Here is a 288,358-nt window from a genome sequence, read left to right on the forward strand (position 1 = left end):
ACATTTGAATAACCACATTTAAGAAAATAGATCCCTATCTCACTCCTTGCACAAAAATTATCTTAAGATGTATTATAGACACAAGTTCAAGAGCTAAATCAACAAAGGGAAATATCAGTTGTAAATTTTTGTTACCAGGAGGTAGATATGACAGCAAAAGCACAAACAGAAAAGATCATGTAAATTGGACTTCATCAAAATTAAACACTTTTGTGATTTAAATGACATCACAAAAGTGATGACAACCGACGGAATGAAACTCTTTGTAAAGCATATATCTGGACTTGTATGAAGAGTATATGAAGGACTACTACAACTCTAAAATAAGATGAAAAGATCCTTAACATCATTAGTCATTAGGAAATTGCAAGTCAAAATTAAAATGTGATACAGCTTCATACACATAGAATAGCTAAAATTAAAAAGAACAACAATTATAATTGTTGGTAAGGATGTGGAGAAATTGGAACTCTCCTACATTATTGGTGGGGTTTTAAAATAGTTCACCAACTTTGGAACCCATTTTGGTAGGTTTTCAAAATTTTAAACATAGAGTTAGAATATGACCCAGGAATTCCATTCCTAGGTATGTATCCAACAGTAATGAAAGCATATGTCTACAAAAATACTTGTACACAGGCCCAATATTCAATAAAGTGATGAATGGATAAGCTGTTGTATATTCCTACTACGGACTATAATTTGCTAATAAAAAATAGTACTGATATACGCTACAATACAGTTGAACCTTGAAAACATTAGGCTAAGTGAAAGAAACCAGTCACAAAAGATAACATATTGCATTATTCATTTGTATGAAATTTTCAAAATAGGCAAATCTATAGAGACAGAGAGTATATTAATGGTTTTCAGGGACTGGGGAAAGGGATAAATGAAGAGGGACTTCTAGTTAATATAAAATACCTTCTTGCATTAAAAAAATATTATAAGATAGTGGTAACAATTTTGTAACACCATGAATATAGTACAAACCATTGAATTGTACACTTAAAAATGTGAACTTTATGGTATGGCAATAATATCTCAATAAAGCTGATATATAATAAAATGAAACTGCATTCTAAAATACTTACCTTTATATTTTTCTTACATAAGAAACTTACAGTGTGGAAATGGTATTTTTGTTATTGTTAAAGAAAAACCACCTGGAACACTTGATATGTTCTCACTGTAATTGAGGTGCAGAATAAATTTGACAGTAACTGAGATGGCTGGGCAGCCAGGTAGGGTCAAAGGGGCATGAATTAGGTATCAAATGTGGAATATAATATAGGAATGCCAACCTGGGGTCATTTAAAAAGAGATTCCGGTTAAAGCAATGAGGATGTAGATAGAGGAATAAAAGTCAGTTGACTAACCGAGAGGCATAGCTCATCAGCAGAGTAGCAATAGAGGATCTGGCAGGGGAGTCTATGAAGATTGCAAAGTGCCCTGAAGAGAAAAAGGGAGCCTTAAATATCTATAAAACTTGGAAAGGCCCTAACCGGTTAGGCTCAGTGGATGGAGTGTTGGCCTGCGGACTGGAGGGTCCCAGGTTTGTTTCCAGTCGGGGGCATGTACCTTGGTTGCAGGCACATCCCCAGAAGGGGGTGTGCAGGAGGCAGCTGATTGATGTTTCTCTCTCATCGATGTTTCTGAATCTCTATCCCTCTCCCTTCCTCTCTGTAAAAAAATCAATAAAATATATTAAAAAGAAACCCAAAAAAACAAAAAACGAAAAACAAAACTTGGAAAGCCTGAAGCTATCTTATGACAAGACTAGTCAAATAAAGAGTTTCTCTGCCTGCACTGTCTCTTTGCTTTGCTCTAGCTCCCCAAATTCAAAGGGCCTTGTCAACTGGATAATAAGGGGAGGTAGCAAAGAAGGGTTAGGAAGACAAACATATCCCTTCCATATTGGGGAAGGTGCTATCTGAAACTGATCTTACCTTGGGAAGGGGAGAAGTATTAATTATGACTGAAGATTGAAGCCATTAACTAGAAATGGTTGTCTTTCTCTGTAATAATTGTTTACTATAATTGCTTTTTTAATTTCACTTTTATTGTTGACACTATTACAGATGTCCCCATTTTTCCCTGCTTTGCCCACCTCCACCCAGCGCTCAGTCTCACTTCCCCCTGGCTATCACCACACTCTTATCTGTGTCTATTGGTTATGCATATATGTTCTTTTGGCTAATACCTTCACCTTCTCTCATCTAGTAACCTCCTCTTCCTCCCCTCTGACAGCTGTCAATCTGTTCCATGTAGTCATACCTCTGTTTTTATTTTGTTCATTAGATTCTAGTGAGATCATATGTTATTTGCCTTTCTCTGATGGCTTATTTCACTTAGCATAAGTAATCTCCAGATTCTCCATGCGGTCACAAAGGTAAGATTTCCTTATTTTACGGCTGCATAATATTCCATTGTGTAAATGTACCACATCTTTTTTTATCCATTCCCCTACTGATGGACAATTGGGCTGATTCCAAGTCTTGGTTATTGTAAATAAAACTTTTTTTTCCAGTTAAAGTGACCTTAAGAATTTCTATTACCTAAGAATTATTTAAAATCTCACCTTACCTGCCGCAGTTTCCATCAAAGAGCCAGGAAAGAACAACATTCATTTTAAAAAGTTAAGAAGTGATAGGAGGAAATAAAACAAACTTGTCTTTTTTCTTTCTTCTTATTTTTTTCTCTTTTATTTTAAAATTAAATTTATTGGCATGACATTGGTGAATAAAATTTCATTGGTTTCAAGTATACCATTCTATAATACATCATCTCTATATTGCATTGGGTATTCACCACCCGAAGGCAAATCTCCTTTTCTTTTTTTTTAATTAAGCTCCTGCCTGTTGTATTGTTATGTTGCAGCAGAAAATATAGACTAGTGTGGCAAAGAGACATGTATTTTTAGCTGTCTAAATAAATCTAAGATTTTATGAATCAACTATATCAACTACCTAAAAAGGATTTGAAAGTTATAGCAAAATGACAGTTAAAAATTTTATGAGTTGATTGTATTACTGTTTGGGGTGCTGAACATAATACTATCCACAATTATTCTCAATGGGGCCTTAAAATTCACACTCAAGTTGTAGAATACCGCTTAGTATATGGTGAAAGCATAACTCTTGGTATATTGCTCTCCAAAAAAGAATTGTTGAATTTCACTAGGAAAATTAATAATGTGGATTTTTTTTCCATGTAGTGAATAGAAAATAAAGTCTGGTCCCAGATTTCAGACTGCTATATGTTTCAAAATGAGTTTGCAGAAATATATTACAGGAAAAAAAATAAATGGTTTCTAAGAACCTTAATTAGCAAACAATTAATGGAGTCAGATTAATTTTTATTTAAAATTTAAATATCAATATGAGTCCATGGACTCTACAAACTTTTTCAAAGGTTTGTTATCATGAGACATTTATATAATAAAAAATGAGAGTAGTTTACTCTCTACTGTTGTAATAGTCATCAAATGACCATGTGGTAAATATAGAGGTGGTTGTTTCCTCTGAGTGTCTTTTCCATAGGAACAACTGTAAACCTACTTTTGCCCACTCCTGTAAATACAGCGGGTTGCAGAGTAGGTAGGATTTATGATGGGGGGCGGGGGTGCAGTGTGTGTGTGTGTGTGTGTGTGTGTGTGTGTGTGTGTGTGTGGTGAAGAAAATGCAGGAAATGGAAGCAAGGACAACTGGCTGGAAAGGACCCTTGGAAGCAGCAGGTTTGTTTGTAAATATATATTGAGAGAGAGAGAGAGAGATAGAGAGAGAGAGAGATTGTTTGTATCTTTTTCCCCCGTGTCTTTTCTCTTTTCTCTAATTCATAATCTGTAAGTGCAGTATGTGCCTGCTGATGTATTTCTGAGCTGCTACTTTTGTGGCCTCTTGTATTGAGTTTTGAATGGTTTCTCATGAGTTACTATATTTCTGTAGGTTGAATTTTCTTGCTTTGTTTTTGTGATATGTTTATCACTAGACTCCTTATAAGGATATGATAAACATATCCACAGCAAAATAAAGTTTGAAGTAGATGGACAAAAATGATAGGATTAAATAGTAGAGATTATAAAGAAATTTCTGAATACAATTAGAGGAGTATAAAAAGCTACGGGCAATTAGTTGAATAACTTTACATTCAAGTTTGCAAGTTACTCACTACCGGTATCAAAGGCGGCCCTATGTGAACACAGTTGTTACAAAGTGCCTTTGTGCCAAGTGCAAGATTTGTCTTCCTCTAATGTTAGTCTATTCATTGTCTTCTCTTAAAAGATCTTAGAAAGATCCCCACTGTCAAACACTTTGATCCAAATGCAATACCTGCCTTCTCCTCTGTTAAGGGCTATGCACAGTTCCAGCATATAGAATATTTTTACACCCCCTGTTTCTAAAGGATGGCTCCATTATTTCCTAAACACACACACACCATAAAGCTTTCTGCCTTCTTATTCTGACTCCAGAAGACAATCTAAAATGAAGTGGTCAGTGATCAATGCAAAGCAGTGATTTGTTTGAAGGACATATATTTTTTAAAATAAAAAGTATGAATTATTTCCCTTTAATAAAAAGGAACCTAGGACAGATTTGACATTATAGTGTGTTCTCCTGTGCTCCCCGACATGCAACCTCTGGCAGAATTATGCTCGTGTCATCTATCAGACAATACAACAAAACTTGTGCAACATCTGCTGTTTCTGCTTTTATGCAATACTGTAGGTTTTTCTGTTTGTTTTGGTAACTGTTGATTCTACCCTGTCTACATAGTAAACACAAATTAATCTCAAATACTTGGTCAAGATCTAACTCAGTAATGATTGTAAGAGTAACTCAGTGTATAGTGTGTTCTTCTTGACATTTTTGCTGCTTTTTATTCTCTCTCTACTGGCATAGCATTTCATTTAAATATATATCATTTTGGTATACACTGACATACATTGAATGAATGATATCTTATACTCTCAATTTGGAGGCCTCTATATTTAGATTAAATAATTAAGTAGAATTTATAAAACAACAACAACAACACCCACCTCCACACCATTACTTATCATCCATGAACAGAGAGTTTTTTTTGTAGAAAGATTGCTTTCTTATCTATCAAGAGAGGAAAAATATAAAGCAAAAATATAAACCTAATTTAAAAAATGTCAATTTAGGACAGACTATGGAGAAAGAAACTCCTAGTGGACACTATTGCCTTCTCACTGAAAATTCAGTGGTCTTGAATATCTGCACCCGGAAACAATTTATATTAACAAGTAAGGCAATACATTCAACATTCAGAAAGTATGTCACTCAAGAGACAAGTCCAGGTACCTGGCTTTGAATTTCTCTCTGTGCTCAGCCAGTGATTCTGGCTTAGCACTTGGTTGATTGGCATTATTTGGCAGGACTCTAGGCTTCTACCATGCAGTAACAGAATCATTGGACTTTTTAGAGGGTCAGGGTGATGATATTCATTTTCATCACTTGGCAACCACAGTTAGAAAGATACTATGTAGATTTTTTGCTTGAGCTGCTTCAAAGGTAAATGGTAGCTCTGAATATCAGGAAACTTACTAGTAAGTTGGTAAGTTGTTGGAACCATATGTCAGAATGAAGAGAAAAATGCAGGTGGCATGTAGTCACCAGAACTTCAATGCTGTGTAGGCACAACTTTTATTCTGACCTTAGAAATTGAGTCCTGCCACCCTGATGCTCTCCTATTGGTCCAGAAAACTTAAGAAATTTCCAGCTCAGCAGACTCTATGTAGAGAAAAACAAAACTCCCTGTGGTGAACCCTCAAAGGCACCGGAGACAAGGAGAGTCTGGAAATGGAAATGGAAATAATTAATCCTTTGAGGAAAACAACCCTTTTGTCTTCTTTGCTATTGCTGGGGCTGACCAGCAGACCCTGAACGACAGATGAATGATTACTCTGACACACAATTGCTGTGAAAGAGAGGGCTAAAGGACTGCATGGCTAAGGGAACCAGACAGCCTCAATCGCCTGCCTCTTCAGGCTTTTATTGTAACAGCAGTTTGAGATAAAGTTTATCTTTTAGATACAATCAGTAAGGTAAGTAATCTTGGGAGGACACATGTGTCTGCAGTGTCCTTTAAGCAAGGACACCTAAAGATTAAGCATAAAGATTCTGGTAAACACCTGAGGGTCCACATGTACACATTCTTGTTAGGAAAATTCAAGGAACAATTAGGGGTGGCCACCTTCGACCAACTTCCCTAAGTTGGAATTCCGATAAACAGGGGCAGGTCACCTTCAGCCAACTTCCCTAGGTTGAAATTTCCTCCTTACAAACTTTCCAACCAAGTCTCCTGTGCTCCCCCACATGCAACCTCTGGCAGAATTATGCTCGTGCCATCTATCAGACCATACCAGAGCACCATGTGAATGTTAGAGCAGTTTCACAGTGTATGATAACTACGTCTTTATGCATCTGCCTCTTCCACTAGATTTTACTCCCTTAAACTTATGGATGTTTTCTTTTACAAGTTGAGAAAGTCTTGAAAATTTAATTTTTATCTAGCATATGAAAGGACAGTGGTTTTCAACCTGGGGTGCTCATCAAACTTTAGTATGGAGTTTTATAAAAAATGCAGCTTTCTAGTCCTACTCAGGATTCACTGAGTCTCTTTAACTGATGTGTGGTGTTTTTTGTTTTTGTTTTTTTAGTATTATCTTGGTATTTTCTTGATATATTATGCATATATTCCTCATTATTTTTATGTTACGTATTAATATTGTTTCCAGTATAAAATTATGCTTAGATATTTTTTATAAATCTGATGTAACATTCACTGTCCTTGAATATAGGTTATATCATTATCCTCACAGACATTTGTTTAAAACTTTATTTTTTGTAATAGTTTCATTATCTTGTTTTGCATGCCATGGAAACAATCAAATTTATTTGTCAGTTGTATTGTGTTATCAACTTTCATCAGAGTTTTTACACTGAATGGTATAAGTAACAAATTAACAATAGTCATATTAAAGATAATTTTAACTTTCTTAAGTTAGCTTAATTATCTTAAAACAATAGGTTTTTTTTTTCTTTGTAATTTATTTTTATTAATTTCAGAGAGGAAGGGATAGGGAGATATAAACATATAAACATTGATGCTGAGAGAGAATCATTGATCGGCTGCCTCCTACATGTCCCACACTGGGGATCAAGCCCCCACCACAGGCATGTGCCCTGACTCGGAATCGAACTGTGACCTCCTGGTTTGCTCTGAGCCACACTGGTAGGGCTTAAAACATTAGTTTCTGTTTGACTCGATGCATTCATGAAGCCTCTGCAATCAGTAACAGGCCAGAGCTTTCTCTTCAACAGAGATGAACCCTGTCAGAGCCCAGGGAAAAGGACTGTACCAACTCTTCAAAGTTCAAAGAAGAGACTCTTGGGTACCTTTTCAGACTACAACAGGAATACCTTGGAGATAGCTCAGGTTTGGCTCTATACCACTGCAATTTAATCAACTATTGCAATAAATTCAGTCACAATTTTTTTTTGTTTCCTAGTGTTTATAAAAGTTATGTTTACACGATAGTGTAGTCTAGTAGATGCGCAATGACATTATGTCTATGTATATATTTTAATTAAAAAATACTTTATTGCTAAAAAATAAATGCTAACTATTGGAAGCTGCCCATTGCCTTCACTAGCAAAAAGGGGTGGACAAGGAGTCCAGAAGGCTGGTCAACCTTGAGGCTCTGGCAAGGGTCAGAGCCATACACCCACTGTCTGGTGGAGATGAAGGTAGCTGAAGCATCTTCCACCTTTTACTCTTATGTAAATCCTTACTGATAAGATAGTCTGCCTGTTACCAATTGCCTGCTTAAGGGCTATGGGTGTATTCCAAACCTGAATAAAAAGGATCGCAAGGCCAGAGCAAAGCTAAGTCCTCTCTTGGGCTTCTGCCTGACCCCCAATTACTAAATTAGTATTTTCTTGTCTTGTCTCTTTCGTTTGTGTGCGGCCTCCTCCAGAACCCGAACCCTGAACCTGAACCCTGAACCACGTGGGACGTGGGGGGACACTCGCAGCTAATCATCATCTGAGTTTTCAGTGAGTTGTGATTCTTTTGCTGGTATAGGGTCTTGCCTCGATGTTGATGAAAACTCAATATCTGTGAAATGCAAGGAAGCAATGCACAATTAATGAGTTATGCCTGTATTCCAGCAGGCTGAGTCATGATATCTAGGGTCATTTTTAGTCAAGAGACAGGTAGTTCCATGGGCCTGCTAACCCAAGATCCAGTGTAATAAGAATTACATGAGGCCCTTGCTGGTTTGGCTCAGTGGATAGAGTGTCGGCCTGTGGACTGATAGATCCTAAGTTCTCTTCTGGTCAAGGGCACATGCCCAGGTTGCATTGCAAGATCGATCCCCAGTAGGGGCCGTGCAGGAGACAGCTGATCAATGATTCTCTCTCACCATTGATATTTCTATCTCTTCCTCTCCCTTCCTCTCTGAAATCATAAAAATATATATTAAAAAAAAAAGAAATACATGGGGTTGAATAAATTGATGAATAATATTTTATTATGTTTGTAATAGTTTCAATGTTGTTTTATGCTCTATTTTCTGAATATATATTGAGGTTTTCCTTTCTTAAGATATTTTCAACCAATAATTTAGTAGACTCTGCTTTTGTAAACGGAAATGAAACATTTTTAAGTCAGACCTGATTCTCATTGACTCCTTAGAGTCCAGAAACTCTTCTTGAGTGTCCTTGCTTTTTACAACAATGTGTTATTTGCACAGGTACAATAAGAAACTGTCCTTTTACCCAGCTGGATGGAATGTCATTTTGTACACCAAAAAGGTTGTAGGTTCAATTCCTGATCAGGGTACATGCCTGGGTTTTGGGATTGATCCCCAGTTGGGGCACATATAGGGGATGACCGATTGATGCTTCTCTCTCACATCAATATTTCTCTCTTACATTGATGTTTCTCTCTCTCTCTCTCCTTTCCTCTCTCAAATCAATAAACATATAAACATATCATTGGATGAGGATTACAAAAAGAACCTGTCCTCTTTTTAATCAGGATATAATTTGAAAAATTAGTTATACAATCAGGGCCTTTCCTTAAATGTGGTACTTGTGAATGTTGCTCATTAAATCACATATAACTGGTCACTTCTAGAGAACCAAGGTTGACTTTATATAGTGCTGACAAAGCCCTTTCAGATAAACTAGGCTGTGAAGGGATTCAGAACAAATCTCCCCAGAATGTGCCACTTCGGTGGCGTGTGGACTATTTTGAGCTATAGAATATCAAGGCCCAAATAGACTCAGGAATAGCTTATAACTTCCCTTTTAGCTGCCTCGAATAATTTAAAGGGCCTAGCCCAAGAAGAAAACTATTTCAGAGATAATTACAAAAGATATGGGCTAGGTGGAGGAAGTTAGGCAGGGCCTGGAGATCAAAGTCCTCTTTGTGTCTATTGTCTCTGTAAGGCCCAGCAAACATTTGTTTACCAAATATTTGCTCTTTCCATTCTCATGTGAATTGTCTTCCTTCCCTTTGAAGCCCTAGACATCTACCCTCCTTTCTCCTTTAGCTCAAGACAGTTTAGAAGCCTTTTAATCTTAACTGCCTATGGGCCTCATAGTCTTATGCACCCACCTATGTATGTAATTAAATTTGTTTTTCTGTTAATCTGTTTTATGATAATTTGATTAGTAGACCAACCAAAGAACCTAGAAGGTTATAATAAAAAATTTTCCTCCCCAGCACCTGTTATTTGGTTTACAGATCCAGTCCTTTCAGAGGTGGTCATGAGATAAGGTATAGGGTGAAAGGGTTTAACCTATAAGGACAACAGGGACTATTAAGGAGATCCCAAGAGCAACTTCTAACGGTTTTATGGCTTAGAACCAGAGGAAGACCAACTCAATCCAACATGGTGACAAATGTCACCTTATGGGGACTCCTGGTCTCATTATACACTCATTGTATACATCAGCATGCTAAATCCCCCTCCTCCCCTCCGCCCCCCAGCCAAAATGATTGGAAACAGAAAGTCCTAAAAGGTTACAAAATATCTGACAGAGCTCTTCTAAAAAGTCTCTACCTCTTTGGTGGAAAAACTGAATATTTCTTATCCTTATTGAATGTAAATCCCAATATGAAGTAAATCCCACTAGGGAGGGGCTCTGCCTTGGAGTAGCCTTCTTTCTGTTCCACTGCTTCACTGATAAACTCTCTTTCACTTTAAACTCTCTGCTGGCTCCTGTTTGAATTTTTTCCTGTGTAAAACCAAGAACCCACAATGGGTCGCAGACCTTCAGGTTGGCAAACCCTAAGAACACCTGCATCAGTTAGAGTGGTAACTTCTGTGTCAGGCGAGGATCCTGGGATGTTGTGAGAAAATAAAATATTGCCCAAATATATTAGATACCTGAAGGAATAATTTGATAAAGGTAATTTCTCGGTTATAGCTCCCTATACTAGATAAAGAATACAAAAGCAGCTTTTAAATGTCCAAGCTGAGATTCTGTATGTAAGTCTGTTTTTTTTTTTTTTTAATTAAATTTATCGGGGTGACATTGGTCAACATGAACATATAGGTTTCAGGTGTGGGCTTCTCTTATAAGATCTGTATATTGTACCGTGTGCCCACCAGTCAAAGTCAAATCTTGTCCTGTCACTATATATTAGGACCCCCTTCTCCTTCCACCCTTTTCCCTCTGGCAATCACCACACTGCTGTTTGTGTTCACTGGTTTCAGTTTTTTATGCCACATATGAGTAAAATAATATGGTTCTTAGCTTTTTCTGACTCATTTCACTTAATATGATGTGAGGCTCAGGAGAGACTTCCCCCAGTGCTCCAAGCAAAGTGTCTCAAATGCCTGACTCTATATTGTTGTAATCACTGAGGTCTTATGAATTCAAGTGATTTCATACAGACTTCAATAGAAAAACAAACAAACAAACAAACAGGTAGAAATGTAAACATCAGAATCCAACTGAATACAAAAACTGAGAAAAGGAAAACAAAATGTTATCAAATGAAATCTTAATATGGATTACAACAGACATGATTACAATAGATATGGATTATAACATACTAGAGGCCCGGTGCACAAAATTCATGCACTGGAGAGGGGGGAGGGTTCCCTCAGACCAGCCTGCACCCTCTCCAATCTGAGACCCCTCGGGGGATGTCCGACTGCCGGTTTAGGCCCAATGCCTATGGGATTGGGCCTAAACCGGCAGTCGGACATCCCTCTCACAATCTGGGACTGCTGGCTCCTAACCACTTGCCTGCCTGCCAGCCTAATCACTCTCTAACTAGTCCCCTGCCAGCCTGATAGAAGCCTAACTGCTCCCCTGCCGGCCCGGTTGCCCCCAACTGCCCTCCCCTGCTGGCCCGGTCACCCCCAACTGCCCTCCCCTGCCAGCCCAGTTGCTCCCAACTGCCCTCCTCTGCTGGCCTGATTTCACCTCCAACTGCCCTCCCCTGCTGGCCTGGTCACTCCAGCTGCCCTCCCCTGCAGGCCTAGTTGCCCTAACTGCCATCCCCTACAGGCCTGTTCCCCCCCAACTGCCCTCCCCTGCTGGCCTGATCAACCACAACTGCCAGCCATCTTGTAGTGGCCATCTAGTGATCACATGAGGGCAGCCATCTTATGGCCACATGGGGGTGGCCATCTTGTGCAAGGGCATGATGGTCAATTTGCATATTACCTCTTTATTATATAGGATAAATTCTATACAAAGATGGATTGGTCAACTAAAATAATTGTGTAGGTGCCTACTTTCCAATTCAAGTACTTGAGACTTTTACTTTTATTATGTAAATATTATAATCTATGTACTGTTAAGAATTTCCTTAACATTTTAATGAATTTACATAAAATTCAGGGACAAGTAATATGGTTTAAACAATGTCCTCTAGTGTAAACATGAGTTTTCTTTTCTTTAAATGTTCTTTTTGTCTCTCAAAAATATTTCATCATTTTTTCCATAGAGGATTTTATAGCTTTTGTAAAATTTATTTTTAGAATCCTATAATTTTCTTGCCATTATTTATAGGATTATTTATTCTCTATTATTTTTCTTAATGATTACTATTCATATAGAAAAATACTACAGATTTTTGCTGTAAAAGTCTGTTGTCTGTCCATGCTGGTCATTCTCTTTTGTATCCTCCTATCTTACCACAGATCCTTGAATAATTCTGCATCTTCTTTTGTCCCCTTAACCCTGTATGCACCTCCACAGAGAAATCCTCCAATAAACACTCCTCATTGACTTTTCATGTATGTCTTTCTCTTGCTGGCTGGCATATGATTTTTCATCCCTTTCAGTTAAGATTTTCCCCCTCTTTTAGTCTTTAGGATAGTCTCCTTAGCAATGATATTCTGCAATTCAAAACGTAGCACAAAGATGGAGATTTATAATTAATTTATTTTGCTTGAAACTTAGCAACTTCAACCTTAAAATTCATGTATTTCTTTACTTTTGAATATCTTCTGCTATTAGAACTTCCAACATTGTCTATTCAGCAATATATCTAGCTGGAAAATGTTGAATTTTCTTATTCTAATTTTCTAGTTAGATTGCTTCATCTTTTCAAACTCTTTTGTTGCAGTGTGGTGCATTCTTTAGTACATTGCCTAAAGTACTTTCAGTTCAGCTATGGTTAAAAAATACAGATAAGAATCTTGACTATAATGCAAGTTGCTGGCTTTTCCCCAGGAAATTAAAATTCAATAGATTGGCCTTGTAGAAAAGTCAATAGAAACAGGGAGTAGGAGATAAATGAAAGGCAATGTATAAATGCAAATGGACTGGGTATACAAAGCCAGTCAAATTCTATGTCTGAGAAGTCATAGATTCTGTCCTAAGAAAACCTCAATCAATCAGAAAGACCAGAGGCTATCTTCCTGGGCAATTCCTATCTAATACTTTTGAGACCTTTATTCTTGGTGCTTTCTATCCTAAAACTCAGATGCTTTATTTTTAGACAAGTTATCTAAGTGACTCTTATTTTATCAGCTGTGTTTAATATTTCTCTCCAGTAACAGGAGAATCAGGGTTAGTGGTCATCATTTGATTGGGAACAGGAGGTTTACAAAGCACCATCCTTCCCAGGCCCTCAGATGAGGCTCTGCCCTGGGGTGCTGATACTGTGATTCTGCCCTGCTGGTCTTCAAGTACTCATCCATTCCCTGTCTCTCACCCAGGACAATTTCCATTGGTGTTCCGTGACCAAGAAAGAGTGGCCACTGCTTACCCTGGGGAAAGAGATACAGTTTCCACAGCAGACACGTGTGAACGAGACAGACCCACAGGATGAACAGATGCTGGCTAAGCTCCACCACCCTCGCTGTGGAATAACGGATGTGGCTAACTGCTCTATCTTCCCAGAATATTCCAAATGGAATAAGCACAATCTGACCTATAGGTGCTTGTTGTTAAGGCCTGGAGGGATAAGTGGGGTGATTACCTCAAAGGACTTCCTATGATGTCCCACCTTGGAGTCATCTCTACCGTCTTCTGTTTTCCCTGTCTCTCCTCAGCCCAAATCTCCCTTAGAGAAGGTGGTTCTCCCTATTCTCATTCTAGCTTAATCAGATAATCTCTTTAGGAAATGGAGCCTAATTGCTATCCTTTGGCCTGATCCCACTATTAGCCCCTTAGTTAAATCGATTATTTTCCCCCGTCTTTATGTGTATGTATGGGGGTGGGGTGTTCATTGTGTATACTTTTGATATATTTTTGCTCCCTGTGTAGGTTACTTTATTAGGAATATATCCAAAGCAAAGCAATGCTAAACTATATAAAATGGTGTACATTACAATTGAGTTCACAATTATTTTTATTTCAATCACCTTTTAAGGGCTATAGTTCTCAGACTTTCATTTATATAAGAATAATTGGGGCCCTAGCCAGTGTTCTCTGTGGTTAGAGTGATGACTCATGCATTGATGGGTTGAGGGTTGGATTCCAAGCAAGGGCATGTACCTGGACTGTAGATTCAATTCTTGGCCCATGTTGGGGCACATGCAGGAGGCAACCAATCAATGTGTCTCTCTCATATTTTCACATGGATGTTTCTCTCTCTCTCTTCCTTCCCTCCCTTCCACTCTCCCTAATAAATAAGTGAATAATAAAATAAATTTTTAAAAAAGGAAAAAAAATATCCTCTGGTGATGATTGATTAAAAAAAAAAAAAGAATAATGTGGGGAATTTATTAAAATTCCCAGAAACCCATGTTTTGCAGGTTTAATTACTTGGGTTTCTGATTCAATTAGTCTAGGATTTATCTATTTTACAAATGAGCAAAATGAGGTCCCAACATATTCAGTGATTTGCCCCAAAGGAGAGTCATTCTTTTTCAGAATAATTCCCCTACTTTTGAACTATTTCACTTAAAAGTTTCTTTTTTCAGTATTATCAATTACCCAAAAGAAATTAATCCAGCTATAGTGAATGACATTATTCATGAAGCAGTTTCTGTCAGGAGCAATGTGACCCCCTTGATCTTCCATCAAGTGAAGGGTCAAGATGCAGACATCAAGCTTTCTTTCTGGGAGTTGGGTAAGAAACTGACAAGGGAGGGAGGGTTTGGTGTCCTATGTAAAGATCAAATAGTCTCAATCTATAAGCAAAAATCTAGTCCACCTAGTGTAGCTTCTGAGAAAAAAATCAGGCAAAATCCTAAAGGAAATAAATAAGTCAATAACATAGGAAAAACATTTTAGTGCAATAAAGCACTAGGTAGGTGAGGGGATGCACTGTGGTGTGAACAGAGTAAGGGCGGGGGTATTGCACATTTAAAGAAAGTTGTATAACTTTCAGATCTGTTGAAATGCTTATGAAAGTTGATCTAACGTATTTGTAAAACTTGTAGAATCTAAGTTTCCGCCCCCTACTTCCCTCCATTTGGGGAGGAGGTTTTTGTGTTTAACCTATAACTTTCAATCAGTCTTTGCCATCTTTCCCTCTTCTATTTTGCCGCTGAAGATTGGAAGTAGTTAGAATTCGGCCCCATCCCGTTCCTCTGCATAGATGATCTCAGACCTCTCATATCTCAGCAATACCCAGTTGCATAGTACCCTAAGGCAGTGAGGCTTTCTAAAACCATTCCTGCTCTTGACCCTCCCCTCCCATTGTGACAATAGCTTCTGTCATTGTCCACAGACCATGGAGATGGTTGGCCCTTTGATGGGCCAGGTCATATCTTAGCCCATGCTTTTTTACCAAATTCTGAAACTCCAGGAATTATCCACTTTGACAAGGGAGAATATTGGTCAACTTCATACAAAGGTAAAGATCATATGTGGTGGGAATGCTAAAATTGGGAGCTTGGGGATTTGTGTTGATGGTCTCCATTTGGGCCTAGAATATAGTAAAGAGGAGAGAGGGAAAGTTTCAGAGTGTCCAGGGTGAGGCAGGAAGACATGGTTGAAGAACCAAAGAACATATATGCACATATGCATAACTCATGGATACGGATACAGACAATAGTGTGGTGAAGGCCTTGAGGGGTGGGGGAAGGGCAGGTTAGAAGGGGTCAATGGGGAAAAAAGGCTACATCTGTATTACTTTTAACAATAAAGATAAATTAAAAAATTTTAAATAAGAAAGTAAACAACAACAACAAACAAATGAAAGAATTGGGTCTCTTATTTGAGTGGGGTGAGTTTAGGATCATCTGAACAAAGATGCTCCTAAAATAAACGCATTCATATTGTGTTTTTCTTTATCTATTTGCGTTCGGTTACCAAATTTCTTCTGCTTCTTGTTCACTTCCAATTTATCTATGTATATATTTTGTCCTTTTGTTTCCTACTTAGATTCTTTCCTCTCTGCTTACCTTTCCCCCCCCCACTCTAACATTTGTTCCTTCCTCCTTTTCTGTTCTCTTATTTTTCCTCCCTTTTTTTTCACACACCAGTTTCTGTCTTCTTTATGCTTAGTTAATTTTTATTCTTTTGTCTGTCACTTTTCAGGGTTTAATCTGCTCCTGGTTGCCATTCATGAGCTGGGTCATTCTCTGGGCTTGTGGCACTCCAAAAGTTGGAACTCCATAATGTATCCCAGATATAAGTATCAGAACCCTAGGACCTTCTACCTTGGTGTTGAAGATATCCTAAAAATCCGACAACTGTATGGTCTGTTCCCCCTGGAAGGGTGGGGATCTGGGCAAAAAACTTCACTTGAAAACTTTATTAATTTTTCTGCCCCCATTAGAACAAAGATGTTCATCTGAAATGCCCGGACACTGGCACAGAATCATTTAACCTGGCATTTCAGTAGCTTCATTGGAGGGTCAAAGACCTCAAAGCAATAAACCAGCCTTCAAGACTACTTGAACAAACTCCTGAAGAATGGAACTTAGTCAGGACATCTGAGTTAAAACTCAGAACACCTCTGGGTCAAAATAAAGATGGCTTATAAGAGTAAAATTTTGGTCTCAGTATTTGGTATGTTAAATCATCTCTAAGGGAATGGCAGAGAAGAGTGTATCAGAGTAGAGGACTCTAGCAGAGATAGCCATGGAATGCTTTAATTAGCTGAAAAAAAAAAGAGTAGGAATAGAACTTTGGAATACTACATGGGTAGAGTTTGAGGAATGGTATATATGCTGCATTGAAGAGTGCAGCTATAGAAACCAACTGTCGGATGGTGGCTTATCCACTCATTAACTCTGAGACCTTGGGCAAGTTATTTAACCTCTTTGTGACTTAGTTTAACATTTGTTAAATCATTTTAATAACTTTATCTATTGTCATGGTGTGAAATGATATAATGAATATAAACCTCTTTAATCGGCGCTTGGCATTTTTTAGGTATTATTAAACTGTATTGTAGTTGAGACATTACATAAAAATATACTCTTCTAGGTCTATATCCTACTGCCTGTATTTAGAGAAAGAAATCCTGGGTGGAAAGTATGAGATGGGTAGGATGGCAGTATGTAAACAGACATAGAAAAAACCCCCAAGGAGCTGTACAAGGTATTAGTCTGAAAGGCTATCCTACTCACCTGGCCAGACATAAGCACTTATTTTTTCTGTTTTAGAATCAAGGCAATGGGGAAGTTTTTTGTTTGTTTGTTTGTTTGTTTTTGTTTTTTTTGACACCAGGGGTTGTTATACCAATATTCCTTTGGTAATAAAAAGCCTGAAATAAAGAAATTGAGTTTTGGGTGGTAAACTGAAGTGAAGACATCTGCCTCAGGAAGTGAAGCTAGTTCATTAGATAACATTATTTTGAAAATGAGTCAGGAAAGATTGTACTAACAGAGGTATCAAAAAGGGAAAAGAGCAAGTCATATAAAAAAAGAAAATTTCATAAAGAAACTATTATATTATTAGTGTTTTCATTACAGGAGAGAATATAGCAAAAATGTTCAGAGAAACCCTCACAGTTGTTTTGGAAAATTCAAATAGTATTTGAAAGTGATTTATAAAAAAACTCAAGTAACTGTATAAAATGATGATTTTGAGTTTCTAAGAGCCCCTGGAGGAAAGTAGATGAGAGAGAAGTCAATCAAATTCGTGAGAATCCTTTGAGTTATGGGACATGACATGACCAGAGTCTCTGCAATTTGCCTCAATTTCAGAAAGCCTTTTCTCTACCATCACAAGCTGGGAAGCAAATACCTCATAATTTTCACCTGACACAGAGAAATTCTTTCAAGTAATGCAGCAGAGAGCCAATTGACCTTTTGACAGGTCAATGAAATTATTTATCCAATGTCTAACTGGTTAGTATAAAAGAGAGAATGTATGTAAAATCAACACTAATATGGAAAAGGCAATGCAATGAGTTGGCCAAGACTTTGTTAGACCTGTGCTGCAGCTCAGCTTTTCTCCTTGCACAATGCTGCTCTCTCCCTCTTTCCCTCACTGGTGCAAATTCCTAGTAAATATTGAGGCCTTATAAGAACTTTAATGTCATAACTTGGGACCCAATATTTGGATTTTTGTAGCTTGAGCTCTGAAGTTTTTGCAAGGCATGACTTTGCCCTTTGAGGCTCTAAAACTGCCTAGAGATCCAGCAGCCCCTCTCTGCTGATTATACTATTTGATAGATTGTACTCCTTTCATCACTGATAAATGATACTCTCTGGACTATAACTGTGTAACCAAAAGCCAGCGCCCCCCCCCCCCCCTTTTTTTTTTTACCAGTCTGGGCTGAAACTATGACGTTGATAAATGCTTAATTATATTTTACCCATTGTTCTCATCTCACAACCCCACTTGCTTGACCACTGATTCAGGCAACTATTGAACGTTCAGTTGTCTCCATCAATGAGAAAATGAGTGAGGTAAGTTTGTGGTCTTGTTTTTCCTAGCAACCCATCTCTTTGTTCATTAGCTCCTTACAACTTTTGCCTTTTAAAAGCTTGCCCTATCCTCTCCATCCTGGAACATATTCTTGTTTCATGCTGAGTAGTAGGTTTCTGGCTCACATATCAATTATCTGAATAAATTCTCTTTTAATTTCTTAAAAGGATCTGCTGGACTTTTGTTTACAATAATTTGCATCCAAAATTCTGCCTTAGTATATACTTCTAGAGAACCTAATCTCTGACAATTGACTTTTTGAAAGGTCAATGAAATATTTATTAACTAGAGGCCTGGTGTATGAAATTCTTACACTGGTTATGGTGGTTGGGTCCCTCAGCCCAGCCTGCACCCTCTTGCAGGCCAGGACCCCTTAGAGGATGTCCAGGACCACTCGCTCCTTACTGCCCACTTGCTCGATGCTCCCTACTTAGCACTGCCGCAGAGGCAGGAGAGGCTCCCGTTACCGCTGCTGCGCTCACCAGCTGTGAGCCTGGCTTCTGGCTGAGCAGTGCTCCCCCTGTGGGAGCGCAGTGACCACCAGGGGGCAGCTCCTGCATTGAGCGTCTGCCCCCTGGTGGTCAGTGCACATCATAGCGACCAGTAGTTCTGCTTTAATGGTTGCTTAGGCTATTATTATAGATTAGAGGCCCGGTGCACGAAATTCATGCACGGAGGGGGTTGTCCCTCAGCCCAGCCTGTACCCTCTCCAATCTGGGACATCCCTCTCACAATCCAGGACTGCTGGCTCTCAACTGCTTGCCTGCCTGCCTTCCTGATTGCCCCTAACCGCTTCTGCCTGCCAGCCTGATCACCCCCTAACCACTCCACTGCCAGCCTGTTTGCCCCCAACTTCCCTCCTCTGCCAGCCTGGTCACCTCTAACTGCCCTCTCCTGCAGGGTTGATCACCTCCAACTGCCCTCCCTTGCAGGCCTGGTCCCTCTAAACTGCCCTCCCTTGCAGGCCTGGTCCTTCTCAACTGCCCTACCTTGCAGGCTGGGTGCCTCCCAACTGCCCTCTCCTGCTGGCCATTTTGTGGTGGCCATCTTGTGTCCACATGGGGGCAGGATCTTTGACCACACGGGGGCAACTATATTGTGTGTTGCAGTGATGATCAATCTGCATAGTACTCTTTTATTAGATAGGATAGAGGCCTGGTACAGGGGTGGGGGCCAGCTGGTTTGCCCTGAAGGGTGTCCCTGATCAGGGTGGGGTTCCCTTGGGGCGTGGGGTGCCTGAGCGAGGGGCCTGTGGTGGTTTGCAGGCCGGCCACGCACCCTGGCAACCCAAGTGGAGGCCCTGGTATCTGGAATTTATTTTCCTTCTACAATTGAAACTTTGTAGCCTGGAGCGGAGCCAAGCCTGGGGCTCCCTCCATGGCTGGCAGCCATTTCTGTTGGGGTTATAATTGAAACTTTGTAGCCTTAAGCAGAGGCCTGAGCCCGGCCAGGGTGTACAGAAAGCTTTGCTTTCTCCGTTACTGTGGGCAACCCTGGCCTGGTCTCTCCAGCTCCGTGGCTGCCGCCATTTCTGTTTGAATTTGTTTACCTTCTATAATTGAAACTTTGTAGCTTGAGTGGAGGCTTAGGCCTGGCAAGGGCAGACGGAAAGCTTGGCTTCCTCTGTTACCTAGGAAACCTTGCTCTCTGTGGCTGTAGCCATCTTGGTTGGGTTAATTTGCATACTCGCTCTGATTGGGTGGTGGGCGTGGCTTGTGGGTGTGTTGGAGGTATGGTCAATTTGCATATTTGTCTATTATTAGGTAGGATATGTAACTGGTAATTATAAAAGAGAGAATGTATAAAAAAACCAACATTAATATGGAAAAGATAATATCTTGACACTCCTGAAAACATTGGAAAATCATGACAATATATAATGAGTAACTTTTAGCCAAAATAGCAAAATGTACATGCAAAATACATATTCTAAAAATAGGCAAAGAGAAAAATAGAAAATAAAAGCAATCCTATAAATGTTTCAAAATATAATCTATAATTATATCTCTCTGATAGTAGTTTCAAAACTGATAAAGGAGAAAATCTGATTTGTCTTTTAACTGTTATCTATCAAAACTATAATTAAAACTACTCTTGATAGTAATTTAATAAAAGAATTATGCCAATTATATTCAAAGTCTTCCAGTTGGAAAAAAAGAGAACTATTTCCTAAGTTATTTTGAGTTCTGCTAAACCTTATAGCAAAACTTGATAAAGATGCCCTAGCCAGTTTAGCTCAGTGGATAGAACGTCATCCTGCTGACAGAGGGTCCTGGTTCGATTCAGGTCAAGGGCACCTACATCAGTTGCAGGCTCCTTCCTGGCCTGGGCCCTGGTCAGGGCACGTGCAGGAGGCAATCAATCCATGTGTTTCTCTCACATTGATATTTCTCTCTGTCTTACCCTCTCTCTTCCACTCTCTCTAAAAATCAATGGGAAATATCCTTGGATGAGGATTTAAAAAAAAAAAAGGATAAATCTGGCAAAAAGTAAGAAAAAATAAAGTGACACATCTAACTTGGGCTTATTCTAGAAATGCAAAGTCTAGAGTAAAAATCTATCAATATAATTTATTAAAATTAATACGATGGAAGAAAATCATATGGGTCATAAAAATCATTAATCTCAATGAACACCTCTGCTATTTCCCTCTCTCACTCTATCTGCTGGATTTGGGCTACATGCACCTCATTCATTTGCATCAGCTGCTGCTGTAAGATGGACATTTGTTCATGGTGTTCTTCCTTATTCATTTTTTTAAAGCTCTTTAAAAATTTTTAAAAAAATATTTTTATTGATTTAAGAGAGGAAGGGAGAGAGAGAGATAGAAACATCATTGATGAGATAGAATAATTGTTCAGCTGCCTCCTGCACACCCCTCAGTGGGGATGGAGCCCACAACACAAGCATGTGCCCTTGACCGGAATGATCCCGGGACCCTTCAGGCTGCAGGCTGCTGCTCTATCCACTGAGCCAAACCAGCTAGGGCCCTCATGCATTTTTTTTTTTAAAGCAACTTCCTGAGAGGTTTGGCTCCTGTAGATTTTGTTGGCTGTTATTCTGATAGCTGAACATGAGGGTTCGGGTTGAGAGGTCCCCTTATATACTGGAAAATGTATGAACTCTTTCTCATCATCACACAATTCTATATTTGAAACAGCAAAGGATTCTTGCTCTGTGGGCTTCAGGGAGGCATCTGCAGAAAGCAGAGCTGCTCCAGCAGCATGCTGGAGATTGCCTTCTCTAGGAGGTGGGTACTCAGAAATGGGCTGACACTCTTTTACTTTCTCTTTCTTCTCATGGGCCATCGTTTGTTTGTGGGAGTCTTGATGGTCTCCTAGCACTTCTTCAGCTGTCTAATATCTTGGCTGACAGTTGTATTCTTGGACAAGCCCCTGCCAGATATGTTGCTTGAGGGCAATAGTTCGGACATCACTTTTCTTACATGCCAGCACATACTTGTAATTTTCTACTAAAGCAAGCAGGATGCTCTTTTCCAATTCTGAGACGTATTTGTCAGGTTTTATAATTTTGTTATTTTGCACTTTCCACCCTATTTCTCCTGGCCCTTGGCTATCCTGCAGCACACCCCCTGGCTTTTCTCTTTTGTAATGCAGTTGTATGACAAGCTTTGATTGCTAAGTCATCCATTTCACAGAGGCATCCATCCACTTACAAGACGGGCTATCTCAAACACATTGTGAGCCACACAACTAAAGAGCCAGGCCTTCACCCCAACCCCTCTTCCTCCACCAGGCTCCTTAGATAACTGACCATTTGGGCCTTTTTTTTTTTTTTTTTTCTGTTTCCACACTTCAAATTCACCTATTAAAAGAGACACCACAAAACCCTTGGCCCAACCTGATCTCAATAAAAGCAGAACCTGAGGCCTGTAACACATTTCTACAATTTTCAGGATAATCATCATATGTTTTTGGCACAGTGGTTGTTAAGAGATGTTTATGTTAATTACATCTCTGGGGATCCAGCAGACTGTGACACTAATCATGAAGATCCAATCTACCCTAGGAGAAACCAGGAGTATTTATAGAGATAGTAATTGTAGCCTCTGTATTCAATATAAATTTGACTTTATACTGATATATAAGATAGAGATGGAACTCTTCTTGGGTGAGAAATAAACCAGAGAGAGCAAGAACTAAAAGCACAAAAATACAAAGAAAAATTGGAAGAAAGATGGAGGCAATAAAAAGGACTGGAAACAAATAGAGAATTACATAGTGATAAGACAGAAATTTAGATAAAATGAAATAGAAAGAAATGGTAGCCAGGAAAACAATATGAATATAAATTATGAGTGTTTAGAAAATAAATAAATGGAGGGGTAGAGGAAAGAGAGTGCGAGAGAGAGAGAGAGAGAGAGAGAGAGAGAGAGACAGAGAGAGAGAGAGACTTTACCCACAATGGAGGAAAATTTAGGCAGAGACAAAATAAAACTGGATTATTTGGGAAACAGACTACTGGTAACATGATTAACATCATATTGATGAGACTGGCTTATATGTAAATTTCAGGTAAGTGTTAATTTTTAAATTACAAATAAATAGTAGGTATAGGTTTGGCATAGTTTGTGTTAATATACAAGGGCTACGGAGAGTAAAATCACTAGAAGAACAATGTATTATTTATGCAAGGGAAAAAAATGGATGTCATCCTCTTTAGAGGTGAACAATTTTGAGATGTATTAAATATCATAATATTTTACTCCAATCTTTCTCAACAATTTTAAGCTGATCAGTGGAAGATTATCAATGCAAATCTATTAAAATTCTTGTCAGAGATGACCAGATTTGAGTGGTAGACACTTTTGTTCCAGAATTTGCTGCTACTGGAAAATGTTCCTTATATGAAAACCATAAGAGGTACCTCCTTTCTTTCTCTGTGAGGTTAGAGAGGTTAGAGGAAACCTCTGATTGCATTGTATTCTGATTGCACTGCTTATGCTCACAAGGGATATAACTTTGACAGATAAAAAAGAATAACAGGAACTATTCCTCCTGTTTGCCAGGGTCACCATGGTGGTCTGGAATACCAATGATACTATGGAGCCCATCTTTATTCTGAAGGGTTTTCCTGGACTGGAGCATGCTCATTCTTGGCTCTCAATTCTATTCTGCTTTGTATTCTTGGCAATACTTATTGGTAATGTTACCATTCTCTCTGTCATTTGGATCGAGTCCTCGCTCCATCAGCCCATGTATTATTTCCTTTCCATCCTGGCATTAAATGACATAGGTATGTCCCTGTCTACTCTTCCCACTATACTTTCTGTATTATGGTTGAATACTCGGGAGATCCAGGCAAGTGCTTGCTTTGCTCAGCTCTTCTTCATCCACACATTCACATTTCTGGAATCTTCAGTGCTGTTGGCCATGGCCTTCGACCGTTTTGTTGCTATCTGCCGTCCACTGCACTACACCACCATCCTCACCAACAGCGTAATAGGCAAGATTGGTTTGGCCTGCTTGTTAAGAAGCATGGGAGTTGTACTCCCCACACCTTTGCTACTGAGACAATATCATTATTGCCATGTCAATGTCCTCTCCCATCCATTTTGTTTGCACCAGGATGTTCTGAAATTATCCTGTTCAGATGCCAGGATCAACAGTATTTATGGACTGTGCATAGTTATTGCCACACTGGGCATGGATTCAGTTTTTATACTTCTCTCTTATGTCCTGATTCTGAATGCTGTGCTGAGCATTGCGTCTCCTGAAGAGCGGCTAAAAGCACTCAACACATGTGTATCCCACATCTGTGTGGTGCTCATCTTCTTTGTGCCAGTTATTGGGGTGTCAATGGCCCATCGCTTTGGGAAGCATCTGTCTCCCATAGTCCACATCCTCATGGCTAACATCTACCTGCTCCTTCCCCCAGTGCTTAATCCTATTGTCTACAGCGTCAGGACAAAACAGATTCGTCTAGGAATTCTCCGCAAGTTTGGGCTAGAGAGGAGGCTTTAAGTAATTCTATCCTCTAGCTTTCCCACTGAAAAATTGTGGGGCAGCTATTGTAGTGAATTAGAAATTTAAACAGATGATTATTGTAGTGAATTCTATCCTCTAGCTTTCCCACTGAAAAATTGTGGGGCAGCAATTAGAAGTGAATTAGAAATTTAAACAGATGACTAAATCCCAAATATTTCATGAGAAATGAAATATTTGGGATTTAGTCATCTGTTTAAATTTCTAATTCACTTCTAATTCTCAGTTAATTAACAATCCTTTTGAGATTCAAGTTTTTCAGAGTCAAATTGTGATAAGCATGGCCTTTTTTATCCCCAAATTAATTATGAGACTTATATTAGGTAATGTATATAAAAGAGATTGTTTTGGAAAACTGTAAAATGTGTCAATATTATTAAATTATTATTTGTAATGATAATAGAAATAATTTTCCTTATAAAATGTAACTATGTTTATATAGTTTCCCATGCTTATGATCTAAAACCCAGAAATCCATCTCTCTCTCTCTCTCTTTTTCTAATACATTTGCCCATATTTTGTTTCTCCTGCCAAAACGTTATAACTGTTTATGAAAATATTTCTGACTTCTTGGAGCAAGTTTGAAACTTGAGTTCCTGGCAGAACTTTGAAATGCTACTGTGGCTGTTGGCTACGAGCTAAGTCTTCACCTCATCACTGGGCAATGATGTCTTTCTCCCACTGCCACTGTAGATCTATCTACTCTTTTAACAGTGAAAAGACAGCGCAGGTCTAAACATTTGGGCAAATGTGTAGCTTCCCTGTTCAGTAGGGCAGCACAGGATTTCATGTTTTAATCTGTGAGTGTGTTGGGAGTTGTGCACAATAACCACCCTCATCTTTTAACAATTTTATTTCTACTCTTATTCTACATGTTGTGCAGATCTTTAATATTGTATCTTTCTCAGTATCTTTATTGTAGATAACCCATTACTCTTCTCTTCTTCATTAAGATGACTTACACATGTGCATTAATAGTGATATTTTCCTATTTCATACATATTCACTTTCTTCTCAGCTATAATATAAACTTTTTGAGTATGGGTCATGGCTGCTACACTAACATCCCTCTGGGTCTGATCTCCCCCAGCTATCATGAGTACTCATAAAATAGTTGTAAGTGTAAATCCTATTGCCTATTTACTCATCCAATGAAACTATACTAAGAAACATGAAATACCAACTATGACAATTATTGCTTTAAATACTGTGGATAACTACAAAATAAAATGCATGGGTTCTAATGTTAAAAAATTAATGTTTAATAGTGGAGATACATATGTATAAAGATTAGTAAAATTAATAGATGCTAGCACTGAAATAAATAAATATTACTACTGAAGAGTGGTCAATTTTAATAGAAGATTTAAGAATCAGGAATTGAAGTAGTTGACATTTTAGTTGTGCCTCGTGAGTCAAATTTATTAGTGCCAGCTGGGCAAAGTGTAAAAAATTGGTGTGCTTCAGCTGACTTACATTGGCTTATAAAAGACAATTGTGCATGTCTTATTCCAACGGCATGTTCTGTAATGTCAGACTGGTAGTTTAGATTTGGTCATGGTGGGAGTATTTACACAACAGAAACTGGTAAATACTAAATTTCAGGGATTTAAAATTTTTCCTGAAGAGTTGGTTGTTAAGTATTTACCAGCACACCACTGGGCAAGGCGTTCCAGGAAAAGGAGGTAGCATGAAAAGAGCAGAGTATAGAAAGAACATGTCTGAGTAACATTTTCTCCAGTCTCCAGGAGCAACTTAAGACTTGCCCAAACTATCTCACTATCTCAAACTAGAAAGGACTCTGAAGTGGATTTGGACATGCACTACTCAGACCATACTTCAATCAAGAACTTGTGAAAGGGGGGGCCCAAATCCATCTGATCAAGCACCCCCCTAAATAACTTGTGAAAAACCTGAAGGGAATAAGAAGTATTAATTGGTAGTTATAGAATAGTAATGGAGATGTAAAGTTCAACATAGAGAATATAGTCAATAATATTGTAATAACTGTGTATGGTGCCATATGGGTACTAGAAATATCGAGGGGAGCACTTCATAAAGTATATGATGTCTAACCACCATGCTGTACATCTGAAACTAATATAAAATTACAGTGAATGTAAACTGTAATTAAAAAATAAAATTTGAAGTTCTTAAAAAAATAACTTGCAGCCTAGCTGCTGTGATGTCATTATCTGATTATGGAATATGTGATGTTTGCCTCATAAAAATCATTATGAAGTGACCCTTTTATAATATTGTCAAGAAATACATGTGTAGGGTTTCTGTTATTCTTAGTTAAATATTTTAAACTAGAGGCCCGGTGCACGATATTCATGCATGGGGGTGTGTGTTCCTCAGCCCAGCCTGCACCCTCCAATCTGGGACATCCCTCTCACAATCCAGAACTGCTGGCTCCCAACCGCTTGCCTGCCTGTCTGCCTGATTGCCCCTAACTGTTTCTGCCTGCCAGCCTGATCACCACCTAACTACTCCCCTGCCAGCCTGATCGATGCCTAACTGCTCTGCTGCCAGCCCGATTGCCCCTAACTGCCCTCCCCTGCTGGCCTGGTCGCCCCTAACTGCCCTTCCTTGACAGTCTGGTTGCCCCTAACTGCCTCCCCTGCAGGCCTGGTCACCCCTAACTGTCCTCTGCTGCTGACCTGGTCACCCCCAACTGCCCTCCCCTGCAGGCTTGGTTGCCCCAAACTGCCCTCCTCTTCATGCCTGGTTCCCCCCAACTGCCCTCCCCTGCTGGCCATCTTGTGGCAGCCATCTTGTGTCCACATGGGGGTGGCCATCTTTGACCACATGGGGGCGGCCCTCTTGTATGTTGGAGTGACAGTTAATTTGCATATCACCTCTTTATAATATAGGATGGTTCATTAAAGATGCTTTCTGGGCCTGGGTTTTCTCTCTACAAACCTTAAAATAAGGTTTTCAAGAAAGACATAAATTCCTGCAGAACACCACATTCAGATGAAAATTTCTGAGCCAGTCTCTTAAATATTGGTTCTCTTTATGTCTATGAGTTTTTGTTCATTTGTTTTTCCTGTTTGTTCATTTGTTGCTTTCAGTTTTATATCCCACATATGAATGTAATCATATGGTTCTTAACTTCTTCTGTCTGACTTATTTCACTTAGCACAATATTCTCAAAAATTCATCCATGTTGTTGCAAATAGCAGTATTTCATCTTTTCTTATGGCTCAGTAGTATTCCATTATATATATGTAACATATCTTTATCTAATAGTCTATTGAAGGACACTTCTATTATTTCCACATCTTGGACATCGTGAATAATGCTGCATCATAGATTGTACATTTGAGACCCATATAATCTTATTAACCAATGTCATGCCAATAAATTTAATTTAAAAGTAAAGTAATATGCATTTGCCTCTGCATAAAAAAAGCCGTCTGATGCTTATGAAATCAGATCCAGAGAAATTAGTTTTATGATGAAATTATAATGGCTATGTAATTTCATACACCCTTTTGTAAATATTTCTCTCTTTTCCGCATCCAGCGTGGCTAGAGAGCGGTCCAGTTCCTGAGTGGGAGCGGCTGGGGATTGAGAAAATGAAAGAAAGAGACAAATACAGAGATAGAAGGAAAATGCTGTGGCTGGGTGGGACCACTCTCCTCTGACATGGACAGGGACAGAGACAGAGACCCCGAGCCAATGCAGCATGTTTATTTTATACAGCAAAAAACAGAAAGTTTTACTAAAAGTCAAGACAAAGGAGATTATGTGCATTCTTGGGTGGGCTTATTATTCTTGGGTGAGCTTATTGGGTAAGTCCTATTCATTCCTGGTGCTTGGCTGAATTTAAATAAAACCCACCTGCTGGCACCTGGGCTGAAGGTAAGCTGACAACACTCCTGTCTTTTGGCAAAGTGTGTTTCCAGGATGTGGCTTTGCCGACGCCACTGGATTCAGCTGACAATGATTAAAGAAATGCCCATGTGCCTTCCCAGGTGCTCTCTACACCCATTGTAAATACTTGACAAAGTTTTTGAAATCAGTTTCAGCTCAGGGAATAAAATACAGGATCACAGACTTAGTAGACTGGCAAAATAGTAGGAATGACTAATTTAATAAAAATCTGTATCAAAGCATCAGGGAATCAATTTTTGATGATTTGTTATTAATTACTTACTGTGTTCTAAATGCTATACATATATTAACTCATTGAACATTTAAAAAACATAGGAGACAGATAAAATTATTATGAACTCATTATATACATAAGGAAACAGACAAAAAGGCTGAGTAACAATGTTCCCAAGGCTACACAGTCAATAAGTGCCAGAACAGGAATTCAAAGGTAAGGACCTCTGGATCTACAGTCCATGCTCTTTACTGTTATAATTAAAGAGGCCACGTTCTTTGTTTACATATTATCCTGAGACTGAAACACAGAATTTTGAGTTTTAGTTTAATTTTGTCACATTCCCTTCACCACACTCCATCAGTTTTTACACCCACAGTCTCCTCCCCACAGCTTGAAAAAAAGGTGTTATTTTTTTAACCTTGGAATTATTAACAATTGGATTGGATAATTCTCCAATGATCCTGTGTGCTCATTGTAAGGTGTTTAGGATCATCCCTAATATCTAAAAACTAGATGCCTTAGCATTTCCCCAGTGTGATAACTAAAAATGCCACCAGACGTGGTAAAATATCCCCTGTTAGGAAAATTTTTCTTCTTGCTGAGAATTACTGTCTTAAATTAAGGAATCTCTCAACTCCCATTTCCCAAATGGAGTTTTGCTGAACACAAATTTTAGAAATTAATAAATGCTTTCTGGATAAAATATGTCTAGAAAAGTCTGAAACCATTAGCATGCAATATAGATATTTATGCACAACTAGTGGCCTGGTGCATGAAATTTGTGCACATTGCAGGGGGGGGGGTGTTGTTCCTCAGCCCAGCCTGCACCCTCTCCAATCTGGGACCCCTTGAAGGATGTCCTACTGCCAGTTACAGGGATTGGGCCTAAACTGGCAGTCTGACATCCCTCTCATGATCTGGGACTGCTGGCTCCAGCTGCTTACCTGCCTGCCTGCCTGCCTGATTGCCCCTAACCACTCTGCCTGCAGGCCTGCTCGCCCCCAACTGCCCCCTGCCACCAGCCTGCTCACCCCCAACTGGCCCCCCTGCTGGTCTGCTTACCTTCAATGGCCCCTGCCATCCCATCCTGGCCTGATCACCATCCCCCCAGCAACCCAAGGTCCCAGCCCCTCCTTTTTTTCTTTTTCTTTGTTTTTTTCAGCGCCTCCTTGAGTGGAGGCCAGGGCTGGCTGGAAGCAAGTATCTAGGATTTATTTATCTTCTATAATTGAAACTTTGTAGCCTTGAGTGGAGGCCAGGGCCGGCGGGAAGCTTGGCTTCCTCCATCCCTGGGGGCAACCCAAGCCTCCTGCTTGCTCTAGCTCCGTGGCCTGCCACCATCTTGGTTGGTTTAATTTGCATACTCACTCCTGATTGGCTGGTGGGCGTGGCATGTGGGTGTAGCAGAGTGATGGTTAATTTGCATGTTTCTCTTTTATTAGTGTAGATGGTACTGCAATGCACCATTTGTCCCAAACGTAATTGACCAAGGCTTTTCTTATATGTTTGGCCATTAATTCCATTTCAGTAGTAGCCTATTGTACATTTTAGGAAAATCTGATATAGGGAGTATGAAGAATTATTATTTTTGAGCAGCTAGTAACTGCTGTCTCTGGTTTTTCAGAGCACAGTCTTCTTTTTGTACATGATTCTGACTGACTGAGTCTCCATCAGAAGATCTCAGAGACACTTCTCTGTTGCTACCATAGCTGGATTCCCAGCTGGAGAATTTGACATGATCATCTCCTTCCCCCAAGCAAGAGAAAAAGCTCCAGTGGCAGTGGCATAATTTCTCCTCCCTGGAGGTTTCATTAAGAAAAAAAAGGTCCTGAGAGAATGGATTAACCCAGAGAGGGTGCTGAGTTTAGGGTAGTTAAAACACAGAACATAGTGCTGATGAAGCACATCGCTGGATGGAGTCAAGGATGTTGAACCCAAACATATTCTATCCTGGCTCTGGAGTTGCTGAAGGAAAATTGGATGCTTCACTCAGGAAATCTATGCTTCCTTGAGGAACTATCCGCCTTAGGATCCACTGTGGCTCTCTCTGTCTATAAGAAGTCCCTAGGCCTGTCTGACCAACCTATAGCAGGATGAATGGCTATCTACACCTGAGGGCTCAGGTGTGCCTGAAGGAGGGCTTCTGAGTTGAGAAGAATGGGTAAAAAATTAGTACCTATTTGAAGAATTTGACCAAGTGAAATTACTAATTTCCGGTAAGTCAGAGGTACAGATTGGCATGCTCCTAAAGAAGCCAGACCATCATCATCTAAGGCTGCTCAAAAGGGCTCTGGGAAGGAATGCCATTAAAATCCACCTCCAGGTATAGATACTATAACTGGTTGGTTCATGCACTGAAATCTCCAGTCTCTCAAAACATTTCTATCTGATATTATAATGTTCAAAATGACAATGATGATATTTATGATGATTTAAGTACCTCCTCTATTTCTATCTCATGCATATCATACATATTTGGCAATACTATGAGCCAAAAAAGGAATTTAGGCAAAGTAATTCTCAAAAGAAGTCCTGAGGGGGATATCTTTACAAGTGATACGTTGGGCACTGCAGGTCACATCTGCCTTTGGATCACAGTTGTATATGGCTGATATGTTTAAGATTGTGACTTCTTCAGCATATCCATTAAGATTTTGCTTTACTTAAGTCTAAAGTATCTCCTAGGTCTCAGACCCTTTGCTAAACACTTTAGATACATTTTCTTGAATATCTTAAATATTACATAAGGTAATGCATTTCCCAACTTTTCATGTTCAAAGAAGTTTGGTAATCTGTTCAAAATGATAGAAATAAGGAATGTCAGTTATCATCAGGTTTTCTCTGACCCTAGAGGAGCAGCCACTGAGTACAAGGTGCTTGTATCTATATCCAACAGACCCATTTAGGGGAGATGATTTATGAATAACCTAAGTCAGAGACTTTTCTACAAAGAAGTAGGTGAGAGTGATCTTAGAGGGAAGGCCTGGCATATCTGGGCAGGATGGAGTCTCTGAAGACATTGAAAGATTTGAGAGAGGGTATCAAGGAAGAAGAAAATCATTGTGTGCAACTACCAAAGAGATAACAATTATTGTTTAGTACTGTTCAATGAGCTGAGGAAAAGTTTGTGATATAAAAGCTAAGATAGTGAAGGAGGTTTGTAAAGACCAATATTGCCTAATATGCTATAATTAGTCTAGTATATAAATCACAGGATGAGAATATGTAAAGCAATTCCTCTTTTCATTGTATCTGCTCCTAAAAAGGCAGGAAGTGGTTTCAGAAGGAAAAGCTTCCTGTGACTCCTGTAAGAGGTCAGGGAATTAGCTTAAGTCTGTCAGAGGAAACCATAAAATGTAAGTATGTCAGTGGAGCAGGATAGATTGGGGAACAGATGAATTTTGAAAAAAAAATTGACATCAAATATACCAAGTGGATATTTTTATTGCTATTTGGTGCCCAGAATAATTGGAATTGAGTGGCCATCATGCTCAGTAATTGAAGTCTCTAGGAGTCTTCCTATCATGCCCCATCTTCTTCAGTCCTTAGTCAACCCTGCCTCTTATGTGTCCTAGAGCACATTTCATCTGCTTGGTGTCCGAGTCCTGAGCACTAAAACTGTTACACTCTTCTTCTAACAGCCCATGTGTTCTTTTTGATTGTTGCCTTGATTTTTTTCTAAGGATTGTTTTCTCTCTCTTACTTCCAATTTTTCTGAGTAGGAGTAATTTATTTTTTGACAACCCTTTACAGATCCAAAAATATCACTATCTCTTTGACACACATGCCTCAAGTTAATCCTAACCAAACTGTATTAATCATACACCCTAATTTCACCAAGTTTTTAATTTTTTTCTTTGTTTTATTTAATGACACCAAGATCTACCAAATAACTGAACATGTCCTGGGTTTCTTTCTTTTTCTCGTTTTTAGCATATGATCATTGACCAATATTTTATTTTTTCTCCTTATAAATTTTTATATCTATTTAAATAAAATATCTCTTTTTCATCCCTACTATTTTATATTTTATATCTCTTTATTATCCCTACTATTACATTTTACCTTTAACCACTTTTAAAAATCACTACACTCGCCTTCTAAAGGACTTCCTTGCCTTCTCTTTTGTCAGCATTTAGACCATTCATGTATGTTGTAGTCCTTTATAGCAGCAACATGAGTGTAAACAGTAGACAATAAACTTTTATTTAATACAACTGTTTCAGTTGTGTTGAAAAAATATAAAGAAACTAGAGGCCCGATGCACGAAATTCATGCAAGAGTAGGCCTTCCTTCCCTCAGCTGCCGGCACCAGCTTCCCTCTGGCACCTGGGACCCAGGCTTCCCTTGCAGCCCCGGCTTCATCTGAAAGGACATCCAGTCTAATTAGTATATTATGCTTTTATTATTATAGATAACATTTGTTCTAATTTGGCACTGATATAAATTTGGTCAATGGTTTACTTAAAAAAAAAAGACATTTTCTACCTTCTAAGATTAAATACAAACTCTTTATATTTATGCATAATTTCCTTCAGAAATTCTGGTTCATTTTAGTTAATTTTTAGCTCCCCATAACCCTCTGGAAAGCCATCAGCCCTATAAGTTTGCTCAATTATATTTACTTATACTTGTAATACTAAAACCTTTCTGCATTTACATGGGTGCCAATCAGCTAGTTGTTCCCACCAAACTCATATTTGTCATTCAAGAACCTAATTCAAGAATTATCTTCAATAAAACTTCCCTGGGTCAGGATAGTTTCCTGATATTAAACTAACACTTGGCTTTAATATTAGCTCTCTCTATCCATCCGGGTATAAGTACTTGAAGGCATGTTTTATATATTTCTCTATAATTTCCTTTTAGGAATTTGGGTAGTGTGAAAAATATGTTCTCAACAAATGTGCAATGAACAAATAATTAATCCATTGGTAAAATAATAAATGTTGGTAGTAATTTACATATAATGAGCAGAAGAGTAATTGAAACAGTAAACAGAGCAGCATGCATCAGAGCTTCTTTTTGCAGTATTGACTTTTACTCTAATTGTTCTATGTTTTTGTCTCTCCACCTAGACTGAAGGTGCCTTCATCCGCACAATGTCTGTCTTCAATAACTCTGCTCTGTACCCTCGCTTCCTTCTAACAGGCTTCTCAGGCCTTGAAAGCAGCTATGGCTTGATTTCTCTCCCCATCTTCTTTGTTTACGCCACCTCAGTTGCAGGGAACATTACTATCCTCTTTATCATCAGAAATGAACCTTCCCTCCACCAACCAATGTACTTCTTTCTGTCAATGTTGGCACTTACTGACCTGGGCCTCTCCACTACAATCTTGCCTACCATGTTCAGTGTCTTCTGGTTCCATGCCCGGGATATTTCCTTCAATGCTTGTCTGGTCCAGATGTATTTCATTCATGTTTTCTCAATTATTGAGTCAGCTGTACTGTTAGCCATGGCGTTTGACCGCGGTGTAGCCATCCGTGTGCCCCTGCGCTACTCAGCCATTCTAACCAATGGTGTAATCATTGGAATTGGGTCAGCAATTGCTGGAAGGGCCTTGGCTCTGGTCTTTCCAGCTTCCTTCCTCCTAAAGAGGCTTCAGTATCGTCATGTCAATTTTCTCTCCTACCCCTTCTGCCTGCACCAGGACCTCATAAAGACAACTGTATCCAGCCATCGAGTCAGCAGCATCTATGGCCTCATGGTGGTTATCTGCTCCATGGGACTGGATTCAGTACTCCTCATCCTCTCCTATATTCTCATCCTTGGCACAGTGTTGAGTATAGCCTCCAAAACAGAGAGGGTGAAAGCCCTCAATACCTGCGTCTCCCACATCTGTGCTGTACTCACCTTCTATACACCGATGATTGGGCTATCTATGATCCGCCGCTATGGGCAGAATGCTTCCCCAATTGTTCATGTGCTCATGGCCAATGTCTACTTGTTGGTTCCACCCCTCATGAACCCCATTGTCTACAGTGTCAAAACCAAGCAGATTCGTGACAGAATCCTCAAGAAATTCAAACAACAGAAAGTTTAGGTAAGAGACTCTAAGACACAACTTTCTTCCCCCTCCTCTTTATATTTATGAGAGTACTTCATATTAATATAGAATTTTTAGTTTAAATATTACTGATAATGCTTTGCCTTTAAGAAACCAGATCCAACTTCCATAATAGTAAATCCTATGTTTTCAGTATAGAGAATAAAGGCATGTTTTGTTTTGTTTTATATTCATGTTGACATACTAAAGAATAGGGTCACCAAACCCAGGTTAGGCCATTCTGAGAAGGACTCTGACTTTCCTTTTAATAATCGGCAATAAATATTTGAGAAACAGACAGCAAATCAACAATTTAGTGAAGTTATTCATTATACTTTATAAAGTTCTGAATTTCTAAACAAAATTTAAATTTCAAGATGACTCTGGTTCTAATATAGACACTGTAGTCAAGAGCAACAATATTTTCCCACAAAACTGACATTAATATGAATATATTTTATTTTATTATTATTTATTTATTTTTTAAATTTCTTTATTGATTATAGTGTTACATATGTGTCCTTATTCCCCCCTTTTCCCCATCCCCCCTCATGCCCTCCTTCCCCTATTGTCTGTGTTCATTGGTTAGGTCTATATGCATGCATACAAGTCCTTTGGTTGATATCTCCCCCTTACCCCCACCCTTCCCTACCTTCCCTCTGAGGTTTAATGGTCTGATCAATGTTTCTCTGTCTCTGGATCTATTTTTGTTCGACAGTTTATGTTGTTCATTATATTCCATAAATGAGTGAGGTCATGTGATATTTATCTTACTCTGCCTGGCTTATTTCCCTTAGCATAATGCTCTCTAGTTCCATCCATGCTGTTGCAAATGGTAAGAACTCCTTCTTTTTTACCTCAGCGTAGTATTCCATTGTGTAGATGTACTACAGTTTTTAATCCACTCATCTGCTGATGGGCACTTAGGCTGTTTCCAAATCTTAGCTATTGTAAATTGTGCTGCTATGAACATAGGGGTGCATATGTCCTTTCTAATTGGTGTTTCTAGTTTCTTGGAATATATTCCTAGAAGTGGGATCACTGGGTCAAATGGGAGTTCCATTTTTAGTTTTTTGAGGAAACTCCATACTGCTCTCCGCAGTGGCTGCACCAGTCTGCATTCCCACCAGCAGTGCACAAGGGTTCCTTTTTCTCCGCATCCTCGCCAGCACTTGCCCTTTGTTGATTTGTTGATGATAGCCATTCTGACAGGTGTGAGATGGTACCTCATTGTCGTTTTGATTTGCATCTCTCTGATGATTAGTGACTTTGAGCATGTTTTCATATGCCTTTTGGCCTTCCTTCTGTCTTCTTTTGAAAAGTATCTATTTAGGTCTGTTGCCCATTTTTTGATTGGGTTGTTTATCTTCCTTTTGTTGAGTTGTATGAGTTCCCTGTAAATGTTGGAAACTAAGCCCTTATCAGTGATAACATTGGCAAATATGTTCTCCCATGCAGTGGGCTTTCTTGTTATTTTGTTGATGGTTTCTTTTGCTGTAAAAAAGCTTTTTATTTTGATGTAGTCCCATTTGTTTATTTTCTCTTTAACTTCCATTGCCCTAGGAGCAGTATCAGTGAAGAAATTGCTTTGGCATATGTCTGAGATTTTGCTGCCTATGGATTCCTCTAGTATTTTTATGGTTTCCTCTAGTATTTTTATGGTTTCCAGTCTTATGTTTAAGTCCTTTATCCATTTTGAGTTTATTTTTGTGTATGGTATTAGTTGGTGGTCTAGTTTCAATTTTTTTGCATGTATCTGCCCAATTTTCCCAACACCATTTATTGAAGAGACTGTCTTGACTCCATTGTATGTTCATGACTCCTTTGTCAAATACTAATTGAAGATAGTGGCTTGGGTCGATTTCTGGGTTCTCTATTCTATTCCATTGATCTATATGTCTGTTCTTCTGCCAGTACTAGGCTGTTTTGAGAACAGTGGCTTTGTAATAAATACAGTTTGATATCTGGTAGTGAGATCCCACCTACTTTGTTCTTCTTTCTCAGGATTATTGCAGCTATTCGGGGTCTTTTCTATTCTAGATGAATTTATGGAAAGTTGGTTCTAGGTCTGCGAAATATGCCATTGGTATTTTAATGGAGAGTGCATTGAATCTATAGATAGCTTTGGGTAGTAGGGACATTTTAATGATGTTGATTCTACCAATCCATGAACATGATATGTTCTTCCATCTGTTTATGTTTTCTTCTATCTCTTTTTTCAGTGGCCTGTAGTTTTCAGCATATAGGTCTTTTACCTCCTTAGTTAAATTTATTCCTAGGTATCTTAATTTTTTTTGGTGTGATGGTAAATGGGATTGCTTTTTTAGTCTCTCTTTTTGTAAGTTCATTGTTGGTGTATAGAAATGCCATATATTTCTTGGCATTAATTTTGTATCCTGCTACATTGCTGAATTCATTTATTAAGTCTAATAATTTTTTGATGGAGTATTTAGGATTTTCTATGTACAGTATCATGTCATCTGCGAATAAGGACAGTTTTACTTCTTCTTTTCCAATTTGGATGCCTTTTATTTCTTCTTCTTGTCTGATCGCAATGGCTAGTACTTCCAGTACTATGTTGAACAGCAGTGGTGAGAGTGGGCATCACTGTCTTGTTCCTGTTCTTAGCGGAAATGGTTTTAGTTTTTGCCCATTGAGTATGATGTTGGCTGTGGGTTTGTCATATATGGCTTTTATTATGTTGAGGTATGATCCTTCTATTCCCAGCTTGCTGAGAGTTTTTATCAAGAAAGGGTGTTGGATTTTGTTAAATGCTTTTTCTTCATCAATTGATATGACTATGTGGTTTTTATCTCTCAATTTGTTTATGTGGTCTATCACGTTTATTGATTTGCAGATATTGTACCATCCTTGCATCCCCGGGATAAATCCTACTTGGTCATGGTGTATGATATTTCTGATGTACTGCTAGATTCGATTTGCTAGAATTTTATTGAGGATTTTGGCATCTATGTTCATGAGGGATATTCGCCTGTAATTCTCTTTCATTGTGTTGTCTTTATCTGGTTTTGGTATAATATGAATGTATTTTAAATGCATTTTTTGATCTTCTGTTTAGCACAGAAAAATGTTTCCAGGAGGAAAAATTTCTATCAAGAGAAAATGACAAATGAATGAAGTTCACACTTTGAGAAGCATGAAAGGAAAGCAACATGGCCCAAATAATTCAACTGATTTGTGTGGCTCTCAAATGATCCAGAAACTGTGATGTTTCTGTGTTGAGGAATTTATAGAAGCCTTAATATTCTGATTAGGTAGATACTTCTGAGATCTAGATTTCATCCATTTTGATTTGTTTTCAATTTGCCAGTTATTGAGAGAGAGATGTTAAAGTCTCCAGATATCATAATAAATTTGTCTATTCCTCCTGGTTATGCTATCAGCATTACCCCAGGTATTTTGATGTACTGTTTTTAGGCGTGTAGATATTAAAATTTGTTATGTCTTCTTGGAAATCACCTCATGAAAATTTAATGCTCTTCTGTATTCTAGATAGTTTTTTTCTCATTTTAAAATGTGTCTTTTCTGATATTAATCTAGCTTGTCTAGCTTTCTTTTGATTAATGTTATCATGATATATCTTTTTCCTTTTCTTTACCTAAAAATATGTATTTTCAGGTCATAGTTTGCTAAGTACTATTTTATTTAAAAATTTTTTTTAAGCTTTCTGGGATATAATTTACATTGCATACATACATCATCCATTTAAAATACATCAATGTTTTAAAATACATTAATAGATATGTATAACTGTCAATCAATTTTTATAATCTCAGAAAGAAATCTCATTCTCTTTAACTATTACCTCCACCCCATATACTCCACCTGATCCTAAGGAACCACTAATCTACTTTCTGGCTCAATAGATTTCCTTATTTTGCACTTTTGTATATTAATCATCACCCAAGGATATTATTTTTCCCATTTATCTTTTTCTTTTAAGGAGAGTGGAAAGGAGAGGTAGAAACAGAGAGAGAGAGAGAGAGAGAGAGAGAGAGAGAGAGAGAGAGAGAGAGAGAGAAACAATGATGTAAGAGAGACACATTGATTGGTTACCTCCCACCCGCACCTCGACAGGAGCCAGGAATTGAGCCTGCAACTGAGGTACATGTATTTGACCAGAATTAGACCTGAGACCGTTCAGTCCAAGAGTTGAATCTCTAACCACTGGGAAAAACTGGCAAGGGCTGCACTTTCATATGCATACAATATGTCCCTGCATTTTAGGCCCATGTCACTTCAATAGGTAGTGACAGCCTGTTTTATTGAAATCAAAGAAGTGACTTCACCTTTTGAAACCAAAGAGGAAAGAGCTCTTTCCCCCAGAGGCCCTTGGTCGCCTTGGAAGCACTGCTGATCTCTGAATCACCTAGGGACCTTACGCATCCCCACGGAGTGACCCCTCCACACACACACACACCTGCAGCCTTAGGTCTCAGCCTCGGAAGTGCCAGTGCCCCCACAGAGCAATCTCCTCCCAGCGGCAGCCTTGGGGTCTCAGCCTCGGAACATTGTGCATCCCCATGGAGTGATCCCCCCCCCCCACACACACACCTGCAACCTTAGGGTCTCAGCCTCGAAAGCGCCTGTGACCTGGGCCAGTGATCCTGCCTCACTGGCAGCCTAGGGGAGTCCACCTTGGAACTTCCCTTGCCCCCAGCGGAGTGATTGGAAAGGAGGGGTGGTAACTGGGTTTTGTTTAAAATCTTTACAAACTGCAAAGGAAATGTCTGAGGTAGGGTTTCACATCAGAAGTAACTTACAACTAATTTCTGAAGGCAAACTGCGACATTGCAGTTACATTACTGGAGAGTACCCCATGGTCCAGAGGTTGGTCTCTGCAGCGGCAGAGGCGGGTGCTCCCTGCCCTGGTTCCTCAGCACCTCGGGAAGGGCTTGAACCCACCCAGGAAGGCCTTTTCCCCTACAGTTTTCACCAAGGCAGGGAGGTTTTGTAGACATGAATAAGAAGTGCCCACGCACAAGCCCTGAAGATGCCGGGCCAGCAGAAATGACAAACAAACAGGGAAAAGAGCAAAACCAGAAACACCACCGATCCCAACATAGATCATCTTTTTCTTCAGATGATGGTGTGTTTCCCTCTTCTTTGTCTTCTGGAAGTGAGACAAATTCAAGTACTGACATTTCTACCAATGGAAAAGTTAAGAGAAAGAGAGGACAGAAAAGGAATAAAAGGAGAAAAAGAAAGAAAGGACAAAAGATGAAACATCAAGAAAAATAAAGAGAAGGAAAAAAGGAAGAAACAACCACATGATATCACTTTTCCAAGGTCTCATGAAATTCCTGTTTAAGGAGTTTATTTTATGACACTTAGTTTGGGTTTACATTTTTACTGGTTTGTCAAGACCACGGCAGGTACACTGTCCAATATGTTTTTTTAAAATATATATTTTATTGATTTTTTACAGAGAGGAAGGGAAAGGGATAAAGAGCTAGAAACATCGATGAGAGAGAAACATTGATCAGCTGCCTCCTGTACACTGCCCACTGGGTATGTGCCCCCAACCAAGGTACATGCCTTTGACCAGAATTGAACCTGGTGCCCTTGAGTCTGCAGGCCGACATTCCATCCACTGAGCCAAAAGGGTTAGTGCTGTCCAATATGTTGAGGGAAAAAACCCTATCTAATAAAGAGGGAATATGCAGGGGAGGGCAGTTAGGGGCAATCAGGCCGGCAGGGGAGCAGTTAGGTGTTGATCAGGCTGGCAGGGGAGTGTTTAGGGGGTGATCAGGCTGGCAGGCAGAAGCGGTTAGGGGCAATCAGGCAGGCAGGCAGGTGAGCAGTTGGGAGACAGCAGTCCCGGATTGTGAGAGGGATATCCAATTGCCCATTTAGGCCCGATCCCACGGGCCTAAATGAGCAGTAGGACATCCCCTGAGGGGTCTCAGATTGGAGAGGGTGCAGGTTGGGCTGAGGGACACCCCCCACCCCAGTGCATGAATTTTGTGTACAGGGCCTCTAGTAGAATATAAACACAATTTTATCTAGAAACAGAAACCCATAGACTCTGGCTATAGAATACATGGAAATGTATCTATATATATGCCATATATAAACAATAATATCTGTATGGTTTTGACCTACATTTGTAATTTTCTCTGTGTAAATTCTTATCCATGTCACTTTCCCTTGGGCTTCTGTTTTTCTAAATCACAGTCTAAGAGTTTTGTGAGCAATCTCAGAGGATTAAATCCCAGGACACCATAATAGTAGTACACTGAGTTAACTCTGTTTTTCAGCTGTCATAAATAGCTGCAGGCTTAATATAAAATGACTTCACGTGGACTGTACAAAAGAGGGGAGATAGAGCATTGCTGCTCAATATTTTACTCGTGTCTCCATTTTTATTGAAGAGTGAAGCATCAGAGGTGAATTTCCTTTTGTTTTATGAATGTTTTACTGAAAGGGAAGAGAGATGATCAAAGGTGGCTGAGAACAACTGGGCTTGATATGCTATGCATCAGGCAGTCCAATTTCTGAATCTAATGGGCGGGTGGGGGGGAACTCTTCCTACATCTAAATTCTATGTACAAAATTATTACATAGTTGGTTGATAAAGTATAATTTCTGTATCTGTTTTGAGATATAGAGAATGAAATGGACTTTGGAAACATGATGAAACTATGAGGTGAACAATGGCATAATACGGAGAGTTTATTTATGGAGATGAACCCAAGGTAGGCAACAGGGTGCCTAGAAGGTTTATTCTTGGCCATCATCCTGCCACTGAGCAGCGGCTGTTACCTGGATGTTTCAGTTCTTAAAAACTACAAATACATCTCTTATCTCTTTCTCTCTCTCTCATCTAATCTCAAAATGAATATATTTTATATTTCCATATTGATATATATCCCATAAATATTAAGCTATAATTAAAAAGGATAACAATAATAGTCTGTTCTACTTTATCCTGATGTTCATCCACTCTGCCTCAAGTTGGAGACCCAGATAAAGTGCCTTTATTTAATTATGTGAGTTATGAGTTCCCTGTTCCTTCTTCATCATTTTGAAGCCATTGCAAAGTGCCCTTCTCTATTTCCTTTAAATAATTACAGAAAGTAATTCTCTCTCAAATTAGATTTTGTTATTCCAGGTAGTACTGCTCAAAAATGCTGTCTCTAGGTTCATAACCACCTGAAGCCTTCTAGGTTGTCCTTTACCCACATTTCCACTGCCTTAGCCAGGCAGAAGGAATGAACACAGTAATAACTAGCTCTATACGGTGGTAAAATTCACAGGTTTCTTCAGAGGAACTGATGTGGAGTAAAGAGTGAATGAAGAAGCTTTCAAGCAGAACTAGAATCCATCACAATCATAACTCCCTAAAAGTAGTTCTTATGAAATAGGATGGTCTTGGGAAAATAGAGACATCAATGAAAATATGCAGAGGTATATTGTTATCTTTCTTTCTGGGCTCTTGAGGTGCATGACCTAGCCTGTGCTTGCTCCTGGGCAGGCATTCCCAGAGTGTCTGCACTTTAGTTTGTGATAATGTGCATCTGATTTTGTTTGTATTTCTGACAGGATATTAGGCTTGATCCTGGATTTTCTCTATGCCAGCAGATGATGAATGAATCATTAGAGAACTTCTGCATTCTCTAATTATGGAGGTATCTTATACATCTGTGCCTATACATTTACTTTCTCATATGACTGTTTTCTTATCATTATGTCTGCATTGCCATGTGTGTATCCTTGATTTTTCATGTTTCTCTCTTCAGACAGGGGCTTCACAGTAGGTGTGGGGCACGACAAATTACTCCATACTTAATATCAAGTTCTCTTATAACTCTGCCATGGGCTTGCTGATAAGCCTTATATGTGGGGAAAAAAAGATTAAATCTGTATAAGTGCTTTGAAAATGATACATTCAAGTGAGTGTGGCTTGATTTAGAATTTTAAAAAATGCATGACTAGGTCCTTACAAATAGCAAATCTTTTCATTTTCACTATATATACTAAAGAAACTAAGCTAATCCTTTTCATAAGTATCTCTCCTTTCAACTTCTTTTCTTCCCCTCCCCCTGCCAGGAGCGAGAGCTTATCCTCCTCTGTCATTTGGAAGGATGTTTTATCACAACAGGAGCCTTTTTCACCCAGCCACATTTTTCCTCATTGGAATCCCAGGTCTGGAAGAGGTCCATGCCTGGATCTCCTTGCCTTTCTGCTCTGTTTACCTGGTGGCTTTAGTGGGCAATGCCACAATTCTGCTGGTCATCAAGACCAAGCAGAGCCTCCGGGAGCCCATGTTCTACTTTCTGGCCATCCTTTCAACAGTTGATTTGGCCCTTTCTACAACCTCCGTGCCCCGAATGCTGGGTATCTTCTGGTTTGATGCACACGAGATTAACTTTGGAGCATGTGTGGCCCAGATGTTTTTGATCCATGCCTTCACTGGCATGGAGGCTGAGGTCCTTGTGGTTATGGCCTTTGACCGTTATGTGGCGATCTGTGCTCCACTCCACTACACCACCATCTTAACATCCCCGGTGCTGGTGGGCATGGGTTTATACATTGTAATTCGACCAGTCCTATTCACACTTCCCATGATCTATCTCATCTACCGCCTGCCCTTTTGTCAGGCTCGAATAATGGCTCATTCCTACTGTGAGCACATGGGCATTGCAAAGTTGTCCTGCGGAAACATCCGCATCAATGCTATCTATGGGCTCTTTGTAGTCTCTCTCTTTCTTATGAACCTGGTTCTAATTGGCGTTTCCTACACTTACATTCTCCGTGCTGTCTTCCGCCTCCCATCGCAGGATGCACGCCTAAAAGCCCTAAGCACGTGTGGATCCCATGTTGCAGTCCTCTGTATTTTCTATATTCCCTCCGTCTTTTCTTTCCTCACGCACCGATTTGGACACAACATACCCCGGTATATCCACATTCTTGTTGCCAACCTCTACTTGGTTATTCCACCCTCACTCAACCCCATCATTTATGGTGTGAGGACCAAACAGATACGAGAGCAAGTGCTCCATGTCTTTATTAAAAAATAGGGACTTCTATCTCCTTTGTTTAGCAAGCATTTTGATCCAGCAAACAAAATTGTTGTGTTCTTCTCAGAAAGACATTCTTTGCCTGAAGTTAGTACAGCTAAATTACATTCCAGGGAATTTGATCTGGCTCCTTATTAAGTCTATCGTGTGAAAAAATCTTCATCATGTTTTAAGTTCAAGGACCAATACCCATTGTGGAAGCAAGAACTGTTTGCATTATTTCACTTTGAGTAACAGTGAATAGTGCAAGCAATGACCATTTCATCATTACCTTTGTTAACATTGCTTCACCCCTCTCCCCTTAAATTGTTGTATATTGTCCCTTAGTTTACAAAAAGACAAGGAAACATATAAAAAATACACTTCTTCTCACAACACAGACATAAAAATATTACTATAATTTATTTATCTTAACTGTTATTTTTAATCAAACACATGAGACATCTGAGTTGAAATACTCTATGATTATTACCCCAATTTGGATTCACTATTTTTCTTATCCTCAGAGACTAGAATGACGACCACAGGCTTTTTTTGTTCCGTTGGTCTTAGAGTTTGAATTTATCATTTCAAATTCAAACATTTTGGTGGGAAAGTAAATTGGAATGGTAAAATTTAATTAATGTAAAGGGTAATTCACTGTGTATCATTACATAGCTAATTGTTTTATTAAATATTAAGTTTAGAGATCCATCTATCCTGATACCTTTGGGATATAGTTATTTTCTTTTAAAATGTAACAAAATCTTTTATTTGCATTTTATTTATCTCATCTTTTGATATGTAAAAGAATTTGGTATTTTTAATTTAGGATTAATGTTGTGACATCTTTATGAATAGTATTTGTGCATATTTGAAAAATTTCTGAAGGTTTTACAATTAGAGGTAGAATTGTTAGGTACTAAGTTCCTGATTAAATAAGTCATGTTCTTGCTTTCTTGTACTGTGTTTCATACTTACTGTAATTTCCAAATTTTCTGCCCAGTTTTTTAAAAGTCTCATTGCATGTGTTTTTGAGTACTCTTAACATATTAACATTATCCTATAAAGACTTTATATTTAATACTTTATATTCATATAATAGATTAAAGTCTTTATATTTAATACTTTATATTCATATAATAGATTAAATCTTTATGTTTAATACTTTATATTAATATAATTAAATTTTTAAAGGAAATTACACTGATTATTGTACCTATTGCACACCCTTCTATCTCTTTTATATGTAGGGTTTTTGCATAGTTTTATTATATGTCAACACTCCAATATCTATTTTATTATTGTTTTTTTTTGTGTGTGTGAGAGCATATATGTGTGCTAATTTTTACATTTAATTCTAATATAACTGCAATTTATTTTTTGTGTAAAGTGTAAGAAAATTAAATACTTTTGTGTCTATTTTTGATATGTTTTATAATATAATTGGCTTACTAATTAAGCACTTCAGAACTGTTTTTTATTCTTTCTTAACATTAAATTTGATTATGTACAAGAGTTAGTTTTTATTAATATAGTCAGCTTACCTGTTTATTCTTCAACCAGTATCAAGATGTTTTGATCAAATACATTTTAATAATTTTTAGAGCTGATTATCCTATAATTTTCTCAGCCTCCTTTTGTTCTTTATAATAATTTATGAAAAAACACCTCTGGCTCTTGCATTAAATAGCTAAGAAGACGAGTCATGTTTGTTTTTCCATTTGGGCAATATTTTACTACAGTTTGGAATTCAGGGTACATTAACATGGGCCTAGTTAATGCCAAGCAGTGATATCTATTTCTTCATGAGCTTTTTATGTGTACTAAAGTAAAAAAAAAAAAAAAAGATACTGATAAAATCCAAAGATAGTAGTAGTTATATTTTATGAGAAAACAAGAAATGAGTCCATAGCACACTTGAATTTAAATCCATGTTTTAATATTTGTGCTAAACATTGAGTGCATGACTTTTTACTTATGTTATTTCCTTGTTTAAAATATTTTCATAATGAAAATTATTAAATGCAAATATAAAGAAGTCTGAAGTTACTTATAAATCAGATACTGAAAATTAGGAAAGCTCTGCTATGCTAAATGGAGAAGGCAAAAGAGAATTACTTGGTGGGACCTTAAACTGCATTTGGTAAGTCAAGTCTGTTTTTGATTCTGTGAAGAAACATTAGGGAATTATTTTGACATAAAATAAATGCCACCAGCTTTATCCACAAAACTAGTGGCATTTTCTGTTTATTATTAACATTTATTAAATACTTATTTTGTGAATTACATGCTACCAGGCAAACTATATGTTATCTGTCACTTAAGCTTTACATAAACCACTTGAGGTATATACTATTTCATTCCCCCCTTTCTTCATAAGAATATCAGATCTTAATGAGATTAAGTGTCTTGCTCAACATAACTCAGGTAGTAAGTGAATGAGCCATCTTGGGGATACAGGCAATTACAATCTGCTGCTTTAGGGCTCAATCACATTAGTATACTTGCTTTGAGGGGGTTAAGAGTTCTGATGTGAGTAATGGCCTATCTCCTAGGAAAGGAGTGTAATCAGTTTACATAGGCTCAGGTCACAATACTGATTCTGAATAGTTGGCCTCCTTATCCCTAGAGGAGGGCAGACACCCTGGGGTGACCTCTGGGCCCTCCTCTCCTTCACAAATATGGCTCTAGGGAATTCACGAGTCTTTCCATTGGGAGCATCATGTAAACCATAAAAATTCCATTCTCTATTTGGGTTCACAGGCGCAGAATCACCTATGTTACACAGCTTGGTAAGTCTACTACCCATTTTTCCAGCCCATGGATAGGATGACAAGAGAGCAAAGAAGAAAGGAAAAAAGATAGGAGTAGCATAAAGCTGTAGAGCAGAAGAACTGAGACTGGGTTCATGACATGAAGGAAGTTCTATATTTACACTAGAGGCCCGGTGCACGAAATTCGTGCACGGAGGGGGGTTGTCCCTCAGCCCAGCCTGTACCCTCTCCAATCTCGGACCCCTCAAAGGATGTCCGACTGCCCGGTTAGGCCCGATCCCTGGGATCGGGCCTAAACGGGCAGTCGGACATCCCTCTCATAATCCAGGACTGCTGGCTCCCAACTGCTTGCCTGCCTGCCTTCCTGATTGCCCCTAACTGCTTCTGCCTGCCAGCCTGATCACCCCCTAATCACTCCCATGCCAGCCTGTTTGCCCCCAACTTCCCTCCTCTGCTGGCCTGGTCACCCCTAACTGCCCTCTCCTGCAGGCCTGATCCCTCTCAACTGCCCTCCCTTGCAAGCCTGGTCCCTCTCAACTGTCCTCCCTTGCAGGCAGGGTGCCTCCCAACTGCCCTCCCTTGCAGGCCGGGTGCCTCCCAACTGCCCTCTCCTGCAGGCCATCTTGTGGTGGCCATCTTGTGTCCACATGGGGGCAGGATCTTTGACCACATGGGAGCAGCTATATTGTGTGTTGCAGTGATGATCAATCTGCATAGTACTCTTTTATTAGATAGGATAGAGGCCTGGTACAGGGGTGGGGGCCAGCTGGTTTGCCCTGAAGGGTGTCCCTGATCAAGGTGGGGTTCCCTTGGGGCATGGGGCGGCCTGAGCGAGGGGCCTGTGGTGGTTTGCAGGCCGGCCACGCCCCCTGGGACGCAAGCGGAGAACCTGGTATCTGGAATTTATTTTCCTTCTACAACTGAAACTTTGTAGCCTGGAGCAGAGCCAAGCCTGGGGCTCCCTCTGAGGCCCGAATCCATTTGTGTTGGGGTTATAATTGAAACTTTGTTGCCTTAAGCGGGTGGGCCCGGCCAGGGTGTGCAGAAAGCTTTGCTTCCCCTGTTGCCACCGGCAACCCTGGCCTGCTCTCTCAAGCTCCATTCTGTTGCCATTTGTTTGAATTTGTTTACCTTCTATAATTGAAACTTTGTAGCTTGAGTGGAGGCTTAGGCCTGCAACGGCTGGCAGAAAGCTTGGTTTCCTCTGTTACCTAGGGAACCTTGCTCTCTGTGGCTGTAGCCATCTTGGTTTGGGTTAATTTGCATGCTCGCTCTGATTGGATGGTGGGCGTGGCTTGTGGGCGTGGCTTCTGGGTGTGTCGGAGGTATGGTCAATTTGCATATTTGTCTATTATTATATAAGGATATAATTGCCAAAATATCACTGATAACTCTTGTTAGATTTTTATCTTTTCCATCTTTGTAAGGTCAGATGTCTCAACCTGGGAAGATTTATTTATTGCTTCCTATCAGGGTGAGGTGCAAAAATAAAATAAAATAAAATAAATAAAATAAAATAAATTGTAAATGTGTCCTCTCACATCCCAAGTCTAGAGCAAGTTAAAGACATTAAGAAACAACAATAGAAACAGTTGAGTGCATTTTTGAGCACTGCTTTTTGCAGTGCAGGTAAAAAAATTCAATCCATGCTAAAAAAGAAAACTGTGCTGTATAAACAGATGACCTAGAAAAAAAGACAAATGTGCTCTGTCTCCAGGAGTCACGAGATTTTGCAAACATATTTCCACGTGTAGTGTTGGCTACCACCTATCTTTTCGGGTCCAGGTTTTTCAGCATCTACCACTTGGAGGAGCATGTATTGGTGTATTGATAAGAAACATCCTGTGGTTGTCATGTCTGTGATTTTTTTGTTGTTGTTGCCAAATAGTAATAGTACTTTCAGCCCTCTAACCGCCTCTCTTACCACTCCATATTCTTGGCAGGAAGCACACCTTTTAAAGCATGGTCACACGTAATGCTGTGTTAAAATGAAGACGCTCCACTAAAAAACCACTTCTAACAATAAATAACATCTTACTTGTGGTCTCTTTCTCCCTTCCTCCCTTTTTGTATTTCCCAATTAAAATATTTCACAGAATAGCCAAGGCTTTCATACTTAAGCATCTAAACCAAACCTTCCTATTGGCATGGAGCATCTTGCTGGGTATACCTGATTTTTAATTTCAGGCCAATATTTACATATTCTAACAAATACTTTCACATCTACTTTGCCTTAACCATAATGGAATTATAAATCATCAAATACTAGATCAGAGGATATTTTCTCTACCTGACTTTCCACTATAATGGGGGAGTGCTATAAAGAATCCCTTAAGATTTGGGATACTTTACTGGTTTCAAGTGGGTTGGTCATTATGCGATCTAGAAAGTTCTTTATAGTCTAATGTCTATTTCATCTTCTTCTTAATACTTTGGTTAATTGATGAGTATTTTTGAACCACTGGTCACTAACAAGCATAAATGAGGAAACTGATATACTATTAACATTCTTTGTGCCATCTGAGTTTGCATGTAACCCACTATGGAGATCAGTACATTAAAACCTCCGAGGATCATCATTCAGAGATAATGAATTTAAACATACCTCTTCTGATGTGATTGCTAAGAGTCTCTGGAGCTCCTTCATCAATTTAAAAATACAATGACAAAGGAGAAACAATAACTTGTGCCTGTGTGTTATTGTGTTGTATTTTTGGTCAAGATTTTTAATTCATCAGCAGGCATCAGTTGTCATTAGAACATATGGGGAAAACTCAGAGAGGGTTAATAAGCACAAAGGAATATGCTCCTGGTTAATAATCTGCTATGTGGGAAAAGAGCAGAGACAAGTTAATAACGAGGGTAGTGAATGTGTGTGTGCTATGTGAGCATGTGCATATAAAAGCCCATTTATTCATTCACACTTTATGCTTTAATTATGAGTGCATGTATACCCACATGTGCATGTATCACATGTGGGTATACATATATATGTAAACCAGGAGATACATATATATGTAAACCAGGAGATACATAATTAAATGCATATATTAAAAGATGACCTTGCATACAATAATAAATAAATAAATGCATTATGAAACTATTTTAGAATAATAAAATTAAGTGTTCTATAATCAAATTCCAGTTTTAAAAGTTTTACTATGAAGATTTCAATGATTCTGACAACAAAGCTATTGATGAGGTTATTGATAACGTGATAAACAGTAAGATATTTGCTTTCCCCCCGCCCCAGTATTATAAAGCATCGTGGTAACAGAGTGGTACCTTCCAATATGAGTCAGCACACATCTGCAATGGACACATTCATAAGAAATCACAAGAGAGATGTCCTTTTCTAATGATATCCAGCTCCACCCCACCTCCTCCGTGCTGCTGGGAATCCCAGGACTAGAACACATCCACATCTGGATTGGCTTTCCTTTTTGTGCCGTGTATCTGATTGCACTCATCGTAAACTTCACCATCTTGTTTGTCATCCAGACTGAGCACAGCCTCCACCAACCCATGTTCTACTTCCTGGCTATGCTGGCTACCATTGACCTGGGTCTCTCCACAGCCACCATCCCTAAGATGCTGGGATTATTCTGGTTCAGCCTTGGGAAGATAATTTTTCATGTCTGCCTCACTCAGATGTTTTTCATTCACATCTTTACTGGCATGGAGTCAGTAGTCCTTCTTGCCATGGCTTATGACTGCTATGTAGCTATCTGTAATCCTCTCTGTTATAGCATGATTCTTACTAACAAGACAGTATCCCTTATTGGTTTTGGCGTGGTTGGGAGATCTTTCCTCACTGTTTTCCCTTTTGTATTCCTCATCTTGCGATTGCCCTTCTGTGGACACCACATCATCCCACACACATACTGTGAGCACATGGGTCTTGCTCGCCTGGCCTGTGCAAACATAAGGGTCAACATCATATATGGTTTGGGGACCATTGCTATCTTGAGACTTGACATCATAGCCATTGCTCTCTCTTATATATTCTCCATTCTGTTTTTCGTCTCTCCTCTCATGAGGCCAGACTCAAGTCTCTCAGCACCTGTGGTTCCCATGTCTGTGTAATTTTGGCCTTTTACACCCCAGCTCTTTTCTCTTTCATGACACATCACTTTTGCCAAAATGTTCCCCGCTACTTTCATATTCTTCTGGCCACTCTATGTAGTTATTCCACCAATGTTCAACCCTATCATTTATGGAGTTAGGACCAAACAGATCCCTGAAAGGGTGTTCAGAATATTCATCCATTGATAAATAGTGGATGGATCCCTCCAGGTTTTGTCCAGAGGCTTAAATGTTAATATGTTTTCATATAAGGAAAGAGTAGAGGCTTTGAAAACAGCAAATGACCACTTAATTGGAAGGAGGTTAATGTCTTTTTTGTGTGCATTTCACCCTTTCAGGGAGTAGGAGCTTCTAATTTTAAATATTATTAAGATAGATGAACAATGATTCTATATAATCATTTTGAAGAATAACATAAGCCATGTTCATGATTCTCAGAAATCTAAGTGGTCAAATTACAGAAGACATTTTGCCACTTCCACTATGGGTAACAGGTATTTCTCTCTCTCTCTCTCTCTCTCTGTCTCTCTCTCTCTCCCTCCTTTACCTCCCTTGCTCTTCCTATTTCTCTTTCTTTTGTTATTCATCTTTCTTTTTTTCTCTCTCTTTCTCACTCCTTCCAATATTTCTCTGTCAGCCTGTTTCAGTGTATCTTACTCTAGCTTTCTCTTCCTGCCCTGATCCTCCCCTCCTACCTTTGTTTAGTATTCTGTTCCATTTACTCTCAAAACATAAATAGCTTTTTTTCTTATTGGTTTCATTGAGTAGTTGATTGATTCAGTAAATGGATTACTTTAGATAATGAAGAGACTGAATTAAGTCCCCAAATTAATGACCATGCCACAGGACCAGAGTGTGGTGAGTGTGGGGGAACAGCATTTAAAAATATATTCATCAAAGAGCTACATTAGAAGGAATTAGAAGCAAGAAAGTGTAGGTAAAGGCAGGAGGCCTGGGAACTAAGCAGAAGGAAATTATATTCTTACAGGTAATAGAAATTTAGTGTTTAAAACTAAATACATAAACATCTCATTAAAAATAGTTTCTATATGGTTTATAGAAGCAGTATTCATTTGGATACAATTTGGTCATATCAAATCTCTCTCTCCTCTTCTTAAAAATAATTTTTAATTGCCTGGTCTTGTTTATACACATTGGTTGTAAAAGTAATTTGATTTACAAAAATCAGCTGTGTTTTTGTTAGAAAACATAGAATTTTTCAATGAAATATGTTGAGAGTGAAACCTATAAATCTACAAAATACTACCAAATTGCTCAATAGGAAGAGACTATTTCTATTTGGGGAGTGAATACAAGCTCAGATAGCATGTATAAATTAACTATTGTTATGGACTCCCAGGACTACTTTTCTGTTAGGTACACAAAGGCATTTCCACAACAGAAAACAACATGAGGATGATCAGAGAAATTTGATAAAACCTTTTTTTTTTTTGCAGATTCATATGTAAGGTGGAGCAGTAGAGTTAATATAGAGATTGAAAGGACCGAACAAGTAGGGTAAGATTTACATCAGATCATGTACCACCTGTTTTCTTTGTTAAAAGATTTGATATTTGACTTATAATTATTAGATTTTATAACATGAGAATTTCTCTCCTGTGTAATCTAGGGGCAAATTACATTTGTTATGACAAAAAGAGATAATCTGGACACATAACATGGACTTAAATTGTAAGAGACTATTATTATTTTATTTTTTCCTAGACAACTGCTATGTTTGGACCTTATTGAACATTATTGCTTTCACATTATTCTTACATTTAATTGTAAATTTACTCTTGCTCTTTTTAAATTAAAACTAAAACTAACATACTCAAAGTACAATGATACACTTTGAACATTATTGGTTAATGGATTTTATTCTAAGATATACATATTATGGATTATAAGAATAAGAAAGAGGTGCCCACAAATTTAGGTATGGGAATCAAACCATAGTATATTTGAAATCAGTACCAGTATGACCTTAAATTTAAAATAAAAATACACAAATAAATTATTCAAAATCATAAAATAGATAATACTTCTAAAGCTCTTATTGTGTATCAGGCATAGTTTTATATACCTTATATAAAATGTTTGATTTAATTCTAACAGCAATTCTTCAGTATAGGTGCTATTTCTGTGCTATAACAGGTGAGGACAATGAGAAGTGCAGACTTAAAGTAGTTTGCCCAATGTCATGCAGCAGTGAGACATGGAGCTTGGATTCCAATTCAGCCAGTGTGATTCCAGTTCGATTTTTACAATTATGCTACAATGTAATCATATATATAATTTTAATGAAATACTTTAAGATAGTCTTTTCACAATGGAACTTTTCATGATTCAGTATTAAGTGAAAAACTTCAAGTTATGAAATTGTATACAGTATGCAAAATTTAAAAAATGTAATTTTCACATATAAATTTATTGGATCTTAAGCAATTTATGCCTAGCCAGTGAGATTTCTTTTTTGGAAGTTTTATTAATTACATAAATGTTTAATGTTGGACACATGTAATTTTATCATCATAAAATACCATTAAACTATGGAAGAAATGAAAGATTAAAAGAAAGAAACATTTGGTATCTACTATTTAATCATTTCTTCTATTTCACATTTTTCGGTTTAATTTTTAACCTAACTTAAAAATGAAAGCTTTGCCAATGTTCCTAAATACACATAACACTCCTGTATTTCACATCTTAATTATTGACTATCACTATCCCATTTCCAACATCTTAAGGAAAATAAAACATGGATTTATCCTTGACACATCTCTTTCTCTTAAAATCCACATACAAATTTTGAGTCAACTGCATTTACTCTGCCTTTAAATTATGTGCAAAATCTGAACATTTGTTGAGATAAAGCCAAGCTCTGAGTATTTCTTGAGATAAATCCAAGTTATTAATTTAATTATTAAAATTCAAAATATAAGATCTCTAAAAGAAATAGTAAGATATATATTTGAGATCTTGGGGCAGGAAAATATATCTTAAAAAGGACACAGAAAAGAAGATACCTTGGATTTTATCAACATTAAAATATTTTATTGTTTAAGGAAACAAAGATGAAAGGGCAAACCACAGACAGGGAGAAAATATTTATAATACATAGTTCTAACAAAGGTCATGTAACCAGACATATAAAGATATTCTATAAGTTCATTATTAAGAGATAAAAATAAAAAATATAAAAGAGTGGGCAAAGAACTTAGACATGTACTCGTAAAAAAGATATGTAATATCAAATTAATATAAGAAAAATGCTTAGAAATTTTAATCATAAAGAAAATACAAGTTATCTCTTTAATAAAATGCCCTTTCATGACTCAGTAGATGCAGACAAATGATTGACAACATGAAGTGGTGACAATACAAAATGACAATACAAATAGAGAACAATTATACATCTCATAAATTGATGGTGGAGGGTGAAAAGTATTATAATGTTAAATGTACATTCTGCTACACCTCTCCTATGACCTAAAAATTTCACTTTGTAAAACATAGGGGAAAATAATATAACCTGCTAAATAAAATTATAAGGGACAGAGAATGTAGCAATGGATATTGAGAAGTGGTCTGAAACAAAGATGGAAATAAGATAATTTCAGAAGAGAGCCAACATAAATACATATTTTGACATTGTTTTTTGTGAGACAGTATTTTTCTAACTTAACTTTCATAAAATTTCACATTGAAAATCAGTTATTAGGTGTCATTATGTTTCCATTCCTTATTTCTTAAATAATATTTTCTCCACACAGTCATAGATCTGCTTAGTTCTGACTCCATATATGACAGGGTTGAGCATTGGTGGCACTATAACATAAAGATTGGCCAGGAGTATGTGGATATAGCGAGGGACATTTCGGCCAAAGCGATGTGTCATGAAGGAAAAGAGGGCTGGTGTATAGAAGGCAAGAATTACACAAACATGAGAACCACATGTGCTGAGAGACTTGAGCCGGGCTTCATTGGATGGAAGATGGAAAACAGCACGGAGTATCTGAACATAAGAAAGGGCAATGGCTATAATGTCAAACACTAGATTACAAATTGCACATAAACCATAAATAATATTGATCTTGATGCTGGCACAAGATAGGCGAGCAAGACCCATGTGCTCACAGTAAGTATGAGGAATGACATGATTCCCACAGAAGGGCAATCGCAAAATGAGAAATACAAATGGAATCACAAAAATAAATGCCCTCACTACCACACCAAGACCAATCACAGACACAATCTTGTTGGTGAGGATGGTGCTATATTGGAGTGGGTTGCAGATGGCCACATAACGGTCATAAGCCATTGCCAAGAGGACTGATGATTCCATCAGTGTAAACTTGTGAATGAAAAACATCTGGGTGAGGCAGGCTTCAAAGATGATCTCCCTGAGATTGAACCAGAAGATTCCAAGCATCTTAGGGATAGTAGCTGTGGAGAGACCCAAGTCAATGGTAGCTAACATGGCCAGGAAGTAGAACATAGGCTGGTGTAGGCTGTTCTCAGCCTGGATCACAAACAGAATAATGAGGTTGCCTATGAGTGCAATCATGTACACAGCACAAAAGGGTAAGCCAATCCAAATGTGGAACATTTCCAGTCCTGGGATTCCCAGCAACAAGAAGGAGGAGGGGTGAAACTGAGTGTCATTGGGAAGAGACATCCTGATAGATAATGCATAAGTCTTCAGAAATTTATGTTCATCCAATATATGGGTCACCAGGTAGTGTTCTGTAGCTTTGAAGACCTAAATATAATTTAAGAACAGTTAAGCCAACTTCTCTCGTTATTGTTATTATCACCAATAGAGTCTCCCCTTCAAGTTTGACTAATTTAGGATTCTGCCAGCTTATAAATATAGTGATGACAATTAGTTCCAGTTAATTAAATGACAACACACAGGGATAATAACTATCAACAAAAAACGGAAGTCATCAACATTTATGCCAACATATAAAATGTACTTTAAAGGGTTAAAATTGGTCCATCTGTTAGTATTGAGCCATATGTTTTTATTTTTTTTTTTAGAGAGAGAGAGGTTTCTTGATTACCTTGTGAGTCCCCATTAACTTTTTGTTAATGTGATCTGTGTTAGAGCACACAAAGATTGATGGAACACATACTCTCAGCATCCTGTATCATCATTTAGGTGGACAGTATAATTTTGTGTTCAAGAACAAGGGCTCTAGAGTCAGAACACTTTTATTGTTGCTATAATAATTAACTAGTAAAAGTGACATTAGAAAAGATATTTGGCCCACCCGCTGTGGCTAACTGGTTGAGCGTTGACCAGGAGTTCATGGTTCGATTTGTAGTCAGGGCACATGCCTGGGTTTCAGGCTCAATTCCCAGGAGGCAGCTGGTTGATGATTCTCTTTCATCATTGATGTTTCTATCTCTCTCTCCCTCTCCCTTCCTCTCTATAAAATCAATTAAAAAAAAAGAAAGAAAAGTTATTTGCATTTGTGCATATAAGTAAAAGGACGGGAATTGTTCTGTACCTAAAATTAGAAAATACCAACATCATTAATTTCATTTTGGGTAATTATTTAAAAATCTCTTTTGTTTTTAAAGTCCATAAACGAAACTGTCAAAAATCTAAGCTTTTCTCTGCCTAATTAACCCTCTCTCTCAATGCAATGCCTTTCAAAATACGAGAAAAGATGAGAGTTACCTTGCACATACCTCAGAAGGAAAATTAACATTTGTCATCAGGTAAATGCTTTCCTTTTTTTTGGTCTTAATATAAACCTCTCTCTATATATATTATTTATATTTGTGATTCCATAATCATTCTCATAATTCACATAAACTATAACCTCTCTACTTGTTCTAACTTATTACAAAATTTAAATACATTTTATCAATAGAAAATATGTGGACAAATTATGTAGTGAAAACATTCACACTGAAATAAATGCAAATGTCCAATCACATAAGATAAGTCTTATCCTTATTTGCAATCAGAAATTAAAAATTAAAAATGATTATAACTCATACATTATATTTTTAAATAACAGAATATGAAGATTTATGATAACAAGCATTAGTTTGTGTTAAAGAGTGACTATTGTGCACAACTGATTGGAGAAAATTGACCTAACATTTAGAAAAGATTATTTAGTAACCATTATTATTAAAAGCAAAAATGTGGGCAGAGCAATTTAACTACTTGCCATAATAGGGACTAATATTCACATATACACATGGATGTGCTATGATATACAGTGATTCTTATTGTAAAAGTGCCTGTAATAAAATAGAAGTTGAAATATTGAAAGTGTCCATTAATAAAGAAATATTAAACTTAAAAATCTGTGGCATAATTTTTATGTAGTACTCAGAAGCACTTAGAATAAAGTATATTTATATAAACTGACAGGAAAACATCTAAATGAAAAAAATAAAGTAGACATTTGATTTTTTCATTAACATTAAAACACAATAAAAGCTAACATATATTCATGTGTATTTATGAATGTGGTTATATAAATATACACATTTATATATAATTATGTATATTATTATATAAGTATGTATACTATTATGTAATACTTTATATATATGTGTGTGTCTATAACCAAATACACAAACACATATAAGTGTATATATATATATATGTACACATACACACACACACGCACACACACATATATATATATATATATACATATATATATATATACACATACACTTATAAATATAGAAAAGACCTAAAAGGATCATATTTAAGTAAGGAGATGTCTAAAATATGGGATGGATGGAAAGGTATAAAGATAGCATAATTTAGTTGTATCACTATGATTTGATTTTTTTAACAGTGCCAATGTATTCTATATATTCATATATTACCTGTATATTTTGAAGTAAGTAGATAAATAATGCAGAGTTACAATTGTATTCATCAGACAAAAAAGAAATTACAAATAAAATTTGGTCTTCCATGTAATTTAAAATATTAAGAATTGTTCAAAACTTTTGAAATACATTTTCCTGTATTTCTCCACATAGAAAACTATTCACCTATTTAATTCATGAAAGTGATGATATGTCTTTGTTCTTCATGATATATCTTCACACACAAAACCCCTCAGTAACTTGTTTAGAATTGAAGTCTACTCACATGCCAGCACCTTGAGATTATTTTTCTAGAAACCTTTAACCATCAATCATGCCCCTCTTTAGTGTCCCTATAGTCTATGCTCTTACCTGTCTTCTATCTCTTGTCACTTTTGTTTTATATTTATGCATATTTTTCCTTTATTATATTACACATTCTTACTTGGCAGAGGACATGCATTTTCATATATTTGCTGTTCCAATGAATGAATAAAGAAAAAGAGAAAAGGAGAAAATAAGAGATTTCTATTCATTTTCTGATAAATAATTTCAATATAAATTTAAGATAGTGAAATCACAATGAATCTATTTTAGTCCATACTATTTCTAAACAACTTTTCATTAACAGTTTCCTTGATTATAATATTAAATCTTTCAAACACACCCAGGGATCACTCTCCAACAAAATTAAATTCTGTCGGCATTTTATTCCTTGTCTGAATACCAGAATAGAGAAAAAGAGAGAATAGAGTGAAACTCATGTCTGCTTTGGGGGAGGAATAAAGTAAAGTATAATATCTTCTGGATAAATTCTATATTCCTATCCATCTCTTAACAAAAGTAAAATAAGTCTGTGTGAATTGGTTTATACTAGGTATTGTATTATTTACATTGAAGACATTACCACTTAATCCTTAAGGGAATTTCTGGATAATCATAACACAGATAAAAAACAAGCTAAGAATGTTCATTTAAGTTTCCTTAAAATATTCTCTAAATTCAAGGAGTTGGAATTTGAACCCACGTATAATTATAATATTTGTAATCTTCACATTATCCCTTAAGAGATGAATACTCCATAGGATTTTGTAAATGTAAAACAACAATGCATGTAAGGCTGCTTTGAGCAGCATGAAACATTGCTCAAGTATCATAGATTTGCTCAGAATTTAGGATTGATGCATTTATACTCCCAGCCTTGCTTCATCAGCCTTCCTCTGATGTACTGAACTAAGCAGAGAAACCCATGCCTGGATTTATTCTCAAAGAAATTTGGATTCTAATCTAACCCTAGCAGAGTAAAACAGAGGCAGTTACTTAGGTGTCACAAACCCAAGTGGGTTCAGTTTTCTTAAGGAAACTTACACAAGCCTGTTTCTCACTAGAGTGCTGAAGCCACGACACAGATGAGAGTGACTGCACATTGCCTTACCTCACCAGGGGTTCTGTGGGGATTAGGATGAGCACCTACCTGGTCTGAGGAAGACATTAGTTCTCACAAGGCTCGCAATTTTTCCGAATGAGCTCAGTTATAGACTTGACTCCTAATTTCTGAGACTCCCATGGGTATGGAGTGGAGATGGCCTCCCTGTGGTGTCAAGGGAAGAAACCAGTGGGAGTTGCAGGTATGAGTTCATAACTCAGGTTCCAAGTGCTTGGAGTTCACATTTTTTTTTTAAATATTTTTTTTATTTTTTAGTTACAATTGACGTACAATATTATATTAGTTTTGGGTGTAAAATCCAGTTATTAGACATTTTATGACTTACTAACTGCATTTTAGAACTTAATAACTTATCATCCCACTTAATCTAGTACCCATCTGACACCATACACAGTTACCAGAATATTATTAACTACACTCCCTACGCTGTACTTCACATCCCTGTGACTGTTCTGTAACTACCAATTTGAACTTTTTATTCCCTTCACCTTTTTCACACATCCCCTTTACCCATCCCCCTCCATCTGGCAAACATCAAAATGTTTCCTGTATCTGTGAGTTTATTTCTGTTTTGCTTGTTCATTTATTGTTCTTTTAAAGATTAATTTGTGATAGATATGCATTTATTGCCATTTAATATTCATATTTTATATATTTTTCTTCTTCTTAGAGAAGACCCTTTTTACATTTTATGTAATACTGGTCTGGTGGTAATGAACTACTTCAGCTTTTCTTTGAAGCTCTATCTGTCCTTTGATTCTAAATGACAACTTTGCTAGGTAATCTTGGTTGTAGATTCTTGCTTTTTATCACATTGACTATTTTGCACCAACCCCTTCTGATCTGCAAAGTTTCTTTTGAGAAATCAGCTGAGAGACCCCTTGTAGGTAACTGACTGCTTTTCTCTGGCTGCTTTTGGGATTCCGTCTTTGTCTTTAACCTTTGGAATTTTAATTATGATGTGTCTTGGTGTGGGCCTCTTTGGGTTTATCACTTTCTATGCTTCCTGAACTTGTATGTCTATTTCTTTCACCAGGTCAGGGAAGTTTTTCATTATTATTATTACACATAGGTTTTCAATTCCTTGCTCTCCCTCTCTTCTCCTCCTGGTATCCACATGATGCCAATGTTGGTATGCTTATAGTTGTTCCAGAGGCTCCTTATACAATCCTTTTTTTTTTAATTCCTTTTTCTTTTTGCTGTTCTGATTGGGTGTTTTCTGCTTCCTTATCTTCCAAATCTCCAATTTGATCCTCAGCTTAATCTATTCCCCTGTTGATTTCCTGTAATGTATTCACTTCAGTTAGTATAGCCTTCATTTCTGATTGGTTCTTTTTTATGGTTTCCATGTCCTTTTATGCTGTTGAAGTTCTCTCTAAGTTCAACTACTCTTCCCCAAGTTCATTGAGCATCCTTATGGCCAGTATTTTGAACTCTACATCTGGTAGATTGCTTGTCTCCATTTTGTTTAGTTCTTTTTCTGCAATTTTGTTCTGTTTCTTTTGTTTTGTTTGGGGCATGTTTCTTTGTTTCCTTATGTTGGCAGTCTCCCTGTTTGTTTCCATGTTTAGGTAGATCTGCTACATCTCCTGGGCTTGGTAAAGTTGCCTTATATAAAAGGTGTCCTGTAGGGTCCAGTGGCACAGGCTTCCTGATTACTCAAGCTGGACACTCCAGGTGCATCCTCTGTATGAATTCTGTACACCAACCTGTTGTAGTTGAACCTTGATTGCTGTTGGCATGGCAATGTGAGGGATTTAACCCCAGGCCAATTGACTGCAAGGACTAGCTTCTATAACCACAGAGGATCAGCTGTGCAGGGGCCCACTTCATGGAGCAAGACTTATTTCAGCTGATCTCTGGTGCCCACTGAGTTTCCTTCTTGAGTGTATTGCTTGTGGAGGTGGTTGGTTGGTGCTTCAATATGGTCTGAATCTTTCCAGTAGATGCACTGGCTCTGGAACCTCGTAGAACAGTGGTCGGCAAACCACAGCTCACGAGCCACATGTGGCTCTTTTGCCCCTTAAGTGTGGCTCGGCGTTAGAACCACTTCTTCAAAATAGACTCTCCCAGGCTGAAATCCGACTTCTGCACATGGGCCACGAAGTTTCAATCACACTGTACGTGAGTGCCCGCACGTGTTATTTTGTGGAAGAGCCACACTCAAGGGGCCAAAGAGCCGCATGTGGCTCACGAGCCGCGGTTTGCCGACCACTGTCCTAGAAGATGCAGGCCAAGGTCAGCCACCACCTGTATTCTTCCTGTGGCACTAGCCATGAGCTATAAAGTGATCTGTAGATGGCTGCTACTTGTGCAGGGCTTGGAGGTGCCCAGGAGAGGCCAAGCTTAGTGAGAGTTACAGAGCAACTTAGTGAGAGGTACAGAGCATACTGAGGCCAGATGATACTTGTTTGAGGAATTTTAAGCAAGTGTGAAGCATGATCCAAGACAGGCCATTCATATAGAAAAGCCACTGGAAGCAGCTTGGGTGGGCTCACAAGTTAGGTGGGCTGGGGTCTCAGGGAATTATCAGGGCAGAGCTCCTGCCACTCTGTTGGGGAAAGGCTCAGAAAAGGAACAATGGCCTCTGCCAGCCATTCTATCTGGGGGAAAGCTGTCCCTAAAGATGTCATCCTGATACTTCAATTCCTCCCCTTAGTTCCATGGTTCCTTTCAATCTGTTGTTCTAGCACTAGAGCTCAGAGTGATGAATCCAAGCAAGTCTGTTCATGGGCCCTTTAAGAGAAATGGCTGGGACACCAGCAGTTTTCCATCTCACTCAGCTACAATTCCTACTTGTTTTTACAGCCAGAAATTACGGGGACCTCTCTGGAATTGGAACTCAGGGGGTCCTGGTGTGGGGCTGGGATTCCTCTCTCCTCAAGGGGGACCTCTGCAACTGAGATACCTTCCTGATTATTTATTTATCCCCACCCAATGATATGTTTCCACTGATTTTAGAGTGAGTGAAAAGAGAGAGAGAGAAAGAGAGATAGACATTGGTGTGATAGAGAAACATTGATCAGTTGCCTCCTGTATGCATCTTAATAGGTGATCAAACCTGCAGATTATGTAAGTGCCCTGATCGGGAATTGAGCCCACAAGTTTTTGCTATACAGGACTTTGCTCCAATCAACTGAGCCACCTGGCCAGGGCCCTCCTATGTTTTATCAGTCACATGTGAGTGTGGGACCAGCCTGTTTCACACCTCTACTTCTCCTACTAGTTTCCAAGTGGCTTGTTATTTATATCTTTAGTTGTAGGACTTCTGTTCAATTAGATTTCAGTCAGTTCTGAATGATGGCTGTTCTGTAGTTAGTTGTAATTTTGATGCAGTTGTAAGAAGATTCAAGGACTGCATTTATATATGCTGCCATCTTGAACAGAAGCTCTAGAGTTAACATCTTCATACCAGGAGAATCCAAGAAGGGTTGAGGGAGAGAAGGCGAGTCTTTCTTTACTGTTTCTGAAATCATATGTATGTATCAAGCAAGGAAAGCTAGTGTATAATCCCTTCATTTTAAATAATGCCTTTTTATTTCTATTATAGAAAGATAGAAAGGAAAAACTAACATTAACCATAATGTAACCTTGATATTTCATTTAACATTATTCCATGATTTTTGTATTTATATGATTTTGAATATTTCAATCATGTTTGACTTTAAATTTTTATATCATGTTGTGATATACATCTTAATTCTTTTCATAGTTCATCAGAGTAAATTTCAAGTAAAATAATTAATTATATGAAATAAAATTGAATTTTAATGAACTTTTAATTGCATCTAAACATTAATGTGGAAAATTTGACATCTTTAAGCATGCAATCCTCTCAGCAATCTAGATTTAGTGTGCTTTCACATGCATTCCAAGCTCCTTTAAGACATCTGAACAATTAAAAAAAAATTTATTAAATTTATTGGGATGATATTGGTTTATAAAATTACATAAGTTTGAAGTTTACAATTCTATAATACATTATCTATATATTGAATTATGTATGAACCACGTAAAGTCAAATCTCTTTTTGTCACCATATAGTTGATCCCTTGTACTCTCCACTATCTACCCCTCCCAACCTCCTTCTTCTCTACTAACCACCATACTATTGTCTGTCATGTTTTTGTTTGTTTGTTAGTCTTATTTGAACAATTTTAAAATCTCTTTTTTTTAAAAATGTCAATGCTACCAAATTTTAAAATGTAGAACTTGAAATGATATTTTATTTTTACACTTAATTGTATTCTTTATGTATGTCTTAAGTATGACACTTCTATAAATCACAATGTAAATTTGCCTACTCCCTAAAATTTATGTGTAAACCTAAATAAATACCTGTGTCACTAAATAGTTATTTGAAGATATGCAAAGAGGTGGGAAATTTTGAGTTGCCTGACAAGCACATCCCCAGCTGAGTTTGAACAAGGTGAGAATCTAGCTTCTCATTTTTGGCTGTAAACAAGTGTCATTTTTGTATTCTATTCAGTGCCATGTTGTTTTTTTTTTTTTTTAATGCTTTTTTTTTGACAAGTCCACTCATTAAAATGGGTCCAACAACAACACTGAAGTGTAATAGAATAAATATCTTATTTATTTATTTATGAAATGCACTAGACTAAAGTAATACTTTTCCAGTGTTCCTAAGTGCAAGAAGGTTGTAATGTACTTTATAGAGAAAATACCTGTGTTATATAGGCTTCTTTCAAGTATGAATTATAACACTGTTGGTTTTGAGTTAAAAGTTAATGAATGAAAAATATGGTACACCCAGACAAAGGGAGAGGAAATTTGTCTATCTGTATATAAAGCCATGCTGGGATGTACTAAAGTAAATTCTGTTGTGTGTGGTGAAGGGATGAAAAAGAGGCTAAATTTGTGGGTTCATGAGATTACAACTAATAAAAAATGGTGACGTGGACAGCACTGTTGTAAGGTCAAAGATGTTTACAGTTATATCACTATCATCCAGAATCAGAAAAACGTCACATGCTTATTGACTGTGCTGGCGAACTAGCACATTTCAAAAGGCATCAAGGCATGAAAAGCATTCAATCTACTGTTGAGGCAGGTTCTGCTTATCAGGAGGCCAGAGAAAAATTTTTAAAATGTCTGCTAAGTGTACAGGAGAAGGATTCTGTGAAAGAGCAGGTTTTCAACGCTGATGAGACTGGCTTGTTGTGTAAGAATGTTGTGAATGAAAATATATAGCACTAGTGGATGCCTAAGCTCCTGCCTTTTAACCATTTAAAGACTATGCAATTAATAATCTGTCAGAGCTATGTATTAAATGAGGTGTCTTTAAGGAGAAACACACTTAAAACAAGACTGTATATTCACTGATTGACAAAATGTGACAAGAGGCTACAGGAAGCTAACTGCATTTCCCTTAGGAGCAATGGTTCTATTTTTTATATTTAGTGTTCAGAATGACTTTATAGAACACTAGTGGGAATAATGAGAATTGACTATGTGTTCCTGTGAATACATTTATATGTGTGTACACACACATCTGCACACACACACTGTCTGGGGGTGGGCTTGCTCTCTTTCCCCCATGGGAGAACTCATGGGCTGAAGGAATCTCTCCTGAGCAGAGCAGTGCTAGGTGGGAGGAGGGGTGATGTTGGTAAAGTAAAACTTTACTTCATATTCTTTCAATATGTCTTTTCTTCTTCTATGCTCCACCGGGGTCCTACAACCTCTCCTAACCTCTCCTCTGGATTCTGGAACTCTCACAAAGGTCTTTCATAGATTTATGGTTGTTATCTTGATGTTTCAATCGGGGGGAGGGGGGAGGGAGGGGAAGGGGGCTACTACCTCCTATTCTGTCATCATACTACCCTAAATCTCACTTTTCTGCCTTCATTTCCTTAGAAGCCAGAGCTCCTTATGTCTCTCTCTTATTGAGTTAGAGCCAGATTAGACACTAGATCCCCAGAGATCTTGTGTCCTTTACAAAATGCCCCATAGGGAATTTTTCCATTGGAAGCTCCTCCCAGGCAAAGAGTAATGCCCTCATAAAAACTGAGAGGTTGAGACAAGGTAGAGACCAGATTCCTGGTGCTCAGCCTGGTGAGTCTCCCCATGTCCCAGCTCTCAGTTCATCCTTACTTCACAGTGATGGATGAAGGAAGAAAGAAGCATAGGAGAGGAAGAGAAGAGTCACAAAGAAGATTAAGGCTGAAACTTAGGAATCGAATAGGCTCACATTTAGGAAGGGCCATAAAACACTAAATTTCAACTTGAATCCTTTTGTTGTGCATTTTAGAAAAATCCATTTCCTGATATCTAAAGAATGACAGATAACATAGTATTTTTTTGGAATAGGTTCAAAATGTTTTAAATGAATTACTTGTTTAAAACTATGAACACATTTATCTTTCTTATAAGTTAGTTTCAACATAATTAGTCTGATGGTGGAGCTCATGCTTTTAAGCATTACAAAGTTCTGTGCTATAATAAACCCAAGGAATGATGAGGATTTAAACTAGCTCTATGAGAATAGAACAAATGTACTGATTTCAAAGATATTGAAGACGTAGAATCAGTTGTGCTTTTAATGTTTGGGAGGGGAGGAACAAGATGCTATTCAGATTTTTTGATCTAGCCAGTTCACGGAATAATAATGATGCAAGACAAACAAGTACAAAAGTTTATTTTTCTGTATGTCTTCAAATTATTTCTACACTGTTTTTTTTTACTTAACTAGCTAATAAGGCTCTACTGCAGAATACAATTATCTGAGTTGAGAGATATAATTTTCTCATTATTTTATTTTGACCACAGAATATAATACCATCCTTCCCTCTAAGAACAACTAAAAAAACCTCACAAAACCCAGAAAGGTAGCTTGTTCTCTTGTTTAATGATGAACTCTGCCCCTACTAGCTAAAGTAATTTTCTTATTTTTTGAGAATCTAGTGCACTTAGGATTGATGAAAAAAAGGAAAACATTGTTTTCTTAATCTTCTGAGACTATTTTCCCACATTTCTGATCTTCCCAGATGTTATTTATGAATATAAAAGCTTTATTTAATACAAGAACTTGCCTTTGGAACTTACACTGATAAATCACAGAAAATTTTGCTTCCATAATTGAATCCTACTTTCATTCTTTATGTTGTCCATGTCACACCTTTTTGCAATATTCATTGTTCCATGACCAGGATAGAACATTATAGTAGAAAGACTTTATTCCTTTGGACATTTCACAGAGTGTATCACACAAATGACATCTATTGTTCTTAGATCCCTTTCCAATGTTTAACATTTACTCCTAGGAGTTCCTTGTTTCCTCACCCATATTGTACTTTCCTTTTATTATGTATTTATACTGAACAGGAAGGACACTCTTCTTGGCTTTGTTTCCCAGATATCAGTGTCTTCATAATACCACAATTGTCTTAATGAAACTGTGATTGTAATTAGTATTATTCTTTGGAATCTTCCAGTGATACCAAATCATAAAAAGGCACTTTTTACTATAAAACAGTTACACATAATGAATGGTCAAATGCTTTGAAAATATACACTCTAACAAATGTCCTAAGTAAGGTACATGAAATTACATAAGAACAGTGTAAGTATCATTGAAAATGATTGATTCAGTTTGTTCAGAATATGCTTTTTATCTAGTTCCTTCTTCAAAATATTTGCCATGTATCTTAAACACTTAAAAATACAATTGCTTCAGATTTATAGTGAAGATACTGATATCTCTTTTTTAGATATATGTGAGCTTAAAAGAGACTGTGTTTGAGTAAATGTGTGTGAAGAAGGGGGCTGTGAATATATGACATGTGTGTGAGGCACGGATTATCTTTTTCTTATGTCCATTATCTTTCCATTTCAATTGAATTATATTCTCTCCACTTTCTACTTACTTTTTATACACCTTTATTAATTATAAGCATTTGTCAAGTCATTTAAGCTATTTCAGGTTCAGATCCATATGTAAAAATTCAAGTTAAATGTGTTTATAAAGATTAGGGATGATATTTGTAAAGGTTCTGACAGCATTGAATGTGGTAGGCAGTACCTCAATAAATGGTAGTTGATAATAGTTTCACTAGATTTACTTCATATTTTGTAATAATAGGAAATAAATATTAACAAATAGGTTGATTTTAATATTTTAGATTTATTTTTAGTATTTGAGAACACATCTTAACGAATCTGGGTGTTCATCAGCACTGACTGCCCATCCTGTATGTTAACTTGAGTGTTACTATTCAACCGACCTAATGGAATGAATAGAAATACCTATTTATAGAGGATGATAGAGCCCTTTGAATGTCAAAATTGAAAGTAAATTATGTTGGTGATGATAAGAGAAGGTAATTAATGAAGTAGATATTAACCTAAAATCTTAGCATAATACCAATGAGGTAACCATTGCAAAGAAGACCATTCTTCTAACAGAGGAAAAATGGTGCCAAGAAGGATGAATATATTATGTAGAATTTTTTTATTAAAATCTACATGTAACTTCTTTCAAAGGCTTCTTATTGATAATTCACATCTTCACTTTGCTTTTTACGTAGTACATTTCTAATTGTGTGAATTAACTAAGAAATAGAATATTCACAACTGTATGCTGTCATTTTTCTTTAGGTTTAAAACATTGCAAAGTTTTCCTGGTAACCTACATACAGGTTGGCAGTAGCACATTTGGAAGCAACATGGACTTATGCATTACCCATCAGGATGTCCCTTCTCAATGACACTCAGTTTCACCCCTCCTCCTTCTTGTTGCTGGGGATCCCAGGACTGGAAACGCTCCACATTTGGATTGGCTTTCCCTTTTGTGCTGTGTACATGATTGCGCTCATCGGGAACCTCACTATTTTGTTTGTGATCCAGGCTGAGAACAGCCTACACCAGCCTATGTTCTACTTCCTGGCCATGTTGGCCACCATTGACTTGGGTCTCTCCACAGCTACTATCCCTAAGATGCTTGGAATCTTCTGGTTCAATCTCAGGGAGATCATCTTTGATGCCTGCCTCACCCAGATGTTTTTCATTCACAACTTCACTGGTATGGAATCCGCAGTCCTCTTGGCAATGGCTTATGACCGTTATGTGGCCATCTGCAACCCACTCAGATATAGCACCATCCTCACCAATAAGGTCGTTTCAATGATTGGTTTTGGTGTGGTAGTGCGGTCATTTATTTCTGTGATTCCATTGGTATTTCTCATTTTGCGATTGCCCTTCTGTGGGAATCATGTCATTCCTCATACTTACTGTGAGCACATGGGTCTTGCTCGGCTATCTTGTGCCAGCATCAAGATCAATATCATCTATGGCTTGTGTGCTATTTCAATCCTAGTGTTTGACATTATAGCCATTGCCCTTTCTTACATTCAGATACTCCGTGCTGTTTTCCGCCTTCCTTCCCGTGAAGCCCGGCTCAAGTCTCTCAGCACATGTGGTTCTCATGTTTGTGTAATTCTTGCCTTCTATACACCAGCGCTCTTTTCTTTCATGACACATCGCTTTGGCCGAAATGTCCCTCGCTATATCCACATACTTCTAGCGAATCTTTACGTTATAGTACCACCAATGCTCAACCCTGTCATATATGGAGTTAGAACCAAGCAGATATATAACCATGTGAAGCAAATATTATTTAAAAATAAGTAATTAAAAAGATATAGTTCTTAATATATGAGATGAAATGCCTTGTTATATTAAATTCAGTAAATTTAAATGTGTTTGACATAAATTTTTATTTATTTTGGCTCCCTTCTGTAAGCATTTTAATGAGTTCAGTCAGTCAAAAGTCTAAGCTTTGTTATCCAACTCATATGGAAAAATATGGCTCATCAGTCTTTATATGTCATTTTTTTTACATTAATGGTATCAGTAGATATTAAGTAGGATTTATAGAATGTGCCATATTTCTGTGCACTAGCTACTTTATATCTATATTAACTATAATGTATTGATTTCAGAGAGGAAGGGAGAGGGAGAGAAAGGTAGAAACATCAATGATGAGAGAGAATCATTGATTGACTGCCTCCTGCATGCCCCCTTCTGGGAATCAAACCTGCAACCTGGGCATGTGCCCTGACTGGTAATTGAACCCGTGACCTCTTGGTTCATAGGTTGAGGCTCAACCACTAAACCACACTAGTCAGATACAGTATTCTAGCTTTACTCCAGCTGTGATTGATAAAATTTAAATGTATTAATCTGTAAATAGTTATGTTTTCTATTGATATAAATAGTTACGTTTTCTATTGATATATGTTTTCTATTAAAATTATAAAGGCTTTTATTTTTTTAAACAGTCTTTTATATGTCTCTAAGCATTAACTTTTCTTTATATTGCCATGGCCTAAAAGATAAGTTGAAATCAGTGGTAAAAGTACTGAAACTATCTTTCAGTTCAGTTTCTCCTCAGATATATTTATAATATAATGCCCATAAATATAGAAATACGTAAATTTCCATAGGAGGAAATTTATTTTTCTAAATACCTAAATGTCTCTATATTAATTAATGAACTGCATAAGTAATTAATAACCTTCTCATGAAAATCAGTTTTGATGGCTTCACCAGTGAATTCTACCAAATACTAAAGGAAAAGAAAATCCCAGCAATTACCTAAAATCACTTCCAGAAAAAAATCACTTATTTTATGAAGCTGGAAATACCCCAACACCAAAGCCAGCTGAAGATATCCAAAAAATAAGCAATTTTTAAAATGCTGACTATTTCTCAAAAATATTTCTCATGAACAGATGCAAAAATACTTGATAAAATATTAGGAGATTGAAGCTAATAATTTATAAAAATAAATATATAGCATGATCAAGTGATGTTTATTCCTGATATGTAAAGCTGGTTCAACATTCAAAAACAACCTCAACATCTGCTTAAGGGAGAAAAATACTATTCATCATATGAATGATTAAAGAAAAAATTTTAAAATATGTTTTTATTGATTTCAAGAGAGGGGTTGAGAGAGGGATAGAGAGAGAGAAACAACAATGAGAGAGAAACATTCATCAGCTGCCTCCTACACTCCCACTACTGGGGAATCAAACCCAAAACCTGTGCATATGCCCTGACTGGGAATCAAACCAGTGATCTCTTGGTTCATGGGTGGATGCTCAACCACTGACCTACCCTGGCTGGGCAAGAAAAATCTTGAAAGAAAACAAGGCACATATTTATAACAACACTTGCAAACAAGGAATAGAGAACTTTCTCAACTCAACCAAAGGACTTGTGTGCAAGCATATGAGCTTAACCAGCGATTAAGGACAACAGGGGGGTGGGGGCATGTGTGGGGAGGGGTGTGGGCTGGGAATGGGGGGATGAGGACAAATATGTGATACCTTAATCAATAAAGAAATTTAAAAATAAATAAATAAATAAAAATAATCAAAATCTACAACTAAATATATGCATAATAAAAAATAACCCAACTTAAATTTGAGCAAAATATTTGTCTATACACCTCATAAATATACAGATAGAAAATAAAAAGATAAAAAGATACTCAACATACATTTCCATAAGGAACTGCAAATTTTAACAGTACAGTAAGATTTCACTACCCACCACTAAAAATGGTGATAATTAAAAATAAGTAAAGCAATATCAAGAGTAGGTGAGTATGCAAAACAATAGAACCTTTCATCATTTTTGGTGGAAATGCAAAATGGCACAACAACTTTGGAATAAAGTTTGGAAGTTTCCTACAAAGCTAAATATAGTCTTGCCATAAAATCCAGCAATCACACTCCAAGGAATTTACCCAACTAGTTTGAAAACTACATTCACACAAAAACTTGCACATATACATTAATAGTATTATTTTCATAATTGCTAAGAATTAGAAGCAATGAAGATTCCCTTCAACAGATAAATGATAAAAGACTATTCAAATTGTGCTATACCCATTGTATATAACACAATGGTTACTATTCTGCATTAATAAGAAATGAGATATCAAGCTATGTAAAGACATAAGTGAATTTTAAATGCAGATTGCTGAATGATTTCACTTAGAAAAAGTTAATCTGAAGAAAATTCATATTCTATCATTCTAGTGATATTATATTCTGGAAAGAGCAAAATTAAAGAGACAGTAAATATATTCATGTTTACCAGAGGAAAAAGGAGTGAGTGTTAAATATGGGAGGCACATGGGAATTTTTAAGTTGGTGAAATATTCTGTATGATACTATAAGGGTGGATGCATGATACTATACATTTGACAAAACCCATAGAATTATACAACCTAATGTATGTAATTTTAAAAACACCGTTTAGGAGTTCAGAGGATCCCAAAATGAAATACAGATTTTGACAAATACAGTGCATCATAAATATAGGGTAAAAGAAGGCGTTCTTGCCATTTGCAACAACATGGATGGAGATGGAGAGCATTATGCTAAGTGAAATAAGCCAGGCAGAGAAAGATAAATATCATATGATCTCACTCATTTATGGAATATAATGAACAACATAAACTGATGAACAGAAACAGATTCAGAGACAGAGAAACATCGATCAGACCATCAAACTTCAGAGGGAAGATAGAGGAGGATGGGGGTAAGGGGGAGAGATCAACCAAAGGACTTGTATGCATGCATATAGACCTAACCAATGGACACAGACAACAGCGGGTAAGGGCATGAATGGGGGGCCTGGAGGGGGTAATGGGGGGATAAGGACACATATGTAATAACTTAATCAATAAAGAAATTTAAAAAAAGAAAAACAAAACAAACAAAAAAAACCCCCACAAAACTTTATGCAATTGAATTTAGGTCATGAAATGTGTCTAGAGAGGGGTTGAGAGGGATAGAGAGAGAGAAACAACGATGAGAGAGAAACATTCATCAGCTGCCTCCTACACTCCCACTACTGGGGAATCAAACCCAAAACCTGTGCATATGCCCTGACTGGGAATCAAACCAGTGATCTCTTGGTTCATGGGTGGATGCTCAACCACTTTTTTTCTATTATGCTCTACTTATCTATCATTGTGCAATTGCCACACTGTCTTAAATACTATAGTTTTATAAATTTGAAGTCCTTTATTGTAAGTCCCAAAGTTTTGATATTCTTTTTCCAATGAATTTAGGATATTTCCATAGTTATTTTAGAATAAGCTTACATTTTTGGGTATTGATTGAAACTGCTTTAAATTTAATGGTAAATTTAGGAAGAATTGACATCTTAATATATTTGTCATCCAAATCATGAATGTTATGTAATTTTTAAAAATTGTCTCATTAAATTCTTTCATGTTTTATAATTTAAGTGCTTATTACTAAGTACTCCATGTTTTCATGTCATTGTAAGTGGTATTTCAAGATTTTACAAAATTATAATTTAAAATTTTAATTTGTAATTATTTGCTAATGGTATTGATGCTTATACCTGAGCAATTAATAAGCTAAATGATTGCTTATAATTTTTATTTTTTTATTTTTCTGTAACTGTTCAGGTAATTTCTAAATAAGAAAGTTTACTTCTTTCATTTTAGTATTACTTTTTCTTTCTTGACATATTTAGCTTGTTAGACCCTCTAGCAAAATTGATGCTAGGTGATGTTTTTGCCTTTTTTAAACCCAAGGGACAAACCTTCCAGTGTTTCACCATTCAAAATGATATTAGCTATAGATTTTTCATTGATTCCTTTCACCAAATAAGTAACTTTTATTTTTTTGCCTAGTTGGCTAAAAGGGTTTTGTTTTTTACTATCATATATGAATGCTTAATTTAATAATTACTTTTTCTAATTCTATTAAGATAATCTTTTTTGCATTATTTGTTTATATAATGAATTACAACTTTTTTGACTAAAAATTCTAATAATTGCTTCATCAATCACAGCATAGAAGCACCAATTTCATCAAAAGATAGCTATAACCACAGTCTTATTAAAGTAAAAAATGGGAAAAGTAACACCTACAGATTGGGACTATGATGCACAGATGAGCTTCATAAGTGGATATCCTCTTGACTATCATATCCAAAGTTTCTTACATTTCAACTTCTTGCCCTTTATTAAAATAACATTCTGGGGGCTTTCTCTTATGTACCTGATCAACTCAGGTACCAAGGTAACCTGAAAATGTTACACAAGTTATTGTTACTGGAAGGGTAACCAGATGAGCATTTCACAAAAGAGTGAGCTAAAGATGACCATGAACCACTACACCACTGTACCAGCAGAAAAAAATTGTTTCTAACCTCCACAATCTCCATGGAATATTAAATGGGATAGGCAATAATTTTAATATATCTGGTAGTTAACTAGCCTCAAATTTTGTTCATTATGTTGTTAAGAGTTTTTTTGGTATGCTATTACACATATTGATATACAGCCATCCCTATGTTTCCCCAGAAATACCAAAGAAGACAGTAGAGCATTTTCCAAGAGTTCTCAGGAAGATGTCCTGTCAATGACACTGTCTCACATCCCTTTACCTTCTTTCTGCTGGATATACCAGGTCTAGATTTCCATATTTGGATTGCCTTCCCTTTCTTTGTTGTTTATTTGATAGCACTTGTGGGAAATATCACAATCCTGTTTGTGATCAAGACTGAGCTGAGTTTTCATCAACCTATGTTCTACCTCCTGGCTCTTATTTCCTTTATTGATCTAGGCCTTTCCACTTCACCCATCCCAAAGATGCTGGCCATCTTCTGGTTCAACTTTAAGGAGATAAGCTTTAAAGGCTGCCTCATTAAAATGTTCTTTATCCATACCTGCACTGGTATGGAATCTGTTGTACTCGTGGCCATGGCAATTAACCACTTTGTCGCCATCTGTGATCTACTGAGATATACTACTATTCTCACCAACAAAGTGGTAGTCATCATGGCCTCATTTGTAGTGAGGAGGCCAGTACTGTAGTCCTTGTCATTCCCCTCTACCCTCCTCGTAAATGATTGTCCTTCTGTAGGCACTACGTTATCCCTCATACCTACTGTGAACATATGGGGATTGCCCATCTTGCCTGTGTTAACGTAAGAGTCAACATCATCTATGGCTCATTTTCTATTGCTGCCCTCATCTTTGACTTAATCCTTTCTGTCCTCTCCTATGTTCAGATCCTACGAGCTGTTTTCTTTCTTCCTTCCAGGGATGGCTGACACAAAGTACTTAGTAAATGTGGTTCACATGTATGTATCATCTTAGCCTAGTGTATTCCAGCATTTTTCTCCTTTATGACTCACTGGCTTGGTAGAAATGTTACTAGCTACATTCACATACTCCTGGCCAGTCTATATAAGTGGTTGTTCCTCCTTGTTTCAATCCAGTCATTTATGGGGTCAGGACAAAGCAAATTCAGAACAGAGTTGTAAGAATATTTGTAAAGAATGTGTGACCCAAATGTATTTGGAAATTGATATTCTTTCCAGGTAATATTTAGCTTATACATCTCTCAGGGTGCCCCAAAATGAGACTATGTAAAAGTCACTCAGGCATTACATCAACCTTTATTAGAATCTCTTAAACTCAGAATCAATGATTCCTTTATATAATTTGACTTTCAATCAATTATACTGCTTTTTCTTACTGAAAGTGACTGAGGACAGTAAGGCTAAGTAAAATATGTAATGAGATTCTTGAATTTGTGTGGGTTAATGATGTTCTCCATGTCAGTAGTATTTGTCTATTCTTTTGCCAATACCATACTCTCTTAATTATTGTGGTTTTTTAGTAAGTCTTGAAGTCCAGTTATGTCAGTTCTCCAACTTTATTCTTTTCCTTCAATATTGTGTTTGCCAAGTTGTTTTTTTACTCTTCACATAAATTATAAAATCAGTTTTTCAATACTCAAAAATACCTTGCTGAGATTTTGATTGAAATTGTATTGAATCTACAGACTGATTTGAGAAGAACTGACATATTGACAATATTGTCTTCCTAACTATGAACATGTGATATTTCTCCATTTGCTTATTTCTTTGATATATTTCTCAGATTTGTATAATTTTTCAAATATTGATACTGTACATATTGTTAAAGATTTATATTTAAATATTTATTTTTTAGAGACTAATATAAGTTATATTATGTTTATAATTTCAAATTCCACTTCTTCATTGCTGTTGTTGTATAGGAAAAGTTCATTAAAAGTGTAAAAACTATATTAACCTTGTATCCTGAAACCTTGCTAATGTTGCTCACTACTCCATGGTAATTTTACTTATGATAAATGTAGGCCCATGTTCACACCAAGTCTTGTACACAGATATTTATAGTTGATTTATTCATAATATCCAAAAACAAAAACCAACACAAATACATAGCATGATGACTTGATGGACAAATTCAGACACATCCACATAATATAATACTATTCAGCACTATAAAGAAATAAATGATGAATACACAACATATATGAATGAATCTTAAAATAATTATGCTTAGTGAAAGAAGTATATACTGGAAGAAAAGAGACATATTATTTTATTACATCTACATAAAATTGTAAAAAAAATTAACCTAGTAGATATAAGTGGTAATTGCTAAGAAAAGTAGGATGGGTTTAGGAAATGATAATAGGTATGCATTTCATAGGCACATGAGGAAATTTGAGAGGATAAAAGATATGCTTATTATATTTATTATGACAATTGTTTCATAGTTGAAAACATATGGCAAAATACATTAAACTATTCCATTTAAATGTGTTCACTTTGTTGTATGTCAGATATTAATAAAGTTACAAAACATATATTTTTAAAAAATCCTCAGTGAATGCCATACTTATTCAAATATAAGCCAAAGGTATTAGTGTTTCCTAGATATTCTATATGTTGGGTGCCTGAAAATTTCTTGAACTTTTTGTCCTATTATTCTCTTTGTACATTATTCACAAACTATATTGCCTTCGTCATTTTTTTTCAGATTTTATAAAGTGTTTTTGCCTTTCTATTTCCTCACCCTAAAATACTCTTTTATCAGAAATTGCCTTATTAAAACCCTTTATTGCCTTTAGATATTCTCTCACATATTATCTGCCAAGTGATGATTTCCTGACAACTCTAAATATAAAGATACCCTTGTTAGCCTAGGTAGCTAGATATTAATAAAGGGAGAGAGCAAAGAGAATCAGACATTAAGTTAATAAACTAGGGAACTGAATTGGACAGCAAGCCTGCTTCACTAGAAAGTGGCAGTATTCATAGAGGGTCCAGACTTATTTCCTGAAGGGGGCAGGAAAGATCATTACTGGTCATTAGCCAGGATTATTGAGGGAGAGATAAAACAATAAAGGGGAAATTCTCTGCTGGGCACATGCTAATAGAAGCCAAGAGGTGCTTCTACTATGAGGCATGCATAATAGGAGCCAAGATCAGACCTGTCTAGCCTGGGAAAATGATCAGATTAGATAAGGGACAGAGAATCCCAGAAGATCTAGGAAATGGATTGGTTAGGAGGAGGGCCCAACACCAGCCTTCAAAGGATTGGGAAGTTGATTGGTTAGTTTGAAAGTGCACGTGGTCTGCCCAAACCCTAGATAATATAATACAAGCTTAACAAAGGCAATCTCTCTCGTTCTTTCTGTCTCCCTGTAACACGTGTTCATTCACGCGCTCATGCGCTCTCATATTCTCTCTCTGTAACAGCCATACAGGCCTAACAGCCAAGTGCCAGCTCCAAGCAGGAGCCTGGGTACTGAAATGTAGTGCCAGGTGGAGTGCAGCTAGGGACAAAGACAAAGCTAGCTGGACAGGGACAGAAGCTGAATTGGACTAAGCTTTGGCATGACAAAGAATCTGTGGACACTGGCTCTATTTCTGGGCCTGATAAAGACAATGCTGGACTTTTTCCAAAGTGGAACTGACAGGGATGTGACACCAGGAGCCGGGAGGCGACCTTCTATTTCTATTCCAGTAAATCTTGCAACTCTGTGAAAGGACCCCATTTTCATTGGCCACACCTTCCACCACATCCACAGACTCCCCTTATTCCCTTACCTTTGTTTTTTAAACATAGCACTTATTTTTAACTGTTACACTTTGTTTATGCTTAAAATGTTGTGTATTAAGTTAGCCCAGTGTGGTTAAAATGCAATGAGTCTACTACAACTAGTCTCTCCCACAGATTAAGACTAAAATCTGTGCAAGTTACAAAGAAGTTACCTATAAAATTAGAAAAGCAGGCAAGTTGAAACAGGGAGTCAAAATTTGAAGAACTGACTGGTATCGTGTATATTCTAAAAAATAAAAATAAAAAAAAATGTTCCCTTATGTTCTTTCCTTCCACTGGTAAAAGAACAAGCACCCAGCAGGGAAATAGCAGTTTACAAAAGCAACAAAAGGAAAGAAGGGAGGGAGGGAGGACAATAGGGAAGGAGGAAAAAAGATTTGGATTCAGAGATTAAGTGTGAAATCCCTACTTTTTTCCTCCTTTCTCTCCATTTTACTAACTATATCAAGTAGAATAGTCTAAACACATTGATTTATGATGGAGCTAGTGAGATCAGATAAAAGAGCAAAATCCAGCTATATGTTGTGTACAAAACTCCACTTTATATATAAACTAGAAGCCCGTTGCACGGTTTCGTGCAATAGACTTTTCCTTCACCTGGCTGCCAGCACCAGTTTTCTACCAGCAGCAGTTTACCTCTGGCCACCCGCCGATCAGAGATCAGAGCGCCTCCAGCCAGCACGATTGATCGATCGGCCACCTTGAGAGGAACTCCGATCAGGAGGCGCTCCGATTGGCGGGTGGCCAGAGGAAAACTGCTGCTGGCGGAAAACTGGTGCCGGCAGCCACGCAATCCGCCACCCTGAGTTCCGCCACCAGCGTCTTCCGCCGGCCGCATGGGTCCTTCCACAGCACCGGCCAGCCGTTTAGGCCAGCGGGAGGAGCGGGGGGCGGGGACTCGCGAGTCCCCACCCCCCCCTCCTACCGCCAGCCAGTCGGCCACCCTGAGTCCCGCCCCCCGCGGCTCCAGCCAGCCCAATCGTGGGCGTAGCGGAGTGATGCAATTTGCATATTACCTTTTTATTATGTAAGATATGTAGTTAAGTTAATTTGTCATGAAAACAGTATTTAAAAGAAACCAAAGTGGCTACATTAATATCAAACAGAATTCAGAATAAGAAATATTATAAAAAAATAAAGATGGATGTTATAAAATGATAAAAGAATCAGTTCTTCAGAAAGATGTAACAGTACTAAATGTGCATGTACCTAACCACAGAGTTCCAATTACATGAAGGTAAACGGATAGAATTAAAAGGAAATACAGCCAAATCCACAGATATATTTGGAGAATTCAAGATTCCTTTTTCAGTATCCAATAGAATAAGTAGAGAGAAAACGAACAATCAAAAGGTATAGGATGTAACTGAAAAATGAATTAGACTAAAACTTATAGGGTTAAATACTATTAGAAAAGGCTATCTATATATATAAAAGTCCAGTGACCAGAACAGCAGAATGACCTGACTGGTTGCTATGACAAGCACTGCAGCACCCAATCAGCACCCTGCCCCCAGCCAGCCCAGACCCCGATTGGCCCCCAACACCCCAATCAGGGGTGGGGCCAGCCAGCCAACCACCCACAGCCCTTCCCTCCCACCAACCTGGCCCAATGGGCCCCCATTGGGGTGGACAGGCCAGACCCCACCTTTGCACGAATTCATGCATCGGCCCTCTAGTATGATAATAAGTGTACATTACTTTTATTTACCTTCCTTTAAATTAAAAAAAAATCAGTTATAAACTCCACTAGAAGAAGAAATCTTTCTTCTTTAGTTTATTATCACATCCTTTAGGACCAGGTAAGTGCCTGGTATATAACGATGATTGCCAAAATCAATGCCATCATTTTATTTTACTTATTTCAGGAACAACAGTTCTGATTCTTCAAATTTCCACAAGTTTGAATGATACCTAATGTTCACACCAGCACTGTAAATAACTCATGTTACAATCAATATTCATTCTCAAGGCTGTTGAGAATGCACCCTTCCCATCAGTTGCTAGGTGGAAATGATATGGCTTACTACACATTTTTCTCTTTTGCTCACTTCTCTTTAGCTTTCCCTTATGGTTATAGTGAGAGTACAAATTAACCAAATCTTGATTGTCATTAGAATTATCTATTTTTAATTTTTTTGGTTAATCCCCACCTGATAATATATTTTCCATTGATTTTAGGTAGGGTGGGAGGGAAGGATGTAGGGAGGGAGAGAGAGGAAAAAAAAAACACATTGATGTGAGAGAGATATATCCATTAGTTGACTCTGCACACACCCCAACCAGAGGTGTGGATTGAACCTGCAACCCAGGTAGATACCCTGTCTGGGAATCAAACCCTCAACCATAGAGTGTTTAGGCTGGTGCTCTAACCACTGAACAACATTGGCCAGGGTGAATTATCTACTTGTAGATTCCTCCAATTTACAAAGCAAACAAAAAATACTAGCCACAGTCAGAAGGAAAGGAATGATATTGAAATAATCTTACCTTTACTAAGTGTTGAAATATGCTAGAAACAGTGCTAAACACTTTGCAATCATTAATATTACACAGTTATTACTTCTTCCTCTTTTATAGATGTTTAGATAGATTTAATTATATAACTTTAACATACAAAGGTAGTAAGTGGAAGAATTAAGATTATAAGTCCTGCTGAAACCGGTTTGGCTCAATGGATAGAGTGTCGGCCTGCGGACTCAAGGGTCCCGGGTTCGATTCCGGTCAAGGGCATGTACCTTGGTTGAGGGCACATCCCCAGTAGGGGGTGTGCAGGAGGCAGCTGATCGATGTTTCTCTCTCATCGATGTTTCTAGCTCTCTATCCCTCTCTCTTCCTCTCTGTAAAAAAATCAATAAAATATATTAAAAAAAAAAAAAAAAAGCCGAAACCGGTTTGGCTCAGTGGATAGAGCATTGGCCTGTGGACTAAAAGGTTCCAGGTTCGATTCCGGTCAAGGGCATGTACCTTGGTTGCGGGTGCGTCCCCAGTGGGGGGTGTGCAAGAGGCAGCTGATCGATGTTTCTCTATCATCGATGTTTCTAACTCTCTATCCCACTCTCTTCCTCTCTGTAAAAAATCAATAAAATATATTTAAAAAAAAAAAGATTATAAGTCCTGGTCTTGCTGATCCTAGAATCCAAGAAATTTATATCAAAGAAATGATTGGAGGAGGGAAATAAGTAGAAAAGTAGGACCCATAAGTCTCAGTTGGTTTTAGTCATGACTAATTGTAGGACGGATCTTCGGATCTGTTTGGTCCTTACTCCATAGATAACAGGGTTCAGCATAGGGGGTACCAACAAGTACATGTTGGCCAGCAGGATGTGGGTGTGGCGTGGTACATGCTTGCTAAATCGGTGGGTGAGGAAGGAGAAAAGAGCAGGGGTGTAGAAAGTAAGGATGACACAGACATGAGACCCACAAGTACTGAGAGTCTTCAACCTGGCATCTTTAGAAGGGAGCTTAAAAACAGTACGGAGGATCTGTATGTAAGACAGAGAGATGCATGCCACATCAGTCCCAACAATTAAGACAATGACTGCCAAACTATAAAGACTGTTGATGGAAATGTCAGCACAGGCCAACTTCACCACAGCCATATGCTCACAATATGTATGGGGGACAATATTGGTCCTGCAATATGGCCACCTCTTTACCAGAAAGGGATGTGGTGTCATTAACACTAACCCACGCAGAAGTGCCACTATGCCAACCTGAACCACCACAGAATTTGTTAGAATGGACGAGTGTCTCAGAGGATTGCAGATTGCCACGTACCGGTCAAGTGCCATGGCCACAAGAAGCCCTGACTCCACCCCAGAGAAAGCATGGATGAAAAACATCTGAGTGAGGCAGGCATGGAAGTTGATTTCATGGTAATTGAACCAGAATATAACCAACATCTTGGGAAGAGTGGAGGTTGACAAGATGAGGTCCGTGATGGCCAACATGGAAAGAAAATAAAACATGGGTTCGTGAAGAGCAATCTCAGTTTTGATGATAAAAAGGATGAGTATGTTTCCCATGAGGGCAACAACATACATTGAGCAGAAAGGGATAGATATCCACATATGCATGTCTTCTAGACCAGGTATGCCCATCAGGATGAAGACACTGGGATTGGTGAAGGTCGTGGAGTTAAAGTCAGGCATAATGATCCTGACTAAATGAAGACATCTCTTTCCCTCTTTTGTCCCTGGAGTAATCAAAGGCACATATATTCTGGTAAATACACAATATAGAATTACTCAGTGTAAAAATACAACCAAACAAATTTTAATTGCCCCTTGGTGAGCGTCTCTGAAATTAGAATTATTTTATCCCTCATTCCCAGATATTAATCTCATTAAGAACAAGTTGGAGTAGAAACTATCTTCTCTAACTGCTTACGACATTGCCTTTGGCTCAGAACCTGATACTAGGTGTTCCCCTTCTGTCTATGAAAGCCAGCCTAAGTGAACATCCTGAAAAATAACACCAGTTCCTTGCATCCTAATAAGTCAATGGGGAAAAACTTCCATATCATCTTCATTGAAAAGTACCCCTCCAAAATAATTATGGACTTTGTGACGTTTTGCATGAGGTATACTCTAAATCAACGATTTTCAACCAGTGTGCCACAAGAATTTTTAAAACATGCAATACCTGACTATGTAGTTAGGGGTACTGACAGCTTTTTCCTTACATTGTCAAATTAAAAAATCACAACAGCCAAAACAATGATAGCCTTCCATGTGAATGAATCAAAATTATATTTATATATATTTTGTCAGACCGGCAATGGGTAATATTTTTTGATGTTTCACAGAATTTTCATAATTAATTTATGTGTGCCATGAGATAAAAAAGGTTGAAAATCACTATTCTAAGTAGATATTTATAAAAGCAACATACAAAAGGAATAATAAGCTTTCCATATTTACAATATTTTTAATGACAAAAGTTTTTGAAATGTTCCTCTCTAATGAATTTTGGCCATAAAACAAACAGCATCTAATCACCTAAATAGCTCTAAGACAGGAGCAAAACCATTAACACACCCAAAAGGTATGCTACCTGGATTTTCTGGTATCCCTAGAAAAATATGACTTGAAAAAATATCCATGTTTTCATTGTAGTATAGATATATAATTTAATGGTTACTTCTACTCTTGGATATATATATATATATATATATATATATATATATATATATATATATATTATTTATGTATATACACACACACACACATTATTTAGGGGATATATATATATATATATATATATATATATATATATATATATACCCTAAATAATGTATACATCCTCAAAAGAGTAATCATTAAATACTTATTTTTACCAAATTTATATTGAGATGCTAACTACAGTACAGGAGTTTCTCATGATACCTAAGAATTCAAAATACACTATACACTTTGGGAAAGAAAGACTGGTGAGCTCTAAATCAATCAAGTAATCAAATGGGTTTTTTCCCACACCAACACACAATTACAGGACACCAGCTGGCTCAGTCATTTGCTACTTTTTGTGTCATAATATGTACCACAAAAAATATTGAGTCATTAGCAAGTGTCCAGTTGCTGATTTGTATAAAATAGTATGAGGTTACCTTTATCCTTTCTAATTTATAAAAGAAGAAACATACACATTACATAAGCTAAATTTCTCCCAAGTCACATAATCAGCATGTCCTAGAAGGATATAATACACCCTGATTCACTCTAAAACTTCACCATTGTTCCTCTACCATATGTAAACAAAATAAAGGGACAACTGATGATAATGTTATTCTCAGGTTTTATCATGAATGATTCTCATAGGGCACTTAAAGCAATAAGGACATATGTTCTTACTTATTATTTTATAAATGTGGTGTTATGGATTAAGATGGTTTATCTTAAATTCATAAAATAATCCTAAAATCTTTCTCTTCCAACATCTCAGTTGATTTCATTGTGATGCTCATTGTGAAACTATTGGTAAGCATTTTATTTCTAAATGAATTATTCTTAACCCCAGAGGACACATTTGCATACACTTCCTTTTCCAAAAGTTGGTACCAATTGACTGGTGCATGACACATCCTAAAGGATGGTTAAGGAAAAACTCAAGAGCATCCTTATCTAACCTTACAAGTGGCTTGTTCCATGTGGCAGGACTCCACTGATTTACCTGTCAATATGAGGCAGTCCAGAGAAGTCTCTAACTTATCTTCAGAGGTACCACACTGTCAGCCTCTGCTGCATGTCCTCAGTCTATTTGCAGCACAGCTGAGTCTCAAGAATCCACAGTAACTTTAAATACTTATTCCTCATCTCTATGAAGCTCTTCCTCATACCAGGATGCTACAGTCTCTTCATTATTGCCTCTCATTTCTTTGGCTAGCGTAAACATACAAGAGTTGTTGATGCCTCCAGATTAATTGTGTTGTGTTGAATCAAAGCCAGGAACTCAGTTGTTGAATCATTCCCTGTATGGAAGGTTCATGCAGGTTTTATAGCCCCACTTGGGGGGAAGTCCCAGGGGCTCAAACTCTGCCACAAATGCTTCTTCACCTTCTGATAAGTGTGATACCTGGGGGAGAACACATTTTCTCTATCCCATGACATCAGTTGGTAATGAAATTTGATGTGAGTGAGATTAAAGGAGATTTATAAATAAACAGGTTATTTACACAAGTGCCTCTGACCCAACTAGTTTAGTTAAAATTAGTTCAGTTAAAACTTGTTCAGTTAAAATGAAGGTTGTAGTCATATAGGGGACTTAGCTAAGAAGGCAACACAGAAAGAAAGTAGTAAACTAGATTCCTGTGATACTGTCAGACTTAACATTCATGGTTCTCTCTCTTTCTGTGTATAAAATAATCATGTGTATTCAGATATATGTAGTTCTATACACATGTATGTAAACACATTCATCACACATATATGCATATAAATATACTAGAGGCCTGGTGCATGAAAATTCATACACTGGAGGGAGGGGTCCCTCAGCCTGGCCTGCCCCCTCTCACAGTCCGGGAGCCCTCAGGGGCGGGAGGCAACCCAGCAATCAGGGGAAGGCAACGCTCCCATCACACCTCTGCTGCTGCCACTGCCGGCAGCGCAAGCCTCTGCCGGCCCTGGTTACCTGAGCCTTGGGCGGCCCTGGGCAGCTGAGCAGCCACCATCTGAGGCTCACCTGTGCCTCGGGCCGGCCCTTGGTGGCTGGGGGGCTGAGGAGACTGGGAGACTCTGGAGGCAGGTGCGGTGAGCAGCCAGACCTGCCTGGGGGCGGGCCCAGCTGTGCCTCATGCCTGCCATCCCAGCAGGGCTGAGGGGACTGGGTGCCGCCATCGTGTGGCTGTGGGCACTGCCATCTTTGAGGGCGGGGCAGTCAATTAGCATATTCCCTCTTTATTAGATATACACACATACATATTCATAAAAATTATTGCACCTATACAAAGTATGGTGATATTATATATTATACACAAAATAGATATACACACCTATATGTATTTGTGTATGTGTGTGATTATAATAATTTGATGTTCAGTAGATATTTATTGAATGCCCAATATGTACCTGAGTTTATGTTAAATGCTTTGGAAAACAGCCCCCAATTTGGTTACTCTTATCCATTTTAGTTAAGGTTCTTTGAAAAACTAATGATAATGGTCCATGAAAGGAGATAATTCTTTCATACCATAACTTTTGATTTTTGTAGTATCTTGGGTTTGCTTTCCTTCTGCATCTCTTACCATAGGTGCTTTCTGCTGCCCATGCATAATTGTTCCCTTTGGTGGCTTTGAAGCCAGTGGCCTAAGCTCAGACTTACCCAAATTAATGTTGTTTTAGCATCAAGTCCCCACCCAGCACTTTCTTTTACTTCACAAAAATTCAGTCAAAATGGATCATACACTTAAATGTAAAATTCAAAACTAAAAAACAAAAATACAACATAGGAGAAAATGTAGATGACCTTGGGATTAGCAATGTTATTTATTTATTTATTTATTTGTTTGTTTGTTTATTTATTTATTTATTTGTTTATTTTAGAGAGAGGAGAATGGAGATAATGAGAGAGGGAGAGAGAAACATTGATTTATTGTTCCACTTATTTTATGCACGCATGGGTTGTTTCTTTTATGTTCCCTGACTGGGGATCGAACCTGAAACCTTGGCTTATCCAGAGGATACTCTAACCCAGTGGTTGGCAAACTCATTAGTCAACAAAGCCAAATATCAACAGTACAACTATTGAAATTTCTTTTGAGAGCCAAATTTTTTAAACTTAAACTTCTAACGCCACTTCTTCAAAATAGACTCGCCCAGGCCGTGGTATTTTGTGGAAGAGCCACACTCAAGGGGCCAAAGAGCCGCATGTGGCTCGCAAGCTGCAGTTTGCCGACCACGGCTCTAACCAACTGAGCCACCCAGCCAACACACTAAATGCATTACATAAGAAAGAAATAATGATAAGTTGGACTTCATTAACATCTGCTTTGTGCAAGAAACTATTGAAAGGATACAACAATTAGTCACACACTGAGAAAATTTACAAATACATATCTGATAACTCATAAAACATACAAAAATCTTTTAAATACAAGAAAATAAAGAAACCAATTTAACAAGGAATAGATCTAAACAGACACCTTACTAAGGAAGATATACAGATGGCAAATAACATGTGAAAATATGCTCAATACCATATTTTACTAGACAATTGCAAATTAAAACAACAGTGAGATACCACAATACCTCTATCAGGATTATCCAAGACAATGTCAACACCAAATACTGATGAGGATGTGGAACAACAGGAAATCTCATTCATTGCTTGTGGGAATGCAGAATCATACAGCCACTTTGAAGGACAGTTTGGCAGTTTCTTATAAAACTAAACAAACTCTTACTATACAACCCAGAGTCACACTCCTTGATACTTACCCAAAGGTGTTAAAAACTAGTGCCCACACAAAATTCTGCACATGAATGTTTATAGCAACTTTATTCATAATTGCCCAAACTTGAAAGCAACCAAGGTGTCCTTTGATAAACTGTAGTATATCCAGATAATAAAATATTATTCAGCCCTAAAAATAAGTATGCTATCAAGTAATGAAAAGATATAGAGGAATCTTAAGTGCATGTTATTAAATAAAAGAAGCTAATCTGAAAATATTGTTTGTTTCCAACTTAGTGACATTCCGGAAAAGCCAAAACTATGGAGACAGAAAAAGAAATCAGTGGTTTCAGGGGCTGGGGGGAGGAAATAATGAGTATAATAGATGTAGCACAGAATATTTTTACTGCAATGAACCTATTCTGTATGACACTATAACATGTTATGATATATTTGTCAAAACCCACAGAATGTATAATACCAAGAGTTAACCCTAAGTAAACTATGGACTTTGAGTGATATTGATATGCCAACATAGATTAATTGATTGTAACAAATGTATCACCTTCCATTTTCATGTGGGATGTTGATAGTAGGGGAGGCTGTGTATGGGGGTCAGAGAGTATACAGAGTATACAGGAACTCTCTGTATCTTCTCAACTTTGCCATGAGCCTAAAACTGTTCAAAAAATAAAGTTTATGTAAGTAAATGCATACATACATATACACATACTTACATAATTAAAGTTTTTACAAAATGAATGGAATGTTTAGTAAAAGAGAATATGTTGAGTAAGTTTTGATATATCTATATCATGTAATATTTTTGAAAATGAATAAAGACTAGATACTGATATTGGAGTTATCCTTTACATTTTCAAAATTATAAAGTAAAATTTAAGTGTAGAATAAATAAGTTAATTTAAAATATACATACCAGTTTCTAAAAATTTCAAAACCACTTATATTTGCCTGATTCTAAGATTTTCTTTCAAATACAAGTAAAGGAAGGATGAAAGGTATAAAAAGATAGACAACTTGGTCACACTGGTGAACTTGAGAGGTCTTTGATAGTATATAAGGAATGGAAGAAGCAAATAAAAGTTAGGTAAGTATCTAGTGTCAAAAAGTAAACATGAACTGTCCACATTATGGAAAATTATATAATGCATATATACTCAAACGATAGTTTCATGAAAAGAAGACTGCAAAATTCCCACTGTGATTTTCGTAAGTATACTCAATTTACATTTAAATTTTTTTCCTTTACCTTTTCAGTGCTGTTCAAATTTTACAAAAACAAAATAAAAATTCAACAGCATAATCAGAGAAAAATTATAGTCACTGTCATTATGAATAAATTGAGATGCTCTATATCATATAAAGCCAAGTTAATAACAGATGCTGCAGGAGGTGGGGAGCGAATTAGAGGAGGTGGTTATAAGATAAATAAGTTCTAGGGATATAATGTACAACATGAAGACTATAGTTAACATTGCTGCATGGTATATTTGAAAGCTGTTACAAGAGTAGATCATAAAAGTAAATTATTTCTCATCACAAGGAGAAATTACTTTTATTTTTTATTATTATCTATAGAGACTAACGAAACCTTTTGTGGTGATCTTTTACAATTATGTACATGAAACTATCATGCGGTACACCTTAACTTACACAGTGATGTATGTGGATTATTTCTTAATATAACTGAAAAAAAATAACATGCTGCATTTATCCTCAAAATTAATCCTAGTTGTTCTGACAAAGTTTGGAAAAGAAAACTTATAATAGGTTTGTGTTCTGGTGAAGGATGTAGTTAGTTCTCCTGTTTTGCAAAAAGATTCTACTCCCTTGGGGTTCTAGGAGAGCTTTGACAATCCCCAAGGGGCAGTTTGTCACTCTACTGCTTCTCGGAAGGGAGAATGAAGTTTTTCATATGTTGTTCCTATATGTGTTTCCTTATGAACATTCTGAATTGAGAACTTTATCTTACAACGATTTCAGTAGTCATTTTAGACTTGGAGAACAAAAATATGTTTGTGGTTTTGTGTTTACTTTTATGTAAATATTTGGTATGTGAATCACACAATTTTAATAAAACCATAGCTTTCATTATATCTAATTTGAGCTTTCAACTTCATGTTACAGAATGCTTCTTTAAAGATATTTTAATGAAAAGCATTATAAAAATATACAGATTTGTATGTTAATTTATACTTCATATATTTATCACATTTATTTTTTAAAAAACTTCCTAATTGTCTGAATGACTAAGTGGTATTTAAAATGTCTGGTACCTTTGTCCAAAATTTTATCTATTAGAAACTGTCAGCCATCCATGTTAAGAGTTCCTAAGAAGTAATTTAAAATTTTATATTATTATGGTGTCTGTGTGTACCATATTTCTAAGTATTCAGTATTAAGTTGATACTTTTTAAAACCTTTAAAAAAGTGACTTTATTGAAGAATATTCTTATTGGATGGGAAAGTTTATGCAGATTTCCATCTGACCACTATAACTTTCAATTTCTTTTCCTTTTCTTTTGTTTTATATTTTTTCCAAACTTAGATTTATTAAGGTGTATGCTGTATATGCTATTATTAAGACAACACATCTTCTAAAGTTTGGCACATACTAAGTTATATAAAACCTCTACATTACTTAGCAAAATCAAAGACTTTGTTACAAGCTAAAATATTTTTAAGTACCAAAGAATATTTGATAAGCTAAGTCTCAATTATAGTCCCAATTTCTTTAAAATAAAAAGAGATTTAAATTTTTCAAATACATACTTTGCCCATGATATTATTCTACTTTTAGTTCCTAGATCATTAACTGTTACAAGCAAGAAAAAAATGCTGTCTCTCTATAAATTTGTACTGATACCTATATATCAGTTACTCAAGGTCAACATACGTATCTTAGCCAATAAATAACAGAATGAGCAAGTACTTGCCATTAAAATATTTACATATACATATACATATACACATACATATACATATTTATACATCTTGAACTTGATTCTAGGTACTGGGCAGACATGAATTAAGAAATGACCCTGTATTGAATATAGACATGTCTCTCACAAAATAGCACACAATTGCCAGGACTACTTTATTTCATATATTAACCATACTTTTTAAAATGAATATGACACATTGTTTACCTGGAAAGTTTCTGTCTTCTCAGGTAATATAGATTTACTTGAATATAAACAAGATGATAGTTCCATGGTAACACCTGTCTTGCTGGTTAATTTAAAAAAAATCTTACAAACTCAAACATACGTATTTGTGAAGACTTTAAGAATCCTCTCTCGGATATTTTTGGTTTTAACACCATAGATGATAGGGTTCATCATAGGAGGAATCAGAAGATAAATGTTGGCTATAAAGATGTGGATGTGTGGAGCTATGTTATGACCAAATCTGTGGGTGATAAAGGAGAAAAAGGCAGGTATATAAAACACTAAGATGACCCAAACATGTGAGCCACATGTGCTCAAGGTCCTGAGCCTGGCCTCCTTTGATGGGAGACGAAACACAGCATGAAAAATGAGAATGTAAGAGCAGATTATCATTATGAAGTCCAGCCCACCAGTAAGGAAGGCAAGAATTAAGCCATATAATCTGTGGACCCTGGTACTCGCACAGGCCAGTTTGATCAGGGCCATAAATTCACAGTAGGTGTGGGCAATGATGTTGGTTTTGCAATAGGGAAGCCTCACCAGTAAGAAAGGATGTGGAGTCAGCAGGATAACGCCACGTAGGACAATGGCCAGACTCAAAGCCATGATCACTCCATGTGTCAAGATGGTGGAATGCCTCAGAGGGTTGCAGATGGCCACATATCGGTCAAAGGCCATAGCCAACAGGAATCCAGACTCCATGGTGGACAAAGAGTGGATGAAAAATATCTGGATGAGGCAAGCTTTAAAGCTGATTTCTCTGTCATAGAACCAGAAGAGACTGAGAATCTTGGGAACCACAGTGGTGCAAAGCATCAGGTCATTCAAAGAGAGCATGCAGAGGAAGAGATACATGGGTTTATGAAGACTGGGGTGTGTCTTGATGATGAATACAAGGACACAATTCCCTGTCACAGCCAGTAGATAGACCAGGCAAAAAGGAATGGAGATCCAGACATGAGCAGACTCCAGCCCTGGGATTCCAAGGAGGAGGAAAGTAGCTGGGTGGACATTGGTTCTATTTGGAAATAACATTTCAGAGTTGCTAAACCTGCTCTAGCCTAAGTGTTGTCACATTATTTTCAGTAGATCGAGCATAACATATATTCTCTGTTTATACCTAAAATATTTGATACCTATTTTGACAATCAGTGGTAGGAAATTTTGCGCCTGTTTCAAGTATGTGGTGAAAAGATGTGGAATTAGCCAGTAATATTTGCTTTAAACTCAAAATCCAAAAGATAAAAGAGAGAGTAGACTCTGCCATAGTGAAAAGAAAGAACGGGTCATATATCTCATTTCTGCTTCACTATATACATACCACCTAATAAGTGCTGGAAATATAGCATGTGCTTATGTAAATGGCTTATAATTTTATTAAACATATAAATTAATAAGAACAAAAGAGGCTTATTTTCAAATGAGAATTAGAAAGTTATTGCTCTGAGTATGTCTCCAAAACATATTTTCACCTATGATGCCCATTTATTTATCTTCATTAGAAAATTGTTTATATATAAGCCCATCATAATAAAATGCACATTGCTATTTTAGATTAAAAACACTTATTAAACCTAGTATAAGTCAATTTATGTGAACTTGATCAGATTGATAAGCAAAGACAAATTTGGCTATCTGGACCATTTAAAGAGAGCATGATTTTTAGTTTTACTTGATCTCTATGTTACTATCACTTTATAAAGTGTAAACTAAGCATCCAGTCATATTTCCCAGACACATCTCCATAGTGGTATCCTAATGTGCACTATCTCAGTATGACTAATTCCATTCATCAGTATTCTATGTCTTAAATATTTTTACATCTCCAAAATATTTTGTTCAGCTGTTTATATTATGTAAGTCCATAAAAAGTTACTGAATGGCTGCCTTTCTTTTACCTACCATATGTTGGATACCCTGTAAATGGCCTATAATATAGCCACTAAAATATTCAAGGTTGACACTGCAAGAGAAGTTTCTGAGCCTGCTTCAGCCCTATGGCTGGAGTCCATTTGTTGCTCATTAACTATGCTGCATAGAGTGTCAAATATTTTTAATTTCTCTCCTGTTTTTCTTTCCAGTAGAAATGCTGCTGTCTCATGTAGTCCTGCTACCTCTTCACCTGGCTGGTCTTTTTGCCTGGGTTGCACTCATCTCTCAGAAGGCTGTAAGACAAATCAGCTGCCTCCCACTTCCTCCTCCAGTGCCTCTGGGTCTTTCAAGAGGGTTATACAAAATGAATGCCTCATGTGAATGGCTGTCAGTGATCAAAAATGAGAGTCCCTTTCTTTGTTCCAGAGGGTTCTCGCTGATTGGGCAGATGACATCTTTTGAGGGTTTTGCAGTCACCAGAGGGCTAGCCTCAGGAACCAATAATTAAAAAGTCCCTGGGCAGGCATTAGGGTCATAATGGTGATTATTTACTTGTACTTTGGTGAGAGTAAACATATATTGATTATATAGGCAAAAAGTTTTCTTTGCAGCCATGAAAATGATTTAGCTTTCCATAGTCCCACATTTTTTCAACAGTAGAATTATGAGTCAGTATGGTTTAGAGCAGTGATTTTTAACATTTTTCATCTCATGGCACACATAAACGAATGACAAAAACATATTTTTTGCTGACCTGACAAAAAATAGGTACGATATTGGATGATTTACAAAAAAATAAAATGAAATAAAAAAAATTACCTACCCTTTTTGATCCAAAGTGATTTACAAAAAAAATCAGATATCTCTACTTATACATAAGGATATCAGGTACCAAAAATAAACAAATCAGACACAACTTTCTTCTGCTATGTGACCAATAAGAGACAACTTTATTATATGACCTATATATTTATGGTTCAAGACAGGGTATTCACACTTGAGGGCTATTGTTGCGTTGGCTCTTGTCATGTTTTTATTTGACATTTTTAAGGAAAAGTGGTCAGTTCCCTGACTAAATAATCAGGTATTGCATATTTTAAAAGTTCCTGCAGCACACTCGTTGAAAAGTGATCGTTTAGAGCAGGCGTCCTCAAACTACGGCCCGCGGGCCACATGTGGGTGTTTTTGCCATTTTGTTTTTTTTACTTCAAAATAAGATATGTGCAGTGTGCATAAGAATTTGTTCATAGTTTTTTTTTTTTTTTTAAACTATAGTCCAGCCCTCCAACGGTCTGAGGGACAGTGAACCTGCCCCCTGTTTAAAAAGTTTGAGGACCCCTGGTTTAGAGCAATGCTAATAAAATATTATCCATGCAATACCTGCCTCAAAATCACCTGATTGATCATATTTGCCCCAGATATTTTCTAAAATTTCATATTTCTAGATATTATTTATTATATCAATTATCTGACATTATTTTCTTATCTTTAAAAGGAGGATAATAATATCTTATTAGTGACCAGGCTGCCAAGGGAGGGCAGTTAGGGGTGACCAGGCTGGCAGAGGAGGGAAGTTGGGGGTAACTGGGCCAGCATTTCAGGAGTATTTTGATACTAAAATTAAAAATACATAGAATAAAATTTCCCATCTACTCTGGCAAATAAAGACATTTTGTACATTTTATTTTTGTTGTTGTTTTTTAATATTGCCTTTCAATTGTAAGCTTAAGATTTCCATTTTAAAATGGACATGAAGTATGAAAAAATAATGTCAAGCAATATAACTAAATCCTCTGTAAATCTTTAAAGAATTTGTGAAATTAGCACTGACAATCATTGATGAATAACGAGGGAGATGGTGTAATAGACATGAATCAAGCAGAAGGTATAATGAATTATTTGTCCCCTTTTCTACCTCATATTTTATCATTACTCTTTTCTGACCAATCTCCAGTTATAGACTTCTCTGGACCTTTAACAGTATCAATTATTTTACATGTAATGTTTATATTAACCCATCCAGATATCTTCACTAATGCTCATAGGTAAATGATCTGTCCAAATAAAACAAAGAGGAATTGAGGATGTCTCAAAGAAAACATTTAGTTTTGAGGGATTTAATGTCAACTTGAAAAAACGTTACAATACTACATGATATTTTTTATCACAGAAACTGAGTTTTCCTTATCAAAACAAATGTCTCTGTTTCCTTTTTCTCAGTTAGTGTAAGGTAAAGGAACTTATCTGATGTGTAAAGTTTAAATATAGCATAGTCTCATTAATGTCAGAGGTTTATTCCATAGAAAGTCAAATTATAAGGCAAATATGTTAACTATCAGAAATTCCATATCCTATTACTTCTCTTCTTTTTTACACATTTAAATAAATAGATATAAATATATTGATATTATAGATACAGACATATGTGAATATATATTTACATATAGCTAAGATCACTAAAATAGCCTAAAATGCCTTAAATGAAAGGCTCTTAATCTTCTGTTGATGTGGGGAACTAAATGGCTACGGCTGCTACATGAACAAAGCTTCCTTTTGCTCTTAACTTCAACATTAGCATCTTTAGATCTTTAGGTATATGATGAACCTCATGCTGTGGAGGAACACCTAGTTTCAGGTTTGGCTTTGCCACTTATTACAAGTGTAATATTTTTTTAATCTATTTAAATTGATTTTTATAGAAGAGAGAGAAAGAAAGAGAGAGAGAGAGTTTTGTTGTTCCATAAATACCTTCATAGTGACATTCAATTTTTTTTAATTTTTAAATTACAGTTGATATTCAGTATTATATTAGTTTTAAATGTATAGCATAGTGGTTAGATATTTATATAACTTATGAAGTGAGCCAGTAAGTCTAGTACCCACCTGGCACCATACATAGCTATTAAAGTTGTATTGACTATTTTCCCTGTGCTGTATTTTGCATCCCGATGATTATTGTGTAACTGCCTACTTGCACTTCTTAATCCCTTTGAAATAAGTGGGAAATTATTGACACAGATAGAGCTCACTGTGCTGAGTGTCCTGACAGGCTTAGTCTGACCACACAAAAGGAGCAGAGTCTCCATCACGGTGTTAAACCTGCTACCTACTTTTCTTCCTCCCTTGAGGAACAAATTGAGATTTGCAGTTGATACTTCAAAGTATATAATGGGAAATTTTGGAATTTTACTTGAGAGTTAAATTGCTTCTTCTTTTCTAAAAAATGAAAACTGTGTCCTGCCTGTGTGGCTCAGTAGTTGAGTGTTGACCCATGAACCAAAAGGTCACTGGTTCCATTCCTGGTCAGGGCACATGCCCAGGTTGTGGGCTTGATCCTCAGTAGGGGGTGTGCAAGAGGCAGCCAATTGATGTTGCTTCTCTCTCATAAATGTTTCAATCTCCCTATCCATCTTTCTTACTCTCTCTCTAAAAATCAATAAAAGCATATTCTAAAAAATTGAAACCTGCCCTTTTAACATCTACTTAAAGATATAATGAACAACATAAACCGATGAACAAAAAATAGATCCAGAGACATAGAATCATAAAACAGACTGTCAAACATGAGGGAAGAAGGCAGGGAAGGGTAGATGCGGGGAGAAAGGTGTTGAAGGGGTAAGAGATCACCCAAAGAATTTGTATGTATATAAGCATAACAAATGGACTGAGACAATGGGGTGCGGGGGGGGGGGGGGGGCTGGGTGAACACTGTGGCTGGGGGGTGGGGTAGGTTGAGAGAAAACAATGGGGGAAAGGGGACATATGTAATACTTTCAACAATAAAGAATAATAATAATAAAAAATATGCTGGCTTCCTTTTGGAGCCATACAGAAAAAGGTATATCTACTTCTTATCATGGTCCTTTAAGTAGGTGAAGACATCAATAAATGTCCTTAGGCTATGCTGTGTGTGTTTTTTAAAGAGATGATGTCTATACCCCAATCATCTCATTTTCCTTGATATTTTCCAACTTTTTCATGTTCTTAAAAGAAGGGTGCTTCAGGCAGGGAAGCAATTTACATTCCTGTGATTCTGACTTGAGATATGTCGCTTCACAAAATCGTAGAGACTTTCTCCAAAGTTTATTATCAGATCGGAAGTCTTTGTGATATACCTATGGTAAATATTTCCAACTGTCTTATCCTAGAACATAGTTGCTAAATGATGTCCCCTTAATTATAAGAGATAGGTATAAAACCGTAAACATTAAACTGCTTTATAAGGTTGATTCTAAAAAGCCACAATGCTTTTAATAGAAAATACAGGTTATAATAATAGAGAAAAACATTGTCATTTACATCTGAGAGCTCATTTTTAATTGCATCTTGAATTTCATGGCCTATATACTGGAGAAAATAAAATCAAGACAAGAATTTGTCAATAAACTGCAACTCAAAATAGGCATTGTTGTGTGCCTAGAAGATTCCACCTCCCATCCCTCAGAGCTGTAATTATTTGTAATCCATATTAGACTTACAGAGAGACTAAAAGGGACCTTACACTTAACGTATACATGCAATAGCACAGTTAAATTTCTTAACAGCATCATTTCTGAGACTAATCCGAAATCAAGTACTAAGGCCAGAACTATTTCTAGAATTATTTTTCTTAATCCCAGAAGCTATCCAATGTAGTCTTAATCCAAATACACATAGGAAAGTCAAATGTCTAGTCACCCAGAGAACATGGCATTTCAACTACTTCAGCTAACTCCATGGGTGTTTTTCTGTTTGTTTGTTTGTTTGCTATTGAATTATTCAGACTCATATGTGTAATTTAATGCTTTCATTGTATTATCATAAATTTCCACATGAACACACTTTTTTTAAAAAGCTTAATTTCAAAACATTATTTGGCATTCTCTTATTAACTTTACTCTGTCTATTTTCAATAATAATAAAAACAATAAGAATAGCCAATATTTATGAGGTGTTTACTATGAATCAGATATTATGATTAGTGCCATAATTGTATCAGTGGTTCCTAACAGAGTTGATGAACTTTAAGGAGCGTTTTAGAAATTTCTTGGTGTGGTTTTGTTGTCACAATTTGGGGAACACTATTAAATTTAGTAAATATAAACCAGAGAGAATCTTCCTGCAATACATAAGATAATTCCTCCATACTTCCAACCCTCCACAAATATTCTGTATCTGAGAGAAATTTCAGATATGCAATTGAACATTGTGTAGTTAAAAATTACTTTATATTATGCTAAGGGAAATAAGCCAGTCAGAGAAAGACAAAAACCATATGATTTCACTCATATGTGGAATCTAATGAACAAACTGAACTAACAAGCAAAATATACACAGATTCATAGAGTGGGCTGACAGCTTTGAGGGATGGGCAGGCAGAGGAAATGGAGGGATTGAGCAACAAAAGGGGAAAAAAGAGAGAGAACTAATGAATACAAACCAGAGTGTGGAGATTGTGGTGGGGAGGGGAGAAGGTGGAGGTGGAAGAGGGACTGAGGGGATAAATGGTGGTAGAAAAAATAAAATAAATACTATAATGTTCTGAATGTATAATTTTACCTTGCTTTGTATTTATTGTTCTGAATGTAGCTTTTTAAACTTTGCTATACTAGTTATCATAAGTTATCTTTTCATGGTTTTAAAATGAAAACATGAACTCGATATTCTAGAAAATTAACTATCATGTATGTAAACTGAATATTGTATATTGTTGTGTTAAGACAATAAATATCAAGTTTTTCAACATTTTTAAATAGGAAAAAATTCCTTTTAAAAATAATACCTTAATAAAAAAATTGAAAAAAATAAATTAAAAAAAATGACATCACCAAATGCAATATTTCTCATGGCATTTGAGTAATGGATAAAATATACCAGGATTAACTGGCATTTATAACGTTCACATTCACATTTATTCTATGCATAAGTACAAGGACCTGACTTCTTTATTATGTCATCTAGTGTTGTCATGCACAAGTATATATATTGCTACTTTTACTTTTATATTATTATTTGGGTACTTAGGTTTATTTTTAAACTTACTATTTTTTATTTAGGAGGGTAAAATAGACATTATAAAACTTTGTTGCATAAAGGGGGAATTATATCTTATTATGTTCAGGATTATTAATGTGTATTATTTTATTTAAGACTCAAGTTCACAACCATGGATTATGGGTTATTATCTTTGTATTATATATGAACCTTAATCTAAATCTCACATCTCAAACTACATAAAGTTTTCAAATATTTTTTAACAGAAAAATTTCATAACCCCAAGTTAGACAATCAATTTCTTAGATATGGCACAAAAAGCATGATCCACCCATAAAAGAAAATTAGATAAATTAGACTTCATTAAAGTTAAAATTATTTCAGTATAAGGTTATTTATGGCTTAATAAGTCCCAAATACTATACTAAATACAAGGTTAGGGAAGATAAATAATAATAATAATTATAAGTTTTGCTCTATTTTTTTCTACTTCTTCTGTATCTTCTATAATTGCTACTGCTCACTGAAGTCAATATATTTACCAATATTTGCTACCCAGTATTAATCCAAAATTTAAATGAGAAGTTTTATACTTCAAGGCAATGCTGATTCATTTTCAACATTTCCTGTTTAATAAAACTCTCATCTTTGTTGGGGAATCACAAACCTTACAAAGTCAAAAACACATTTGACTGCTAACAATTTAAAGAATCCCTCCCTGATTCTTTTGGTTTTAATACCATAAATAATAGGATTCATCATAGGTGGAATGAGAAGGTATATATTGGCTATAAAAATGTGGATATGTGGAGCAATGTGGTGACCAAATCTATGAGTGAGAAAAGAGAAAAAGGCTGGTGTGTAAAACACCAAGATGACCCATACATGGGAGACACAGGTACTTAAGGTCTTCAGGCGGGCAGCTTTGGATGGAAGATTAAAGACAGTGAAGAGAATAAGGACATAGGAACAGATGATCAATATGAAATCCAATCCCCCTGTCAGGAATGCCACAATTAGGCTGTAGGCTCTCCGAATCTTGGTCTCAGTGCAAACCAGCTTTATCAGGGCCATAAACTCACAGTAAGTATGGGAGATAACATTAGTTTTGCAGTAGGAAAGCCACCTCAGTAGGAAGGGGTGTGGACTGAGAAGGACAGCTCCTCTGAAGACAATGAACATACCCAAGACTACAATCACTGTAGGTGTTAAGATAGTGGAATGTTTTAGTGGGTGGCAGATGGCTACATATCGGTCAAAAGCCATGGCCAAGATAAACCCAGATTCCATAGTAGACAGAGAATGGATAAGATACATTTGTGTGAGGCAGGCTTCAAAGTAGATCTCTCTGTCATTGAACCAGAAGAGACTGAGTATCTTGGGAAGTGTAGAAGAAGTAAGCAGCAAATCAGCTACTGAGAGCATGCATAGAAAGAAGTACATAGGTTCATGCAGTTTGTGATCTGTCTTGACAATTAATAAAAGGGCAACATTTCCCATCAGTGACAGTAGGTAGACCAGGCAGAAAGGAATGGAAATCCATTTGTGGGCAGCCTCCAATCCTGGAATTCCAAGCAGTAGGAAGATGGTTGGTTGAAAACTGGTCCTGTTATAACCTGCCATTATCCAAACAATGGATATTCCATGATCCTGTCCAAATTAAACATCACAAAGATTTTAAATATATAAAGACCAACATTTTTATTGATATGTATGGGGATAGATGTTAACATTTAATAACATGCAACTGGCTATTGAATAATTTCTTCAGTAATAAATTGTCTCAATGCATCAATACATAAGGTTCTGCTTTTTGGATAAGAAAAGTAGTAGAAAGCAATTCTCTATACCTCTTTTCTCTTGCTTCTCTCTTTCTCTCTCTTTTTCAGAAAGTATTATCCAGTTAGCTAAATACATTTTAGCAATATTACATAGTTTTTAGAGGTAGTGTCAATATATTCCTGAATACCAAGATAGAATTTCCTACCATCTTAAACAGTCAAAAAGTAAAAGCCCCAATCATCATGAATGAGATCAACAATTTGTATATTTAACTCCTGGTACTACCTCCCAAAGATTGAGCTTATAGTTATAAGGAGAAAGGAGATGTTGGGAATACTAGAGAAAAATTGGTTCAATAAAAAAATGAGGACAAAACTGATCTTATATTGTAAGATGAGTAATTGAGTTAATAAAGGAAGGTGCCTTATCTTCATAAAATCAGCCAAACAGAACGGTAAGAAATCACTTTGTGAAGATAATCCAACATAGATAATGACTAAGTCTGGAAAGTGCGCATGTTCAGGTTATTAGATATTTGTCCTCTTTTTAAAATGAGCAATTAAATTCTTCCAAAGGTACATAATATATTCTTCAGTCACACAATGCACTTCATGCTGATATTTGCTTCCCAAGTAAACTTAAACACAAGTTATCTTGGCTCAAGATAGCAGGTTATCAGACGTGTGTCTTGGGATATATTGTTTTGGAAAGGTATCCCAACAATTCTAAATTTTAAATTGATAAATCATTACTTTGTATTGATAAATCAAATATTTGTATATAATAAGCTTATATAATATTAGGCATCCTTTGAATCTGAATAGAATAAAATTTAATAAAAACAAATATGGTTTTGAGCAAATGTAGTTCAGGACTAAATTCTAAGGCTAGCTTAACAAAAATTATGAACAACATATACATCTCAGCTTAAATATCAAATTAATCTTCTACTTTTTGTCAAGTCAAGAAGTTGTGCCATCTTTCAGACGACCACAAAGGCTAACCTTCACTGCTGTGACTGGACCTAGGAACTCCAGCCTAGGCTCCGCCATTCCCTTATCATGGAAGCACTCAATTGTCCCTTCTCACCTTATTCACAGCTCCTCTGTCTTTAATCTGATTATTTTACCTCCACAACTAAATGGTGTCACTACTCAGCCTGAGGCTCAACATACTATTGGATTTAATTACAACAGGGCCCATTATACTTATTCTCCTGTGGGAGCAGAGGCCTGCAAGGAATATCCTATGTATAGACTCTTATGAGAATGCTGTTTGATTGTAGGCAGTTTCACTAATCTCAGTCTCAAAAGGCACAATTTAGCCTTTTGGAAGGATTCAGTCTTATGGTGTCCATGCCACTTGAATTCTGAGCTTAAACATCAATGGGAGATAGTCTCTGGACTCCAGGTCTTGTGAGTAATTGGTTTATTGTACCCATGGGTTTAAGCACTAAATGCTTTCTTACAACACATGTAACGAGAGCTAGTAGTGGAGGATATTTTGGAGCAACAAACTTATGAATAATCAAGGTGATTATATTAATCTTTACATGCCTCTAGATATTCTTAAACAATCCACCCGAACCAGTTTTAGTTCTGAAAATCAACTAAAGCTCCAGGATATTTTATAGTATGTTTCTACTCTTGAATTCCCCTGAAATTTACTTGTTTGATTGAGTACGGTGTATGCATTATCCCCATGTATAAAAGCATTATTATTTGTGTTTTAGTTGGGATGCTATACAATGATTGGATATATTTTGTTACACATATGTTCCTTCTCATTCTCTTCTGCTCTGTATTTCAGGAAAAGTGAACATTACAGGCTATGTTTCTCAGGATCATAGATCATCTCTCTTTAGACAGGGTTTGTTTAATGTCCTAGGACTGTGGTCGGCAAACAGTGTCTCGCGAGCCACATCCGGCTCTTTGGCCCCTTGAGTGTGGCTCTTCCACAAAATACCATGGCCTAGGCGAGTCTATTTTGAAGAAGTGGCGTTAGAAGAAGTTTAAGTTTAAAAAACTTGGCTCTCAAAAGAAATTTCAATCGCTGTACTGTTGATATTTGGCTCTGTTGGCTAATGCGTTTGCCGACCACTGTCCTAGGACATTCTCTCTATTTCTTCAACTGCATCTATTCCATGGTCCAGATTTTGCCTGAGGGTACTTCCAGGGTTTCAGCTTCTAGTGAGAGACTCATATTTCTGAGCTGTGATTAAACTACTGGTGCCTCTGTGTGTTGCTGGATAGAGTTGTTGTGGATTTTTGTGGTTTCTAATTTCTGGGAGTCCTCACTGTCAAATGTTGGGTTTATCTAAAGTTCTATAATTTGTGTAAATAATTAACTGTATTAAAGATGCTCTGTAATAAATAATATTTCTTGGTTTGATTCTGACTAACACAGAGGCCACTCATAATAATATAGGCTAGTTACCTCAGAGATTCATTGAATTGAAGAAATGATAGAGTGTTGTCCTCCTAGTTATCTCTTTAAAAATATTAGAAAGGGAATAATCAAAAGATACCAACAACCTCAACAGAAAAAAATGTCATATATGAAAAACTCACAACTACTTTGTGATAAATGGTGAAACACTGAAAGCTTTTCCTCTACGGTCAGGAGCAAGACAAGAAAGTCCACTTTTACTATTTGTATTCAATATAATACTGAAAATCCTAGCCAGAGAAATTAGACAAGAAAAAGAAATAAAAGGCATCCATATTGGAAAAGTAAAATTATCTGTTTGCAACTAAAATAACCTTATAAATAAAAAAAGTATAAAGATTTCTCTCTCTCTCTCTCTTTCTGTCAGACGCACACACACACACACACACACACACACACACACACACACACACTCTCTAGAACTAATAAATAAATTATCAAGTTACAGGATACAAAATTATCATGTACAAAAACAGTTGCATTTCTCTACACTATAAATGAGCCATCTGAAAAAGAAATTATACAATTTCATTGACAATAATATTAAAAAATAAAAGAGGCATAAACTGAAGTTAAGATTAAAATGTATACACTGAAAACTGCAAAAAATGCTGAAAGAAATTAAACACAAATAAATGGAACTACATCTTGTGTTCATGGATTAGAACACTTAATATTGTTAATATGACAATACTATCCAGATTGATCTTCAGATTAAGTGCAATTTCTATCAATATTGCAATGACATTTTTTGTAGAAATATAAAAATCCATATGAATTCTCAAGTGAGCCTGAATATAAAAAAATCTTTAAAAAAATGGAACTTACTAGAAAGCTATAGTAATCAAACTGGGATAAAAACAGATATATAGACTATTGAATAGAATAAAAGGCCCAAAACTAAACTCTTACAAAGATGTTTAAATAATTTTTGCAAAGGTGCCAAGACCATTCAATGAGGGAAAGGTAATTTTTCAACAAATGGGTTGAAACACCCAGATGTCTACATACAAAATAATGAAGATGGATTTTTATCTTACATAAAAAAAGAATACAAAAACAAACAAACAGACAAAGAAACAAAACAACCTCAAAATGGATCAAAATCTAAACGGAAGACGTAAAATTCTTAGAAAAAACTTTCATGATATCAATTTTAACAAAGATTTTTTTGGATATGACAAAGGCAACAAAAGTAAAAATTAATAAACTGAATTTCATCAAAATTAAAATCTTTTGTGCATCAAAGAACACTTTTCAGCTCAGTGAAAAGGTAAGCCAAGAATCAGAGAAAATATTTGCAAGCCTTATATTTTATAAGCAATTAATATCCAGAATATATATTTTAAAAATCTTAAAACTCAAGAACAATTTAAAAAAATCACTGGATTAAAAAATGGGCGAATAGGGACGTGGTTGGAGGCGGCTCACTGCCAGCCATTGCTGTTTGCCACACCCTAGCCTAGTGACACCCTGAGACTCCGCTCCACACAATCTACAAACACACCCAAGCTCCTAGCAGCGGCTTTTGCATATGAATGGCCTTCTCTATTGCAGTTTAAACTAGTAAACTTGCAACCCGGTACAGACAGCTCCAAGGCCTCCAAGCTCCAAGCAGGGAGGAGAGGACAGCAGTTCTTGCTGTAGCTCCTGCAGTGTGGCCTCAGACAGCAGCTGAACTGCACCCCATTGGAGATCCAGAAGCCAATGCACCTAGTGGTCAGTGTGAGGCACCAGATTTCAACTCCTCACATCCATAAGTGACACATTCGGGAGGCAGATTTAGTGAGCACCAAAGCCCCACTCAAACAAGCCCTGTACCACAAGCATGTCTCCAGCACATCAGTGCTTCCATTATAGACACAGCAGGTCCTCACAGTCAATTGGCCTGGAGGTCAATTCCTCCCAGTGTACCAACAGCAATCAAGGCTTTTAACTACACCAAGACTTTCCACTCAGTCCACAAAGGGGTGTACCAAGAGCGACCACCTAGGGTGATTGGGGAAGCTGAGCTACCAGCCCCTATAGGTCACTGACCACACAAAGCCACTCCATCAACACAGGGAGGCAGCCAACATGCGGAGACACCAAAGTATGTCACGAATAGAAGAGATGGAGGAAAGTAGACTACTGGACGACACAGTGTTCAGAACCACATTTATAAGGTTACTCAAGAATCTTCTAAAAACCGCTGAGAAACTTGAAGAGACCTTCAAGGACCTTGATGAGAATACAAAAAAAAAAAAAAAAAATGGAAAAGGACCAGTCCGAAATTATGCATACACTGTCTGAAATAAAGAATATACAGAAACTCAACTGTAGATCACCATACCCGAAGATACAAACCAAAGATCTGGAATATGAGGAAACAAAAAACACTCAACCAGAGAGGCGGAAAGAGAGAAGAATCCAAAAGTGTGAAGATAGCATAAGGAGCCTCTGGGATGGCTTCAAGCATACCAACATCCGAATTTTTGGGGTGCCAGAAGAAGAGAGAGAGCGAGATACTGAAAACATGAAGAAATAATGACAGAAAACTTTCCCCACCTGGTGAAAGAAATAGACTTACAAGTTCAGGAAGTGCACAGAACCCCAAACAAGAGGAATCCAAAGAGGACCACACCAAGACACATCATAATTAACATGCCAAGGGCAAAAGACAAAGAGAGAATCTTGAAAGCAGCAAGAGGAAAAACAGTTAGTTACCTACAAGGGAGTACCCATACGACTGTCAGCTGATTTCTCAACAGAAACTATGCAGGCCAGACGGGAGTGGCAAGAAATATTCAAAGTGATGAACAACAAGAACCTACAACCAAGATTACTCTACCCAGCAAAGCTATCATTCAGAATTGAACGTCAGATGAAGAGCTTCACAGACAAGAAAAAACTAAAGGAGTTCATCACCACCAAACCAGGATTACATGAAATGCTGAAGGGTATTCTTTAAGAAGAGGAAGAAGAAAAAAAAAGGTATAGGTAAAAATTATGAACAACAAAAAGACATCAAATACATACCTATCAACAAGTGAATCTAAAAATCAAGTGAATAAAAAATCTGAAGAACAGAATGGACTGGTGAATATAATAGAATCAGGGACATAGAAAGGGAGGGGACTGACAATTATCAGGGGGAAGGGGGTCTGAGGGGTGCAGGAAGAGATTGGACAAAAATCTTACACTTATGGATGAAGACAGTGGCGGGGGGTAAGGGCATGGGGTGGGGTGGGGAATCAGGTGGAGGGGAGCTATGGGGGGGGGGAGAGGAACACCTGTGATAATCTGAACAATAAAGATTTATTTAAAAAAATGGGCAAATAATTTGAATAAGTTTTTATTCAGAAAATATGTTCAAATGACCAATAAACACACAAAAAGATGCTCAACATCACTAATTATTAGGGAAATGCAAATTAAAATCACTATGAGATAACATTTCAGAATGGTATTATTAAAAGAATAGCTATTATTAAAAACAAGAAAGAAAAAATTATTGGTGTGGATGTGAAAAATTGGAAAGAACATTTGTGCATTTCTAGGAAGAATGTAAAGTGATATAGTTGCTACAGAAAATGGCAAGACAGTTACTAAAAAAAAAATTAAACATGGAATTACCATGTGATCCATTAATTCCACTTTTGTATATATACCCCAGAGAAGTAAAAACAAGGATTCAGACAGATTGTTGTATGTTCATTCACAATACCAAAAGATGAAACATCACAAGTCCCATTGACAGATGGATGAGTGGATAAAAAAAATAAATTCACATAACATTAGAAAGGAAGGAATTTCTAACACATGTTAAAACATGGGTGAACCTTGAAGACATAATGCTAGGTGAGCTTACCAGTCACAGAAGGACAAATATTTTGTGATTCTATTTATGTGAGGTACCTAGAATAACTAAATTTATAGAGACAGTTGAAGAATGGCAGTTGTCAAAGTATGTATGGGAAATTACTGTTTTATGAATATAAAGTTTCAATTGGGGAAGATAAAAAAAGCTCTAATAGTGAATGGTGGGGCTGGTTGCACAACAGTATAAATGTACTAATTCCATTGAACTATATACACTTAAAAACAATTAAAGAGCTGTGCGTCACTGCAGGTTGCCCAGGACCAAACCAGAGAGTCGGACCTGCATTACCACCATTTGTCCACCATCCAGAACTGAAATGTCAGTGCTGACATGTACATATAAGGAACTGTTGGACATTGAAATTGGGTCTCACAAGAACTGTTGGCCCAGAAAGAAACTCACTACAGACTGATTCATTTGCCTGTAAGCATAACCATCATTGCTTGTCTCATTTTCAGTTCTTATAAGTGTATTTCTAATAGCACATGATCTCACTCATCTAGGGGAAATAATGAACAACATAGACTGATGAACAAGAATAGACCCAGAAACAAGGAGGCATGGATCAGACTGTCAGGCCTCAGAGGGAGGGTAGTGGAGGGTGGGGGTAAAGGGGAGAGATCAACCAAAGGACTTGTGTTCATGCATATGAGCCTAACCAGTGGTTAAGGACAACAGGGGGGAAGGGGCATGCGTGGGGAGGGGTGTGGGATGGGAATGAGGGGATGAGGACAAATATGTGATACCTTAATCAATAAAGAAAAACAAACAAACAAAAAAACAGTTAAAGTGATGAATTTTATGTTACGTATATTTTACCACAATAAAAAACCACCTAAGTGAAATTCTCTTTAGTTACATTCCATACTAATGCTAAAAACATGAGTGAAGATATTAGTTAGATAGGTGAATAGATCTTTATGGACTTTCTTTGCTATTAAAATAAAAATATATATTAGCAATGATAAATATCAGGAGAGGCTTTTTTCAGTTATACATTGAGCTGCTCTATAAATATGAATGTGAAGCGTATTACAGTGACATTTGGCAGTAAAAGGTATTTGAGGAAGAACGAATAGCATACATGAGCATGTGTAAAAACATCAAACACAATATAGCCTGTTTTCTTTACAATTCAGTCTATAGCACCCTAATTTGACCCCATCTCATTAGTTCGTATGATAAAAGAGTAGAAAGGTGTCCCTGAACAAACAGAGAAAGCTGCAGAAAACTTGCTCTAACAGATGAGTCAGTTTATGCTTGCCAGATACACCTGCTTTCAAAGGATTCTAAGTAGCTTAATTATGGTCTCTTCATACCTATATCATCTAAGGGGAAAAGAAGAAAAAAAATGATTAAATTAATACTAATGGAGGGATACATTTCACTGTTACAAAAAATTAGTCCAAATAAATCTAAACTTATTTAAAATACATTTATTGAAGACATTATAAACAAATGGATGATCAGTGACGTCCGAGAAATGACAACGTGAGAAATCCCCTTGGTCTCTCCCCTTGAAGTTTCAACAACTTGAACAGCTACAACTCAACAAAGATTCCCTGCTCAATGCAGAAATGTGCCTGAAAGGTCCACATATTGAAACATCTGAAGGTGGACAAGTGGGAGCAGAAAGGGGAGAGGAGAGGGGAGAAGGGCTAAGATGAGCCATAGAAGCAGTCCTGCTGCCTGGAGCTCACAGCAGAGCTCAGCCTGGAGAGGGAACAAATCCAGTTATGGCTAATGTTCCCTTCAGCTGGAGGGAGCAGAGAGAGTCCCTGGGCATTCCCGCAGGGGTGAGTAGTGTGAGCTTCAGCTGACCCCAGAGACCTGGGTAAGGCCAGAACATGGGGGTGCCACTGGGATTGTTGGCTTTCAGCAATTCAGAGCTCTGCTGATTCATTGCCCAGAACTCGCTTAGGCCACCCTTGGTGTCAGGTTGAGGAGCACATTGTCTGGGCAGCTGACCACTGATGCTACAGACTCGCGTCCCTCCCCCTCCCGCGCCCCCCCCGCCCCCCGCCAGCAAAGGGTGCACTCTGTGAACAGTCCCAGGGTCTGCACCCAGGGACGTCCTGACAGACACACAGACCAATGGAACAGAATTGAGAGCCCAGAAATAAAACCACATGTATATGGGCAACTAATTTTTGACAAAAGAGCCAAAAATACACAATGGAGAAAAGAAAGTCTCTTCAGTAAATGGTGCTGGGAAAATTGGAAGACCACATGCAAAAGAATGAAACTAGACCACAGTTTGTGCTCATGTACAAAAAGTAAGTCAAAATGGATTAAAGACCTAAGATAAAAGATCTGAAACAATAAATTACATAGAAGAAAACATAGGTACTAAACATGTGGAGCTTGGTCTTAGAATTTGATCCCAAAAGCAAGGGAAGTAAAGGTAAAAATAAATGAAGGGACTATATCAAACTAAAAAGCTTCTGTACAACAAAAGAAACCACCAACAAAACAAAAAGCCACCTAACCAAATGGGAGGTGATATTTTAAAACAACAGTTTAGTTTGCAAACAAGGCATTAATAACCAAAAGTATAAAGAACTCATACAACTCAATACCAAACAAACAATCCAATTTAAAAATGGGCAAAGGATCTGAATAGACACCTCTCCCAGGAAGACATAAAAACGACCAAGAGACATAGGAAAAATTGTTCAACTTCACTTGCTATTAGGGAAGAACAAATCAAAACTGCAATGAGATACCAACCACCTCACACCTGTTAGAATGGCTATTATCAACAATGCAGATACTAGTAATAACAAGTGTTGGAGAGGTTGTGAGGGAAAAGAAACCCTCATTCACACTGGTGGGAATGAAAAACAGTATGTATGTGGTTCTTCAAAAAATTAAAAATAGAGTTACCATATGACCTAGCAATCCCTCTTCTGTGTATCTACCTGAAAAACGCAAAAAAAAATTATGTATAAAGATATATGTTTCCCTATGTTCATTGTAGAATTAATCATGGTTGCCAAGACATGGAGACAACCAAAGTATTATTGATAGACAACTGGATGAAGAAGATGTGGTACATATAGACAATGGAATACTACTCAGCCATAAGAAAAGATGAAATACTGCTATTTGCGACAACATGAATGGACCTTGAGAATATTATGTTAAGTGGAATAAGTCAGTTAGAAAAAAACGAAGAACTATATGATTTCACTCATATGTGGGATAGAAAACTGAAACTCATAGATCATATGGTTACCAGAAAGAAGAGAGTGGGGAGCAATGAAATGTAAAGGGAGCCAAATCGATGGTGATGGAACATGATTTGACTTTGGATGATGGGCACACAAAGCAGTACGCAGGTCATGTATCATAGAAATGTACATTTGAAATACATGTGATCCTATTATCCAATGTCACCAATAAATTTAATAAAATAAATAATTGAATGAATAATCAAATGATTTTATCAACAAAAGACATTCGAAGTAATTACTATATTCTTATCACTATTCTATTGCACTGCATTAAAGCTATCCTATTCTCCAGAAGAGCTTAAAGTTACCAATATATGGCATACAATGAAACAACATAATATACAGCAAAGGAAATAAAGCACAAGTTGTGGTGTGTTTTTTTTTTGTGTGTGTGTGTGTGTTGTTTTTTTTTTTTGAGGTGTTGGTAAATTTACCAAATAAGTGGCTAAAAGGGAATGAAATCAAATAAATTCATTATATAAATAACAAAAATACAAATAATACACAGTTTCAAAGACGGTAATATTAAATAAGATATGGCATTTCTTAAAGCAGTTTAAACAAAAGGTGCAGAACATAGAAAATTATAATCATAGGGGAAGAATCTAAAAAAATACAGTTTACTATGTTTGCTCTATGCCATAGCACCAATCTTCTTTATGTGTTTTATTTAATTGCCATACAACTATATGAGGTAGATACTTATTTTATCACTGTTTTTAAATATTATAAAATTGAGGGGAAGGGGAATCAAATAGCAATAAAGCTAGCCAAGCAATGAATACTGGATTTGACCTGAAGCAGTCTAACTATAAAGCCTGGATACTTAAATATTAAGTGATTAGAATACCTGGAAAAATGCCATGAAGTCTAAATTCTACCACAGTAAGAATGTTAGTTTGCACATCTATTAGGAAATCAAAGAAAGATTACCAAATATTTCCAGTTCTCCAAAATAGAAATCTTCACACTCTCCCCATATTTGAATTATGAAGTGAGAATGGTGAATTCAGAGATGTTAGTCTGCATGTTTAACAATGGGTGTGAGCTTCTAATGATAATAAGCAAAGGGAGGTAAAAAGTTTCAAAGCATAAATATCAAAACACAATTTTTTACATATCCAAATTATAAAACAGGTCCACAGATTTTAGGTTGTATTTTTTAAAAATAATAAGAAATAGAAACCTAGTGTCAATGAACTTGTAAGTCCCTGGTACTGGGGCAATAAACTATTTCAACATTGTTGCTAATAAGAAATATCAGATCTTGTTTATTGATACTGGGTTCCAAGTCATCTAATGAATAAATGAGGTAGAATCAATGCATATGGTAGCTTGGTAATTTAGTAATATTGACTAGTATTTATCAAAATGGGAATTCATAACCTCAATTTTAACAGACAATAGACTTCATGATATTAGCTTATTTTAAGAAATATACTCCTCCTCTATCAAAATTTCTCCAGAAAATGGGTCAGCCTTAATACTAAAATTAGTGCCTTCACACCAATTCAAGTTCGTTTGTTGAGACATTTGCTCAATATTAATGTTTAATATTTATATATTATTTCTACTCCTTTATCTAAATGAACAATAATTCTATTATTTGATTGCATTATAGAAGAGATACAACATTGATCACCTGTTCTATGAAATCACAGCTACACACATAATCAAATGGCTTCAAATTGCCAGGTATATACCAGACATCATTAGGTTCTCTGGAAATTTTTTTCTATATTATTTACTTTTCTTTTTCCTCTTCCTTTACTGTTTACTCTGTATTTGTAATTACCCTCTAAAAAACACATACCTAGGAGGAAATTAATTTGTTCTCCAATGTTTAATAAATAAAAAAGCTGAAATAACTTCGCAAATTAGAATTTTTGGGATTTATAGACATCTTATCTAATAAAACAGTAATATGCAAATTGACCGCACCTCCGCTACACCCATAAGCCACGCCCACCAGCCATGCCCACCAGCCAATCAGAAGCAAATATACGTTAAACCAGCAAAGATGGGGGGGGAGGGGGAGAGGGGAGCACCCATGCCAGTGAGATCCAAGCTATGATGGTGGACTGGGGCAGGCGGTTAGCGCTGGCAGCCGGCTGACCAGGTCTGCCATCATCAATCGCAGACCGGGGAAGGCGGGTGGGTTGAAGCCCGCAGCCGGCTGCCCCAGTCCGCCATCACCGATCTCGGAAGGGGCAGTCGCCTGCACAGGTCCACCATCACCGATGGCAGCCCGCAGCCGCCTGCCCTGGTCCGCCATCACCAATCGCAGACCGGGGCAGCCGCCTGCACAGGTCCGCCATGACCGATCGCAGACCGGGGCAGGCAGCATGGGTTGAAGCCCGCAGCCGCCTGCCCAGGTCCGCCATGACCGATCGCAGACCGGGGCAGGCAGCATGGGTTGAAGCCCGCAGCCGCCTGCCCAGGTCCACCATGACCGATCACAGACCGGGGCAGCCGCCTGCACAGGTCCGCCATGACCAATCGCAGACCGGGGCAGGCGGCGTGGGTTGAAGCCTGCAGCCGCCTGCCCAGGTCCGCCATGACCGATCGCAGACCGGGGCAGGCGGGGGGAGTTGAAGCCCGCAGCCGGCTGCCCCGGTCCGCCCATCACCGATCGCAGACCGGGGCAGCCGCCTGCACAGGTCCGCCATGACCGATCGCAGACCGGGGCAGGCGGCGTGGGTTGAAGCCCGCAGCCGGCTGCCCCGGTACGCCATCACCGATCGCGGACCCGGGCAGGCGGCGTGGGTTGAAGCCCGCAGCTGGCTGCCCCGGTCCGCCATGACCGATCGCAGACCAGGGCAGGCGGCGTGGGTTGAAGCCCGCAGCTGGCTGCCCCGGTCCGCCATGACCGATCGCAGACCAGGGCAGGCGGCGTGGGTTGAAGCCCGCAGCTGGCTGCCCCGGTCCGCCATCACCAATCGTGGACCAGGGCAGGTGGTGTGGGTTAAGGCCTGCAGCCGCCTGCCCAGGTCCACGATCAGGGATCACGGACCAGGGCAGCTGCCTGCCCAGGTCCATCACCGATCATGGACCAGGGCAGGCAGCGTGGGTTAATGCTCGCAGCCGGCTGGCCAGGTCCGCCATCACCGATCTCCGACCAGGGCAGGCGGTGTGGGTTAAGGCCTGCAGCCACCTGCCCAGGTCCACGATCAGGGATCACGGACCAGGGCAGCTGCCTGCCCAGGTCCATCACCGATCTCGGACCAGGGCAGGCGGTGTGGGTTAGCGCCCGCAGCCGCCTGACCAGGTCCGGGATAAGGGCTTCAAGTCAGCCATCGCCAGTGGCAGCTGACTCAAAGCCCCTATCAGGGATCATGGACCAGGGCAGGCAGCGTGGGTTAATGCCTGCAGCAGGTTGCCCAGGTCCCCGATCACGGATCCAGGTGGCGTAGGTTAGCACCCACAGCCATCTGACCAGGTCCCCGATAGGGACTTGGAGTCTAGCATAACGAAAAGAATGTTCAGCAAAAGCAGGAGACAAGGTTTCATAAGTTCTCCCCCAGGTCACCACTGTTCTCTTATACATTTTAATTATCCCAGACTTTGGATGATGGGATTTGAATTATGCCTGATAGAGATTACATGGCATGAATTGTAGGCTCATTCTTTCTTTTTGTGGTTGCCTGACTGAGAAAGGCCTTGGAATGAGAGAAGGCACTTTTATTCTCCTTTTTCATTCTTTAGAGGCTGAGGAATTACAGTTATATGAAGAACTTAGTGAGAGAATGAAAGTCTCACGCTGTATTTTTCTGTAAGTTTTATCATGTGGACTATCAAAAACTTGGTGGGATCCTTTTCAAGAGGTGTTACAAAAATTATGTTGGAATTAACATTCAAGAGTAAAAGGAGAGAAGTGAGTGGTGGGTAAAGGAAAGAACTTTGTCCTAGAAACCAAATAGAAGCCACATAAACCTTCAGATTCTTACTCATTGTGCTTTGGAGATATTAAAGGATAATTTTTTAAAAAGTTAAAATCATGACTTATAATCTGTATAGATAAAAGGCTAAGTGACCGACATTTGTCCATCCGTCCGACCAACTGGTACATATGACGCACTGGAAATATAAAAATAAACTTTGACTTGCACACGTGCCATACATATAAAGCTCTCGCTGGCGCTAATTTGAATGTTGCATTTGGTGGGAAAGTTCTTTTCAGAGGGGATTTTTGTGTTGCCATGCTATACGATTGGCCATAGTACAAATAAGTTTTAAAGTACTGTAGTGTTTGGGGATGTTTCAGACAGTTGTCTCTTAAAACAAATATGAGATCAGAGGATTCTGCTTATAGTGAATGGTTAGTAAAACTTGGAGATGGCAAACTTGATAGCAATTTTCATTTAGGAATGGATATTATTGAAATTCCCCATGAAATGATTTTTAATGGATCTATTATTTAAGCCATCTTTGGAAATAGTATATCTATAGATAATATTAAAAATATATCTAAACATGCAATTCTTTGTTCAAAAAATGAGCACGTTCAAAAATTAAATGAAGAAATTTTGGATATATTTGATGGAGATTTTCACGCCTATTTGAGTGGTGATTCCATTGACTCAACAGATGATGCTGAAAAGGAAAATTTTCCTATTGAATTTCTTAATAGTATTACTCCTTCTGGAATGCCGTGTCATAAATTAAAATTGAAAGTGGGTGCAATCATCATGCTATTGAGAAATCTTAACAGTAAATGGGGTCTTTGTAATGGTACCAGATTTATTATCAAAAGATTGCAACCTAACATTATCAAAGCTGAAATATTAACAGGATCTGCAGAGGGAGAGATTGTTCTGATTCCAAGAATTGATTTGTCCCCATCTGACACTGGCCACCCATTTAAATTAATTCGAAGATATTTTCCTGTTATGCCAGCATTTGTGATGACTATTAATAAATCACAAGGACAAACTCTAGACAGAGTAGGGATATTCCTACCTGAACCCATTTTTGGACATGGTCAGTTATATGTTGCTTTCTCTCTCGCTTTTTTTTAAAGCATTTTTTTTTTTTTATATACTTCACTGATTTTCTTTTTTTACAGAGAGGAAGAGAGAGGGACAGAGAGTTAGAAACATCGATGAGAGAGAAACATCGATCAGCCGCCTCCTGCACACCCCCCACTGGGGACGTACCCGCAACCAAGGCACATGCCCTTGACCGGAATCGAACCTGGGACCCTTGAGTCCACAGGCCGACGCTCTATCCACTGAGCCAAACCGGTTTCGGCTTAAAGCATTTTTAAAAAATATTTTATTGATTTTTTTTACAGAGAAGAAGGGAGAGGGATAGATAGTTAGGAACATCGATGAGAGAGAAATATCGATCAGCTGCCTCCTGCACACCTCCTACGGGGGATGTGCCCACAACCAAGGTACATGCCCTTGACCAAAATCGAATCTGGAATCTTTCAGTCCACAGGGCGACGCTCTATCCACTGAGCCAAACCAGTTACGGCTGTTGCTTTCTCTTGAGTTCAAAGAGCATGTTACGTTAAAGTTAAAGCTGTAAATACTTTATCTCAAGGGAAATTAGTCAAGCACTCTGAAAGTGTTTTTACTCTTAATGTGGTATACAGGAAGATATTAGAATAAGTTTAATCACTTTATCAATCATTATTTGCATCAATGTTGTTTTTATATTACGAGTTTGTTATTGTTATATCAGTTTGTTATTGTTTACTTATTAATAAATTTATGTATTATTTTCATATACATTGTACTCATTTCCTTTTATCTCTCACACTTTTATTATAGAGAAAGGGCAAATAGCAATATTAAAATATTTCATCTAATTAATTCCCTTTCAATGTGCACGAATTTCGTGCACCGGGCTACTAGTCTAATAAATAAAATACCTTTCAGGCGGTAAATGCAATTCAGCTTGTGGGAGTGACAGCAGTTAATTATTGTCCTTACATTATCTCCATTTATTCTTGAACCAATTCTTTTATTAATTGATCCAACTAAAATTAAGCAACTTTGACCATTAATATCCTAAGAACATGTTCGCGTATTTTCTTGGTCCTTACTCCATACACAATGGGGTTGAGAAAAGGGGGCACCAAAAGGTACATATTTGCAATAAAAATATGGGCATGTGCTGGCACATGTTTCCCAAAACGGTGAGTAAAAATGGAAAAACCTGCTGTGGAGTAGAAGACAAGAATAACAGAGACGTGGGATCCACATGTGCCCAAAGCCTTAAAGCTAGCGTCTCGCGATGGCAGGCGGAATACAGAGCGCAGAATAAAGGCATAGGACACAGCAATGAGAATTGCATCACACGAGCCGATGATTGTAGCCACACTGAGGCTATAATGTTTGGTGGCTCCTGTGTCCACACACGCCAGCTTCACCACAGCCATGAACTCACAGTAGGTGTGGGCAATGACTCGAGTCCTGCAGTAAGGCAGCTGTTTGAGCAGAATGGGATGTGGAGAAAAGAAGGCTACTCCCCGAATCACCACAATGATGCCCATTATAGTGATGTGAACGTGGGTGAGAATGGTGCTATGGCGCAGTGGATGACAAATGGCCACATAACGGTCAATGGCCATGGCCAAAAAGAAGCCTGATTCCATGGCAGTAAAACTGTGGATGAAGAACATTTGGGCCAAGCAGGCATCAAAGGCAATGTCATGGGCTCCAAGCCAGAAGAGACAGAGCATGCGGGGCAGCGTAGATGTGGAGAGGACCAGGTCAGTGACCGACAGCATGCACAGAAAGAGGAACATGGGCTCATGAAGGCTTCGCTCTGCCCTCACCACAGCCAGGATGGTCACATTCCCCACCACAGCCAGTATGTACATGGAGCAGAAGGGAATCCCAATCCAGACATGCAGGTGCTCTAGTCCTGGGATGCCCATCAGCAAGAAGGTGACAGGAGAGGGATGAGAAGTATTGAGAGGAAACATGATGATTTTTCTTTGACTTTTGTTAGTGCTTTTGAAGATAAAGTTGCTGTGTCAAGAGGATCACAACCAGATGCTAAGACATATGAAGATTTTGTTCAGAAGGTCCATTAATGATGTGTTGTTAAAAACAATTTAAATTCATTATCTGGAGTATTTAAAGTCATTAGAATCAGATGAATAAAAATATTAATAACATACCAAATTATTGTTTTTAGAAATATATAAAGATAATACTTATATCATTTCAGAACCCATTAGTCACTTTGTTCTTTCATTTCTAGTAAAATATTCTATCTGCAGTCATACTTGTCCTTAATTCAACAAATATTTATTGAGCAGTTATTATGCTTCACCTTTAAGCTCTCATACAGTAATTCTCTCATATGAGTGAATTTTCCATAAGTGGCAGTGATCAAATCAGAGGCCTTGTGAAAATTTTAGAACATTCTTTAAAAGACCCTTAAGTGGGAGTAGAAATAAATGGTCTCTGTCCCTCTCTGTCTGAACATGATATTAAAATCTTTGGCATAGCTTTTGAAATAGGAATAACTCAAAATACATCTTCAGCCTTTCATTTTCCCCTCTGCATCTGTGATTAATCTGACAAATAAAATATTCTGGTTTATTTTTTTTATTATTTTCTTTTACCATGTTCCCTTGAAGTAGGCATATATTAAGTTCTTTTTATATCACTATATATTGTTAAGGATAATATATTTCTTAACATTAACCCCACTCACTACCTTCACATCTTCAGTGTCTTAGACTAAGATAATTTCACTGTGCAGATAAATCCTACCTGTGCCTTTTCAGTTGTTGATCCAGAAACCCACATTCTAAACTATGCACAGAAGTCTACTCATTGGATTGGTAAATAGACCCAATGATGTCTGAAAAATTAGTTACTAACTAAAACAGATTTCCTTATACTTCTTCCCATAGTTCCAATGAACAGTCAAATCTCCCTGACAGAGATTCCTTGGAATAAAGTAGTTGAGCATGAAGCAGGAAGTGAAAGTGTTCAAAAAAGAAAAAGGACTCTTCAGTCACCACAAATGCTTCGGTTGTAATCTTGGTTAGTAATTTCCTGTTTTTCCCATCTACCTCAAGGCAGTACTTGGTATTTGTATAGTACTACCATTAATACTTAAGAAAAATCTACTTCCTCTGTCTCAAACCAATTGTTAAAAATATAATAGGCATCAATAAGAACCTGCATAGAGATACCTATGCTTTCCAGAATCATGCCAACACACTTACCGTCTCCAAATACCATTAACTGGAGAAATATTATCTAGGTTTTTATATTTACATTTCTGGGCTTTAGTAAGTGAAAAACACTGGGACAATGCAAAGATGGCTTTTTAAAACAAACTGTTTAGCTTTAAATAAATAATTACACTTTAACTTTAAGCAAGTAATTATAAGGCAAAAACTTACCTCAAATGTGAAGATAGAATGAATTATGTAGAAATAAAATTAAGAAATCAAATTTAATTTAGTCAAGGACAGCATTCTTGAATAGATAGCACTTAGATTGGAATATAAAGAATATATGACTTCAGCCCTTAGAATTTTAATATAGATGAATAGTTATGATATATCTATCTTTCTATCTATCATCAATCTATCCACATATGCACACACATAAACAAAGGAATATAAATAGAGTTCCATCAGGAAAGACAATCATGTTGTAATGAATTAAAATCTAATGTAATTGGGATGCTAAGATTATAAGGAGATAGATCCAAGTGAGATGAGAAGGGCCCCACATATTCATGTATAATCACATAAACAATAGAAAGTTTTATAATCCAATCTCTAGACAAAGGCTGTCACTCAGGTATTCAATAAGTATATGTCAGAGGTATAAATACAATACGGAGCACTACGAGAACATATTTATAAAGTGAACACACATACATACACTAGTTCCCCAAACACTTTTTTTTGTACAAACATGCATGATATAATATATGTGATACCTTTTTCCTAAAAATACCAACCTGTAGTTGAGTCCAAACATTATAAGGTATTCATATTTTTGTTCCATAATAGATTCATACAAAATGAAATATGGTCAAATTGAGAGATCATTTTTACTTCTATTATATCCTCAAATAAACTTTTGTTTCCTAGAATCCAATTTTGTATTCATTTCATCCATAGAGAATGAGAAATGTGCATTTCCTCTGTTTCAAAGCATTATATCTCTTCCCTTGAATCTAAGTCAGTTGTAAAATTAAAAAGATGCTTTTTGAGGGAGTCCCACATACTCTAAAAAATTATTTAGGTCACTCAAACTATCCCTTTCTCTGCATCCCTCTCCAGTTTCATAATAGCCTTAATTAACTCAGAGAGAAACTGATTCAGAGCAAAGAAGCAACCTAAAAGTGGAGCTTCTATATGTAGAAACATCAACATAGTAATCTCAGAGGATAAGCAGGAATAACACCTGACACAAACAGGTCCTTATGGAGTCATTGGAAGAAGGGGAAATGTTTCTATTATTGGTAATTAATAATCTTCCTAATTTCAGGGATAGTGCATTGTGTTTATAGCTATCCCTCAGTATTTTGAGTAATTATCAATCAGTTAAGAGTACCAATCCTAAAGGGAACTGAAAAGACACAGAAGACATTCTTTTTTCATCAACTGCATTCAAATATCAACTCGAGACATAAACCTTTCAGGTAAGAAGAGAGTTGAAAGATATATTTAAAGTGTTTGGGAGGGGAGATAAAAAATCCTGTATCTGTCAAAACTACCCTTCAAACATGAGGAAAAGATTAAGGTATTTTCAGAAAACAAAAGCTAAAGGTGTTTATTACCACTAGACCTACTCTATAAGAAATACTAAAGGGAGACCTTTATGTTGAAATTAAAGGAAGCTAGAGAGTAACTCAAACATATACAAAAATAGAAAATTCTTCAGTAAATATAAATACATATACAAATAGAAAAACCAGCATTATCATAAATTTGGTTCATAACTCCACATCTTATTCTTCTACAGAATTCAAAAGACAAAAGCACAAGCACAATTATAAACCTACTAGAGGCCCGGGACACGAATTTCGTGCACGGAGGGGGGTTATCCCTCAGCCCAGCCTGTACCCTCTCCAATCTGGGACCCCTCAAGGGATGTTTGACTGCCCGTTTAGGCCCGATCCCAGGGATCGGGCCTAAACGGGCAGTCGGACATCCCTCTCACAATCCAGGACTGCTGGCTCCCAACTGCTTGCCTGCCTGCCTTCCTGATTGCCCCTAACTGCTCTGCCTGCCAGCCTGATCACACCCTAACCACTCTGCTGCCAGCCTGTTTGCCCCCAACTTCCCTCCTCTGCCGGCCTGGTTACCCCTAACTGCCCTCTCCTGCAGGGTTGATCACCTCCAACTGCCCTCCCTTGCAGGCCGGGTGCCTCCCAACTGCCCTCTCCTGCTGGCCATCTTTTGTTGGCCATCTTGTGTCCACATGGGGGCAGGATCTTTGACCACATGGGGGCAGCTATATTGTGTGTTGCAGTGATGATCAATCTGCATAGTACTCTTTTATTAGATAGGATAGAGGCCTGGTACAGGGGTGGGGTCCAGCTGGTTTGCCCTGAAGGGTGTCCCTGATCAGGGTGGGGTTCCCTTGGGGCGTGGGGCGGCCTGAGCGAGGGGCCTGTGGTGGTTTGCAGGCGGGCTACGCCCCCTGGCAATGCAAGCGGAGGCCCTGTTATCTGGAATTTATTTTCCTTCTACAATTGAAACTTTGTAGCCTGGAGCAGAGCCAAGCCTAGGGCTCCCTCTGAGGCCCGCAGCCATTTGTGTTGGGGTTATAATTGAAACTTTGTTGCCTTAAGCAGGTGGGCCCGGCCAGGGTGTGTGGAAAGCTTTGCTTCCCCTGTTGCCGGCAGCAACCCTGGCCTGCTCTCTCAAGCTCCGTTCTGCCACCATTTGTTTGAATTTGTTTACCTTCTATAATTGAAACTTTGTAGCTTGAGTGGAGGCTTAGGCCTTTCAATGGCTGGCAGAAAGCTTGGCTTCCTCTGTTACCTAGGAAACCTTGCTCTCTGTGGCTGTAGCCATCTTGGTTTGGGTTAATTTGCATACTTGCTCTGATTGGATGGTGGGCATGGCTGATGGGCGTGGCTTGTCGGTGTATCGGAGGTATGGTCAATTTGCATATTTGTCTATTATTAGATACTAGAGGCTCGGTGCACAACTTTTGTGCACTGGAGGGGGGTCCCTCAGCCTGGCTTGCGCCCTCTCGCAGTCCAGGACCCTTGGGGAATGGGCCTAAGCTGGCAGGTGGACATTCTCCAGGAATCCTTAGTGCTGCCTCGGAGGTGGGAGAGGCTCCTGCTACTGCTGCTGCACTTGCCAGCCATGAGCCCAGCTTCTAGCTGAGCGGTGTCTCTCCGCCCCTCCCCTCCCCTCCCCCCCGTGGGAGCACACTGACCACCAGGGGGCAGCTCCAACATTGAGCGTCTGCCCCCTGATGGTCAGTGCGTGTCATAGCGACCGGTCATTCTGCCGTTCAGTCTATTTGCATATTAGCCTTTTATTATATAGTATGATGTGAATGGGTACACAATACATAAAGATGTAATTTGTCACATTAATAACCAAGTGTGGGAGTAGAACTCCAAAGGAGTAGAACTTTTTGTATGTGATTGAAGCTAAGTTGCTATCAATTTTAAGTATATTGTTATAAGACTAGATTGTTATGTGTAATTCCTAAGAAAATATAGACTATGCACAAAAGGAAATGACAAAGACTCAGAAGGTATCATTACAAAAAATCAACTAAACACAAAGGAATGCAGTATGGGAGGAAATGAGGGGCAAAAAATGTTATAAGACATACAGAACACAAAAATGGCAATAGCAAGTCCTTGCTATTTAAATGTAAATGCTTTAAACTCTCTGGTCAAAACACATAGAATGTCAGAATGAATTAAAACACTAGGATGTAGACTTCAGTTTACCGGTTCAGCAAGTGAGAAGTTGGAACTTGACACTTTGCCCTAACAGTAAAAATTAGAACTATTTGAAAATCAACAACTCTTCTCATATCTGTGAGACAGGGAAATCTGCTGCCCCCAAAATTAAAGAAATCAATAAGTGAAAACAGAAAAATCACAATTTAATAGAGCAGAAATCTCCATAAGAAACAGTGCCAAGGCAGGAAAGTGAACTGTTATTAACTAATTGCTGGAGGCTTAGTGTAGGCAAGCCTAAGAGATAAACTCTAGGGGGACCCAGTCATTGCTGAGTCCTACAATTTTGAGTTTTGTCTCCAGGAGCTCACTATGTCCTCTGAGTGATATCACAGAAAAATCTGCTCATGCTTTTGGCAGGGTGAGGGGGAAATGAACCATTTTTGAAAAACACCAAACCATTCTATTCTTCTTCACAAAGTCTACCCTCAGAAAAAAAACTAACTGTTCAACAATAACCTTACCTGCTAGATTTTTTAAAAGGAAGAGAGAGAGAAGACAGAGAGAGAAGGAGAGAGAAGAAGAAGAAGAAGAAGAAGAAGAAGAAGAAGAAGAAGAAGAAGAAGAAGAAGAAGAAGAAGAAAAAGAGAGAGAGAGAGAGAGAGAGAGAGAGAGAGAGAGAGAGAGAGAGAGAGAGAAACATCAATCAGTTGCTTTCCACTCACACAGACCAGGGATGAAACCCACAACCTGGGTATGTGCCCTGACCAGGAACCAAACCCACCACCTTTTGGTGTATGGGATGACACTCCAACCAACTGAGCCATACTGGCCAGGGAACCTACTAGGTAATGATCTACTATACTAAGTAAACTTGATAAAATACACTAAGTCTCACACCTGAACTTCTATATTCATGATTTTACTGTAGTCTTGACATAAAAAGAGCTGATTAATGTAAAATATATAAAATTGCAAATAGATCATACATGAACAGTCATCTAATTATGATAAATATGCTATTAGATGTAGTAGAGAATAACATCTTTTTCTATTCAACATATGATGCTGAGTAAATGAAATATTCATATGGAAAAAGTTAGCCTTGATTCCAACCTCACACCACTGAGGGGGAGCAGAGTTTTCCAACCCAAAATATACCTATGTGAGATATTTAAAAATAAGCTAGTTATTTTTAAAAAACAAAAGATTCAGGAAAAACCATTGACCTTCCCCTTAACTGCCTCAAAGTATTTAGAGACCTGTTCCAGCAAGGAAGCTGTCATCATAGATAACTACAGTTTAATATGAACTAGTGTGTGATAGATATAGTGAGGAGCCTAGAAGGCCCATTCGATCAAAGTCTTCTCTGTGTCCCATTGTTAAAGATGGTCCAACAAAAACATATGTCAACATTAGAATGTCAAAATCTGTTAGAGAGTTTTAATTAATATTTATTCATTTCAGAGAGAAAATATGCCTGGAAGCAAGATCTCAACAGACTGAGAAAAATGCTTTGGAGAGTAATAGCTTGCAGTTTCTTTTATGCATTTGAGGTTCAGGAGGGAACATAAGGAAGATTGTATGAGGGTGGGTGAAAGCAAAGTGGAGATTATATTAAAAACCCATCGAGAATATGAGTTTTGGGGTCAGCTTTAGTAGGAGGAGTCTGAAAAGTAGGCATTTCAAAAGCGTGTTAAACTAGATTCACAGAAATAATGAACAAGGCTTGCTTAAGGCAAATATGTTTTTATTGAACAAGTTATATATTCTATGGTGACTACCCATCATGACCTGCCAGGAATTTATGATCAGATTACCTGTGAGGTCCCTAGCCAGTTTGGGTCAGTGGATAGAGCATTGGCCTGCAGACCAAAGGACCCTGGTTTAATTCCAGTCAAGGGCATGTACTTAGGTTGCAGGCTCCTCCTCTGCCAGAGCCCTGGTCAGGACTTGTGCAGGAGGCAGACAATCGATGTGTTTTTCTCACATCGATATTTCTCTCTGTTTTCCCCTCTCTTTTCCACTCTCTAAAAAATCAATGGAGAAATATCCTTGGGTGAAGATTAAAAAAAATTACCTGTGAGGTTGCTTTCCATAGAACCCCTTTTTCATTCACTTATGTTTTACTATACATTTTCTTTTTCATCTCCATGTGAATTGCCTTTCTGCACTTTAAAGTTCCAAACCACTATTCACTTCCACCCCTCTCTTTCTCCTTAGCTCAAGATGGCATATAAGCCTCAATGTGTGATTTACCATATTCTTACAGAATCCTCATATGTACAAAAGAAATAAAATTTTGTTATTTTTCTCTTGTTAATATGTCTCATGTCAAGTTAATTATTAGTTCAGTCAGAACAACAAAGAGGGAAAAGAAGGAAAATTTTTCCATTTCCCACACCATTAAAAATAAGTCAGTTCTAGATTTATTTTCTATCTAAATGTGAAAGGAAAAATAATAAAACTGTAAATGAAATTATAGGGGGATATGTTCATGATCTTAATATAATAAAAAAATTCTTAAATAGAAAATAAAAATATAATTTTGGGAAATATTAACAAATTGGATTGTATCAAATCAAGAATTTCTGTTCTCTTAAAAACACATTTAAGAGAAGGACAAGACACAGAACAAAGATACACATATTAAATTGCATTAAACCTATAGATCAATTTGGAAATAATCTATCTATAATAATAAAAGCATAATATCCAAATCGACTAAATGGCCAAACAGCAGAACTACCGACTAGATGACCACGCTATGACACGTGCTGGTGCCAGGCCAACCAAGGCGAGTGCAATGTGATTGGTCAGGGGGGCCCCGCCATTGCCCCATGATCGCCCCGCAGAGGGAGGCCCAGGGCACCAGCCGGTGGGGCAATCAATTTGGGGAGGTTCCATGATCACCCCAAAGAGGGAAGCTCAGGCTACCTGGCTGGTGATGCTGAGGCAGGTTGGCAGGGCCTTCCTCTGTGAGGCAATCGATCATGGTGCTCCTGGACTATGAGAGGGTGCAGGCTGGGCTGAGGGACCTCCTCCCCCCTTGTTTTATCTAATAAAGAGGGAATATGCAAATTGACTGTCACACCATCACAAAGATGGTGGTGCCCATAGCCACAAGATGGGGTTGCCCAGTCCCCTCAGCCCCACCGGAGTCCCCCAGTCCTTTCAGCCCCGCCAGGGGCAGGTGGCAGGTGCACAGTGTGGCTGGAACGGCCCTCTGCTCCCCAGCTGCTCAGGGTCAGCCTGAGGCAAAGGAAAGTCTCGGATGTTGGCTGCCCAGCTGCCCAGGGCCACCTGAGGCTCAGGTAACCAGGTCTGGCCGAGACTTGGGCTGCCAGCAGTGGCAGCAGCAGAAGTGTGATGGGGGCCGTGTCACCTGATTGCCGTGTCACCTCCTGCCCCTGAGGCCTCCCTGACTGTGAGAGGGGGCAGGCTGGGCTGAGGGACACCCCCTCCAGTGCATGAATTTTCATGCACCGGGCCTCTAGTATATATATAAAAGGCTAAGTGTCCATCCATCTGACTGGTACCTATGATGTGCACTGACCACCAGGGGGAAGATGCTCAATGCAGGAGCTGCCATGACGTGCACTGGCCATTTAAAAACAAACAGCACCACAGACCTGGCGCCGACAAACCAACACTCAGCTTCCCTCAAGTGGGACACAGGCCCCGCTACCACCCTGGAGCAATACACCACCAAATGGCTGCTAATGCTGCCAAGACCTCATTGTGCAAAATGCGGCCCACAGCCCAGCCCAGCCCAGAAATGGTGGCTGTGGGCACCAGGTAATGACATCACATAGCAATGCCCAGCTTCCTCTCCCTAGCAACTAGCCTCCTTGGATTTTCTTCAGCCCAGGAACCTGACTTGCTTTATAGCCAGGTGCAAACATTTTACACTTTAACCAAATGTTTGTGAAATGTTTTCATGTGCCTCATTTCATTTGATCCTCACAGAAGTCTTGGAATAGGTAGATCGGACACTCTGTAGAATCCTATTTTCTTTTTATTAGCCAGAAAATGGAGATTTAGAAAGCTTAGAAACTTGACTTGACTGAAAAGAAGTAAGAAATGGTGGACCTTGAAAATGACTTCAGGTTTTCTCACTGTGCAGAATATAGTCAAACACTGGTGCAGTTAAAAGTTTTACCCTTTGTTCTCCCAGCGTAATCTACAATAATAATCTGCTTTGTGTTGATATTTACTGCTGTATTGCTGACAATTACCTGAAAGAGAAGTTGGGGTGCTTCACTGGGCTGGAAAAAGTTTAGCTAAATCAGAAAGCAGGTCTAATTAAGCAAGTTTATTCTATATCTATAAAAGGCTAAGTTAACTTGCGATACATATAGAACTCTCGTTTGTGCCAATCACACGTGTGTGTTTCTATCTGTCATTGCGGATTGTGAATTTGGTTGACTCTTCTATTATAGAGAATGGGTGAATAGCGATATTAAAATATTTTTTATAATTAATTTCCTTTCAATGTGCATGAATCCGTGCACCAGGACACTAGTTTATACTATAAACATATAGATTCTTAAATCTATGGACATGGTAAGTCTCTTCATTTATTAAAATCTTAAAATTTTGAACATGTAGATTTTATACATTTTTGTGGTTCATACTTAAGTATTTTTCTTTTTTGATCTATTAAAATATACTTTAAAATTATGATTTTTCTATTGCTCATTGATAAAGAAATATAATTGATTTTTTTACACTGATCTTTTATCATGGTATCTTGATGAACTCAATCATTAGTTCCTGGAGAATTTTGTAGAACATTTGGTATTTTCCATGTAGACAATTATGTCATAAGCTTTTTTGAGGTACAATTATAAAATATTTAAAGTTTACAATATGATGATTTGATATATATGTACATTGAGAAAGGATTTCCCTCATTGAGCTAATTAACACATCCATCATTTCACTTATTTACCTTGCTTTTATAGTGACAACATTTAAGTTTGATTCCCTTAGCAATTTCAATTATACAGTACAGTTTTAGTGGGAGTAATTATGGTAAAAGTTCTAGTAGCTACAAGTTTCTCCCTATATATTAATATAGAATAAATGTATATAAAATAGTAACATTATATTTATAAAGATAAATATCTTTTCTATTCCCTAAGCTCCAATTCTGGCCATAGGCCAGAAAGTAGACTAAATTACTGCCTTCTTTCCTACAAATTTTTTTCAGATTATCTTTCCCCATACTTCAAACAATTTCAAATTCACCTTGCTCTAAAAGTGATCCATAATTTGAGATTTCCTGGTTCTTATTTCTTGGAATCAACTCAGAGGTAACTGTTTCCTGGCTACCTGCCTGCAGCAAGGGTTTCCTTTCTCCTATAAAAGAGAGCTGGGTTTCAGCAGTGTAATGACCTCTCTAGGGCAAGGTCTGAAAATTGCACTGGGATCAGATAAGATTCTAAGGCCAAGAAAAGCAACAGCTAATGACAGTCTATGAGAGACACTTGGTAGCTAATACCTTTCAGAATCTAAAGTCTGGCAGAGAAGGGCTCTTCCATCCACTGATTCTACATTCTAGCCAGCTATCTGTTTTTCTGGGTAAGTTTCTTCTCCATGAATTAGGACCTGTGTATTGCTCAGAGTTTCTAAATGCAGCAAGTTTTTAAAAATATATTTTTATTGATTTCAGAGAGGAAGGAGAGGGAAAGAGAGATAGAAACATCAATGATGAAAAAGAATCATTGATTGGCTGCCTCCTGCAGGCCCCACACTGGAGATCGAGCCCACAACCCGGGCATTTGCCCTGACCAGGAATCAAACCATGACCTCCTGGTTCATAGGTTGACACACTCAACCACTGACCCACTCTGGCCGGGCTAATTGCAGCAAATTTTGACAGAAGTGGAAAGTGCAGTGAATTAAATAATCTTGATTCTGCATCTCTCAGTCAAAAATTTTCCTTTGGCAGTCACCTTTTTCCTGCCTATTCAAGTTTATCATTAATAAGAAGATAGATTATACTCATGTCATTTAGAGACAGAAGAGATACAAAGATAATCTATTACAATCTTCTTAATTATATTTGAAGAAAACTCAGAACTGGCACATTCCAGTTAATTAGCGGCAGGGCAAGATGAAAATAAAGTTTCAGCTTCCTCTTCTGTTTGCCTACGAAATAGCTATAACATTGCTTAATTTATTAAAAATAAGAGGAGATGATCTTGTGGTTTGGAAAGTGTGTGTGTTTGCAGTTTGAGCAGAACTTTAAAAAAAATAAGTCAAAGCTAGAAGCATCCTATTACTTAAAGAGCTTTGGTGTCTGGTCTTGTTGCTACTGTAACTACAACTCAGATCTTGTCCCCTGAAATACAGTCTATTCTTTATCTGGGGCATTAAAACCTCATTTGTTTTTTTGTCCTTGTTTTTTCCCCTTTTCTTTTGTTTCTTACTTTACCCTGTCTCCATCTCCATTTAAGATTTCTTTTTATTCCTTTTTTTTTCCTCTGTCAAGGAGTCCAGCAAATAACACTTTCTGATCTGATTACCATAGAAAGACAAGTTGCATAAAATGCATGCTTTTGATGTCTTAAAAGCTATTTTTAAAAATCTAAACACTTTCAGAAAACTGGTTTCCCTATTCACATGTTTCCCATCTACCAAGTAAGACATTTACTGGGAATATGATTATTTCTCAGGTGAAGTGGCTAAATCAATTTAAATAAGTGAAATACTAGTATGTTGACTCTACCAAGGTCTGCACATCACTAGAGGTCATTTCATCTGCTACATGAATGTCCAATCATATAGATCAAATTGAGGACAGTTATTCTGTTCCAGAATTTTCATCATCTCATGGATTTTTTATCTTTTCTTCGGAAAGTTTCCTCATTTCTGAATTTTGTTTTAGACGTCCTTAAGAAGGTAGTAATGTGTTTCTGTCTTCACAAAAGTTCTCTAAAAGTTCTGACAAACACTAGCTACCAAAAATTAAGTAAATACTTTCTTCCATACTTTGCGCTGAATTTTTCATGTATAAACTTATGTATTTATTTATTTATTATTTATTTATTTATTTATTATATAAATTTAACTTCTTTTTTTGAATATATTTTATTGATTTTTTTTACAGAGAGGAAGGGAGAGGGATATAGAGTTAGAAACATCCATGAGAGAGAAACATCAATCAGCTGCCTCCTGCACACCCCTTGCTGGGGATGTGCATGCAACCAAGGTACATGCCCTTGACAGGAATTGAACCTGGGACCCTTCAGTCCACAGGCTGATGCTCTACACACTGAGCCAAACTGTTTGGGGCCATGTATAAACTTATTTAGCCCTTCCAATAATTCAATGAATTAAGTGATATTATTATTCCCATGTATAGTTATGTAGGCTTAAGTAATGTGGACAAGATTCCATGTGAGGTAAATATGTAGATCCAGCATTAAATTATGTTATATTTCTAAATTCTATCCTATGATTTTAAAAACTGTTTTTTTGTTTGTTGGTTGGTTGGTTTGGCTTTTATGAGAGATCAGTCAGATGCAACCACAAGAAAAGACAGAAGAAAGGCTCAGGAAAATAAGGTCATTAAACCAACAGGTCCTAAAGACAGGAGGCACAGCAGGCCTTGCAGTATCAAATAAGAACCACCAAGATGATAGGGTGATGGGGATAGGGGTTGAGACACAAGGAGGAGATGGGGGTGGAGGAGTTAGGGTGCTAAAGTCAAGGCCTTTCCTAGGGTGTCCACAGCAAAGGCAAGGTAGAGAAGGGCAAACAGTTTAGGATTAGCTAGTTTGAATAATTTGGGTGGACTTTGAGTACAGGAATGGCCTCTACTTGCCTGGTAACTAAAATGATTAAAGCAGAGGACTATTGCCTCCTGGAGTGCATGGACAGAAAAAGGGGGTATGGATTGGTTTGTTTTCACAGCACAGCTATGCTCCTGGCTGGGACCTTTGCTATCTCTAAGAATATTCTAGACCAGATAAGGAGGGGCAGTCTCTCCCCAGGGAGAAAGGTATTTCAATATGTCAAAAATCACAATATACAAAAACTTACATACATATATATGTATATATATATATATATATACATATACATATACATATACTTTATAATATATAAAGTGATATATTATATATTTACTAGAGGCCTGGTGCATGAAATTCATGTATGGGTGTGAGTGTCCCTCAGCCCAGCCTGCACCCTCTCCAATCTGGAGCCCCTTGAGGGATGTCCGACTGCCTGTTTAGGCGGGCCTAAGCAGGCAGTTGGACATCCCTCTCACATTGTTCATATCACAATAACAAGTTATATCCATATTTATTACCATCACTTCTAGAGAAATCACCCTTCTAAGGCTCATTTTATATGATCAGCAAAGGGAATTTCTTTCCACAAAATTTCTAATTGTTTTAGTATATATCTCTTTATTGCCTTAGATATAGTCTACTGATGAATATAGCTACTAAAGCTCATATAACAAAATCTCCTTCTCTTCATCAACTTTTAAAGTATTTTATTACATTGGGGACATTAAAGTTATAACCAAGTGTATATATTCCTATTGACTGTGAACCTGTCAATTTTGTTTCTATAATTTTACAGCAGTAATCCCTCTAGTTTACCTTTAAAGAAAAATACACAAGTCCCATTTATAGTGGTACTCCCTATTCAATGTATTTGACTATGACAAAATCATAAGGAAGTTAAAACTTTTGAATGATGTTAAGCTTGTAGAATGGTCAATGAAAAAGAAAAAAGGGAGTATATAGTTTCTTAAGCTTTAGTGAATAGATTTCTAAGGAAAAAGAGTTGAAATGTTATAAAAATATCAGAAGTTTGAAGTGAGTATGAAGTGAAACAATATAATAAGAGATTTCATTTCAATTTATTTTTATTGCCAACTCATAACATTAAAATGAAAGAAAGCACCTAGGTTAGGTTGGACTTCATTATAAATAGTAGTGTGGCCTCAGCCAACCCTACCCTTTTGTATCTGAAATACATTAATAGCATCAAAATATTTAAGTTACAGGGTTTAGCCAATAGGTCAGTTTATATATGTTATTATTCTATCCTAATTGATTGTGTCTTTAATTCAACTGACTTTTTTCCTATCTTCTCAACTTTTTATCTCCTATAAGATCTGTGAGTACTTACATCACCTTCTACCCCCTTCTGTTACACAACCACGTTTAAATCAAACAGACCATAATTGTCTTACTAAGTCAAATATGCTCCTCTACTACAGATAAAAGCAACTCCACAACACTTCCAAGAACAGGGATAATGAGCCTGCACATAGGCATATCAACCAATATTTGCTGAAAGAACAAACTTCTTCATTCCCTCATCTGAGAGTCCATTTGTTAAATTTGTGGGGATGTATTTTGCTTTCTATACTAGAGAAAATGGAAAGATTTGGAAAGGCTGACACTATCTGGGGATTCTGAGCTTTGAACAAAATGAACAAGGCTATGAAATTATGGATCTAGTCTACAATTTTAAGTGTCACAGAGAAATTTTGCCTAATCTGAAGTGTGTCTGAAGTTAAGAGGTGGATATAGACCAAAAAAAAAAAAAAAAAAAAAAAAAAGCTAGTCATCTGTGATAGCAACTGAGAACATTTCATTAACCAGCAAGATCAATGCTGTTAGAATCATAATTTCTACAATTCCTAGGTGATAAACACTGGATTTATCTTCCTCGCCTACAAACACCCACATTGACTTTGGAAAAAGATATCCAAGCATTCTATTCTGATACTGACTTAAATGGATTCCCAAAGGTTCAGTTATGTGACCACCTTTTCATCAAGTTTTTCATGCTCTAGGAGAAATGGTGAGGAAAATTCCCTTCTTTCTTCCTATCTATAATTTTTTTTTTCTGAATCAGTAATGGAGTCAGTGGGGAAAGAATTTACTAACATGATGGAATCGACCAACATGTCGTATCTGAACCCAAAGACAGTGATCCTGATTGGGATCCCTGGACTAGAACATGTGCAGTTTTGGATTGGATTTCCCTTTTTTGGTTTATGCCTAGTGTCTCTGCTAGGGAACATTTTCTTGTTAATCATCATCCCTATGGAACGCAGTCTTCACCAACCCATGTACATCTTCCTGGCAGTGCTGGCAGCCACTGACCTAGGTCTCTGTATAGCCATTGTTCCAAAGATGTTGGCCATCTTCTGGTTTGGCTCTTGTTCCATGTCATTTGATGCTTGCCTTACCCAGCTGTTCTTCATTCATGCCTTGCAGGGTATGGAGTCTGGCATCCTGTTGGCCATGGCCTTTGACCGCTATGTTGCCATCTGTAATCCTTTGAGGCACACATCCATCCTTACACCTTCCTTTCTAGTTCAGTCGGTACTGATGGTGGCAATCCGGGCAATGGTGCTTGTTGGGATTTTACCCATTCTACTTAAACGACTGCAACTTTTCCAGTCTGTGGTTATTGTCCATTCCTACTGTGAGCACATGGCTGTGGTCAAGCTGGTTGCAGAAGATGTCCATATTAACAAATCATATGGGCTCTTTGTAGCTTTTGCAATTCTGGGTTTTGACATGATCTTTGTCTTCATCTCCTACATTCTAATTTTTCAGGCAGTTTTTCATCTTCCCCAGAAAGAGGCACGACTTAAAGCATTCAACACTTGTACTGCCCATATTTTTGTCTTCCTGGAGTTTTATATCCTTGCCTTTTTTTCCTTCTTCAGCCATCGTTTTGGACATGTGTCACCCTATGTCCATATCCTATTGTCTACCATCTATCTTCTTGTGCCTCCTGCCCTTAACCCCATTGTCTATGGTGTGAAGACCAAAGAGATTCGCAGGCGGGTTGAACAGATTTGTACTCTGAAGCCTGACACCCAGAAGTGATCCAAAAATAATACGAAATAGGAAATATATGTATTTATTTGTTTAAGATGAAAACTCTTTGCACTATGTATATCTTGGTGAGGTTTTTACATTATAATGATCTCCCCTAAATAATCTATTTTCTCCAAACAAGAGCACTCAAAATTTGAGATAAACTTTGTTGAAAAATATATATGGATATCATGAATTCCTATCATCCTTCATCTTTCCCTTCCTTTGTTTTTTATCTTTTGTTGTAACCCTGATATGAGAATTAATGGCATAATATTGTTTTGTCTAAAAATCTACCTTTCTTTCTTCTTTATGAGGTATAACACTTTTGAGTCATCTACAAACTAAACAAATTTTTGCTTTGTTTCCTGAATTGAAAGTAAAATTATTAAACATCTTAGAATTCTTACTATTATAAAAACAGAATTTGAAGGCTCTAATGACTGGCTCTTGAATTGTAAGAAGAATGTGCTAACAGAATATATTATTGTGACCAGCAAATTTTATACATTTTAGGAATTGTTATAAAAAGGTAAATTTTAGCTCATTATTGCTAAGAACTCTATGGAAACACACTGCCCCCAAAATAAAAATATATTTGTATGAATAAAAAACTATCAATAGTGATTTTTAAATAATGAGTGAATAATCCTATATATAGATGGCATTCTTCACATGGCAGGTGGGGTTACAAAAATATCATAGCAACTGTAAGTACCACTGGTGGGGTTGAGTCAGAGCTGTCAGAAATAAGTGTCAGTAATAAATTTATTTGCATTAACTCTAAATAAAGACATTACCCACTAATAGCATATATAGTGGAAAGATGTCACATTCTAAAGAATGTTATTATTATCAGATTCCAACTGTGGCTATAATTATTTTCAATGGGTGAAAATGTGAACTTATGAATTAATGGTTGTTGGGATACTTAAATAGTAAAAATATTTAAGTACTTCTTTCCTCTATATGATTTAGCCATTCCATACTGTGCCCAATCCATCTTTTTTTTTTTCTGGAATAATATGTGGAGTGGATTGAGAGTCTTCTCATAGTGAAAGAGGGACCAGAAAATAAGCAAACCCTCTGAGTTATGGGAGGAAACTGGTGTCATGCAGAATAAGGCACATTGTCCTGGAAAGGAAGAGATGTGTCTTGGCTCCATGACTCCCTATACATCTCTGTATACATAAGCAAAGGTGTGATGACTACCTTGGAATCTCTAGAGAAAAACCTTAATCCACAAAACTGAGAGAAACCATATATATATATATATCTGTTTATCATGCAAGCTAATCTGGGGAGTACTGGAAAATAATCACAGGTGAACAATGATAGAGATGTTTGGGAACATAATACACAACCTAGAGAGAAGGTAGAAACTGAAAAATTATTTATGATGCAAGTGAAAGAAAGCTGAGTGTGGCAAATTGTACTTTCTAAGCATGGCTATAACTGTATCTTCCATATGTGATCTTGCCTCACCATCATGAAGAACAAACTCTTATTTATTCCTCTCAATAAGTTTGAGCCTCTGCAACTGCTAGGAATACAACAGAAGTCAATGTGTGTCAGTTCTTGGCAGAGACCTTAACTGATATTGTACCTTTCTTATTTTCATGCCAACTTGTAAGAACCCCCTGGGTTCTACTCTGATGGAACAAGAATCAGTGTGGAGCAGGGGGGGGGGGGACTAAGTGCCTGATGTCTGAGAGGAAAAGAAGCTTTTTATCCAGACCTGGGTTCTTCTTTCAAACACTATCAGCAACTGCTTGAGGGACTCCCAGGGAGAACTTCACAGCTGGGGCCAAGCAATCAACAGAACTTTGAGGGGGAAAAAATCATAAGCTGTTGTTTAAAGCTACCAAGTGTTGGGTTGTTGTATGACACAACAATACTTAAATGTAAGGAAAAAATGGTGTGAAGAGTTGGATTTTGCAGTAACAAAAGCCTAAAACAGGCGTCCTCAAACTACGGCCCGCGGGCCACATGCAGGTGTTTTTGCTGTTTTGTTTTTTTACTTCAAAATAAGATATGTGCAGTATGCATAGGAATTTGTTCATAGTTTTTTTTAAACTATAGTCCGGCCCTCCAACGGTCTGAGGGACAGGGAACTGGCCCCCCGTTTAAAAAGTTTGAGGACCCCTGGCCTAAAACATGCAGCATTTGCTTTGAGAGTAGATGGACAGAAGCTTAAAGGGTACCAATGTTAATGAAGGCTTTAAATAGAGTGACAACATTGTTACTATGTACCAGAGAATACAGGGATCTGTGCTTTGTGGTGGTGGGACAATTGACAAAACTATCACCTTTCTTTTTTATGCAGAAAATTAAAAAATGTATACCTAGTGAACATTTCAAGAAAATGTTGAAAGTAGTACATCTACTAAAATGTTTAGAAAAAGATGAGTTAAAGAAGTGTTTAACTTTCAAGTAGGACTCAGAAAAACCATAAAGGTTTATGATATTTCTGAATTTGAACATTTACTTTTTTTCTAGACATTATCTCCTCTTCTTTTTTAGGACACAACGTTTTCTTTAATTACTTTTTTTTTTGGGTGGGGGAAGGAACACCATATTTCAATTCAATTAAGAAAAACATTTTTATTAGTACAGAGTTTTTGTTTGTTTGTTTGTTTTGTTTATTCTGTGTTGTGTTTTTTTTTTCACTCATCATTCCATGAATTTTTGGGGAGTGGGCTCCAGTAGCTCAGCCTCATTTCCATGGATTCTCACAAAGTGTGCTTCTCTGGGTGGAGCAGGCTGACACTTCAGTTGAACCTGATACACTCTTAAAGCAAGAGCTGGCCTCTGGAAAATCAGTATGCATGTTTTAAGATTCCTTATTAATCAAAGTTCTGCCGGGTTAGACTGAAAAGGACAGTGAGAGCTCAAAATAAAAAGAATTATTCGATACAGAACATATCTAGCCCTCGTAGCTTCTGCTTTTATCTTTTGAAGCCCTGAAACACAGGTAAGAAACCCAGGCTAATTTAAGGGAGAGAGCCTAGGGAAGGAGTACTGAAGCTTGTTAGTGAAGAAGCCTTATTGAATGATGGCCATGCTTACGAACCTTCTGAGAATCCCGATGCAGTCTCTTTGTGTCATGCAACCATGTTAAGACATAAAGTGAGAATATAAAATGAGCCCCGTCAACACTACACATGGTTTGTTTGTTACATAGCAAAAGACAATCATAATGATTGGGAAGGGGAATTATACTTGAGGGAACACATTGGCCCACTGAAGTTGAAATATTATGTTCTACATAATATTCAGAAGTGGAGTTGAAGAGATTTCACTAAGAAAGTATCCCCAGTAGAGAAGAATTTTGGCCAATCAAACAAAATGCTTCTTTCCTCCCTCCTTCCTTTCCTCTTTTCTTCCCTCTCTCTGTCTGTTATTTATCTTCCTCCTTTCTTTTTGCCCTCTCATCTTTCCTTCCTTTCTTTTATTTTTAGCACATAAGCCAAATAAGTTCACACATTCTTTCATATTTGTGTTGCTTCATCAGAGAAGTTATTTGAAATGGGACCTGACCTACTCAACACATCTTTATTAAACTTATATTATATGCCATGGAAATTCTAGGTACTATGAAAACAAGTATAAACAAAATACTAATTTTAATGTAGAAAAAGATTATGCAAATAGGCAATTGTTATATTGTGCGATATGTGTTTTGATTGACAAAGGAGAGGTGACATTGGAGATCATTGAAATGAACGCAATACAGAATACAGAATAAAAAGAGGCAGAAGGTTAGGGAAAGAGGAAGTACTGCATAAAATGAGCCCTAAAATCTGATGAAGAGCATGTAGTTGTTGAAAGGGTTAATCAAGAAACAGGGCTCTAACTCAGCAGGGGCTAACAAAAGAAAGCTCCTTCTGCAAGCCTAAGCTTGCACAAACATGCTCCCCTTGAGTGGTTATTTTACAGAAATTCCTGAAGACCATAACTCCTGAACCGCCCCCGCCAGGAGGAAGGATGGCTGGCACCAGCAGAAGGACAAAGGGCAAGGCCGTAAAACTACAACTGGGGGCCAAGTCCCAGATACAATTGTCAGCTGAAGCTCTGTCTGCAGCTCTCCCTGAGGACATAGAAAGCCTGCTCCCTCCCCATTCACCATTGACTCCTTTCTCGGACACAGTCCACCTGCAGCCAGTGCCTTGAACAAATATCTTTTTGATTACACTGAGCCTTGAGTTGGTTCTATGCAACAGGGGCCAACTCTGAACCTTTCAGTTGTAGAATTCTGAGAGGAGTTATTAATTTATTTGAGTAAATTTATGTATCTGAAAATTGGTCCAGACAAACTGTGAAAAGGTTAATCGTGTTTTTGTATATTTATTGATATAATTGATATGTACATCAGATATATGTACACACACATGTTCTTGTGAATGTATGAATATGTATAAACATAAGTATGATAGTGGTTAGAGAGAGAGATAGAAAGAGACAGAGAGAGATGTTTATAAACAAATAAGATGATAGGAGGTATGTATCTGAAATAAAAAGCATGTATATTTGTGTATAGGTGTATGAAATAAATATCTCCTGTGTCATATTTATTTCAGGTAGAGCTGGGGATATCTGAATTATGAACTTTAGGGGTAGGGAGATGGTCATAATTTACATGCATATGTCCCTTGGTTTATGAGCTGGTGTTTAATAGCATTTTTAAAAAACTAAGACAAGATTTTAAGATCTGCTTATGTGTAGTGTAAAAATCAATTTCTGGGCATGGCCCATGCCCTTCAAGAAATGTCAATGTAAAAGGGATGGCAAGGCATGCAGATTAATATCTGAAGTACAGGACAGATCATGGACAAATATATGTCAAAGAAACCTAAAGTGTCTGGCAGTACAGAAAATGACAGATTGGTATCATGTGAAGATAAGCATTAAGGGAAACAAATTGAAGAAAGTGTCTCTTGAGATGGAAAGGGTTTTGACTAAGAAAGATCAAGGGAAAATGCCTCTCAAGTAACACAAAGACTAAACTAAAGTAGCAAGGGATGTGTAGCATCTTTACAAATAAAGAGGTAGGTTTGGCCAGATTGATGCTTATATTGTGATTTAGCAAAAATAAAGCACCTGGAAATGCAGGCTGGAGTTAAGTCATGCAATTATTTGAATGCCATGCTATGAAGTTAAGACTTTATCTTGAGAAACAGACCATTGAAGATTTTAAGTAGACAAAAGAAGGTATTTGGGAATGACAACTCCAGTTACAGAGTTAATAACAACTCTGAATATGATAGAAATTGGATATATAAAAATTATTTAGAAGAATTTTGCAGTATAGAAATCCTAAGTGATCAAGTGTAAGACAGAAGAAAATATAGTGGAATTGTACAGAGAAATCTTGATGATTGTTTGGATGAGGGGAAGAAAATAAAAATAATTAAGAATATCAAGGTTTTAAACTTAATTTAACTCAAGTCAAATGAACAAAAATGGGGAACATAGAGGGATAATCTAGCTGGCACAGAGACTAAAAGCTTAGTTTGGAAAGACTTAAGCTTAAGATGCATGTGAAGAGTGGTTCACAAAGCTGTTACAATATGTTTTCTGGAAGACGGACATGATTCATGGTTTAAGATACAGATTTGGGTGACTTAAATTTGTGAAAACAAATATAGGTAGGTAGAAGGAAAATGTGAAGCTAGAGAAAGAATAGATTTAGGTTCTCTCCCTCTTACCCCCATGCTTTCCTATCAAATTCAGTCTACTGTGTATTGGTTCCAGATTTTGACACTAATAGTAACTCTCTAAAGAAGAATCTTCTCTATGAAAACCCTTCAGACATAAAAAGATCTTTACTCATTTTCATGAGCATGGACGTTTATACATACTTATTTCCATTAGGATTACTTTCCATGATATATAATTCAATATTGGTGAAATATCTAAAACATAAATGTGAAAGAGAAATCATTAAATTAAAAAATCTTAGGATAAATAGTTGTGCTCAGAGGTCTCAATACCGTATACCTAAATTTATTGTTACCTCATTTGAAATAATGTTCTTCCCATTTATGTTATGCAATGTGATCAGATAAACAATATATCAAAAACAATATGTTTTCCTATGTTATTACTTGCGTCAGCATTTGAGGAGGTTTCTGGTCATGCGGGTTTCCCAATAACAATATTCTGATGAAAAGAACATGTCTCAGTTATATTTCCACACTGAGTAAGTCCTCCTCTTGCCTTAGTTATTCCTTTTCCAATGAAGCCCCCAATGTGGCATGATTTATCGCTAACTCCAACCTAACATGATTTCCAGCTCCATATCCCAGGTCCCTGTCTACCTCAGGTATCAACCTCAGTCTCCACGACAGTGCAGGATCCGAAGTACCCACTCCCGCATTTGCTTGGTTCGGGCTCCATATATCAAAGGGTTGATCATGGGAGGCACCAGGAAATAGAGATTGTCAATGATAATCTGTAGATGAGAAGCCATATGATAGCCTAAAATCTGGGCCAGAACAGAAAAGACAACAGGAGAATAAAAGAGAGCAATGACACAAAGATGAGAGCCACATGTGCTGAGAGCTTTGCCCCGTGCCTCCCAAGAGGGTATTCGAAAGACAGCATGAAGGATCAACCCATATGACAGACTGATAAAAAACAGATCAAATCCCACAGATGCTACGATAACCATGAGGCCATAGACAATGTGGTCAGAAATGTCTCCACAGGCTATCTGCACCACAGCCATGTAGGCACAGTAGGAGTAAGCAATGACGTGGGTTTGGAAGCTTTCCAGTCTTTTTGCTAGGATGGGTGCTGGGGTCAGCACTGCCACTGCCCTGGCCAGGACAGCCATTGCCATCTTCACAAGCATGTTGTTAGCAAGGATAGTTGTGTATCTCAGAGGGTGCCAGATAGCCACAAATCTGTCAAAAGCCATGGCCAGGAGGATCCCAGACTCCATGACATAAAAGGAAGGGATGAAAAACATCTGGGTGAGGCAAGCTTTGAAGCTGATTTCTTTGGCATTCATCCAGAAGATACCCAGCATGCGGGGCACAGTAACACTGACCAGGGAGAGGTCAACAACTGACAGCATGGCCAGGAGGAGAAACATGGGCTCATGAAGACTCTTCTCCATTCGGATGATGCATAAGATGGTGGCATTGCCAATGACTGTAATGACAAAGGCCAAGAAGAAAGGCACAGAGAACCAGCCATGGGAAGATTCCAGGCCAGGAATTCCAGCCAGGACAAATGTCAAGGGCTGAGGAATGGAGCTGTTGCAAGAGGACATCCCTACCCTGAGCTCCTCCAAGGGCTGATTCCTGGGGAGAAAGAAACAAGGGACATTTTGAAATCAGTGTATATTTCCATTTAAAATACTGGGTAGTACTTTATGGTGGCAGTCATAATTATATAATGTCAACTAATGATCAAATAAATGTTTCTGCAACTTGTAGTGAGAGAGGAGATAATCCCAGGCTGCAAAAGGAAGAAATAGTCTCGGGGATTATTTCTCAATAAAGACATATCAACTCCATAGTTTAGATCAGTAATGGCCAACCTTTTGAGCTTGGTGTGTCAAACTTCACCAAAAAACTGAGCATAACTCGGTAGTGTGTCACTTTGAGGAAAAAACATTATTTCGCAAATGTTTCATCCTCAGGAGCAGCAAATGTTTCATCCTCGGCATGCGGCCGCCTCAGCGGCCGCGTGTCATCAGAAATGGCTACGTGTATCAATGCTGACACGCGTGTCATAGGTTCACCATCACTGGTTTAGATTGTGGCTCTGATCCCATTTAATATTCACTGTGTGAAATCCTATAGGATTTTTTTTTCTCAGATAGCAGGGCCTGGCAAGAGACCCAACATTTTCAACATTTTAGGTAAAAGCTAGAAATCATGGCTTTCACTCAAGATGAGGAAGTTGATTTTTATCATTCCAGGGTCCTCAGCTCTTGAGATTGGCCTTGGTTCTTTAGGATTCTCTGGAGTATTTGTTGATTTTTACAAAGAACCTCAGAAACCAGCTGATCTTATAACTGACACAATTCTGGAAATAACAAATATTTTGGATGACAAAGGTGGAATCCAAAAAAAGCCTCAATAGATAATAGTTTAGTATTCAAGTTCCAGTATTTTAGTATTAAAACATGGCAGGGAGTGGGTAAAAGTAAAGTTTAATGGGGTAGCATATATATGTGAATTCATGTGGTTTTGTATGGGGGACATAGTTCAGTGATTAATTGTAATACTTATTTCCATAGAAATTGGACTACTGTATTTGCTGAACATTTTGACCTACATAATTATTTTGAATAGAAATGCATATTTATAAATTATTTGATGTTATAGATTCAACAGATTAAAAGTAAAAAACCATAAAAGTATATAGTAAATAAAAATAAAAGAATAGAAATACAGCATTTTTATTAATATGATTGAAATTAAATTTCACTATTAAAGTTTAAATTCCAGATTTTGTTAGAAATAGTCCAAATACATAATATTTAAAAGAATCACACCAAAGAAAATTTTCAATAAAAGTTTAAAATAAACTCTTAAAATGTTGCAGAGCTGTTTGCAACTATAATTATATACAAATTGCTATAGCTTTCTTCAAAATCAAGTTTTAAACATTTTCATTTCCTGTGACCATATACAAACTTTAAACTGAAATTAGGATGAAACAACATAACACAAAGTTGCTTTAAAAATAAAAGTACAATAATATTAATATTGTGTCATTTTGTTTTAATTGTTGATGAACTTGGATTATTTATCTTTTTTGGTAATTAATTTATTCTAAATATTTAAATACCAAAATAGAGTGGCATATCTGCTAAAATCCCATATATATACATCATATAATTGATATGTTCAGATCTAAGTATGTCATATATCAACTGCATTTGGTAAAAGGCACAACAGCTGAATGATAGGTTGGTCTCCTGGAATTTAACTTGGTATAGCGATAATAGCAAGATCTTTGAGATTACACATGTTTGAGATATAATCTCAGCCCTGCCACTTATTTTGAAATGACTCAGATGTAATTTGAATGAATTGGTTAAGCCTTTGAACTTCATTTTTTTTTCATATCAAAAGTGGGATAAAGCTTACCTTAAAAATTGTAATGAGGATTAAATCCATCATTGAATTCCCACATTATATAAAACAATATTCTTGACATAATTCTTTGTATGAAGTACAAAGTTTAAGCGAAAGATGCAAAAAGTAATGTTCTTTTTTGTTTGTTTGTTTGTTGTTTTGTTTGTATTAATCCTTACCCGAGGATATATTTTTCCATTTTTTAGAGAGAGAGGATGGGAGAGGGAGGGAGAGAGAGAGAGAGAGAGAGAGAGAGAGAGAGAGAGAGAGACATTGATACATTGATTGGTTGCCTCCCACAACCTGGGTATGAGCCCTGGTTGGGAATTGAAACTGTGACCCTTCAGTACAGAGAATGACACTCCAACCAACTGAGCCACACTGGCCAGGGCATACTGTTCTTTTTGTTTTTTTTGTTTCTTAGAAAGAAACTGTAACTAAGATAAATTAATAGTCTTGAATTGATAACATAAGGAGAAAGATTTGATGGCCCTGGTAATTTTATCCTCAAGTATTTTTAGATTTATTATATTCTTGAGTGAAAAAAAAAAATTTAGTATCACCAGAGAGATACCTGACCAAATAAAAGATGCTAAAAAAATTTAAAAGGTGCATTTTAGTTCAATAGGGGAAATAGCCCTATCACAAACTCATTATCAAGTAGAAATTGAATGATCATCAATCAGGAATACAGTAGATAAAATTCCCCATATGGTGGTGGCATTAGGATATTATTAGGGCTTTAAGCAACATGGTAAATTTTTGCCTGAGCTATAAAAAATAATTGCCAGCAACAACAATGTCAACATTAATTTCAAGTAAAGAGATCATCAATTTAGGTGTAAAAATTAGAAAGATACTTACTCTTCCCTAAAGAATGCCACTGGGTATTCTAAAAATTGCAGAACCCAACCATGGACTTAAAAGGGTTGGTGATTGGTATTTAGGAATCTCTTTTTCCTACATGACTTTGCATCCCAGGATTTTCTACTCTTTTCCCTTCTTCTTCTTCTCTCTTTTCCTAGAATAGTACCTGTAGATGGTTGTGAGTCTGACCACAGTGGGACTGGGACCAGCAAAGCAACTGTCCACATGAAGTACAGGCAAGATCTGTTGATGTCCAGAATAAGATGAAGTGTCTTAGCTGGAGGCAGATTTATGCTGGTTTGTCACTGCCTGCTCTCCCCGCTCCAGGGTCTCTTGGGGCCTCTTTGTTAGGCAAAGTGCTTTACTTGGCTTGAATATTCTGGGGAACAAAGCCTAGAGCCAGTTATTGAGGGTAGCACATGTAGTTAAAGGGACAGAAGGAGAGTAAACTTTGGGTTGTGAGCACACAATGGAGTATACAGATGTTGTATTATGAAGTTATACATCTGAAATTTATATAATGTTATTAACCAATGTTACCCCAATAAATTTAAAATTTAAAAAAGCAGATGTTTGGGAGCATTGTAGAACTAATTTGTGTGTGTGTGTGTGTGTGTGTGTGTGTGTGTGTGTGTGTGTGTTGTAAGAGGTGACGTATGGCTTAGGTACTGTAGGAGAAGAGTAAGGGCTGAGAAATCATTTAGTATGAGGTTAAACTTACAGTAAAAGAAGGCAGAACTGTTTGCAGTTATAATTATATACAAATTGCTTATAGCTTGCTTCAAAACCAATAGTTTAAAACATCTTAATTTCCTGTGACCTTGGCAAGAAATTAAGTTTTAATTTCCTATATGCAATTAGAATCCAAAAAAAGCTGGAAAAGTGTATGCACTAAGTAAATTTTAATTGACTAAATTAAAGCCATTGTTTGGTAAATAAACTATATAACAGAAACACAGAGAGTTGAGATTAAAGTAGGCGCAATAGAGAAGATTGTGAAAAAAAATATTGCACAATACCAAGTTTAAGGGAAACTGAGTTTCAGGTTGTCCCAGGGCAAGCCACACAGATCTGGAGCTGAAGCTGGAGGGGGTTAGAACTGTAGGAACTGCCAGAGGTAAGTCCCTGGGACTGTGGCTAAAGCAGGTGTAATATGCAGGAAGTCCTAGGGACAAGGCACACCTAGGCGGGAGCTGTGCGAGGGTGTGTGCAAGCTGAGGGGACGGACTCCCATGGGCAAGTCAGGTGGCTGGAAACAGGCTGCATGGAGACCTGTTTATGTCTCTCTCTTTCTCTCTCTCTTGCAGAAGCTGTCCATTCAGATCTGTTCTTCTTCAGGAGGGACTGCTCTGTCTGTAGGTATAAATTCATTGTATTCCTGGGACGAGGTGCATTCAGGGTCTTCCTATGCCTCCATCTTGGACTGGAAGCCCACAAGGATCTTTTTAAAATGCAAACCTGATTATGTCACCCCTGTGCATAGAACTTATATTGTCTAGTTTTTAGTATAAATTTGAGAATCCTTAGCACACCCTACACACCCCTGCATGCTACTATCCAAGCCTTACACAGCAACTCTTCATTTCACCCTCTATTCCAGGCCATGAAATGGACTTTTTTCAGTTCTTTGAATGTGTGACACCCCTTCCTATCTTAAGATTCACACATGTTCACACATCCTGTTCTCTCTCCCTGTAACATTACCACCCATTCAGGACCTCTCTTTCTTTTTAACTCCTAATCAGCATTTAAGTAAATGCCATTTTTTTTAAAGAAAGCTTTCCTTAATTCTCCTAGACTAGATCAAAACACTATGTTATGTGCTGTTATAGAAATCAATATTATTACTTGACAGCACTAAATATCCAGTATATTTATGCATTTGAACATCACTCAATTATATCATTTCCATGAGGATATAAACTCCCTGAGACATAAACTTCTCTTTTGCTCACTTCTCCTCAGAATCTAGCACAATCTGGCACATTTTAGCCACCCCATAAATTGATTTTTAAAAAAAATATATATTTTATTGATTTTTTACAGAGAGGAAGGGAGAGGGACATAGAGCTAGAAACATCGATGAGAGAGAAATATCGACCAGCTGCCTCCTGCACTTCCCCCACCGGGGATGTGCCCGCAACCAATGTACATGCCCTTGACCGGAATCGAACCTGGGACCCTTCAGTCCGCAGACCGACGCTCTATCCACTGAGCCAAACCGGTTTCGGCCATAAATTGATTTTTGTTGAATGAATATATGAATAAGTTGCATATCTCTTTTATTTGACTAGAATTTAATTCAGGGCTTTTGAAGATTTAGTTTTGTGACTATTATTGTTAAACATTTAAATTTGAGAGCCATTGGTAGATAGCTTATAAGTATTAACTCTTTAGTTCATATTTCAAAATGTAACATATAAACAATTCTGATAATTGTCAAGGAATGCATTATAATTAAACTAGAGGCCCAGTGCATGAAATTAGTGAATGGGGTGGGGGTGTGTGTCCTTCAGCCCAGCCTGCACCCTTTTCAATCTAGGACCCTGAGAGGGATGTCCGACTACACATTTAGAGGCAGTCGGACATCCCTAAACAGGCAGTCAGACATCCTCTCACAATTCAGGACTGCTGGCTCCCAACTGCTTGCTTGTCTGCCTTCCTGATTGCCGCTAACCACTTCTGTCTGCCAGCCTGATCACCCCCTAACCACTCCCCTACCAGCCTGATTGATGCCTAACTGCTCTCCTGCCAGCCCAATTGCCCCTAACTGCCCTCCCTGCCGGCCTGGTCCCCAACTGCCCTCCCTTACAGGCCTGGTCCCTCCCAACTGCCCTCCCCTGCTGGCCTGATTGCCCACAACTGCCCTTCCTTGCAGGCCTGGTCCCTCCCAACTGCCCTCCCCTGCTGGCCATCTTATGGCAGCCATCTTGTGTCCACATGGGGGCAGCCATCTTTGACCACATGGGGGCAGCCATCTTGTGTGTTGCAGTGACAGTCAATTTGCACATTACTCTTTTATTAGATAGGATTGCATAATTCATGGTACTCCAAATAAAAAGAAAATACACCCAAAAGGTTTATCTTGGCAATTCATCTTCAGGAAATACCGAACATAATGGCAATATTCCCAAAGTTTACATTTCCATAAGGATTCTCTTCTCTTTAGCCTGAGAGAGATCTATCCCTACTCCTACTATCATTGTCATTTTTCTCTATTATCTTACAAAAAGATCATCATTAACCCTGTCTTTATGATTTTAATTCAGCTAGTATCTTAATTATAACTATCACATGATTAGGAGTTCTAAAATATAGGACACATAAATTCAAACGTCTTATAGAATCATTCCTTGCTTCAGAAGCATTCATTGAATTCATGTGTACATAGATACTGAGAGGTATTAGTGATAAAAAATAAATGGAGGATACTCTTTAAGTATGGGATTGAGTACTTTTGTATTTATTTAAATCCAGGCAGCACCACTTAATCAACATGTAACATTGAGCAAATTATTTAAACTCCCTGAGTCCAAATTTCTCATCTATGAAATTGGACTAAAACTCTGATGATTCTGGTGATAACATATGCTTGCATATGTACATTCTGGTGATAACATATGCTTGCTCATACGTATCTGACAAAATCTGGCATATAACAAACATGCAAAATTATACTTGTTATTGTAATCCAGTTATGTAGTGTCTAATTATTAAAGTCTACCATGTGGCTCTAGTATAAGTGCCTTTCTTATATGCTTTCACTCATTTAATCCTTAAAATTCTTATAGGGAAGGAAATCTTATGATCCCCATTTTATTAATTATGACAATAAGATACAGAAAGTGACTGGATATGGAGATAGTAAGTGACAGAGATAAAGGATGAATGCAGGCACTCTGACTCTAGAGTCAGTGCACTTAACCTCTAACTATATTAAGAATTTAATTGGAAAAAGACATACCAGATTAACTACAATATATAGTGACATTTTTCACAATAATGATAGGGACACTTTTTAGTTAGTTTTACTTAAGGAAATAAAATTTCTACTAACATGGGGGAGTTTAAACAGGTGATGTACCTTGAAGTATAACTAAGTTTTTGTAGATAAGATGGTGCCTGGACAAAGGGAAGTATTCTAAATAAAACCATAACGATATAAAAAAAAAACTTATTTTTTTGGATGAAGGCAGGAATCTTTACAAACAGAACAGAGCATGCAAAGGATGAGTAAGTATGACAGGAGAAACAGCAGAAAGGTAATTCTTAAAGGTTTATTTTATTATAGTAATCTGTGAACACGATTATTGCAATGTGGAACTTTTATTCATTTTTATTTTTGTGAAAATAATAGGCAAGTATTTCTTGTACTCAGAAGACATGAATCTTATTATATTGACTCTTCTATAGAATGTTGAGTGATCATTGATTTTTCATTTGGCGATAGTTCCTGTGGAATTTTTTGAGGTTCTTATGAGTTTCTTTGCTTTTTAAATCACTACCTGTTGGACAATACACTATTACTCCCCACTCATATAACAGAAGGTCAGTAGCAGGAGGGAGCAGAAGGGGACCCCTTTCCATTTTATCAAGTTCTAAGTAAGCTCCTTAAAATTCAGATGTACACAAAATAAAATGTGCCTACTAGTTGCATTAGAATTGGGAAACTTCTATAATGTGTGGTTACTCTTCCACATTGAATCTGACAAAAAGTCTTATTTCAGCAGAAGGAAATGTCATGTCTATTATGAGATGAAATAAATTATTTGTACTCTTCCCTTCACGTTCTGATACTGTCTCTGCAAATAATTTCAGCATAATCAGGAAAACTTTACCCTTAGAAAACTAAGGACATAGTCTCGAATTTTCTTGGTCCTAACACCATACACAATGGGATTAAGAAAAGGTGGGACCAGAAGGTACATATTGGCAATAAAAATGTGAATCTGGGGGGCCACATTGTGGCCAAAGCGGTGAGTGAGGAAGGTGAAGACAGCTGTGGAGTAGAAAACGAGGATGACACAGACATGAGAGCCACATGTGCCTAGAGCTTTAAGACTTGCTTCCCGTGATGGAAGACAAAAGACTGCACGGAGGATTAGAACATAAGAGATGACAATAAAAAAGCCATCACAAGAACCAATGACAGAGGCCACACTGAGGCTGTAACGTTTGGTGGCTCCTGTGTCCACACACGCCAGCTTCACCACAGCCATGAACTCACAGTAGGTGTGGGCAATGACTCGAGTCCTGCAGTAAGGCAGCTGTTTGAGCAGGATGGGATGTGGAGAAAAGAAGACTGCTCCTCGGAGTACAACAGAAGCTCCCATTTTGGCAATGTGAGCATGGGTGAGAATGGTGCTATGGCGCAGTGGATGACAAATGGCCACATAACGGTCAATGGCCATGGCCAAAAAGAAGCCTGATTCCATGGCAGTAAAACTGTGGATGAAGAACATTTGGGCCAAGCAGGCATCAAAGGCAATGTCATGGGCTCCAAGCCAGAAGAGACAGAGCATGCGGGGCAGCGTAGATGTGGAGAGGACCAGGTCAGTGACTGACAGCATGCACAGAAAGAGGAACATGGGCTCATGAAGGCTTCGCTCTGCCCTCACCACAGCCAGGATGGTCACATTCCCCACCACAGCCAGTATGTACATGGAGCAGAAGGGAATCCCAATCCAGACATGCAGGTGCTCTAGTCCTGGGATGCCCATCAACAAGAAGGTATTTGGAGTTGTTTGAGATTTATTGGCTGGTACCATGTCCTGCTTGCTGTCTGTCTTTTGTAGATGGAAACCTTTTTAGGACAAAAGTTATCTTCCAAGATCATCACACCAAGTCTGGCAAAAAATGAAAAATACATCTGGAAGACCCCAAAACATCATGTTAGAAAACATAAAAGGTTGTAATTTATAGTGAAAAAAAAACTTAGTAAAGCTAGGCAAAAACTATGCAACCAGATACAAAGTACTTACTATAAACCAAGTCATGAATCTCACAATTTATTAGAAACAAAACAAAACAAAAAAACCAACATGGCCCTCGCTGATTTGGCTCAGTAGATAGAGCATTGGCCTGCAGACTCAAGGGTCCTGGGTTCAACTCCAGTCAAGGGTACATGCCCCGGTTGTGGACTTGATCCTCAGTATGGGGCATGCAGGTGGCAGCCAATCAATGATTCTTTCTCATCATTGATGTTTCTATCTCTCTCTCTTCCTTCCTCTCTGAAATCAATAAAAATATATTAAAACAAACAAACAAACAAAACCCAACATGGTTAATATCTCTGTACAATGAAATTCAATATAACTTTTTGATTCACACTTTGACTTAATAAGACCAAATTAGCTTTTGATAGAAATGTCTGATATTATAAATGAAATGAATCTGAGAGTCATTTTTAAACATAATTTTCTAGCTGATGTGTGAGTACTCTTAAGTATGGATACTCATTTCTTAGACAGTCCATTACATGTCCTAGTACTGTCACAGAACCAAACCCAGGAGCCATGAGATTGGGTTGCCCTTTCCTACTGTGAGACTTTTTATAGACACACCTGTCTTCTACAAAGAAGTCTTCACAAAACCTGAGATTTGCCTCATGCCTCTACTAATTTCCTCCTTTTCTATGAAACATTTTCAACTTATATATCTACTTATTTTAAGCTCGGTTTTTAAAAAATCTTAATTTCCTACTTCTTCTGTATATTTCCCAATGTACCAAGTTCTTAACTTTTATTTTGTGTCTGAAGATCCTAGACATTACAGAGATCCATGTACTTGGTATCTCTTTTGATTTATACACTACTCGTGTGATTTCAGTTCATATTATCTTTTTTATGAAGTAAAGAAGGAAAGTAATACTTAGTGATTCTAATATGAAAAGGACATCATCTGGAATCTTTGTAGATGTTAATTTTTAGTTGAAAAAATACTAAATGACCACTTTATAATCATTTACTTTGAGCTACTATGATATTTGATTGAGAGTAAATAAAGTTAAATAATTCTTGAAAATTATCAGCTATCATAAGTAATGCTATCACTTCTGTTCCCTCCCCCCCCCCTTGCATGTGATCATATTTATTTCCATCATAGGCTCTTTTTATGTTCTGGTATTAAAATAATTTATTTCCAATTAAATAAATAAATAAATAAATAAATGCATTTATTTTCATAATAAGGTTTAAGTTGTCTTATTCATACTTATTATATTTCCCCCCCAGTTTTCTCAACTATGAAGTGGAGAAAACACAAAGTTGTTGGGAAGGTTAAGTTAATTAATACATGTTAACAAGCTAGTACACTATATTTCACAGAGTAATTTAAGAAATTAAGTATTGGGATTTGGTCATTATTCAATATATAATGTGACCCCAATAAAACACTTAAGCATGATGTGATCAAATTAGCATTTAGTATTAGAAAAAAACCCACCATCCTTTTCACCAGGTACTCCTTCTATGCCCTCCACAAGATAACACCAAACTTTTAATTATTCTCCAGAAACAACATGCTCTTTGTGAAATTGTGCCCTTTTTCACATAATTTTGATTGTAATTTTTCTCTCCCTCTCTTATAATCTCTTCCTTTTGTAAACTACAGCTTTCTTGTAGTATCTAGGTCAAAAGAATCTCCTCTATGACTCTGCTGAATTAACTTACACAAAAATATGCAGGACAATTTTCTGTGCATCTTTACATGTTTTCTTACATTTGATTGTGATAGACCTTATCAAAAGGTAGTCTATTTCATTATTATTATGACTCCTGTCTTTCTTATAAGATTAAATTCTCCTCAGTCTAGAAACTGTAGCATAGGTAGGTATTAGCATAACCTAGCCCAAAGACTGGCATTGGATGATGTTTCACAAGAGTACTCTCTGCCACTTCTGTCTATCTATAATAATAAAAACGTAATATGCTAATTATACCAGACAGCCGAATGACCTTCCGGACTACCTTCCAGACGAAACTGGGGCTGTGAGGGCTGAGGGCAGCTGCCAAGGCTGTGAGGGCCGAGCCCCTTGCACGCATTTTGTGCATCGGGCTTCTAGTAGTGAAATAAAAGAGTTTCTTCTCCTTGGTAGAACTTTGTTTCTGCTTTGCTCTGCTATAATTGTAAGATAGGACTCCCGGGGCATAGAGACTGAGGTAGGTTTCAAGTCAATTACTGCTTTATCTGTGGGCTTAAAGATCTTGATTACCTAGATCTCCACTTCAAGAGAAATATAAAGCTATTCACATTTCTCTGTTGGCTCCCAAAACCTTTTAAAATTAACATATTCCTTCAGAGAAGACCTAGGTATATGTACTCACATCTGGCTAAAGAGGCAAACAAACATATTTTAGTACATTTGATGTTTTCTTATTGTTACCACATATTATGGAATAATATATCCAGAACCAAGCACACAGGGACTCTTTAAATTTTCTAATACTATATAAAGGCTCCTTCAAGCACACCAAATTAATGCTCAGATAAGTGCACTCCCATATGAACAAATTTATTTAAATAAGCTGACATTTAAATGCACAAACAAAACACTCAGTTTTACTTATCAGAACATACCTTGATTACTTTCAGAATTATTAGTCTTTCTTTAGGACAGAAATCCAGATCTGGGTATGGAAGAGCTAGAAAGAGATGTCAATCCTCTTTTAGAAAATCAATTCAGGAGAAATTTATATGTCCCATGAAATTTAGTTTGAAAATCTTTCTCTACTTTCTCCTCTCTCTTATATAGTATAGCTCAACTAGTTTGAAGATAAACTATATAAAAAATAATGGTTGGCTATGGCTTGTCTTCTGATTGCCTTACTAAACAGAGATTTTTTTCACCTTAGTCCTAAATTTTCTTCCTCCCACAAGTGTTGCTTAATCAGGCTTAATGCTAAGTGGAAAGAAATGCATTCTTTGATCAGGGCTTTCTCTGACTCAAAAGCCTTTCTTAGTCAAACAACTTTAAAGTTATTTTAATTCTAATTTAGAGTATCTTTGACCCAATGATCCCTATACTTTAGCTCGTCAACAGGTAGCTGCATTTATATCAGTTATGGGGAAAAAAGGTCCATTTCACCTTCTTACCATATTGTATGTCTACAGTATTTATTCTCTTTTAAAAATATATTTTTTATTGATTTCAGAGAGGAAGGGAGAGGGAGAGAGAGAGATAGAAACATCAATGATGAGAGAGAATCATTGATTGGCTGCCTCTTGCACACCCCACACTGATGATCAAGCAGGGCATGTGCTCTGACCAGGAATTGAACTGTAACCTCCTGGTTCATAGATTGTTGCTCAACCACTGAGCCACACTGTACTTATTCTTAACTTTACTAAGGGTTTACAAAGAGGTACACATTAATTACTTTTTTGAGAATCTTATAGTTCTATAAATGTAGATGTTTGGATGTAGCCCTTTCCTCTCTTTTCCTGTCTTGCATATGTACCAACTCACCCAAATTAAAAGCTGAGATTCATCCAGAGAGCCAGTTTCTATAAGGAGTAGTTGCTAGGAAGTATGCACATTGAACAAGAGCTAGATTTTACTCCGCTCCTAATCACACTGGATTAAAGGAGGTAGGTGGCTGGGGACTCAGTGGTCCTCTGGGATATGGGGTCTTTTCCCAAACTACATGACTTAAATTACATTCAGGTAGAGCAATTGCTATTAGCTGTCCCTTAAGATAATAAATAAGGACATTATTATTTCCCAAAGGTCTGTTGAGTGCTTTGATATGGAATATATTTGCTTAATATATCAGCAAAATATTATAAAACCATAGAATGAAGGAAAATGATTATGTTTATGTACTGTGAGGTCATCATGTTCATTGCCCTGGGCTTAAAACTTAACATTCATTTCTCACTGATCTGCACAACTGCCTTTGGAAAAATAAATACCACTAAAAGGATGAGAAAATAAAGAGACTAATAGATTAATTAATTTATGTACAATTTTACAGCTAATAACAGTGATGCCAGGATCTGAATCTGGATATCCCTGGTTCCACATTTCATATACTTAACCACTACATTACTAAGATTAAAAAATAAGGTATGTCTGAATTAAAGTCTCTATCTTTCTTATACATAGTGGTAAACTTCATGGATTATAATTGCAATATCCAAAATGACCAGTAAGTATCTTTATAACCTGGTCTCTGCAACCCTTTTGGCATCACTTTCTGCTACACAGCTCTTTTTTTTTTTTTTTTTTTTAGTTTCCTTGAGTCTCAACCAATCTCTCTCTCTCTCTCTCTCTCTCTCTCTCTCTCTCTCTCTCTTCTCTCTCTCTCTCTCTCTCTCTCTCTCTCTCTCTCTCTCTCTCTATATATATATATATATATATATATATATATAATTTACTACCTTTCAGATCCTGTGTCATGTTCTTGATTCAGCTTTTAATGCTCTTCACATCTCTCTCCTGCAAGACTTCTAATTTCCTACTCATTATGTTCAATTAATATTTGGCAAAGGAGGCAAGAGCATACAATGGAGTCAAGATAGTCTCTTCAATAAATGGTCTTGGGAAAATTGGACAGATATATGCAAAAAATGAAAGTAGACCACAGTCTTACACCATACACACACACACACACACACACACACACACACACACACACAATACCTCAAAGTGGATAATATAAGATGGGAAATCATAAAAATCTTAGAGGAATCCACAGGTAGCAAAATATCAGATATCTCATATCAATATCTTTACCAATACAGCTCCTAGGGCAGTGGAAATTGAGGAGAAAATAAACCAATGGGACTACATCAAAATAAAAAGCTCTGCACAGCAAAAGAAACCATCAACAAAACAACAAGAAAGCCCACTGCATGGGAGAACATATTTGCCAATGTTATCTCTGATAAGGGTTTAATCTCCAAAATATATAGGGATCTCATACAACTTAACAAAAGGAAGATAAACAATCAAATAAAAAGATGGGCAAAGGACCATCTTTAATAAACACTTTTCAAAAGAAGGCATAAGAAGGCCAAGAGACATATGAAAACGTGCAGTCATTAATCATCTGAAAGATGCAAATCAAAACGACAATGAGGTACCATCTCACACTTGTCAGAATGGCTATCATTAGCAAATCAAAAAATGACAAATGCTTGCGAAGATGTAGAGAAAAAGGAACCCTCATGAACTGCTGGTGGGAATGCAGACTGGTGCAGCCACTATGGAGAACAGTATGAGTTTCCTCAAAAAATTAAAAATGGAACTCCCATTTGACCCAGTGACCCCACGACTAGGAATATATCCCAAGAAATCAGAAACACCAATCAGAAAGGATATATGCACCCCTATGTTCATAGCAGCACAATTTACAATAGCTAAGATTTGGAAACAGCTTAAGTGCCCATCAGCAAATGAGGGGATTAAAAAACTGGTACATTTACACAATGGAATACTATGCTGCTGTAAAAAAGAAGGAACTCCTGCTATTCACAACAGCATGGATGGACCTGGAGAGCATTATGCTAAGTGAAATAAGCCAGGTGGAGAGGGATAAATATCCCATGATCTCACTCATTTGTGGAATATAATGAACAACATAAACTGATGAAGGCAGGGGAGGGTGGGGGGAGTAGAGATCAACCAAAGGACTTGTATGCATGCATATAAGCATAACTAATGGAAGCAGACACTAGGGGGGTGAGGGCATGTACTGGGGGGTGGGGTAGAGTGACCGGGGAGAGGCCAATGGGGGAAAAAGGAGACATATATAATATTTTAATCAATAAAGAATAAATAAAATTATCCTATATAATAAAACCCTAATATGCAAATCGACTGAATGGTGAAACGACCAGCCGCTATGATGCGCACTGACCACCAGGGGGCAGATATCAATGCAGGAGCTGCCCCCTGAGGGGTCCCAGACTTCGACAGGGTGCAGGCTGGGCTGAGGGACCCCCCTCCAGTGCACGAATTTCATGCACTGGGCCTCTAGTTTCATATATTCTTTCAACCCAAACCTCTGTCACTCTTACCCATCCCTAGTCTCAGATGATGACCTAGATTCCAATTTCACTGAGAAAAAAGAATCAAGAGAAGATCCCATCAGCATGCTTATCCATCTATCTGCCTCTAAACTCATATATTACCACTGATTTCCTGCTACTATGAATGAACTGTATTTGTCCTAACAAAAGCCAACTTATCCATTAGAGCAATACATCCTACCCTGTCTTGAAACTCAAATATTTTGGTATGGCAATTTTGCATTCCTTCTCATGGGTAATTGTTGTCTTCCTGTGGTATTATTTCTAGGCCCGATCCCACCGGACATTCCTCTGACAATCCAGGACTGCTGGCTCCCAACTGCTCGCCTGCCTGCCTTCCTGATTTCCCCTAACTGCTTCTGCCTGCCAGCCTGATCACCCCCTAACCACTCCCATGCCAGCCTGATTGATGTCTAACTGCTCCCCTGCCAGCCTGTTTGCCCCCAACTTCCCTCCTCTGCCAGCCTGGTCACCCCTAACTGCCCATCTAAAACAATGATATAATCAATTATTTCTACAAAAGAAAATTATGATCCACTTATCTGCTAGCTTGATCCACATATCTGCTAGCTAATGCCTTATTTATCTTACTCATTTTATAGCAATACCCCTGAAACAGTTGTTTATAGTCACCCTCCCCAATTTTACTCTTTCCATAATTTCTAAAATCTATTGCAGCTTCCTCTCTCTGTCCAAATATGGTAAAAGACACAACAATTTTTTAAATGTTTTTCTTGATTTCAGACAGAGAAAGGGAGATGGAGAGAGAGATGGAAACATCAATGATATGACAGAATCATTGATCAGCTGCCTCCTGCACATCCCCTACTGGGGATCGAGCCCACAACCAGGGCATATGCCCTGACCAGTAATAGAACCAGTGATCTCTTGGTTCCTGGGTTGATGCTCAATTGCTGAGCCACACCCAGCTGGGTGACACATTGATTTTACAATATCTATAATGTTGCTATGTAGCTCCTACATGCAGCCAGTTTCTATGGTTATCAAATACTTGATTATCTTAAGTGTATGCATGTGTTGTGTGTTTTCTTTTTTCATCATCATTTACTTTCTTTTCCTCTCTTTGCTTATAAGTTTATACATTTTCTCCAAATTTTTGAGATGTGTGTTTAGCTGTTATTTATAGCCAATATTCTTCTCTGTCACATATATTTAAATCTATGTTTTCTATCTAACCTCAATTGGAACTACATCTCACAGGATGATTATTTCATCTTATTGTGTTTTTAATTCCCTTTGATTAATTGGAAATTCAAAAATGTAATCTTTAAATTTTGATATAAATGGAACACTTTCACATCTACTATTTTTTATTTTTTGTTTAATCCTATTGTAAAATAACAGAGATTATAGGATTTCACTCTGTTGAACTTTGTTGAGTCTGTAACACAATACATGGTCAATTTCTGCAAATGTCTTATGTGTGCTTGAATAGCCTTTGTTGTGACATAAAATGATTTCTATATCCTTTAATTATGTTATTCAAATCTTCTTTATCTTTATTAATATTTTGCTTCATAATTTAATGAGATTTTTTAAATCTTAAACTATAATTAAATTTGTCTACTTTTTCTTATAATTATTTTTCTATCAGAGACTGAATAAACAAATGGGAAGTGGCCAGACCTTATATGACAATGAACTGTGATCCACATGGGAAGTCTAGAAGCCCTACCCACAACCTCTCCAGCAATTAATCCAAAATAGTCAGAACTTGATCAACAACTGCCAACTCCCTAGTTGTGTTCATCTCCATGATCAACTAGAGGCAGCCAAATATGTTTCCTAAGCCAATCACAGAAGAAACCCACTTCTAATTAACCCACTTCCAGTTTTGATATGCTGACAACCTCCATTCAGAGCATACCTCAAACCTTCCCTGGCATTCCCTATAAAATTTTCCTACCACTCTGACAGCCTTTGAATCTCTGCAAAAGGCAAACAATGATAGTTAATACTGTGGTTAAGCAAGTTCTGAATGAATCATTTCTGCTTCATTTGTTTATTCCACAATAGTATGAATTTTTTAACTATGGCTTAATGCCAAAACTATTTGAGTTACCATCAAAAGTAGTGTAATAAGAAAATGCTAAATTGTATTATATACTCACTAGAGGCCCGGTGCACAAAATTTGTGCACGGGGGTGGGGGGTTGTCCCTCAGCCCAGCTTGCACCCTCTCCAATCTGGAACCCCTCGAGGGATGTCCAACTGCCTATTTAGGCCTGATCCCACCGGACATCCCTCTGACAATCCAGGACTGCTGGCTCCCAACTGTTCACCTGCCTGCCTTCCTGATTTCCCCTAACTGCTTCTGCCTGCCAGCCTGATCACCCCCTAAGCATTCCCATGACAGCCTGATTGATGTCTAACTGCTCCCCTGCCAGCCTGTTTGCTCCCAACTTCCCTCCTCTGCCGGCCTGGTCACCTCTAACTGCCCTCCTCTGCAGGGTTGATCACCTCCAACTGCCCCCCCTTGCAGGCCTGGTCCCTCTCAACTGCCTTCCCTTGCAGGCCTGGTCCCTCCCAACTGCCCTCCTCTGCTGGACATCTTGTGGTGGCCATCTTGTGTCCACATGGGGGCAGGATCTTTGACCACATGGGGGCAGCTATCTTGATCTTGTGTGTTGTAGTGATGGTCAATCTGGATATTACTCTTTTATTAGATAGGATAGAGGCCTGGTGCACGGGTGGGGACCAGCTGGTTTGCCCTGAAGGGTGTCCTGGATCAGGGTGGGGTTCCCTTGGGGTGTGGAGAGGCCTGAGCGAGGGGCCTGTGGTGGTTTGCAGGCCAGCCACGCCACTGGTGACCCAAGCAGAGGCCCTGGTATCTAGAATTTATTTACCTTCTACAATTGAAACTTTGTAGCCTGGAGCAGAGCCAAGCTTCCTGCTCAATCCGTGGCTGCCGCCATTTCTGTTTGGATTTGTTTACCTTCTATAATTGAAACTTTGTATCCTTGAGTGGAGGCCTGGGCCCGCCAGAGTGTGTGGAAAGCTTGGCTTCCTCTGTTGCCGGGGAAACCCAACCTCCCTTCTGGTAGCCATCTTGGTTGGGGTTAATTTGCATACTTGCCCTGATTGGCTGGTGGGTGTGGCTTGGCTGGTGGGCATGGCTTGTGCAGCGGAGTGATAGTTAATTTGCATATTACTATTTTATTAGAGAGGATAACATCTAATCCTACATGATATTCTATATAAATATGAGTTATTCAACTTCAAAAAAAGAAGAAAAATGGATGATATCACAGTCAACGGTGGCTAGATGATAAATTATGAGGAAATACCAAAACAAACTGTTTCTCTATTATATAATACTAGAGGTCCAGTGCACAGATTTGTGTACTGGTTGCATCCCTCGGCCTGGCCTGCAGCTCTCCGACTACCTCCCAGGGGTCCCAGATTGAGAGAGGGCACAGGCCAGTTCGAAGGACCCACTGGTGCATGATCGGGGCCGGGGAGTGACTGTGGGAGGGCTCCAGGGCATGTCTGACCTGTCTTGTCTAGTCCCAATCAGCCGGACCCCAGCAGCAAGGTAACCTACCGGTTGGAGCTTCTGCTCCCTGGTGGTCAGTGTGCGTCGTAGCTACCGGTCGAACAGTAGAACGGTTGAACGGTCGCTTAGGCTTTTATATATATATAGATAGGTTGGAAGATGATCAAAGAATGGGAGAGGGAGCTATAGATATTTTCAAAGAATCAACTTGAACCACAATGAAGAAATAGAAAAAGGAAAAATGGTAGAACAATTTTGGATATCATTAAACCTTCTGTGGAGTGTTGGTGAGAAATGTTATTATTTAGAAATGTTAAAATGATTCTAGCTATATATAATAAAATAATATGTCACAAGAAATTGCAGGATGGCCTCTGGGAGGCATATTATCTCAACTTCCAAGGTTATAGAATAAAATGCTTATAATTTTATTGTCTAGGTCTAGGAGATGTAGACAATCCCATTAATTAAGTCCTACAAATGTATCAGTGAAAGTCAGAGATAATGAGTCAATAACACAACTCTGATAAATCTAATAAGACAAAACAGAATAGACTGTGGGAGCAAACTTAGCAAATATGATCACATAATAGTGGAGATATTGCATTATCAGTCAAATATATATTTTTTTAGTAGAACAGAATCTAGTCAATGCTTACTAATATAGTACTTTACAGATTACTTTACAGCCTTCTATAAAGAGGGTTAATGTATCCCCTCACCCATAAGTCTTAAAAATGTGCTAAGGGAAGAGTTAGGTATTTTATAATTTGTGAGAAGTCAAAATTTGAAGAAATCGGTCTCTAATCCTCTTGGTTCTTATGCAATAGATCATTGGGTTTACCATAGGTGGGATAAGCAGGTAGATGTTAGCCACAAATATATGAATGTGAGGAGCCACATGGTGTCCAAATCGGTGAGTAAGGAAAGAGAAAAAGGCTGGAGTATAGGCTACTAATATTACACACACATGGGATCCACAAGTGCCCAAGGTCTTGAGTCGAGCAGCCTTGGATGGAAGATGAAAAACAGTGTAAAGGATGACAATATAGGAGCATAGAATTAATATGAAATCTAAACCTCCAGTAAGGAAGGCAGCAGTTAGGCTATATATTCTATAGATCCTGGTTTCTGCACAGGCAAGCTTGATCAAAGCCATAAATTCACAGTATGTGTGAGGGATGATATTAGTTCTGCAATAGGAAAGCCACCGAAGCATGAAGGGTTGAGGACTGAAAAGCAAAGCCCCACGGAAGACAATAGTCAGCCCCAAGTTCTTGATGACTCTGTGTGTCAGGATAGTTGAATGTCTCAGAGGATTGCAGATTGCCACATACCGGTCAAAGGCCATGGCCAAGATAAACCCTGAGGCCATGCTGCATAGTGAATGAATGAGAAATACTTGTACAAGGCAAGCTTCAAAATAGATCTTCCTGTCATGGAACCAAAAAATGCTGAGGATTTTGGGCAGAGCAGTAGTGGAGATGATCAAGTCAGCCACAGAGAGCATACAGAAGAAGAAGTACATGGGCTCATGCAGGTTGGAATCTATTCTAATAATAAATAGAATAGATAAATTTCCCAGGAGAGCACTTAGGTAAACTAGACAAAAGGGCACTGATAGCCAAGTGTGGATGGATTCCATCCCTGGAATACCAAGGAGAAGAAAGATACCGGGATGAAAATTGGTATTATTTGTCAATGACATGATGAAAACTTCTGGCTGCATTCAGTTGTGTAGATTCTTTTGTATTTACTTGTCCATTTAGTTAATTGTGGCTTTATTTATTAATTTATATGAAATACTTGACAATATTTTATACCCTAAGGATAAAATGATAAATAGGGCCCAATACCTAACTGTAGATATTAACATTCTAGTAGGAGAGAAATTGGTGCAAATTAATGATTAGAGCCCCATGTGATTAATGCAGTGAAGTTATACAAACAAGCAGTTTTATTAGCCAATAGGTAGGGATATTTATTCAACTTGTATGAGTCAGAGGATCATAGATAAGATGCTTAGTTATAGTTCTGAAGCATGCTGAACCTTTAAAATAAAGAGAAAATTGTAAGCTAAATCAAGTTTACAATGGAAGACTGTAACCTTAACTTTATCACCCTGGTTTAAAATTAATTTGCCCAGAGCTATTTGTGAAATATATTTAAATGGCAATGACATTGTAGAATGAAAAGAAAAACAGATTATTTCCTAAATTTCACTTGACTGTCCACTATGCCACATTGGAGAGGGTGCAGGCTGGGCTGAGGGACACACCACCCGTGCATGCATTGATATAGAATCTTAATTGCACACATTTTAGGCTGTTTTTTCAAGGAATGAGAGCTATAAGAGTGACAGCAAAAGGTTCTAAATCCAGACACATTTTGCATCTGTCTCCTCAGACTAAGCAAAAGTTAGTAACAACCCTCACATGGCTGGCAACTATTTTCAAACCAGGCAATAATTATCCTCTTCCTTCTTCAAACATCTTGTATTTTCTCCAACCTTTCCACCCTACAAGTTTAGACTACAAAGTTCAGGAGGTTGCTGGATTTAGCAATGTATAGCTAAGCTATGCTATGCTTACAAGTCCCACTAATAACTCTGAGGACAGTTTATAACCAGATATATAAGAACAATTATAGTGGTACATTGTAAATTACACATATAAATTAAAACAAAAAAATATGTAAATTAAAACAAGAAAAAAAAAGAAATTAAAATTAAGGTAGTAGAGAGCCTGCAAAAATCAAAATAGCAGATTCTATCATTATTATTTTTTCCAATTACAGTTGACATTTAATATTATATTAGTTTCAGGTGTATAACATAGTGGTTAGACATTTATATAATTTACAAAGTGATCCCCGATAAGTCTAGTACCCACTTGGCACCATACATAGTTAATAATAATATTATTAACTGTATTCCCTACACTTATTTGATAGAACAAAGAGGTGATTGCACAAAAAAGTCCATCTCTGTTAGGAAATATATAGAAGATGCACATCTTCTCAGAGGTGTGATCCTCAACACCTACTTCAGGTGTTGGTCAGAGTGTAAAAGAATTGACAGTAGTAAAGCCTAGAGGTTGCCATGGGAGAAGAAATAAAGATGTCACTCAATTTTGGATTTAGCAACCACTAAGCATAGGAAAAATTTTCCCATTTGAAAATAAATAAAATGAAAGACAAAGAGGTAATCTAAAATTATTTGGTATTGAAATAGGAACTGGGCTCAATGTATACAGGGTGGGGAAAGAGTAGATTTACAATTGTGACTACTCCAGACATGGAGTTTATTCTGTTATTATTTATTAATTATTGTATTATTTCCATATGAATAACTATAAGCCTACTTTTGCCTCACCTTTATAGGTCAAGTTTTATTTTGAATAATACCTCTATTTCAGCAAATAAAATAGTTTAGAAACTAGATATTAATATGTAAAGATTAAATCAAGTTCAAAGCAATGTTATAAAATATGAGAACATTTGCCATCTGTGGCATAATTTCAATTCTGAACTTTGTACTAAATTAATAGACTATTGCTTTTATTATATGGGTGATAAACATAAATAAATAAACTTTGAATTAAGAATTCTCAAACAATACAAACAATAATTCTTAGAAAAACAAGAGAAAGAAAATGAAAAAAAGGAAAAAAAGTAGAATACAGAGAGAGAGAGAGAGAGAGAGAGAGAGAGAGAGAGAGAGAGAGAGAGAGAATATTCCATTTAAAAGAGGACCAAACCTGACAAAATTTTACCAATTTTAAGAATAACTTTAAAGATAAGTTATCCAATTTTAGAAATGCAAAACAGCAATCAATATATTTACTGTGAAATTTCACAAACATTGCGCATTAGGATTACTTGGCCCATAGTATAAGCCTATTATGTCAGGAGGATTAGTTTTGTACAAAGACTTTCTTTCCACATTCATCAAACCATAGACTCACCATTTTTGGAGTCTTCACTTTCTTCTGGAGACTTAGTAACTGAAGCCTGAGTTTGAAATTCAGATATTCTTAGATTATTTTTGCAGTAGGGTGTAATAAAACACAGGGTTCAGACTACCTCATTTCTATTTGGAACATCATCTTTCATTCTATTTCTCCAGAAGCCACAAGGACACATACTTGCTTGAAATTTATTCCTCTTTGTTTCCGTTTTATTACAGGAATGGAGTTTTCTTCAGTAGATCACGATGCTTCTGCTTCTCATTTTAGCAACAATGATAGGTGCTTCAGACTTGAGGTGTGCAGGTAGCATTCCTGAGAATGCGGAATCAGAAAAGAGTAAACTCACACAACCCCTCTCTTCCCAGGTGCTTTTTTCTGTCTCACAGACCAGAGTTCCTCATTCTCAGCTCCTAGATAAATATGTTAAGTAATCTTGCTTATCTTTGGATCTCTTTTACAAACACCAAATGCCCATGTGTGTACTTTGCCCTAGGGCTTGACTCAACAGGGCATCTTTTTCACTGGCATTACCTAGTTATCCTTAGAAAAACCTCAACTGTAGACTCTAAAGTTACTGGGAAAAAGAAAAATCCTAAAACAAATTAATATCTGGCTTAAGAAATATCACAGTTGATTCAGACCTTGAATTGAGAAAATAAGTAAAAGGTGTAATAAAATGACTTCATGTTTCCTTTACAGAAGATTCTAATAGTCACCCCATCATTTCCTCATGCCCTACTAGGCACTCATTTTAATCTTCCAATGTCATTCTGTTTTCTGATCCCTTTGGCCTTAACGAGGTACCCAGGACCTCCTGCTCCTTCATCTGGTGATAAAGGGAGATATTGAGATGCTTGTGTTAATTTTTTACCTTACCTGTCCTGTATCAACATAGCTCCTGGTCTGTTTTTATTTGGTTTACTGCTTTGTTCAGCTAACCTCAACTATATTAATAGTTCTAAAGCAACAGCCTCTCAGGAGCCAAGACAATGTCTCAGGAGCCCTGTGGAGCTTTTTTCCAGTGGGACCTTGACATCTGCTAGAGCAGAAACACTTGAGCAAAAGAAAGTACCAGTTTTCAGAGTCAATCTCCCACATTTTTATTAGAGATCTAAAAAGAGGGGAATAAACAAATAATTTTAGTGGTTATAAAATAGATCCTTTATTTTATGTTCTATAATTCTCTTAATCATTTTTCAGTTCCTAGATATATGTATTTTCATTGTTCCACAGATCAGGAAAAATTATGAAGGTAAATTCTTTGTGCAACTGTGACAGAAATGTAATAGGAAACCTCCACAAACTATGCATATTTATTACTCTGAATATCATCCTGCAAAGAAACTTTATGATCACCATGCACATGGAATTTTTTCACATTCCTGCACTTATCCATTAAATCAATTCTTTTCTATTCACTAGGTCAGTGGTCGGCAAACTCATTAGTCAAAAGAGCCAAATATCAACAGTACAACAATTGAAATTTCTTTTGAGAGCCAAATTTTTAAACTTAAACTTCTAACGCCACTTCTTCAAAATAGACTCGCCCAGGCCATGGTAATTTGTGGAAGAGCCACACACTCAAGGGGCCAAAGAGCCGCATGTGGCTCGTGAGCTGCAGTTTGCTGACCAAGGCATTAGGTAATAGGTAATATTTTAGGGGTTGGGAATGTAACAACAAAGCATACAAGTTCCATCATGTTAGGAATACTTGTTGTAGTGGGAGAATTCAATAAGCTGATTTTAAAAACAATATTTTAGGAAATAGAAAAGTTATTTGATGGAGGAAAGAAATTGATGTGATGGAGACTAATTAGAGATAGGAAGAACTTAGAAAAAGGTTAGGAAGACTTTTTTGATGGGGTTAATATTTGAAGTGAAACCTGAATGATAATATTTAAAGCAGCCATTCAAAGAACTGTGAATGAGTATTGCAAGGAAAAGGTTGTCAGAATATAAAGGAAAGGGTAACTTTCATACTGGGAGAAGATTCTTGCTAAGTATTGAGGAAAAGAAAGGGGTAAGATAGTTGGAGCAAAGAAAGCAAAGGGAAAGAGAGGTTCTTGAGAAGGTTAAAGGGAGGCACAGGCCAGGTCATTGACCTTATAGATTAATGAAAAAAAACTAAATTCAATCCAAGTGCAATGGGAAACAATGTTTTCAGCGATCTTTAAACTTGAGTACATTTGCACTGTTAAAAAGTCAATATGCAGTGATACAGCTAAATCATGCACTGTCTACTCCTTTTCATCCATTATCCATTTAGACTCCTCCAAATTTGAGTGCGTATTCTGTTAGATTGTTTTCTCTGTTTATATATTTCTCAGAATAAATGTGTTTATATTTTATATATAATAGTTTATGTTATATGTAATATATTATATATATACATATATACATATTTATTTATATATATACTAGAGGCCGAGTGCATGAATTCATGCACAGGTGGGGTCTGGCCGGGCCAGCACCAGTCGGGGCAGATCAGGGTTGGGCCTGCTGTGGGGAGGGGCCACAGGAGGTGGGCTGCCAGCCCTGCCACCTATTGGAGTGGGGGGCCAAATGGAAGTAGGGCTAGCTGAGGGGAGGGGCCGTGGGATGATGGAGTGGGGAGGCCGATTGGGGGTTAGGCCAGCCAGGGGGAGGGGCCATGGGCAGTTGGCTGGCTGGCCCCACCTCTAATCAGAGTGGGGGGACTGATTGGGAGTGGGGTTGGCCAGGGGGAGAGGTTGCAGTAGGTTGGCCAGCCAGCACCGTCCCCTATTGGGAAGGGGGGTGATCAGGGGTAGGACCAGGCAGGGGAGAGGCCACAGGAGGTTGGCCATCTGGCCCCTTCCCTGATCAGGTTGCGGGGGTTGCTAGGCAGTAGAGCCAGCTGGGGGAGGGGCTATGGACTGATCTGGGTCTTGGGGGCCCATCAGGGGTGTGGTCAGCTGGGGGGTGAGGCTGCAGAAGGTTGGCCAGCTGGCACCCTCGTTCAGGGTAGGGGAGGCCAATGGGGGTGGGGCTGGCTGGGAGTAAGGGCTGTGGGAGGTTGGCCGCTGGCCCTTTCCCTAATCGGCCAGTTGGTAGGCTGCAGTGGGCATCATAGCAACTGGTTGTTCTGTTGTTTTGGTCATTACCATGTTCTGGTCACTGGGTTTATATATATATATATATATATATATATATATATATATACATACATATACATACACATACATATATATATACACATACACACATATATATATGTATATATATATATACACATATATATAGATGTTAACTATTTATTATGGGATCAGTGTGACTTTCTTTTTTTTAAAATATATTTTTATTGATTTCAGAGAAGAAGGGAGAGGGAGAGATAGAAACATCAATGATGAGAGAGAATCATTGATTGGTTGCCTCCTGTATGCCCCCTATTAGGGATTGAGCCCGTAGCCCAGGCATGTGACCTTGACTGGAATCAAACCCAGGAGCCTTCATTCCATAGGCCGATGTTATATCCACTGAGCCAAACCAGCTTCGGCACCAGTGTGACTTTTAACATGTTGTTCCAATAGTTTTAAGAACTGAAACCAGTCTAATCAAAGAATCATAGAGTGTGGTGGGAGTAATGATCAGTCAATACAGAAGTATGCAGAGCTGAGGAAAAGTTATGAATGAAAGCTTGAAGTAGACTGTCTACAAAACTTATTCAACAGCAAGTCATAAAGTTGACTAATTGGATACACAAAATGTATTTTGTCAAGACTTTGATAAAACTTCCATTTTTGGAGCATAAGTACTAGCAATGGTGTATTCAGCATCCATAGGTTAAAAGCATATTTTGTATTTGAAGGTCTTAATTTAAAGATGTTTATAATTAGTTAAATGTTACTCATACAAACAATGTACAGCTGGTGGTAATGTTTACATTCTCCTCAAAATATCCTTTTTTACTATCAATTTTATTTATTATAGTAAATATTATCTAATTTTTACATTCACATAATTTGTTTATTTTTAGTTGTTATCTCTTTCATCAAGGTGAATGTGCTAAAAGAGAGGGGTAATTAGAAATAGAATCAAGAAATAGGGTAAAGAAGGGTGGGAACAATCATACTTGAATTAAAACCAGAGAGCAGAAATAGGTACTTGGAAATTCTATATGCCTAAATTTTGAAATAAAAATGTTTTTATATGAAATATAGGCTCATGACAGATAAAATATTTTCTTCCAAGGTAAAAAAAACCAAATACACCCAACTAGTCATTCTTTATTTCATGATTCATTTAATTATTCTTCATTCATTTCTTTATCATTTATATATTCAATAATAATTAAATGCCTCTTTACATAAAGCATAATGCTGATTCTTACAGTTCCAACAGTAGCTAGAATAAGACATGAGAACATAGTACTTTTTTCTTCAGGAAATAGACCAATTTATTTCAAAAGCACAGGGCAGACACACAGCATAGTACTTATTAAGATCTATACAAATGTTGAAAGGTATAAAAGTCGTTCTTTTCCCCTTTATTTAGTTTTCATCTTTGAACAAGTATAGACATAGAATCTAGAACCATATCTTACCGAATAATAGACAAATATGTAAATTGACCATACCTTCGCTATGCCCACAGCCAATCAGAGTGAGTGAGTATGCAAATTAACCCACCAAAGATGGCGGTTAATTTGCATACAAAGGCAGGCAGGCAGCACCATGGCCTGCTTCTGGGGGTACAGGTCCATCGGGAGCAGAGTAGGCCCTGATGCTGCCTACCCCATGGCCAGGGAGGCGGTGGGGTGGGCAGCGCCAGACTGCACAGGAAGGGTCTGGGTTCATCGCCGCCCTGGGGAGGCGAGGCTGGACTGCCTAGCTGCTCCCAGGGGTCCCTGGGATCATCACCGCCCCGGGAGATGAGGCCGGACCCGCCTAACTGCTCCCGAGGGTCCCTGGGAGCATCGCCTCCCTGGAAAGGTGAGGCCAGACCCACCTAGCGCTCCCGGGGGGTCCCTGGGAACATTGCAGGCAGGGGGTTGCTGAGACCCAAACCTGGCCTCTGGCCACAGATTCATAGCTTCATGGAGACCAAGGGAATCTGCCTCATCTGCAGAGAGACAGAGGTTCTGCAGTGGCCCCAAGATGCCGGTGAATGGTGAATATAGTCAATAGTGTTGTAATGATGGTATGATGCCAGGTGGGTACTAGAGCCTTGCCAGGGATCAAGGGGCATGGAAGGACTCCGGCAGAGGGGCTAGGACCCTCACCCCTGAGGTGGGGGTTGAGGAGTGGTGCCACCTCAGTGGAGGGGTGCTGCACTGCAGGGTACTGGACTGACTGATGCGATTCAGAGAAGCTCCCAGTGCTAACCGGCCTTTCTCAGGTGGCATTCACACTTCAGAGGCAGTAACTCCTGCTCCTGCCTTGACCCAAAAGCAAGCCCGCGGTGCCTTGCCCCATGGCAGAGCATGCCTAGGCAGTGAGTGCGAAGCCTTCCACCTGCTCTGGAGAAGCAGGGGCAGTAAAGAATTGGGGGCAGGGGATGGGGAGAGGAAAGAATGTGGAGCATCTGCAATGAAGAGGTGCTCGAGAAAGAGGCTTGAAAACCTGACTGGAAGGTTTGTTCTGTTTGCTGGGCAACTGCCCCTTAGGAAGCGCAAAGAGCATGGCTCTGAGGGCTTTCTGTGTGCTGAGTCAAGTGCCACAGCCAACTGGAATTGGCCTCAGTTTCCTGGTCTGTAAAATGGATGAAGCGTATCCCAGTGCCTTCACTGAGCTTTGATGGCCAATTGAGATACTATATAAAGAAAATGAGGGAAGAATTGAGAAAGAAAAGGACGGACGAGCAACACAAAAGAAAGACTGAAAGTAACCTGTAAACCCATTGTCACTTAAATAGGGATTATAGTCAATAGTGTTGTAATGATGGTATGATGCCAGATGGATACTAGAAATATCAGGGAACACTTTGTAAAGTATATGATTTTCTAACCACTATTCTGTAACTAATATAAAACCTGAAACCAATACAAAATAATATTGAATGTAAAGAAATGAAAATTGGAGTGAAATTTTTATTAATTTCAAAGTTTAAATAAAAGTTGTAAAGGAAGGAAGGGGAGAATAAAAATAGTGTTTTTCATTTTAAAGAGTTGTCTTTATATGGTGCTTTTATACTTTTCTAAGTCATTATCTCATTTTTATGAGATTGTGAGAGGGATGTCCAACTGCAGGTTTAGGCCCGATTCCACAGGGATCGGGCCTAAACCTGCAGTTGGACATCCCCCAACGGGTCCCATATTGGAGAGGGTGCAGGCTGGGCTGAGGAACACCCTCCCCAGTGCACGAATTTCATGCACCTGGCTTCTAGTGCATTTATAAAGAGAATGATATAAAGTATTTTCAAGGCATTCAATCTAATTAATTCAACCACTAGACCATGCATATATTTACACTATATTTATGATCTCCCTTTTCATTGTCTGATGCCAAGGAAATAATTTAGCTCTTTTATTAATCAAGAGGAGAACGTAAAAAGGATTACACTGCAGGAATTATGGCAGATAGGTTTACAGATGATAAAGTAATGTGCCAAGTGCTGTAGAATGCAATTAGCAAGAATGTTTGGTGTGGGAAGAGCTAAACTAGGAAAATTGCATGTGCTTATAGAAAAGAGCCACATGAATCCAGTGAACATAATCCTGACTATTTGCCATAATTTCTTCTCTTGAGAATTGCTCTGCCACAGTTTCATTCCTATTAAATCAGAATATGAAGGAATATAACTGATTGATACAGGTCTAGCAACCTGACCCAATATGGGCAATTATATTTCTTGTCCCATAATCACTGCAGGTGGGACAGAATAGTATCACCAAATCCATTAGAGAAGTTCATGCTTCCTGCTGTTGAGGCCCTAGAGCAGCCTGGCTTTTGTCCTTCCTGACTCATAGATCTTCAAATTATCCTTGGATGTCATGACATTACTCAAAACTTGCTTTTTTGTTTACTTAATTTAATCAGGGTAAATTTCTATTATGTGCAACAGCAAAAAAATCTTTATTAAACTGAAATATTGAGGGAGATATTTTTTGGAAGCTTAGGGGATGATTTCTGAAAAGAAAAGAAACTAAGTACTTTGGAATAATTAGCATTTATTATTTGATTAGCTAAGGCATTTATCTAGTAAACAAATATTTATTTGTATATTCTGGGCTCTCTACATGTAATGATAAGTTTAGGATTAGAATCAATCCTTGAATTTATGGATTTGTCCTGTCTATAGCAAACTGACACAGAAGAGGCATTGTGTATTATAAAAAAGATACCCAAATCACCTATGCTGTTAGAGTGATATTCCACTGTTTATTTCCTTAATATGCTGAGATATTTCTTGATGGAACCTGAACGGTTCCTTTAGTTTCCCGTTCCCCAGTGTTAGGGAGCTAGCACTCAGAAATATGAATATTTTAAGCTCTATCCAAAGGTTAGGTGTTCTGGAGAATGATCTGTCCAGATTAATTCAGATGACATTTAAGCTTAGTTCTCCATTCTGGACTCCCTGTTCTCATTGCTTTGTAACCCTTGGATCATTTTGAATGGTTACAGAGCACTAGTAGTTTCATCCTTATCTGTTTAGTCTTTGCCCCATAAACAACGGGGTTCATGGTAGGTGGCACTAGTAAGTAGAGGTTTGCCAAGAGAATAAGGGTGTGCCTGGGCACATGTTTTCCAAAGCGATGGGTAAAGAAGGAAAAGAAGGCCAGAGTGTAGAATATCAAGATGACACATATATGAGCTCCACAGGTTCCAAAGGCCTTTGTCTGGGCTTCTCTAGATGGTAGTCTAAAGACTGTTTTCAGGATCACCCAGTAGGACAGGGATATGAGAACAAAGTCCAGCCCTGTAGTCAGGAGAGCTGCAGTGAGCCCATAAATGCTATTAAGGACAATGCTATTGCAGGCCAACTTGGCAATGACCATGTTCTCACAGTAGGTATGGTGGATAATATTGCTCCGGCAGAAGTGCAGACGAAGAATGAGGAGGACTCCAGGGGTAACTACAGCCACACTTCGAAACACCAGAGCCAAGGCCACCTTGCTGATGAGAGAGCCTGTAAATAGGGTTGCATAATGGAGTGGTGCACAGATAGCCACATAGCGATCAAAAGCCATGGCCAGGAGAATAGCAGATTCAGAGAGGAACAGAGCATGAACAAAAAACATCTGTGTGAGACATGCAGGAAACGTTGATGGGGAAGGGCCCTGCCAGAAGATGAGAAGCATTTTGGGCACTGTGACAGTACAAAGAAGGACATCATTGAGTGCCAGCATGGCCAGGAATAAATACATGGGTTCATGGAGACTCCTGTCCCAGGCCACCACTGCCATAACCAGGCCATTGCCTATCACAGCCAAAAGGTACATAAAGCTGAAAGGGATGGAAATCCAGATTTGGAAGTCTTCTAATCCTGGGACTCCAGTTAGCAGAAATGCAATGAGGGGAGTGGATGTATAGTTGGATGTTGTTATAGAGAGGTAGTCAAAGTCTGTTATATAGAAAACAGAGAGAAAAGAATGTAAGTAATAGTAGAAAATGAGTAATCTCTCTTTCTACTCAAGTCCTGATCATTAATTTGGCATGATGAGGTAGAAGGAGAATAAAAAGTTTTGAGAAAAATTACTAAAGAACTAAGTACATATGGGCAAACCACTTCTCTTTTATGAGACATCTTGTTCTCCCTGAAAAAATAAAAAGTTAATCAGAAAAATTGAGTTGAATCTTTTATTTTTGTAAAGCTAATTGCTATATTTGCATAATTGATGTATATGAGTTTCATATTTTTAACTGTACTATGTATACAGTTTTTGCCATTCTAGCTTGATAATAAATTCTTAAATCCCAAACATAACTTTTATCTTTTCACAAAACTGGATATAACACTGGAGAGAATTAATATTCCATTCTGTGATGAACAAATTTAATGGAAGAAGATGGGTTGGATGGTAGAGTGATATATAACTGGAGCCAGCATGAAGACTCCTATCTTTGTTTTCATCCTAAGGGCATAAAATATGTTCATTTGGCCTAATTTTTCTACAATAAAGAAAAAAGTTTTATTCATCTGTCTCTCATTTGAACTCTTGAAGATAATGGTTGAATTAATGTGAAATTTAATGTTATGCTAAAATTGTAATATTATCCATACCTTAGTAAGCATTAAATCTCAAGGATCATAAAATAGAGTCAAAGAAGATGAAAATTCAGAGTATTGGCTATTCTCATTCAGAACAAGAAAGTCACTGAAGAATATCAGGTTCATAATTATTCAATACCTATTATTGAAATCTTTCTACAGATAGAGTGACTACTTTTCATATTCTCTAATAAAATAATACCAACTTTAAAAAATAACAGCAGTTCTTACTTTTAATATAGCACAAATCATAAAATAGAATTGCTTTTCTTAAAAGAATAACTGACATGTAAAACTATTTACCAGGACTATGAAACATTAATTTAATTAGTCAAGTTTGTAATCAAATGCAGTAGATTGCAAAAGCACCAACTATGCTTATGAAGACTTTTTGACTGCAAATCTTAGGAGGTTTCAAAGTTATGAATAATAAATGCTATTTATTGAAAAAGAACCACTAAAATCTAGAATCTGCATGGCTCTGGCTTGCATGTGAGTTTGTCTCACCATTAGGTAGATGAAAAACTACACTGTATGTCAAGATCTCTAACTATCACCCCTTGAGTTAACTGAAATTCCTTTAAAATATTCCAGCCCTTAATAAGGAAGTGGGACCCATTATCACATTATTATATTTATTATTATTATTTAATATATGCTTTATTTTTTATTTTTTGAGAGAAAAGGGAGAGGGAGAGAGAGGTAGAAACAACTATGAGAGGGACACATCAACATTGATCAGCTGCCTCTTGCACACTCCTTGCTGGGGGTCAAGCCCGCAACCCAGGCATGTGCCCTGACAGGGAATTGAATGGGTAACCTCTTGGTGTATGGATTGAAGCTTAACCACTGAGCACACTGGCTGGGCAATGAGTATATATTATTCATATGTAGATCAACAAATATTTCAATCTATTCTCCTTCATACTATCTCCTCCCTCTTCCTCTCACTCCATCTCTCTCCCCGTCCCTCTCTATCTCTCTTTCTCTGTCTCTCTCTCAGACAATTCAGATGAGGAAAAAAAAGACAAAAAAATTCTCATCAAAAGGCAAACCCATAGAAGAGATGATGTGGTTTTTAATGAATCTCAAAGAGAGAGATATTTTTTAATGGTTATTTTGTCAACAATATGGAGGTGCAACCACTGTGTTTAGCCTTGTAAGACTGAGAGGTTTTGCTTCATTTTCAGTGCCTGTCTTTGCTGTGTAACCATTACACAAAAAATACCAGCATATTTAAACAGAGAACATATCACATGTCAGCACAGGAATGGACAATATAGCAGTAATGATAAAAATAATAACTGCAAATATTTATCAATGTTTACAAGTGCTAAACATTTTCCTAAAAACTATTCTAACCCCTTTACGTGGATTATCCAATCTAATGGTCACCACTACTATATAAAGTAGCTATTGTTAGTATCCCAATTTTACACAGAAGGGAACCCAAGCACTGAAGGACTTTTCCAAGGTCACATCCTTAGTAAATACATAAAGCGTGTTTTAAAGTCCAGGGATCCTAAGTGCAGAACCCAGATTTTTAACCATTAAGCTATTCTCATTTACCTTTTAGATGCATGATTTTTCAAAATCTTTGGGAACATAAAAAAGCAGATGTTTCTTCCTAGTGATATTCTTAGGTCTTAAGTATTAGGTCTCATGAGCAAGATAGTTATGTTTAGCTTATAAGAATTCAGAGAAGAAAGAGAGGCATATATATAGTCATCTCTATTGCCCATCAATATAAAAACAACTCAAGGAATAACCTCTGGGATGAGAAGTCTTCTGGGTATTTTTCAATCACTGAGTGATTGCTCTAGCATCTGAGACCCAGTCTATATTTAGATTAGCTGACTAGGCCTACCATGTAAAATAACAATTTATGTGTATGGATATACAACCTCGATTAGGAAAGGAGTATGTAAGCTCTCTTATAAACCCCAATTTGTGGTGGAGATTATGCATCATAAGACTAAGGACAAATACAAGTCTATTATTAATTAAGATAAGTTTACAGATATATATTTACCTGAGGGAAAACAAAAGTTGACTCATTAAATGTTGCATACCCAGAAAAGTGAGGCAACTTTATTGCAAAGGTTACAGAATTCCATTAAAATAAGAAGATTCCTTTACTCTTTATCTTACAAAACTATGCTTTGTAAGATAAAGAGTTATGATGTTATTTAGTATTTGGAGATATACATCAATGCCAGTGGTCTTTATATGTAATTTTATTTTCAAAATTAATTCTATTTTACTTTCTCTCTTATGAGACATCTTGTTCTCCCTGAAAAAATAAGAAAAAGTTATCTATAAAAATTGAGTTGAATCTTTTTCTTTTAAAATATATTTTATTGATTTTTCACAGAGAGGAAGGGAGAGGGACAGAGAGCCAGAAACATCGATGAGAGAGAGACATCGACCAGATGTCTCCTGCACACCCCCCACAGGGGGATGTGCCCGCAACCAATGTACATGCCCTTGACCGGAATCGAACCCGGGACCTTCCAGTCCGCAGAACGACGCTCTATCCACTGAGCCAAACCGGTTTCAGCGAGTTGAATCTTTTTATGTATGTAAAGCTAATTGCTATATCCACATATCACATGTCAGCACAGGAATGGACAATTTGACAGTAATGGTAAAAATAATAATTGCAAATATTTACCAATGTTTACAAATGCTAAACATTGAACTCTGAAATCATGGTCACTTTTTGTTCAAAGAGGTCTAGTAAATCACCTGTTTTAATTCACTAATCTGAATTCATCATGACATTTCTTCTGTTGACACCCATGACCACCCTTATCAACCGTGTTGGGAAATTATCTAATATAAGTCAGAAAATACTGAATAATATAAAATTGAGCTTCCTTTTCCAGTGGTGAACATTTAAGATAGGGTTTAATAATATGATATTCTTTTAGAATTTTCTTACATACCAAAATATAGGTCTCAGTCTCATCATTTAGTTGATCTCAAAAGATGGTGTTTAATCATAACTATCCACATTGCTCCAAAACAAAATCATTTTCAATTGTTTTTCTTTATATGATTTATGCAATTTTTCCTGGCATAGATTTTGGTCTTGATTCTTTGTTTTACACTTTGTGGTTTATGTCTCAAATGATTTGCAACCATTCATTTACTTCTTAATTTTTCCAATATATATTTTGTAGGTCACATGCATTGCTTGATTTCTTTTTAGTACGAATATTTCAGTGGAAAGAGTAGACATGTTCCTTGTCTTAAACAAATAGACAATCTTCAGTGAAAAAAATTCTTTTAGCAGGAAACATAGGGCACTAAGTTCCAAAAATTAGGAGTTCTGGATTATATGAAAGATGAGAAAGATAAATAAGGAACTAAAAATAACAATTGCAAAAAGTGTTCATATGTTTTTCCAGAGAATCTAGACTGCGGGTGAAATAGGCTGGAAATAGAGTGGTTAGAGGCACAGATGAGATAATGTGTGAAACTTACAAGCCCCTACTTTGTCATTCAACCTTTTAGAAATATTATGAATTTCTCATGCATGTCTAGAAAACTATGCTTTGTAAGAGTAATGTTTTGAAAACTTTTGTTTTGTTTGTTTTTTCATATAATAGGTATAAAAAAGTCATAGTCAATCAGCAAAACGTAGGAGCAAGGAATATGTAAGGCCCTATGTAGCCTTTCAGAGGTAGATGTGCTGGTTCATGAAGTATTTCTTTCACATTATTGGCAGGGCATGCTGCAAAAGGGACCTACCTAAAGCACTGACATTTCTCTATTTTTATGTTATTTTATGTTATTTTAATGACTGCTTGGAGGCAAAAATATTTAAAGTGGGTTCTGTCCAAATAAAATATATCTTTCCTCTATTGAATATTCTTAGCAACACACTTTCTAACAGCTACTAAGAATTAATAGACTATTTTATTTAAGTTTAATTATATAATTTCATAACTCAGGAAAATGTTAATCAGCAAGTAAAATTGTGAGACAAAGAATACTATTTGGCATGTCAAGATACTAGTTAATGTCTGATTTCAGTCCATTCTGTAATTTTCTGCTTCATTATCTAAGTTTTACATGTGTACTTGCCAATAGATTCAAAGAAGTTAGGTTATATACATGGCAAAGTGGAAAAATATACATGTAAAGTCATACTAAGCAAGATAAAACTCTCATAAATAAAAGCTGAAAAAACTAAACATAATTTCAAGGATAGGTTGTGAAAAATCATGGAATACCTTATGTTTTGCATTACAGATATTTTAACAAATCACTGCTTTCCATGAATAGTGGGGCTTCCTGATTATATAGATTATTGAGAATGCACTCTTTGTACAATTATTTATTACCTATCTTAGTTTAGTTACTTGTGGTAAATAAAAGGTCATAAGATGTTGTTCAAAAAATTCTAGAATAGTGAGAGAGACAAACAAGTGCATGAAGATTGTAAACTACAGATGCCTATCTCCTGGATTTTAACAGTGCATAAAACAGGCTTGAGAACAGGAGGGATCAATAGGTATGTATAGCCCATGATAATGTGCACAATGGGTGGAACATGTTTTCCAAAATGATGCATAATGGATATCCTCAGCATAGGGGCATATATCATCAGCACAGCTCAGATGTGAAAATACAAGTGTTAAGGGCCTTGAACTATTCTTCCCAGGAGGCAATGCCTAGCACAGTGACATAATCTTCAAATAACAAAGGAAAATGAGTACACAGTCCACTCTAAAGGTGACGAGAATGGTGATGAGGCCATAGATGCTTGTGATGTGCTGGTCACAGCAGGAGAGCTCAGTGATATCTGGGTGTGTGAGCAGTATGAGTGGGATAACACATTAGACTTCCAAAACCTCACTCACTTAATTAGAACGGGTCCTAGACATGACAGCCACAGCCCATAGCAAAAGCCCCACGCACCTATCTTAGCAATGGTGAAATTTCTCAAAACAGTAGTGTACCTGAGTGGGTTGGAGATGGCCACCTAGCGCTCAACAACCACTGTGAAGAGGATGCCTGACTCTTGAGAAAAAAACATGGATGAAGAATATCTGGATGAGGCAGGCATCAAAGTCTACCTCACAGTCATTGAATGAGAAAAGTTTGAGCAAAGTGATCAGGGTGGCAGCACAGAATCCCAAGTCACTTAATTGTCAACATGGAAAGAAAAAGGTACAGGGGTGTAGGAAGTGACTTTCATTTAACATCTCCATTGCTCATTTTATTATTTATTTACTTATTTTTAAAATCTTTATTGTTGAAAGTATTATATGTGTCCCCCTTTTTCCACATTGACCCTTCCCCCCTTTTCCCCTCTCCCAAGCCTTCACCACACTATTGTCTGTGTCTATGGGCTATGCATATATGTATATAAATTCTTGGTTGATCCCTTTCTACCCACCCAACTCTGCCTTTCCTCTGAGATTCCACAGTCTGTTCCATGTTTCTATGTCTCTGGTTCTATCCATCGTTGGGGGCTCTAGGATTAGAGTTTGGAAGGCAGCTACCCTGATTTTCTCTTGGACATCTTTCTCCAGGAGAACTTTAACATCCAGGCAATTTTTGCTTGGGGGAAGCAATTGCGCCACCCTGTTGAAAAACCTCTCCCTTCATCCTGTGGAGTCTACACCTTGCTGTGGTTGATATTCTGAGGCTATTTAAGACTGAGAATAACAATGAGTTTATAGGCAGAGGCAGATCTCTGGAGGCTTTGAGTCTTTGCCTGATCTCCTTCTGGACTCTGGGCTAGGAAAACCAGATCTGACATCTTGGTCCTTTCCAAAGGTAACCAGCACTCTACAAGCTGTGGATTATTAATAGCTCCAAACAGTACTCAGGGCCAGTCACAAAGAGCATCCATTGCTCATTTTAGAAATCTGGTGAATTGGAGAGAAATTTACATCTTTAGAAAGAGTATCTTAAACCAAAGGCCACAAAAGAAACAGCCTTCCACAGAACTAGGTTTAATTATACAGATTTGAAGAGCAAATAAAATCTACAATTAGAATTACCTTAAAATATCACCTTTCCTGAAATTTTAGGATAAGAGAGATATAATTCTCTACTCAACTATTACTATATTCATTTATTAAGACATATATATATATATATATATATATATATATATATATATATATATATGCTGGCAACTCTATTCTTTCTCATCTATTAAATAATGGGACAGATGTTCTTATATACATGTTTGATCATTTCAACATTTAATTGCAATTCATTAGTAGTTGCATATTGTTCGAAGAATTAAAACTAAAGTAAAATCTCATCTTTCGTAACTCTCTTTCTGTCTAATTTTCAACATTTATACTTGAAGTTTCATAGACACTTATTTGTTTTTCAGATGGTCCAATATGTTCTCAACTTCTCTTTTCCTATTCTGTTTTGTCTAAAATTTCCTTGTAAAGTCATACTTCTCTTTTATATTCCTGAGGTTACTTACCTTGTATCTTTAGACCTCAATTGCATACCACTTGCTTAGGGAAGTCATTACTCATATTCTCTTTGCTCAGTTAGAGACTCCTATTAGAATGTCATTTTACCCCTCATTTCTTAAAAATAAGTTTTTATTGATTTCATAGAGGAAGGGAAGAAGGGAGAGAGAGATAAAAAGACCAATGATGAGGGAGAATCATTGATTGGCTGCCTCCTGCATGCCCCCATTGGGGATCCAGGCCATAACCCAGGCATGTGCTCTGACCAGGAATCGAACTGCAACTCTCTGGTTCATAGGTTGATGCTCAACCATTGAGGCACTGCGGCTGGGCTACCCTTCATTCTTAATAATAGCATTTATCATAATTGTAGATGTATTCTTAATAATTTTTGTCTGTATCACCTGTTATAAATAAGGCAGAGTACTCTTTTTGCTTTCTGCTGTTTTCCTGTACCTTAGTATTGTCTAAAACTGCCTCTGAAACACTGGGAGTACTTGAGAATTTATATGGATTTTTATAAATGTTCCGCAGACACCTCAAATTTTATGCATTCAAAGTGGTTTTCACGATCCCCTTTTAGAAACAACAGTAATTCTCTGTCACTTGAATGGTATTGAATCTAATACCATCAACTTGATTTCACATCAGAAACCTAAGCATCAACTATGACACCAACCCACATCAGTTATTAACATTTGTTTATATATCCTAAGTATTGTTAACATGAAAAAAAAAAAAAACAACTCACACTCAAACCTGTGAAGAATTTTTGTGAGTTTATTTGAGTCAACAATTGCCAGAAAGCAGAATCTCAACATATTGAGATAGTGCTACTGAGAATGGCATTTTTTTTAACCTTGTTTTATAGATTACAATCAAAAGAGGAGATGTGAGTGGGTGATAGATTAGGGAGTCAGGGAAAAAGCAAAGTGTGGGGGGAAGCTCTGGGATTGGATAAAAAGCAAAATGATAGACACATACTTTTTTAAATTAGGTGGGTGCAGGGTAGTTAATAGTCAACAATTAACAATAACAATGAGGGAATTTGTGGTCTCTGTCCCTGGTGCCCTGGCATATTGATTGTGCCCTGAGGGGTCCGGAAAAAGGGAAGTTACAAGTTACCCTGACATTCAGCAGGGTTGTTATCTTAGATGCAAACAATAGGTTCAGTGAAGATCAAAGTTGATCTTTGTCAAGGAAGATACTAACCTAGGACATGACTACCCACTATAAACTACTTTTCAATTCAAGGTTTTAATTTCAGACCATCCTTTATGGTTACTTTAGGTCCTTTGAGTTTGCAAGGCTACCACACAGGTCATCCCTGAGTTAGTCAGGTTAACATATGGCCCTTTTTTGTCCACAATATCATTCATCTCTGTTACATTTTTATTTTCACAACCATTACTCTAAGAGAGGTCACCATTAATTCTCAACTGTGCTTTTGCAATCACTTCTAAAATCTTTTTCTGAAGCTTTTATGAAGTTAAATGGCATGAAGAAATCTTAATGATAAAATATGTATAAAAATGTAAAATGACATCATGTGATACTTATCTTTCTGACTGGTTTATTTTTGTTAGCATAATACTCTGGGATGTGGGAGGGAGTAACCAGGGAATTTATATGCCTATATGCATAGCCCATGGACATACATATATATATATGCAAGTGCAAGGTGGAGGGTGTCAATGGGATAAAACAACAACAACAAAAAAGGGGAACACCTGTAATACTTTTGAGGAGGCAAAAAGGGCTAATTCCAATGTAGCCTTGATATTTGGGGCTAGTGATCTGAATCCAGGCTAGTAAGACATTCCTGATAGCCTATAATTAAGTCACTGCCTCTCTCCCAGACACTGGTCTTGCAGAACCGGTTACAAAGGCCATTGGAATGTGGACAGTGTACTGGCCAGAGGGAAGGCTCCTAACTCTGATGCCAGGCCAGACCACCAGATATGGCCTGGAGACCCCCAACACCTGGGGGCCTTCTTGAAAGGCCCGCGAAAAGGACCGGAAGCATGATCCATGCTTGTGGGACAAAGAGCACAGGGAGGGAGATATAAGGGAGGGCTCCATGCGTGTTCCTTCACTCAGATTTGGAAGGCTGTTCCCTGAGTCCGCTGGCGTTATTAAACAGTGTCCCTCCAACTTCCTCAGAAGCGTCCTTGGTCTTCTTGGTCTTCTGCAACACTTTCAGCAATAAAGATAAATTAAAAAAAATTAATCAAAAAAGTTATATGCAATAAGATATATCTTCATAGTGTAGAAAGAATTAAAGAGAAATATATTTGAAATAGAGAAATCATAAATCTTTGTATTTCAAAATTCTTTTAATGGGCTTGCACTAAGTCATTATTGGGAAAAAAGGAACATAGGGGAGGGAAGGGTCAGCATCTCAGTTCAACATCAACTCACATCTAGGAATGCACATGTATTTTGATATGAACACAATTTTTAAGAAATCTAAACTATAAACATGCTTCCAAGTCGTAAACAAAAACGTGTCTAGTTTTAGATAAAAATATTGTCAAACTAAGGGTAACACAATTTTCATATGGCAACCATGCTGATAGAAAATGTCAATCAAATGCAAAGACTCTTATTGTCATGTCCATAATTGCTATGATTATCCTCCAGCAAGCTTTCAGAAATCTTTTCTGGAATGTGTATTAGGAAAACTTAGTTCTACCACCTCTCTCCCATTGGCAAGACACTTACTTTTTTTTAATACTCTAGTCCTCATAAAAGAACAGAAATTTTTAGAGAATATTATACAAATTATAAGTTATTGAACATATCGAACTAACATTACTGTTTTTTATCTTAAAGCATTTTATTGAATAGGGAGGATGGGGGTAAGGGGGAGAGATCAACCAAAGGACCTGTATGCATGCATATAAGCATAAGCAAAACTCAGACAACGGGGGTTGAGGGTGAGAGCAGGATTGGGGGGATAAGGACACATTTGTAATACCTTAATCAATAAAGGGGAAAAAAACATTTTACTGAATAAAATTCAAATGTTTCACTACATTTTCAAAGAAAACCACTTCTTCATCCTGCTTCGAATCTGCTGTGTCTTGACACTGTAGATGATTGGATTCATCAGGGGTGGAAAGAGAATATAAATGTTGCCCATAAGAACATGAACCAAAGGCGAGAGGTGCTTCCCAAAGCGGTGAACCATGGTGAGACCAATGATGGGAATATAGAAAACCAGGACAGCACAGAGGTGGGAAACACAGGTCTGCAAAGACTTGAGCCTCTCTTCCCGAGATGCAATTGCCAGCACTGTATACAAGATGAAAACATAGGAGATGAGAATAAGGACAGCATCCAACAGCAGGGTACAGATCACCAGAGCCAGAGCATAGAAGCTGTTGAAGCGGATGTCAGAACAGGCTAGCCTGAGCAGGTCCTGGTGCAAGCAGAAAGAGTGGGAGAGGACATGAGGGCGGCAGTAATGGAAGAACTTCAGACGAATGATGCCAGGAAGAATGGACACAGCGCTTCTCAGGACAATGGTCGCCATGAACTGAATGACTCTACTATTAGTCAGGATGGATGTGTATCTCAGAGGAATGCAGATTGCAGTAAAGCGATCAAAAGCCATGGCAAGAAGGACTCCAGACTCTGTGCAGGAGAGACTATGGACAAAATAAGTCTGTGCAATGCAGGCATCCAGGCTGATTTCCTGGCTGAGCCCCCACAGGATCCCCAGCACTGTGTGCACTGTGGACAGCCCAATGCACAGGTCAGTGAGGGCCAGCAAGGCCAGGAAGTAGAACATGGGCTCATGTAGGCTTGGTTCAGTCCGAATCACATGCAGCACCAGACAGTTTCCCAGGAAAACCATAGCATAGATGGAGGAGAAGGGAATTGAAAACCAGGGATAGTACTGGTCCAGGCCAGGAAACCCTGTAAGAATGAATACAGAGGAATTGGTAGTAGACGCAGACATGAATATTTGAAGGTAATTTTCAGGATAAGAAAAGTATTTAATCACAGTTTTGTTTCAACCATCTGCTGTCGTTGAGAAAAGTCCGATAACACAGCCCCTCAGAGTTTAGCACAGGTAAAGCTTACTGTAGAATTCCAGGGTCACTGAATTCATTGGAATAAGCTACGATGATTTCACAGGGAATCTCCTTAGTATTCAGTCTCAGAGGTTATAGAAGCAAGTCAATGTCCTGACCATTTTAAGCAAGTAAGTTCCTTAACTTCATTCACTTTTAGTATTTCTGAGCCACTGTCACCATACATAGCAGGTGACAGTGTCAGCTAGGGCTGCTGCTCTGCAACAACTAAGTTAGCCTCACGAATGCTTTCTTCCTTACCAGTCTTTATGGCACAGGGAGTCAGAGGCTCAGATTTATGAGGAGGAGTGAAGAGCGTTGTGAGCCAGGTGAACCCAGGCTCCTGGGAGACCACTATTCCCTCGTGGTGGATGATGCATGTGCCGCATTCTCCTGGGAAGATTTTCCTGCAGTGAGGATAGAAAACTTTTCTAATAGAGCAGGCCCAAGGTCCTAACAACAGCAAAATATGATTTCAAGAGTCACAATCTACCTTCAACCCTCTATATCTATGGTATCTATAAGTATAACATATATATCATCAAACTAAATTATATAAAGAAAATGTATCCCAATGGAAGACATTTGGGGGGTTGCTTATTCATTTATGTAGTCACTTATCCTATATAATAAAGATGTAATATGCAAATTAACCCTCATACCCTCACAAGATGGTTGCCTACAACCAGGCTGGCAGGGAGTTAGTGAGGGACAATCAAATGACTGAACAGCAGGCTGTATGGAGTGACCAGGCCAGTTGAGGGGCTGTGAGGGGCAACCAGGCTTGCAGGGGGGGCTTTTGGGGGCTACCAGGCTGGCACAGAGGGCAGTGAGGGTTGACTAGGCTGGCAGGTTGGGTAGTTAGGGGCAATCAGGCCAGCACGCGGAGGCAGTGAGGGGCGATCAGGCTGGTGGAGGTGGGGGTAGTTAGGAGCAACCAGGCAGGCAGGAGGGTGAGTGATTAGGAGCCAGCAATCCAGGATTGTGAGAGGGGTGTCTGACTGCCAGTTTAGGCCCCATCCCACAGGGGATCCGGCCTAAACTGACAGTAAGACATTTTCCAAGGGGTCCTGGATTGGAGAGGGTGCAGGCTGGGCTGAGGGAATCCCCCTCCCCCATGCATGAATTTCATGCACCGGGCCTCTAGTTTTTTCATAAGCCCTGTGTACAATACCAACATAGAAACATTAAAAAGTTTATAATGTCTCTATTCTTTTGAAACTTACAATCAAGTATGGAATATAATAAAATATAAAGATACAAATAAATACATAAAAATATTCTAACAATATTACAGTAACAATAAACATTTTAAAAGACTTATAATAATTCAGCTAAGTGCCAAAATTAGAATATTAAATATCTGATTTGAGGAATGGCATAAAAAAGATTTGAATGAAAAGGTTTGGGAAATGATCTGGGGAATCCACAATATTATAATGCAGGATAGTTGTGGTTTTTTTTTCCACCACCACTAAAACTACACTGAAAATATTTGACCAAATTACCATTCTCTTTTTGTGTCCATTTACTGGGTTTTCTCTATGAGAATAAGCTCTCTCTCCTCTACTATTTCTCTGTAGTTCAATGTCTTCTCATTTTCTCAGTGTCTTCTAATCTTTATGTTCCCTAATGACCTATTCTTGTCATGGGTCCTCTTTATTTCTATAGAAAAAAAAAGTGACTTTGTTTTTTTACTCTCCAGGACCTTAAACATAATACTTTCTAGTAAATGAACCTAATGTTGAATTATAGAATTTGTATTGGCCTTTTAAAAAAATTAAATTCTCTACATAAATGCCTAGGAGGTGTTTTGCACTCCTGCTACTAGAGGTAGTTTTGTCTAGAGGGCTGGGTTGAGAAGTGGAGAGAGAGGCCTTGCAAGTTTTACTTTGCAAAGTTATGTACATTAGGCAAGGATGGTACAAGGCATGTAGGGGAGAAGATATTAAACAAAGAACTTATATGCATACATGCATTACCCAAGGACACAGACAATAGGGTTGTGAAGGTCTGGAGCAGGGTGGGATCTGGGTGGAGGGGGGCAATGGGAAGGAAAATGGGGAGATATCTGTCATATTCTCAACAATAAAGACTTTTTTTTAAATAAAAAAAAAATTAAAGTACTTTTAAAGGTAAGTTAGTACTTTTTTACCATTTTAAATAGATATTTCTTATGTGCTTTCTTGTGACAAAAAGAAACAAAATAATTTTTGTTTAAAACACAATGCTGAACCATCAGTGAGGTTGCCATAGTCATGATCCAAAGATGGAGTAAAAATTCCTGGAACACACATGCTTTTTCACATGTTCAAAGGGCTTCATATCTGCTTCTTCAAGAGATTCTTCACACAAAGGCCTTCATCCTTGCCTGCACATCTGGGATCTTTTAAAAATAGATTCCTAGGCCCTGCCCCCAACTGGTTGAATTAGAATTTTCTGGGGATGAGTCCCAGGAACCTGCATTTATAACTCCCCAAGTTATTCTAAACTTATTTATTTATTTATTTATCTATTTATTTATTTATTTATCTCAATTTCTCCAACCCCCACCTAGCCCTACCCCTGACATCTGTCAGCCTGCTCTCTATCTATGAGTCTGTTACCATTTTGCTTGTTAGTTCATTTTGTTCATTAGACACTACATATGAGTGAAATCATATGGTACTTGTCTTCCTCTGAATGGCTTATTTCACTTAGCACAATGTTCTCCTGGTCTTAATGTGAAACCCAACAATCAAAATCGTGTTTATTATTTAATATCAATTTTACATGTAATTTTACCACATAAAAACCTTCAAAAGTTTAACTTTTGTCCCAGAATAATGTCTAGAAGTCAACAATTCTACCACCTCTCTTGTGTCCATCCCTCTTCATTCTATTTGTATCCTGAACTCTACCTATTTTAAATGCTAGTTTCTTCAATTCCTAAAGTTGTCATTGGACTAAGCCCTTATTATTCTTTTCTTTAACAGAAAGTATTTTCCTCTTACCTGGTTGGCAAGGTTCTCACTTCTCCAATATCTCTTTTACAGTTGAATAAAACTTAAACCTTTAACACATCTATAAACAACCCACTTTATTCTATTTGACTTTTTAAAGCTTGATTATTTTACAATACTGTTTGACCCAAGTGCCACAATGTTCGGGAGGCTGGGCATATCTCTTTTGCATGCCCATTTTGTCTATACAATTGAGCATACTTTCAAATAGTTGTTGAAGGAATAAGTGAATGGTTCTCTAGGACTCACATAGATGAAAATGTCCCTTCCTATATCTTTATGGTAGTTTTCAAGACATGTTGCTTAGCATGAACTATTGATGAATAAAAAGGTGGCTACTTTGAAGTACTAAATATTTTTATTATATTAAACATTCAGTGTGAATATATTCTGTAAAATGTTATCCTAATATATAAAAACTCAGGGTCTGTAATGACCAACTGAAGACTTGACCGAACACCAGAAGTCAGTCCTGCAGTCAGTGCTGGGTTGGTGTGGCAACCCAGCATTGAGTGCTGCTGGTGCCAGTGCGGGTGCAGCAAGCTACCACTGACTGCAGTGGGGGCTGTGGATTAGGCCTGGAGAGAGGCCCAAAGAGAGAGGCAGTGTCTGATCTGCAGCCTCCGTGGCATCTGTTGATCAGCTGTTGCCTGTCTCTTTCTCTCTGGGCTTTGCCAGCAGCCGTGCCTCTGTTTCTCTCTGGGCCTCTGTGGAGGCTGCTGATCAGCCTCACCTCTCTGATCAGGCCCGGAGATAGGCCTGGAGACATTGGACTGGCATAGAAAACGACCAATCAGTACCAAATCTGGGTGAACTGTTAGGAGCCAATAGCTGCCTAGAAGGTGGAGCTTTTGACACTGACTGGCATAGAAACTGACCAATCAGAACCAAATTAGCTAGCAGGGAAGGGCAGTTGGGGGTGAGATCAGTCTGGAAGGGGAGGGCAGTTAGGGGCGATTAGGCAGGCAGGCAGAGAGGTTAGGGGTGATTAGGCAGGCAGGCAGGCAGAGGGGTTAGGCGCAATCAGGCAGGCAGGCAGTTAGGGGCAATCAGGCAGGCAGGCAAGTGAGTGGCTAGGAGCCAGCAGTCCCAGATTGTGAGAGGGATGTCCTACTCCTGGTTTAGGCCCAATCCCTGTGGGGCAGTTGGACATCCTCCAAGGGGTCCCCAATTGGAGAGAATGCAGGCTGGACTGAGGGAAACACCACCCCCCCTCTGTGCACAAATTTCATGCACTGGGCCACTAGTAAAATATATTACTTTAAGTTTATACTTCATTTAAAGACCTGGGAGCATTAACAGTGTTGTTGTATTCTACTTTTTAGTGTTAATGATATCTCAGAGTCTATAGAAGAGTATGGGACTATCTGGCTATTTGACAGTTACTCTTTTACTTTTACTTTTTAAAAATTATCATTGGGTTTTTGGAAAATATCATAGCTATCAGACAGCTAGTTTTAGCCTACATCTCTCCCTATTATATTCTAAGCTGCTGCTTGTAATTGGTTGTAAAGAATCCAAAGAGCAAGTTTTTCTAATTTGAAAAAGTTGCCATTATTCTTTTTTTAAAAAAATATATTTTATTGACTTTTTACAGAGAGGAAGGGAGAGAGATAGAGAGTTAGAAACATCGATGAGAGAGATACATCGATCAGCTGCCTCCTGCACAGCCCCCACTGGGGATGTGCCCACAACCAATGTACATGCCCTTGACCGGAATCGAACCCGGGACCTTTCAGTCCGCAGGCCGACGCTCTATCCACTGAGCCAAACCGGTTTCGGCAATTATTCTTAATGGCAATAATAGAAGAAAATACATTTTATTCTCAAAATAATTATTTCATACACTGATGAGTACTGAGTTGCATTCAGGATGAATAAGTCATTAGAAGTTTGGCTTTCAACTAGTGGCAAATTAACATAGATTTTTTTTTTTCATTCCTTACTTGGTGACTCTGGCCAATGATTAGAGATTCAAATAGCAGAATAGTTGCCCTACTATATATTTAAACAAATGTTTATTTAAATATAGTTGGTATATAATATTATAATGGTTATATTATGTACATGATAGTAATTTGGTATTATTATACTTTAGAATGTGACCTGTCACTATGCAAACTTATCACAATATTATTGACGATAGGCATTTCCCTTCCCCTTTTTCACCCATCATTTTTCTATGTAAAAAGAAAGAATAGCAAAAACTTTGGGTGCTCTGCATGACAATCCAGAAGCATTTTGAAGATAATATCTTTATGTTTTTATATCTTACAATCCCTCTCCACATGAACATTTTAAATTGCTACAAAATTTTTCTGAGAACCATTTTTTTTTTTTTTGTAAAATATAATACTACTAGGGGCCTGGTGCACGAAATTCATGCACTGGGGAGGGGTCCCTCAGCCCAGCCTGCCCCTCTCACATACTGGGAGCCCTCAGGGGATGTCCTATGGATGACTTAATCCTGCTCCCCATTGGGAGTGGACCTAAGCCGCAGTCTGGCCTCCCTTTGCTTGAGGCGACCAGGCTGATCAGGTATCTGTTACATGAAGTTGACATTTAACTGAGAATTCAAACATACCAAGTGTGTTATTGATAAAGGAAGAGCATGTAATGGGAATAGAATCACAATTGTTTAACCATTATTCACCTTACTAACTATAGATAAGAGGATTTCTTATGTAGCCTGGGAAATTGTGAAGGATTCAGTGTGGAAAAGGAAAACAGAGTTGTAAACATAAATCAACCTTGAAGTCTATCACTGGTGGCTCCACTACTCAGAAAGAAGATACATTTTGAGAGCAGACCAAGGACAGGAAATGCCTGAAGGGAAACAAACCCATGAGAGCTAATCTACAAAGACAATGATAGAAGGCAGACCTTGGGTACCCAGTAACTATATTTTTTCACACCTTCTAACTCTATGAGATAGCTTGTTTAAAATTAAATCTCCGAGTGGTATTTTCAGGGTGTTATACCATTGCTCTCTCAGATTATCTGCTATCCTATCTAATAAAAGAGTAATATGCAAATTGACTGTTCCTCCCCTATACCCACAAGTCATGTCCACCAGCCAATCAGGAGCGAGTATGAAAATTAACCCAACCAAGATGGCTGCAGCCACTGAGCTAGCAGGAGGCTTGGGTTTCCCCGACAATGGAGGAAGCCAAACTTCCCTCACACCCTGGCCAGCCCTGGCCTCCACTCAAGGCTACAAAGTTTCAATTATAGAAGATAAATAAATTCCAACAAAAATGGCTGCAGCCACGGAGTGAGCAGGAGGCTTGGGTTTCCCTGGCGATGGAGGAAGCCAAGCTTCCTGGCTGGCCCAGACCTCTGCTCAAGGCTACAAAGTTTCAATTATAGAAGATAAATAAATCCCAACAAAAATGGCTGTGGCCACGGAGCAAGCAGGAGGCTTGGCTCTGCTAAAGGCTACAAAATTTCAATTATAGAAGATAAAGAAATCCCAGATACCAGGGCCTCGGTTTGGGTTGCTGGGGGGGCATGGCCAACCTGCAAACCACCACAGGCCCCTCATCCAAGCCACCCCACACCCCAAGGGAACCCCCACACTGATCCGGGACACCCTTCAGGGCAAACCAGCTGGCCCCCACCCCATGCACCAGGCCTCTATCTTATCTAATAAAAGAAAAATATGCAAATTGACCATCACTCCAACACACAAGATGGCTTCCCCCATGTGGTCAAAGATGGCTGCCCCCATGTGGACACAAGATGGCCAGCAGGGGAGGGCAATTGGGAGGGATCAGGCCTGCAGGGGAGGGCAGTTGGGGGTGATCAAGCCTGCAGGGAAGGGAAGTTGGGGGGCGGGCAGGCCTGCAGGGGAAGGCAGTTTGGGGTGACCCAGGCCTGCAGGGAAGGGCAGTGGGGGGGGGTACCAGATCAACAGGGGAGAGCAGTTAGGGGCAATGAGGCTGGCAGGGGAGGGCAGTTAGGGGTGACTGGGTCAGCAGGGGAGGGCAGTTGGGGGGACCAGGCTGGCAGGGGAGGGCAGTTGGGGGGACCAGGCTGGCAGGGGAGGGCAGTTAGGCTGGCAGGGGAGGGCAGTTAGGGGCAATCGGGCCGGCAGAGGAGCAGTTAGGCATCAATCAGCTGGCAGGGGAGTGGTTAGGGGTGATCAGGCTGGCAAGCAGAAATGGTTAGGGGCAATCAGGAAGGCAGCCAGGCAAGCAGTTGGGAGCCAGCAGTCCTGGATTGTGAGAGGGATGTCCAACTGTCCTACCAGGATCGGGCCTAAACAGGCAGTCAGACAACTCTCGAGGGGTCCCAGATTGGAGAGGGTGCAAGCTGGGCTGAGGTACTCAGCCCTCGTGCAAGAATTTCGTGCACTGGGCCTCTAGTCCTATCTAATAATAGAGTAACATGTAAATTACCATCACTCTTCTACGCCCACGATTGGGCGGCGGGAGGCAGGGGGGCGGGACTCAGGGTGGCCTATCCGGCCATTGAGAGGCACGGATCCGCTGTCACTGAGGGGGGCTACCCTGCTGTTGAAAGGCGCCTGCCGCGGACACCCAGCTGCGCCTCTCAACAGCAGGGTAGCCAGGTGTCCACGGCAGCCCCAGTCAGCGGCGGTTGAGAGGCGCAGGGGGCGGGAGTCCCACCCCCTGCGCCTCTCAACAGCAGGGTAGCCCCCCTCAGCGGCCGCGGACCATCAAAAGCATGGGAGCTGAGTGCCTGTCTGCTCCGGCACCAGGCCTTTCAGAAGCCTCCGCTGAGCCGGAGGCTTCTGAAAGGCCTGGTGCACCAACGGACAGGCACCCAGCTCCACCGCGATAAGCGAAAGCATGTAGGGGACCCTACACGTGCATGATTCAATCATGCACTGGGCCTCTAGTATTTATATAAGTGTGTACTTAAGAGAAGTAGATTTACCAGTGTGTTTCTAGTCTCCCCTAATTATACATTCTATTGCTCATCTCTTTTGTGGCAGTATGTTTGGAGAAGGTTTTAAGGAAACTACTCCTCCCAATTGCTCCAAAATGGTACCTTAGAGCACAGGTCCTCTTTTGTCTCTGTAGATATTCAGTGCATACATAGGGCTTTACCACAAAACTGATTGTTACCCTCCCTGAATAAGTGGCTGTTTTTCCTTTCCTTTCCAAGCCCCACAATAGTGACTCACGCTTGAGTACCAGGCTGAGACTGTGTCTCTACTCCATAAGAGTTCAATGGCAGGGAGTTCACAGTGGAGAGTAATTTTATAGCAACCTGGCCAATGCCCCAAATATCTTTTCCTTGGGGAACACAGAAGGTTCCCTTCAGGGCTTAGGGATTGTCATCACCAAACATGTTTAGCAATGGGCTGTGGAGAGACTCTTTTGTAACAGAAAATGTTGGCACCACCCAAGTGTAAATATTCATATTGCCAAGGCAAGCTTAAAGTGTACGGAAAAAATGCATCCTTTAAGAGTTCTCTCATCTTGGTTGCTAGATATGATCCCTTAGACAGAACTAAAATGAGGCACAATACTATGATCTGGGTATTAGAACAAATGTATGGGGCTGTGAAGGGCTTTTCAGGCAGTGAGCCATGATAAACTAAAGCACAGATACTAGAAACAGCAAGACTAGGAGTGTTTTTGTGTTACTGGAAATCAATAAAAGCAACAATGAATAATAGAAATATGAGAGAGGAGAACTTTATGTGCCATGCTAAGAAATTTCAACCTTCCTTTAAGTGGCATCATATAGTATTTTTCCTTCTGTGTCTTGCATAATGTCCAGATTTTTCCATGTTGTCACAAATGGCAGGGTTTCCTTCTTTATAAGGATTAATAATATTTAATTGTATGCATGTACCACAGTTTCCTTGTCTATTTGTTCATTGATGGACATATACTGTATATTGTTTCCATGTATTGTTTAGTATGAATGATACTATAATGAATGTAGGAGTGCAGATATCTCCTTGAGATATTAATTTTAATTTCTGGGACTATTTTCTCAGAAGTAGGGTTGCTGGATCATATGATAGTTCTCTTTTTAATTTTTGAGGAGTAACCATACCGTTTTCCATAGTGTAGGCGCTGATTTTCATTCCCACCAACAGTACCTAAGGGTATCCTTCTTCCTACATCCTTGTTAAGACTTATTTTTTTTCTAATAGCCATCCTAATATGTGTGAGATGATATCTAATTGCGATTTTGATTTGAATTCCCTGATGATTAGTAATGTTCAACACCTTTTCATATGCTTAGTGGTAATTTATATGCTTTCTTTGGAAAAATGTCTATTCAAAATTCACCTTAAATTGAATTACTTAAGGAAGTTATGTCTTGAAAACCCCTGAACAATTACAGCTGGTGTTCAGTGGTTTACCCCATTTCCCATATCATCAAGGGGAGATTTTCAGCTTCTATTTTCTTATTTTTAAATCTTTCTCAATTTAGTAGAATTGGATTTCATTCTATAGCCACTATCTATATAGTCAGCCCTGGAACAAGTCAGAATAAGTGAATAGGGTTTTGATAATCTTGACTGAATTTAATCCTTCTAAAATGTTCCATTACTATCTTAATGAAAGAATTAATGAATAAGATGATAATCTTAGAAGTCATTACCCTCCTGCACATGCACACTTTTGGTCAAAGCAGACTTCCTCCAGGGTGAATGGGATATTCTATCTCATTTAGACACCAGTAAGTATCCAGGGATATCTGTGATCTGAAAATATGATAAAATAAAACAGGCATAAAAATATGAAGGGAAAAAAATACAGAATACAGAAAACTATGAGCCCTGGAGTGCATATATTGTGTGTGTGTGTGTGTGTGTGTGTGTGTGTGTGAGTGTGTGAGTTGAGGAGGGATGGGGGTGGGAGAGAAGGATTTGATTTAATTTCATTCCTGATTTCTTTCCTGAAACAACATTCTGTTACTTAATAATTTGGGCTGCATCCCTGTTCTTGTCATTCATGGCCTGTCCTTGTATAATTAAAATAATTTTTATGTGTTACTTTTGTTTTAACTATATTTTAATATTTGCAGCCAAAATTCTGAGGTAGTAGAACCATTCCCAGGCCATCCACAATATCTCTACGCTCTATAAGCTTAGATATGTTATAAATGGGAAACAAAGAAAGATGCATTTGTGACTCAGGCAAAGGAATGAAAGGGTAACTATTGTGAAATATCAACAGAGGTCTCTCCATAATAAACTAATGTGTTAAGGGAAAAGGCTTTCAGAACTTTATCCGTACTGGAGGAAAGAAATTCCTCTCATATCCAGCTTCCTCAATCTTCCTGTCTTATCTAAGTGGGAAAAGAGTTCCAGATTCAATACATTGAGCATGCTATAGTCAGAGAAAGAAGAAAAAGGAGGCTAGGGAGGTATTGGGGGGAGGAAAAATGAAACCACTGTAGAAATCTTTGTGAAGGCCAGAGCTCTGAGAAACAGACCCAGTAACATTTCAGGCCCTTCTAAGATTTAAATTAGAAGATTATTGTATGCTTCTCTCCTCCACATATCATGCCTTTGCACCAATCTAATAGGGTTCCAATATAATAAATAATAAATTACTTTTCAACTAAAATTGAACAAAAAGAGCTGACAAATACAGATTTTTTTTCCCTAAGGAAAAGTACAAGAGGTGAGTAGAAAACAAGGAACATATCTTCTCGTATCTATAGCTAAAGTAAACACAACCCAACTTCTAATCAGATTAACAAATATCCTCCTGCTAAAGGCACATTTACCTACTTCTTATTGCCCAATAAAACATGCCTTAATTTGAACAAAAATCATGAAGGAAAAATAAAATCATACTTCAAAGAGACAAAGTAATTTATCATAAAGAGAATAAGATACACTTCATAATATGTAACTATCAAATGGAGACATTAAATATCTATGAAAAATATGATAAGGGCTCTAATGTAAATAGTAAATGTGAAAATTACTGGTGGGCATTGTAAATAGAAAGAAACTATAAGAATCAAAAGGGCATGCTAGAAATGAAAACAACAGCAACACTGTAATAAAAATAAACAATGTCTTTTGATGAGTTCATCAGTAGACTAAAAAATAAACATAATAAAGAATAAATCAACTTGAAGGTCAGTCAATAGAAATTTCCCAAACTGAAATTAAGAGGGAAAAAAATTAAAAACACAGAATAGCACATCCAAGAACTATGAAACAATATATGTAATTTGAATACCAGAAAAAAAAAAAAAGAAGAAACAAATCAGAAGAAACATATGAACCGATAAAGGCTGAGAACTTCCATAATTAATGATTTAAACCAAACTATAGATCCAGTAATCCAATTCAACATCAAGAAAAAGTAGTACCAAAATAGAAGCATCTAGTCAAATCGTTAAACTGAAGAAACCAAAACCAAATACAATCTTGAAAGAATCCTTTGTTGTGGAGGGAACATTTACCAGTTGAAGAACAAAATGAGAATTATAGCAAAATCCTCCTCAGACATAAGGCAAGGAAGAGGAGATCAAAATGAAATATTTTAAATATTTAAAGAAAAAAATCACCAACTAGAATTTCATATCCAGTGAAGAAAATATTCTTCAGACCTTAATTAAGTGAGATAGGCAGATGCAGATTTTATCAAACAAACAAACAAACAAACAAACAAAAAAGAAAGACAAAAGGAAAAAAGCAATTCTCCTGCCTTCTTTCTAGAAAAGACTTAATGATCTTGAGGGTCTCTGATGCCAGCTCCATCTGACCGGAATAGGCGCAGCATCCTTAATCGGATCTGCTTGGTCTTAATGGTGTAAACCACGGGATTGAGCACCGGAGGTGTGAGAAAGTGGAGATAGGAGAGTAGTACACGACTGCATGGGGAAGCCCACCTCCCAAATCTGTGAATCATGGACAGACCAATCATAGGTGTGTAGAAAAGCAGCACAGAACAGATGTGGGAGACACACGTGTTGAGGGCTTTGAGGCGCTCTGCCTTGGAGGCAATGGACAGCACTGTGTGGAGGATCAGCACATAGGAGAGGACGATGAGCACGGCATCCACACCCAGCGTGGAGAGCACTACGAAGAGACCATAGGCGCTGTTGATGTGGGTGTCAGCACAGGCCAGCTTCATGACATCGGGGTGCAGGCAGTAGGAGTGGGAAAGCAGGCGATTGCGGCAGTAAGGCAGTTTCTTCAGCATGATGGGGGCTGGGATGTGGAGACCGATGCCGCGCACCATGATGGCCACGCCCAAGCTGGCAACGCGGGGACTCGTGAGGATGGTGCTATAGCGCAGGGGGTTGCTGATGGCCACAACACGGTCAAAGGCCATGGTCAGCAGCACAGAGGACTCCATGATGGAGAAAGTGTGGATGAAGAACAGCTGGGCCAAGCATACATCCAGTGCTACCTCCCTGAGACCCAGCATGTAGATGGTGAGCATGGAGGGCAGTGTGGAAGCAGATAGTCCTAGGTCAGTCACCGCCAGCATGGACAGGAAGTAGTACATGGGCTGGTGCAGGGAGGGCTCTGACCTCACCACCCACAGGATCAGGCTGTTCCCTGTCAAAGATGCCACATACATGGCACAAAGAGGGATGGAGAGCCAGGTGTGCACAGCTTCAAGGCCTGGGAGGCCTGTTAGGAAGAAGGAGGTGCCAGTGTAGTTGGAGTCTGACATGATGACCTGGAGGGGGAGAACTCCAAGCAGATGTGCATTCACAGGGCCTGGAATCAAAGAAGTTTTTTTAAATCAAAACCTGTTCTATAACCTAAGACATTAAGTTCCCCAAAATGTTACTCTGATAATCATGGCCTTTTAATCTTCCCAAGTCCTTCTTCCAGTTCATACATAAGGAGTCTTTTAAAAAAGATGTATTTGAATCATTAAAAGAAATCTTGCAAACATGTAATTCTGTCTCAGGAGCCACTCAACACAATTTAACCCCAAATGAGAGTTTGAAACAGCTCTTGAAAGGGACTAAGATAGACTTATTCCCCAGTCTACATTATAAATTTTTGGGAATGGACTCTAGCTCCAATATAGTTGGTGTGCCTGGTCTGGAACCAGAATCAAGGTTTCTCACTTCCTATAAGGTTCTCCTTCAAATGCCTTTGAATAGGTGCTTCTCCACTATGGTGAATATGAGAATTTTGCATAGAGGCATCTTTCATAATTAAAAGAATACAAAATAATTCCTCTTTTTATGTCAAGTACCTGTGTAAACACACAAATTCTTATCACACATATAATTTAAAATATAAAGCTATGGCAAAAATAAATTAGACATTTATATAAATACAACTCATTCTCTAATGTACCTGGTCATGTGGAACATTTAATACAATGATTCTTAACTTACAGAATATTGAACAGGTACTTTGAAACTTATGGATTACTCTTCAGTATTATTCTGATGAGAATGTAGAAACTAGAAAAAAGACATGTATTTGCTAATGAATCAGTACTTAGATGCACTGGAGAGAGTAGTCTCTAGAGAAATGCAATGAACTTTGGACAGATTTTTCTGTCTTCCTTGTGGTTTCACCCTTGAACTTTGGCCACTTTTCATGTCCTGTCATCTCAGCTACCTCCTTATATTTAATACATTTTTAATTCTCTGTTCCTTTTTTTCTTTTGAGAACACAATAAAGAAAACTCAATTTGAAAACTTTAAATCTTCCTTCCTAATTAAAAAACAGAAGAAGGAGATTTCTTGAATTTTCCAGAAATAGATAATATTGAAGAATAATAACAACAATAAGGACAACTTATTTTTGAAGAACCTTATTTAATAATATATTTGGAGGTGTTTTGTTTTGTTTTTAGAAAATGACTTTTTTCTTTATTTTGTCATCTTTCCTTTTATATGTCTTGTATAGTGCAATCCATTATTATTCTCTTTGTGAAGAGGAGGTCCACATAATAATGAATTCTGTCACCTTTTTTTCTGCAGGTAAACATGTGCAAGTGTAATTCATTACTGTTGCAATTCATTACCGTTGTATTTCATGTAAAGCACTTTACAAAACAATTTCACTTAGATCATTTTAAAGTCTCTTAACCCTTAGAGATTGGCAGATCAGTGTTCCAGATTAATAAGATTAATTGTTAAGAACTCAAGTACATAACTTTGCTAAAGTCTCATAGATTATAAAAGGAGGGTCCAAGACTAGAAATAATTCTGACCCAGTGATTTTGTATTCTGGACATCATTGTTTGTAACTTAAGATAAATGTCAGCTATTAACCAACAGATTCAAGACACAAGCTTTATCCTTAAATCAAAGAAAACTATAAACACCCATGAATTTCTATTTTAAAAAATTTCCTATGTAATGGCCACTTCTGATTTTCCTCTTATTCTCTACTTCAATCCTTCCAGAATTAAGCAGTCCTAATCACTGTTCTAGATTCTGGTAATAGAACTATTAAAAAATTAACAATAAGATCCCCCAAATAAGGAGTCAATATTATTTAAAATATGTAAAAAAAATACAATGTAGAAAGAGAAAGCGGTGTTATTTTAGATTGAAAGTAAGTTATAGCTCTGTGAGGAGGGGGTAATGGAGAAAAAGCAAAACAGTAAGAAGGTTCAAGGTAGTTGGAAATTTGTAGGTGCATGGGTGAGTGAGTGAGTGATTGGTAGAGAATGTATAGAGATGCATCAGGAAAAATCTCAAGTATCAGCACCCAAATTAACTAGGAGATAGGTATCTATTATAGGTGGAATCATGATAGAAATAAGAAAGTTGTAAACAGAGACAACCTCTAGAGCTAACACAATCACTTAAGCAAACTGCATTGTACCTGACTAGAAGATTGGGGCTATTCTCTTCTGTGCTGAATATATATCTAGTGGCATCAGCAACTGAATCAGGATTCTGGAATTGAAGCCCAGCATTTGGCAATTTAACAAGCCCTCCAGGTGATTCTTTCATTAGGATTTATCAAATGATCTTACCACAGATAATTAAAGACCAATAAGCATATGGTAATGATAATAAACAAGGATACTGTTTTTCCTTATAATTTAGTGTACAAAGTAAAATATTTTAAAAAGGAACTTGTAAGTTAGCTAAATTCTGATGCTTTAGAAAATTGGACAAGCTGTATTATCCCTTCTACATATAAATTTATAAATTTTTATTCAGTTACTAATGGAGCAACTGGAAATAAGTTGAGGAAATGTTAAAAACACACACACACACACACACACACACACACACACACACACCATTGATTGGGAAGAACCATGCATTCAAATTAAGTGTCTGAATGCTCTTTGTGAATTCTCCATCTTACATTCACCCTACACTGTCACTATCTGTATTTTAATTTGAGAAAAAAATCTCACATTTCTTAACAAACTGAAAGATTTCTCACTTTACCCATCAATTTCAAATGCATATATATAATCACAATGAATATCCATAATGTAAGCAGAGTCAGAATTCCTGACTTTAGTTAACTTATCATTTGAGAAAATGGACCTATAAAAAGGTGTTTATATATGTGGACCCATTGCGATGTTTATATATGTGAAGAATATTGTTTTTGTACATATTACACTAAGTTGACTGTCTAGAAGAGGAAATTTCATGAGTATATGTGTGATTGTGTAATTTTTTTTCATTTTTCAATTTCTAAGGAACACTTGTTGAGTAAATGAACTTAGTGTTAAGAAGCAGAAGAATATAGGCAAGGCATCTGTTTTTGGTCCTGTCTTCAGCACAAAAACAGTGGGAAAAATACTTAGATGAAATTTGGGCTTAAGCAAGAGCTACTTTTCCAAAATTTCAAGAATACACTATGAGCTACTTCTTTATTAGAACTATTTATTTTGGCCTGTCAGCAGAATTTCCATCAGGTGTAAACCTGTGGCATTATAGTAAACAGAGTGGGACACCATGCTGAATTTCCCAACATGGAGTCTACTTTCTTTGGCAACAACATTAGGATTTCAGATCAAGAGTATTAAGAGCCAATATTCTGCCGTGATAGTAATATGAAATAATAAGAGAATGGGTTTCATGTTCACAAAATATTATCTAGAACTATATCCATATACTCACTGAAAATTGAAAATGGATAAATTTTACTAATTTTCATAGCATACCAATTTTATAGGTTTAATTGATGATAAAATAAGATAATGGATGAAAGACTTGGAGAGTTCCTAGTATTCTGCAAAGTACTTATAATGTAAATAATACTTGTTAATATTTGTCTTAAAGTCACTTACTATGACCAAAATATAAGGAGTTTTCTCAAAGATGATTCTTTAAAGATTTTGAAAGATTTGCAACTAATCTTGATTACCGTGGGTTTATCAATTCACATCATCATTCTGTTACCTTCCATCTTGCAAGAAGAAGCAGACTATCTTTTCAAACTGTCTTCACAAATGAGCAACTCCCTATATCATTCTGCTCCTCAAACTTTTCATCTCAGCTTGTCTACCTTGGAGAGGAATAGAATCATTTTCTTAGAGCCTCAGGTGCACCTCTATCAGTCTGTATTTAAAGCAAGGAGAAGTTTTGTGATAAGTAACCAGCCCATCATAATTGCCCATTTAATTGGTTTTATCTATTAGGCCAGCACATTTGAGGAATAATTCAGGAAACTCATCCAATAGATCTGAAGACCCCTTTTTCTTTCTCTAAATCTTTAATATACTGTACTTAACTCAAAACATATTATTAACACTATTTTTAAGTGCCCACTAACAAGGGGCAAATGGCTCTACCCCTTTCCTCTCTAAACCCTGTGTTATTGACTCACCCACAAGGAGAAAAGAGCTGAGAACATTTCTCGTCATCCTCCAGGTTACAATAGAGAGGAATTTGCAATGAAGAGTGATTTTACAGCCAATCAGCCAATTCTTGGATATTATTCCTTGATGAACACAACAGGTGCCATGGGCTTTGGGGCAGCAACTGCCTTTAACCATGTCACTGCCAAACAAGTTTTGCAATGGGCTATAAAGAAACTCCATTGTGATTGGAAATCCTTTAGCCCTGTCCAAGTCTGTCTCAGTTTCTGAGAGTACCCTTATATTGTGTTTAAAAAGTAATTGGTTGTTTGTGAGTGCAAGCTTCAATATCAGAAATACCTGAGTTGAAGATGGTCTCCACTGGTAATTATATCAGTTACACAAGCTCTTTAAGCCTCATTTTTAATATCTGTAATATATAATGGTACTACCATTGGGAGATTATAGATATATGTTTAACAATAAATGGCCCTGAAGTGAAAATGTGTGGGTTTGAATCTCAGCTCCATCACTTAATAGCTCTGAATGTCTGGGCATGTTATTTAACTTCTCATTGGCTCAGTTTCCTCATCAGTGAAATGGGCACCATGAAAGAAACTAATGCACATTATTGTGAGGATTAAATGAGGTACTCCATTAAAAACCTTATAACAGCTTGTCAATACTAAAGTAGTTATTATTATTTTATTATTATGAAAGACCTGAGTTGATGCTATTTAATATAATATATGTAAATATATCATTCCTGAAAAATCACACATTAAATATTTAATAAATTTTATTGTTATTATTATGTTCATATAAATGCAGCAAAATACCCTTTTTATTGTTGCAACAGAAATAATAAAAGTTCAATAAAATGAAAGACTTTCAACTTTGAGGATATAGCTCTGTAGTTTAATAGAAATCACAATTTTAGCTACAGCATTGAAAACCAAGGCAGGCACCTCATGTCCTACAAAAATAATGTTTTATAAAATTATTTTGTTTCACAATATAAATGGAAAACAAAACCAAACCCTGTTTGTTGTGGGCACACTTATTTGTTACACCCCTGAGTATGAATGAAAGAAAATAGGGAGGCCCCAGCCATAATGGATCTAGAACATATTCCAACAAATAACTCTAATTCTAGGCAAGATATATAAAATAGGCCAGACATTGAAAGACAGTGATAACATATTTCATCTTTCTGGTATCCACTTAAAACTCATCACTTTAAAGAAGTATCTCTTGAAATCTCACTGGTTAAGTAAACTTGAACTTCTTAGTGTCTTCCCTCTAAACTGTACTGTCAGCCATGGAAGCACCTGAAGACATATGTTTAAAGCCTATTTCACTGAATTATTTAAACTTTTCATACTAAGGAAGCAATATTCTATTTTGTTTTCTGTATACTTTAAATAGGAGGTGGCTCAGCAGAGGTAATAAATATAATCCAAATGAGTGACTATGTAGGGCAGAAATAAAATGTTGATAACATGTTTGTTTGTTTTTTTTGCCTTCCCTTCACAACATTGTAAATAACTTTATAATACAATCTGATACAAAATATTAGCACTTAAGTGAAATGCTTTCTTAACCTATTACTGGTTATGTTTTTAATAGAGCAATTCTATCAACAAAGTTAGCTGAAGCTTTAATCCAGAAAGGAAGACCATGACACAGTGAGCAATTCAATTTCTCTAGCTTTGATTTGTTTGTGCAAACCTAGTCTGTTCTCATAAAAATGGACTTTAAAAATTATTATCTAAAGTATGGAGGGAGCCTTAGCTGGTTTGGCTCAGTGGATAGAGTGTTGGCCTGCGTACTGAAGGGTCCCAGGTTTGATTCCAGCCAAGGGCACATGCCTGGGTTGCAGGCTCAATCCCCAGTAGCAGGGCGTGCAGGAGGCAGCCAATCAATGATTCTCTCATCACTGATGTTTCTATCTCTCTCTTCCTCTCTGACATCAACAAAAAATATATTTATTTTTAAAAAGTATGGAGGGAAAGTTGACTTATATATGGCATCCACCATTCAAGAACTACAGCATTTTGATGTAGTTTTTGAGGGCACATAGTATCTCATTTATGTATTAGAAAGTGAGGAGCAGGGCTTTCCCTTTATTCAAAGGGCTAGGTATAGTTAATATGCAAGTCAGAAGAAAAACATATTTTGATTTCACATACTTGCAAAACTTTCAGAAAGTACAATCAAGTAAGGCCCCTTTGAGCTTAATTTTGTGGGATTCTAGGTTTTTAGTTGAAAAAGATCTTAAATGTCATTAAATCCTACTCTTCTAATATAACTGATTTACATGTAACTGATACTCTCTCCAGAGGCTGTTAGTTTCCCCTAACCAGAGGTCTCTCAGGCTGACAGTGACATTTGCAGAATAAGAAACATTTTATCTGCTCTGATGGCTGGGGAAGCACCATAATATATTCAGTCATTAGTTTTTGAATAAGTAATTGATCAGCGGAGAGGTACATTCTACCTCCTATGTGGTATATCTTAATCAGCAGGTTGACTATCAGAACCAATATTTTGTCCTTTGAGCTCAAAGCTTTTTCAGGTGGAGCAGCTTCAGAATGCGTACCCGAATCTCTTTGGTTTTTATACTGTAGACAATTGGGTTGAGCATTGGAGGTACAAGAAAGTGCAGATAGGAGAGAAGCATGTATACCTGAACTGGTAGTTTCTTTTTCCCAAAGCGATGGATCATGGACAGGCTGACTAGTGGGGTATAAAAGAGAAGTACAGAACAGATATGGGAAATGCAGGTGTTGAAGGCTTTGAGTCGCCCAGCATTGGAAGCAATGCTTAATACTGTCTTCAAGATCAGCACATAGGAGAGGAGAATGAGCACAGCATCTGTCCCCAATGTGGAAAGCATGACGAAGAGCCCAAAGCCACTGTTCACAAGAGTGCTGGACCTGGCCAGCCTTACAACATCAGGGTGAACACAATAAGAATGAGACAGAGCATTCACAGGCTGGAACTGAAGTCTTCCAAGGAGTACAGGCAGGGGCAGATGAAGGGCAGCACTGCGGGTCACAATGGCCAGCCCAATGGCCCCAATGCGCTGGGTTGTGAGAATGGTGGCATAGCGTAAGGGCTCTCGGATAGCCACACAGCGGTCAAAAGCCATGGCCAACAGCACAGCTGACTCAATGACTGAGAAAGTGTGAATGAAGAAGAGTTGCACAAAGCAGGTTGCAGCTCCCACCTTCCTCTGGCCTAGGAGAAACACGGCTGCCATTGAAGGCAGTGTAGAAGCTGAAAGGCCCAAGTCAGCCACTGAAAGCATGGAAAGGAAGAGGTACATGGGTGTGTGAAGGCTGGGCACAGACTTGACAATGTACATTATGATGATGTTGCCCAGCAAAGAGAGACCATAGATAAGGCAGATAGGAATAGCTGTCCAGCAGTGAGCACTCTCTAGTCCTGGGAGATCCATCAGTACGAAGAAGAAGCTGCTGGCATTATTATTGCTAGGAATTTCCATAACTCTGGGAAGGACTTGCCTGGAAAAAGCATTGAGAAAGCAAAAAGTTATTCTTTCATAGCATTCTCCTACCATCTCATCACATTCTCCTACCATCTCATCACATTACTGTTAATGAATCGTAATATAAATAGCTGTGTTTTCCCATGGTCTTAGGCTCTACAGCAGCGGTTCTCAACCTGTGGGTCAGGACCCACAGGTTGAGAACCGCTAGCAGGGTTGCCTAAGACCATTGGAAAACACAGATATTTACATTACGATTCATAACAGTAACAAAATTACAGTTATGAAGTAGCAACGAAAATAATTGTATGGTTGGGGATCACCACAACATGAGGAACTGTATTAAAGGGTCATGGCATTAGAAAGGTTGAGAACCACTGTTCTAAAGGTATCTAGATAAGGATAATTGTGTTTAATGGCTGATTAGGAGTTAGAAAATAAAGTATAAGAATGTTAATACTGACTGTGAACTCCTGGTATTACCAGATATATGTTTTGTGTGGAAAGAGATTCAGAATATATATAATAATATCTGTGACAAGAAGACACCAGGATTGGTTTGGGCTTGACATGAATGTTTACCAGATTTGAATTCCTTCTCAATCTTTGTTACAGGATGCTCTCTAAAAATGTCTTCATTTTTAGATGAAGACTAGATAATATTTTTGATGGCATTAAACACTTACTGAGCTCCTGCTATGCACTCAATGTAAATTAGGTAATGAGTAAATATAGAGTTTCTGCCTTTGAAGCTTTGGAATTGACTGGTCACCATAGACATATCCATAAACTAGTTCATGAGGACATTGTCCATGGAACAGATACAAGATCCCACCTGTAAAACCACACTCTGCTTTGTATGCCTTACCCTTTTCCATAATCATCCTGGGTACCTTGAAGAACAATTATTAAAGAAGGGTTTAACCTTTTGCACTCGGATGTCGAGTGTGACTCAACACGGTTAGCATTAGAATAAAGGAATCGAGAAAAAAGCAAGCGAGTGCAAAGGGTTAAAGTGTGAAATCTAGTACATAGAGTTTAGAGGAAACTTTGGTCACATACCTAAAGTCCAACTGAATAATGAGTTTCTCCCATAACATCTTAAAAAAATTCTCTTAATAATGAAGACTTCAACATCTTCTTGGGCAGTCATTTATGTGGCAGCTGTTACCAGTAGAACAATCTTCATTATATTCTAATCCTCTCTTATGAACTAATTATAACACTACTTTATAAAGTCATGAAGAATACCTGCTATCCCTATTTCATATGTTAACTGTTAGTATAAGGAAAGCCCAGAGAAGAAATTCTGTGAAGGATAACTAATGGTGTCAGAATCAAAACAAGCATGATAATTGAACAATAAAGAAATTATCATTGGCAATTATTGGGAAGTCATGAAGGAATAATATGTGTGGGTTTACCTGTGGAGAGGTGAGGGTGGGTGAGCTCTAGGAATCATCTATGTTGTTCTAATAAAAACTCCCTCTGAATTTTGGTTACAGAGGGAGAGGTAGGCAATGACTATCAACCTGCCTCTGACAAGTTTTCCTTATAGGCTGTTAATCACAATGTGGTTTCAAAAGAAAGGAAAGCATTATCCACCAAATATAATGGTCTAAAATTCTTATATATGTCAAAAGCTTATCATTATTGATAAAAATAAAACACATGAGATTCAGAATTAATATTTCTGGGCAAATATTTAACAAACTGATATAAATAAAATAGCAAATCCATTCCTGAAGCATGACACGCATAGGAAAGAAGATAGTTTTATATTCAGAAAACATGCCTAAGTTGATATGTAACAAGCTGGTGATCCATTCACAACTGGGAATCATCTGATGGGCTACTTGAAGTCTTTGTTTTAACTCAACCTTTTAAGAATACCAGAAAAGAGGAGCTGTTGCTCTTAGACTCTTAAACAAAAGGCTAACTTCTTTGAGCTTTGTCAGAAAAAAAATCATTGACAAACACTTATATTTTTCAAGGTCATTTTGTCCAAATCCTGCTAAACTGACTTTGCAACATCCCTAAAAAGAATGCGAAACTCCATGTCTCAGAAGTATTTTTTAAAACAAATTTCTGATAAATATTATCTAATATGTGTCATATATAAATGTAGTTTGACTTGCAGTGGACCTCAAATTCTAAGAGCAAGAATTGAGTGACTATTAAGGGAAGAAAAAGAGTCCAGGCGTTGTTTCCCAAAACTATAGAATATATCAGACAAGAGGATTAGAAGTGCTGTGTACCTCTAACAAATGCCCTTCCTGCTTGAGAGATCCTCATACAAAGTTGGAAACCATGTCTAGGATAGCCCATGACTTCTCTCAATTCCATCCCAAGTACACATGCAACATGATTTGAACTACTATAGCCCTAGATGTTTCAATCACTCACCAGATTCCAGGTCAGAGATTCAATTTCTGAGGATTGTGGGGCAGCTGAGGCCTCGTGAGGCTCCCTGGCTTGAGTGTAGTGCTAAGAGAGAGCAGGTTTATAAAACACTAGTTCTGTCTCTCCCTGGAGGCTCACATCCAGTCCCCGTGGTATGATCTTTCAAAGAAGCATTAAATGAGCATGTGCCAGACAGAGCTGTCTATTGCTAATCCTTGTAGGTCTTTGCCAGATCTGCAGATGATATACTAGTATACTATAAGCTTAGAACATGCAGCCTGTTGTGCTTCAGGCTTCCTTTCTTCTCTTCCCAGCCTAAGACCTTTTTAGCTGCTTAGAGATGGAAATCATCAAATAGATCATAGCTATTTTGGTTCCAGGAACATCTTTCATCATATTTGTATTTCCAGGACATACAATCCTTTATATCCTCCAAAATCCCACCTCCAAATCCAGCCTTTCCCCTTAAATTATAAATATCTTGGGGCGAGGCGGGAGGAGAGTAAGGACAGAATCTATAGCACTATTTCCATGAGTGATAATATTAATAGATTTCCTCCAGGATAAATTCATTTTGCACTAATTGGTTTTTGTTACAATAACACAGAGCTTACTTTTTACTGCTGTTGTCTCTTCTCTTCCTCTCTCTTCAAAGTGAGTTGTTCATATTCACTGGGGGAATGATTATAAGTGGTGGAGGAGATTAAAAAGATTCACCAGGAGCATATAAAATGGGTCTGGATTTTGTTTATAAGCTGAGGAGAGAGTGATATAGGATTCAACTACTGGTTGCAATATGTGTGGAGCTGGGTGGGTATGGCCTGGAAAATTGAGGTAGGAACCAAGTTAGTAATGAGGTAGAGGAGCCATCTCGGGTACACAACCGATTGCTAGTTCAGTGATTCACTTGTAGCACTCACACAACTCAACGTAAAATTATCCTCATGGCTGAGATTTGATATAGCAAAGGACACTGTGAAAGTACAGCAGGAAAAATTATATGCAGGCAAAGGCAAGAGAGGTCACATACAGGCTTCCCAACATTTCTTCTCTGCAAGGGTCTCTCTAGCTGCAAACCTCAGAGACACATGAGAGATGTTTATGTAGGGAAGCCTGCTTGAGTTTTGGAATCTAGAGTTCCTAAAATGGAGCTGGTCACATAGGCTTATATCTGTCAACTTATAAAGTATGTGTAGACCCCAGATCAAGTAACAGGTACATAGAATAAACTCCATGTTTATCTTACACATGCTACCCACCTGGTTCATGTAGACCTACTGCTTTGGGCACAGATAGTAACATGATTGCTCAGTAAATGTGTGAATATTCTGGAAGATCAGTTCTCAAGGTTTGGTCAAGAGATAGTCATCGACATTGGCTACAGAGATAAGCAAAACCAGAGTAAAAGATATCTGCTGCAGTAACTCTTTTCTAGTAGGAGCTTTACTGCATTTTCAGAAGTATGCCATGACCTCAATGGACATGAGTTAGAAATGTTTTCATTCAGCATATGTGAAATACGACTAGCTTCTAATGTGGCCTAAAAATAATCCTAATCCCAGGTGTCAGAAAACAACAAGAGAGTGTGGAATTATCAATTCAAAATAAAGTGGGCACTATATATGGGCCTTAAAATAATAAGGAAAATATTTAAGGAAGAAAGTATATCTGGAATGACTGGAATAACTTGCTAGAGGTGCAACAAGTGTTAAATAGGAAGTGTTACTCACTTCAGAGCATGGAGCCTATAATCAGAAATTAAAAAAAAAATGAGCCAGAAAATCATCAAGGAATAATTGTGGTAGTTGTGAGCAAAGACTAACCCAAAAATGAAGAGAATCAATGAAAAGGCATAAACAAGTTTGTGCAACATAATTATGTTAGATTCTGAAAGCTAGTTTCAATTCTGTTTGGAGTTGTTTGAGAATGAAGTCAGGGAAGACAATTAGCAGAATGCCAAAGTAATTTATTTAATTATTAAGTTCTAAGCTGAGTCAGGAGCAGTGGAAATGTAAAAGTGGGAGCTGTTGGGAAAATACTAATAAAGTAAAATCTACCTTATTGGTAAATGATTAGATATTATGAGTAAATGGAAGTAAGGAGCACTCCTGACATAGTTCATATTTTTGGCTGGAATGAGGACATGAATAGAGATGCCCTTCTCATAAATGGAGAATACAAACGTCACAGCAGGAAGAAGCGGCAGTTGAGAATGGAGCAGGAGACTCCTGCTATTCTATTCCAAGTTCTATTTTGGACTAGTTGGGTTTAAGGTTTCCATATAACATACAAAGGGAATTATCCAGAGGGAGGAATGAACCTGACTGGAGTTCAGGACATTCAGCTTGAGATTGAGGAGGGCAACATATATTTCCAGCGGGTTGGCATCAGAAGTAAAGCTAGAAAATGCAATGAGTAAAATTAGCTGGAGAGATCAGAAAATACAGAGGTGCAAGAGAAACCTACAAAGTACGAATATTCAATGACAAGTGAGCAATCAACTGTTTCAATTATAGATGAAACATCAGTGATGAGGAGACAGAATTTGAAATAAATAACATGATTTAGTAGTTTAGAGTTAATTAGAGTGACCTTTGCCCAAGCAATTTCAATGGAATAGTAGAGGCAAAATTACATTATAATGGAGTTGAAGAGGAAACAATGTTTAGTTTAGTTTAATTACAAGTAAACTGTGTTGTTTGGGATGTATAAATAGTTACAATGTAAAGAAAAACAATGAAATAAACACTGTAAAAATCAGAATACTGGTTTAACATAGTGGTGATAGTAAGGTCATGTTCAGGTAAGGCTGCAGAAAAAATTTGGGCATCGATAATTTTATTTCTTTACTTAGGTGATATTTACATGGATGTCCATTTTACAAAAATGTGTTAAATTGCACATTTATTTCCTTGCAGATTTCTGTATGTGTTTTATATTTCACCACAATAAAGTTTTAAAAGATTTGGCAAGAGGAAGATAATGAATGTTCATTACTTTTTCCAAGTAGAAATAAGGAAGAAAAATAAATTAAGTACCTACTGACAGCCGTATGGTTAGTAAGAGTTCATTTTATAAACAGAGAGTCTTAAATGTTTTTTAAGCTGTTTTAAAGCAACTGGTGGAGAAGGAATGGCTGGATAAATTTATTTTTAGCTAAGGAAGTATAGTGAATTATGTTTAGTAAGGGAGGTGTATTAATTTTCTACAGTTGCTGAAATAGATTACCACAAACTCAGTGACTTAAAATAACACAATAATGTTATCTTATAGTTCAGGAGATTAAATGTCCAAAATGAGTCATACTAGGCTAATATCCAGGTGTCTCTTGAGAGGTTCTTTCTGGAGGCTATGGGGGAAAATCTATTGATTTGCCTTTTCCAGTTTGGCTCCTAGCCCTATTTCTGTATCTTCAACACCATCAATATTATGTCTCTGCTCCTTTCTGACTTCCTGCCTTTCCCTTACAAGGAGTTTGTGACTGCATCAGGCACACTCAGAAAATTCAGGATAATCTTCCAATGTTAAGATCCCCTTAACTTAATCACACTTACAAGGTTCCTATTGCCAAGTAAGGTAATATATTCACAGATTAAGATGTGCAGATAATTGGTAGGCCAATATCAAGCCTCCAAAAGGAAGAAATAAAGCTTTAAGAAGACAGAGGAAAATAATTTGTTGAAAGAGCAGAATATAGGTCAAAAGCAATTTTATGCAGCTATATGGGGATTAAGTAAAGGGATAAGATGAAAATCTCATAATTAGGAATAGGAGGTGTAATGAAATTATTTTAGTAGGTCTCATGCAGAGATTAGGATTAAGACTGAGGATGTCATAGATATGGCAAGAATATATAGAGTTCTAGAAATCTTTTTAATCCCAGTAATGGTAATGTGTAGTATAGAAAAAAAGGCAGGGCTAACCGGAGAACTGAATCTCTGGTGTACTTTTAATTTCCTGAACATCAGAGGAGTGTTTACAACAGTGAAAATGAATGTTTTCAGGCTACATATAAGAATATGGATAAATTTCAAAAAATGCACTGGAACTAAAAAATTCTTGATTTTGTAAAGAGAGTATTAAAAATACTGCAATATAGCATTTACAGGGTGGGACAAAAGTAGGTTTATAGTTGTTCTTATGGAAAGTAATGCAATCCTATATAATAAAAGCCTGATATGCTAAGTGTCCAGTTGTCTGGTCCGCCATTCAACCAATCAAAGCATAATATGCTAATGATATGCTAAGGCTGCTCAACCACTTGTTATGACATGCACTGACCACCAGGGGACAGATAGTCAACTGGTCAACCAGTCACTATGATGTGCACTGACCACCAGGGGGCAGATGCTCCGACTGGTAGGTTAGCTTGCTGCTGGGGTCTAGCTGATTGGGACTGAGTGAGACAGCCGGACATGCCTTGGAGCTCTCCCATGGTCCCTCCCTGGCTGGCCAACCTCCTGTGTCCCTCCTCACACTGATTGTGCACCAGTGGGATCCCTTGGCCTGGCCTGCACCCTTTCACAATCTGGGACCCCTCAGGGGATGTCAGAGAGCTGGTTTTGGCCTGATGGCAGACCAACCGGTTGCTATGATGCGCACTGACCACCAGAGGGCAGACACTCAATGCAGGAGCTGCCCCCTGGTGGTCAGTGCACTCCCACAGGGCTCCACGACAGTTGGACATCTTCCGAGGGCTCCTGGAGTATGAGAGGGTGCGGGCCGGGCTGAGAGAACCCCCCCTCCCAGGGCATTAATTTTGTGCACTGGGCCTCTAGTAATTAATAAATAACAATCCAAGAATAAACTCTGTGTTTTGCGTACTCACAACTGTAAACCTACTTTTGCCCCACCCTTTTTATCCTTATTATGTCATTAAATAGAAAACAAGGAATGGAAAGATAAATACAAAACTCAAATGTGTGTGGTGACTTTTGGGATTGAGTTGGAAGTCTGTGATTCAGAGAGATACAAAAAGTCTTTGCCTTTATTAGATATAATTTGTAATATATAATAAACTAATGCAATTGTGGCAAAATATTTTATAATTAAATAGAATTAAGAGAAAAATATATGCATGTTTGTTGTATTATTTTCTGCATCTTTGGGATGCCTAAAATATTATTTATTTGTTTACTTTTATTTTTGTTTTGTTTTTTACAATTCTACCATGCATCATCTGTATATGGTATTGTGCATTTGCTACCCAAGTCAAGTCTCCTTTTATCACCATTTATCCTCTCTTTACCTTCTTCTATCCCCTCAATCCCCCTTTACTCTGGCAATTACCAAACTGTAGTCTGTGTCCATTAATCTTTCTTTTTTTCCTTTGCTTAATCCCTTCACCTATCTCACCCAGCCCTGAACCCTTCCCCTCTGAAAACTATCAATCTGTTCTCTGTATCCATGAGTCTGTCTCCACTTTGTTCATCAGTCTATTTTGTTCATTAGATCTCACATATAAGTGAAGTAATGTGACACATGTCTTTCTCTGACTAGCTTATTTCACTTAGCATAATACTCTCCAGGTCCATCCATGCTGTCACAAAAGGTAATGCTTGAAATATTTTTAATAATGATATTTATTATTAGACATACACACACACACACACACACACACACACAGAGAGAGAATGGATGCAGCGCAAATTGAACTCTGATTACATTAAAAGAAACTTATCTTCTTTGAATAAAGGAGGTTATAATTTCTTTTTTATTGGAAGGGAGAATTTTATGGCATATATATAAATAAATTCCTTTATGTATATAAAAGTGAAGAGAGTGTATGCTGTGAAGTGTAAGTAACTGGGAAATAGTTGTGAACATGTGAAATTGCAGCTGTGGATTGTGGAAACACCAAGTGTTTCAAAAATATTCATTCAGTCACTGAAAGACCAAAGCAATAAAGACCATTATTAAGTACCATATTTTCCTGCATATAAGATGACTTTTTAACCCAGGAAAATCTTCTCAAAAGTTGGGGTTTTATACGCCAGAAAATATGGTACTCACTCTCAGCTCCAGCACTGAGACAGCGGCTTGCGGGGGATACAGTTACCGTATTTTCCGGCGTGTAAAACCCCAGCTTTTGAGAAGATTTTCCTGGGTTAAAAAGTCATCTTATACGCTGGAAAATACGGTAGTTATTACAATTTAAAAATCTATTGTTTTCTTAATTAGAACTAAAAAGTACAGATGTAAGAATAGAAAATAGAAAATTATTTAAATTGATTCCAAAATAAGTTTAGAGTTAAAAAGTAAAAACAACCCCACAAAACAAAACAAAAACAACAAGAAAGAATGAGTATTGATGTAGCATTTCCTGGAGTATGTGTGGTCCATCCTTTCTAATAAAATAGTAATATGCAAATTGACCATACCTCCGCTATATCCACAAGCCATGCCCACCACCCAATCAGGAGCAAATATGCAAATAAACCCAACCAAGATGGCTGTGGCCACAGAGAGCAGGAGGGAGGCTTGGGTTTCCCCTGGCAATGGAGAAAGCCAAGCTTTCCACCTGCCCTTGCTGGCCTAGGCCTCCACTCAAGGCTACAAAGTTTCAATGATAGAAGATAAATAAATCCAAACAGAAATGGCGGCAGCCACGGAGCTGGAAAGAACAAGAGGCTAGGGTTGCCCCTGGCGATGGAGGAAGCCAAACTTCTGAAGCCCTGGCCTGCCTTGGCCTCTGCTCTAGGCTACAAAGTTTCAATTAAAGAAGATACATAAATCCCCCCAAAAATGGTTGCCACCATGGAGCAAGCAGGAGGCTTGGCTCCACTCCAGGCTACAAAGTTTCTATTATAGAAGATAAATAAATCCCAGATACCAGGGCCTCTGATTGGGTCACTGGGGTGTGTGGCCGGCCTGCAAACCACCACAGGCCCCTCGCCCAGGCCGCCCCACACGCCAAGGGAACCCCCACCCTGATCCAGGACACCCTTCAGGGCAAACCAGCTAGCCCCCACCCATACACCAGGCCTCTATCCTATCTAATAAAAGAGTAATATGTAGATTGACCATCACTCCAACACACAAGATGGCTGCCCTCATGTGGTCAAAGATCCTACCCCCATGTGGACACAAGATGGCCACCACAAGATGGCCAGCAAGGGAGGGCAGTTGTGAGGGACCAGGCCTGCAAGGGAGGGCAGTTGGGGGCAATCAAGCCTGCAGGGGAGGGCAGTTAGGGGTGACCAGGCCAGCAGAGGTGGGAAGTTGGGGGTGACCAGGCCTGCAGGGAAGGGCAGTTGGGGGGGACCTAGGCCTGCAGTGGAGAGCAGTTTGGGGGGACCAAGCCTGCAAGGGATGGCAGTTAGGAGCAAACAGGCTGGCAGGGGAACAGTTGGACATCAATCAGGCTGGCGGGGGAGTAGTTAGGGGCTGATCAGGCTGACAGGCAGAAGCAGTTAGGGGCAATCAGGAAGGCAGGCAGGTGAGCAGTTGGGAGCCAGCAGTCCTGGATTGTGTGTGAGAGGGATGTCTGACTGCTTGTTTAGGCCCAATCCCGGTGGGTCCCAGATTGGAGAGGGTGCTGGCTGGGCTGAGGGACACCCTCCCCCTCCATGCACAAATTTCGTGCACCGGGCCTCTAGTAGTGACTATGAAAGACAATGAATTAACAATGTTGTCATAGACTTAGACAAGGTGAATGTTCCAAGGATCAGGATTAGCGATCTCAAGGCCAAAGTCCAGAGGCTCTGAAGTCAAAGTGTGAACATGTGTGAAAGAACATTATGCTAGAGATTTAGAGTCTGGCAATAGAAATGTTGGTACAATTTTATTTTTATTCCTCACCCAAGGATATGTTTATTAATTTTTTGTGTTGTTTGTGTGTGTGTGTGTGTGTGTGTGTGTGAGAGAGAGAGAGAGAGAGAGAGAGAGAGAGAGAGAGAGAGAGAGAGAAACATTGATTGATTGCCTCCCATACACCCCTTCCTGGGAATCAAACCCAAAAACTGGGTATGTGCTTTGACCGGGAATCAAACCCACAACATTTCAGTGTATTGAACGATGCTCCAACAAACTGAGCACTTGGCCAGGACAATGTTGGTACAGATTTAAGTAGAGATTGTTGACATTATTTCATGGCTTCATGGCTTTATAGTTCTTTTCAGTATTAGATATTCATTTGTTTTTTTTTTTACATGTTGTTCCTTAATTTGACAATATTATCAAGAAAACAAACCACTCTGAAGGCGAGAACTTTGTTTAAGTTATCTCCAGTACCTCAAAAAGAAAAAAATATAGTAAGTATTCAGTAAATAAATATCAGTCTATCAAGGGTGATACATATACAAATGATAACAAGTAGTAATTTACTTACTCTGTGAAAAATGGACTATAAGATCACAAACTTCTCTGACCTTAATATGTGACCCATTGGACTAAGAAATAATGAACCTAGTTCATTATTTAAAATTTTTATTTTACTGAATACTTTTTATTATTTAATATATATTAATTCAAATCATAGACAATAAATAGTTTCCAGCCTTACATCCCATATTATTCAGAACCGTCAGTGGTCAAACAGAATCTCTTTGGGCATTTGGAATAGTAGCAAGTTCTTCGTTTCATGAAGCATTCTTAGGATAGTGCTCACTCATGTTATAAATGTGACTTTGGATTTTCCTGATCCTTTTTTAATAAAGAGTTTCAGAATTTTATCTTGTATTGGCTTGGTTTTCACCACATACACAATGGGGTTCATCACAGGTGGAATGAGAAAGTGCATGTTGGCCAGGGTCACGTAAATGTGTGAGGGAAGTTTTGGGCCAAAGCGGTGCAGTATAGACAGGCAGATCATGGGTGTGAAGAAGAGGATCACAGCACAGAGGTGGGAAATACAGGTGTTGAGAGCCTTGAGGCGGCCACCATGGGATGCAATGCTTAGTACTGTTTTTAGGATCAGAATGTATGAAAAAAGAATGAGGAGAAAATCAAGCCCCATAGTGGAGAGCAGCACGAAGAGTCCAAATATGCTATTTATTCTTGTGTTGGAGCAGGAGAGCTTTAGGATATCAGGATGCAGACAGTACGAATGAGAAAGTACATTGGAGCGACAAAAACACAGCCTTCTCAAGAGGATAGGAAGGGGTACCTGTATCGTGAAGGTTCGCACAGCAATGGCCAGACCTATCTTGGCAATTACACTATGGGTAAGGATGGAGGAATAGTGTAGTGGATAAGAAATGGCCACATAGCGATCAAAAGCCATTGCCAGTATGACAGCTGACTCAAAATCCTGGAAGGTGTGGATAAAAAACATTTGGGTAAAGCAAGCTGAGAAGGTGATCTCGCGAGCATCCAGCCAGAAGATCCTCAGCATTGTGGGGAAGGTGAAGAGGGACAGACCCAGATCAGAGGCTGCTAGCATGGCCAAGAAGAGGTACATAGGCACGTGGAGGGTCTGTTCTCGCCAAATAATTGCAATGATGGTCATGTTGCCCACTAAGGTAATGAAGAACATGAAAGAGAAGGGAATGGAGATCCAGATGTACACAGCCTCCAGCCCAGGTATGCCTGTCACCAGGAAGGTGGAGAATATGGAGTTTGTACTATTTTCATAATGCATGATGCCAGGGTAGCACGCCTTTCCTAAAAGAAAATTCATTGTTCCAAAAGCAAATGTTAAAAATTACTTCTTCTTTTTTACGCTCTTAGTGTTATACCTTGGAATAAATGATTCCTAACCTTATGAAAACTTTAATATTGATCTTATTTGTAAAATACTCATATATAAAATGTGAGTCTAAACTAGAAAGTACCTATCCTGTTGGTCAAATTCTCCAGATATGCTAGCTAATTGAAAGGGAAAAAAAGTCTACTATCTACTTTCATGAGTTAGACTATTTTAGATTCAACATATAAGTTATATCGGGTAGTATTTGTCCTTCTGCATTTGTGTTTTTTTAACTAGTCTAATGACTTCCAGGTTCATTCATGTTATTGCAAATGATAGGATTTTCTTCCTTTTTAAAGCTGAAGAATATTTCATTTTATGCATATGCAATATTTTCTTTATATATACATCTACCAATGGACATTCAGGTTGCAATTACCTAAGTCATACAAATGGTATAATGGTATTTTAAACTGAGTACTAAAATCCTCAATAAAATAAGATAGATTCACACTTTGCCTTATCATTACAGTAGCACACTATTCTATGAAATTTCTCTGCCTTGGTCAACAATGATACATGTTAAACTAGTGATTAATAGCATGCACTGATCTGCTTTTTATGCAAAGAGATGGATATAGAAAGTTAAAATACTAATTTAGAAAACATTTTATATAGATTTGTTATATACATTTGACATAATTCTGTTACTTTAATAATAAAATTTTGGTTTCATATTTTGGGTACATTTTAATTATGTTCTACCATTTAATTTGTACTTATGTTTTACAATGAATCTACATAGGCATTCCATACACACTCGTCACATCCCTATGAAGTCATTCCCACTAACAATAAACTCTTCTGTAAACTATTCCTCCTGATTTGTCACCATTCTCACTCACTAATATCATTGCTGATATTGTGTGTGTGAGCCTTATGAAATTTGCACTTCAAAATCTTTATTGTCTGCATGAGACAGACAGACTCTACCTGTGATAGCCTAAGTATTTCCCATATGATTTACTAAAAATTTCACTTGTGTCTAATTCTTGATAAGGAAATATTAGTAAAGAAAACAATAAAAATTTAAATAACTTTTCTTCCAAGCCTTACACTCTCCTTGCCCTCCTATTAAAGATGAGAAGCTTAGGACCCTGCCCACTGCCTCTGCCTTTAAATTGGAATACTATTTAATTTGTCAAAGTCTCAATCTGGGTCATTTGGGTGAGACTTTCAGACGTGATTAATTAATACCCTACCTGCTATCTAATACATAAAGAATGAGAAATAAAGTTAAAATTAGTCCCAGCAGCATTATAAACACATTTTTAAAAATATATTTAGAATTATGCTGGGACAGGGCAGATGGAAGAGTATGTAATAAACTCATTTTTATTTCATGGGAGCACATTCTGCCTCCTCTAATCATGGGGCCTCTTAGAGTTAAGTGTCTGCTGCCAGATTTCTTTATAGTGCCTTTTCGCATCCAGGAGTTCCCTGTCATTTTCAGAGTATATGTTTCCTGTTCAGAAATGTAGCTAAATCTCATATTCAATGTTCTCATAGGCAAGGATAGTTCTCTTTTTATTTGATTCAGGAATACTTTAAGCCCACTTTCTTTACGTGGTTCAGTGTCATTGTCCAAACATATCAGTTTTTTTTTTTTTTTTAAAGAAGGCTACTTTCAAAAAGAGAAACATTCTGTAGGCCTTATGATTCCTTGTATTACAGGCTACACTTTCCTTACTCACTAATTTATTACAAGTCTCTAAAATTTGTTCTATCTCAAATTCAACTCATGTAAAACCTTGTTTTCATTCTCACCTGGCATCTTAAGGCAGCATAGTTGCTAAAATCATGCAAAGGCAGCTTTCTTATCCATGTCTAAGATAAAAATGTCGGTGACCTGATTTGAGTTGCTTTATTATTCATGGAGCTTTCCCTTGGAAATAGGAATCTCCTGGGATTCCATCTCCGCTTGAATTGAGAGTTCTCATTAATCCTTTTTACTTCTTAGAAATGATCCCCAAATGGCCTGAGTTCTGGGGCCTTTTTTGCATCAGGTGAATTCAAAGTCAAACTAATCAACACAGAATTTCACAATAAGTGTTGGCATGAATTCAAATCTGTCCAAAATCAATTTTAAAAATTATTTATATATGTCTGAAATCATTCATATTCTCATTGGTATCATTCATATTTTTATAACATATGTTGGGAATTCTAAAATGTTTATTTCATGAAAGGCTCATTAAATTTTAATATATTTTCAATTTATCAATGTTTCAGATATAAATCACTACTTAGTGTATGTGTAAATTACTTCAGTATTCAGAAATGATAAACTATATTTTTTCCTGCTATCATCCTTCATCCTCCAAGCATATCATTATCTTACACAGACACATCAATGTATGGCAATGTCCTATTTTTCTTTCCCCTAGGGCCTGGTGACCACCATTCTATTCTCTGCTTTGAGTCTGACTGTTTTAGGTACTTCACATAAGTGGAATCATACAGTATTTGTTCTTCTATGACTGGACAATTTCATTTAATACAATGTTCACCAGGTTCATCCGTGTTGTTGCAAATGGCAGGATTTCCTTCTTTTCTTAAGGCTGAATAATATTTCATTGTGTGCATACACCACATGTTTTTTATCTGTTTAACTGTCAATGGACATTTGGGTTGTTTCAATGTCTTGGCTATTGTAAATAATGCTGCAATAAACATGAGAGGGCAGATATTTCTTTGATTAAAAAACAAGAGGCTGGATGTATCCTCAAGTCTTATATAATATATATATATATATACACACACACACTTTTTTTATCCATAAGTAGTAATTGCTGAAACATATGGTAGTTTCAGTTATATTTTTGAGAAATCTCCATAACTTTTCCCATAGCATTTAAACCATATACATTCCCACCAACAGTGTACAAAGGTTCAAATTTCTTCACTTTCTTGCTAACACTTATCTTTGATAATAGCCATCCTAACAAGTATGAGGTGATATTTCATTGTGGTGTGAATTTTCATTTCCCCAGTGATTAGTGAGCATCCTCATCTATACCTATTGGCCATGTGTATGTCTTCATCCATTTAGGCTGTTGTAACAGACTACGGTAGACTGGATAATTTGTAAACAACAGAAATTTATCACCTAAAGCAGTTGCCAAATCAAAACACTTGTTTGTAACACTTTTCAACATAAACCACTCTTCACCCCAACCATCTGAGACAAATATTTTTGTACTGCAGGAACTTGAGCCTACCTTGTAATTGGGGCCTTTCAAAAAACCACTAAATAAGTCAGATAATGAAAATTACAAGGCCTGGAAAGATCTGAGGTCCATTTTTCTCCCTCTTATGACTTGAAATTTGCACAGGGATGCAAGTTGATATTTTTTAAGTTTATTATAAAGCTGGAGAGTAAAAAGTATAATTATAGCAAGGTAATATTTATAAATAATATTGCTTTTCAGGTACCTATAATCTTCTTTAATATTCAAATAATTTGAATCTTTGGCTTTTGCCTCCAAAAACTGAACCTTAAAATGAAAATAAAATATAAACTTTTAATTATACCTCAATTTTGGATACCTTTACTTTAAACAGTCTTTTAGATTTCCCAGAAGACCACTAAAAATTACAATAATTTGTTCTTTCATCTTATAAAAAGAGGACTGGAAATATTTAAATTTATTTGGTATGTTACCATTCATGAGTTTAACAGGAAGAATAGTCCAATGAAAAGAGATGCTCTACTCTCCTTAAGTTAAATTGGTATAATTGAATGTTTTTCATATAAAAATCCTACTAGGCAGCCATTGGCTCCTCACAGTTCACCCAGATTTGGTTCTGATTGGTCATTTTCTATGCCAGGCAGTGTCAAAAGCTCCATCTCCTAGTCAGCCATTGGCTCCTCACAGTTCACCCAGATTTGGTTCTGATTGGTTGGTTTCTATGCCAGTCAGCATCTCTGGGCCTATCTCTGGGCCTGATCAGAGAGGGGGGGGCTGATCAGCAGCCCTCGTGGAGGCCCGAAGAGAAAGAGAGGAATGCTGCTGGCCAGGCCTGGAGAGAAAGAGAGAGGCAAGGGCTAATCAACAGTTGCCACAGAGGCTACAGATCAGACCCTGCTCCTCTCTCCAGGCCTCTCTCTGGGCCTGATCTGCGGCCCCCTTAGCAGTCAGTGCTGGGTCACTGCACCTGCAGTGGCAGCAGTGCAGGACTGACTTCTGGTGTTCGGTCGAGCCTTCGTTCGTTTTGGTCACTGCCTTTTTATATATATAGACTAGAGGCCCGGTGAACAAAATTCATGCACAGAGAAGGTCCCCTCAGTAAAGCCTGCACCCTCTCCAATCCAGGACCCCTCAGGAGATGTCTGACTGCTGGGATCGGGCCTAAACTGGCAGTCGGACACCACTCTCATAATCCTAGACCACTGGCTCCTAACTGCTCACCTGCCTGCCTGCCTGATCACCCCTAACTGTCCCCCATGATGACCTGGTCACTCCTTACTGCCCCTCCTGCTGGCCTGGTCGCCCCCAACTGCCCCCTCCACCAGCCTGGTTGCTCCTAAATACCCCCCCTGCTGGCCTGGTCACCCCATGCAGCCTGCTGCTCAGTCATTTGGTCATCCCTCACTAACCCCCCTGCTGGCCTGGTCACCCCACACAGCCTGTTTGGTTATCCATTCAGTTGTTTTGGTTGTGACTGTCACTTACGCTTTTATATATATAGATAATACATCCTAATATATAAAAACCCAGGGTCTGTAATGACTGAAGGCTCGATCTAACACCAGGGTGCATGCGCAGCAGGCTCCGGTGGGTAGGGATTGGTTAGGGGGCTGAACTGCTGACCTCTCGGGGAGAAAGAGAGGTGGGGCTGATCAGTGGCTACCATGACTGTGGATCAGACCCTGCTTCTCTCTGTCTCTTGGGGCCTCACCAGAAGCCACACCTCTCTCTCTCTGAGAGATCAGCAGTTCAGCCTGCTTGCCAGCAGCTTGGGGTGGCTGTTGATCATCCCTGCCTATCTGATGAGGCCCAGAGATAGGCCTGGAAATGCTGACTGGCATAGAAACTGACCAATCAGAACCAAATCTGGGTGAACTGCAAAGGGCAGTTGGGGGTGATAACCTAAGGTGGGGGCTGAGGAGAGGTTTTAAGCACAACAGCTGTTTGGTGTAAGGTGTAAGAAAGTGATTCAACTTTTTAATGACTGGTTTGGCATTATAGTGCATATGGCTGGCTATCAGTCCAGATATAGGGATTATGTATTTTTGTCTGCAAAGAGCATCTCCTCCTGCTTAAAAAGGCTCCCCCCCCCAATATAAGCAATTCTATCCTATATTATCTATCTATACTAATAAAAGGGTAATGTCTTATTAGACTGAGTCAACCATCCATCTTCCGACTTCCTTCTGGACAAAGCCATGGTGGTGGGGGCCGAGGCAGAGGCAGAGGCAGTTAGGGGCTATCAGACTGGTAGGAGAGGGAAGTTGGGGGCAAGATTAGACTGGCAGGGAGTTAGGGGCAACCAGGCCAGCAGAAGAGGAATGCTGGGGGTGAGATCAAGCCAGCAACAGAGAGCAGTTAGGGGTGATCAGGCAGGCAGAGGAAGTTAGGGGTGATTAGGCTGGCAGGGGAGAGCAGTTAGGGGCAAGATCAGGCCAGCAGGGGAGGGCAATTTCTTCTTAGACCTCAAGGTTTGTAGTCATGAAATAAATAAAATTAGGTTAAATATTATAATTAATTAAGTAAATGAGATTCAAGGACACCTATGAATTTTTATATATCTAAATCTCATATCAGGGTGGGGGAAAGTCAGATTTATCCGAATATATGTATTCTTGTACATAAAATCTGATGTTTTTAAATCTGGAACCCAATCATTTTTGATTAGGGAGATACTGACAAAGAATTTGGCATCTTTAACTGTCTCCTTTCTTGTAAAGTAGAGATAAAACCCTGGTTTGGCTCAGTGGATAGAGCGTAGGCATGCAGACTGAAAAGTCCCAGGTTTGGTTCCAGTCAAGAGCAAATGCCCAGATTGCAGGCTTGATCCTCAGTAGGGGGTGTGCAGGAGGCAACCAATCATTGATTCTCTCTCATCATTGATGTTTCTGTCTATCTCTTCCTTTCCCTTCCTCTCTGAAATCAATAAAACTATATTTAAAAAAATAAATAAAGTGGAGCTAATAAGATAGCTCATGAACATGGCTAACAGTGTGTTGATTGTGGGGGAAGAGGAGGTGGATGGAGATAAAAGAGGATGTAAGGGAATAAATGGTGATGGAAAAATAAAAATAAATAAATAAATGGAACTAATAAAACTTCCCTTGATTTAAGAAAGAATAATTTTAGCCCTAGCCAGTTTTGCTCATTGGATAGAGTGCTGGTCTGTGGACTGAAGGGTTCCAGGTTCAATTCTGTTCAAGGGCACATGCCCGAGTTGCAGGTTCAATCCCCAGTAGGGGGCATGTAGGAGGAAGCAAATCAATGATTCTCTTTCATCATTGATGTTTTTATCTCTCTCTCCCTCTCCCTTCCTTTCTGAAATCAATAAAAATATGTTAAGAAAAAGAAAGGATAATTTTAGTAATGTAGTTAATGTTTGGAGCTTGAGACCGACATTAAATAACAATTTATTTAATTCTTCCTAGAATAAAGTATTTTAAAGATTTCCTTCACTTGCTTTAGTTACATATTAATGTGCAAAAATAACACTTTCACAGGTATAGCATATTACTAGTGTTATCTCTCAGCTGATATATTTATTAATCTATCCATATATTCATCAATATTTATTATAAACAGTCTTATAGATATTTCACAAGGTAATGAAGTTGCAATGGCAAAGGCAATAGAGATGGTCTTTGATTGCCATTAAACAGTAGTTATGTTAGCAGGTAACAAGAGGTGTAACTATTAAATGCAATGATCTATGTCCATAAATATTCATTTGTTTATTGAAGAAGGAAATTAGATTTACTGAATAGAGTATATACCAGAGGTTCAGAAGAAAGCAGCACAGTGCTTCTCACAATAATTTTTAATTGAGAAACTAGACATGAAGATATAAGTAAAACATTGCTGTGTTATAATAAAATCACCTATGGGTATATTAAAGGCTAATGGGAAGTGCCAATACTACTAAAATATCAAGAACATTCATAATGAAGAAAATTTTGTTTAAGATTGGTGTTGAAATTTGAAATTAGGGAATTGGTAAAAAAGAGTAAGGTAAAGACTGGCATATAAGTGTATAAATATATTTACTCATCTAGTTTGAAAAGTGGCAATCTGTAGCTGGAGTTGAGGTTGGAGAGAAGGGTAGAAATAAGAAAACTGAAAGCTTTCTAAAACATGTTAATAACAGCCTTTATCACATAATTAATTGTGACCACTTAGCTATTTAAACTCAAATAGTTAAATGGAAAAGAGACATAAAAATTATTTCAGTAAGATCCCTCATGAAATCCTAGGGATGAGGAATTGGGTCAAGACAATAACAAAAACACTATCATCCTCTTGACAGATAGGAAGATAGTACCTTAACTCTCCACAAACCATACTGCTAAATGATGACATGTTTCTTAGAGGGGAAATGACAAACAAAAGGGAAAGAGAGAATCAGGGCATCATTTTAGCTAAGGCCATACTTGACTACTTGAGCCAGTTCCTCCTGTACAACCCCTACTGGGGATGTGCCCTCAACCAAGGTACATGCCCTTGACTGGAATCGAACCTGGGACCCTTGAATTCGCAGGCTGATGCTCTATCCACTGAGCCAAACCAGTTTCGGCCCTAAGTGACTCTTAAGAATCCAGGTTTAGTTTTGATTATTTCAGAGATAAATCATTTGAAGATGTAATTCTCTATTTTCTTTTTGAAAGGCTTAGTGTTAAAAATGATTTTTATCATTACCATTGTTATGTATGCCCATTACTATATTGTTTCACATCATTGTCAACTGCATTTTTTTAGAAGTATAGGATAATTTATGTTAAACTGAGTTACCATGGTCTCATTAAAAGTTTTAGTTTTCTTGCCCTTTTTTTCTGTAAAGCTGCTATTTGTAATTTATTTTTCCTCTCTTGTAAGGTTTTATTATGTCCTCCCTGTGACTGTAACTTTTTTCTCTCCTTTCAAAGTGTTAGTCTTTATTTCCTATTTTATTAGGAACCCTAGGATGGTAATGAGCATATACTAGTAGAAGTTATTCAATGTATATGTGATCAATGAAGAATTAATGGTGATGGGGAATTTTGCTTTTGGTCAAAGTAGAGTAGGAGAGATTGAATGTATATTCCAATCCAAAACAACCAAAATAATTAAGATAAAATGTATAAAGCAATAGTTTTCAAGACAATGAATATCTGGCAACAAAGAACTATAATCGCTGAGGGACAGAAAAATATGCTAGATAAATAAATAAAATAAATACTACAATTGCCTCAGCTCACTGCTTTGAGAGAGTTTCCAGGCTATGGTAGCAGAAACCCAGATAGAGCCCATGGACTTCCTGAGTTGCAGAACAATAGCTGAGAATGAAAGAAGACCAAAGTTTTTAGAGTCCATTAAACATAGCACAGGAGAAGAGAGAACTAACTTCACATAGAGAGATTCCTGGAAGTTTGCAGACGGGTCCTTGCAAAATTTCTGACATCAATTACCATTTGGGGAGTGGGGAGGTTTCCCACACCATCAAGGAGCAACTCTCCAACAATTCAAGTCAATTCTGATACTTTCTACCTGCAGATAGCATTAGATTTCATACATTAAGAGCTCAGTCCCACAAGACTATCCTCCACTCAAGGTTTCAATTTGCAAGTCCATATTGTTACCTGTGCTTGACCAACTGTGTAAAGATTGCAGTGTCCTACCTGTCTCCCCCCACTCCCCGCTGCAACCCAGGGGTTTAATGCAGGCACTAATTTCAAGTTTAGGTTGTTACTTGTATTTCTGACTAACTGGTTGTAAATTAGAAGTTCCCATTACCTGCTCTTCGGGTTCAATTAATTTGCTTGAGCAGCTCACATAACTAAGAAAACCTGATAATTAGATTATCAATTTATTCCAAAGGGTAAAAGAATATGAGTCAACAGCCAAATGAATATATATGTCAAAGTCTCAGAAAAAGGAGCTTTGTGGAGTTTGGGGCCTAGATAGTGGCATATGAAGTGTTCCAACCTGGGAGCTCTCTAGATTCCCCCCCCCTTTTTTTTTTTGTTTTAATGAAGGCTTCATTACATAAGCAGGACAGATTAAGATATTAATCATTGGTAATTGATTCAATCTCTAGCCCTCTCCAAAAATCAGGGGATTTAAAAAAAATTGTTTAAAAAAAAGGGTGAAACTTTGAGTTCCAGGGGATGGAACTCAAAGTTTCACCCTTTTTTTTTAAACAATTTTTTTTTCTTTATTGATTAAGGTATTACATATGTGTCCTTAACGCCCCCCCCCACCGAATTGCCTTCTTCACCCCACTCTCATTCCAATCAAAAGTGATATGCACCTCTATGTTCATAGAAGCACAATTTACAATAGCTGAGAAATGGAAACAGCTTACCAGTAAATGCCCATCAGCAATAAAGTGTATTAAAAACCTTTGGTACATCTACACAGTGGAATACTATGCTGCTGTAAAAAGAAAGAACTTCTACACTTTGCAACAGCATGGATGGACCTGGAGAGCATTTGCTAAGCGAAATAAGTCAGTCAGAGAAAGATAAATATCACATGATCTCACTCATTTATAATGAACAACATAAACTGATGAACAAAAACAGAGATGGAGAAGCATTGATCAGATGCTCAAACCTCAGAGGGAAGGTAGGGGAGGATGGTGGTAAGGGAGAGAGATCAACCAAAGGACCTGTATGCATGCATATAAGCCTAACCAATGGACACAGACACCAGGGGGGTGAGGGCATGAAAGTTCCACCCTTTGAATACATGGTTGGTTTCCCTGGCAAAGAATCCCTGGCTTTCCAAAAGTCATCCCATTAACATAGTGGGGAAAATGGGCATGTCATGAATAACAAGCAACACTCGTTTCATTTTAATGGCTCTGAAGTGATTTCAGGAGCTGAGGACAAGAGATCAAATGTAACAAAAGATGTTCCCATTGTTCTTAGAAAATGTCATGGGTTTGAGGAATCGTGAGGCAGGAACCATGAATGAAGATAAAATAAATTAAAACTATATTTGTTCATCAGAAAAACCAAATGTATATATTTCTTATGAATCACAATATTGCAGTCCCCCTCAAATATTCAACAGGTTACTGACCAGTGCATATGTGTAAGAAACTAACTGAAGCCAAATAAATGACCACAAAAGTATAAGAGGAATCAAACCCAATAGTCACACATGGCCTGTTCACAGCCACAGTGAAATAACTCATAGTTCACAGAATATAATTAAGTAGAAGATTTTGAAGAATAAAGTCCAAGTAGTGGGTAGTAATTATTAGCTGATTTTAAGTTAAATGTTGTCTGGTCATGCCTGACAATTTTTTTTAAAATTAATCCTCACATTAGGATATTTTTCCATTGGATTTTAGAGAAAGTGGGAAGGAGAGGGAGAGACAGAGAGAAATATCGAAGTGAGAGAGACATTGATTGGTCACCTCCTCAACGCACTCCGACCAGGGCTGGGGAACCTGTAACCAACATACATGCCCTTGACTGGAATTGAATCCAGGACGCTTCAGTCCATGGGCCAAAGCTCTATCCAGTGAGCCAAACTGGCTGGGGCTCAAGCCCGACATATCTTAACCACAAGACCTTAAAGATCTGTTTCCAGGTAATATAAATGTATATCAAAACAAAATTTAAGAATATTTATAGGAGATTCTGGTTAAGATGATGATATAAGTAAATGCAGTACTTGAATCCTCCCACAACCACATCACAATTACAACTAAACTACTGAACAACATCATTCAGAACCATCTGAAATCTAACTGAACAGAAGTCCTACAACTAAAGATGTAAAAAAGAAGCTGCATGGGGACAGGTGGGGGAGGTGAAGACAAGAAAAAGGCTGGTCCTAAATCCACAAGTGGCAGAAAATAATCAAAAGGGATGTATCAAATGCAGAGGTCCCCCATGAAGAGTAAGAAGTCCTAACTCCACACCAGGCCCTCAGCCCACGGTTTCAAGTACTACAAAAAAAAAAAAAAAAAAAACAACACAAAAACACAACAAAACACACACACACACACACACACACACACACACACACACACAAAAAAAAACAACTCCCCACAGCTATTGGCTGTAAAAACAGTATGGATTCTGGCTAAGTGAGAATAAGGGCTGCTGGAGTTCCAGGATTTTCTCTTATAGAGGCCCCACACAGAATTACTCAAACTCACTCACTGTGTGCTGGGGCACCAACAGCATGCAGAGTGGAACTGAGTTGTCTGTCATTGGGGCAAGAGCTGGAAGAACAGCTTTATACCATAGAAAAGTGCTGGAAGAAACCATTGTTCTTTTCTGGGCCTTTCCTCCACAGAACCAGCAGGTGGGATCTATATCTGAGTCTCCATCAAAAGACATGCAGATGGGGGAGGGGGAACCATAAAAATCTTAGAGGAATCCACAGGCAGCAAAATCTTAGACATATGCCAAAGCAATATCTTCACCGATACAGCTCCTAGGGCAATGGAAACTAAAGAGAAAATAAACAAATGGGACTACATCAAAATAAAAAGCTTCTGCACAGCAAAAGAAACCATCAACAAAACAACAAGAAAGCCTACTGCATGGGAGAACATATTTGCCAATGTTATCTCCAAAAAGGGCTTAATCTCCCAATATTTACAGGGAACTCATACAACTTGACAAAAGGAAGATAAACAACCCAATCAAAAAATGGGCAAAGGACCTAAATAGACACTTTTCGAAAGAGGATATTCACAAGGCCAAGAGACATATGAAAACATGCTCAAAGTCACTAATCATATGAGAGATTCAAATCAAAATAAAAATGAGGTACCATCTCATACCTGTCAGAATGGCTATCATCAACAAATCAACAACTGATAAGTGCTGGTGAGGATGCGGAGAAAAAAGAACCCTCAGGCACTGCTGGTGGGAATGCAGACTGGGGCAGCCACTGTGGAGAACTGTATGGAATTTCCTAAAAAAACTAAAAATGAAACTTCCATTTGACCCAGTGATCTGACTTTTAGGAATATATTCCAAGAAACTAGAAACACCAATCAGAAAGGATATATGCACCCCTATGTTCATAGCAGCACAATTTACAATAGCTAAGATTTGTAAACAGCCTAAGTACCCATTAGCAGATGAGTGGTTTAAAAAACCGTAGCACATGTACACAATGGAATACTACACTGATGTAAAAAGGAAGGAACTCCTACCATTTGCAACAGCATGGATGGAACTGGAGAGCATTATGCTAAGTGAAATAAATCAGTACGAGAAAGATAAATACCACATGATTTCACTCATTTGTGGATTATAATGAACAACATAAACTGATTAAGAAAAACAGATCCAGAGACAGAGAAGCATCGATCAGGTGCTCAAAACTCAGAGGAAAGGTAGAGGAGAGTGGAGATAAAGGGGAGAGATCAACCTAAGGACTTGTATACATGCATATAAGCATAAACAATGGACACAGACACCAGGGGGACGAGGGCATGAGTGGGAGGTGTGGTGAGGGGGCGATGGGAGGATAAGAAAGAAAAATAAAATAATTTCTTAAGCTCTCTATGGAAAAATCTAGCAATGTTGAGTTTTGCCCCTAGTCCCAATGCATTGTAGATAAGCACTTCAAAGAGAAACAGATGTAGTAAGTAGCCAGTTTGGTTGAAATTGTATGAATCTAGTCTCTTAAAAAAATAAAGTGCATTAATAATCTATACCAGTGGTCGGCAAACTGTGGTTCGCGAGCCACATGCGGCTCTTTGGCCCCTTGAGTGTGGCTCTTCCACAAAATACCATGGCCTAGGCAAGTCTATTTTGAAGCAGTGGCATTAGAAGAAGTTTAAGTTTAAAAAATTTGGCTCTCAAAAGAAATTTCAATTGTTGTACTGTTGATATTTGGCTCTGTTGACTAATGAGTTTGCTGACCACTGATCTATACTAATAAAGAGCTAATATTCTGCCCAAACCGGTTTGGCTCAGTGGATAGAGCGTCGGTCTGCGGACTGGAAGGTCCCAGGTTCGATTCCGGTCAAGGGCATGTACATTGGTTGTGGGCACATCCCCCGTAGGAGGTGTGCAGGAGGCAGCTGGTCGGTATCTCTCTCTCTTTGATGTTTCTAACTCTCTATCCCTCTCCCTTCCTCTCTGTGAAAAATCAATAAAATATATTTTTTTTAAAAAAAGAGCTAATATTCTAATGGTTGATACGCCGTAACAGGTAATGACCAGGTCAATAGCATATTAGCTGGGGTGTTGCTCCAGAGATGGGGTGGAAACAGGGAGGTGCCCGGAGGAGGCGGGACCATCCTGTGCTGGGATGGGCAGGGGTGAGAGCTCATAGCGCCCCCTCAGCAGTTCTTTGCCACCCACCGCTCTCACTCTGAGTGCCCTGCAGCCCACGTGCCAGGGGAAAGAGCACAGAGCAGCAGGCAGGAGGCTTCCACACTCTCTTCTGGTGCCATGACAGGGTAGAGCCACTGCATTGCTCCAAAGAAGGGGCGGAAATGGGGAGGTGCCCAGAGAAGGCTGGACCAGCCCAAGGAGACTTGAGGGACTGAGGGCAGGGCTTGAAGTGGCCAGAGAAGGCCAGAGGTTTTGGGGGCTGGGCCAGGCGCATTGGAGCTCTGTGTGGACAGGTTTGGATGCCAAGGCAGGGCTGCAGATGGGTGGGTGGCGTCGTGCGAATTCGCACGCTGGGCTCCTAGTAATAATAATAAAAGAATTGCAGAGACTGAATGAATAACAAAACAAGACTCTTTTGCTGTCTAAGGAACTCACTTCAGATCAAAAGACACAAAAGGAATGGAAAAAGATGTCATGAAAATGGAAACAAATAAAAAATCTGGGGTTGCAATACCTATACTAGACAAAAATAGACTTTAAAAAAGATTATATAACAAGAGACAAAGGATGACCCAACAATTCTACTTCTGGGTATTTATCCAAAGAAACACAAGACACTAAATCAAAAAGACATAACATTCATATGTTCATTGCAGCATTATTTACAGTAGCCAAGATATGGAAGCAACCTAAGTGTCCATCAATCTATGTATATAAAACCCTAATATGCAAATAGACTGAACAACACAACAACCAAACAACTGGTTGTTATGATGTGCTCTGACCACCAGGGGGCACGCGCAGAATATGGCAAGCATTTGCAGCAGAACACCGAACATGGTGGGCATCGGGTGTGGCAGGATGGTGGAGCAAAGTGAGCGGGGGTGCCAGACCAAGGTGGGGTGCCAGTCATTATCATCGGGGTGAGCCTCTGATGGTTACTGAAAATTCTTTGCACCCACGTGCCATGGTCCCACCCAGCGCTCGCATCTGTTGCCAGCGCCGGCCCTGCTCGCACCCGCTGCCAGTGCCTGAGCTGCAGCTCGCACCTGCTGCTGGCTCTGATTGCTCTTGAGGGCTTCTCCACCTCTCCCTGCTCCTGAGAGTGATTGGGGCAGCAGCCGCTGTTCATACCCACTGACAGCGCCAGCCCCACTCACACCTGCTGCTGATGCCAGCCCCAATTGCTCTGCACTATCAGTGGGTATGAGTGGGGCTGGCGCCATCAGCACGTGGGAGCAGAGTGGCGGCGATGGGAGCAGGGCTGCCAGCAGACAGGGAAAAGGGAATGGGGGGAGGGAGCCTGGCAGGGGCGTGGAGGATGGGCCGAGACCCACCTCAGTGCCCACTTGCAGCCTTGTGGCCCACAGTTCCTTTCAAGGTGCATGGATTCATGCACTGGGCCCCTAGTAGATGAATAAAGAAGAAGTATATATACAATGGAAGATGACTTAAAAAAATAATAAAATATACTATCTGCAACAACATGAAAGGACCTAGAGGATATTGTGTTGATTGAAATAAGTCAGACAGAGGAAGACAAATGCCATATTATTTCATTTATATGTAGAACTAAAAACAAAGTAAACAAATAAGCAGAACAGAAACAGACTTATAGATACAGAGAACATTCTGACAGTTGCCAGATGAGAAGAGGTTGGAAGGATGGGTGAAAAAGGTAAAGGGGTTAAGAAGTACAAATTGGCAGTTACAAAATAGTCATGGGGTTGTAAAGTGCGGCATAGGGAATATTGTCATTAATATTACAATAACAATGTGTGGTGTCAGATAGGCACTGGATTTATTGGGGTGATCAGTTAATAAGATATATAATTTTTAATCACTGGGTTGTACACCTGAAACTAATATAATATTGTATGTTAACTGTAATTGAAAAATTAAAAAAATATATTTAAAGTAAGTAAAAGCAGAATATTTATAGATACACAAATACTTGTTTTTAAGAAAAATTATCAGTATATATAAATTTTATTTATACTCACCAAGGTAAAATCACAATGTCTGGCATCCAATTAGAAATATGCATGCAAAGAAGCAGGAAAATATAATGCATAATGAAGAGAAAAATTAATCAATACAAACAGACCTAGTACAGACATAGTTTTTAGAAATTGTAGACGACATTAGTTTTTATAACTGTATTCCACTAGTAAAAAACTTAGACATAGAATTAATACTGAGCCTGAAGTATAATTATGAAGGCAAATAAAAGAGTACATTTGATAACTATATACTTGTATTTAACTTAAGAAATACTTATGTCTGTTATATTAGGTCACACCAATGTATCTGGCTTTACTATACAGAGGAATTAACCTGCCAGGAATTCCTGGTTCTCACTAGAGGCTAATATGTACCCCATAACTATGGTCTACATCAGGGCTACTCCTAGATATAAATGTCCATAGAAAAGTATATTTTATTTGTGTTGGACCCTGTCAGTATAAAGAACTTTATTTTGTCAAATCTAAGAGGGAAGGTGAGAGGGTGGGTGGGTGGGAAGAGATCAACCAAAGGACCTGAATACTTATATGCATAATCCATGGACATAGACAATAGGCCTGGGGTGGGAGACAGGAGCAGGCTAGAAGAGGTCAATGGGGGATAAAGGAGGACATATACAACACTTTCAACAATAAAGACTTTAAAAACATGCAATGCAAAATCCATAGGCCCACACGAGGGATAGTTAGGTATTTATCAATAAAGACTTAAAATAATGGAGAGAGGAAAAGTACTTAAATATTGTTTATTGTTCAACCCAATGAATGGGAGAATTCTTCATGGTGTTTAAGCTCTATCTTTTTCTGTTAAACTCTAAGAACTATCTCTTTGTGTTCTTTATTATCACATGGACGCTTTCTTGCTAAATTCATATCTTTCATCATAAGAAAAAGAAAAGGTATTAACACTATTACAACTTGTAATGCCATGCCTCTTAAAACATCTCTTTACATTGATCAATAATACCGTACTTTCCGGCGTATAAGACGACTGGGCGTATAAGATTTTCCTGGGTTAAAAAGTCGTTTTATACACTGGAAAATACGGTATATTGGACTATATTGATGGGATTAGATATAATGGATTAGACATATTGGACTACTGTATTTTCCAGTGTATAAAACGACTTTTTAACCCAGGAAAATCTTATATGCCCAGTCGTCTTATATGCTGGAAAATATGGTAGGTCTTGTAGCCTTTTCAGTTTCCTAAAACCACAATTTATTATGGGTTGCATCATCAATCATGACCCTGATTCATCCATGGTGTGTTGGAATACATTGGATTCTTGGGGGCAAAACACACATAGACATCAGAAAGAACCAGGGTCAGAGTTATGGCACTGGGCATAGTCAGTCCCTGTCAGATTACATCTGAATGATGCTACATGGTATTATACATCTATATCTACATTGATAGATAGATAGATAGATAGATAGATAGATAGATAGATAGATAGATGATAGACAAATAGATTCATTCCACACGTATTTATTCCATTCCTTCCAATTTAGGTTCTTTCCTTTAATCTTTTTATAAATATATTTTTATTTCAGAGAGGAAGAGAGAGGGAGAGAGAGATAGAAATATCAGTGATGAGAGAGAATCATTGATCAGTTGCCTCTGCACGATCCACATTGGGCATGTGCCCTGACAGGAAATGGAACTGTGACCTCCTGGCTCATAGGTTAACACTCAGCTACTGAGCAACACTGGCTGGGATCCTTTAATCTTTACTTATGTATATAATGGAGTGTTGGATCTTTGCCATGTAGTATATGTATAATCTATATATTTTTATACTATTTGCATAGTATTTCACATATAAAAAGAATAAAGTAGTCTGAATACTTTCTAGCTTCAAGTGAATGCTTTTATGATTTGGAAAAAGCACTTATTCTTCTACTTGACCACTCTAAATTTTTATTAATAACAAAATGTTGTTTAAGAAGAGCATGAGATTTGACAATGGGGAACCTGCATTTAATTTTCAGCTTGATTACTTGCTATGTGTGCAAAGGAACAAAATGACTCAACTTTCTGGACTTCAATGTCCTCATCAAGCCAATGAACAAATGATAATACTGGGAATCTTTGTGGGTTTAAAATAAATATATATCATAAAATGTTATTTAAATGATACCTCTCTCTTATACTCTCCCTTGTTATATTAGACAGTGCATAGGAGTCAATGATTAGATATTCCTTTATATATCTGTACTTGACTTGGAAATATTTGATGATCAATTGTTCTATTTCCCCCCTCCATGGATCTTTTGCATTTTTTGGAGGTAGTATTCCTAAGAAGCATGCTCCCCTCAACATTAAAACCTAGAGCCTTCTGTTGTGGTTGATAATCACACTCTCAGAAAAAATCATACATTTAGCAAGTGTAAACCTCAACAATAGCAAATATTTCTATGATTTGTTTGTATCTGTCAGAGCAGTTTCGCTCGGAATTACTGCCTCTGATAGAGCTATTGTTAATTCCCCAGGGCTGACTAAGAATTATGTTCTTCCCACAAGCTTATGTAACTATTCACTGGGTCTTTCCTGATCTTAGTAAAAGGACCAAGAGCTCAGAAGACCACAAACACTTCCTGGATTCCCTCATTCTCCTGGGATCTTAGGTCTCCTGGGATAAAGAGAGCTATAGAACCACCAGCTTCTGAGACAGCACTGGGACCTAGACCAAGGAGAGACAGCTGGCTTATGGGACCTCAGTGAGTCTGCAGCTGCGGAATAAAAGAGGTAATAAGCACCTGATATTCCATACTGGACAGTAGGTTACTGCTGAGTTTAGAAGGTGTCCCATGTTTCTCAGATTTTTGATTGGACACACTCCTGATACAGAGCAAAGGACCTGTGACTTTTTCCCTATCATATATGTCCCTGCTGTGCCACCTTCCCAAGGCCATGGCTTATCAAATTATATTTGTTATTTTATTGATTGAAATGGCCAGACTATATCTTTTGGATCAATAAACGGTTTGTTGAAGGGTGGTTTATGACTCTTGAAATAGCCAATCTCTATGGAAAAGGGTTAAGAATTATTTGTGAAAGTTGGGATTATTCTAAAATGAGGTTCAACAGAAAAAAAGAGCCTGGGGTTTTGTTATAGTAAGATTTTCCTTTTTTCCTTTCTTTTTTTAACTTTGCATATAATATTATTTATTTATTTATTTATCTTTTTAATTTTTTTAAAAAATTCTTTATTTATTAAGGTGTTAGATATGTGTCCTTATTCCCCTATTACCCCCCATCCCCCCCCACTCATGCCCTCACCCCCCTTGTTGTCTGTGTCCATTGGTTAGGCTTATATTCATGCATACAAGTCCTTGGTTGATCTCTCCCCCTTACCCCCACCCTCCCCTACCTTCCCTCTGAGGTTTGATTGTCTGATCGATGTTTCTCTGTCTGGATCTGTTTTTGTTCATCAGTTTATGTTGTTCATTATATTCCATAAATGAGTGAGATCATGTGATATTTATCTTTCTTTGACTGGCTTATTTCACTTAGCATAATGCTCTATAAGTGAAGAGAGATCACTGAGGTGTTTTTTTTAAGGTTTTATCTCATAGATTTCTGTGTGATTTTCTTTAAGTCTGCTTGCTGGCTAAATCTGTCTTTGGAAAAATAGGTTTGCTTCATTTCATTCAAAAAAAGAGAAGGAATTAAGACACAAGGCTAGATATAGTAAGTGTAGAAGCCTATTTCACAGGATAGTAAGAGCAGGAATATCAAGTGGCTATCATGTCAGTTTATAATTTTTGTCATTTTATTGGGGTAGGGGGTTCTTATCTATCTGGGCAGGGTAGAGTTAGGGTGGTAAAGAAAATGGAAAGGATAAAATATGACATAAATTGGAAGCCAAAGGTATGAGAGAGATAGATATAAATGGTTGGGGAAAAGGAGGTAAAAGATAAAAGAGAATTTAGTGAAACTTCTTTTTTGGTAAGCAACACTGGTCACTAGTGAAGGTCTAATACCTTTCACTGGAAACTAGTAAAGGTCTAATATTTTAACTTCAAATTCTGCTCTCAATACAACAATTGGGAAGTGGAACAACAATAATAATAATATAACAACACTGGAAATAATAAAAATAAGAATAGCATAGGAAGACAATAACATAATGGGATTAAGAAAACCAAAGGAGAAGAAAGTTTGGAGAAGAGATTGCTCAAAGGTGGAAAATTAAACAGTATACTAAAAGCATGGGATTTAGAGCAAGATGATCTGAGTTTGAATCTGTGCTTGATTAGATACTAGCTGTGTGAACTTAGACAAGTTATTCAACCTCCTCATGCCATAGTTTCCTGGTGTGTTAATTAGAGATCATTCTAGCAGCCATTATTGTTGGGTTATTATTATCAGCAAATGATATTTTGTGAGGATTAAATTATAGAAACTGGTTAACACGGGATATAGCTCATGGTAAATGCTCAAAAATTAATTCAAAAATATAAATAATATGTACTATATTGTGTCCTTTGGATTAAAAAGCCCAGGTGATCAAATACACTATGTGATTGAGATACAGCTAAAGAAGAGATTTAACACCCAGAATTCTTCTCTTCTTTATTCTTTTTTGAATCTAATAAATAGACTTACAGTAGAACTGAAATAAACAGCTTACTATTTTTTGGCTTTTATTTGTTTGTGTGCTTTGAGCTCCTGGTCCATGATTGAATTTTAGATTTCTTTTTTAGAAGGCTACATCTTTATGAACTAGTTTCATTCTAACCTATGTAGAAGACAATTCAGCATGGTGAAATGTTTCCATCAAGGTCCCAAATCATTGGTAGCATAGCTGAGGCTATAGCTCAGATAGTGCCTCATGCCTGAAGTCCAGTTTGCTTTCCAGTGCACTTTTTAAATTTAAGAGAGTCTGCCAAACTTATTTCCTAGTGGTTCTTAGACATGTGACATATTAATAGTTTAGAAAGAATTGCATCAACCATCTTTAAATCTTGCATTTCTGTCTCTACTTTATAATATCAGTAACATCAATATTTTTTCCAGATAGTATGTCTCAAAATAATACACTTTTTTATCCCTCATCTAACCTACCACTTCAAATTCTCTTTCATTTAGTTTTTTTAAATACATATCTTCTTTATCTCATGCTTTCAGTGTTTTTAAATATCTTTTTCAATTATATGTATTTGGGTGACATTGGTTAGTAAGATTATATAGATTTCAAGTGTACATTTTAATGATACATGATCAATATATTGCATCGTGTGCCCAACCCTCCAAATCAAATAATTGTCCACCACCAAATATTTGGCCCCCTTTATCCTTAACTATCTCTCTGCCTCCCTTTGCTATGATATGCACCAGACTATTGTCTGTGACTATCAGTTTCCATTTTATATCCCACATATGAGTGAAATCATATGGTTCTTAGCTTTTTCTGACTTACTTCATTTAGCATATTAAAAAGGTCCATTCTTGTTGTCGCAAAGAGCAGTAGTTCATTTTTTCTTATTCTGAGTCGTATGCCATTGTATATATGTACCACATATTCTTTATCCAGTAATCTATCAAAGGACACTTTAGTTGTTTCCATGTCTTGGCCACTGTGAAAAATGCTGCAATGTACATAAGGGTGTATATACCTTTGTGAATAAATGTTTTCAAAATATTTAGGTTGGTGCCTATAAGAAGGGTTGCAGGGTCATATGCTAATATTATTTTAATTTTGGGGGTAACCTTTATACTGTTTTCCATAGTGGCTGGACCAGTTTACATTCCCACCAGAAGTTAATGAGGGATCCTTTTGATCCACACTCTCTTCAACACTTGTTACTACTTGTTTTGTTGATAAAAGCCATTCTAACAGGTGTGAGATGGTATCTCATTGTAGTTTTGTTTTGCATTTTCCTAATAGCTAGAGAATTGGACCATCTTTTCATATATCAGTTAGCTATTTGTATGTCTTCTTGGGAGAAGTGTCTGTTCATGTCCCCTGCCCATTAAAAAAAAAAAAAAAAGGATTGTTTGTTTGTTTGGTGTTGAGTTGCATAAATTCTTTATATATTTTGAATATTAACCCATTGTCAGAGCTGTTGTTTGCAAATATTCTCTCCCATTCAGTTGGTTGCCTTTTTGTTTTGCTGGTGGTTTCTTTTGCTGTGCAAAGATTTTTGGTTTGATATAGCCCCATTCATTTACTAGTATTTTTGCCTTTACTTCCTGTGCCTTTGGGTCAAATTAATAAAGTCTTCTCTAAGACCAAAATCCAAAAGTTTAGTACCTATGTTTTCTTCCTTATAAGTTACTAGAGGCCTGGTGCATGAAATTTGTACAAGGGGGCAGGGGGTCTCCCTCAGCCCAGCCTGCACCCTCTCCAATCTGGGACCCCTAGAGGGATGTCCGACTGCCCTAGTAGGATCGGGCCTAAAAGGGCAGTTGGACATCCCTCTCACAATCCAGGACTGCTGGCTCCCAACTGCTTGCCTGCCTGCCTTCCTGATTGCCCCTAACTGCTTCTGCCTGCCAGCCTGATTGATACCTAACTGCTCCCATGCCAGCCTGTTTGCCCCTAACTGCCCTCCTCTGCAGGCCTGGGTCCCCCCAAACTGCCCTTCCCTGCAGGCCCAGTCGCCCCCAACTTCCCTCCTTTGCCAGCCTGGTCACCCCTAGCTGCCCTCCCCTGCTGGCCTGATCACCCCCAACTGCCCTCCCTTGCAGACCTGGTCCCTCCCAACTGCCCTCCCCTGCTGGCCATCTTGTGGTGGCCATCTTGTGTCCACATGGGGGCAGTCATCTTTGACCACATGGGGGCAGCCATCTTGTGTGTTGGAGTGATGGTCAATTTACATATTATTCTTTTATTAGATAGGATTAGATAGGATAGAGGTCTGGTACACGGGTGGGGGCTGGCTGGTTTGCCCTGAAGGGTGTCCTGGATCTGGGTGGGAGTTCCCTTGGGGCATGGGGTGGCCTGGGTGAGGGGCCTGTGGTGGTTTGCAGGCTGGCCACGCCCTCCAGCAACCCAAGCGGAGGCCCTGGGATCTGGGATTTATTTATCTTCTGTAATTGAAACTTTGTAGCCTTGAGTGGAGGCCAAGGCAGGCAAGGGCAGGCAGAAAGCTTGGCTTCCTCCTTCGCCGGGGGCAACTCAAGCCTCCTGCTCTCTCCATGGCCACAGCCATCTTGGTTGGGTTAATTTGCATACTTGCTCTTGATTGGTTGGTGGGCGTGGCTTGTGGGTTAGCAGAGGTACGTTCAATTTGCATATTACTCTTTTATTAGATAGGATTGTTGCTGTTTTTTTTAATCCTTACCTGAGAACATCCTTAAGAGCAGAAGAAATCCCTAGCCAGTTTGGCTCAGTGGATAGACATCAGCCTGAGGACTGAAGGGTCACAGGGATTGTGTGCTCGATTCCCAGTAGGGGACTTGCAAGAGGCAACCAATGATTTTCTCTCATCAATATGTTTATATCTCTCCCTCTCCCTTCCTCTCTGAAATCAATAAAAAATATTTTTAAAAATGTCATTAGGATTTTGATGGGGATTGCATTAAATCTGTATTTTGTAGTAATAATACTCAAGTTTGAGCAGAAAAGGGAAAAATGAAAGCAAAACACAAACATTAAAACACAAATTGGAAGGAATAAACAGTAGAAAAAAGGCATTGTAGGCAAAAGAGAATGGAGGCAGGATGAAGTGTGTGAAGAAGATGAGAGGACACTGTTTGCTGAGTTGCAAATATTATATGAGTACTTTCTTTGCACGGTAGTAGTTTAATTGAAATGCATGCATACTGGAAATATGCAAAGAGAGAACATGGTTCTAATATGCACAACATTAAGTGAATACAGCACTGTGCAAAACCAGGACTATCCAGACTTCCATTTCCTCTCTCCAAGTCACTTTTATTTGATGATGAAAGACTTCATATTAAAATAAAGGAATAATAATTTTCAAGGATTTAAAGGTCATGAGCTCCCCTATAATTCACACCCATATTCTGAACATATTATTTCTGAGGCTCCAGGGAATAAAGTATGACTACTCACCAGAAATGACCAGTCAGACAAGGAGGACAAGTCTGATGTACAAGAGTTTACAAGGGACTTTCTTGAATGATGCTAAATCAATAAGTATAATGTATTGACTATAGTCCCCACATGGAATTATAAACCCATTAACTGTTTATTATTACTATTGTTATCACCATTATAATTACCAGTAGCATTAGCCCTATAAATTTGGTAACTTTCATGTCAATGAAGCTGATCTGGCCCATTATCCTTGAATAATTACTGACTACCAGTCCTTTCTTAAGGTAATTAACTTTACTGCAATGCCAAGATTCACCCTCAACCGGATAAAATAACTTTGCTTATTCTCTCTCAATTTCTCTCTTATTCTAATTTTTGCTCTCACTCTCACTCTAGCTTTTCAATCCAGGTCTCAATATCAGAGGACACAGTAAGAGATGATGACTTCAAACCTTACCATCCTTAGAGACATTTGGTACACCATGATTGGAATTCCAGGACTGGAAGATGCACATACCTGGATCTCCATCCCCATCTGTTCCATGTATATAGTTGCTCTTGTGGGCAACACCCTGTTATTATTTCTGATCTTCACTGAGCATAGTCTTCATGAACCCATGTACCTTTTCCTCTCTATGTTGGCCCTGTCGGATATTTTTCTCTCCACAGTTACCACACCAAAGATGCTAGCAATCTTCTGGTTTCAAGATGGGGGTATTTCTTTTGGTAGCTGTGTGTCACAGATGTTTTTCCTTCACTTCATCTTTGTGGCAGAGTCTGCCATATTACTGGCCATGGCATTTGACCGCTATGTAGCCATCTGTTACCCACTAAGATATACTACCATTCTCACTCCCTCAGTCATTGGAAAAATGGGTATTGCATCTGTGATTAGGAGTTTCTTTATCTGCTTCCCCTTGGTTTTTCTGGTTTATCGGCTTACTTACTGTGGGAAGAACATTATTCATCACTCATACTGTGAACATATGGGCATTGCCAGGTTATCTTGTGATAGCATAAAAGTCAACATCTACTATGGGGTGATTGTAGCCCTATTTTCCACATGCCTGGATGTAGTGCTTATCATAATCTCCTATACCCTTATACTCTGTACTGTGTTTAGAATTCCTTCCCAAGAAACTCGACTCAAGGCTCTGAGTACTTGTGGCTCCCATGTCTGTGTTATCCTACTATTCTATACCCCAGCCTTTTTTTCATTCTTTGCTCACCGATTTGGAGGCCACAGCATACCACTCCATGTACATATTCTTCTTGCCAATCTTTATGTGGTGGTACCACCCGCTCTCAACCCCATCATTTATGGTGTTAAGACAAAGAAAATTCAAGAGAAGGTTATTCAGATGTTTTCTTTGAGCAAGAAATTTTGCTGATGTTAGACTAAACAACATAGTCTTCATTTTTTGTGTGTAACTTTGCTAATTAAAGAGTACTAGAATTATATTGGACATCTTAAATCATTTCAGTATTAGAGGAGAATAATAACAGTAAAAATTTAAGTAAATGAGATGAAAAGTAAAAAATTTCTCTTTTTGTGATTTTGTTCAGGGCAATATCAGAATAAGCACACCTAGATTCTGTGTAATATTGAGTTTTGTTACAATAGGCTTAAAGTATAATTGATTGAATGCAATCATTTTCATGGAATTAATAAGGAAATACTAGTTGTACCTATTAGATTACATTGCAGGCTTGTGACTAAGAGGGCAATCTCTGAAGTCATACACTCAATAATCAAATCTCTGCTCCATGGATTCTAACTATAAAATCTTAGAAATATTATTGTACCTATGTGTTCATTTTTTAAAAATTGAGAAAGTATATAATATCTGGAACACATTAAATGTTTAATGTTAGTAATCATCTATAGATATAATAATAAAATTTAGTTTGCACATTGGCAACATCATGTTGGGTTCAGAATTGATTTAAATGTGATACAGTGGAAAAAAAGCTTAACACATGCCAAAATGTTAGCATTATTGTATAATAAGTAAAAGTTGCCAAAATTGGGACATACTACCATAATAAAAGTTACTTGAAACCAGTCAGAATATACATATCCTATTTAATAAAGAGGGAATATGCTAATTGACCCTCACACCATCGCAAAGATGGCGGCGCCCACAGCCAATAAGGAGGGACTATGCTAATTGACTGCCCCACCCTCAAAGATGGTGGCGCTCACAGCCACAAGATGGTGGCGCCCAGTCCCCCCAACCCCGCCAGGGTGGCAGGTGTGCAGCAAGGCCAGGCCCACCCCCAGGTGGGTCTGGCCGCTCTGCACACCTGCCTCCAGAGTCCACCAGTCACCTCAGCCCTCCAGCCGCCCAGAGTCAGCCGAAGGCACAGGCAAGCCTTGGATGGCAGCTGCCCAGCCTCCCAGGGCTGGCTAGAGGTGCAGGCAAGCCTCAGATGGTGGCGGCCCAGCTGCTCAGTGCCCCTTGAGGCTCAAGTAACCAGGGCCAGCTGAGGCTTGTGCTGCTGGAAGTGGCAGCAGCAGAGGTATGATGGAGCATCGCCTTCCTCTGATTGCCAGGTGGCCTCCTGGCCCTGAGGGCTCCTGGACTGTGAGAGGGGGCAGTCAATTATATAATAAAGAGGTAATATACAAATTGATCCTCACACCCTTGCACAAGATGGCTGCCCCCATGTGGTCAAAGATGGCCACCCCATGTCATCAAATATGGCCACCACAAGATGGCCTGCAGGGGAGGGCAGTTGGGGGCAGTTGGGGGGACCAGGCAGTAGGGGAGGGAAGTTGGGGGGACCAGTCCTACAGGGGAGGGCAGTTGGGGGCTATTGGGCCTGCAGGGAAGGGCAGGTGGGAGCAACCGTGCTGGCAGGGGAGGGCAGTTGGGGGTGACTGGCCTGCAAGGGAGGACAGTTAGGGGTGACTAGGCTGGCAGGGGAGGGCAGTTGGTGGTTACCAGGCCAGCAGAGGAGGGCAGTTGGGGGTGATTGGGCCATCAGGGGAGCAGTTAGGCATCGATCAGGCTGGCAAGGGAGTGGTTAGGGGGGTGATCAGGCTGGCAGGCAGGCGAGCGGTTGAGAGCCAGCAGTCTCGGATTGTGAGAGGGATGTCTGACTGCCGGTTTAGGCCCGATCCCATAGGGCAGTTAGACATCCCCCAAGGGGGCACAGATTGGAGAGGGTGCAGACTGGGCTGAGGGACACCACCCGTCCCCCCCAGTGCACAAATTTTGTGCACCAGGCCTCTAGTATAAACATATATATGTAAATTCCATTTTCTCTATATTTTAAATAATACATGTATGTATGTATGCTAGAGATATTTTGTCTTTTGAATACTATTGATTTTTATTTTCTTTCAGTAGAGTTCTAATGTCATTCTGTCATTAAACACTTCTGTTAGATGGTACCAGCTAGAAGAAGAGTAAGGAAAAAGGAGGTTGGGATGTAGAGGATGTTTCTCTCACACACAAAGGAGCAGTGGACCCCTTTTGAACATGAGATGGGGAGGAGAAACACAGATGGAAAAGGAGAATAAGGAAGATATCCTCTTCAAAGGTCCAAGTTTCAGCTGCACATCCCCATGCCCTCATTTGAAGAGTCAGGACATGAAAGGATAGAAACTCAATGTGTTAAAGGGGAAAGCTAAAAGCAGAGGGAGATTAATACCCCCCTTTTTTTCTGCTTAAATATCTGAGGAAAATTTCCTTGCAAGATATCTCACACCAACTTGAGAGAGCAGCATTAGAGTAAAAATGGCCATGTGCATTGGTTAGTCAGACAACTGGTGTCCTTGTCCTCCACCAGGCAATAAATGAATCTAGGAGTTTTTTACAGCACTGTGCGGGACACCCAATTCATGGCTCATGCTAAGCAGTGAAGTTGCCAAGGGAGTTGCTTTGGCTAGGGAAAAATGATTCCATAAACACAAATGTTAGATCAGGGAAGTAAGAGAAAATGGGTCCAGTTTCAGGACATGAGGAGTAAACATTAGTCACTAATTGGACTTAAGAGAAAATAATGAGTCAACATTCAGTAGGGGGTGCAGAAGACTCAGATTTAGATCAGAATCTCATCCAATTCTGTCATCCAATCTCTCAGGGACATGCGGGTTCCCCTTTAATGCAGGTGGTAAGGAACTTTGATGAGAGTGAAAGTGAGTAAAGAGGCAGGAAAAAAACCACAACAGTCTAGCAGAGAATATCAATTTCCAAATAACAGAAAAGGTGTTAAAATAAATTGGGTTTTATTTCAGCAAAGATACTTTTTAAACTCAAAAACTTTAATTGACACTTAAGTGCAAAGTTAAAAATTCAGACAACCATTGACATAAATAGGTTCCCTTGGAACAAGAAAATGCTAAAAAACAAAACAAAACAAAAGTCACCACATTTGCCTTTTCAAGTATAAAGTACAAAACCTATTACTTAAGATTTTGGTATATCATAATACTGGCTGAGAGAAGAATGATCTATTAAATAATTCATTTGAAACTTATATTTACATAAATACACAATTTAAAATTCCCAACTCCCACCATGACACACTCCCAACAGAAACAAATAGAATGCTGTGGACATATCTTTATTGTAAAATAAAAAAGCAATAGCAGTAATAAAAATGCTGTGAAACTAAATTGTTCCACCATTACTTTCTAGTAAGTTAAAACATCTTTACCTCAATTTTCTAATCTGCACAGTTAAATGATTATCGTTTACCTCATAGATTTGCTCTAAAGATTAATATCAACAATCACTACTGAGTGCTTACATAGTGACTGGCTTCTGATAAATATAAACTAAGCATTATTTTTATGACTATTATTATCACTGTGGAAGTTGCATTATTAATAGTAAAGATATATATATTTAAAATAAACTACCAATTTTGAGGAAATCCGTTGATAATCATTGGGTGTGTATGTTTATGATAGCTTTGTTTAAAATTAAAGCTATTAAACACTAAAGTGCTGATCAATTGATGGATAAATAAATTTGCTGTATGTGGTACAAAAGAACAGGATTCAACAATAAAAATAAATTGTGAATACAGACAACAACAAAAATAAATGTCAAAAGCATTGTTGCAAGTGAAAGACTCCAGATATAAAGTATTACATTATTTATGATTTAATTTCTATGACCTACTCTTAAAGGCAAACTGTAAGACAAAAATCAGATTATTGGTTGCCAGGCATTTGGGGTTATGGGAGAAGACTCATCCCAAAGAAGTAAAAAGGCACTTTTGGGGGCGATGAAAAGATTCTATACTTGATTGCGGTGGTGATTACATAACTATAAATATTTTCTAAGCTCATCAAACTGTGCATATGTATCTAAATAGAGTGAATTAATATTTGTAATTATACTTCAAAAATTGCATTAAATATATTAAGTAGATTATGTAAATATCATATGACAATAATATTTTGAGGAAACTTACACATACTAACAGAATCCAAATATATGTACTACATTATCATCCATGACTTAATTTGATGATTTTTATTTAGCATGTCAATGTTTTATAATGATTGCATAACCATTTAATAGAGTTCATATTAAAAAGTACAGAAGGAAGAAAATAAATAAAGTTGTCACTTGATCTGAAACTGAAATAGAAAGTTTTTCGGCATCCCATCACCTACAACCTCCTAAAAGTAGAACATATCATTTAACTTTTGTATGTTTTTAAATATCCATGCATTTAATAAAAAATAATATCTACCACAGAATCTTGATGGAGAAATAAATTAGAAATATATTTATATTACATGGTCTTAATAATAGTCTGTGCTCTTCCATTTTTTTTTAAATTGTGACTGGGATTTAAATGAGATATGGACTCATAATAAACATTTCAAATGGTTTCCAATAGTTACTATTGTTATTATTATTTAGATTAAAAAAAAACACACCACAAAAGTCTGGTTCTTTCTACTCTGGCAATTACTGGTTTTCTATATCTCCAGTTCAATTTCTATTCATATGATTCAAGTGAGAAAAGAATGTTTGAATGGGGGCAAATAGCATCAGATTAGTTTTTTGTTTGTTCCACTACTTTTTAAATCATCCAAATAGTCCAGTATCCCTATATGGTTAATCCATTACATTATCATGTAGAAAAATTGGGTAACAGAGATGATGGCTAAACAATAAACAAAAATGTTGCCTAGACTAGTGAAAATGGACTAAGATCATTATTGATCCTTTAGTAATTACCTGAAGGACTTTAACTTAGAACATTTAAATTTTCTATATTGGGTTAATTCAAAACCATTCTCACTCAGATAGCCTTAGTAAGATATAAATTTTAACGGCTAATTTTTCTCATACATTATTATGATTTATATAATTGATCAGAATATAACCCATGTCAATCTTACTGATTTATGATGGCTGTGGGCAAAATGAAGAGGAAATTATTTGCAACATATCGATTACACAAATAGAAGTCATTAAATACATTTTAAATTATGTACTCATTCTTACCCTTTTGATTTCCACTTGTCAACTTTTAAAATCATGCACATTTGATCTCAGCACATTTCTTTCAAGTAAAACAGTCTCTGGACTCTCCTTCGTATTTGCTGGGTTTTGATGCTATAAATAATGGGGTTCATCAAGGGAGGGAAAAGGATATAGATATTGCCCATGAACACATGTACCCAAGGTGAGAGGTGTTTCCCAAAGCGATGCACCATAGTCAGGCCAATGATTGGGATGTAGAAAACTGAAACAGCACAGATGTGAGATACACAGGTCTGCAAGGACTTGATTCTCTCCTCCTGTGATGCAATAGCTAGGACTGCATGCAAGATCCTGACATAGGACACAAGTATAAGCACTGCATCCAACAACAAGTTGCTGATCACCAGGGCCAGACCATAGATGCTGTTGAAGCGGATGTCTGAACAGGCCATTCTAATTAAGTCTTGGTGCAGGCAGAAAGAGTGAGAGAGAATGTGAGGATGGCAATAATTTAAGAACTTTAGGCGAATGATAACCGGGGGTATGAGTAAAGTACTTCTACATAAGATTGCCACCCCAATTTTCATGATTTTGTCATTAGTTAGGATGGAAGAGTAGTGTAGTGGGTGGCAAATGGCAACGTAGCGGTCAAAAGCCATAGCGAGGAGGACAGAGGACTCCATAAAGGACAGACCATGGATGAAATAAGACTGGGCAATGCAGGCATCCAGGCTGATCTCTTGAATGAACCCCCACAGGATTCCCACCACTGTATACATGGTGGAGACTCCCATGCACAGGTCAGTGAGGGCCAGCATGGCCAGGAAGTAGAACATGGGCTCGTGCAGGCTTGGCTCAGTTCGGATCACATGCAGCACCAGGCAATTTCCCAGAAAAATCATAGTGTAGATGGAGGAGAAAGGAATGGAGAGCCAGAGATAGTCAACTTCTAGGCCAGGGAACCCAGTGAGGATAAATCTGGAACTATTGTAGTTTGAGATGGCAATAGCAGACATGAAGAGAGAATTGAAATATTTCTAGAGATGTGGCAAATCAGATCAGCTTATGATTCCCTAATTTTGAATAATGTTTGTCTGCTTTGAAAAGAACAGAAAATACAATGCAATTTCCTTTAGTGCTATAAACTCAGCAAAATAGAGACCTGATTCCTTATCCTTTAGGGCAAAATCCCTTTCTCTAGACATAAATTTTTCCACTGCTAGTGACAAGCAATGCCTGGAGACCAGGGGGTTTTATACAGAAGCAATAATCTTAATGCACATATGGGATTAGATTTGGGGCTGGACTTCTGGGAGTGTCTGTTTATTTTCAGAGGAAGATAATATATGATCACAGGTGTATACTGCTTTCATGGCTGGTAGCATACTCAGGAAAATGTGAAATGAGTAATTTTTCTCTTGGGTAACACAGCTCTTCCTTTACTACCCCCATAGGGTCATGAGACCCAAATGAAATGGACTGGTTAATGTAACCCTAACTTTGCAGATAAAATTTAAGTAAGAGAAATTTAACAAAGTGGAATAAAAACTTCTTTTGCACATTTCCCATTGCCCCTCTCTAAATGCTTTACCATTATACAATTGTTTTGGTTATACAGGCCTCTAGTATAGAAAATAATCAGGTAAAATTAGTGTGAAGGTAAAACTGAAAATACATCTCTTTATGTTATACAGAATTTCTATTTTTTCTGACCTTCACACAAATTTTACCTCATTATTTTCTATACTAGAGGCCTGGTGAACAAAATTTGTGCATGGGGGAAGGGGGTCTCTCAGCCCGACCCGCACCCTCTCCAATCCGGGAGCCCTCAGGGGATATCTTACTGATGGCATAGGCCCACTCCCCATGGTTCTCTGCTTTCTGCAGGGCCTGCCTGCTCCACACCATGGTGATGGGCAAGCAGGCCCTGTTGGGTGCTGCCTGTGGGCCTGCTTGATGGCTTGTGGGTCGCCGTGGCTAATGTCAAGCAGGCCCTGCTGTCTACTGTCAAGCTGCATGACTGGACCCACTTGAGGGTGGGTCCGGCTGTGCTGCCAACCCTGGAGTTGCTGGTCTGGCCCTACCTCCCTCTCTGGCCCTTGAAGCAGCCTCAGTGGCTGCTGACCAGGCCCTCCCCCAGCACAGGTGTGAGGAGGCCCCTGTCGCCCCAACCCCGACGCTGTGTGCGCAACCTCCTCCTGTCTGGTCAACCCGTTCCAGCATCCCAGTTAATTAGCATATTTCTCTATTATATATATAGATTACATAAATGACATGCATTTTAAATTGGAAAGTATTATGCTACTGGGTAATCGCTGGAAATGGAATGATAAATTCCATTTATTTATTTCACTGTTTAAAATAGTGTTAACATGTTTTCCAAGACAAGGTCTCATTTGATACTCTGACCAGTAAGTAGTGAGAATTATAGTTCTTCCATAACTTAGCCAGTACTTGATATGGTCAGATTTTTTTATGCTTGTTTTATTTTGCTTTGGCATATTGCATTTTTTTCATATGCTTATTTGTCATATATACATCTTGGTGAAGTTCCTGCTTGAATAATTTTCCCTTTTGTGATGAGCTTGGTTTTTTTTCTTATCAAGGTTGGAGAGTTTTTTAGATATTTTACCTAATAATAGACAAACATGTAAATTGACCGTACCTCCACTATGGCCACAGACAACCAGGAGTGAGTATGCAAATTAACCTGACAAAGATGGAAAGTTAATTTGCATATGCAGGCATAAAGTGACCAGCCGGGACAGGAGGCTTGCTATGTGGGGGAGGGATGGGGGTGGAGGGAGCTATAGGAGTTGTGCTCTGGTCAGGAATGAGGACTTGGCGGCCCCGGGCAGCCCGGGAGTGGGGACTTGGCGGCTCCCGGGAGGCCAGGAGCAAAGCCAGGGGAAGGAAGGCCTATTCTTGCATGAATATCATGTAACAGGCCTCTAGTTTTAATTATAAAGCTCTTAGCAAATATATGATTTGCAAATTGTTATTTTTTTCTTAACTGTGATGTATTATAGAACTGTACACATAAAACCTATATCATTTTATTAACCAATGTACCCTAATAAATTCAATAAAATTAAAAAAATAAAGCATATGATGATAACAGAAAGAGTCACATTGAGTAAAAGAGGATTTTAGTATTGATTTCCCTTAGAAAGAAGTATGTAGTTGAGGACTGTAGAGTGAAGGTAAGTAACCTTATATGCCTGGGGCATATAAAAAGAAAAGAAAATTTCAGAGCATATAAAAAGAAAAGAAAAAATCTTGAGAATACATTAAACATTCTACATTCACCTGTATAAAAAAACAGGTGAATAAGTGGCTCTGAAATGCAAGGTGGAAAAGTGAAAATTAAGAACAGGTTATAAAAGATAAGATTTTAATTCAGTTTTAATTTTTAGGGTAAGGTACTATTACTAATAACTTACAAGTAGAATTGTTATATGATCAGAATCAAACATAGATGTTAAGAACATTAGCTCTCCTTCTCAAGAGATGAGAAGGATAAGAGTAAACAGTAGAAAAATTTATGAAATTTTACTATCTGCGACAGTGTAGATGGATCTAAGTGAAATTAGAGAAATACAAATATCATATGAATTTTCTTATATGTGAAATCTGAAGAACAATATAAATAAACAAATAAAAAGCAGAAACAGATTCATAGATATAGAGAACAGACTGATAGTTGCCAGTGGGGAGAGATTTTGGGGGATTAGGTGAAAAAGAGAAAAAGATTAAGAAGTACAGATTGGTAGTTACAAAATAGACCTGGGTATGTAAAGTACAGCTTAGGAAATATAGTTAATGATATTGTAATAACTATGTATGCTGCCAGGTGGGAACTGGAAATATCAGGGGAACACTTTGTAAAGTATATTATTGTCTAACCACTATGCTATACACTTGAAACTAATACAAAATAAAACTGAATGCTAGCTATAATTGAAAAAAAATTAAAAACAAACAAACAAAAAATAAACTTGGTGCTATGATGAAAGCTTTAATATTTGAAACATTAGAATTACCCCTCTTTCTGTAAGTTCCAGAAATGCTCTCAGAAGCTTTGAGGCTAACTAATGAAAATAATGAGAATGTCACATTCTAATGTTTAGAATATGTGGTTCCCTTATGAGAAACATAAAGTAATGCATTTTGAAAATGAAGAAAACACACTAACTTGATACTTTCAAATATATGCTGTCATATTTGTTTTTCCTTCAAGGAAAATTCTCATAAATTCTATGAGAAATATGTATATGTTTTTTTCAATGATTGTATATATTTATTGAATTTTTGTAATAATGGAATAAAATTGGTTTTTATGTTATTAGAGGTCTTCTAGAGTATTCACTATAGAAAAAAATACAAAGTAAGAGGCTACCAAGGAATAAAACTAAAAGGTAAGAACTGCTGGGATAACAGAGGATTTTAAATCCTACATACATATTAGCTATCATTTCTTATGTTCCTCATGTCATAACATTTTCATAGATGACACTTTACAAATTTTAATAGGTTTTACAACTTTAAATATTATTATTTTTATAGTGAGAGGAGTATTGTAACACATTTTAAATCATTTGACTAATGTCATACAATTGGAGGAGGAACCTGGATATGAATCACAGTTTGATAAGAAAGAAAAACAAATACCTGTATCTTTTTCAGAAATACATTTTTTTTTTCCCCCAAGAAGAATCTGAGTCTCAGGATTCTGTCTTTTTACTCATTATTTTATTCTAAGACTACCCTTCCTCTCCAACTCTAGGTTTTTACTACACACAGAATTTAAAGCCAGATCTAGGTTTTACATTTGTTCTCAGTTTATTTTAGGAATTATAGGAATTTAAAAAAAAGCAATAATCAAGGTATTTGCAATTTACATAAATTTAAAAAAATCTAGAACATGTTCCCTTCAGATATACTTTCCTTTAGCAATGAAGGTAAAGACCCTTGCCTATAGACTTCTATCACAATCTCTGACTGCAGAGTTCTTGTTCAGGTTCTCTGTGTGCAAAGCATCCATTATCAGCTCACAGTGTGATAGAAAGTTAGAGCAGTCTAGGAGTTAAAAACAAAAGAAAACAAAACACTAAATACTATCACTTTATAGATTAAAAAAACAAGGCCCAAAGAAGGCATGGATAATGATAAGTATATTTATTAAGGATTTTTAATAGAAATGGATCTAACCTGGCCAGCATGGCTCAGTGGTTGAGACTCAACCTATGAACTAGGAAGTCATGGTTAGATTCCTCATCAGGGTACATGCCCAGGTTGCGGGTTTGGTCCCAAGTGTGGGGAATGCAGGATGCAGCCGATCAATGATTATCTCTTATCATTGATGTTTCTATCTCTCTCTTCCTCTTCCTTCCTCTCTGAAATCAATCAAAATATATTTTTTTCAAAAAATGAATGGATCTGAATGCACTGACTGGATCAGTGTCCCCTGCCAAACAAGAAGCCAAAAATATGTTACACATTACTTAAATTGCTCACCTGTGTGTCAGGACTATTTCTAAAGAGAAAAGATTATAACAGCTGCAGAGTTATCAATTCACAGTTTAATTGATTATATAGTATTATTGATAGTAATAGTAATAATAATACACTTATGAAGAAATTTTCATTCCTTCAGAATGACCCTTCAGATCAACAACTCTTTTCCTATGTAAAAGAATAAAGGTTATGTTAACTAGTCTTTGATGCTTCAGGATACTAGTAATTTTAATACACATGTTGGGGAAAGTACAGGGATTATGAATCAGTATAACTCCATTTTGTATAAAATGATACTTTTTTAATAACCACAATAAAAATGTGTTTATGACTCAGCTCACATGAAAGACAGGACAGTAGATCCCGGATATTGATAGTTGCTAGCACCCATTGGTCAAAACTGACAACCATCGTAGGTAATCTCTAGACATAAGATATATAGATATTTGTGAAAAAGTCCATCAAGCCCTGATCTGTATCTCAAGAGCATTTATGTAGATAAACTCTGTTGGAAAGAACAGTTTTTTTCTACCATCTCACTTTCACTTTCATGAAATTAAATTGAGTCCCTATGTGTACTAGAAATGGTAATTGGAGCTAACCCATTCTCGGTATTGATACATTTGATTTTAGTAGTCATTCAAAACCAGAATAAATATTCTATAGATTGTGATGGCATTCCTTGACCTCTCTTTTATTAACTGAAATGTTAAGGGCTGTCTAAGACTGAACTGGGGCTTACTTTCCTAAAACTTTATGCAAAGAATTGAGTCACTGAAATTCAGGAGGGGGAAGCTCAAGGGCCTTGTAATGCTTCTTACATATGCCTTTTTCATACAGAACACTAATCTATATATATAAAAGCCTAAGCAACTGGCCGAATGCTTCACCATTTGACTTGTAGCTATGACGTGCACTGACCACCAGGGGGCAGATGCTTAATGCACAGGCTTGGAAACATGGAACAGACTGATGAATCTCAGAGGGAAAGGGGGAGCAGGGAGGGCAGGAAGAGATTAACCAAAGATCTTAGAGGCCCGGTGCACAGATTCATGCACCAATGGGGTCCCTCAGCCTGGCCTGTGGGAATAGGTCCAAAACTGGCCTGGTGCACAGATTTGTGCACTGGTGGGGTCCCTCGACCTGGCCTGCAGGGATTGGGCCAAAACTGGTTCTCCGACATCCCCTGAGGGGTCCCATAGTGTGCGAGGGCACAGGCCAGGCTGAGGGACCCCACCAGTGCAAGAATTCATGCACTGGGCCTCTAGTGATTTACATAAAGAGGTAATTGGATAAATGTGTGGCCTTTAGAGAAGATATTTTTTTACATCCATTCCTCAGGGGAATTGCATCATAACCCTTGTCAAGTATTGATATTATTTTTGTTTAGTATTTGCCTCTGGGAATGGATTTTTTTTTAATCTGCATAGAATGCTATACCAGTATGAGCAGATGCATGTGCAAAAAATTAGATAATTAAGTTTGTGAGCATGTATTCTCTCAGGTGCCTGAAAGATCTGGAGAGAAAAGTGTAGAGATGAGCTAAAAAGAGTGTAGGAAATTGAATTTATAATTGTATAAAAGGGGTTAGCTCTGAGTAAGTGTCAGATCTGGGTAGACATTCTGAAAAGGAGATAAATATTTCATTTAGGATCTGAGCTAGGATATGAAATGTGTTAAAAATAGTTCCAATTTTCTCTTGGTCTAGTGGGTATTTCCCCTTTCTTTTCTTCTCTCAGCAACAGTAAAATTCTTCAAATCTGCAACTAAGACATGTATGGATCCTTGCTCAGGTCAACATAGGAAAGTAAAGCTCTAATAAAACAAATGATGTTTATAAGTCAAAGGTAAGCATTTTACCATTTTTCTATATTGATTCTACATTATTTCTAATCCTTGCCCTCCATTTATCCCTGCAGATGTACACCTGGAAAACAACAGGGCAAATGGATTTGCATCTGCATTAAATATTGAACATTTTGGTATATTTTGAACATTTAACTAATTCAGATAAAATTAAACTCTGATTCACTAGTTTTAAGTGGGAATTATTCATTACACAGCACATTTCTATTATTGAGGATACAAAGGAAGAATATGGACTTCTACATGAGGAAATCAAGAGTTTTTCATAGAGGAGGTGATGCTTGAGCTAAGAATTGAATAATAAACTGCTATTTGTTAGATGGTAAAGTTATGAAGACACAAGAAAATCTAAAAGAAACAAGCTAGAAGCATAGGGAAGTATAGGATATATGTTTTAGCATTTTAAGATACTTTTATAGAATTCCAAAATGCATTTGCTAATGACTAATAAAAAGTTTGCAAGGAAGGTTGGAGTGAATGGCAATAATAATACTAATAGCATACATTTATATGGTGTTCCCCATAAGTCAAACATCTTATAAGCATAGTGTTTTCAAATAATGCTTTAAGTAATTTTCTTATTATTAATGTGAGAAAGGATGATTATTATCCCTATTCATTAGCCAAGACAAATGAAGCCCCGGAAAACTGTTGGTAACTTGACAGACTACACAGAGCTAGTAAGTGCTGAAGCTTACACTGAATGTCCAGAATGCATGATCTTAACCACTTTACTATAAGTTTTCCACATGGACAGTTGCTTTTTTATGTAACCTTCCTGCTGGAAGCATAAAATACTACAGCTACATGAATTTTTATATTTTGTTAAAAAATAAAACTTTGGATTGCATTGCAAAGCATGAATTAGGAGGTAGAAAGACCAAAGATAAAACAAGGAGGATAAAATTCCAGCAATTATAGATAATTAAAAGAGATGTAAGAGTAATCTTAGAGATGAGACAAGAGAATGGAGAGGTTTCAGAAACTAAATCTACATGAATTAGCCACTACATGAGTGAAAAAGTTTAAAGGAATGGGAAATATTCCACTTTCCAATGGAAATTTGATATTTTGCATCCATTTACAAAAATAGAAATAAGTTTTCTCTACAGAAGTCCTGAGCACACTGATAAACATGGGATGTGTTGTTGTTGGCAATGTGGAATTGAGAAATACTAATGAGTTTTTAATACTTTCTCCTGAAATGTGCACCTTGCACCTTTCCAAATTGAGGTCACCCACCATAGGTAGTCAAACCTAGAATTGAGCCTTGGAAATCATAATTGTGTCTAAAACATTGCTGTTTTTGTATGCCTGTTATAAAATAAGCTATGCATTTTCTTTTACTTCTGCCTCTTTTGATTTTGAAAACTTAGCTGAAATTATGAAACCAGTAATCTTATTGACCAAAACAAAGAAGATTCTGAAAGACTTTGTTGGATGGGACAAAACCACATATTCTGAAGTAGAAAAAGATACTACAAGGAACTGAATGGTATGGGAACAATCTTCCATATGAGACTATACTAGTGTCTTTTAAAAGGAAATTGCAAGCAAATGTATAAATTGGAACATAAACTAACACTTGCATAACAGAATGAGTGGACTTGGGGAACACGAACTTGAGGTAAGCAACACTTCAAAAGGGGATTGAAAGGTAGTTGAAGGAGACATGAAACAGGAAAGGGATGCATTAATGATGTGGAAAATCACCACACTTTTTTTAAAAAAGGATAATTCCAAATAATTTTAATTTACTGCATTACTTTAACATATTATTTTTTCTAATTTCTCAAAAGTTAGTTTAGAGAAGAACTTAGGGACATTTTATCCCATCCTATTGAAGCAAATAATAATTGGACTCCATGAAATGTATAAAAACTGTTTTTAATTTTTTAGCAAAAAATTATAACATGAATTAAATCCCCTGAATAAATACATTTACCTATTCAGTATTGTAGTGTATTTGAAGTATGTTTATTCCTTATGTTGATAATTCATGAGGTATTTTACTAAAATAACTGATTAAGCTCAGTTTTTTTTCTGTATACATTTTCAAATAAAGATATTATTTATTGATCACATTTTAATAATAATTTTTTTCCTGAAGAAATAAACTACATAGCAACTTTTACTTTTTTGATATTATTTTATCAAGTAATATTTTTTCCATATTAAAGTCTGTGGCTCTAAATTTTCATTAAGATTTTTGATTTATATATAATTTTTCTACCCCTAAAATATCAAATTGTATCCAAGTTTCTGGATAAAAATTTCCCTAGCACCTACCTCCAGGATGAAGATAGGGTCCAAATACTGTGTCACACCACTTTTATATGCTTGATAAGCATATTTTTTTCTTTTTTAAAAATATATTTTATTGATATTTTTACAGAGAGGAAGGAAGAGAGGGATAGAGAGTTAGAAACAATCGATGAGAGAGAAACATCAATCAGCTGCCTCCTGCATACCCCCGAGTGGAGATGTGCCCACAACCAAGGTACATACCCTTGACTGGAATCAAACCTGGGACCCTTCAGTGCACAGGCCGATGCTCTTGATAAGCATATTTTTAACATGACACATAAAATATGGTATTGCCCAGTAGATCACTGTGTCCTTGACATTAAGGATCCTACTCTTATTGGCCCAATGCTTGCTATACTACTTGAAATAGTGAGTATTCCCTTCATTTCATTGTCTGATCTCTTGACTAATTGCTTATTGGTTAAGAATGTAGAAAAAAAGTATTTGGTAACATCAGTATATTACCATAAGTATCTATTTATTAATAAAGAACACCAATCTGATATTCAATGAAATAGGTTTTAATTGACATTACACAAGCAAATGCCCTTATATTACTAGACTGTGTTTTCTTTCAATAATGAGAGTGTTTGTGCCTGTTACTATCTAAGTGTATCAGAGAGAGTGAGAGAACGAGAGAGGAATGCAAACAGCACAGAGAGAAAGAGACAAGTGGTAAGTGAAGGGGTAGGAAAACATACAGCAGAGGTTGAAATCTGATAAAAATCATCCAGTAAGCCTATATCTGCATTCTTGGACACACTTAATTGCCCCATCATAGTGAGTATATCTCACAAATGCCATTTGAAATCACATTATATATAATCAGATTATTATGTAAATCTAGGTAAGAACAGAAAACAGAAGAGAGATAACCCACACTGACACCTTGAATCAGAAGCTCTAAAGCAGCGAGTTCTAAGCCATCATGTTCGAGCTCAATGGCACAGTCTTCATGCCCTCGGTGCTGACACTGGTGGGGATCCCTGGCCTGGAGTCTATTCAGTTCTGGATTGGCATCCCTTTCTGTGCCATGTACATCATTGCTCTGTTTGGGAATTCTCTGATCCTGGCCATCATCAAATCTGAGCGCAGCCTCCATGAGCCCATGTATCTCCTCCTGGCAATGCTTGGAGCCACAGACATTGCTCTCAGTACCTGCATCCTGCCAAAAATGTTAGGGATATTCTGGTTTCATCTGTCAAAGATATACTTTGATGCCTGTCTCTTGCAAATGTGGCTTATTCACACCTTGCAGTCCATTGAGTCAGGTATTCTGCTGGCCATGGCCCTGGACCGCTATGTGGCAATCTGTAATCCTCTGAGACATGCAACCATTTTTACCCACCAACTTCTCACTCAGATTGGGGTTGGAGTGACACTCAGAGGAGCCTTTCTTGCGACTCCATGTCTCATCCTCATCAAATGCCGGTTGAAGTATTACTGGACCACTGTGGTCTCCCATTCATACTGTGAGCACATGGCCATCGTGAAATTGGCAGCAGAAGATATTAGAATCAACAAGATATATGGTCTGTTTGTGGCTTTCAGTATACTTGGCTTTGATATAATCTTCATCACACTATCCTACATTAAAATATTTATAACTGTCTTCAGTCTGCCTCAGAAGGAAGCCAGGCTCAAAGCCTTTAACACCTGTATTGCTCACATTTGTGTCTTTCTTGAGTTTTATCTCCTGGCTTTCTTCTCCTTTTTTACACACAGATTTGGCTTCCACATTCCACCTTACATTCATATTCTTCTGTCTAACCTTTACTTGCTTGTCCCACCATTGCTCAATCCTATTGTGTATGGTGTGAAGACCAAAGAGATTCGAGACCGAGTGTCCCATATTTTTCATTCTAAAGATGCCTCTGGATTTCTTATTAATCTTTTATCAAATAAAAAAAGTTTACATGAGAAACACTAGCTACTAAAATAATTTCTTTTGTTATAAATTTGGAATTATTTGAAACATATATTTAGCTGATAAGTGACAAAAGAATAAATTATGAATACTTGTTTGTATTTAAATCAGGTTTTAGTAAAGTACATTCTATAAAAGCACAACTAAATATTACTATTTTTAGCCTCTGTTTAAAAATATCAAGTGATATTGATGCCACTGCATAGAAAATAGTATAAAGCTTTAAAATGTGGTATACATGAAATAAAATTATATGTAATATAATAGTTTATGATCATACTCATTATAATCTTTATCATTAAGGCTCTAAAATCTTTATTTTGTGATGATCAATTATACAACATGTGGATTTACAATTTATCCATTGAAATGTATTTATAATTACTTGTTTTCCACAAAATATTTGCATAGCATATTAAAAAAACATAAAATGGAATTATCATGTAATTGAAGTATAAATTAGATTTTGAATTTAAGACAAAGGGTGAAGTAGATATGAAAGATAAGTTTTTAACATTTTTTTTGTGCTAAGATATCATATGTAAGAAATTTTTTTCAATAAAAGCAAATTCTGCCCAACCAATGTGACTTAGTGTTAGAGCCTTGAGCTATGAACCAGGAGGTCATGGTTCTATTCCCAGTCAGGACACGTGCCCTGGTTGTGGCTCAATCCCCAGTGTGGGGTGAGCAGGAGGCAGCTGATCAATGATTCTCTCTCATCATTTTTGTTTCTATCTCTCTCTCCCTCTCAATTTTTATTGATTGAAATCAATAAAAATAAATAAAAACATAAAAATAAAAGCAAGTTCTATAACTACAGACCACACAGAAAGAGTTGTTTCTATGTGGAAGAACATACATATATTCATTGTTTTGTTGTTATTTTTGTGTTTCCTTGGAAGTTATATCTAAAATAATAGTCACACATAGATGTATATATTAGAAATGGGCAATAAAATGTATTAGACCTTTACCTTAAATAAGTATTGTTGTAAATGTGTTTGTGAATTTAAGAAAAAATGATTCTTATCGAAAATTTAAATATAAAGTTTAAATATAATACAGGTGCAGGCTCATACAGACAATTATACTGGGAGATTAGTGACTTTGACCTAATATACAATACAGTGAACCAATAGCAAATGATAGTACTTGGGATATTTGCATCCTCTCCTTCATTCTTTATGCTGTTTCCTGGTTTGTATATGTTTGCTTCACATTCTTTATATAAGTTTGACATGTTGCCATTTTGTGTAGTTGATTAAACCTACTGTCAGAGCGTGTAAGGCCAATAAGCAGCAGTTTCCTTGTATGACTGTGTTCAGGTTTTGTAGTAGATTTTTCATGTGGAGCCATGGTCATCTGTCTTACACAAAGTTGTGTGAGGTTTTCACCATTAACACTGCACTCACCATTCTTTAATTCCAAATGTGACCAATCTCCATAATGACAAAAGCCATATTATTTTTACTGGACAACTTTTTTATATATCTAATTGTAATTTTTTTTCTTGTTTTTCTCTTCTCATTTTGGTCTTAAGGCCTTTCTTCTGAAAGTGTTTCTTTTTTATTTTTTTCTCACTTTATTTTAATGTTTATCTAGTAGAAATGACTTATTATTCTTCACATGGTAAAATAATGTTTATTCTTGAAGACTAAGCTCAGACTTTTCTTGGCATCTCTACTAGAATGCTTTAACTGAGGTTTCCTCGTGGGCTCAGTTCATTCTATAGCTATATAATATGAAAATGTAGCTTAGAATGGGGATTTGTAGTGTATATTTAATGATTTCATATTTTATTACTCAGGGTCTTGTAACATTTTGCCTTGTGTATGACAATAAAAATGCCCTATGACTTGAACATTTTTGTTTTTACTGGTCTCAGTAAAAAATGTATGGCATTCTATGAAGTAATGGATTTATTTTGAAGGGTGATTGAAATGAGGAAATACATGCAAAAATACCCTGAAATTATGGAAATGGATAACAAATAACATAGGACTTCCTAGGATAAACATTGAATTGGCAGTTATAAAAAGGGATTCAGAAAAAGGACCTTGTCTAATTCATCTTAATATCTCCTGTATCTAGTATAGTGCTGATGGTGGTATATACAGAGTAAGATTTTGTCTAAAAATACAATCATAAAAATCCATTTATTAATTGAATTTAATTTTTATATCAGCCCTATAAAGTATTTAACTCATATTAGAGTTGAACCTAAAAACTGAGATTAATCAGATGCCTGTTCTTCACCTCCGGGATGGAAATTACAAATACCCAATAGGAGAAAAGTAGTAGAATGAAACCTGTATTTGAGGATTTCAAATAAAGGATCATTTAACACTTGAGGTTTTTAACATATATGTTGAGGATGTGTATTGTGTGGGTGTCGATGTGGATATATATTTCCAAGATCCTTGCCCTCTGAGAGGTCCTTTGAGTAGTCATTTCCTGATAGCAGGAAAATAAACCATGCTTCCATCTCTCTGCCAAGCACATTCTAATTGTCACATGGTAGAAAGGCTTTGAAAAGTTTTCAAATTTCATTATAGTGATTTTGAGTTCATCATAGGAGCTACTATTATTAGATTTAGCACTTCAATATCATAAACTTACTTTGTGACTGTATCATCTCAAAGGCTATGGAACTGCCTTGAAGATAGAGACACCATATGAATTTCCTTTGTGTTTTCAGTGCTGTATAAAAACAAGATGGGGGTCTCATTGAAAAAACACCTCACCAACAGTGTGCTCTGTTGATGCTGAACACTACCAAATTTCCCGCAAGGTCTTAACAACTCTAGTTCTTTAAGAACCACAGTATATTTGCTGGTTTCACAACACCTACAAGAGTAATCTTGCCATCCCTGAAATCTATACTTACTGCCTCAGCTGGGTTGTCATGTGCATCTTGAGGCACTGTAAGGTGGCATAATTTTGAACATTTTGAATAAAACTGATTTTCACTTAGCATTCTCAGTTTTACACACCCATATTTAAATATTATCTTACCAAAAAAATTAGAAAGTTATGTTTTATTTTTCATTTATACAAAATTATGCCAAAATACAATAATCAAACGAAGCCATGGCCTAAACTTCCGTTTTCCCAAATGTTCAACATGGTATCTATGGTAGTCTAAAAGAGGTATGGAATATTCAGATAAATAGTATACCAACTGTTAAAATTTATAAAAATAAATGGGACTGCATAAAACTGAATATTTTAGAAACCTCAAATACAGCATAAGATTCATTTGCTTTTTATTTTGCAGATGCCTATTTCAAATATATTCTGTAAAATATTGTGAAAACAGACAATAAACTCTGGAAAGATTCTGCAGTCTGATTCAGTGTCTTTAATTTCTCATAACAATATAAAGAAATGGAGACTAAAAATTTTGAAGTCTTTCAGTGTTATTGTGAAACAAAAGTCATTCTCAGAAAATAAACATATTTCAAGAACAAGTTTTCATTGGCCTTTAGTGAAATAAAAATGCAAATAAGTTAATTTTTTGTTTCTAGGTACAATAAAAATCCAGGTGTTCATTCATGTTTTAAAGTAATTTCTGATCCTTATTAAAACTTTCAAATTATTTTTTTTAAATATCTTTTATTGATTTTTTACCGAGAGAAGGGAGAGGGATAGAGAGAAACATCTATGAGAGAGACATCAATCAGCTGCTTCCTGCACACCTCCTACTGGGGATGTGACTGCAACCAAGGTACATGCCCTTGACAGGAATTGAACCTGGAACCCTTCAGTCTGCAGGCCCACACTCTATCCACTAAGCCAAAGCGGTTAAAGCAAAACTTTCAAAATTCATACAATTTATTTGGTTGATACTTGACTGTTCTTGAAAGGCAAGTTCAGCATTCCAAAGAATAACATTTGAAAATTAAGAAGTGCCTAGAAATTAAAGAATTTTAATTCAATACACATATTTGCTACCATTTATTTGGTTCCATATTTCCTTCACTTTCTTATACTATACTAGGGGCCCAGTGCACCAATTCCTACACCTTGAAAGGAACTGTGGGCCATGGTGGGGCACAGGGGCAGGTCTCAGCCCATCCTCCATGCCCCTTGGCCTGGCCCTTCCCCCCATGGCTCTCTGTCCCCTGTCTGCCAGCAACCCCACTCCCACCTCTGCCACTCCCACACGCTGATAGCACCGGCCCACTTACACCTGCTGATGGTGTGGAGCCATTGGGCTGGTGCCACCAGCGAGTGTGAGCAGTGGATGCTGCCCCAATTGCCCTTTAGGAGCAGGGGGAGGTGGAGAAGCCCTGAGGGGCGATTGGAGCTGATAGCTGCCGCTCATACCGAAGGACAGCACCGAGTGGTCAGGGCCGGTGCTGGGCGCCAGTCACGGGTGCAAGCGGGGCTGGTGCCGACAGGTGCAAACATTCTGCGGGACTGGGGTCTGCGGGAGCAAAGAATTTTTAGTAACTGCCAGAGGCTCGCCCCAATTACAGTGACAGGTGCCCCACCTTGGCCTGGAACCCCCCCCTCTCCCCATCACCTACTCCACCATCCTGCAGGGGCCAACGCCTGTCATGTTCAGCGAGCCTCCTGGTGGTCAGCACACGTCATAGCAACCAGCTGTTCTGTTGTTTCGCTGTTCAGTCTATTTGCATTTTAGGGTTTTATATATATAAACTAGCTTTCCAGTTGCAGGAAAAATCCTGCAATAGGATTTCCTGCTGCACTCTACCCCGTCTCCGTTCCTCCCTTGTTCACCTGCCTCACCTTCTCCTCCAGCCTGCCCCGGTTTCCCTTTGCCCCCGGCCCCGCCTCCGCTCGGCCTTTATCACCCGCCTCACCTTCTCCTCCAGCCCACCAGTGTTTCCCTTCGGCCCCGGCCCCACCTCCGCCCTTGTCCCCCTCCCCGCCTTCTCCTCCAGCCCGCCCGCGTTTCCCTTAGCCCCTGGCCCCGCCTCCGCCCTGCCCTTGTCATCCGCTCTGCCTTCTCCTTCAGCCCACCCGAGTTTCCGTTTGCCCCCGGCCCCGCCTCCGCCTCGCCCTTATCCTCCCCCCCCCCCCGGCTTGCTTGCTTCTTTGAAGCTTTACTCCCTTCTGCAGCTCTTGACTTCTTTGGACTCTGTCTTGATATGCAAATTAGCCGCCATCTTTGTTGGGGCAATTTGCATACCCATCCTGATTGGTTGGTGGGCGTGGCTTGGCTGGTGGGCATGGCTTAGGTGTAGCGAAGGTGCGGTCAATTTGCATATTTGTCTATTATTAAATTAGATAAGATCGCTTAACAGTTCTAAGAATAATAGTTTCCATAAAAGATAGAAATGTTGTTTACAGATTTAAACAGAAAAAATCCATGGGGTCAAAATAGGTATCTCAAACATGTTTAGATTAGCTCCTGTTAGGGAAGGGTGCTCTACTTTTACTTCTTTCAGCTTCATGAAGTTAAACCATGAATCTCTGAGTATACTGGGATAAGGTACCTGAATTGGCACTTACTTCTTCTTCCCAATATTTGTGCATTCATTTTTAGAAGCCATTGAAAGCTGAAAAAATATTATATTGTATATGACGATGTCTTGATATGTTTTCTATTAACTCTATTCCTCAGGAGAATTGCATCATAGTCTTGCCCAAATGCTGATATTATATTTGTCCTCTGTTTGTCTCATTGAAAACAATTTCTTTATAACTGCATGTACAACTACATTAGCACATCAAGGCAGGCACATAAAAAGACTGAAGAATTGAGCTTGTGAGTATGTTTTTTTAGGGGATTCTAAGATCTACACAGAGAAATGTTAGAAAGGATCTATGGGGACTGTGGGAAATTGCACCATATAATTATGCATGAGGGGTCACTCATATGAAATGCTAAAAGGAGAATGATACTTAGGTTGTCAGGACTTCACCTAAGACATGAGAGGGTAAGCAAGTAGTACTGAGTTCCTCTTGGTCTAGTGAGCACTTCCACCATTGGTTTTCCTTGTCATCGAAATGTGATGGTAACTGGTAGCCAGGATATATATGAGAGCTAAACTGGAGAAAATGGTGAATCTTTTTAGATCTTTAACTATGGCAAGAATATCTCCTGACTTAGGTGAGTATTTGAATATAGTACTAAAAGATAAACAAAGGAAGCTTATGTTAAGATACTCAGATTCCTAGCATTTATCTTAGACTTATTCTTCACTTTTGCTAATCCCCACACTTCTCCATGCAGATATACACCTGAAAACAGGGCAAGTGAATTTGCATCTGAATTGTTTTATGCATTTTTATATTACAGAAATATAGATAAAACATTAATTAATTTCTAGTAAGGTGTATTTAATAGTCATATATTGAGGATAGAAATAAAAAATTGAATTTTGTCTGGAATATTAAGAGATTCTTTATACAGAAGGTAATGTTTGAGTTGAGAATTTAATAATAAATTAGTAATTGTCAGATGGGAAAGACAAGGAGGACACAGAGAAAGCCTAAAGGAAGTATTAGAAGCACAGCAAGTATAAGAAAACAGTTGTAGAATTCTAAGTTAGTTTACAGACTTCTAGCATACATTTTACTGACAGGTTTGTAAGGTCATGTAATGTTATGAATAATATTAATAACATATATGAAAATTGTGCCTCCTATTGCTAAGTATTTAGTCACTCGATATATGGCTGGATTTGAAGAAATGATGGGCAACTCAATTTTCTTCTAGAGAAATTGAGGTTCTCCCCCCATATGTAATTATACATAATAAAAGGTCCAGAACCTATTGAGATATATTGGCTATATGACTGGCAAGTGGTATTAAGTAGATACTTGAATCTAATGTCCAAATTTGATTTTCACTACTTCTTCCTGCTCCTTGAAGTAGAAACACTTCACCAAGATGGAACTGTTAAAGAGGCAGTTTAGTATATGTGTCCCGTATTAAGGTTAGATTTTTGTAGAGGCAATATTCATTTACTCTTAACCAGTGGTTATTGTAGTGACACTATGGACTGGGCAATACTGCTGTGCAGGGCATATATAAAATGAGTGGAAAGAGAACCATGGAGAGGAACATAGTCCTTAATAGTAGTCCCAGCATCAGCAGTATAAAAGGTGTCAGGCAGAGCAACATAGGAAGGGTATTTTGAGAAAGGCAGAAAAAAAAGGATAGAGTGTGATTATAGAAACAAAACATGAGTCTTTTTTTATTTTATTTATTTACTTATTTTCTTTATTGATTAAGGTATTACAAATGTGTCCTTATTCCCCCATCATCCCCCCATCCCCCCAGTCCTGCCCTAACTCTCACTGCCTGTTGTCTGCATCCATTGCTTTTGCTTATATGCATGCATACAAGTCCTTTGGTTGATCTTTAACCCTTACCCTCACCCTCCCCTGCCTTCCCTCTGAAGTTTGAGCATCTGATCAATACTTCTCTGTCTCTAGATCTGTTTTTGTTCATCGGTTTATGTTGTTCATTATAATCCACAAATGAATGAGATCATGTAATATTTATCTTTCTCTGATTGAGTTATTTCACTTAGCATAATGCTCTCCAGGTCCATCCATACTATTGCAAATGGTAGGAGTTCCTTCCTTTTTACAGCAGCATATTATACCATTGTGCAGATGTGCCAAATCCACTGATCTGCTTTTTTAATCCACTGATCTGCTGATGGGCACTTAGGCTGTTTTCAAATCTTAGCTATTGTAAATTGTGCTGCTATGAACATAGGGGTGCATATATCCTTTCTGACTGGTGTTTCTAGTTTCTTGGGATATATTCCTAGAAGTGGAATCACTGGGTCAAATGGAAGTTCCATTTTAGTTTATTTGAGGACACTCCATATTGTTCTCCATAGTGACTGCACCAGTCTGCATTCCCACCAGCAGTGCAGGAGGGTTCCTTTTTCTCCGCATCCTCACCAGCATTTGTCATTTGTTGATTTGTTGATGATAGCCATTCTGACAGGTGTGAGATGGTACCGCATTGTCATTTTGATTTGCATCTCTCGGATGATTAGTGACTTTGAGCATATTTTCATATGTCTCTTGGCCTTCCCTATTCTTTTGAAAAGTATCTATTTAGGTCCGTTGCCCATTTTTTTATTGGGTTGTTTATCTTCCTTTTGTTAAGTTGTATGAGTTCCCGTTAAATGTTGGAAATTTAACCCTTATCGGAGATGTTGTTGGCAAATACGTTCTCCCATGCAGTGGGTTTTCTTGTTGTTTTGAAGATAGTTCCTTTTGCTGTGCAGAAGCTTTTTATTTTGATGTAGTCCCATTTGTTTATTTTCTCTTTAGTTTCCATTGTCTAGGAACTGAATCAGTGAATATATTGCTTTGGCATATGTCTGAGATTTTGCTGCCTGTGGATTTCTCTAATATTTTTATCGTTTCCCATCTTACATTTAAGTTCTTCATCCATTTTGAGTTTATTTTTGTTTATGGTGTAAGTTAGTGGTCTAGTTTCATTTTTTTTTGCATTTGTCTGACCAAATTTCCCAGCACCATTTATTGAAGAGACTGTCTTGACTCCATTGTATGTTCTTGCCTCCTTTGTCAAATATTAATTGAGCATAGTGGTTTGGGTTGATTTCTGGGTTCTCTGTTCTATTCCATTGGTCTATATGTCTGTTCTTGTGCCAGTACCAAGAAGTTTTGAGAACAGTGGCTTTGTAATACAGCTTGATATCTGGTATTGACTCCCTCCTACTTTGTTCTTCTTTCTCAGATCGCTGCAGCCATTCAGGTTTGTATTTTTTTTTTTTTCAGATGAATTTTTGGAGAGTTCTTTCTAGATCTGTGAAGTATGCTGTTGGTATTTTATTGGGGAGTGCACTGAATCTATAGATTTTTTTTGGTAGTATGAGCATTTTAATGATATTCATTCTACCAATCCATGAACACAGTAAATCAAATGGTTAAAAGAACTGCACAAATATCAACTTGGAAGAGACCTTAAATAGTTCATTTTGTTTGGAGAGAATTTCATTTTGATTTTTTTCAGAATAATAAAGTTTAAAAAGATGTGGATGCAAAGTCTTATGGCAATGGTTTGAAAAATCTCTTAAACTGATTAGCAAAATACTGCAAAATATCACTCAGGATTATAGAGGCAATTAAAATGACATAGAGAATGTTAGCAAGAGGAAATAATAGCACCTCTTATAAGAAAATGTGTTTAAACCTGAAATATATATTACCAGAAAGGAAATAATTGGTAAATGAGTACATAAGGAAAATGCAGGCATTGGGGGCAAAGGTGATAAACAACCAAAAGCATCTAATTTCTAGAATAGGAGTAAGGAATGATAAATAGATATCAGAATATAATTAGGGAAATTACCTGGAAGAGACTTCTTCTGTACTGAGAGAAAAAAAATAAGAGTTAGTAAAATAGTAACACATGTCTTATAGCTGCTAGAGATACGTTATTACAGAGTTTTTAAAAAAGGAGGAATGTATGAATAGAAATAACTGGAAACCAGCTATAGAATTCAGAGCTGCATAAGTTTTAGTGGGGACCTTTCCAGAATTATGTTTTTTTCTAATATTATTTAGTTTATTTGTTGGATAAAATAAATATATAAATTATATTGTGAGATTTTCAGATACATGGTGATAGATAATTAAAGGAACAAGGATAGTGTGGCAAAGGGGTAGTTAATATATTATAATGAATAAAAAGTTAGAGAAGAATGTGAATCAGGAAGATGTAGTAATGGCAGCAATGATAAACTAAGAGAATATGGGTCTCACATGAAGAACATCTGTGAAGGTATGAAGAGTTGAAAATAGAATTAATAAGTGAGAGGTAAATGGTCAGTGAGCTTGGTGTATTTCTTCACTAGCCAAGATGAGTAGTGATTAAGAAAAAACAAACAAACAACCTTTTGAATTTATAACCCTATGAGGCTAAGGGAGCAATGTAGTAGACTACATTTTGGCTCATTTATAATTGGATGTCCATGATGCCTGAAAATAATTTTGTACAACCCTATTGAACAAAGAGAGTCTGTGGCCACACAGCATAAGTAAAAAATGAACACCAAACTGGGTGGAATTATAGAGTGCTAGGGGGAGTTTGGAAGAATAGTCCTTTAATAGATCTTTCTAAACTATTTTATAAAAATAAAAACCAACTCCTCAGATGTGTACCTCTTGATGTAGGCACACAAAGCCAAGTGATAAAAAGTAAATGTTTCTTAAAGAACGATATGAATTATAATGCTCATGAGTTTTTGCCAAGGATAAGATCCTAAGATACTGGGGGTAATAAATCTTCATCAGGGTAGAAATCAGCTTTTTCTTTGATATTAACTCATCATCAGAACAAAGCTTCCTTCAGGTAGTTTTGACTCTTGTATAATGTGGTCACAGACCAACTCTGGCTCTGTCATGGCTAATAGAGACTATCAAAGAAAGTGATCAGCAAGTGTGAAAAACGCAAGATGGACAGGTAAGAAGACCATTTTCCTGAAAACCAATTTTTTTCTTTTCACTTTGAAGAGAAAGAAGAATCAGTAGATATTACTGATACTTGAAATGAGCCTGATTCTATAAATTTTCTAAATACTGATGTGTGTGTGTGTGTGTGTGTGTGTGTGTGTGTGTGTGTGTGTTTGTGGTGAGATGATAACTGGTAGCCAAGATTAGGAGCAAAGAGTTAATGAGAGGAATAGCAAAGATCAGAAATAGAATATCCAGAGAGTTAAGAAGTAGTTCTTGTCCATGTAGATTCAATGAATATATGAGAGCTAAACTGCTAGGAAGACTACTAATTAGTGATTACATATTATCTGCATCCTGGATTACTCAGTAATCACTTAAACAATTGCTTACAACAGTAGAGAAGTGAGCTTTTCAATGTATTGATTCTTCAAAATGGAAATAATCTTAAAGGAAACCATCTAATTTTTTCATGTATGTGCATTTAATATCCCTTTACAGAAATATACATCCAGACGTAGATTCGTATTTGTTGAAATTCAAGAAGTGAGGGAATAATATTTGTTCATATATCTTCATCTGCTTTGGTGTAGCCTTTCTGAGTAGAAGCTCTTGGAGTAGATTTAAAATGATTTAGAAAAATGACCAAAAAAGTTATTGCAAATATAAATAAATCTTTTTCATCACACAAAAGATCATTATTAACTTTGAAACATAGACTCAGCAAGCATGATATAGTGTAATAATAAAACCAAATATTCTTGTGTAAAATTGAAGTGCAAAATAGTCAAATGAGTTCAGTGTCATTTTCTGATAAATTCTGTAGCTTTATTGTTTGTTTATACAGACCCTGCACAGAACCCCATCTTTAGGAGATACCGAATAAAAGGATATTGACCTTAATTTGTACTATTTGTGTGCCTAATTTCAATATGTGAGAGAAAAGTAAACGTCCAAGGAATTGTACTAATGCTTAAATATGAGAATTGCCAGTAAATATGAGGTTTGTAGTTAAATCGTATTTGGATCATAGACTACCAACCATAGCCAAATAAATGGAAACAGAATTGTTTAATAGTATCCAAAGGTGCTTGTAAAAATATGTTAAACCTGTTATTTTTTTAACCAGAAATCAAATCATAAACTGAAAAAATATAATTACCTATTTAATATTACAGAATATATTTGACATTCAATGTTCTTGGTTTTGATGTTTACTGATTTATTCTAATAAAATAGTATTGAATAACATCAGTTTTTGTATACATATGAAAAATAGAGATATTATTAATTAATCAGATTGTGATAAAAAAAACTTTCTAGATAAACAACTACAACAAATTTTAATATATGGCTGTTATTCTATTAGGTAAAAATTTTTCCAGTTCAGATTTTGCAGAAATCTAGGTGAGAACGGAAAATAGAAGAGAGATAACCCACACTGACACCTTGAATCAGAAGCTCTAAAGCAGCGAGTTCTAAGCCATCATGTTTGAGCTCAATGGCACAGTCTTCATGCCCTCGGTGCTGACACTGGTGGGGATCCCTGGCCTGGAGTCTATTCAGTCCTGGATTGGCATCCCTTTCTGTGCCATGTACATCATTGCTCTGTTTGGGAATTCTCTGATCCTGGCCATCATCAAATCTGAACGCAGCCTCCATGAGCCCATGTATCTCCTCCTGGCAATGCTTGGAGTCACAGACATTGCTCTCAGTACCTGCATCCTGCCAAAAATGCTAGGAATATTCTGGTTTCATCTGCCAAAGATATACTTTGATGCCTGTCTCTTGCAAATGTGGCTTATTCACACCTTGCAGTCCATTGAGTCAGGTATTCTGTTGGCCATGGCCCTGGACCGCTATGTGGCAATCTGTAATCCTCTGAGACATGCAACCATTTTTACCCACCAACTTCTCACTCAGATTGGGGTTGGGGTGACACTCAGAGGAGCCTTACTTGTGACTCCTAGTATCATCCTCATCAAATGCCGGTTGAAGTATTACTGGACCACTGTGGTCTCCCATTCATACTGTGAGCACATGGCCATCGTGAAATTGGCAGCAGAAAATGTTAGAATCAACAAGATTTATGGTCTGTTTGTGGCTTTCAGTATACTTGGCTTTGATATAACCTTCATCACACTATCCTACATTAAAATATTTATAACTGTCTTCAGTCTGCCTCAGAAGGAAGCCAGGCTCAAAGCCTTTAACACCTGCATTGCTCACATTTGTGTCTTCCTTGAGTTTTATCTCCTGGCTTTCTTCTCCTTTTTTACACACAGATTTGGCTTCCACATTCCACCTTACATTCATATTCTTCTGTCTAACCTTTACTTGCTTGTCCCACCATTGCTCAATCCTATTGTGTATGGTGTGAAGACCAAACAGATTCGAGACCGAGTGTCCCACATTTTTCATTCTAAGGATGCCTCTTGATTTCTTATTAATTTTTTTCAAATAACAACAATTTTACACAAGAAACACTAGCTTTTGGTGAGATTCTGTCCTTTATATAGTTTATTGTATGCTAAAATATAAAGTTCTAGGTTTTCATTAGAGACAGAAAGGATATGATTCCTTAAATAATTTACCTTGTTATAAATTTAGATTTGGAGCATATGTTTAGCCAATAAGTGACATAAAAAAGAAATTATGAATACTTGTTTGTAGTTAAATCAGCTTTTAGTAAAGTAGATTCTGTAAAAGCACAACTAACTATTAATATTTCAGCCTCTGTTAAAAAATATCAAATGTTGATTAGGAGAAAAATGGTGGCTGAATTGGCTAATGTGTTGTGCACCTACTTCTGGGGCCATCCTGGAAAAGCAACTAAATTGGAGATCATCCACATAGAATTAACAAGTTAGACATAGATGAGAAGACAATTCGCAACCAGGAAGGGCAGAGGACACCTGGAGAACGGTACGAAAGGGGATCTGGGCTAGAGAGTGATGCACAACCACTGGGCAGAGGGGGTGAGGTTGCAGCTGCACTGCACCAAAGCCCCGTCTCTTGGGGACAGGTATAATATTTAACTGTGGAGAGGAAAAGTCACAGGGCTGCTTACAGCTGGGGAATCTAGATCTAAGACCAGAGCTGAGAAAGGCTGCATCCAGAAAAGTGGCCTAAAAAGTGGCCAGAGGAGTGCAGTGCTGGCAGGAGAGAAACCAGCAGTTTTGTGTTTGTTTTGCCTTTGTTTTGTCTTTGCTTTCTGCTAAACCCAGTTCATAGGACCTTTCAATTACAAACACTTACCTGAGGCTTCGGTGCAGATAGAGGCACAGATTTGCGGAGCCCGAGAAGAGGCTGTGGAGGGAAGTAGAACAGGGAGACGTGACCAGGAATCCAGCTTTGGGACACTTGTAAACTTCCAAACCTAAGCAGCCATTTTTCTGCTGAAGAGCCAGCTCCTTCCAGTAGCCTCAAGACAGGTAATACAAGCTGCCCCACCCTGCCTCCATTTTGAGCTACACAAAGGGAACAAAGGCTCTGAATAGCCCCAAAGAGCTCTCAGTGGCTGGGTTGGAGGATATGCCAGTTCAGCCCCAATATTCTGGAAACTAGACTGATTAAAAACTCCAGGATGCCAGCCAATGCCATTAGTCTCTATACAAGGATCTCTGACCAATTAAGGACAGAGTAATACTTTGGGCCTTTGTGGAAGAGTAGCTCTGGTTCAGGGAAGAAACACCTGTCTGATTCTCAGAGAGTGAAACAGCATCTCCCCCACCTAAAGCCCTGTGGGAAACAGATGCTTGAGTAATTCAGATTGACAGCTAGCAGACAGGCAAAGCGGGAAGATTGGTCCAGCCTGCTTGCAGCCAAGGCCTGTGAGACAGACAGGAACAGAGGAGTGGTGGACCGCATGGAGCTTCAACACTGTGCTAAATGCCAAAGACAGTTCCTAACAGTGGTCAGCAGCAAACTGACTATTGAAAGCCCAGAATTTGCAGACAAAACAGAAGAAAGGGGTCCTAAAACAGTCCCCATGGGGCATTAAAACTCGGCTGAAATGAACGACACTTCACTTTTATTATTTTTTAAATTAATTTATTCTTTATTTTTTCTAGTATTATTTTTTCTTTATTCTATTTTATTTTTTGTTGTTATTTTATTTTATATTCTTTTTCTTTTTTCCCCATCTTTCTCTTTCTTGATTCTCCCTTTTCCAGTCTATTTTTTATTCTCCTGTCCCCACTTTAGTTTATCTCTTTTTTTTTACTCCTTGTTGAAAATTGATCTTCTTTATCTGCTGTATTGATGTGTTATTATTATTATTGTAGTCTCTGTTGGCTTATTCAAATATCTAATTCCTTCTTCCCTGCTACTACTCCATCCATCTTTCTCTTTTCTCTTTCTTTGCTAGTCAAACATTTTTTGCCTCTCCTATCTTGCTCTTTTCTTCTCCTAATTTTAAAATTAATTTCACTACCTAAATTAAAGCTTATGTGCTATCTCCTCTATTCTCTTTTTCAATAAATAAATAAATTAATTAATTAAAAATAATTTAAAAAATGTTTTAACTTATTTATTTATTAATTTTTGCTTTTGTTTTTTCCCTCCTTATTCACTCATTCTCTTTTTACCTCTTTTATGCTAAACTGTGATCCATCCACTTTTCATCCAATTACTTAACTTTATTTTCTATATTTAACCTCAGCCTCTACAGATTCTGTCACCCCACCCCCTGCCTTTTTCTGTGTGTTTTTTGTGTGTACTTTTTGGTTTATTTGTTTGTTTTGTGGTATTTTCTCCCTATATTTTTTTCTTTCAATTTTCTCTTACCTCAATATCATTTTTGCTTTCTTTTCTCTCTTCTAATTCTCTTTTTTTCTGGTGTAACTTTTATTGGGGTTATAAGTGTCTTGTGTACATTCATGTTCTGTTATTTTTGTGTTGTGTATTGTCATGTTGTATTTTGTGCTGTTTAGTCAGTCCCTCCACAATGGTTGGCATGGTGTGGTAGGGAGCAATCCACATGACAAGACACCCTGAGAGGAGATTCCACCCAAAAATGAACCAACAACATTCAAGACCCAACAACATCAAAAGAACTCAAAATCTCAAGTAGGGGGCATCACTAGAATACCAAGCCCAGAAGACCTGAGAGACTGCATTACTGTACCCCACAAAACATCTACTACATAAAACAAATTCAAAAAATTCTGGGTGGCATACTGCAATTATATCAAGCATGTTTTCAGATCACAATGTCACATAATTGGAAATTCAGTTTGTTCTAACAAAATAAAAACTACCACAAAGAACAGAAAAAATGGGGAGACAAAGAGACAACTCCATATAAAACAAAAAGAGGAATCATCAGAGAAGGAAATAAATGAAATAGAGGCAAGCAATCTGTCAGAGAAAGAATTCAGAGTAATGGTTATAAGAATGCTCCTTGTTGAAAATTGATCTTCTTTATCTGCTATATTGATGTGTTATTATTATTGTAGGATGATAATAATATCATTGTCCTACAATAATAGACTGGATGATAAATTCAACAACATGTGTAAGAATCAAGCGATGGAAAAAATTTTTTCAAGCAAATGGAAATGAAAAAAAAAAGCTGGGTTAGTAAAACTTATATCTGACAAAATTGGCCTCAAAGTTAAGGCCATAATAAGAGATAAGGAAGGCAGATTCATAATACTAAAGGATTCAATTCAACAAGAGGATATAACTCTATCAAACATATATGCACCCAACACAGGAACACCTAAATACATAAAAACAAACAAACAAACAAACAAACAAACAAAACTTCTGGAAGATATCTAGGGAGAGATCACTAGCAATATGATTGTAGGGCACTTTAATACCCCACTGTCATCTTATCTAATAAAGAGGGAATATGCTAATTGACTGCCACACCCTCAAAGATGGTGGTGGCCCACAGCCACAAGATGGTGGCACCCAGTCCCTTCAGCCCAGCTGGGGTGGCAGGCACGTGGCATGGCCAGGCCCACCCCCAGGCAGGTACGGCCACTCCACATGCCTGAATCCAGAATCCCTCAGTCCCCTCAGTCCCCGAGCTGCCCAGGGCCGGCCCGAGGCACAGGCAAGCCTTGGATGGTGGCTGCCCAGCCACCCAGGGTCAGCCCGAGGTGCAGGCAAACCACCGGTGGCAGCTGCCCAGCCACCCAGGGCTGATTCAAGGGGCAGGGAAGCCTTGTATGGCGGCTGCCTACGTCCGAGGCTTAGGTAACCAGGGCCGGCCGAGGCTTGCTCTGCCGGCAGTGGCAGCATCACCTTCCCCTGATTTCTGGGTCACTTTCCACCCCTGAAGGCTCCTGGACTGTGAGAGAGGGCAGGCTGGGATGAGGAACCCCTCCCTCTAGTGCAAGAACTTTCATGTACCAGGCCTCTAGTCTATGAATAAATTCTCTAGATAAAAATTCAGCAAAAACAAAGCAATCCTAAATGACTAACTAGACCATATGAATTTAATTGACATCTTTAAAACATTTCACCCCAATGCCACAGAACATACATTCTTCTCAAGTGCACATGGGATATTTTCAAAGTTAAACCACATATTAGGGCACAGGTTAAGTGTTTACAAATTCAAGAATATTGAAATTATATCAAGCATGTTCTCAGATCACAATGGCATATAATTGGAAATCAATGACAATAAAAACAATGAAAAACAATCAAACAAAAGGAGTCTAAATAGCATGCTATTGAACAATGAATGGGTTATCAAAGAGATCAAAGAAGAAATAGAAAACACCCTGGAATCAAATGAAAATGAAAACACAACAATCCAAAATCTATAGGACACAATGGAAGCTGTCTTGAGTGGGACATTCATAGCACTATAGGCATACTTAAATGCCACAGTCTTTTCACAACAAGGGTTCAGGAATCTGGAGAAGGGGCTGTGACATAAATGGATAGAGACTAGACAAGAAATATAAATTTGGAAGGCATTGGGGGAACCAGATGGAAACCAGCTCTCTAGTGCAATGGCTTTCTGAATGACCAGACCCAGGGCTTTTTACTCACACATTTTTCCCTTTAGCAAAGCAGATATCCATATCAAAGGTAAGGTTTGGTAAACAATAAAGGATTATCAGGTTAAGGGAATTGCCCTCAGCTGTTTGGCAGCAGGTAATAATTTGCTTAATAATAAGCCTTCTGACAAACTTCTTGCATTTATTATGCTAACTACTGTTCTTAGCCTCCAGCACTTCAAGAAATAAGAAAAACTGGTAATAAGTTATCTAAGCATACCACTTAAAGAACTAAAAAGAAAAGAGAGCAATAAGAAAAGCCAAGAGTAAGTAGAAGAAAGGAAATAATTAAGATCATAATGGAAATAAATGACATAGAGACCAAATAACAAAACAAAACAAACAAGATACACACACACACACACACACACACACACACACACACACACACACAAAACAAAAAATCAATACAACCATTAGCTGGTTCTTTGAAAGGATAAACAAGATTGATGAACCTCTAGTCAGGCACACCAAGAAACATAGATAGAGGAACCAAATAAACAAAATAAAAAATGAAAGAGGGAAAGTAACAACTGACCCCACAGAAATACAAAGGATTGTTAAAAAATACTACTAACAATTCTACTCCAAAAAACTGGACAACCTACACAGAATGTACATAGTCCTAGAAAAATACAATCTTCCAAAACTCAATCAGGAAGAATCAGAAAACCTGAATAGGCATTTAATTACCAATGAAATTGAAGCAGTAATAAAAAAACTTCCAGCAAACAAAATCTTTGGTCTGGACACCTTCATGGGGGATATTTAGCAAACATGCAAAGAAGAAGTAGCACTGATCCTCCTCAGACTATTCCAAAGAATTCGATAGGAAGGAACACTTCAAGCTCTTTCTATGAAGCTAGCATTACCCTAATCTTAAAACCAGATAAAGACACTACAAAGAAAGACAACTACAAATTGAAAGACAAAAATGACATGATCATATCAATTGATGCTGAAAAAGCAATTGACAAAATCCAACACCCTTTTTTGATAAAAACTCTCAGCAAAATGTGAATAGAGGGATCATACCTCAACATAATAAAAGCCGTATCTGACAAACCTACAGCCAACATCATACTCAATGGGTAAATACTAAAACCTTTTCCTCTAAAAGGAGAAACAAGACAGGGATACCCACTTTCACCACTCTTATTCAACAGTAGAGGCCCGATGCACAAAATTCGTGCAAAGGCCTTGGCCCTTGCTCCCATGAAAGCTGCCTCTGCCTCAGTCCCCACCTGCCACAGCTTTGTCTGGAAGGAAGGACGTCTGGAAGGATGTCTGGTCTAATTAGCATATTATGCTTTTATTATTATAAAAGTGCTAGCCATAGCGATCAAACAAGAAGAAGAAATCATAGGTATCCAAATTGGAAATGAAGAAGTAAAACTCATTATTCTCAGATGACATAATATTGTACATAGAAAACCCTAAAGACTCCAGCATTTGTAAATGAATTCAGAAACATAATAGGATTCAAAATTAAAACCCAGAAATCTATGACATTTTTATACACCAATAATGAACTCACAGAAAGAGAAACTAAAAAAAAAAAAAAAAAAAAAAAGAATTCCTTTTACCATTGATACCTAGAAATAAACTTAACCAATGAGGTAAAAGACCTGTACTTAGACTACAGGATGCTGAAAAAAGACATAGGGAAAGATATAAACAAGTGGAAGAACATACTGTGTTCATGGATTAGTAGAATCAACATCCTTAAAATGTCCATAATACCCAAAGAGATCTATACATTCAATGCAATCCCGATTAAAATAACAATGGCATATTTCACAGATCTAGGACAGACTCTCCAAAAATTTATATGGAATCAAAAAAGACCTCAAATAGCTGAAGCAATCATGAGAAAGAAGAAGAAAGTTGGAATCATCACAATACCAGATATCAAAGTATATTACAAAGCCACTGTTCTCAAAACTGGTACTGGCACAAGAACAGACATATAGACAAATGAAACAGAACAGAGAACCCAGAAATAGACCCAAGCCATTATGCTCAATTAATATTTGACAAGGGAGGAAAGAGCATACAATGGAGTCAAGATAGTCTCTTCAATAAATTGTATTAGGAAAATTGGACAGAGACATGCAACAAAAAATGAAACTAGATCACCAACTTACACCATATTCAAAAATAAACTCAAAATGGATAAAAAGACTTAAACATAAGATGGAAAACCATAAAAATCTTAAGAGTCCATAGGCAGCAAAATATCAGACATATCATGTAGCAATATCTTTACTGATGCATCTCGTAGGACAGTGTTTGGCAAACTCATTAGTCAACAGAGCCAAATATCAACAGTACAATGATTGAAATTTCTTTTGTGAGCCTAATTTTTTAAACTTAAACTTCTTCTAATGTCACTTCTTCAAAATAGGCTCGCCCAGGCCATGGTATTTTGTGGAAGAGCCACACTCAAGGGGTCAAAGAGCCGCATGTGGCTCGTGAGCCACAGTTTGCCGACCACGGTCCTAGGACAATGGAAACTAAGGAGAAAATGAACAAATGGAATTACATCAAAATAAAAAGCTTCTGCATAGCAAAATAAACCATCAACAAAATAACAAGAGAGCCCACTGTATGGGAGAACATGTTTGCCAATGTTATATTTGAGAAGGGTTTAATCTTCAAAATTTATAGGGAATTTATACAACTTAACAAAGGAAAGATAAACAATACAATAAAAAAATGGGCAAAGGACCTAAAGAGACACTTTTCAAAAGAGGACATACAGAAGGCCAAGAGGTATATGAAAACATGCTCAAAGTCACTAATTACCTGAGAGATACAAATCAAAACAACAATGTGGTACCATCTCACACCTGTCAGAATGGCTATCATCAACAAATCAACAAATGACAAGTGCTGGAAAGGATGTGTGTGGGGAAGCATAGAACTTGGTTGGAAAGTCTGTAAGGAGGAATCTCTAAAAGGTCGGGGGCTTCTTGGGGGACTTTGCCGAAGGTGGCAGACCCTGCCTTGACTTTTCCAAACAAATCTGAGCCCCTGGGTGTTTTACTAGAATCTTTATGCTTAATCTTTAGGTGTCCTTGCTTAAAGGACACTCCAGACACTTGTGTCCTCCCGAGATTACTTACCCTACTGATTGTATCTAAAAAATAAACTTTATCTCAAACTTCTGTTACAATAAAAGCCTGAAGAGGCAGGTGATCAAGGCTGTCTCATTACTTTAGCCAGGCAGTCCCTTAGCCCTCTCTTTCACAGCAATCCTGTGTCAAAGTAATCATTCATCCATCACTCAGGGTCTGCTGGTCAGCCCTGAGAGATGTGGAGAAAAAGGAATCCTCATAACACCGCTGGTGGGAATGCAGACTGGTGCAGCCACTGTGGAAAACAGTATGAAGTTTCCTCAAAAAATTAAAAATGGAACTCCCATTTGACCCAGGAATCCCACTTCTAGGAATATATCCCAAGAAATCAGAAACACCAATCAAAAAGAATATATGCACCCCTATGTTCATAGCAGCACAATTTATTGTCACTAAGATTTGGAAACAGCCTAAGTGCCCATCAGCAGATGAGTGGATTAAAAAATGGTGGTACATCTATACAATGTAATATTACACTGCTGTAAAAAAGAAAGAACTCTTACCATTTGCAACAGCATGGATAGAGCTTGAGAGCAATATGCTAAGTGAAATAAGTGGTGAAAGATAAATATCACATGGTCTCACGCATATGTGGAATATAATGAACAACATATACTGATGAACAAAGTAGATCCAGAAACATAGAAACATCGAACAGACCATCCAGCCTCTGAGGGAAGGCTGGGGAGGCTGATGGTAGGGGTAAGAGATCAACCAAAGGACTTGTATGCATGCATATAAGCATAAACAATGGACACAGACAGTAAGGGGATGAGAGCATGCGCTGGGGGCGGTAGCAACTGAGAAGAGGTCAATGGGGGAAAAGGAGTCATATGTAATACTTTCAATAATAAAGAATTTAAATTTTTAAAAATTAAGTGTTATTGATGACACTGCATAGGAAATAGTATAGAGTGTTAGAATTTGATGTATATGAAGTAAAATTGTATCTATAATTTTTATGATCATACTCATTATAATCTTTTTCATTACATCTCTAAAGTCTTTACTTTGTGGTGATAAATTGTACATTAAGTCAATTTATAATTTATCCATTTAAATGTATTTATAATTACCACTTGTTTTACACAAAATATTTAAAAGGACATAAATAGAATTATTATATAATAGAAGTATGAATTGGACTTTGAATTGAAAAGGTGAAGTAGGTATAAAAGGATAAGTTTTAACATTTTTTAATGATAAGATCTGATATATAAGAAAATATTTTTCAAAAAGCAAGTTCTGCCCAACTGGCATGGCTCAGTTGTTGAGTGTTGACCTATGAACCAGGAGGTCATAGTTTGATTCCTGGTCAGGGCACATGCCTGGGCATGATCCCCAGTGTAGGTTGTGCAAGAGGCAGTTGATCAATGATTCTCTCCTATCATTGATATTGCTATCTTTCTCTCTCTCAAGGTAGAAAGGCTTTGAAAGACTTTCAAATTTCATTCCAGTGATCTTGAGTTCACCATAGGAGCTACTATTATTAGATTTAGCACCTTAATATCATGAACTTTCTTTGTGACTGTATCATCTCAAAGTTGATGGAACTGCCTTGAAGATAGAGACACCATATGAATTACCTTTGTGTTTTCAGTGCTGTATAAAAAAATGATGGGGTCTTATTGGAAAACCACAACTTCACCAACAGTGTGCTCTGTTGATGCTGAACACTACCAAATTTCCTGCAAGGTCTTAACAACTCTATTTCTCCAAAATCCATAGTATATTTGCCAATATCACAATACCTACAAAAATAATATTGCTAGCCCTGAAAATTGTACCTATTGCCTCAACTGGGTTGTCAAGTGAATTAAGATAGCATAATTTTGTAAAAATTTTAAATCTATTTTATTTATTTCAGAGAGGAAGGGAGGGGGAGAAAATATATATGTATGTATAAAGAGAGAGAGAGAGAGAGAGAGAGAGAGAGAGAGAGAGAGGGAGAGAGAGAGAGAGAGAGAGAGAGAAACATCAATGATGAGAGAGAATCATTGAACAGCTGCCTCCTGCACGCCCCCACACTGGGATGGAGCACACAACCCAGGCATATACCTTGACCAGGAATAGAACTGTGACCTCCTGGTTCATAGGTCAGGGGTCAACCACTGAGACACACCAGCTGGGCAATTTTGGACGTTTTGAATAAAACCAATTATCACTTAGTTTCTTAGTTTTACTCATCTATATTTAAATAGTATCTTACCAAAATTTTAAAAAGTTATATTTTATTTTTCATTTATACAAAATTATGCCTAAATACAATAATCAAATAAAGCCATGGCCTGAACTTCTATTTTCCCAAATGTTCAACATGGTGTCTCCAAGATACTCTGAGAGAGGTATGACTTATTCAGATAAATAGTATACAAACGGTTAAAATATGTAAAAGTAAATAGGAAAGCATGGGACTAAATTTATTATAGAAAATCTTAAATATATATAACATTCATTTGTTTTTGACTTTGCAGATGACTATTTCAAATATATTTCTATAAAAAATTAGGAAAATATTCAATAAACTCTAGAAAAATTCTGCACTCTGATTTATAGTGTCTAATTTCTTGTAACATTATAAAGAAGTGGAGACAGAAAACTTTGAACAGTGTCTTTCAGTGTGTATTATAAAAAAAAAAGTCAATTTGGAAATATAAACATTTTTCAAGAACAAATTTTCATTGGCCTTTAGTGAAATAAAAGTGCAAATGGATTAATTTTTGTTTCTAGGTATGATAAAAATCCAGCTATTTATTCATATTTTAAAATAATTTTCTATATTCATTAAAATTTTTAAAATGTTACAGTTTACTTGGTTGATACTTGACTTATCTTGAAATGCAAAGTCAGAGTGTCAAATAGTAACATTTGAAAGTAACAAAGTGCCTAGAAAATTAAAGATTTGGAATCAATACACATATTTGCTATCACATATTTGATTCTATATTTCCTTCACTTTCTTAACTATATATTACAGTTTAACAGTTCTAAAAATAATTATTTCCATAAAAGATAGGAATGTTGTTTACAGATTTAAACAGAATAAAATCTATGGGGTCTAAATAGGTATCTCAAAAGTGTTTGGATTATCTGTTATTAGGGAGGGTGCTCTACTTCCATTTCTTTCTTTCAGCTTCATGAAGTTAAATCATGAGCCTCTGAATATACTGGAAATAAGGTACTGGAATTCATACTTGCTTCTTTTCCCAAATATTTGTACATTCATTTTTACAAGCCATTGAAAGCTGAAAAAATATTATATTGTATATGACATGTTCTCTATTAACTCCATTCCTCAGGAGAATTGCATCATAGTCTTGCCCAACTGCTGACATTATATTTGTCCTCTATTTGTCTCATTGAAAACAATTTCTTTATAACTGCATATATAGTTACATTAGCATGTTAATGCAGGCACATAAAAAGACTGAAGAATTGAGCTTGTGAGTATATATTTCTCTAAGCATTTCTGAAGTCTACATAGAGAAATGTTAGACAGGATCTATGGGGACTGTGGGAAATTACACCCTATAATTATGCATGAGGGGTCACTCTTATGAAATGCTAAAAGGAGAATGATACTTAGGTTGTCAGGATTTCACCTAAGACATGAGAGGGTAAGCAAGTAGTACTGAGTTCCTCTTGGTCTAGTGAGCACTTCCACCATTGGTTTTCCTTGTCATCGATGGTGAATCTCTTTAGATCTTTAACTAAGGCAAGTATATCTCCTGACTTAGGTGAGTATTTGAATATAGTACTAAAAGATAAGAAGAGGAAGCTTATATGTTAAGATACTCAGATTCTTAGCATTTATCTTGGACTTATTCTTCACTTTTGCTAATCCCCACACTTCTCCATGCAGATATACACCTGAAAACAGGGTAAGTGAATTTGCATCTGCATTAAATTTTATGCGTTTTTTATATTAAATAGTTATAGATAAAATAAAATATTAATTTCAAGTAGGTGTATTTAATAGTCATATATTGAGGACAGAAAATTTTATTTTTGTCTAGAATATTAGGGGATTCTTTATACAGAAGGTAATGTTTTTATTACTTGTCCCTGCTCCTGGAAGTGGAGACACTTCACCAAGATGGAACTGTTTAGAAGGCAGTTTAGTGTATGTGTGCTCTGTTCAGGTTAGACTTATGTAGAGGCAATATTTATTTATTTTTAACCAGTGGGTAATGACACTATGGACTGGTCAATACTGCTGGGCAGGGGATATATAAAATGAGTGTAAAGAGAACCATGGAGAGGAGCACAGTCCTCAATGGAATTCACAGCATCAGTGTAAAAGGGAGTCAGATAGAGCAACGAAGGGAGTTGTTCTGATGCAGGAAGAAAAACAGGATAAAGTGTGATTATAGGTTCAAAACATGAATTTTGTAAAGAAAATTATGTAGAGCTCCTCACTAATATCAACTTAGAAGAGACCTTTAAACCGTTCATTTTGTTTGGATAGAATTTCATTTTGATTTTTTTTTTCCAGAATAGTAAGTTTAAAAAGATGTGGATACAAAGGCTTATTGCAATGGTTTGAAAAATCTCTTAAACTGATTAACAAAACACTGCAAATTATCACTCAGGATTATAGAGGCAATTAAAATGACATAGAGAATATTAGCAAGAGAAAATGACAGCACTTGTTATAAGAAAACGTGTTTAAAACTGAAACATATTTTATCATAAACGAAATAATTAGTAAATGAGTGCATGATGAAAATGCTGGGGTTTTTTTTTGGGGGGGAAGTAATACATTTCTAGAGTAGGAGTAGGAAATCATAAGTAGTTATCAGAACTTAATTAGGGAAATTAACTGGAAGAGACTCTGTTCCTACTGGATTATAGAATGGTAGAGAGAGAAAAATGAGAGTTAGTAAAATTATAACAAATACCTTATAGCTGCTGGGAATAAATTATATTATAGAGTGAAAAAGGAGAAATTTATGAATAGAAATAACTAGAAATCAGCCATGGAACTCAGAGCTGCATAATTTTTAGTGGCAACCTTTCCAGAATTGTGATATTTTTCTAATGTTATTTAGTTTATTTGTTGGATAAAATAAATGCATAGATTTTAAAGTGAGGTTTTCAGACACTTGGTGGTAGATAAGTAAGGGAACAAGGGTATTGTGTCAGGTGGTCAAGGAGTAGTTAATGTGTTATAATGAATAAAAGTTAGAAAAGAATGTGAATCATGAAACATGTGAATCAGGCAGCAATGATAAACTAAGAGAATATGGGTCAAACATGAAGAACTTCTGTGAAGGTATGAGGAGCTGAAAATAAGAATTAATAAGGGAGAGGTAAATGGCTAGAGAGCTTGATGTGTTCTTTCTCTAGCGAAGATGAGTGGCGATTCAGAAAAACAAGCAAACAAACAAATAACCTTTTGAATTTATAGCTTTATGAGGTTAAGGGAGCAATGGAGTAGACAACATTTTTGGCTCATTTACAATCAGATGTCCATGATGCCTGAAAATAATTTAGCACAACCTTATTGAAGAAAGAGAGTCTGTGACCACCCAACATAAGTAAAAAGTGAACACCAAACTGGGTGGAATTACAGAGTGCTAGTAGGAATTTGGAGGATAGTCATTTAATAGATCTCTCTAAACTACTTTATAAAAATAGAAACTGGCTCCTCAGATGTGTAGCTCTTGGTGGAATTGATTGCACACAAAGCCAAGTGGTCAAAATTAAATGTTCTTTAAAGAACAATATGAATTATAAGGTTTTCGAGCTTTTGCCAAGTATATGATTCTAGGATACTAGATGATAATAAATCTTTATCAGAGTAGAAATCAGCTTTCTCTTTGGTATTAAGTCATCCTCAGAAGAAAGCTTCCTTCAGGTGGTGTTGACTCTTGTATAATATGATCACAGACCAACTCTGGCTCTGTCACAGCTAATAGAGACTATCAAAGAAAGTGATCAGCAAGCATGAAAAATTCAAGATGGACAAGACCATTTATCTGGAAACCGAGTTTTTTTCTTTTCACTTTGGAGAGAAGCAAAAATCAGTACATGTTACTGATAATTGAAATGAGCCTGACTGGACTAATTTTCTAAATACTGATGTGTGTGTGTGTGTTTGTGATGATATGGTAATTGAATAGTCAGGATTAGGAGGTAAGAGTTAGTGAGAGGACTGGCAAAGGTCATAAATAGAATAATTACATCAATCCAGAGAGTTAAGAAGTAGGCCTTGTCCATATAAATTCAGGGAATATATGAGAGCTAAACTGATGGGAAGACTACTAATTAGTGATTACATATTATCTGCATCCTGGATTACTCAGTAATCACTTAAACAATTGCTTACAACAGTAGATAAGTGAGATTTTCAATGTATTGATTCTTCAAAACTGAAATAATCTTAAAGGAAACCATCTAACATTTGCATATATGTGCATTTAATGTCCTATTACAAAAATGTACATTCAGACTTACTAGTAGATTCATATTTTTGTTGAAATTGAAGAAACGAGAAGATAATTTTTGTTCTTTTATATTCTTCTTGCCTTGGTGTAGCCTTTCTGAGTAGAGGCTCTTGGAGTAGAATTAAATTGATTTAGAAAAATGACCAAAAAATTTATTGCAAATATAAATAAGCCTTTTTTTTTATCACACAGCAAGATAATTATTAGCTTTGAAACATAGACTCTGGAAACATGAGATAGTGTAATCATAAGACCAAATATTCTCGTATAAAATTGAAGTGCAAAATAGTCAAATGAGTTCAGCCTCATTTTCTGATAAATTCTGTAGCTTTATTGTTTGTTTATCCAGACCCTGCACAGAGCCCCATCTATAGGAGATACCTAATAAAAGGATATTGACCTCAATTTGTATTAGTTATGTGTCTAATTTCAATATGTGAGAGAAAAGTAAATGTCCAAGGAATTGAACTAATGCTTAAATATGAAAATTGCCAGCAAATACGTATTTGGATCATAAACTACCACTTCCATAGCCGAGTAAGTGCAACATACAGGAAACTTAGTTGTTTAATAGTATCCAAAGGTGCTTGTAAAAATATATTAAAACCTGTTATTTATTTTAATCAGAAATCATAAACTGAACAAATATAATTACCTATTTAATATTGCAGAGTATATATGTTTTTGCTTTTTATGTTTTCTTATTTATTCCACTAAAATAATATTGAATAATATCAGTTTTGTATTCATATGAAAAATACAGATATTATTAATTGATCCAATTGTGATAATAGAAACACTTTCTAATAAACAACCATAGCAAATTTTAATTTTTGGCTCTTATTCTATTAGGTAAAATTTTCAGATTTTGCAGAAATCTAGGTGAGAACAGAAAATAGAAGAGAGATACTCAACCCACACTGCCTTGAATCATAAGCTCTAAAGCAGGGAGTTCTAAGCCATCATGTTCAAGCTCAATGGCACAGTCTTCATGCCCTCGGTGCTGACACTGGTGGGGATCCCTGGTCTGGAGTTGGTTCAGTCCTGGATTGGCATCCCTTTCTGTGCCATGTACATCATTGCTCTGTTTGGGAATTCTCTGATCCTGGTCATCATCAAATCTGAGCGCAGCCTCCACGAGCCCATGTATCTCCTCCTGGCAATGCTTGGAGCCACAGACATTACTCTCAGTACCTGCATCCTGCCAAAAATGCTAGGAATATTCTGGTTTCATCTGCCCAAGATACACTTTGATGCCTGTCTCTTACAGATGTGGCTTATTCACACCTTCCAATGCATTGAATCAGGTATTCTGTTGGCCATGGCCCTGGACCGCTATGTGGCAATCTGTAATCCTCTGAGACATGCAACCATTTTTACCCACCAACTTCTCACTATGATTGGAGTTGGAGTGACACTCAGAGGAGCCCTTCTTGTGGCTCCATGTCTCATCCTCATCAAATGCCGGTTGAAGTATTACTGGACCACTGTGGTCTCCCATTCATACTGTGAGCACATGGCCATCGTGAAATTGGCAGCAGAAGATATTAGAATCAACAAGATCTATGGTCTGTTTGTGGCTTTCAGTGTACTTGGCTTTGATATAATCTTCATCACACTATCCTACATTAAAATATTTATAACTGTCTTCAGTCTGCCTCAGAAAGAAGCCAGGCTCAAAGCCTTCAACACCTGCATTGCTCACATTTGTGTCTTCCTTGAGTTTTATCTCCTGGCTTTCTTCTCCTTCTTTACACACAGGTTTGGCTTCCATATTCCACCTTACATTCATATTCTTCTGTCCAATCTATACCTGCTTGTCCCACCATTGCTCAATCCTATTGTGTATGGTGTGAAAACCAAACAGATTCAAGATCGAGCTTCTATGATTTTCCACTCTAAGGATGCTTCTTGATTTTTTATTTCTTATTTTATATCATAGTAGAGGCCTGGTGCATGAAATTCATGCATGGGGGTGGGGTGGGAGTTCGTCTCTCAATCTGGCGAGCACCCTCTTCAATCTGGCAGTCCAGATTGGGCCTAAATAGGCAGTCGGACATCCCCCTTGCAATCCAGGACCTCTGGCTCCTAACCGCCTCTGCCTGCCTGCCTGATCACCGGTAACTGTACCCCTGACATCCTTATCACCCTTAACCACCTCTACCTGCCTCCTGCCTGAATTTGCCCCTAACTGCTTGCTCCCCCACAGGCCTGATCACCCCTAACTGCCTCTGCCTTGGCCCCTGTCACTGTGGTTTTGTCTGGAGGGAAGTTGGACATCTGGAAGATGTCTGGTCAATCCAGTCTAATTAGCATGTTACCCTTTTATTAGTATAGATAAATAACACTCAGAGAAACCATTGTTCTTAGAAAGATTCTGTGCTTTCTCAAATTCATTGTGTGGTAAAAAAAAAAGTTTGCATTCAAGACACTCAGGCTCTAACCACTGTTTAAACAATTTCAGTTTTTTTTATGGATATGGAATTAATTCATCAACAGATGCCATAAGAGACAGAAGAATCATAAAGACTTTTTATTCAGTCAGTAAAATTCTTTCCTCAATCTTTCAGTGAGAAAGGGTTTTAAAAACACACTTAAATGTAATTGGTTAGCCTCTGATTCAAAATGTTGTTTGTGGTGTTCTTTAAAAACTGAATGAATCCAGTTTGAACTTGAAAATTCTAATGATAATGAACTAAATTCTTTTTCTTTTATTTTGATTTCAGTAATTGCCTTCCTCTTTTTCCTCATCATTTTTCTAATTTTCATTATCATTCAATTTTGTGTGTGTGTGTGACTTACCTTATGGCATTAAAAATTGCTCCAGGCCCTTCTTGGATATTTCCTGAACAGGATTATAGGTATGCTTGGTGCTTTGCTACCTGTCTTTCTTTATGGTTCTTTCTGATGACAGAGCAAGGAATTTTGTGTGTATGCTAACCTATGTAAGTGAACATATCAATAAATATTTCTATATGTAACCATTTATATCTAAATTCAGCTAATTTTCAGTTCCTATTAATATCTGTCACTTTGATTCATGACCACCTCAATCCTTCTGGCCTCTTCTTCTTGCTTATCAGTATATTTCTCCTTCAACAGTGAAACACGATCCTTCGACCATCCGTTATCCATTTATTTCATTGGTAATTTCCAGTTTAAAGCCCTCTATGATATTATAAACCTTGCCTCTCTGAGAAAAACTTTGTCAACTAGACTGCCCTTTTGCCTTTAGTTCTAACAATCAACTCATTTCCAAAGTTACTTAGATCAGTGCCTGTTCCCAACATCACCTTCAGGGAGGTTATTTCATTCATCTGTTATACAATGGGACTTTTTTTGTTATAGTCCACATATAGGAATCCTCCAACATCCTCAATAATTGTATTTAATTGAAGAACCACTCTGTGGTTTAAAGTTTTGTGTTTTTCAAAAATGTAGAAGGACATGTATTCACCATTACCATCTCATACAAAATAGCTTTATCAACCTAAAAATCTTATGAACGTCACCTATTCACCTTGTGAACAAATGACTTGTAAAGAAACAGAGTAAATATTTCAAGCTTTTATGATCATATGATCTTTGTCCTAATTGACACTACAGCATGTCCTTGTATAGTGTCATTTCATTCAACATAGTTTTCTTATAAAGTGGATGAGATGCCAAGGAGACTTAACTCTTGTTTTCATCAATTAGCCTAAGCTTAAAATTGGTTTCAATATATGTTGTTTCTGTAGAAGTTTCAGAACTATCAATGATGTTAAATGAGGACTTACTGTATAGGGAAAAAGCTTCCATAAATTGATGGATAAAGTGGTACTCCAATCAGATTTTATTCAGAGAAAGAAGCCGCAAGCTGGTACGGATTGTATGAACATAGATCTGACATGTTCATATTCTGTGTGATTGATAAAGAGTAACATTAGACTCCATAGCAAAATAACATGTAGCCATTTAGTAAAATATTCAGGGTTTGAACTAGATTTATTTCCTGGATCCAAGGTTATTCATGTGTACAAGACTGTGTGGATATTTTCTTCAGTGTCACTGCACTCTCCTTTATTTCCCAAGGTGACCAATGCCCTTCATAGTGTCACTCACTATATATTTTCTTATTGAAAGACCCTGCTGCTTTTCTAATTACATGTTTTTCCTTGAAGTTCTCTTCTTTTATTTTTACAACACTACTGACTTCTGGATGTATTTTCACTTTTCTTACTTTGCCTATTTACATCAATTGTGATGTTACCTCTACTTGGAAACCCTTTCCCTGTTACCTGATAATTTACTATCATTCTTTAAGACTGAACTCAGTTTTTTCTTGGTATCTCTTTAAACATGATTAATTAGATTTTTTTCTCAGACACAGTATTACTTTGGTGTTCCATAATTATTTACACATTTTAAAAACTATATTATGTTAAATTTATCTTTTTCTACATTATCTGGAATAGTTGCTGGATTATTTTTCTTTTCACTTAATTCATTTACTTTTCCTCCTCACTTTGTTTTTCACATGTTTTTGGCATATATCTGACTTTTAATAAATAATCTATGACACTACTGATTCTCTCTTCCTGATTTCAGTGATTTGGTAAGATAAGAAATTTTGTAGGGTAATTTAGGTGAGTGAATAAGAATAAAATGTTCACTTTTGGACATGTTAAATGAAGAAATAGCATCTCTGGGTAGAGATAACTAGTCAGGAACTCTATTTAGACACATGGAAAAATAACTTTGCTAATTTATTATCATATCATGGCATTGACACTGGTACATATGACAGAAGGTTTTGTTGACCATTGTGATTCTTGTGTTCCATTCATTATCTCATTTAAACCTTACTCTGATTCTATAAAGTATAAAAAAATTTTGCATTCAATTAATGATAAAATCACAATTTACAAACTTAAAAGTAAAACTCACCAGATATTAGTGATGGAAGCAATATATGACCTTGACTTTTCTCTCCCTACAGCTCTAGCTCTAAAATATCTGATAAAGCCTCCCAAGATATACTCATTGAGGAAATGAATGAATTACATCAGTGTAACAAAACACACTACTATATAAGACCTATAAAAGTTAATAGGATACATATGTAGTCAGCAACAAACAAGAGTATTTCTATAGCTAAAAACAAAACAAAACACAAACACACACATAAAAGCCAGTTTTGAGGAACTAATTTATTTGAACACACACAAATGTTCTTCAAATATTTAAAAAATACATATAAACTTTGGTCAAAAATCATCAATTTCCAACTCAATGAATTCTCAACCAATGAAATGAGCAAAATGTAAAAGAATGTATTTCACAGATTTTTTATACATGTGCCCAAAGTAGTTTCCCCTGTGCTCCATGCAAAATTAAATTAATATTATTAATTAAGAAACTTATTGTTTTCAAATAAAGCACTTACTGAATGTGACCAATAATTTACATTACTCAAAAAGGTATTGAATGTCAGTAAGTAGGATTTTTTTTCTCTAGAAATTTTACTTAAATTTGGAAATCATAGTAACAGCAATAAAAGGCTACATTGACTGGATATTTATCTAGTAAAATAGAAGTACCCCTGAAAATTATAATAAGGGGTTAAGGGAGACTCTAGAATATCTACCACAATATCAAAAAACAAAACAAAAAAAACAGAACATATGTAAGAGAATAAAATATATTTAAAAACAGATTTCCATATTCTTAAAGTGAATAAGTGTAAGCCTTCCAACACGGTAGACAATATTGCAAGCTAAAAGGCATGTTTTCTGAAACTACAGTACCTGGTTGAAATTCTACATTACTACTTCCTTGTGCAACTTATTTAACCCCTCTGTCTTAGTTTACTAATTGATACAGTGATGATAATAAACACCTATCCCACTGCATAGTTTTGTGGACTAAAAAAGTAAATACGTGTAAAGTACCCAATAAACAGGCAAATACACAGTGATCACTATTTGAAAATTAAATCATTATTACCATAATAAATCAAAAGAAACTTGGGAATAATCACTATTACTTAAGAACATTTAAACAGGGCATGGAACAAATAAAAATTAAAACACACACCTGTTTACATAAAATACATTGTCCAGTGTATTGAGAAGCTTTAAATTGTGACAATAATTAGCCTAGTCATCCCACATTTTAGGAGATTAAAATGTTATCAATAAATATAAAATGTGAAATAATATCAATAATAAATAAAAATTGTTGCTAACATTATTGAAAGCTTCCAATAAAGAGGCCATCCTTTATTTCTAAAAGAAAGAAAATATAAATGTGCAGCATCAAATATCTCTGATGGAAGACACAGCTGAATGGAGAAATAGCATGTTGGGGACAAGGTTGCAAATATTGCTAATGCACTAGGACTTCATGAAACAGATTCTACCAACATGAGTATATATATACATATACATACATATATATATATATATATACATACATATATATATATATATATATATATTTCACTTTTCATAAATTTTCTTGTTTGGGAAGAAGAGACCCATCACTCGGTCACGAATCTGCTTGGTTTTGACACCATATACCAAGGGATTTACTGTAGGGGGTACCAGAAGGTACAAACTTGCAAAAATGATGTGGACACTTGGAGGTACCTTCCTGCCAATGCGGTGAGTTAGGAAGCTAAATAGCGCAGGTGTGTAGAAGGCAAGCATAGTGCAGACATGGGCAGCACAGGTGCCCAGTGCTTTAGAGCGAGCATTCTGGGAAGAGAGCTGAAAGACAGCCTGGAGGATTTTGATATAGGATATGGCTATGAGTCCTAGGTCCAATACCATCACTGAAAGGGCCACTGAGATTCCATATGCTCTGTTAATGAGAGTGTTGGCACTGGCCAACTTCACCACAGCCATGTGCTCACAGTACGTATGATTGATGACATTTTGGGTATAATATGGTAGCCTCTTAATGAGAAGAGGACAGGGCAAAACCATAAGAGTAGCTCGGGTCATGCTACCCAGACCCATTTTAATGACCATGGTTGTTGTCAGGATGGTTGTATAACGCAGTGGGATGCAAATAGCTACATACCGATCAAAGGCCATGGCAACTAGGAGGGCTGAATCAATTATACAAAATGTGTGAATGAAATACATTTGTGCTAGGCAGATATTAAAGTCAATCCCATGAGCTTCCAACCAGAAGATACCAAGCATCTTGGGGGCTACGGAAAAGGCAAGAGCCAAGTCATTCATTGCCAGCATGCAAAGGAAGAAATACATAGGCTGGTGGAGGCTAGGCTCTAGTTTGATGGTGAGAATGATTATGCTGTTCCCCAGCAGAGCCAGGACAAGCAGGAGGCAGACAGGGATGCCAAACCAGCAGTGAAAGTCTTCCAAACCGGGAATACCAACCAGGAAGAAAGAAGAGATGTAGGCTTGTGTAGAATTATCTGTCATGCTAAAACTCAGTAACTTGCATGCTCACATACTCAGTAGCCAATTAATTCTTCAGTGGAAGAAAGCTGTGTAACAGTGATTCTTCTATGCCACAGAAGTAGAAAATCCAGACA

At 37.7% G+C, this 288,358-nt stretch overlaps 24 protein-coding genes and 3 pseudogenes across 24 annotated transcripts; 12 read left to right on the plus strand and 15 right to left on the minus strand.

Moving 5' to 3' along the window:
* The first annotated feature begins 10,297 nt into the window (after positions 1–10,297).
* On the plus strand, positions 10,298–121,363 carry LOC103304145 (matrix metalloproteinase-26). The gene is made up of 6 exons (XM_054725661.1): positions 10,298–10,354; positions 13,220–13,440; positions 14,429–14,577; positions 15,181–15,306; positions 51,851–51,911; positions 121,267–121,363. The coding sequence occupies exons 1-6, from the start codon at positions 10,298–10,300 to the stop codon at positions 121,352–121,354; spliced, it is 702 nt and encodes a 233-aa protein (XP_054581636.1). The 3' UTR covers positions 121,355–121,363.
* On the minus strand, positions 20,915–22,344 carry LOC103304144 (myb/SANT-like DNA-binding domain-containing protein 3; annotated as a pseudogene).
* LOC103304120 (olfactory receptor 51L1) lies at positions 23,372–24,319 on the plus strand. The gene has a single exon (XM_008161055.2). The coding sequence runs from the start codon at positions 23,372–23,374 to the stop codon at positions 24,317–24,319; it is 948 nt and encodes a 315-aa protein (XP_008159277.2).
* LOC103304119 (olfactory receptor 51G2-like) lies at positions 33,563–34,504 on the plus strand. Its single transcript, XM_008161054.2, has one exon. It carries the CDS (start codon positions 33,563–33,565, stop codon positions 34,502–34,504), a length of 942 nt encoding a protein of 313 aa, XP_008159276.2.
* Positions 42,616–43,551, plus strand: LOC103304118 (olfactory receptor 52J3). The gene has a single exon (XM_008161053.2). It carries the CDS (start codon positions 42,616–42,618, stop codon positions 43,549–43,551), a length of 936 nt encoding a protein of 311 aa, XP_008159275.2.
* On the plus strand, positions 49,653–50,579 carry LOC103304143 (olfactory receptor 52E2-like; annotated as a pseudogene).
* LOC103304115 (olfactory receptor 52E2) lies at positions 54,139–55,074 on the minus strand. Its single transcript, XM_008161052.3, has one exon. The coding sequence runs from the start codon at positions 55,072–55,074 to the stop codon at positions 54,139–54,141; it is 936 nt and encodes a 311-aa protein (XP_008159274.1).
* LOC103304114 (olfactory receptor 52E2-like) lies at positions 67,405–68,343 on the plus strand. The gene has a single exon (XM_008161051.3). It carries the CDS (start codon positions 67,405–67,407, stop codon positions 68,341–68,343), a length of 939 nt encoding a protein of 312 aa, XP_008159273.1.
* LOC103304142 (olfactory receptor 52E4-like) lies at positions 72,837–74,060 on the plus strand (annotated as a pseudogene).
* Positions 79,882–80,829, minus strand: LOC103304141 (olfactory receptor 52E4-like). Its single transcript, XM_008161076.2, has one exon. It carries the CDS (start codon positions 80,827–80,829, stop codon positions 79,882–79,884), a length of 948 nt encoding a protein of 315 aa, XP_008159298.2.
* Positions 88,849–89,793, minus strand: LOC103304140 (olfactory receptor 52D1-like). Its single transcript, XM_008161075.2, has one exon. The coding sequence runs from the start codon at positions 89,791–89,793 to the stop codon at positions 88,849–88,851; it is 945 nt and encodes a 314-aa protein (XP_008159297.2).
* Positions 113,924–114,868, minus strand: LOC103304138 (olfactory receptor 52D1-like). The gene has a single exon (XM_008161074.3). The coding sequence runs from the start codon at positions 114,866–114,868 to the stop codon at positions 113,924–113,926; it is 945 nt and encodes a 314-aa protein (XP_008159296.3).
* Positions 121,364–129,725: 8,362 nt separating the features above from the next.
* Positions 129,726–130,676, plus strand: LOC103304137 (olfactory receptor 52A5-like). Its single transcript, XM_008161073.1, has one exon. The coding sequence runs from the start codon at positions 129,726–129,728 to the stop codon at positions 130,674–130,676; it is 951 nt and encodes a 316-aa protein (XP_008159295.1).
* Positions 130,677–137,001: 6,325 nt separating this feature from the next.
* On the minus strand, positions 137,002–137,946 carry LOC103304136 (olfactory receptor 52D1-like). Its single transcript, XM_008161072.2, has one exon. It carries the CDS (start codon positions 137,944–137,946, stop codon positions 137,002–137,004), a length of 945 nt encoding a protein of 314 aa, XP_008159294.2.
* Positions 137,947–145,455: 7,509 nt separating this feature from the next.
* LOC103304113 (olfactory receptor 52M1-like) lies at positions 145,456–146,400 on the minus strand. Its single transcript, XM_008161050.2, has one exon. It carries the CDS (start codon positions 146,398–146,400, stop codon positions 145,456–145,458), a length of 945 nt encoding a protein of 314 aa, XP_008159272.1.
* Positions 146,401–156,944: 10,544 nt separating this feature from the next.
* On the minus strand, positions 156,945–157,889 carry LOC103304135 (olfactory receptor 52D1-like). Its single transcript, XM_008161071.1, has one exon. It carries the CDS (start codon positions 157,887–157,889, stop codon positions 156,945–156,947), a length of 945 nt encoding a protein of 314 aa, XP_008159293.1.
* A 9,821-nt stretch (positions 157,890–167,710) lies between these two features.
* LOC103304134 (olfactory receptor 52Z1P-like) lies at positions 167,711–170,899 on the minus strand. The gene is made up of 2 exons (XM_028138367.2): positions 170,887–170,899; positions 167,711–168,669 (listed from the first exon to the last, which is right to left on the minus strand). The coding sequence occupies exons 1-2, from the start codon at positions 170,897–170,899 to the stop codon at positions 167,711–167,713; spliced, it is 972 nt and encodes a 323-aa protein (XP_027994168.2).
* A 7,907-nt stretch (positions 170,900–178,806) lies between these two features.
* Positions 178,807–179,745, minus strand: LOC103304133 (olfactory receptor 51V1-like). The gene has a single exon (XM_008161069.3). It carries the CDS (start codon positions 179,737–179,739, stop codon positions 178,807–178,809), a length of 933 nt encoding a protein of 310 aa, XP_008159291.2. The 5' UTR covers positions 179,740–179,745.
* Positions 179,746–191,534: 11,789 nt separating this feature from the next.
* Positions 191,535–192,494, minus strand: LOC103304132 (olfactory receptor 51G2-like). Its single transcript, XM_008161068.2, has one exon. It carries the CDS (start codon positions 192,492–192,494, stop codon positions 191,535–191,537), a length of 960 nt encoding a protein of 319 aa, XP_008159290.2.
* A 6,637-nt stretch (positions 192,495–199,131) lies between these two features.
* On the minus strand, positions 199,132–200,079 carry LOC103304131 (olfactory receptor 51G2-like). Its single transcript, XM_008161066.2, has one exon. It carries the CDS (start codon positions 200,077–200,079, stop codon positions 199,132–199,134), a length of 948 nt encoding a protein of 315 aa, XP_008159288.2.
* An 11,014-nt stretch (positions 200,080–211,093) lies between these two features.
* LOC103304112 (olfactory receptor 51G2-like) lies at positions 211,094–212,065 on the minus strand. The gene has a single exon (XM_008161049.2). The coding sequence runs from the start codon at positions 212,063–212,065 to the stop codon at positions 211,094–211,096; it is 972 nt and encodes a 323-aa protein (XP_008159271.1).
* A 24,070-nt stretch (positions 212,066–236,135) lies between these two features.
* On the plus strand, positions 236,136–237,089 carry LOC103304111 (olfactory receptor 52Z1P-like). The gene has a single exon (XM_008161048.2). The coding sequence runs from the start codon at positions 236,136–236,138 to the stop codon at positions 237,087–237,089; it is 954 nt and encodes a 317-aa protein (XP_008159270.2).
* A 5,138-nt stretch (positions 237,090–242,227) lies between these two features.
* Positions 242,228–243,187, minus strand: LOC103304129 (olfactory receptor 51V1-like). The gene has a single exon (XM_008161064.2). The coding sequence runs from the start codon at positions 243,173–243,175 to the stop codon at positions 242,228–242,230; it is 948 nt and encodes a 315-aa protein (XP_008159286.1). The 5' UTR covers positions 243,176–243,187.
* Positions 243,188–252,777: 9,590 nt separating this feature from the next.
* Positions 252,778–253,779, plus strand: LOC103304127 (olfactory receptor 52A5-like). The gene has a single exon (XM_008161063.2). The coding sequence runs from the start codon at positions 252,778–252,780 to the stop codon at positions 253,777–253,779; it is 1,002 nt and encodes a 333-aa protein (XP_008159285.2).
* An 11,904-nt stretch (positions 253,780–265,683) lies between these two features.
* On the plus strand, positions 265,684–266,634 carry LOC129151272 (olfactory receptor 52A5-like). The gene has a single exon (XM_054725554.1). It carries the CDS (start codon positions 265,684–265,686, stop codon positions 266,632–266,634), a length of 951 nt encoding a protein of 316 aa, XP_054581529.1.
* A 15,139-nt stretch (positions 266,635–281,773) lies between these two features.
* LOC103303466 (olfactory receptor 52A5-like) lies at positions 281,774–282,724 on the plus strand. Its single transcript, XM_008160467.2, has one exon. The coding sequence runs from the start codon at positions 281,774–281,776 to the stop codon at positions 282,722–282,724; it is 951 nt and encodes a 316-aa protein (XP_008158689.2).
* Positions 282,725–287,291: 4,567 nt separating this feature from the next.
* Positions 287,292–288,245, minus strand: LOC103303489 (olfactory receptor 52P1-like). The gene has a single exon (XM_008160488.2). The coding sequence runs from the start codon at positions 288,243–288,245 to the stop codon at positions 287,292–287,294; it is 954 nt and encodes a 317-aa protein (XP_008158710.2).
* Positions 288,246–288,358: the final 113 nt, after the last annotated feature.

This window comes from Eptesicus fuscus, chromosome 13 (genome assembly GCF_027574615.1).
Source record: "Eptesicus fuscus isolate TK198812 chromosome 13, DD_ASM_mEF_20220401, whole genome shotgun sequence".
NCBI lineage: Eukaryota > Metazoa > Chordata > Mammalia > Chiroptera > Vespertilionidae > Eptesicus > Eptesicus fuscus.

What these genes read in the sequence shown, in the direction of transcription:
- LOC103304111 (XM_008161048.2), top strand. Translation starts at nt 236,136, where the DNA reads ATGATGACTTCAAACCTTACCATCCTTAGAGACATTTGGTACACCATG.
- LOC103304140 (XM_008161075.2), bottom strand. Translation starts at nt 89,793, where the DNA reads ATGTTATTTCCAAATAGAACCAATGTCCACCCAGCTACTTTCCTCCTC.
- LOC103304118 (XM_008161053.2), top strand. Translation starts at nt 42,616, where the DNA reads ATGTTTTATCACAACAGGAGCCTTTTTCACCCAGCCACATTTTTCCTC.
- LOC103304141 (XM_008161076.2), bottom strand. Translation starts at nt 80,829, where the DNA reads ATGCCTGACTTTAACTCCACGACCTTCACCAATCCCAGTGTCTTCATC.
- LOC103304145 (XM_054725661.1), top strand. Translation starts at nt 10,298, where the DNA reads ATGGGTCGCAGACCTTCAGGTTGGCAAACCCTAAGAACACCTGCATCA. An exon ending in AAGCACAATCTGACCTATAG is followed by an intron (nt 13,441 to 14,428) that starts GTGCTTGTTGTT and finishes TTCTTTTTTCAG; the next exon opens with TATTATCAATTACCCAAAAG. An exon ending in GAAAGGACCGAACAAGTAGG is followed by an intron (nt 51,912 to 121,266) that starts GTAAGATTTACA and finishes TATTCATTTCAG; the next exon opens with AGAGAAAATATGCCTGGAAG.
- LOC103304135 (XM_008161071.1), bottom strand. Translation starts at nt 157,889, where the DNA reads ATGTCATTGACAAATAATACCAATTTTCATCCCGGTATCTTTCTTCTC.
- LOC103304119 (XM_008161054.2), top strand. Translation starts at nt 33,563, where the DNA reads ATGTCTGTCTTCAATAACTCTGCTCTGTACCCTCGCTTCCTTCTAACA.
- LOC103304132 (XM_008161068.2), bottom strand. Translation starts at nt 192,494, where the DNA reads ATGTCAGACTCCAACTACACTGGCACCTCCTTCTTCCTAACAGGCCTC.
- LOC103304131 (XM_008161066.2), bottom strand. Translation starts at nt 200,079, where the DNA reads ATGGAAATTCCTAGCAATAATAATGCCAGCAGCTTCTTCTTCGTACTG.
- LOC103304120 (XM_008161055.2), top strand. Translation starts at nt 23,372, where the DNA reads ATGGTGGTCTGGAATACCAATGATACTATGGAGCCCATCTTTATTCTG.
- LOC103304113 (XM_008161050.2), bottom strand. Translation starts at nt 146,400, where the DNA reads ATGGTACCAGCCAATAAATCTCAAACAACTCCAAATACCTTCTTGTTG.
- LOC103304114 (XM_008161051.3), top strand. Translation starts at nt 67,405, where the DNA reads ATGTCCCTTCTCAATGACACTCAGTTTCACCCCTCCTCCTTCTTGTTG.
- LOC103304138 (XM_008161074.3), bottom strand. Translation starts at nt 114,868, where the DNA reads ATGTTTCCTCTCAATACTTCTCATCCCTCTCCTGTCACCTTCTTGCTG.
- LOC103304129 (XM_008161064.2), bottom strand. Translation starts at nt 243,175, where the DNA reads ATGTCTGCTATTGCCATCTCAAACTACAATAGTTCCAGATTTATCCTC.
- LOC103303489 (XM_008160488.2), bottom strand. Translation starts at nt 288,245, where the DNA reads ATGACAGATAATTCTACACAAGCCTACATCTCTTCTTTCTTCCTGGTT.
- LOC103304127 (XM_008161063.2), top strand. Translation starts at nt 252,778, where the DNA reads ATGTTCGAGCTCAATGGCACAGTCTTCATGCCCTCGGTGCTGACACTG.
- LOC103304133 (XM_008161069.3), bottom strand. Translation starts at nt 179,739, where the DNA reads ATGTCTGCGTCTACTACCAATTCCTCTGTATTCATTCTTACAGGGTTT.
- LOC129151272 (XM_054725554.1), top strand. Translation starts at nt 265,684, where the DNA reads ATGTTTGAGCTCAATGGCACAGTCTTCATGCCCTCGGTGCTGACACTG.
- LOC103304136 (XM_008161072.2), bottom strand. Translation starts at nt 137,946, where the DNA reads ATGTCCTCTTGCAACAGCTCCATTCCTCAGCCCTTGACATTTGTCCTG.
- LOC103304112 (XM_008161049.2), bottom strand. Translation starts at nt 212,065, where the DNA reads ATGCATTATGAAAATAGTACAAACTCCATATTCTCCACCTTCCTGGTG.
- LOC103304137 (XM_008161073.1), top strand. Translation starts at nt 129,726, where the DNA reads ATGGAATCGACCAACATGTCGTATCTGAACCCAAAGACAGTGATCCTG.
- LOC103304115 (XM_008161052.3), bottom strand. Translation starts at nt 55,074, where the DNA reads ATGTCTCTTCCCAATGACACTCAGTTTCACCCCTCCTCCTTCTTGTTG.
- LOC103303466 (XM_008160467.2), top strand. Translation starts at nt 281,774, where the DNA reads ATGTTCAAGCTCAATGGCACAGTCTTCATGCCCTCGGTGCTGACACTG.